This window comes from Anas acuta, chromosome 11, assembly GCF_963932015.1.
Source record: "Anas acuta chromosome 11, bAnaAcu1.1, whole genome shotgun sequence".
Taxonomy (NCBI): Eukaryota; Metazoa; Chordata; class Aves; order Anseriformes; family Anatidae; genus Anas; species Anas acuta.
In genome coordinates, this window is record NC_088989.1 from 13,201,553 (window position 1) to 13,477,808 (window position 276,256).

General features: G+C 39.1%; 3 protein-coding genes and 1 long non-coding RNA gene across 23 annotated transcripts; 1 reads left to right on the forward strand and 3 right to left on the reverse strand.

Moving 5' to 3' along the window:
- Positions 1-2,890: 2,890 nt before the first annotated feature.
- Positions 2,891-6,068, reverse strand: RBM15B (RNA binding motif protein 15B). The gene is given in 2 exon segments (XM_068694760.1): positions 2,891-5,755; positions 5,757-6,068. Coding segments are annotated over 2 exon segments (2,790 nt in total). The 5' UTR covers positions 5,946-6,068; the 3' UTR covers positions 2,891-3,154.
- A 214-nt stretch (positions 6,069-6,282) lies between these two features.
- On the reverse strand, positions 6,283-9,273 carry MANF (mesencephalic astrocyte derived neurotrophic factor). Its single transcript, XM_068694779.1, has 4 exons — positions 9,098-9,273; positions 7,809-7,936; positions 6,853-6,994; positions 6,283-6,571 (listed from the first exon to the last, which is right to left on the reverse strand). Exons 1-4 carry the CDS (start codon positions 9,183-9,185, stop codon positions 6,387-6,389), a joined length of 543 nt encoding a protein of 180 aa, XP_068550880.1. The 5' UTR covers positions 9,186-9,273; the 3' UTR covers positions 6,283-6,386.
- Positions 9,274-13,369: 4,096 nt separating this feature from the next.
- On the reverse strand, positions 13,370-227,708 carry DOCK3 (dedicator of cytokinesis 3). Of its 20 annotated transcripts, none has more exons than XM_068694742.1 (56): positions 227,198-227,707; positions 208,350-208,433; positions 198,013-198,053; positions 195,754-195,809; positions 192,060-192,156; positions 160,628-160,776; positions 152,376-152,460; positions 146,227-146,268; positions 144,583-144,737; positions 121,010-121,091; positions 113,285-113,345; positions 110,940-111,087; positions 102,610-102,698; positions 99,316-99,441; positions 95,223-95,240; positions 89,696-89,820; positions 85,177-85,339; positions 84,523-84,629; positions 83,588-83,759; positions 82,835-82,932; positions 81,217-81,300; positions 80,762-80,862; positions 79,351-79,432; positions 72,665-72,835; positions 68,645-68,837; positions 67,202-67,329; positions 66,117-66,221; positions 63,955-64,053; positions 61,866-61,960; positions 60,255-60,330; positions 59,222-59,322; positions 58,713-58,771; positions 56,914-57,062; positions 54,136-54,221; positions 51,644-51,670; positions 51,430-51,525; positions 49,430-49,490; positions 48,839-48,932; positions 47,972-48,120; positions 43,081-43,167; positions 41,489-41,593; positions 37,938-38,079; positions 36,486-36,652; positions 35,829-35,915; positions 35,195-35,374; positions 34,076-34,159; positions 32,678-32,794; positions 31,479-31,600; positions 29,812-29,947; positions 29,171-29,318; positions 27,048-27,200; positions 23,454-23,572; positions 22,526-22,613; positions 18,784-18,906; positions 18,126-18,208; positions 13,370-17,909 (listed from the first exon to the last, which is right to left on the reverse strand). In XM_068694742.1, exons 1-56 carry the CDS (start codon positions 227,232-227,234, stop codon positions 17,403-17,405), a joined length of 6,339 nt encoding a protein of 2,112 aa, XP_068550843.1. In that variant the 5' UTR covers positions 227,235-227,707; the 3' UTR covers positions 13,370-17,402. The 20 variants fall into 20 exon arrangements, 19 of the variants coding, with proteins under 19 accessions (XP_068550843.1, XP_068550850.1, XP_068550846.1 ...); XM_068694749.1 differs by having other exon boundaries at positions 27,048-27,140; positions 29,171-29,252; positions 66,075-66,221; XM_068694745.1 differs by having other exon boundaries at positions 29,171-29,252; positions 66,075-66,221.
- On the forward strand, positions 125,992-134,022 carry LOC137862574 (uncharacterized). Its single transcript, XR_011100405.1, has 3 exons — positions 125,992-126,979; positions 127,063-127,150; positions 132,458-134,022. It is a non-coding gene; the product is annotated as an uncharacterized lncRNA (long non-coding RNA).
- Positions 227,709-276,256: the final 48,548 nt, after the last annotated feature.

Here is a 276,256-nt window from a genome sequence, read left to right on the forward strand (position 1 = left end):
CCAGCCTCTGCCTTACCAAAACACATCTGTGCAACTTTACCTTAGAAAATGTGCTGCTCTGGAGGAGAGGAAAAAATCATAGTGTGTGCCCTACTACTAATAACAGAGGAGAGATACGAAGTACGTGTGCAACCCTTCCCTCCCACACCTATCTTTATTGACTGAAGCCAAAGGGAGCGGGTTTGGGGCCAGTGCAACTGCAGCAGGGGAGGCAGGACCTGGGTCCTGCAGCCTGCACCTTAGCCAAGGTGTCGTGGGGTATTTCTGCTGTGCACCTAGCGCAGATGTTGGCTTAGTGGGGCTGCAGGGGGCACCTCCATGTGCTGCCAGCTGAAACACACCTCCTGCTGCAGCAGAGCACAGCCTTTGCCCAGAGGGTGCTGCAGCCCTCCCACGAGGGGGGCAGAGGGGAGGCTGAGCCCCAGCCTGGCCATATTCCTCCCACCCTGGCCCGGAGGCTGCTGGCCCTGCTTGCTGTGCTCCAGCACAGGGCTGCAGAGTGCACGTTGCACCCGTGGCCATCGTGCCAGAGGCAAGCGTGGTGGGGCAACGAGCTAAGGCTTGGCCGTGCTTCTTTTCTAATAAACAAAGACAGCCAGCAACCAACCTTAGGAGAGGAGATAAAACCCAGGGTACTGACAGTTTTGTTTTTTTCTTAAAAGAAAGATGCACTTAATTCTAAGCACTGATGCTAGAGAGCGGGTGCTGCTGCGCTCCTTTTGTAAAGTTGGAGCACGTAAGGAAAACACCTTTACACCTGTTAGATTGTGTGTAGGAGGCTGAGGTGTTGCTCACACACACGCACACAGGCTCACAGCAGTTGGCTGCCTCACTGGGAACAGAAAGCCCGTCATTAAAAACAACTCACCCAACCCGAAGCACAATTTTAGTACTTTTTAAAAAAAGAAAAGCTGTATTATTGTTCAATTGCCTCAAAAATGAAGTAGGAGAGGGGGTATTTCTGGTGTTTCCCTGGCTCTGTTGTTAGGTAGGTGCAGCTTTTATCCTTTAGGGACTCCTTTCTCATCCCACCTCTCACCCTGGCACACCGGGCAGCACCACGCACACTGCCGACTGCATGGGCACTGCTGACATGGAGCAGCCTCGCTGACAAAAAGCTCTGCTCCTGCTGCCTGTGGCCATCAGGGGTATTTAATAGCCCTCGGGTTCACGCTCGGTGGTTACAGTCGGTGACATTTGGCACTGGCTGCATTACAACAGCAGCAGGGCCTCGGGCACAGGGTTAAAAGGCCCTGGGACAGGGTGGTGGTGGTGCTGGGGACACGGCTGGGCTGCAGGGACAGCAGCGCTGCCCTGAACTGCACCCTGCGGGCCTTGTCACTGCACCCAGGCCTTGGGACAGCTGTGAGTTTTCTGGGGTGCCTCAGCAGGGGGAGTATCCCCTCACGAGCCTGCTAACTCAGCAGATTTACTTGTAGCATGATCATAGAAAATGTTATCAAACAAACCCAAACCCAACCACACTTGGTATCAATACATCAAATTAAGCACCAGCTCATACAGCATCGCTTGATGATGTCCCTACTGTGAAACTGCAGGGTTAACACTATATTTATATTAAAAAAAAGGCATAGACGCATCGTTAGGCTGAGTTATGCTCCCTGCTGTGTAGGTTTTTGCCACCAGTCACACCTGAGAGCAGTTTTCAAAGGGCCTTTGGCAGCTGGCAGCACCTGAGGCTGCTCAGTCTCACACACAAGCGCAAAAGCCTCTGGGTCTCCCAGGCTTCTGCTCACTTGCTTACCACCAAAAACAACAACAAAGAAACCCGGCAAGTTTAAAGAAACCTTTTTATAAAAAAAAAAAAAAAAAAAAAAAAAAAAGAAAAAAAAAAAGTTTTTAATCCCCCACACTTCTGTAAGTCTTCTAAAAAAAAAAAAAAAAAAAATCTATAGACATAGTTTCAAAATACTAAAAAAAAAAAAATAAAAATCCCCAAACAGTGTGGATTTTAACTCGTGGTTAAAATAGTTCCCACAGCCTTAAGTTACTGCGAAATCAGAGCTGCAGCTGGGCTGGCTCCTGCCTGCTGGGAGCCTTCACCTGGCCTAGCTCCTTGCCCAGCTGTGCCCTGCGGGGTTCCTGCAGCCGCAGCCAGGTGCTGCTGGTGGTAAGGCTCCGCGCTTCCTGATAGCCAGATGGTTTTCTCTCTTTTTTGTGAACTTGCAACCAAGTTTTAACTTTAGCAAAAAAAAAAAAAAAAAAAAGATTATCTTTCGATAAAGGCTTTCAGATAGTGCAACGGGATTGACTACGCAGAAGGGCACACATACAGAAGTCACAAAACCCCTTCACGCCCTTTATTTGCTTGTCTACATCTAACACAGGCCCACCAGGGTTCCCACTTCAATGACTTTTTTCCCCTTTTTCTCCTACTTGATTTTTTTTTTTCATTTTAAGAAAACCAGGAATGTCAAACCTCATTTCTTTTTTTTTTTTGCCCAAGAACTTCTGACCGAGCCCCGTATCGGCTGCTTTCAGACCTCACAGACCCGAGTACAGAGTTGCCTCCTTAGCAGCAAACCTTTTGCCTGAAAATCAATCATAATTTTTTGTTGCGTACTAAAAGCCATTTCTGTTCTTAGTCAGGATTTGCTTCCTTGGTGGCTGGCTTCCCGGGAACCGTCAATCCACAAATAGAGAACCAACAGGAGTGCTTCAGGACTTAAATTTGTGAAATAAAAAGCAAACAGATCAACAAAAAGAGCATGAGCATCTTTCTCTTCCATCACAGAGGACTCCCCTTCCCCTCCCACCTCGCAGGACACAGAGGAGGGGCAGGAGGCTGGGGGGCTGCAGCCACCTTCCAGCTCCTGCTGGCACAGGGGCGGCCCCTTCCAGGGCCATAAAAACTAGGATACTGCACGAGTTTAGAAATCCATCAGTGAACAAGGCTTTACTGACAACTTTTCATACAGTTAAAAAATAAAAATACAGAACAACAGCGGACAGTGTCACATATTAAAAACGAATAAAATGGGCTCTATTTAAATGGTATTAAAATTAATTAGGAACTAAAAATCTTACCACTTTGGCCGAGGTGTTTCGAGCCTCCACCAAAATGATCGGCCTTAAAAACAACGGGGCTGTGTGACACACAAAGAAAACATGGAATTGGAAAAGACAGTGTGGGCTAGGCAGTGTCTTTGACTATAACTATCACCATATGTTCTTCTTCTAACTTCCCCAATGTCCTTAGTGCTGACTGGAGGTACTGCTGAGAGAATTCACAAGGAGGGAACGCGTAAAGCATGCCTGTGCTGTCTCTGCCCTTCGCCCCTCCCACGGGCAGGCTGATAACCCCAGCAGCCTGCTTCTGTTTCAAGTAGGAGACCAGATTCCTGAGAAGCCGTCGCTGCAAGCCGGGCTCTACAACAGGGAAGGTCCCCTCAGCCCCCGCGCCTCCCGGGGCGGACTGGGTGGCCAGGAGCACGGCGTAGCCGTTGGGGCTGCCTTGTTTGATGCGGCGAGTGACTTCATCCAGCTTGGGCTGGTCGAGCCGAAGTCTCTGAGCGATTTTGAGCTGCGTTAACTTCCCGCCGGACGAGTGGTCTTTGAGGAGTCCGTTGATGACGCCGAGGTCTCCCTCCAGGATGTGCATAGAGGTGGGGAAGCAGCTGTTTTTTAGCACGAGAAGCCCGTTCCAAGCAAGCTGCAGCGTCTGCGCGTATTCCGATAAATTCTTTAACTTTTTGGTCTCTGGTTTTGGCTCCTCGTGAGTTTTTGATTCCGATTCGCCAGTTCGATGATTGCGTTCGCTGTCCCTTTTTTTAGGCTGCGGAGCATCGGGTGCCTCACGATGGGGCTTCTCCTCAGTCGCGTGGCGATTGTTCTGGAGGGAGTTACTCGGCTCTTTCTCGGCTCCGGATTCTGTAGTGTGATTCTCTTTGCGAGCCCTCTCTGGGCTGCGGTCTAAAGCTGGCCCACTGGCCTTTGTCCTGCTTCTGTCCTCGTAAGGCGAGTGAGTAGTCCTCCCGCGGTCACTGGAAAGGCTCCGGCGTTTCCGCCTCTCTTCCCACGGTTTGGGCACGGTGCGATCGCCATCGCCGCCCCAGCGCTCCCCGCTCCGGCTGCGCACCGACCGGCTGTAGCTTTCCAAGTTGTTTCTGCGCTCGGCGTTTTTGGCAGGGCTGGCCCACTCTGCCTCTGCAAAGCTCCTGTCTCTGTCCGAGTACAGGAGGTGTGGAGGAGTCCTATCTCGCACCCGCAAGTCTTGCTCGAGGCTTCGGTGCCTGCTGTACCCGTCGGCGAGCAGTTCGTAGTGCACGGGGAGCGGCGCGGGCTGGTACTGCTGCGGGTATCTCGTCTCTTCTGCTTTGGCAAAATCCACTCGAAGTCTCCTCTCCGGTCCACCCAGAGGAAAGCCCCTCATCTGCGCGCAGGCGGCCTGGGCAGCATCCAAGCTTTCGTACTGGATGTAGGCAAAGCTGTCTCCCTTCACATAGTCAATAGTCCTGATGCTGCCGAAGCGGTCGAACTCCCTCGCCAGGGCAGCCAAGGAGGTACTCGGGCCGAGGCCGCCCACCCACAGCCTGGTGGTCGGGTTGGCTTTCCCGTAGCCAATTTTGATAGGGTTCCTGCCGACAACGCGGCCCGACATCGCCACCTTGGCCCGATGCGCCATGTCCAAGTTCTGGAACTTGAGGAAAGCGTACGCCCCGCCCTGGCCCCTGGCCGGGCGCTTGATCACCACTTCTTCGATGATGCCGTACTTCTCGAAGGCGCGCCGCAGCTCCACCTCCGACACGTTGTGGTCCAGGTTGCCGATGAAGAGGTTGCGGGTGGCTCTCTGGTCGTCCTCCGGCATCAGGTCTTCCTCCGCCACGATGGGGTAACTGTAGGGCCGGCCACGCTCGTCGTACAGCCCGTAGTAATCCAGGGCCCTCTCCCGCTCCCGGGACAGCCCGATGGCGGCGGCTTCCAGCGCGAAGGCGGCGGCCGCGGCGTGCGCGTGCCTCGGCCGCGGCTCCCGCAGCAGGGGGCTGGTGACGGGCGACAGCGAGCGCTGCTTGTACTGGTAGGTGCCGTGGATGGGCGGCAGGTACCCCAGCGGCTCCGGGGAGGGCGCGGGGGGCGGCGTGCGGCTCCTGCGGCCCCCGCGCAGGTACACGGGCTCCACCTTCAGCGGCCGGTCGTACAGCAGCAGCTGCCGGGCCCGGGCGTGCCGCCGGGCGTCGCGGGCGTCCCCAGGGTGTCGGAAGTTGACGTAGGCCACGCGGCCCAGCTCGGGCGTGTGGGACAGCTTGACGCTGATGTCCCCGGCGCCCCCCCCCGCGAAGCGCTGGAAGAGGCGGAACAGCCCGTCCTCCAGCAGCTGGTCGGGCAGGGCCGCGCTCAGCCCGCTCACCAGCAGCGTCTTGTACTCGCACGAGCCCGGCGGCTCCGCGCCCAGCCCGGCCGAGCCCCCCAGCGGCGCCAGCAGCAGCGAGGGCGCGGCGCCCGGCGGCGGCCCGGCCAGCAGCAGCGACGGGGCCACCACAGCGCCCGGCAGCGCCTTGGCCTTGGGCACGCCGAGCGCCCGCGACGACGACGACGACGACGAGGCCGAGGCCGAGGCCGAGGGGGCCGCCTGGCTGCCGCCGCCGCCGCGGGCGCCCGAGGCCGAGCCGCTCCCCGCCGGGCGGTGGTTGGAGTCGCCGCCGCCGCCGCCCCCGGCGCGTTCATCGCCGCGGTGGCTGCGGGAGCCGGAGCCGGAGCCGGAGCCGCTGCCCCCCCCCCCCGCTGCCCCCCCCCCCGCCGCCTCCTCCGCCGCCGCCGCCGGGCGTGGGCTTGTCCCGGCTGCTGCGGGAGGCGCCCGAGCTGCGGTGCGGGCCCCGCCGGCTGCTGCTGCTGTCGCGCTCTCGCTCGCGGGGCCGCTTGGCGGCGGCGGCGCGGCCTCCCCCGGCCCCCGGCGGGCTGCAGTCCCGCTCGCCGCCCCGCTTCATGGCGCCGGGCCCCGCGGCTCAGGAGACGCCTCCGGCGGCCGCCGCCATCTTGGACAAAAGGGAACGAAGGCGGCTCCGGCCGCCGCGCCGCGCGGGCCCCGCGTCATCACCCCGCGCCCCGCCGCATGGCGGCCGCCACAGCGCGACGGCGGCGCGCGCGCGGGAACGCCCCCGCCGGCGGGCGGCCAATCGGGAGCCGCGCAGGCGGCGGCAGCGGGGCGCGCGCGCGGGAACGGCCCCGCCCCCTTCGCCCGGCCGCGCGCGCGCGCGGGAAGGAGGGAGGGGAGCAAGGAGGGAGGGGGCGGGGCCCCGCAATGACGTCACACGGCAGGCGGGAAACCGTCGGCACTTTAATGAGTCCCGTACAGCGCGCGCCGCCCCGCGCCGCCAGGCCCCGCCCCCTCCCCGAAGCCCCGCCCCCCTCCTCCAGGCCCCGCCCCCTCAGAGGTCGGCGCGGGCGCCGTGTGCGCGGGGCGCGTACTTGGGCATCAGTTCGTGGATGCGGCGGATGAAGTCGCCCTTCTCGGCGCAGCCCTTGCACGCCTCGCCCCACTCGTCCAGGATCCGCCGCAGCTCCTTGACGCGCAGCTTGCGCAGGTCGGCGGTGCTCAGGTCGATCTGCTGGTCTGCGGGCACAGCACGGGGGCGTCACCGCGGCCCCGCTCCCTGCTCCCCACCCGCTGTGCCCCATCCCAAAGCGCTGCCGCTGCCCCAGCAGCCAGGAGCGGTTGAGCAGGCCCAGCTGAGCGCCTCCACAAAGCTCCCTGGGGCACTGCGGGGAGCCACCTCACAGCTCACCCCGCTGCAGAGCCTCACACCGGGTGTGTAACATCACCATGAGGAACCACCCCAAACGACCCCGTGCCCCAGAAAGGCACAGGCAGCTTCCCCTCCACCGGCGACTCACCGTATTTCAGTTCACAGATCTGACTGTCTTTCTTCTTCAGTTTCTCGCAGATCTTTTCCACGGGGATGTGGTGACTCATGGGCTTTGACACCTCGTTAATGATTTTGGTGGCTGCATCGCTCGTGGCCCCAACGTAATAGCACTAGAGGGAAGAGAAGAAGGAGGTGGAGATGCATGGGAAAATGCTCCTAAGAGGAGGGGTTCCTATCCGTCTTCTCTCCTTGCAGTTACGCAGCCAGATGCTTACAGTTACAGGACTTTCCCAGTGGCTGCTACACAAGGGCAAAACAAAGCCTATCTCTGAGCCAAGGGAACTGAGCGGGCACCTCCCATCACGCTGCTTCGCAGCTGTTGAGGCTGGTTGTCTCGTATCTCAAGCTTTTAAAAACTTGGATTGAGTTAACGAAGTCTTCTTCATTCGAGGAGAGAGGCTCCGAAGCATTTCCCCTCTGCACTTCCCATGGTGTCCCTCTGCCGTTTTCTTCATAGGAGAGTTCAGGGCCTTTTTCTTGGGGCTCTTCGTTCAGGGATTGTCATCTGCTTTTACTTAAGGCAGTTTGGTTTTCCTTTATTTAGTTTTCAGCTAAACAGCTGAAGAGTGCAAGTATTTTAACAGTTTATATTACACCCCGAATACAGTTTGACAGGAAAGTTCTACAGCAAACGAAAGCTTTGTAATCCCCAGCACTTCAGCAACAAGGAGAAATAAGGTCAGCCAGTAAGATGTCTGTTGACAGATACACACATATACATTTCAAGTGAAGCGGTCATGCTGCTCGTCTCCTCTTACAACAAGAAGAAAGACCAGAGGAGACCAATTGCAGCCACAGAGCTGAGCAGAACACCCCCCTGGGAGGGGCACACCACACTAACAAAGCAGCACTGGTTTCCTCTCATTTGCCAAGTGTTCTACAGTTTAATTCCTCCAGAGGCAACTATTGTTGACTACTACTTACCAGCCGGTTCTCTTTGCCTTTTGCCTCTTTGCAGGATTTCAAGAGCTCCTTTTCAATACTGGCAGGTGTGAACTCAACACCGTTGTCCTTTAGACTCTGGTAGAACCTTCCCAGGAAGGTAACGCACACTGGAAGGGAAGATGGATGGAGTTACCTGCCTCTGCAGTGCAGCTTTCAGAAGGCGCTTGTAGGGAAAGAGAGTAAGGGATGTGGAGAACAGAACTTTTAGGAGCTGTGTTAGCAATCAGTGACTTCACAGGTGTTCCTGCAGGTGTTTCACACACAGGTCAGCCAGCACTACGCCCTGATATTTCTGGTGCAAACCATGGGACTGCTCAGCCCAGTGGCTTTTGTACACTGGACTGAATGAGCAGCAGCATTTGGCTGTGGGGGGCACAACACAGGACAGTGCCTGAGGAAAAAACATGAACTTAATTTTGCGTCTTATTCTTGACAAGTTGCTTTCCAAAGCAGCAGACTACAAGCTTCAGAATATCTGACCGAAAAACAACCGTCTACATGATCCCCCTGCAGCGTGTACAGTCCCTAGTAACGTGATATCCCCGATCATTCATTACCTGGGACCAGGAACAAAACATTTCCAAGAGAAAACGCCACCCATTGTACCCACCTGGCGTGGGAAAGGAGAGGAGAAACACGAGCTCCTGCAGCAGTTCCCAACAAACTCAAAGAGGGCAGAGTTAGACACAACACAACTCCCACCAGCGCATCGGCAGCTGCGGGGACAGCCCCGAGCCCTGCCTGGGGGGGAGCAGGGGCAGCGCAGGACACGGTGGGGTCGGTGCGGGGGGCTGAGGGCTCCGTGGTGCCTCGGGCCGCACCCCCTCAGCGGCTCGGGGCTCCCCTGAGCCCCCGGGTGCGAGGCTGGCAGCAGGTCCGGCCCGGCCCTTGGGGACAGCTGAGTGCCACCAACTCGTGCCCGGCTCCCACAGGGCTCGGGGCGCTGTGAGCCCCCCTCACCCGCCCCCAGCCCCGGCCCCGGCCCCGGCCCCACCCCGCTCCCGTCACGGTAACGCCGGGGGCGGTTCCGAGCGGGGCCGTTGGGGACCGGCTCCCCCCGGCAGCGGTCACCTCACGGCAGCCGCGGGCACCGCGCGGAGCTGAAACCCCCGGAGAGCGGCGGGGCTGCGGGCGGGGCTGCGGGCGCCTCACGGGAGCCTCCTCGCTCTGCGCCCCCCCCCCCGGCTCGCTCCGCTCCCGGCCCGGCCGGGCGGGGCCCCGGGGCCGCCCCCCCCCCTCCTGTCCCGGCCCCTCCCCTCCCCACTCACCCTCGCACTCGCCGTCGCGCAGGGCCCGGCCGCCGGCCGGCAGCAGGAGCAGGGCCAGCGCCGCGCAGAGCCCGTGGGCCGCCCGCATCCCGCCGCGCTCCGCGCCCGCCGCCCCGGCACCACCGGCACCGGCACCGCCGCCCCCGCGCCGCGCGGCCCCGCTCCGCCCGCCGCCCGCCCCCATTGGTCCGCTCCCCGCCCGGCTTCCACGCCGCCTCCTCCCATTGGGCGGCCCGCGGCCTCCACCGGAGAGTTGGCGGGCGCCGATTGGGGGAGGCGGCGGGACGGGGAGTGTCCCCGCCTCCCTCGGCCGCCATTTTTGTTAAGGGAAAGGCGCCCGCGTGGGCTCTGGCCGCGCCTGGCTGCGGGCGCCATCTTGTAGCGGGGCAGAGCCTCGCACCCGCGGCGGGGCGGGGCGGGAGCGGGCGGGGGCTGCCTGAGGGCCGCCTGAGGGCCGCCTGAGGGCCGGGTCATCGCTCCTTGTTCTCAAAGTGCTCACACAGCGTGCTGGGAGCTGCCCTCAACAGATTGAATCTGTCGTTTGCACCCTTCTGAAGTTGTAGGGAGCACTGCGCGCCCCTCGATTGCTGTATCGCAGGGCTGGAGGTTTAACTGCGCCCCCGTTTTGTCACGGGAGACAGCGTCGTGTAGCCCCGAGCTAATGCACACAGGGGTGGAAGGCTGGGGGCTTGTGAATGGCATCAAAAATAGATGTTGCTGAGCGTCTTTGCTTACTTCTGTGCAAATTAACCGAAACAAGGAGTCTCAGGGCCCCTCACAAAGGATGGTTCCTGACAAATTTGGGAACCTGTCTCAAAAACCAGCTGAGACCGACCCTGTGGTTGGGACAAGAGCTGAGGAGCAGCTGAGTCTGTACAAAGGCAGGGGTCAGCTGGTGGTGATGAAGAGGAGTTATCGGCCTTCATCCCTGTGACCCCCCCGATGACCACCACCAGAAGGCACTGCGCAGGTGCAGATGGGAGGAGTTTATGGAAATGGCTTGGAGCTAATTTTAATACAAATGAGGGATAGGTTATGCATATGTATGGATGTTTTGGGAAACTCCATGCACACGTAACTCTTTACTGCATATAACCAAGCCAAGTTGCCATGTTGGGGTGCGTGTGTTTTTGGGAGCTATCCCGCATGCACCCAGCGCCAAAAGAAACCACATACCTACTTTATAGCTCATTTGCTTTGAGTTGTAGAGTTCTTCCACTAAGCACTAACAGCTGCCTTGGTGGGTGCGACAGCTCACCTCAGCGGGTGGGGATGAGGAGCGACCCGTTCCTGGTTTGCCAGGAGTTCAGTGCTGCGTGTGACCAAGTTCTGCAGGCCCTGGGTGTTTCACGGTGAAAGCCAGGCAGAGGTATCTGGTCACGTATGAGTGAGGGGAAGGGAGGGTGGTTTGAAGAATACCTAAACAAAACATTCCCTTTCAACTTTGCATGTGGAAAAGGATGGTGCTTACAGAGTGAACTGTTATGGAGACGCAGATGTCGAACCCAGCATTTACATGGTTTACTTGTTTTTCACATTGATAACCACCAAAGTTGGGATTGAGGTTGTTTCTAGCCAAGCAATTTCTATTTAATTTAATAAATATTTGCCTTGGGGAAGGGAAAAAAAGAATGGGAACCACGTATCTCCAAACCTTAGGGTTTTGTGCTGAGCATGCCTGCAATGTATGGTTTTGGTGGGCTAAGAGTATGAAGGGAGAGTGTGAGCAGGGTAGGGCTAACAGGGGATCTGGTTTATGATCAGCTCTCAGACTGGAGTTTGATAGGAGGTTACAGTTACGTGAAGGGCAGCACTGTGTGCTCATGGTGAGGCTGAGGGGACAATGAAATGTGGTGTTTGCTAAGGGTGGAGGTGAAACCAGGTTACATTTTGATGAAAATGTAGCATGGACCTGCCCCGACTGACTTGAGTAGGAGACATAGTGGAAACATTAATGTGAATTTTACTAAAATGTGATTTTACTTTGTGTCAGGTGGATAGAGAAGCCTGTGAAAAGGCACATGAATTCTCTCATGATAGCAAAGAGAAAAGCTGTAGACCTTCTGAAATTGGGCTATAAGTTGCATGTATATGTGTATATATGTGTGTACATGTATATATATAACTGAACACATGTATATCATTCCAAATACTGTCCAGTGAAGCATTTGCTACTACAGTACATGCTAATGCAGCTACAGAAATAAACAGAAAAATAAAACAAAGAGCTTGCTGTATGCCCATGGCTCATTAGCCACACTGGAATGGGCTAGTGAGATTGCCCAGACTTTAAGGCTAGTATGACTACCAATATGTACAGTAAATAAAGCTGTGCATGTATGTCCATACCAATGGTAAATACGTGAATGAAGTCTATGAATTCATAAATGGTTCTTTACTTTTAATCTATGTGGTAGCATGGAAGCTAGTTTCTAATCAGAGTAAAAAGGGGTGGCAGAAGAAGCCACACAATTGTTGGTGTAGAATGTGATGCTTTCCTGCCAGATCAAGGAAGACAAAATTCAGCATATGCTCACCTCACAATACCGTGGTTCCTGAGGTAAGCACAGGGGGTGAGAGGACAGTGGTGAAGAAGCTGGTCGCGTGGATAAAGGTGGTGGTGGGACAGCACAGGGCTACATTAATGGCTGCAGGATAACGGCAATTTGGAGTTGGTGAGAGCCTCAGGGCTGCTGATGCTCCCGCGTCAGCGTAAGGGAGTCCATTGCCTGGTGCACGTGGGAATCTGCACCAGCTAAGCTGCCAGCTAGTGGGAGACAGGTTGTGCAGTGCCTGCTAGTTTCAGCTCCACGAAAACCAGGAATAGGAAAAAAGAGTTGAGAATACTCTGAAACCTGCTATTTACACAAAACTATGCTGTGTTGGAGGCTTCAGTTGTGAGAGGTGGAAGACAGCAGCCGAGCTCTCCGCAGGTGACGGAGCTGTAGCACAGATCTGTACAGATCTGTGCAGGCGGGGACGGTCGCACCGCAGACTGAGCACCCCCTAATGGTCGGCACGGTGTCAGTGAAGAAGCTGGGATTTATAACTTTCTGCTGAGCAGTAAAATTCAGCTGCCTGAAGTTCAGTGAGGGGTACCTTTATTTATTTATTTATTTATTTATTTATTGCCTCTAGGAATAGAGGTATATTTTCACAGAGGTGGCTGAATCTTTATGGGCTAGGTTATTGTATTTTCTAGAGGTTTACTTATCAATTTCACAAGACAATTCATACTGTGCTACACAGGTCACATATGGAAACTGCTGAAGCTCTGACTTAGCTAGGGCGAGGTATTTGGGTAGGGTATTTAGATTTCAATCTAACAGTTGTGGCTTAGTTTAAATCAAGTATTTGGCTTGCATTGAAACAATTGTTCTTTTGGCTTTAATGGAAATGAAATTTCTTTTAACTTGTTTAAAGCCAAGGGCTTCAGCTGGCTTTTTGTACCAAATATTCATTTCCTATGCTCCAGCAGCAGATTTTTTAGCTGAATTAAAAACCAAACAAACAAAAACAGACTTGGTAAGTTGGGCTAAGAAGAGATTCTCAGAGTGCTTTATGCAGACACTTTTCAGGTGTCGGCTGAATGCTTTTGCCATGTTACACCTACTTTCAAGTACAACTGTCCTCGTATTTTTATGTGATTCATGGGGTATATAGTTAAAGAAGAAGTGGGGGGAAGGCGGGAAGGCAGTCTGTGTACACCCCAGGGCCAGTTTAAATTACACTTTTATTATATTTTACTGCTAAATGGCTTTTGGGATGAGTTTTTTTTTTTTGGATTGTCAAGTCAGGATGGGAGAACTGGGTTATTTTTTCTGTCTCCTGGGCCCTGACCTGATTTATTAGTTCTAATGGAAGAAGATGGGCATCTCCGAGATTAACTCTCGTGTAGTAATGAATATAAATTTTAGTTTCTACATCTTACTCTTTCAAATCCATTCTGTTAAAATGATTGGTATTTAAACATTTAAAATTGAGAAACAAAATCGCTGCCAAAATATCTTGCTATTGCATAAAAATGTGAACTAGGCTGCCGCTCAGTGCACATCAACCCAAACAGTGAGGTACCTATCAAGGAACCGACTCAGCTGGATGTGGAAGCACTCCCACAAAACTCCATTAAAAACTCTGCCAGACAAGGAGGTGCCCTGGGCTGCTGCAGGGGGTCGCGGTGCTGCCCCTCTCTGACAGCTGCCTGGCTTGTGACCAGCTAGAGAAGCCTGAGGGTAACCCTGTCGGGAGGACAGCAATGAATGTACAGCTGTACCATTTTAATATCAGGTATTAATCTTTAATTCCACATCACAGCAGTCGAGTGAATGGGTAAGGGAAAGAAACCCAAAACAAACAGCAGATATTTACATCTAAAATTCACACCACTTAATTTGTTGGTTCTGGAAACATGCTATCACAATATATACAATGAAGTACCTTTAGGACACTTGTACAAATTATTTTTTCCTTTTAAATTTGATTTCCGTTATAGATAAGATAGCTGTTTTGTTTTTATTTTAAACATGGATACACAAAAGAGAAGTGGTTAGAGGTTTTTGCCTTTTTTAAATAAGCACAGAATGCCAGAGGTTAAAAACACATTTACAGGGCAGAATACCAGTCAGACATCACAATCTATACATTTTTTGCTCAATTTCCTGTACAAATACACAGCATTCAAATGGGGGTATTTACAAAGAAGCATGATTAGAGGAAATTTCAAATATCACATAATTTGTTTCCCAAAGGCTCTTGCTCTCTCCAGCCTCCCCAGTTTTGGCTGATTCTCCCACAGAAGGGATATGCAAGTATCCCTTACCTAAGAAATGGTAAGTAAGCTAAAAAGGGAATGAAGGAAAGGACGGAAAAGAATCTTAGTTTTGGACATTGCAAGAAAACCAACCCAGTCACTGGAAAAAAAAAGGGTGGGATTCAGAGAATTTTTTTTTCTAATTGCTTTTCTTCTGTTACTGTAGTTTCTTCTCATTTTTGTTTCAGATGGGGCCAGCAGGTACACTCACGATGGAGAGATTTGCAGCAGAATTCCGCCAATTTTTTGAGGAATGCACATGCTATTTTGTTATGCAAAGAAAACCCAAGGAAGGCAAGTACATATTCAATTTAAATCAGAGTTAAGTATAGCATGAACGGGTCCTGTTCAAAACATCCCGTCACTGTGGTTTATACAAAGCATCTTCAAATCCTGTTAGACAAGTGCAACAACTGCTGTTGCTTCCACCTGCTCCAGGCCTGAGTTTGCTGTTGGAGTTGTACTATGCTACCAGCCACCCCACCCTCCAGAGAAGTATTAGTTCCAGGAATTATTAGTTCCAGCATTCACAAAATCTCAATAGCAGTCTATCTTCTGCACCCTTTCAGTTAAGCACTGAAAAGGGAGACAGAGTATGTGGTAGATATCAGAACAGTAACAGAAACTTAACTTCAGAGAGGCTTGTATTTAGTAAATTCAGTAATTCCGTCCTTTTTTTGTGTGGACCTGACATAATTTAGGTATTTGTATACAACATCTGATTGACCTTCAAACCCTTACAAATATGTAATTATGTCAGATACCCAAAAGGGACTCAACTACTGTTGTAGTCTCTCTAAATCAGAGCAAGGTGACACATTGTAAGAGATTTATTAGAGCTCCAGGTGGCAGGCTTTCCAGCTGACTGGGACTTAGTCCCACATTAATTGCATTCTTGCTTTTGCAAATTTTTATTTTCAAGACCTGCTGTTTTTTGTTTTTTGTTTTTCTCCCAATGAGGAAGTTCAGTAAATCAGTACCTCTACTACTTCCAACCCTCCCACCAGAAAAACAAAACAATAAACAGGGGTAGGGGAGACGGAATTGAATACTTGGTCCTCTTAAAAGTTTCTCTTGAAGAATCTCAGTCAAATTGGAGGATAACACACTGAAAATATTACACTAATTCCTAAGGAATTACCTTGACTTACCTTCACTGAAAACATAATTGAGTTGATTTTTCACACCTGTGTTCTATACCAGAGACCCAGCTTGGTTCATTACCAGTTAGGGTGGTCCTACCATTGGAAAACTTGTTTCTGCTAGAGATGAAATGTCCACTGTAGGTCAGGTTTTAATATCATTCTCTTCTTAACTGTGAAGGTCATAAGGATTACAAGCAGCCTGTGTTAGTAATAAAATAGAGGAAGCACGAGAGACTTTGTTCCAGGCCAAACAGGCCATTTAAGAAACAAATCCATAATTTATTACTTTTGCATGGGCTAGAGCTTGAGAAAGAAAATGAACACATCCTCTTAAAATCCCCTTCGTATGACAGCTGACAGAGCCCAGATTTCATACTGACCATCTTTAGGAGTTCAGAAGCAACGTACTCTGCCCAGTCACTGTATTTAGAGGTAGTGCTAAAGGTGACCTGTAAAAGACTTAGATCCTTTTTTGCTTCTTTACACTGTTTGTATCATGAGAAACTGAGTGGCTAGGGCAGGAATTGGATATAACCGTTGATGCTATTCCTGTTTCTGACACTAATTTATGTGGTGGAGGTAAGTCTTCTATTTGAATGTGCTTCAGATTTTTCAGTGGTAACTTACCATCGTCTGAAATGTGCTTTGCAATCTGCAGGTGGAAATGGTTATAAGGAAGGCTAAAATGTGCATAGTAGCAGAAAGGAGCATTGCTTATCTAAAAACGTTAAATATTTGATGCTTTCTTTAGATTGAAAGTTTCTTGAAAAATATGAAAATAGGAATAAAAGATTTCTTATAGTTCTTTTAGAAGAACAGATCTTGGCTCTGTTACCACAGAACTTTTTCTTGGTTTGTCTTGTACTGAACTAAGAAAATACTGATTAAAAGGCTTGTTTTGTATACATAGACTTGTACTGTCTCCACCTCTGCATAGTTCCGTTTCTTGTTTTTTCTTTTTTTCCACCAAAATTGCAAAAAACTACACTTGCACCAAATTCTTCATCCCTTTCTGGAGCCTGACAATAAATAAATAAATAAAAAAGGGGTGGTGGGGGGAGGCAGGGCATAGGGGGAAAGATGTTTTACTGCATGGGGAGAAAAGAAACCTTCCAGAAGAGAGAAGCTCTTAAGCTTCTTATACTTTCTAAAGAAGCAAAAGAGGAAACAACTGTTTCTTCTTTACAGGTTGCCTTTAAGATTCCTGACTCTAGGGTGCACACTGAACACTGGGCTTTTCTTGCATCTTAGTGTTTTCTGTCTGCTGTGAGAGATGGAGCTGCTGCACACCAGCTGCAGTGAGATTTCGAGGGACTGAGGACAGCATGGTATTGGGTAATGAATCTTATGAATCTCAGCTCCTGGGTGATGGAAGGTGGTGAGAACGGTGATGTTTAGCCCTGAGGCAAGGATTGTTGGACGTGATGCATTTAAGCCACCTTTTTTCTTTACTGGTGAGTCGCCAACCAGCTGTGGCATGAGAAACTTTTTTTTTTTTAAACCAGAATAGAAATGCTGGTGTCAACAGCCTGCCCGAAGTTGGGCATGGGAAAGGCCTACAATCAGTCGCAGCTCCAATGGCTACTAACCTCCCCTCATCCTGTAGCACTGATGAATAGCATATGGTTCCAATGAGAAAGCAGGTTGGTTTAGCCAGTGAAAGCAAAATTTAAGAAATCAAACAGTACATAAAAAACAAAGGAGGCAGAGTTTGTTGGAAATGATATCTTGGAAATCAGCGCATCAGCACTGGTTAGATTGCCTCAGCACCCATGAACCAATGCAGGGAGATCACTGCACAGATATGTACAATCCTGCTCTCAAAAGAGCCAATTTCTTCTTAGAATTGCCATCTTTTCCACTGCCTGCAGCTCATGCACCTTCCAGACTGACAGTTCATAAAATCCCTGATTTCAGCAATGAGCTTTCACTTCTGTACAGCAACAAAATATGTCCCTAGTGCAACTGCTTCTACTCACGTGGGTCTCAGAACTAGGAGGAAAGCAGTTTCAAAATCAACTTGCCCAATTTCCCCCTTCTTCTTCCCCTGCCGCTTAAAATCGTATTCTTCAGCTTCTGCAGGTCTCTATGGCTTGTGTGCCATGTGGTGCGGTTAAGAAACTGCAGAAGGAATAACCATCCACTGCACCAAAAGTTAAAAAACATAACGGAAAGGTGTAAAAAGAAATTAAAAAGGAAAGCAGCAACCTCCCATGCTGGCCCAATTGCTTGTGTGGGCTCCAGCCATAAACCTGCGGCAGTAGAAAGGCGTCTTGCTGTTCTGAGTCCTCACCTCTGCTTTCTGCTCAGACCTGGACTGATGATGCAAGCTGCTCACCAGGAGTTGTCCCTACTGCTCACTGATGCCATGCTCCCATGCTACCCTGGCCTGCTCTTCCTTCCCGCCACTCACTGGCTGGGACACTTTACGATGCAATGGGCGGTGTTTGTCGTCATCTTCAATAATCATTCCCTCCTCGTTCTCCATGTTTGGCAGCCGGGAGTGGTACGGTTTGGGGGGTAGAGCAGGAGGGTCCATGGTGTCCTGAGGAATGACTCCTGATGGAGCGGAGTGGCTTCGGCATGGCTGGGATTTCAGCGTCTCAAGGACATCAGGCTCAGAGAGACTGTACCTGACAGGGAGGTAGGGTGTCTCTAGGTCTTCGTCAGTGTTCCAGGCCTGGCTGGGGACAGAATCCATGGTGTCTGTGCGAGGAGGTGGTTCAGAAGAATGTCCAAAATTACTCTCGCTCAAGGAAGAGACACCACTGCTGGCACTGCCGGATAAAGTGGAGTTGCTTCCATCTAGACCAGACTGCGGACTGGTGGGTGATGCAGGGATAGGATGAAGAGGGGACTGTTTAGAGAAAAACAAAAATCACGTTAAAATTGATGAGGGAGGCAACACTGCAGCTTGTTGCACATTTCAGCTTTGGACAGCAATGTGAACAACAATGTGGTTCCGTTTGTATTCAAAACATCAATTATTAATGGTTTTTATGTGCCCTGCCTTTGTAATGCACTTCTGCATTACTCTCTTCTCTCCTGCAACTTTTTTATTTATTTTTTTTACCTTGCGCAATGTTCGTGCAGGCAGTGCCGGAGGAGCATCACTGAGCTGGTGATGGAAGGCATCAAAGTGCAGTGCGTAGTGTCCTGGAACGAGACAAGGATCAGAAATACAGACTTGTGCAACCTCAACTGCCGTGAAAGAGTTGGGGTTTTAGATGCTCTGGTGCCAGGTAACAGCTCCAAATGCTGATAACTCCACTCCAGCCTAGGCTTCCTTTCTGATAGATACCGTGGAGTGCATCTGTCACATCACAAAATGCTAATGAGAAGTTTAGTGCAGTGATAGATTTCCACCCAACCCTGTTATCAAGGATCTCATGGCAAGGCAACAGGCTCGTAAACAATAGATGTTTGAAGGTTTATTTAATAGCTTTGTAACTGTGAGTTATTGCTGAAGATAGCCACTGGCAAGAAGCCAGGCCAAACCTCCAGTGCGCACACACCTAATTCTAGTCCATACAAGTCCATGTATTACTGTAACGATTGTAAAAATTTGAAGTGTTGTCCAGCACTAACCTAGCAGACCAGGAAAGACTTTGGCTTGTTTCTGGTTGTTTCCATAGGGAAAAACACAAGGCTGTGGTCAGCTTTCAGGTGGCCTAGATTTATCTGGCGTGACTGCATCGATTATGCAGCAGACCTTCTGGGCTTTTCCTTACCATGGGGCAGGCTTCGGGGAGGTACTGGTGGGGCCAAGATGCTCCCAACGTGGGCAGACAGGAATGGCAGGGCCTCTCTTGTTCCGCTGTCTAGGCTCCAGCTACTGGGCGCTGCTGGCACAGCTGAAGGATTGAAACAGATTGAACTTGGGTAATGGAACAGGGGGGTCTTGGGGCCAGAAGGATTGGCTTTCTGGTGTGCTCTTCGGTAGTAAAAAGGGGACAGATTCTAGAAGCTTGGTGTATGGTAGGATTGAAGGCAAACAAAGGCATCATCTAATCTACAGCGTGTTAAGTTTACAGGGTGCTTTGTTAAAGAAGTTAAGAGTTAGGTGATCACAGTGTTTGTTAGTCTGCCCATCTCCCCTTCACTGATGCCCCCCCAGCCCATTTCTAGCAAATGTGAAGAGCAGTAGAACTCCTATTTTTTTTTTTCCCAAGCCATTGAGTAAGTAAAAATGACACCTCACTGACAGAACAGCAGCTAGCTCTCAGTTGAGACCTCTTCTGCCTGGTGGCAAATGATTACAGAGCAGGAGGGAACGTGTGTCCTGAAACAGGATGGCCTGTTGCTGTATTACAGTGGCTAAGCAGAGACTGAATTTGTGGACACCTCAATTGGTTACAGAAGAAATCAGGACTTCACAGATCTAATTTACTAAGCAACAGAGCTGATCAAAAATGTGATCACCAAATACTTAAAAACAGCTGTTTGGACTCCTTGTATTACAAGGTTAGCTGACGAGATCAAGCCTTTGTTAATCAGGAAAAGTAGAGGCAAGTGTAGTCCCAAGCTACTTGAGGGATTCCTCCTCTGTGTGCTTCTTGGTGGGGCACACTGGGCACAAACCTACAGACAACAGCAAGAAGGCTTTCCTCATGACAGACATCTACTATTGTATGTGTGACTTTTTCTCATCAAAATAATAGTTGCTTCTAACAATGAGAATTTTTCAGGATCTCAAGAATTTTGTCGACAAAGATCATTAAAACGCATCTCCCTCTCTTCCAAACACTCTGAAAGACTATTTATTCTGAGGAGGTGGAAATGCAATAATTTTATGTTTATGTATAAACGATTGATTTTCTTCAGATTTGCTAAAGAAAAAAGTGAAAAAAAAAGTAATTCAATGAGTCTACCAAAGAAAACTGAGATTAAAGATAGCTTTTGCCACTGTTAAGTTTTGAAACATGAAAAATGGAAGCCTGGAGAAACAGACGTAGAGTTTGACATACAAAGAAAATTTCTCTGTAATTAAAATGCCTGCAACCATTTTTTGCTGTGTTTCTTTTCTGAAGTGACTTTGAAGGGTTTCTTCAGTATTTTTGTTTCCTTCGCTCATGAACACAGGCTGCCCAAGACCTAAAATTCCCTAAGGTAAAAAGATCAGAAAGTAACAGCCTCATAAGACAGAACAAAAACAATAAAATATAAAAGAAAATGTTTTTGAAGAGAGACTCTCAAACTGAGGAAGGTGTATAAGTGAGATACCAAGAATCTTGACAGAGAATAGGTTCAAACCAAGGGATATATCTCAACACAGGTGAGCTGGCTTCGGATGAGCTTCTTGAGCACCCCTGCTCATGCTGTGCGCATGCCAGAATGCTCTAATTTGCAGTTGGTGTCAAAAGGCTAAAATGGAGAGGGACAAGAAACATAATGATGCCAGCATCAAGTGAAAAGGACAGAACAATACCTGGCTTTCTTGGCCTGTAGAATGACTGCTTTTTGTTTAACACTGAGATGCAGCAGAAGACTGAAGAACAGAACGTGGTACCCCAATGCGTAAGCCATTTATGCTTTCTCATTCCCTCACTCACTGACTTTTGAGTATAAGTGCTGGAAATCGTCCTCGGGTCAGACAATTTTGGAGCATGGCTGCTGCCTGCTAAAACCAGTGCTTAATCCAAAATGCTTCAGGAAGAAACCTACCCAGGGAGCTCCAGTGCTCTGTCCTAGCCCAGCTCTCTCTTCTCAACAGTCTTCAGTGGCTCAGTAGCCAAGTTCAATTAGCAGGGAAGCTGAACATGAACCGTTCTGCTCTGGGCAACTGTTGTCACCCTGTTGTCAGTGAGAATTACTGAGCAGTGCTTCTGTCAAGGCAAGGAAGGGGGTGGAAAAATTCATTGGGCATGGCTGTTAGCAAAAAACAAGGCATCCTCACTAACAAAGAATGATGAAGGCTCAAGGACTGCAAAACTGCTTGTCACTGTGCTTGTGCTACCAACCTGGCTGAAGAGCTGGGGTTCCCGTAAGACCATCCCCTAAAAACAGTTACTGAATGTCATCTGTCTTTCGTGGCTCCTCTGGAGGGAATTTGGTCCTGGATCCCCTTCTGTCTGTGCTACATACTACGCTGTTGTATAAAGACTGGCTACAAATACAAATTTAAGAATTATTTCTTAACAGGCAATACATCATATATGTGCCTTTTCCAGTTCCTTCTCTTGTCCAACAAGAAAAACTTACCATGTCTGTCATGTTCATTTCGAACGCAACATGGCTAAGCCAGAGCTCTTAATTCCTCATTCCCTAGTCTTTACTGTTGTCACCATTTATTATCGTCGAAGTCATTTATTTAGAACTGTACGTTGGGTTTTGGTTTCCATCTCAACTGTTCTGTAAGGCTGCCACATTGTTAAAGTAGTGGATTCTGACTTATTAGAAATTCTATTAAAAAAATTGGATTTTTTTTCCCCAAATACAGTTTAGTTAGGCACAGTTGACAAAACAAGAATACTGACAGATGTCTAATGTTATGCATGTCAGCCTAGAGGACTGCAGTGGTCTTTCCTGGCCTTAAAAATGTTTGACTTTAAGATACTGTTTTCCTAGCCTATGACCATTACCTGCTCATAGCAGCACACTCAACTCATGAACTTTTGTCCACTTTTCTGTTTTTTTCAGAATGCTGCCCCTCAGATCATTTTTTGAGCCCACCGCTTTGTCCATGGCACCCTTTCACAAACTTCTCCCTTTCCGTTACATCAAACAAGCTCCTTCTTTCATTTTTTTTTCCTCCTCTCTGCTTGGCTATTTATCATCCTTTGCTAGCTACTGACAGGCTCATTTCCCACCTATTTGCAGACCTGTCATGCCAGCCACCCGGATCATCAGGAGATTTTCACATAAGCCTCCATTTTTTCCCATGCTGCATCTTACCTTATAGTCACCTCGCTGTTTCTCTTTAAACCCTTCCTTAAAAATTTCTTACTAAAGTTTTCTGACTTGTACTTTTTCAAAGCCATGAGTTAAGCTTACATCCCTAATGATAAACTCAAGTAAGTATAAAACTACCTCAGAGAGAGAATTTACAAGAAATTTTACTATTTTGAAGAATAAGCGCACATTAAAAAAAGAAAAAGATTTATACTATCCAAAAATAAGCAACAGTATACCTCATAATTTTTTTGAAAATGGTCTCAATCTTCTTTCATATATCTTCTCATTTGCTTGCTTGGGGGTTTTGCTTGATAAAGGCTGCAGGATTTGTTTCAATAATAAAATGCTAAACTCAGAAAGCTTTCTGAAATAGAGAGCTTTGTGTAACTCCTTCTGTGAATGATCTAAAGTGACTGTAGGCTGGCAGAAGGCCCAGTTAATTAAACTGTTAATTAAATAAATTGTGAGAGAATGCACTCTGCCAAGAGATGTAGAAGCCCATTCAGTCAGTACTTGCTGTAGCATGACCAGAGTAATAATATTTTAGCAAGCATGCATGTTACCTAGGAAAAAGAGTACCTTTCTCAGCCAGAGACAGGTTGGGATCACTGCAAGGTTTGCATGGCCCAATCATTTGCTGGATCAAGGCGCGCTGGAAATTTGGAGGCTAAGGGAGAAGAAAGCACAGAAAAACGTATAAAAAACAAAACCAGAATAAGATGTGAATTTCTGTTCACATTTTTTAGGCAAGGAAGCATATTTAATTAAGAAGAATCATAGAAATATTAGACCGTGTCTACATTAGCAAGTAATGCAGTACAATACCACTGGATCTCTACAGCGTAACAGCAGTGAGGACAAAATATTCAACCTGCCTGTGTTCTCTGGAGGAAATTTTCTGAAGCTTACCTGTTGCTTTGGTTTTATTTGAAAGAATTGAGTTCACATGCTGAGACAGTTCTCCGCTGTGAACTAAAGTACAGTAAGTGGGCATGATTAGCAGATTCCCTTCAAAAGTGCATGCCAGTGCTGAATTAAAATGCTCGTATGTAAGCATACTATGAATTTAGCAATTTGTCCAGAGAAAGCAGTAGAAACAGGCCTAGACTGGAGACCCTGTGTCAGTATATTATTTCAGCCTCTTGTGTATTTTGTTCCATCTGGAAGTCACCATAAAACTATTTAAAATGTACTTTGAGGCTAGACTGCAGGATGGAAACATGAGTAAATTAATGGTATGACTGCTTGCAACAGACCAGGGCACAGAGCTGGGAAGTAAACACAGCTTTAACAGTCATTACAGTTTGTAGCACTTGACTACCAAAGTGGGTGGCTCTTGTGGGTGATTAATACGAAAAGTTCCTTGTTACTTCTTGGACCACTTTGTAAAGAATCCTAAGTTGCGCTTTTTAAAGGTGAGAAGGGAAGCTTTAAAGTGGACAGAACAGTAAAAATTAAAGTCACAGTTTCAGGTGGTTGAACTAACAAAAGAAATTAGATCTGCTACCTGTCCATTTTCCATGATAGCCGTGGGATACATGGCACTGCTAGGTCGGTCCCGGTGGGTTGGCAGCAGCATCATCAGCTCCCGAGAGTGGCGGTACTTATCTGGTAGAGAGGGAGAGCCTGTAAACAAGTGAGAATAATCACGTACACATGACAAACAACAGCCATGTCTCTGCATGCCCAGTGATCTCCTTCGCAATTTGTTCACATGATGATCTTACAGGACTCAAGAAAACACGGTGCTGAGCCCACTAAGCAGCTGTTGGTGGGGTGCATGGCACAAGATGAAATAAGAACTGGCATGTTACATACAATTAAGGACATACCATGTAAGGTGTGTAAGATGTACTTGTCCCTAGTTGTGTGCTGCAGAGCTTTCTCTTAAAAAACAAAAAGTGGCGATCAGCTGTGGCTGTGCTTTGCGGTGTCTAATGCTCCTTTACCCCATAAGTTTTGTAGAAGTATATAAATGCCACAGAATTTTATATTTTAGGATTGAATGTGGCAGAAAGGGATAAAAGCTTGAGCTACTTTATTCCTCAGTTCTGGCAGACAGAGACTGAGGTGTTGCTATGTAGTTGGTGATACCGTTGTTAGCTTCCTCTTTATCAAAAAACAAAGAATAATAAGCAGAACTTTCTATAAACGTGGGTGGCATTTTGCTTACAATTCCTCTGGTTAAGGTGTTATTTGTGTTGGTATACTGAGCTATTACATGATAACAGGATGTTTACCAATGCTTAGAGTTATATGAGAGGAATATGTCTGACTTTGTAGACTTATTAGTTATCTGAATATTTATCATTTAAGATACAAGGATATTTCATGTAGGTATCTTCTTGGAGCATGTGATTCATGTCCTTCAAGATGAGTGCCACACAACAATATATCTTCTGATATGCAACAACTGACAATGGATTTGCTAGAAGAATGATTTCAATTAGTGACTTCCTGACGTCCAATACTACTGATAGACACATCCCTTGAGATGCACAATATTGGCAGGAACTGATGTTCTGAAGCTGCTAGAGTGAGCTTTAATTTGCACTGATTATTTCATTGCGTCACGGACACGCACTTAACAGATGGCAGCACACAGCGCATTACAGAGCCATGCCGGCTTTTGGGGAATACATGCCCCCTTTTGCAAACTTTCCACAACCACACACATTACCTGAACAGCACTCCAACATATGAGCAAAGGCATTGGTGCTGGTTAATGCAGCTCTTACCCCAGCAAAAGCAAACATGCAATTTTTGGGACTGATTCAGCACACAGTGGAAGGAACAATGTGTCCAGCAGAATGCAGGATAACCTCCCACAATTGCAACGATTCCATCAGGGGTGGAAGATCTCAGATTAATTTACGTCCCCACCCTGACATGAACAGCTGCAGAGTATCTGCATTCTAGTTCCGAACTCATTTTGTCCCCAGACATAAAACAGAAACATAATTACACAACATTATTTGCTCTTATGTACAACGTCAGCTTGGAAAACACAGTGTTAGGCTTTATGCTGAGTCTCTTTTACTCACACATCACAAATAGTCCTATTTCTATATAACAGATGTAAATGTGCCAAACTTCTAGGTGTGCCCAGAACTGCATCACAGCACAACCTATATGGTAAACTTTTCCATTTTATTTATCTTATCATCCTTGTTATTTTTTATTTTTTTATTTTTTTATTTTTTTTTGTCCAAGATGCAAACCATTAGCTTCCACCAGACTGTGTATTGCATGACCTGAAAAATCCCACATGTGCTAAATCTGGTGGCAGAGCCTAGTTTACACAACAGCTCTGCTGTTTGGTGCCTTAAATTGGTAAATAACTATAGCTACAAAGATTGTTGCAGATTATGCCAAATATCCAGTCTGCTAACAAAATTAAGCATGGATACATCCAAATTGGGTGCCGTAACAGGAGTGTCTATAACTGAAGCATTTATTAATAATTTGGACAAAGAGAACACAATCACCAAGGCTCTCATCAGGGGCTGGCAACATGTAAAAAACAAATTAAAACCTATAAAAAGTTTTCAGAACAGCCACAGCAGCCATATAAAATGCTGCACCTTGTACCAGGGTTTGTTGTTCTCAGCGTGTAGCTGGGTACACTGGATGTGTGCAGCGCTGTATATACTGTTAGTGAGAAAGAAAATCCTATGCTGAAGGCAGAGGTATTTTTTCTTTTTTTTTTTTTTTTTTTTTAATTTTGAAAACATTAATCCACTTGTAACAAGTATTAGTTTTAAGGAATGAATCTGAAAATTAACATAGTTAAACTCCAGACTCAATGCATCTTTTTCCTCCCAGTCCATCATTTTCCTTACTGTTATGAAAACAGTTTGCTCCTGCACCAAACTGTAACTTTATGGGTTTCAGAAGTAAGTTTTTATGCAAGTATATGGGTTCTTGCACGGTGCTAAGGCAGGCTCTGGGACTCATTTTTTGCCCCTGAAGAAGGGGGCTGTGTTGAGGAAGCCGTAGGGATGCCTTAAGAGGTCAGCCATGAAGTGCCAACTGGGAGTTTCTTTGAGAGTGGAAGAGTCCCAGAAACATTGTCAATGAAATTATGGGAAAAAAACAAACCTAACCCACTCATAGCTCTTTCCAGGTCTTTTTGCATTATGGTATCTGTTTAAGGAGCACCAGTTTACATAATCTTTTAACTCGAGTAGGGTTAGAGCAGCGCCTTATGTGAGTTACCTCAAATGAAGTCAGAACAAACACGTTGCTTTCTTAATAGGAAAGAAGCTATGCAACGGTCAAGCCAAGTGAAAACCGAAAGATGGATACTCATTAATCTGAAAAACAGACTAGTAATATCCTTCTCTACTGCTAGCACAGAATTAGAGAGTTCTTACTGCGTTCTGATTACACTCCTATTTAAGACTTTTGCTCTAAGTTGTATAGATTGTAACTGCAGTGTAAGGCTTGCTGCTTTAATCTGCTGTTCAGTGGTATGATCGCATCAGCATCAATACCATCTTCATGAATATCTTAAACAAAATGTTGGATTAATGACTTCATTATTTTCCTCAGACAAACCAAATAATTTGCTTTTATTGTTGTTTTAAATGTCAATGGAAGGGCCACATTTGAAAGTGGAAAATTAGAAATAAGATTTAAATTCCTGCTGGACTGTTAATGCAAATGGCCATGACTTATTTTGGTTGCTAATGGAACTAATCTGTGTCAACAAGATCCCTGTCTCCTCAGAGCAGCACTAATAGCTGAGGTCCAGAAAGGACTCTGCAGTCAAACAGAGAACAGGTGTCAAAGAATCCTGATAACAGGACTTTTTTTTTTTTAAAACCTCTACATTAACATCTGAACCAATGAGAAACATTTAAACATCTGAGAAAAAAACTAGAAATCTTAGGAAACCGTGCTCAGCTTCAAGTCACAGGTGATAACGATGCTAAGTTGGTAAATTTAGGTGGCCTGTATTAAATGAATTGTTGGCCTTCGTGTACTTCCTGTCTGGAAAGTGGATAGCTGTAGCATCACGACTATTGCAGCTTTGTTGGCAGTCTCAGCAGAAAGGTCACGGACTGGATGGGTCATGGAGACTGAACTATCCTCTCACCTCTAGAGGTGGTCCCTCCAGGACAGAGATGAGGCACATTGGTGGGGGCAGCGTGGGGAAGCTTGCACGGCTGCCGCCCATGCTGTATCTGTTCTGTGGATAAATAGAGGGCTTCAGCCTCCAGTGGTGTCAATCCAGCACCTTTCATCAGCACTAAATTAAAAAGAATATAAATAAATACCAAAAAGCAAAAAAAGGAATAGAGGTGCAATGGCAGAGCTGCACACGTAAGGTTTGTGAAGTACCTTGCTCCGGCCACTGACACTGGCCTCTCATTTTCACAAGCAGCAAATTCACCCAATTCAAAAAGAAAACGAAAGGAAAAATCACCAAGGAGCAAATCAAAGTTGTATTATCACAGAGGAGCTTAGCATAGGGTTTTTCATCATTACAAACAACTCCATTCCAAACAGCAGTGTTGTAACAACCTGGGTAGTGACTTGCACACTGTGAAACAGAGAGGATCTGGGACTTTACTAGAAATAAAATCCCTTAGTAAGTGGGCAGTGTCTGGATGCTATGCTCGCCTAACTTGAAAGTGAACAAAACAGAGAAGCAATTTATTATCAAAGGCTATCAACACATTAGTAAGGGTAAAGAGTAAAATCAATATACATTAAAGTATTTTTTGGTATCATTATTTCTCTTATTGTTTCCTCATTAGCAGCCATTTACAGCACTCATCTCTGGGAGGTGCTGTTGACTCATCCATCAGCACCATGCCCTTCGTAGCATTCATTGCTTTAGTTTCTAAGCAACAGCAAAGAATACAGTTAAGAGGGAAGCTGGTGCTGCTCTGAAGTCATCAAGCTCAGAAAGACTGGCACAGCTTGCCACTGCAAGCACTGGCTTTTTAAAGTGACAAAATTCTGAAATGCCACGAACACCAAAACCCCTCAAATCCCCCCTAAGATTCAGGCCTCTGATGCCAGCTGAGGCACACCCATTTAAAGGTGTCTTCCTCGCATGATGGCCCTGTACTCAGTTCCATCTTCCCCTTTCTGTTATGCCACTTTCATCTTGTTACTTTACTATTTCAGATATCATTACTTTCCTTCCAGCTCATGGTAATTAGTGAAGCTCTATGCCTTTGTTTGAAGACATCCACTTCTCACCTTCCTATTCCATCTGATCCTTCAAATAAATCACTTTGATAACATCTATGTCATAACAACAACCAGTCAATTAAGATTTTACTGCAAGATTGAACAAAACAGCCCCAAACTGGCCTGAGAGAAAAGGGAGGATTTTCCTTGTTAATGAGCAATAGCAACCTCCCCTGCTCTGTACCCTCTGTCCATAAAGAAGCACACAGTTCCCCTGTATGGGAAAAAGGGGTAAGATTTAACTAATAGCGTCCATCTCTGAGTGTATCCTGGATACCTTCTTCATACGCCTGTGAAAAGAGGTGTCGAAATTTTTGAACCTGCAACTGAGAATCCAAAATGAGATAAAAAAACAAACAAACAAACAAACCAACAAAACAAAAACAAAAACTTGAATAGAAGTTATCAAAGTCAGGAGATTACACAGAATACTTTTGCTTCAGCTGTGAGGCTTGAGAAAAAAATGATTAGCCATATCAAAACCAGCTACCACAACAGCAAAGCATTTCCCAGCAGGAAAATCCTTCTTTGTCCCCATTTATGTCTTTCAGTGTTCATTGCATACATACATGTATGCTTCTGTATACACAAATTTCTGCTTAACTGCAGTACTTTTTTATGCTGTAATTTCATTAAGTGCTTAAAATGAAAATGTTGCATTTGTCTTCATGATCTCTCTCTTTGACGTACTGTACCAAAGAATATTATTGTTTTCCTCTAGATTGTCTGTCACAACTTCATAGTAGAACAACAGAAACTATTATGAAATTCAGCTGCCTGAAACCAGCATGTATCAGAAATACACTCCAAATACTGCTGAAAAAAAAGATTAGATAAATTTTTGGAAAACAAACAAAATTTGTAAAGAAATCATTTTTGATGAGGCAAGCTCCAAAAAAGAAAGAGTGGTCTATTTCATACAGGTTGTATTTCAACCAATATGTTAAGGAAGCTGAAAGACTTAGGGGTATACCTGCAGTTCCAGTTAACCCTTCATTTGGGTCCATCCATTCTTACCTCGTGCACTGGAAGGAGCAGAGTTAATCATCTGGGATGGTGCCGAGTGGGTAGAGCTCAGGCTTGAGGTGGAAGGGCTGGCCTGGGACGAGGATAAAACAGACACGTTGGTGACTGAGCCTTGGTACCTGGAGTTAGGGTAAACAAGCTGCAGGAGGCAGAGAAGAGAACTGAGTGGATCATGCATTAGATTTTTACCTGTCTCAGGTTCCCCAATGTGACCTCTGTCTAGGAAACAGCTTCAGTGCAGGCCACTATTAATCTGCACTCAAGACTTGGGGACTCATGTCAGCCTCTCACAAACAAGAGCAATAATGCATGTGTGTTGAACAGGTCAGATAAATAACATGCTGACTAAAATCTCACTTTTTGAAAGCAATACTACGATCTTGGACAGCAGCTTTCTCTGTATGAATACAGAAGATTTCTTCCCAAAGTAAACCCGGATGAATTACTCTGTCGTCTTTCCTGAACAACCTCAGATTCTCCCTGTTTGGTTCTTCACAAAAATCTCACTGGACAGAACCGAGCGCGTGGCTAGGTACATTGCATAATAACGATATATACACTCATAAGTGTAATGCTCCAAGCATGCTCAGTGCCATCTCTGACAATTGCTTCTGGGTGCACTGGAGCCGTACCTGCATGTGGTACATATCCTCAGCAGTCTCCCCCACGGAACTGTCTGTCAGGATAACCAGGTTTCCTGTTTCACTGGAGGTGTGTGATGACAGAGAGGATGACGAGTGTCGGACTGAACCAAGCATGTTCAGTGGGCTGAAACGAAAACAGAGAAAGAACAGGGGCATTATTATTTCTGAAGTCTGATTTTTTTTTTTTCCAGGTTGGTTAAGTACCTGCTTTAGGTCATCTTTACATGTCAAACACTTTTGAAAGTATCAGGCCAAATAAAAGCTTAAACAAATCTATAAATGTGAGTAAATATTAAAAAAATGGAAATAAGATTATACTTAAGATAACAGTGTGTAGGGTGATGAATTTCAGAATCCAAAGCCAGGTTAACATGTCATGATACATATCTGCTGTTCTTTTAACAGAACATTCTGAAACCACTCTCATTCTTAATACCCAAGTAAGATGAGTGGGAGCAGCTTAATAAAGCATTCCAAAGGAAGCCAAGCACAAGAGACAGGCCAAAATGCAGTTTTTCTTACTGCATTGTTAGGCTTCTGCATTGCAGTTGAAGTCAACTTCCTAGCTGACAGTAAATTAATGCTGTCCAACTGGTGTGCAATCTGCACTCTAATCTTTCTCAGATTCATTTTTTGTCACTGTAAATCACATCCACAAATGCATACTTTGTATACTATAGGATCTCCCCATTTTACCCTAAGAATTAGGGTAAAATTCTTAGGGAAAAAGGCTTTACAAAGAGATGAACTTTGAGGAAAAGAATTTTTATCACCCAGATACCTAATGTCAGTTGCCAAGACACTAAAGTAGCACAAGAGCCACTTAATTGTAATTTTAAAAAGGGAACCATGGATCCTGTAACTCAGGACCAAGTTTACACAGCTCCTTATGCCAGGCTAAGCTATGTAGACCCACCAAGAGAAACAAACATTGAAGAGCCATTGAAATTTCATAATCTGAGTGACATTCTTTTCACTGTTTCTCAGGCTGGCATAGATATGTACATTTTCACATAAGCAGCTTTGGCTGGATATAAAAACTCTGTTTTGACCTGAAAAATCCAATTTTTTTGTCCACAGTTAGTTTTTATTAGTGGTTCTTCTGCTGTTTGAATAAACATCCACATTTTCAGATATTTCTCTGAATGCTGAGCTATTTTCTGTTATCCTAATCAAAACACCCTTGGCCTCTTATATTTGGGTTCTGATTTGATTAAAACTCTAAAAACAATTACGCAAACATTTTTGGAGTCTTCAAAATGGGCACATATTGAGTTCAGTTTCTAAACCAAACAATACATTTTTCCTTTCATGGTAGATAATATTTATTTGCCATTTGCATAGCAGAAGTATGAGAAGTTGGAACCTCCAAAGTCAGATTGAACCTGGAGAGCTGAGAAGAATCTGAGTGGCAGATGTGTAAGAAAAGGGATGAAGAAACATCTGGAGGTATTTACGATATGCTGCAAACTGGATTTCTCAACATTTTGATTCCATCCTCAAACTTTAATAATGAGCCCTGAACAAAAATAAAGGATGCTTATACGAAAACTGACCCTCCTCCTCCAGTACTATTAACTGCATTTTTGACCCTCAAATCTTAATTCAACAGAGTGCAGAGATCTTTGATATTTCAGCAGAAGAAAAGGGGGTACCTGTGTCGATGCAACAGCTTTATGCTCTCTGGGCTCATTGGTCCATGCGAAACGAGAACATTGCCGCGTGGTGTACTAGTGCCAGAACAGGCTGGACTCAGCTTATCCAAACCAGGTAACTCCTGCACATGAGACACAGAGTCTTTTAGTTACTGCAGATATTTTAGCTAAATTAGTCATGAGAAAATTACAATGTTTTCCTCTCAGAAAAAATCCGATCTGTTTCCACGTTCTCTGTAATCATCTACAGTTACCTGTGTTTCCACAGGATAAAGAGCGTCAGTGTTTTATGTCCTTATTCTCTATTTCTAACAATACTTTCCAGCCACCATTTCAGGAATTTTGGAGAAAAAGAGAGGTACAGTGTTGTTCAAATTGCAACCATCTCCATTTTTTTCTGAAAAGAAATCTGAACTCAAAAATACAGATCTTGTCTAAATTCTAAAGAAAGGCAATGAACACAGGCTGTACACAGGCTATAACCTGCATGGATCTCATCTGCTGGAAGAGAAAGGCTGTATTAAAATAATTGTGGTGCTGCTATTTCTGGCCATCCTTGCATAGTATTCACTCCTAAAAGCAGAGGTAAAACCTTTCAAGTTCAAAGCTTTTAGAAAATACTTACTTCAGTTGGAAAGTAAACTGCTAACACATTGCAGATAATTCTTTTATATTATATGGAAAGGTGTCCTTTGGTTTCATTGTGATATTGTTCAAGAAAGTGATGAGAATTACACTTGAACAGGAAGAGGAGAATGCACTGCAATTTCTGAGACCCATCTGGCAAAGATGTCTCAAGTATAGCTGTCACAGAATACTAATGTACAGCAGTGCACAAACGGATGGAAAGGTACCTTTCCTAGAGGACGTTACTTGTATTTCTGGTATAAAACAGGTGGTGTGTACCATGCTCTGGAGGCAGTTCTTTTGACTATATAGGAAATGCAAACCTATAATATCGGGTGCCTAAATCAAAGTTGGAAGCCTGAAGTAACCAACCGGAATTCATGTTGCTGTCTACATAAAAACACTTCTGGAGGGCCTAGTCCATGTTATGCTACTCAAACTATGACAACTGTAAGAGCTGAACATCTAACGTGTTTTGTTAATCTTTCTTCTTCTGTTTTATATTATTTTATGACAAGCCTGAAAATTGAACTTTACAATTGTTCTGTGATATTAAATGAGAACCAGCTTACATGGTACAAACTGGATCGCATCATCTGGAACTGGTCTATCAGTTTCTTATGCAGAGGGCGCATTTCTGGGTGTACAAATTTCTCATGGACTGCCAGACCCACTCCTAAAACATGTACCTGTTAAGAAGAAAACAAGATGACAAAACTAAATAAATCAAGTTTAAGAGACAGAACTGAAGCCTGTCTCTCAGGTCTGTCACTGTGTAAGGAAGTACTGTAAAATATACCACCGTTCTGTACAAGACTGCCAATAATCAAGTAAGCCTAAGAGACCTGGCAAGTTTATATTACTTCAACAAGTACTTCAAGTGTGAGACAAGTATGTTATGTCACATTGGATTACATTTGTTAGAGACAACTGTAAAAAAAATTACCAGATTGATTGTCTCTCCAGCAGTTAACATCACTGAGTCCTCATACAGATAATTCATTGTGACCAAGGAAATTCCTTCCCAACAGTGTCGGAAAAGGGGTCAAAGTTGCCAACAGAGATTTCAAAACAAAGGAGGTTCTGATAACTGAGCTGAACAGTAACAGTGTTCAGCAGTGTTCACTCCTTCTGTTGCTCATTATTTATTTATAAAGGTCACATTTTCAAAGGTCAAACATACAATATTAGTAATTGAAAGAGATTATGTAAGTTCTCAGATGAAAGAAAATAGTAATGATAGCAGGCTTAAGATACATATAATTCCCTACATGATTCAAACTCAGTACAAACAATAGCTAATTAATTTTCAAACATCCTCTTGAGGATTGAGGGGAGATAAGTATTATCTTCATTTTACAAATGGGAAATCTGAAATGCAGTTAAGCAATTTGTTGACAAAGCAGGCCCAGTAGCTCTGTAAAAACTTGGCCACATTGTTTAATGTGGTGTATTTTGCCAAACCTTCCATTAACAGGGATGTGATTTTCTGATTTCACTCCCATCAAAGCATCCAGCAAGCTTTATCTACCAAGATGTTTCACAGAGACACTAAAGAAAAACAGAACTGTAGATAGTAGAAATAGACATTAAGTTTTCCCATGTAGCTCTGACAGTTTAATCTCAAGCCTGACCTGTCCTGACTCTGATTACCTTTGAAATATACTAGGAAGACAATTCAAAATGCCATAAATGAATGGCAGGCCTGAAATGTGGCAAGATGTCTAGTAGATAATAAACGGAGACAACAAAATTCATGTTATGCTAGCAGAGCTTCACCTAACATTACATAAGGTGAATGGCTAGTTCATAAACTCCTCAGCCATCTCACCTCCTTTTTGTTTAAATGTACTTTAAATCTCCTGTACTGAAATTCTTTACTTCTGAATGAATCAGTTGGATCTGGTGTGTTTAAACTGACTGCTGATGAATCCAGACACCAATGTTCTTTTGTGTCTGAAAAGCAATACCTGTTCTTGCATGAGTTCCTTGAGCTGTGTGATCTTCTCTGCATCTGCAGGGTGCTTTGTGATATAATCTTTATCAAAAAAGGCCTGTAGGAAAAAGAAAAGAAAAGCTTTCTGCTTATTGGGAAATAGTTGTCATAACTTGTCTTCAAAAGATGATAGGAAAAGGTCCAGAAATCTTAGGAGAACTAAATACATTAAGCTAACAGCAGCAGCTCAATTTTATCACTTTTAGCACTCTGGGATCCAGGTAAAGCTACAGTATGAGTGTATCAACCTACATGATTCTGTTGCTCATTTAAAGGAAACAGCGTAAAGTAGCGTTAAGACAGTCCTCAGCCCTGAAGGATCATGAATCTGATCATATTTACCTATGTGACAATGATGAACAATACCACTAAAACTTTTATCATCCTATGATTTTAATTTTGTATCATTTCCTTAAAAAAAAAGAATCCTTCAATTAAGTGAGTAAAGTGGTAACTAAGGTAAAGGAAGAAGAGCATTCTCTGCATGGTCTGCAGGGAAGACGTCCCACACCCCTGGACTCCTGCTGCCATTTCTCAGTATCTCAACCTAGACTTACCTTTTGCAACGTGGAATTTAAGTAACAGCTTGCTAAAGAGCATAGCAGATAACATACCAGCTAACATCATGTAACTTTAAGGTCTCAGTGAGTCCAAAATTAGGCTAGTAAAGACAATGGTTGAGTAGCATGAATTAGCAGCTTTTCCTGATTACAGGTCCAAACAGTCTCAATTACCATGAATTCCACTGCCTCTGCTGCAAAAAGGACTTATAACGTAAGCAGTGTAATAAAATAAATAAATTCTGATATATTCCTGTACCTGTCAGGTCAGGGCTTCCAGGTAAGCCAAGATTTAATCCTAAGAAACCCCACTGTCAACCATATCTACGTTGTATCCCAATTCTACATTTGGATCCTCTTGTTGACAAATGGCTATGCAAGTGCTGATGCAGAATAACCAAGCATGGGGTTTTAACCTTATATTTAGAAAATGTGCATGAAAATATCTTATTAAATGATACTTTCTTTGAAACAACAATGGAAATAAAATTGAAAAATGTCGATGCTATATTCAGAAGCAGAGCCCTGCTTACCTCCTGGTATCTTGCAATTCCTCCATTCACAGCTGCATCAATCACTCCATTCAGACACATGCTGAGAAGATTAATGTTACCATGCATTTGTTTATGCTGGTACTGGCTTATCAGTGTTCTCAGCTCCTGGTTTTTGTTCTCAACCACTTGAATGGCATTTTCCAAAGGACTTACTTCAACCTCAAAAGGCAATAAAACACACTTTAATTCCATGGACACTTCATTGTGATTTATTACCTTCCTTATAAAGAAATTATATACTAAGATGGTTCAGTGATCTCTCTTAGTTTTTACTGCTAGAAAATTAGCTACATTAACAAACTTTATTGTCATTAACACTGTATTTCAGGTCACTGAGTTGTGATAACTTCTTTCTGTAAACTAACGTCACAGTAACAATACAATTATTCTATCTTTCTGGCACTTTTTGCATTATGCTGTCATGTTCCCTCACCTAATTCCCCTGGTTACATTCAGCAGTTATTTAAAATAAGTGGTGAAAAAACGACATACTTAATTGTTGTAAACCTCATCATTTTAAACTGCAAGATTTCAGACAGAAGTTAAATTGCCTATCCCATGTCCTTAGTAAGTCATCATTTCAAACCTCAACTATAGGAACTATAAACGTTACCAGTTCTCTTCTCTCCACTTCAAACCAACGAGAAATTCCAGGCAAACTGTGAGTCAAGGTCAGAGTGGTACGTTCAATCCACAAGCTCTGCAAAGAATAATTGAGGATGTGAGGTACACAGTGAACCACAATCACATCATCTATACTCTTACCACATGTGCTAAGGGGATAAAGGTCAGAGAAGAATACATTAACCTCCTCCTAAGCAGTAACATACTTTGCAGAATGTCATACTGAGTGTCATTTAAATGCTCCTCCTTCCCCCCTCCAAAAAAAATAAAAAATCAGTATGCTCTATAGCAATACATTCAACATTTCTGTTAATTTCCAGAGGTTGAGGTTGGCTACCAGTTCTGTCATGGGAACAGAGAAGATCTTGTGAACATCTATGGCAGTAAGAAAAAAATTCCAGCCAAACAAAAAAAAACATCCTTGCTACAAAACACATTTCTCCTGGCACTAAAATGACTTATCTTTAAATTGGACAACATTTTAATCAGGTCAGATGTGTAGCCACCAACAGCCACTTGTTTGTGTTACAGTATCTTTGGCCATCATATCAGGATTACTTGAAAGGCTCTATTAGCATAGAATAACACGAGAGTAGTCGCCTTGAAGAGACTGACATTTAAAACACAGATTGCTGACTATTTGTACCTTAAATTCATTCTCCTTGTCCTTTGGGCCTTTGTGGAAAGGCCTATCATAGCGGAATTTCCGGATATTGTTGACTCTGTAGAAGCTCTTTATGCGATCAGGGACACGGTCCATTTGTAGCACATCTATATTGTCTGGGATGGGAGTGACTGCATAGATCTGTAAATCTGCAAATTGTGTAGTCAAAGAAAGCCATGGGACATAAAACAGGAAAAGCTCTTTCTACTGTGGAAAAAAACAGGATTGTGAATTCAGAAAGTAACATTCCCTTTTGTTTTCCAACATCCTTCTTTTGCAAGTGAAATGAGCACACTAAACTAGAACTATTAGGACAGTCTACGGAGTGGTACTTTACAGCCAGATTAAACAGAAAAAGATACGTGAGGATGCAGAGAGTACATACTAAGACATACAAAAATATCTAGGTTGGACAAAATAGTCAGTTCCTATTAGTTTTAATTAGAGCTAGGTGCTTCATTGCTGCAGGCACTTCAGTAAATCTTTGTGTCTCTATGTATTTAGGAAACTAACTATCTAGTATTTACCTTTGATAAATTTTGCCTTAGATACTTCAACTTTGTCTGCAAACAGTTGTTATCTAATGTTTATCAGTTTAGTTAAACAGGTGTAACCTCGGTATTACAGGCAAGGTCCCTCATAGGTTTGATTACACTCAAAACATACACATACAAACAAACCCTCTGTCTATAAAAGTATCAATGTTACATACCAAAGAAGAGTGGAAAGCACATTAAGGAAAATCTAGTGGTAAATACTAATCAGTTTCAGAAGATTTCACTTACTGACAGTGTTCTTATGGCTAAAATCCTGTAGTATGTTTGCTGGTGCCACACAAGCCAAATAGCAGTGTTCTTACAAGTAAAATCTCCTAAGTCTCTGCAGACCCATTCATTGTTATGTGGTTCAGTCCTTAAATATACACAGATAGCATTGCATTGGTTGAAACAAACTGCAGTATTGACCGCCAATGAGAAGTAGTAAATTCAGAGCCTCAGTTAGAAAAGAGTTCAAGTAGTTTGAAAGAGAAGTAGACTATGAGAAAAAAGCTGAAGTGAAAAACACAATGGAGAAAATAACACTTTTAGATTAATACCTGTTCCCAACAAATGTTCTCCAAGAGAAGGCATCAGACCATATGATTAACGAAGTAAAGTGTCCATTATGGCAATGCCATTGGTAAAGGTGAAGGCCTGGATGTAATCAAGCACTCTCTTACACATTGAATGCAACCTGCAGTACTCCCTGAATAAAAGGCAACAAATCTCCAACACTATGTTCTGCAGTGTCTGCTATAGACAGGTGTATGGTTTTGTCTGTATCCAGCTCTTCCCAAGACAGTTACAAACTGAGATATCCACAACAATGACTTTTCAATACTTTCCTCACTGTGCTCTACCTAACCATAGTTTGCCCTTTTCTCTGAAAGGATACACTGGGCATCGCACTGTAGTATAGAGTCGTCTGGGTGGTTGGGATGCTGCATTGCAATGGCTTGTGGAAACTCACTCAGCATCCTCTGCTGGAAGGCTTCCAGCCTCTCATAGTCATGGCCCCGACACACGTATTCTTTATTCTGCAAGAAGGACAATCATAAATTAGTCTCTCTAAAAGTTAGGTTAAATTCTATTGTTTTTTTTCTATCTCACTTTGAGTTTTACTGCTTCAAAAAGCAAGGTATGTGACAAAGTCAATACACTAATGTGACAGTAACAAGTACTGGTAACACAGATGGTGTATTTTACTCCTTTCTTTTTCATTACAAAGTATTTCATCAACTGATAAGTAGACCATTCCACTGATCTCTATCAGAAAGGTACCTCTGCTGCCTGCACATGCAGCATTCAGTCCTACGGTTTTGTCTGATTTGCTTTTCAGGTAACTGAACAGGGACTATTATTTAATTGGACTATACTGAAACACAGCAAGCAATACTTCAGACTAAGTCACCAGCTTGGCTATTCTGTACCGGGAAAGCTGCCATCAAATCTCCATGAGCTGGATAAAAATTCTGAGGATTTCACAGGGCAGAGGGAGCTAAATGTTTATCGATTTACCAGTTAGAAAGGAGTCATAACAAACTTCATAAAAATCATTGTTTAATTGTTGCTTTATTGTCATACCCATACAATCCACTTCTGATTGTGTCAATCATCCTCAGGATCGCTCCTTGTCTATAGTGGAATAATATGGAAAAGCCTTACCAAGAATTCTGAGCGGCCACTTAGCCCTAAAAGCAATCTCCTCTTGATAAACAGGATTTCCCTTCTGCCACTGATGGAAAGCTTGCATTTAAATGTGCCTCTTGAGGTATTAAACCATTTGCTAAGAGTTCTTGGATGCTTCTGAAACATCTTGAACTCTGAACAGCAAGATACAGGATCTCTATAGTTCTAACTGTCATAAAGATTGTATTCCAGTGTCTGAACTATATTGCCACATAACACAATTTTGATTGGTGTTAATGTTGCCTGATGCAAGATCTATCAAAGCAGGCAAAACTTTGATTCTGGTAGTTTTATACACATTACAATAGCTGTAAGTACAGGGTGATTTTTCACCATTATAAAGGAAAAGAAAACAAAAATGGCCAACAAGAATAGTTCCCCCCGTTTTATTTCTTGCATTTAAGCACCTGCAGTATATGCAATTATTTTTTTGCTAACTGTTTTGAAAAAGGGTTCCAGCAGAGCAGGAGCAAAATGAAAGAGAAAGCAGCAAAACCCCATCATAAAATATAGTTATGGAGTGCAGTGTTTTTGGCTTTGCATTTCATCTTTCTGGAACAGACCGCGTATTCCATCTGTGACATGTGTCACTTTGTATGAATCAGTCATAGCAGCCAATGAACTGGGAGAAAACCTGTGTGATGAATCTTGACAATTCAGTCTATAATGCCCAAACTTTGCAGCTATTATTAAATTTGGAGTGAGTCCATATTTGAAGGTGAATCTCTTCATGACACTGCATATTCTGCTTTTGATTGCAGCAATTGAGAAAACTGTAAGCCTATAAATAAAGTTATTATGATTCTAAAAATAATGCCCTGAAAACACCCCAGGGCTGAATTTAATAGATTCTTCAGACAGATGCCAACACAAGATCTCAGAATGTAGCTTGTCAGGCCTTACTTGAACTTCTGGTAGGTGAAGACACAAACAGTTTTAATTTATGTAGGAAGGCTAGAAAGAGATGCAGAATTCATGGCAACATGAGCAATGACTTTTCTAGACAAAAGGTCTACAAAATCAAAGATGTAGAAGCAAGTGGTTATCTTCTGTGTTACTCTATACATCAATAGAAAAATAAATGAGAAGCGTGTGAAGTTATTTGATCACTTTAAATCACTCCTATATCCATTTAAAAATTTTAAATCCGTGTAAGTCTTTTTCTTTTCTAGAATGGCTGCTCTGCATCTCTTTACGATGTGATCCATGCAGATGCGACTGCTAATGGGCTTAGTCTGTGCTTTGCAATGTGTAGGCTGTATGGATCATTAGAGAGAGAAAGGAGGAGGGTGACTTCTAATGAGATTGCTACATTAGTAATCTGCTATAAGAAGTACTGCTACCAAATATAATTGCAGAACTAACAAGGATTATAATTATGTATGTTCACGTCTGCTGTTAATGTCTCCAGCCAAGTACCCATCCTGATACACCATTTCAGAAAAGTGCTGTGCACTGAAAACTTGTGCAGTGTTAAATGCATAGGCCAATCAGTCCAAGACAAAACTGGGGGATTCATAATAAAAGATAGCTAGAGTCACTGATATTACTTCAGACGTAGGAACAATTATATGCTGTAATGACTTTGTTGTCATTTATGTTTGGAAACATCTGTCGTTAGAGATTAAAAAAGAAACTGTTTTCTCTGGAGATCTTCATAAAAGAGGAGCTTCATATGCAACACTCGCTATTTCCTCAGATTCCTTTGCACACACTTCTTTGAAGCGTTGGTTCAGGATCCTTAATTATGGCACTGTTCAGCTTCACCTTTGAGTTATGCAACAGTGCCATTTATCTGCTGATACTTCCACCTTCATTTCCAAATTGCCTTCACTTCCCCTGAGCTTCCATTAAATTAATATAATTAAACACCAAGGTTTAAATCTTGGTTAAAAAAAATATAGAGGAAAATTTAAGAGTGCAATTTTCAAAACATGTACCTTATGAAATAAAAATGGTACACACTTTTGCTCTTTATAACTTCTTACTGTGTGACTCAAGAGTGGTGCCATCTCTTGTAAAGCCTTTTCTTCAAAGAGAACACAAAACATGCAGCTCCAGTCCTTGAAAGCATGCTTCAGGTTAGCTTGTCCTGTCAAGCTAGATGGCATCCACCATCAATTTTCAGGCAGTTTTTACAGCTGTCAGATTATATTCCTTCCCTGCTCTGAACCATCAAGGAGCAGTTGTATGAACAAATACCCGTTTTACATTTTATTCCTCATTAGGAAGGGAAGGTAATTGCACTTTTAAAATGGATTTCAGACCCAACTGATCCCTTATACTCCAAAGACAAGAAGATCAAAGAGAGGATGTGTTCCGAGAAGCTGATAGGCTTTTTGCTTAACCTAGGAAAATTTTACTTGGAGATAGCAGAAGAGTGTCATTAGTCTGATATTAGAATCACTCCGTCATGTGAGATTTTTTTAAAGCATGATAATCTGAGATGATGAAAATTCGTTGAGTAATGACCCAGCATTGCTGCGATAGAGCATTTTGCTTAATATAGAGGCAATTTTTGCTGATCTGCAGATTGTCAAAAATACACATAGGCATGAGTCAAATTCCTGATGTCTGTTCCTAAGAATGCTCCCAATGAACTACATCCTTCAGTTCTGACAGAAAGCTATTTCTACTTGCACAGGTGTAAAATATAAACTGAACAGCAGATGTCCTAACTCCACAGCTGAAATTCAAAGCCTTAAATGCTACTCTGAACCCAGTCACTTTGCAATATTTTGTGTAACTCTGGCTTACCCGCAGGAAAAATGGGAATTTTCGACCATAAAAACCAACTCTGAAAAATTCAGGTTCCAAGCGCTGCTGTTCCATGATATTATCATAATAGGTAGCTTCCATTTTCTGTGAATGAAAAAGTTAGTTGCTATCAGACTCTTAAAACTGCACTTAAAACGTTAGAATCTGAAGTTACATTCAAATATTACATTATTCTTTTGCACATGTTTTTAATGAAGAGTGAAATTATTTTAAAGATTAAAATTATTAGTCTACATTATCAATCTACATTATGGAGCAGACTACAATACAGAATCACAGAATCACAGAATCTCTAGGTTGGAAGAGACCTCTAGATCATCGAGTCCAACCTCTAACCTAACACTAACAGTCCCCACTAAACCATGCTCCATGCCACCATGCTCATTGTACATTTTGGGAGATATCATGAAAATTTTTCTGTTTTACCTCAAATTAAACAGGTCTTGCATGTAATTCTCTTCGCACTACAGAATTAATGGCAAAGCTGAGATTAAGGTAACTGTTGCCTGGCTCCCAGTGTCCTTTTCTAACCGTATTCTCAACAGCTCTCTACAGCTCGAAATCTATACTGCTGTCTGAAAAACTTTATCAGTTCAATGGGGTTTGCTTTAATTGAGTTGAGGAGCATGAAACAGGATGAAACAAAATTAAATCGTCTACAGCTCTGTATACCAGCAAGTTTAACATGGAAGAAAAGGGGGAAGGGGGATGTTGAAAAAAGGACTTCCTCTATTTACAATTATTTGTTCCATAGCAGTGTGCTGACATTTGCATCAAGAGTGGGATTTCAAGACCCCTTGCCAAACTGAATCTCTGAAATGCTCATAAGAGTTTCTCTATAGCAAAAATATAGCTTTTTATTAAGAAGAATCAGTTTAACATCATTGTTTCCACTGCAGGGAACCCTAACAGCAGCTTTGACTTTGAACACTGCACCGAGGTTTTGTTCTTGGTTCCCACATGTGTTATCTCCTTTTGTAAAATGGAGCATGTCCCAAAGTTGTTGAGGGAAGAATAAAGGAATGGGCTGAATGATGTGAATGGCACAGAGAAAAACTTAGAATGGGGAGAAATTCAAGTCAATTCAGGTCAACACAGATTTAGGGGTCTCGAACAGAAAACATGTCATGTAAAGGTGAGCAAAACAAAGAGCTGAGATGCTCCTCACCTGCCAGTTGATTAAATCAAATTAATAAAGAGGCAGAGAGAATAGCTAATTTACTGATGTTTTAGGAATATCTTGGTACACTACTAGACTAAGGCTTGTTAATAGGTTTCTCTGCTCATCACTCATGATCAGTTTAGCAAAGGATGTTTTATGCAAAAATAAACATAGACAGGCAATGGCAAACCAAGATCCTCTGCATGTGTTTTTCGTATACTCATGGGAGTTAGGGTTGGCAGACCTAGAATTACTTCAGTAGGCCTACAATGTTGTTGGAATGAATCAATGGCAAAGGAGTCCTTTTTTTTTTTTTCTTTTTTTCCAATTGAAAATTTCCTGACAGGAGAGACAAAACTTCCCAGAGAATGGAAAAGATTCTGCAAGGAGAGGAACTGCTGCTACTTACCCGAATCCAGCTGAGGCTCTGGTAGTCATAGAGGCTTTCGTACTGTATGGCCAGCTCTCTGCACAGTGGGATACCAAACTCCCAGCTCTGCAAAACCAAAGCAAATCACGCTCACAGTGACTGGCATGTTATCACCAACTCAGCTGAGAGGAATACAGAAACTTGTTTTAGGCAATTCATTAGCTATGAAATGCCAGGGATTAGATATGAAAATGCAATGCGATGAAACAGTTTCCATTAATATTGGATTGATTTCTTCTTCAAGATGGTAACAGAGGCACATATTCCATTGAAATTACATGCAGGCACTGCTCTCACTGACAGTTTACTCATGAGACTGGGAACTTCTCTGGAGAAATATAACTAACAAATTTTCTTCTTGTTAAATCCCCCCCAAGTATCTCCTCTGCTTTCTGCACTAGAACTCCCTGAAGCGAAGACTCTTGTCATCTAGGGCATAGCTCCGCAGCAAAGTGCTCCCCTTCCTGTGGGTGCTACTTCCTGCTGAAAGCATAAAACCATCAAGTGATAGGAAACAGTCAAATGCAGAGACAGAACATTCTCAGAACTGAGCTGCCTTATTGGACTCAGTATATGTATTCAGAACAAAAAACAAAACCCACTTCTTTAACTTACAGTCTGCATACACCAAATCTTTTCAAGCACATCATATTCATGGCCCTCAAGGATAAGGAAAAAGGATATTGTGTTTGGGCATACCCACACAGAGAGGAAGCTTCCCTTGTTACCTGTTAGCTTTTAGAGTGTTCATTTTATACACCCTTGAACTGAAATCTCTCCCATCGTCTTGCACCCGCACAGACTGGAAGTGCTTTGGGGGAGTGATGGTTTCTTACCATAGTTATGTAAAGGATCTGGAACACAAAGGTCTCAGCTGAGGTTTGGTTAGATCAATGTTTATGCACTATTGGGTTAACTTGCCTTTTTATTTTTTAAACTTGGACTGTATTACAGTGAAATCACAATTAATGTGAGTTATACTGTCCTCATCAGTATTAAAAAGCATAATATTGTACATTGTTGGTAACAGTAATTAACAGTAGTGATGTAAAATATTAGCAGTTTATATGGAAATAGCTTTTCTGGTTCCATGTACCTTTACTTAAAGAAGAGAATCTCTGCACCATTTGAGTTAATGTAGTAGGCACTTTGCCATGCTTCCCTTTATACACACGCATTCAGTGTCTGTTCTCTCATCCTTAATACCAAAGTTTTTTTTGTCCTCTGAACAGCAAAAATATTATCAACTTTAAGAATTTATTTATTAAAAAAGAGTATAATTTGAAAAACTAAGAAGCAAAAAAAAACATTCCTACATCTCTTTAGCTTCTCTTTATTATAAAAAACATACATAAGAACTTGCTGAGTAAAAAATTCCTTCAGGATCTTTTTTGATATTCTTATAGGAGTAGTTTGGGGTGATGGGAAGCCTGAGATTTAATTAGATAATTACAATACATGCAACTGAAAGACCAGTTACTCGACAACTCAGGTTATTACTTGGAATTTTGTGATCTCAAATTAACAGGATTTTTGCTGTGGGCTGTCAAAGTCCATGACACACAAATAGATACATCGAATTGTGATCAACTGCATTGCCCAACTAAGTGTTTATATTTGCAAACACAACTAGCATTGCATGCCTTTTTTTTTTTTTTTTTTTAAGGTTTCAATAGAGTTTACAGTATCAGTACATAGACTTCTGGTGATCTATATTTACCTGGAAGAATGGAAAAGAAAAATCTCTTCTAGAATACCTGGCTAGGAATAAATGGCTTTTGTTACACTGGACAGAAGCAGAGTCTCACTTCCAAATGGGATGTTGTGGCTAAAGCATTACATAATTCTGCAATCTGTCTTCTGGATGGAACCAGAAAGCTGGCTATCTTTCCTTACAGTGATCCTAAAGGTGTAACCTTTTTATGCACCTTTTCTGATGTGAATTAAATTAACAATATGTAACCACATCTCATTTCTCTTTATTTAGACAAGCTCTTTCACATGTACTCTGATACTATTTCTGTCATCCTAGCTCAGGCTCTCTCTCTCCCTTTCAATCAGATTTCAACACAGAAAAATTGTACCATGCCAGCTGAATACTCTGATGATAAAGATGTGATATGTAAGTGGAGGAAACACAATATACAGGTAGCTTTTTAGAAAAGCGAGTTCATAGATATTTGAAAGTAAAGCAGAATGAATGGATATGAGTCACAGGGATCCTCCTTTTTTAAAATTGGTAATGTTTAATGAGGACTATCTTCACAATGTAGAAGCTGAATATACAGTTCTGTGTGCTAAGTGTCGCTTTCCTCTAAAGTATCATTCTTTTCCTTCTCAAATAATTTCCTAACGTCTCCACTGTTAATTTAATTCATTACTGCTTTCTCTTTTGCTGATGTCTGATCTGTTTGTATGCTGAATATTATATCCTTTGCTTGTAAAGCTCATTCATCCAAGTTTTATTGCAGCCTTCTCCTATGACACCAGCAACTCTCAGCTGAGTGCTGTTGACGGCACACAGGAAGCAGATAGACAATCAACATCTATGAATGGGAGCCTTTATTTACTCACATCCCAATGTGCAGATTTCTTTTGGAAGTGTGATTCAAATGAGTGTGCACAAGAGAAATTAGTTCAAATGTTGTGTAGAAAGAATACAATCTAAAAATGAACTGCTTTGGAAATGTAGCACTGGGTCTCCCACAGCACTTGGCTGAATACATGCTGTGATGCTGTAAAAGGGAGCTGGTCAGAATTTTTAGTTAATACAAATCAGCAGTGAACTGGGCAGAAAAGAATTGTGCAGTTCTCAAGCCGTTGCTGTCCAGAAACAGGATCGGTTGGGTTCAAATTGTTCCATTTAGTCTCCTTTAGCTAGGAGAGCTTGAGTCTTAAGGGACAAAATCAATCATAAAAAAAAAAAGTTACGCACTTGCACATGCTACCTGCTGAGCCATAAACCGATTCAAAGCATTGCAAGACAGCAGTAGAAAGGAGTATGCAGAGTGAAGGGTAAAAGGGTTTTGGAAAGCTTTGTTCCTTCCCAGCACAGGGCTGCTTCTGAGAATGGGAGTTAGACAATTCTGCACTCCCTTGCAGTGCTGCAGGTGCTCTCTGCACTCCACCGGCATGCTCTTTATGTCAGACTCACAGGATAGTCATATGGCCTTATCTTTCCCCCCTTACTGTGGTGAGGTTTTCCCATGAACAAATGCAGAACTTTTACACCTCCTTCATGCTGCTCTGACCCCCCCCTTACTTAATGGGAAATGCCAGGAGCAGCATGAGAAACTTAAGTCTAGATATGCAAGAGAAAACAGAACAGCAAATCCCATTCTTCAGGACCCAGGGAGGTCCTGCTTCACCTTAGGGGAGCACAGAAAAACAACCCGTCAGAAACAAGTTGAGGGAAACAAGCTTCTTCTATTCCCTGAGCTGTTCTCAGTTACACAGCCACAGAAAAAGTGGCAGAAAGCAGCAGGAAGATTTGGCTTCTCAGCATCTTTCACCAGTGACATGCAGCTTAAGTGGATTATTCAGTCATTCAGATACCATTTAAAATAAAGGAGGATTAAAACACACAGCCAAGTAACTACAGAAACACCCCGTGGGAAAAAAACAAAAACACAAAAACCTTAAGAGGTTAACACTCCATAATCTACGAGAAGATTAATAGCAAAATTACATCCATTAACTTTTTACTCACCCTCAGTGTTTATGTGGATGGCCTGTTTGTCAAAAACACAGGCTCAATTTATGTACATAGTCTCTATGTTAAGTTTGTCTAGTCAGACAGTACAGTACTGCAATATTTGCACAAGTCAGTAATTTAAATTTAAGTGCAGTCTAAAAAGCCCTGAAAATTTCTGAAACTAAACAGAAAACCACATGCAGTATTATTTCAAAAGACCTAGAAAGGATTCCTAGATAATGAATCGCTTCCTAATAAACTGGCCACTCCTAATTACAAACAGGAATCTGACTTCTTTTTGCAGACTCGGCAGAGATTGTCTCTGCCATAAGCATCTTTCTTTTATCAGGGCCAGGAAAAAATATCTGGAATGTCAACCCCACATGAATGGAATCACATTTGTATTTAATTTCATTGTCAGTGCTATCAGAGGGAAAACCAGCCCTGAGGTGCACATACAGATGTTATCTTCTAATAATGTAAGCTACATGAATTTTTCTAAAGAAAAATTTGAAAATATTCTGACTGATGATCTTGTTTCTAATATTCACCTCTGAAACGATCCCAAAACACCATGATACAAGGGACTAACACCTACCTCTGCAGTGATTAAAAAAAATATTCACTGTAGGAAAAACATACCAAATATCTGGAATTAAAATGTATTGAAAATGAATTGATTTTTTTCTTGTGCAATGGATGGAACTCCACTTTAAAACACCAGTGATACTAAAAAGGCTTAAAACTTTTAAATAAGGGACTCCTAGAATGCATTGCCTGCCATTTACTTCTGGAGGATAAAAACAGAAGTCCTTAAGTGTGAAGGGAGTTGTAACACAACAATTTGCATATACAATGTTTTTTTAATTAAGCAACTAGAATTTATCAAGCTGTCTGTCACGTCAGGTGATCCACAATTTTTACAGGTATAAAAACATTCCAGCCTTTTTCCCATTGGCCTACCTAAACTAGTTCCAAATGATATGTATAATGAAATATCCATATCCATTTTCACATCTGTTTTTTGGTCTAGAGAGCCAAGATGCAATTTGTCAAGTTATTAAACCTTTTTATATAAATTTACTTCCAAGACAACTGAACCAAGATGATAGCCTTGCAAGCTCTAAGTCAGGAAAAGGGAAGGAAGCTGCTGGAAGAGAGAAGAAGTTGGCATACCTTCCCTTTGTTGAAGTAATGGATAATCTTACGGCACAGACCTTCCTTACGTTGCCACTCTGACTGAGATGGATAATGCAGGAACTCTCTCAGAGGTCTGTCCTCCCACTGAAGCAACTCACAGTACAAAAGCAAAGTAAATGCAGCCTCTGTTGGAAATGCAATCATTGAACACTGAATCAATGACAACAAATAACTCAGCAAATAGTCTAAAAGGTCACAGGCTGCTTCTAAAACAGTCTGGAAGTTCTGATGTACAATTTGAGAAAAAAATCTAAAGCGTTAAATTAACATTAAATTATTCAATTACTTAGAATAGCAGCACATAGCTGTTTCTGATAAACCTGATTCTTAGGTACAAATCTATCAAGTTCCTTTCTACTAGATACTTGATTTAAATGCACAGTCAAATACTCAGGTATGTAACGAGATTTGGAGTCTGCAGTTGTAAGCAGAGCTTGGATAACAAAGAACTAGAGTCAATAGATTTCTTAAATGCACTTTAAGTATTATAATCCAAGGAAATTTGGCAAATGGTAGCATGATAGTGGGTTTGTGATTTCAATGTTCCCCTAATTTTGATTCCACTGTTGTGATTTTTCAGTCAACTGCCCTTGCAGAACACTGTAATGTAAAATTCAAGGTGCAACAGAACAGTTGCGTGTGCAGAGACATGCATTACTTCGTGTGATGGAGTGATGGACCCTTGTCTCTAGGGTCAGAGATTCCTGAGGGCTGGTCTTAACAGTGAACTGATCCATAACAGAAGTTTTTGAAACAAACTCAAGAGATGTTAGAGAATAACATCAGAAGAGTCAAAAGCTTTCACTAGGATTTCAAACAGACCCTGTATGATGTCTTACTAACCTGTATAGTTCTCAGCCTGTAAGTGCATGTCACACAGCTTGTGGATATAGCGGATGTACATCTCTTCCTTGTTAATTTCCGACTTATAGAAATTCTGTAAAAGAGAGAGTTTTTATTTTCATTGAGAATTTTCCTTCATTCAAGACAATCAGTAGCATCTGTATACATATATAGGTACTGAAAAGAGAATACATTATTAGTGTAAAGTGAAAGGACTAATTCTTTTCACATTCACACTGATTTAACCCACTAACTTTTTCACGTAGTGATTTGTTTTCAAAATGAGGGTATAGTCAAACACTGGAAGAAAAGGTGAGAGAAGTTGTGGAATCTCTGTCACAGAGATATTCAGAACTCAGCTGGACAAGGCCCTGAGAAGCACAGTTTAAAGTTGGAGAGCCCAGCCTAAAGGCAGAGAGTTAGATCACAGACTTCCAGGGGATCCTCCCAACCCGTTGTTTTCTGTCATGCCAGTGCTCAGATTCTGAACCTACAATTGCTGACACAGATTCCCACCCAACATTCCCCATTCCAGCTTCTATTACATTGCACAGTATCACAAAGAGATAAACATAAGGAAAAAATCTTTACCATAAGGTTAACAGTGCAGCCAATTTTCTTGTTCTCCGTTTCATCACCTTTCATACAATCCCTAAGAAAGCAGAGTAATGTTGAAACATACATCTGCAAAATTTCCTTTTAAAATACATTTGAAGCTATCTTAACCTCCAGAGTTTCCTTGGATCACAAAAAACAGTGAACCATATACTTTATTTTATAAAGTTGCCCTAAGAAAAATATCCATAACATGGCCTAAATGATATAAAAACTGCCTTGATGGCATCTGAGAACAAGCACCTGAAGTGACCACTGCATTTCTTACAACTCTGAACAAATACCAGATGGCAGTAATCAAACATCTTCATAACTAAAGAGCTACCATAAAAGTGAAAAGTTATTTACCCAGATGTTTAGTGGTTCCCTAGTCGAAGGACTAGGTTTCAGAAATTCAGGTATCTAATGTAGCGTTGGCATCCTGGAAAATACAACCTGACTGATTTAGACTAGACTACTGAATTTTTCACAGGTAAGATAAATCACACAAAAAAAATATCTGTGGATTCTGCAACTTTTAAAAATAATTTTGATGTAAGCAGCACAAAAGAAAAAGGCTTCAGAAATTACCAATCTCGACTTCAGAAAGTCACATTCATTTGTGAAGGCGAGACAAAATTTTTAAAGCAGCGACACCACAAACTTTCCTGAGAACTACACTGTCAGCTAGTTGGCATCTGGGCTCCACAAGATGTCAAAACTGATTAGCAGAGCTCTTCACTTCATAGCTTTCTATGTGATTTGCAGAACTATCACAGCAGCTGACACACTTCATCTGGGTATTTACAAATTCTCATACAGTTCCCTATCCTGCTCTGCTCAGGGAATGAAATATTCTACTGCATATTGAGTATCAGTTAAAAACTGATATCTGTTCCTGAAATTAAGCATGAAAATGAGTATCTCTTTATCCAAGTTGCGTTGATAGCAAGTTCCATTAAAAAAAGTCAGCTCCCTTGCATTCTCTTTAAATGTCTCTCAGATATCTGGTCTTTCTCAGTAGTTGTATGGCAGTTGTCAAGAAAAAAAACAACACAGGAGATTGGATCAAACTGTTCAGGACAACAAAAAGAACAAATTAAAAAACACAGAAAAGGATTTGGGATGGCAGAACACCCAGCCTAGTCACAGGCTTTCACTTATAATGAGGAGCAAAAAAAAAAATAAATAAAATTATTTGAACTCTTGTCAGTAGGCTAAAGATAGAAATATATGGGGCAGTTCTATATAGTTTCTAATTGCCTCCTGTTCCATAAAAACAACTCTGAGTGTGCGCACACACAAACTAGAAAGTAAAATATGTTTTTATAACTAAATCAAAGCTCACAATAGTCCTGCAAGCTTTAGTCTAAATCCAAACAGAGGATGTCTAGTTTGTAGTGGAGTCTTGCACACAAGTCACCAGCTGACATGTCAGGCTTTCCTCAGATGAAGTTTTCTAACCCTGCCTGCTTAGAGGAGGCATTCAGCATGTGTCAAAGACCTTGGTTCTGCAAGCCATTTAGAATCATTCTTACATTTAGCATGTATATTGCTTAATTAGGCAAGATCACTTCAAAGCTAAAAGGAATAAATCATTTAGCAACCTGAATAAACCTTAGTTCAAAACTAAGAATGAACGTCATCTTTGTTGTTTTTTGGGAATGAGCATACAAGAATAAGAATTAGGGCTCTGGAGCTGTGAACTTTGGATTTCTGCTCAGAACCCTGCAGCAGTGAGGTAGGCTTGCAGACGTAATACATAGGTGGGAAAAGGCCTTCAAGATCATCAAGTCCAACCATCAACCTGGCCTGCAAAGCCCTGTCACTAAACCATGTCCCTGGTGCCACATTCACATCTCCTAAATACCTTCTGGCCTGCCATCAGAGAAGCATGCAGCTTGATAAACAATAAAAAAAATCCCTGTACAAAAGAAATTTGATACTAAAACTTCTAATACACATACTCAGAACATATTACTGTTGTTGTCAGATACCTATAGTCAAGCAGACGCTCCATGAGGCGAGTAACCGATGTAACAAAAGAGATTCCAGTCTCCCGCCATGTTTCCTGCTCAATCTTCTCCAGCAGACTGTTCAGAGATAAAAAGAGCAGATAAGGCATCTGGGGAAACAGCTTAGTGCATGCAGACAGCCGCAGACAACTTCGTTTCTCCCTCATGAGACAAGTACACAGAATTACTATCTTACCTGGGATAAGGCCCAAAGAGCTGGGTTCTACTCCAGGCAGCATGAAGCAAAGACAAGGAAATTACAGAATTGACAGGAAAAGGAAAATTATCCTCACATTGCCATATAAAATATATAAAAGATAGCAATGTTCATGGCAACAGTTGATTCCCACATTATTACCTGTAGCTTAAATACTGCTAACAGCAATCATAAGTTGGAAGGGAGTCTAAACCTAATGCAAATTCCTCTTTGTACATCCTCACATTAATTTTGGTCTCTAATCAACAACCAACTAACCTTGCATTGCAATTTGTTAAACTGTAAATAAATGAAAGCGATATTTTTCTGATCAGCAAGCTAAACAATACAGGCAGCACGCCACTGTGATGACTGAGAAGAAAGAGAAAAGGCTAGAGTAAGAACACTGAAAATCATATTAAAAAATGAGAAAAGAAAGCAAATTTATATGCTAGTTTCCTGAAACTGATCTCTGGTCAAAGAACTTGCCACTTCCATACTGACAAAGAAATACTGTTAGGTGGCATACATGTCCTCACAACAGGCAAACTCTTTTATACTGAAATGATTTCCAACCAAACTCTTTTATACTGAAATGATTTCCAACCAAGGGACCCAATTCACACTTCACCAGTACAGCTGAGACAACAGAAGTCAGGGCCAACTGTTTATTTCACGCTGCATTTATTAAGTTTGTGAGAAAAGAGATGAGATTTTCCAATTCTGTGGAATTGTTTCCTCAAAGCTGACAGGATTCTCAGAAAAGACAGTACAAGTATAAACTAAAAGGTTGCTGGACTTCAAGGTTATTTTTCTTGGCTACATCTACAAATAAGTGAAATTATGGTCCCTGAATTCTTAACATTTCAGCTATCGAGTACCTTCCTCTGGAGCTAATGAAAAGTTGAACATTCTTCTTGCCAGGTGAATAAAAATAATAAAAAACAAAGATATTTTCTTTCTTTAAAAACAAACAAACAAACAAACAAAAGAAATATATTTATCTGTAGACATGAAGTGCCAGACTTCCTGAGGCTGAATATGCAGAAATCAAAATGGAATAGATTTACATGCTTTCTAAGGATGAGCATACAGAATAGGCTGGCTTATTTATCTTGACAATGAATGAATGTGTAAATGTAAAGTGAGAAATACAAACAAGGGTTTATGCCTTAAACTACCTCCATACAATTGGGGGCCACATAAAATTGTCTGGAACACAGAAACATAGAATTATCTAGGTGGGAAAAGGCCATCAAGATCATCAAGTCCAACCATCAAGCTGGCCTGCAAAGCCCCGTCACTAAATCATGTCCCTGGTGCCACATTCACATCTCCTAAATACCTTCTGGGATGGGGACTCCACCACTGCCCCAGGCAGCCTGTTCCAGTGCTTGATCACCCTCTCTGTGAAGATATTCTCCCTAATATCCGATCTAAATCTCCCCCGATGCAATTGGAGACCATTTCTTCACATTCTACCACTTGTTTACTTGAGAAAAGAGACCAGCACCTTCCTTGCAGCTCCTTTCAGGTAGCTGTTGAGAGCAATGAGGTCTTCCCTCAGCCTTCTTTTCTCAAGACTAAACAATCCCCGTTCCCTCAGCTGCTCCTCCTGTGTCATTTCCTTGTCCCTTCACCAGCTTCACTGTTCTTCTCTACACATGCTCTAGCAACTCAATATCCTTCTTGTAGTGAGAGGCCCAAAACTGAACACAGTACTCAAGGTGTGAGCTCACCAGTGCTGACTACGCAGAGAACAATCACTTCCCTGCTCCTGCTGGCCACGCAATACAGGTTCCTTTCTTCAATGGCAAGGACTTAAGTACTTTTCTGGTCCCCGCTGCAGTGGTAGTAAGGTGCCTCATGTATTTATTTCTCATGTATTTATTCTCATAACACTCCAGGAGTCTCCTAGACTGTTTCCACTCTAAGTTTATCCTTATGAGTACTGTATATTTAGTGTGAAAGGGAGTGGAAACACTGTCATGATGGACTCTGGAGGAATAAACTTACAACTGTTGAGTTAACTCAAAAAATGACCTTCAAAAATTGTAAGCAACAAAGGAAAATGCTGGGGAAAACCTTTTGCTCTAACAAGGCCTGACTTGCTAGACTTTCTCTAAGCCATCCCAAGGCCCTGATTTCACATATTGCTAAGTTAAAAAAAAAAAAAAAAAAAAAAAGAAAGGCACCAGTTCCTTTAGCAGATCAATTTTTTTTATAGGAGGACATTAATGACTTACCTATGCAGCATTATATTAGATTTCATAGAACAAAAACAAGGAAAAAAATATTTTTTATATTCTTTTCAGAATTAGAGTGACACATTTCTGTTTTGCTGACAGCCATGTCATGAAAACCTGCCAGAAAACCTTCTACTGCTTTCTTTGAAGATCAGCCCTGGAGCTGCTACTGCAGCACAGGTCACTATCTAGACTCCTTTAGTGACCCCACAGAATACAGAGCAAGCAGAAATGAGCATAGCTTACAGTAGGCTGAAGAGCTCTCTGTAGTTCTCATCACCTTTTCCTTCAGATACCAGGCTGTCCAGCTTATCAATCAGCTCAGCTTCCACCTGGATGAAGAAATGACTGGTTATAAATTAGCTGTTCATGCAGAAGACAGGAGTACCAAACACGAGGAGGACTGAAAGAATATTGTCCTGCAGGCTGCCCCACCTTCTCTGTGTGTGATTTATTTCTCTGTATCTCAGTTAAATGGAAACACTTTTCTTATTTTTTTCAATGAAATAGCAGGACTAAAATTAAATTATCCATTTGCTTATCAGAGTCTAAATGAACATCCCAGGGGAGATAATGTTGATTCTTCACAGGCATTTTTGATATTTATTCTCTCAACAAATAAATCATTCTGAACACACTTTCTGTGAAAAATATATCCTGTACCATAAATTAAATATCCATGCAGAGAAACCAATTTATGGCATGATCACCTCTAGCCTGCTGTGATGGTTCTGCTGGTAGCTAACTGATTTCCAAACCCTCCAGACATAATTGCATTGGAATATTATTTGTTCATTAAACTTATTTTTATCAAGCTTCTCTATGCTTATATGATGCATTTGCTTTTCACACTGTACTGGGTCTGGCTGGAATGTTAACCTTCCCTGCAGCAGCTACCACACACACTTATATAAAGGAACAGAACGGTATCGTTATGTTGCCCCTCCCTTAGAAAGGTCATGAATATGCATTCATTTCTCCCCTTGTCTAGTATGTCCTATTGTCAAGTTTGAGATCAGATATTCCAATAAAATTGGTTCAAGTGCAGAAATCATTGTATCCAATATTAAAGAAAAAAATGGTGTGCTCTTTGAAGTCTTGTAAAAAATATACTTTCAACACTAATGAAGACAGGTTTCTAAAGGTTGAAATGGCTTGTAGAATTATCACTTGTTTTTATTCAAATATAGTTTTTTATTCAAACATAGTTTGAGTTTCTCAGTTTTTCAGGTGCCAAACTGCAAAGTAAGTAAAGATGAGAAGGAAGAGTAAATCACCCAGTGACACACAAATGGAATTGGCACTCTTGCTAGTGAAATCATTAAAGGGAGACTTGATTTAGTCCATGAATCAGACTGCATTGTTCTCTAGTATTGCTGAAAAATTACCATGTTAAAACAAGCTACTGGAAAAAAAAAGCATGAAAGTAAATTTCCAGGATTTTTGTTTTTATAACAACCAATTTAGAACAGAATTCAAAATTAAAAAAAAATACCCTCTCTTCGCCTGTAAGCTACAACAATTTGCCAGAATTATGCAAAGCATCTGTCCAGCTGTCTAACATTACTCTGGACAAAAAATTAACTTGGTTCCAGCTGTTAATGCTAGCAAGGTTTAATGCCATCTTGTACTATTTAACTATACATTTCATTCTCACTAATCTAGATGAACCTTCCATCTTTAGTCTTACAAAATTACGACACATGCTTCAGTGTGAGAATTAACTCCATGTTTAAATTAAGAAAGATTTTTATGGCTGAAACTTAGAACATATGAACAAGTATAAAAATTATATGATGATTATGAAAAGTTCATCTGTCATGTAGAAAGTGTAAATAGATCCAGAAACTAGAAGATGACTGTAGGTACTTCTAACTGTAAATGCCACAGCAGAAACTGTTCTATTGTTATGCTAACATAGCACCTAAAGCAAAAAGAGTACCATGATCAAATGCCACCATAATAATAGTGGAAGAAGTAGTAGTAGTAGTAATAATAATAGCAGTCAAGGGAGTTGAAGCAAGGAGGAAAAAAAACATAAGCCCTTGGTAATACTCTTCCACACAGCCTTTGATATAACAGGTATGGAAAAGGTCTGTTATTATCCTGGAATGATTAGAACTGGCATTTTAATAAACTTAATTTATTGTTAATAATCACGTGAATTATGGTAATTTAAACAAAAGGTCCAATTATTAAGTGTTTCTGGAAACAGTTTGTGTTTTTTAGCTGTATACTAGCATTGCCTCCTTCCGCATACCTATCTGAAGATACTTGCCCTCACTATTGTCCCAAACACAATGACAATGAAACAATGTCCTCTAAGGATCCATTCCAAACCTACACTTAGTTATTACTACTTTGAACTTTTAGGATCTGAAAATTCAAGCAATTCTCTGACCATGACAGAGCAACAAAATGAGGACTCCTCTGCCTGTTCTGCAATCGTAGCTTACAGCAGGTGGGAACTACGGAACTGTTGCTGGACATAAGCATTCAGGAGAGATGCTGAGATTTCTCCAAGAATATACAAGTCACAAAGCCTGTTTCAAAGCATGGCATAATTATTAGTTATACAATACTGCCTTCTGGCTATAAATTTGCCAGAGAAGCAAAGACCATTATTTTCACAAATACTGGCTAAATCTTGAAGCCTTCATTTTTGGTTCTCAGTCTTACCCACTTAGTGACTGACTAATGATCTATGTGGAAACCAATGAGAGCAGTGAGAGCCCAGGACCAAAGAAATTCTTTTCTCTTTATCGTCTCTGATGTGATGAGCACATTGTTCTTCTCTGTTTTCAGAGGACATGTAGTCAGCTCTACAGTGCACTGCCTAAATAATCCCGGGAGTCCTGTAATCTTTTGTGAATGATGCTTCAAATTTTCTGTTTTTATATATCTGCATGACATCTTCCTCACTATCAGAAATGGTTCAACAGATACAAACTCCTTGCTTCCAGCTGGGTATTACAAGACAGAGCAAGAAAAAGAACACTGCAAATGCCTGGAAAGCTACTTCACCTGTTTGAAGTTGCCATTCTTTCTCTGCTCCCAGTCCATCATGTCGTGGAAGATAGGGATCATGATATTTCGGACTTCTGGTTGTGGAACAAGCGTAACACCGAGAAAGGGGCCAATCATTCCCGGAATAAAGTGAATCTTATGTTCACCTGTACAACACAAAGCGATTGTGATTAAATAAAAGCATTTGTTATCTGTCACTGAGAAGAAAGGGAGCCTCTGCCATAATGACAATAATAGGCCCAATGCAAAGTAATAGGCATGAACATGAAGAAAGCAAGTACATTCTTTTCCTAAAAGGACTGAAACAACACCTTGCTTTACACCATTTCCTGCAAAGTCTGCATTTTTAATTTCAATTCCAAAGCCATCAGCAAAAACTGTCACTGCATTTCATTTATAACAGAATTCAAACCATTAAAGACAAACAAACTAAAACATACTAACCAGGGGAAAAAGAGGACAGATTCTTTTAATTTATGAAAGAAATTATTGGAAATTGTTGGTGAGAACAACTAGGTTTAGTAGAACATACTTAGATTTTAAATAACTAGAGAGCTCTTTGTCCTCAGTGCTATAGAAGTCACAATTTCATTGCTGACCTTGACTTAGGACAAAATAGCATTGATTCTCAGCAACAGCAACTCAAGGCGTTTACTAATAACCTCTTCTGTGGCCTGCTTACTTTGCAGCTGCAGAGAATAAATCGGAATAGCCATATTTGGAACAAGGCTCAATGATAAATACCTTTATATGTATATAATAGATTTCTTTCTTCATATTTAAAGTTTTCTAATGTATTTTTCCAGTTATTTGATTTCTGTTATATTAGAGAGCTTACTATTCCCCACACAGATACTTCAAGACTGTGATCGAGTCTGCCTGTACCATCTTAGCTGTGCAAGACAGCTCAGGTTTATTCAGTCTTTTTAGTCTTTTTCTTTTTTTTTTTCTTTTTACTTCTGTAGTCATCTTCCTAATTGCCTTCTGAACTATGTTGAACTTGTCTTTGGTTTTTATAAGCTGCATGGCCAGACCAACTGTTCTAAAATCAAGTGTACCTATGAAAAAACTGCAGAAGTAATATAGTCCTCCTTCTCTTACTTAAGATTCTTATGTATTTTCTCAAAGATCATGTTACTTTTTTTTCTCATGGCATTTTACAGGTAGTCCCCATTCAGCTGATTATCAGCACGATACATTTGTAGTTTCTTTTCTTGAATAGCAGTCTTATATATGTTTCTACATATAAAATGTTTGTATTTGGCTTTTTGAATATATTACTTGCTTGCAGCCACATTATGAAGTTACTCAATTTCATTTGCATTATTCTTTTGCTCTTTTAATGATTAACTGTTCTCAGAACCTTGCATATCTATGATTGCTATCAGCAACTTTTTTTTTTTTTATTTTCATCTAGAGTACTATATGCTTCCTTTGTCCTCAAATGTTTCCATAGGTATTCATTTTTGATCCCTGACTGAGACAGGATACTGGCCTAGCGGGACTTGCTCTCATCTAGTACAGAAGTTATTTGGCTGTTATTGTGAAGTTAAATGTGAAATTATTCACATTTGAGAAGAAAGCATTCAAATTGGTAGGAACATATTACTTCAAATGAAATAGAGACTATGATGCCACAGAATATTTTTGGTAGGAGAAGTGCTTCCTTGTTTTACAACTCTTAAGAGAAATGTAAAGTAATACATGATAGTAAAATAAATTTAAAAAACAAAAACAAAAAACTGAAATCTGGGGTTACTTTGGCTTTGGTTAAGACAGAGAAGGAAGAGTCATACCCAGGTTCTGCCACATGCTGAAGAGCTCATATGCCATCATCACTCTCATATCACCATATCTGTAAGAGAAGAGATAGACAACTGCCTAATGGAAAAAAACACCAGAAAAGGTGGTGACGTTTAAAAAAATAAGGAATAAAATAGAATAAGAATAGAATTGGAATAGAAGGAAGGGAGCTACATGGATCATCAAGTTGAACTGCCTGACCACTTCAGGGCTAACCAAAAGTTATAGCATATTATTAAGGGCATTATTCAAATGCCTCCAACACTTACAGGCAGACAGAATCAACTACCTCTCCAGCAAGCCTGCTCAATTGAATTTTCATTTAAATCAACATAAAAATATGAAAAAACTTATCACTGAGCACTATATTAGGAGATTTATTTATTTCCCAAGCACTTCTACATCCGAAGTTCCATCATGAATCACAGGGACTTGTGACAGAAAAAGAAGCCTCAATTTTTCAGATGGCAGAAAAGACTGGGAAGCAAACAAAAAATCTTACTTATCTAGAATCTTCTTTCTCTTAGCTGGTGTGGCATTTTCTAGTTGCAGACTTGGCTGGTTTATGAACAACACTGCCAGGCTGAAATAGGAGTTCCATACCTGTAACACAGAAAGGAAGTTTTGTAACATTACACTCCAATGAGTAAGTTTTAAACAAGTGTAGGAAGACATATGTTCCTTTGTGTGTAGAATCAGACTTTTCCTTTTTGTAATAAAGATGTAACAATCAATATTCCTCTTGACTTGAGATACTAAACTCTTAAGGACACCAAGGGTTAAAAACTGATAGTAAAAGATATTAAAGAAGGCAATGTCACTAAGCTTTACTCTTAGCACCGAAGTTTTAAAATGACTAAACTTGGCTACTTCAGAGAAGTTTAAATTGTTTTCTCTAGACTAAACAGATTTTATCCCTCAAAACAGCAACAACAACAAAAAAAACAACAACAACAAAAAAAACACAAAACAGAGATTACATTATATTATGAATGAGAGCTTTATAATTTAGTCTGTTTTTCAAGAGAAATGAGGCTTATACATTAATGCTGTGTGTGTGCATGTGCAAAGAAAGGTACATGTCTGGCTGCTTTTCCTTAGCAACACTGAGCTTGTGACCACTTTCAAGCACATCAGAAATTGGGAAAACACTCTAAGATACTGTGTTCCTCCAAGTTTTAAGTCAACAACCAAAGAGAGAGGCCTCTGGGAGAGGAAGATTATGAACACCCTGACTTCAGGAAAAGCACTGTTTGAGTTCATGTTTTATTAGGCTTGAACAACAGGCTTCATTACCTCCACTGCTTATGTAGGTATTTGTTTCCTTTACAAAGGCCTCCATTTACTAGGTTTGAGCATTCTGTTCTACTTCCCTCAATCCACAGCAGATTCAAATTCCCCTGTTCATTGGTTACATCATCTTTCCTCATAGATAATCAAATGAATGATGCAAGTATAATCGCTAATATAGCTCTTGTGCCTGTGGTACTACTAGTTTAAACATGTCGTAATATTTTCTCAGTATCAATTCTTACTTTGAAATCGAAGTCTGTTTCTGTGAAATTCTTGTGCAGTGCGGAAGACAGGTACTGAACTGTTGTAACTATGATACTGCAGTCAAAAAAGAAAAAAAGAAAAGAGAAAACATTTGAATCTGGAGTATAAATCATATCACAGTGGTTTGTGGTGCTGATTTTACTATACATACAGAGACAGGCATTCTTCATTTTTACTGCTAGATTTGCATAGAAGTCACTTATTCTCTGTTTCAATCAACAGCTTGTATTAAATGATATAAAATTAAGAATCTTTATCATAATTGTAATTTGGGAAATTTATATAGAAGCTTTTATAATTCTATTTTGTATGTATCTTGTATACAAACGACATCTATTTTGTATGGCTGAGCTGTATTACCTACAGTGAAATGAAAGAATACACCCATCTTTCTCCTACTTTAACAGAAGTATTTTTTCCAAAGAGCAGCAACTCAAAAAGCTTGAACTGTTTTAATTCTTGGCTATATTATGGTCCTTTATCTGGCACATGCTTCAACTCAATATATTTGTGAGTGTTTTTCCAATCCCTTCCCCCCAGCTCCCTTCACCCCTTTTTTGAATGTGGCTAAATACACTTCAAGGAAAAGCAATCAAGCCATGTGATAAATTCAGGAATTAATAAATAGCATGTAGGCTAAGGCTACAATAGCATTAAAAAATCCAGCATCTCTCTCATTTACATGCAAGCAAGACTTTCAGTAACACTGCTAAATATACCTATCTTAGCCTAAGAGTTTCTAACAAAACAGTACCAAAGGGAACTTGGTAACTTCGAGCATGTGAGGTAACTACTTTTTTATGTAGATTCTTATTTTCTTACAGAACTTCATTTAATTTGAGAGCTTGAAATATTGAAATCCACTTCCTTGACTTCTCATTAGCTCTGTGAACACGCAGAGCATACAGCTCAGCAACTGACCAGCCTTCTACATTCTACAGATAGTTTATCTAGTGATACAAGAAACTGGTAAATAATTCAAGCCACCATTTGCTCATCACGTTGCTACCACTCCAAGGAGTATAGTACTTAACTCAACAGAAACAAAATCAGATGAAATTAAGCATTAAAATGGCCAATGACAACATTATTGAGAAATAACTATCTGTAATGTATTTGGTAACCTTGCTGGGGTTTGACCCTCCTTTTCTAACTTTGATTCTTTCTTCTCTGTAGGTTAAAGAGTGTTGTTTATGGGAAAAGACAAACATTTAAAGTAGTCATTTACACATAAAGGCAGACGAGAAGCCTGACTTAATAGCAACTTACTGTGGGTACCTGCTCCCTGCCATGTGTTATGAGATCTGCTGTGCCACTCCTACCCTCAGTGCAGCTACTTCAGCTAGACCTATAATTCCTGACACCTGTGCATACTGGTAGAGTATAAGAAACAGAATGATAACAGAAGTCCAAATTTGATATGGATTGTTAAAACAAATGAAGAATTAGGATGAGTACTGCAGAGTTCCTGCCTTGATCACCAAATTTCAGTCAGATCAAACACTGCAGCACAGGTCTTAAGCATCCAGCTGAGAAGAAAAAAAAAAGGATATAGAATGTTAAAAGTTTATACCTGCTTCTCTACTTACTTGCTGGTGAGCAACCTCATCACCATCCAGTCTCGAGGAAAGACACTCATTTTCATCAGGTTCCGAAATACACAAAAAATCTTCAGGAGGAACTCCTATTGCAAGGAAAAAAAGAAAAAGAAAAGAAAAAAAGCATTAGCAGCTGAAGATTAATTTGTGTTCCTGATTACAAGCACTTCTTAAGCTAAGAGCGTGTTCCCCTTGAGCTTTGTGTCACCAGGACATTCATCTGAAAATATGATAACAACAAATACTTGGATATTGTTCTATTTTGTTTGTATATAATATGTACTGACTGGGTTGTAGCTGTCTTAAATCTTTCACAGTGAGATGACAAACTTCCTTATGTACATAATGTATATGACTTCCCATACCATCATCCTGAGATCCGGTGTCAATTTGCAGCTATTTTCAAACAGGTTGGAATTACAGCTATTTATTTGGTTTATGCATTCAAATAATGACAGCATCTGTCCAAATTTCTTTGCACTTATGTCACAAATTTGACAAAAAAGCACACACACAAACTCGGTAGAACTCCTACGTGTCCTTTTAAAAATAGCAACATAAAACCTCATTTCTGACAGACAGCAGAAAAGATCTCTTCTATTCCACTGAACATTTGCTTTACAAAAATTCCCCAAACCTGAAAACATTTCTGATTTTTGACTACCTGCACCTCTACATCTATGAAGAACAGTGAGGATGAAAGGTGATTAGTCAGCATTGCAAATTGTGATTTGTTGTTTCACTTTTTTTCCACACAAAATTAAGACAGCATAGAAAGTGGTAGTACAAGATTTATTCAAAACTGTTCTCCCATTGTGCCTTAATTCTGATGGGCCGGGGAGAAAATAATATCTTGGTGTAACTTAGCCAAGAGTAAAGGATCAGAAGCTCCTTGACTTTTGGCTTAATTTTGGCCTAAATGTAATATAGGTAAGCGAACATAGTGCTTTCCTATTCAAGGAAAAGTACTGGAAATATTATTACAGTAATATTTAAAGGAATAGGTAATGTATTTTATTAGATCAACTGATAGACTGATAGTTGGAAAAAAGTTGTGGATAATATCTTCAGCTTCTGTCATACTGTTGAACACATCCTTAGATTGTCAAGAGATAAAACTGTATTCATTCTTATGGGCATAAAGATAAATTTTACTTTAACAACACATTTTTCACTGTTACGATTTTATTTAGTCTTCCTACATGTGCATGAAATACCTAGAAGCTAAAAGCCTATTCAGACTTCTCACTGTTTCTCTGTGTCATTTGTTAAGGCAACTTAAGTTCCTGCCACATTACACTCTTCTAATTGTCCCTATTTTACCAAGTGTCATACTAATCAAAAACATGTTATATAAAATCTTGTCTTTATTTACAAAATTATTTTGCCTCTTTAATTGACTGTTGTCGTAGATACTCCTCTTTCCTATGAAAACTGAGATAAAAAGTCAGTTTCTGCTGTTTTGAGATGTGCCATTTCAAAATGACAGTGACAAAAAAAAAAAAGCCAACAAAGAGGTATGTTGGTCCCTCACCAGCCATCGTCTATTCAAGGATAGCCATAATTCAAGTTAACGTTCTCAAATTTAGGAGGGATTGGCAGGAGACTTAGGAAGATTACTGCTTACCCAAGAAAGATTTTATCTGCTAGAGATATTTGTATCCCAAAAAAGGCTTGAAACACTCCTCTGGCATAAAATGAATTTCAGCACTCTTTGTAAGTAAACATTAATGCGTATTTCACATCTGGTAACATACTATAGTACAACCGACTACATTCATGGGATTAAAAAACTTGCTCCTCTATGTTCTATATTGTACAACAATGATAAGCTTCTATGGCTGATAATACCCATCTTTGGTTTTTATTTGCTCTTGTTTATCAAGATAGTTCAGTGTCAAGTATTAAATGCTTTTATAACATAGCATCTACATGTATTGTCATAAGAAGGAAAGGAAGGTCTATAAAAGTAGAGAGCCAATGAATGGGAACAATTAGCAGAGCAAACAATGCTGGAGAGATTCCCCTCTTCTCTCTCATTCAGACTGAAGGACCCTACACACAAGATGTTCTGTTGTACCTTTAGTTCATCCTTGCTTTGGAAGTTGTCCAGTAAGTGCTGGAAATGAGTGTCTGACATCTGACGGAGCAAAGATAAAAGACAGGACACATATTCTCCCTGTTGACAAGATAAGAAATTATTTAGTTCAGACAATCTGAAATTTCATAAATATAAAACTCAAGGTAAGGTATAAAGGGAGGGGTCTGAAATGGCCCCAATGCCTATGAGAGGAAAGCTGACATGCACAGAAATTAAAAATACTGCATTAACAGTTAACGGTTCTTGAATTACTGTTAATATACAGGAATAAACCTTTTACAGAATCTCCCACAGATGCCATTTTAAAAAGTCTTAGCAAATGTTGTAGTCTAAACAAAAATAATTTATAATTACTATTACAGACATTAACACATCTCCCTCCAAGCATGCAGTTTTTGACAGTCACCTTCTCAGTTACTTTATACTCAATATACTATGCTAACAAAGGTGGGACTGCTGCTCATGCAGACATACCAGGAATATTTTAAACTTATTGTCTGATATACTGAAAACAGTATAGCAATAACAGCATGGGATCAGTATGGGCTACGAAAGGTGTCTGGGACCTTGTAAATATTTGGCTGATTAGCATTCACCAAATTACATGCTGTCATAGCTACAATATTAACAGTATTCCATTAAGATACTCTGAATATAGCTTGGGTTAGCCTACACAAGCTACAATTACATTTCTGGCCTGCAAAGCATATGCACCCTAACCAGTTACCACAGTATCCCAAAATGTTTTCCAAAGATGGGCTCCCCCATTCTACATATCTGAAAGTAAAGCACAGAGAAGTTAAGCAATTTGTCCAAGATAATGAACACGGCAGTGGCAAGAAGGTAAGGAGTATGTCTTTTATCTGCCAACCCTTTGCAAAACATGCAAACTACTTTCTAATCAGTGTCTAAAAAGATTACACATATCACTGTGCTGTAAAATACACATTCAGGAACAAATATGAGGGTTTTTTATAACTGCAACTTTCCCTTCTGTTTTTATTTTTTAAAATTGGCTCATGCACCCACACAGAAGCTTTGACATAGGTTGTTCCAATAAACTTCATAGGGATGAACTTCATTGGGAAAAAGTGTGCTCTTGTATGTGAGGTGCTATGTGATAAATAATGGCAAATCAAATGGCAGAAGTAAAAGGAAGCTGAGATGTTACTGGACATTTTAAGAACTGTGAAATGCCTTGTTCTTTATTAGGATTCTACCATTTATTAGTTCCTTTGAGCTAACATAGAAAGATACCATCTTTTTACTTGTGTGAAAAGTGTACCCTAGTGTTCTTGTCCCCCCAGCATCTCTGAGGTTTCAGCCTTTTGATAAAAAAAAAAAAAAGGCAAGTCTAAAAAGAAAAAAAGGATGTTCTGGACAACACCGTAACATAATATGTAGTGCAAAAACTGCATTAGAGACTCTCCTAAGCAAAAATAGACGAGAATAGGATAGTATAGAAAGTGTAATGAATACAGAAGATGAAAGCAGATCATTAATTCTGTTCCTTTTCTCTTGTTGCACTAACGCCAAGGAAAAAATTTCTTCCCATAGGCTGAAGTTGCCAGCCTAGACAAAGTGGTGGCTTTTCCCTCTTCTCGCACCAAGCTCAACAGCTCACTTGCTAATTTCTTTTTCAAAAGCACATTGTGTTTCATTTGCATGAAATAATCAGTGAACCTGAACAGAAGATCTCCAGGGTGTTAAGGGACTTGTCAATTGGAAATTATGGTATTCTCAGACTTAGGAATCGAGCTTGATGCTCATATTGCCCTTGTCAATTCCTATTTAGGGGTGAAGCCCTAGGCAGCTACTCAGTTAGCACATCTCAAGTTCTAAACACTAATTCTTAATCATGGCTGCAAAGGCAAACAAGAAAATAACCTGGAAATCCACAAAAGCTTCCTTTAGCCTTACTGTTTCCTGCAGACCTCACTACCACACAGAGGAAGGAATGGATCTGTGGCTTATTAAGGAAAAGAGACAAAGCCCTGGGCATTCATGCAGGAGAGATGATAATGAGGTGCAGGTGGTGGTGAGGGACTGAACCAAAGGTTAAAGAAGCAGGAAATAGAAACTGATTGTTAGTTACTAACAGTGATTTCTGCTGTGCACTGCGGGCAACGCTGCCCTCTTACCGCCTCCTGAGACTGCGATTTACTCATGATTGTAAGCAGAGTTTGTAAAAGCACATCCAGGAGGCTTTCCACCATCATCTCAACCTCCTCCACGACATCTCCCTCCTACAGTAAGTGGTGAGCAAACAGACAGTTAGAAACTGGAGAAGACGGCATTGGCAGAGAATTCTGTTCAGTCAGCCATACCACAATCACTCATTTTGGTAGAAACCTCTATAATGGATGTTCAAAAAAGCACAATCAAATTCATCACGGATACCAGATACTGTTATGATGCCAGTGTGTATTACCTCCTCCCTCTCTGACAGAAACATTCAGGGTCACAGCCATAAGGTAAAACTATAATCAAAGGCCTGCATACACTCTAGAATAAAATGGGATCAAAATATGTTCAACGGCCTTTATTCTATGTCAGCATTAATTTAGCTTATCACCATGGTACCTTTCATTTCATTCCCTTCACAAAAAGCCTTAATTTGTTATTGAGAAAGTTCATTAATTTATAGTTAGCATTAGTATGATTTATAGTTGGCATTATGAGCTTCCTCCTTTAGAGTCAGGTGGGGAAACTTTACCACCCTGTTTGTGAGTATTGCTTTAAATGATCAAGTTACCATTTGGATCAGAGTTTTACGATCATCAAAGCTGGGTATTTAAACTTAGCAGCAATTTCTAAATGTATGTGTGATTTCATTGATTGGATAATTTCAGAGTATTCATTTAACATGAATCATAAAGTGCTAGTTACTGTCTCTTGCAGAACTACAAGTCCTAGAGCTGTGTAGGGTTCTGAACTCCATTGACATCTAAGTTCTGGGCTTGGATGAAGAAAATTAAACAGTGTCAAACCTGGTATATGCATATCCTTTTTCCCCTCCTAACAGCAAGAACACTGTGTAACCAGAATGCTTTGAGTCACACATACAAAAGCAGACCCTCATTTCAGATGTTCTCCTGCTGACAGAAAATTAGCAGTATTTCATTTTTAAAAGGATCTTTGAAAAACCTGTATTAACCTATAGAAACCCCTCAGCCTTCATTTTACTGAGTCAGTGATGCAATTAAAAAGTCAAGCAGCAGATTACCAAAGAGCTGGTCTTGATTATGGAGAAAATACTACTGAGAATCCCAGAGCAGATGAGTAGCTCCTTCTGCTGTCGTAGGTGAAGGTGAATGTGGTGAAGAACCACAGGTAGCAGGATACGCCGGGACTCTGAAAGAAGGAAAATGATATCACAGTTCTTCTGAAAGAAACTTGAATTTCAACCATCCCCATCAGCAGCCTTTTGGTATCCAAATTAGCCTATTGATAAACAGCGTATTTGATTAATTGGTTCAAATTCTACTATACAGATTGTAGTACAACACACTTCCAAGAACTATACATAGTGAATTAACAGTACATCTAGTTTCAGAAGTTCATAAATGAAGTATACATGATGTTTTCAGTATTGATTCAGCTTGGAAATAACAGTTGTGAACTGATACTTGCTGATGTTGATTTCATTTTCAGCTCTGTTGTCACAGCTAATAGGGCTCCTTCAATATATGCCTCTTGGAAACTGGCTAATTCTTCTTATTTAGCTGGCTTACAAACCTTAACCTTATTAAAGGAGGAAGAGCAGGGAGCAGCTCCAGAAGACAGTAGCCAAAACAGGAAAAAAGGAGGAAAAAGAGTGGGACAACGTCAGGAAGCTGACTGATAGGAGAGATGGAAGGAAAACAAGTCATCACCATACAGGAGACAAGAAAAAGAGAATATATCTGCTTTTAATTACACAGCCAGAAGAGTAGGCAGGGTTGGCAGGCAAAAGATGACCTTGGCAACTAGATTAATTTTTCTAGGGGCAAATAACACGTGACAGATTGTTGACCTGGGAATTGAGTACTGAGTGCACTAACTTCTGTTCCTCACTGCAGGGAAGATAAACCCTATGGTACTTTTTACCTTCCTCTGTTATCTTCATAACTTCTTTTGTTTGGACCTTTACATATGATACATATGAAATAGACTCTGTCTTTAACCCTTATTCATTCAATGCATCTTAAACAATTACTAATATGTGGAGCTATACAAGTATTGTCATGTAAAGATTAAATAGTTTTTTTTTTAACGAACATGTTGGGTTTCTGATGCAATTGTCTCCCTGTTTCTTTCTCAGACAATAAGCTTACTGGAAAGTAGGTTAATCCTCCTATCCATGCCTTTGAAACTACAGTAATAAGCAATACAAAAGTAATATAAAGTATCAAGTGAGATTTGGCACTTTTAATAATTGCCTTGATTTGTTAACATAATTTTATCAGCCCTTAGTAGCTACAATTTATCCATGATGAATTTATTAACATTTTCAAACATAGGGAAACTTACATATATTCACTGTGTGTGCATTGTAACAACAATGCCATCTAGATAGATAATTACCAAGATTATTTATTTAAGCTTGCAATAAAGCAACTGCAAAATTAATGTAATGTGTTCCTATTCTTAGTTAACAGCAAAATTTAGACTCATACCACTGTCTTACCTGAGAAAGAGAACAGGCGGCTGTCAACAGTGCGTGCAATGGATTGTAGCTTAACAACATCCATTGATTGCCCAATGTGCACTGTACTGGGCATGCTGCCCAGAGTACCCCTCACAAACTCTGCTACTTCCTGCACAGTGAACATCTGCAACAGCTCATCAAAGATAGCGGGGAAGGAGTTCAGCAAAGCTGCCTGTAAAAAACAAATGAAGAATGTGAAGACTTTGAATCCTGTAACTGCAACTAAATGCAGTGAAATAGAAACAACAGTAAAACTGAATTAAGGGTCTGGAAAAAGCTCCTACGTAGTGCACTATGGCTAGCATTACTGTTTTGCAATACCTAAAGTTTGTAGCGATCAAATCACAAGATGCTTACAAAAACCAAGCACTGTTGCAGTACTAAGTCATATATATGGTGAGTTGAGCACAGTTTTTGTAGACCTTCAAAAGTCTGTATTTTAGGACATCGTTTATAAAACAGAAAAAATAAGGTACAGAAGGTGAGAAAATAGTCCGTTTGCGTCAATTTACTTTTTTCAATAACTGTAAAAATGGCTTCTGATTATAGAATTCAGTACTGATTTTTTTTGTACTGAGGAACTGCATAAAAGAGTTAGAACTCTAAAAAATATTCTGAATAACATGTTGACAGACCCTTAACCATAGCATAATTGTCATGTGATATTACATTCTCTCCGCAACAGGGATAGGGTGCAATTTCATGTGAAAGAAGCATCACATCATGCAAGTAAGTGTGCACGTGACTCTTGCAATAGTGGATATTTCCAGTAACCTGGAGCTATCCAGTAAGCCGGAGTGCAGAAACAATATCACCACAACACAAATCAAACTCTTCATCTTTTGTTTCACACTTCAATTAATTTCTTCGTAACTGTAAAATTCCATGCATCTCCTATTCTCAAGTTCCACAGACTTGGTGTCATACCTAACAACTGCCACTCACCTCCAAAGATTTAAAATTCTTCTCTTCCTTTATATTCTACCAAAGGTCTATCCCTATCTCCTTTCTTACAACTACTTAAATTCCCTGATGGTTGCTTTCTTGAATTGTTATAACGCTTTTTACAAAATCATAGAGTTATCTAGGTTGGAGAAGACCTTCAAGATCACCAAGTCCAACCATCAACCTGACCTACTGAGTCCCATCACTAAACCATGTTCCTTAGTGCCATGTCTGCATGTCTCCTAAATGCCTCCAGGGATGGGGACTCCACCACTGCCCTGTGCAGCCCATTCCAGTTCTTGATCACCCTCTCTGTTAAAAAACTCCTCCTAAACAGAGCATTTTGATTCAGCTTTTTTACTTCTACCTATCTCAGCCACAGGGTAACCACTGGGCACACTTCTCACCATTTTCCCTTCACTTGTCTGAAGCTGTCCATACAAACCACACTGCCTTCCTGCAGAAGTTCACTTTTAGTCAACTTGGTTGCAGATTTCTGTTTAGCTTAGCCCTACCCAAGACCTACCATTTTTCTTCTGTGAGGAAAAGGTGATCTTATGGAACAGATCTGTTTTCTCATTCCATAAACATTACTGTACATTTCCCATGCTGGTTGTAACACTCGGAATGCCTCTCCTAATCCCATAAAATATATGGCTTTCTTCTTTGCCAAGTCTTTCCTCTAAGTAACTTTTCCTTCAAACAACTGTGATATCTATTTAATAGTCTTTCAGCAAAATATGTTATTTTTATAACTAACTTAGCAAACACTGAAGAGCTCATTAAATTATTCTGAATATAAATTTACCTCGTTCTTCTTCGTGCTTGTTATCTCTCTCAACATCTTGTCTTGTTACAATCAATTCAGATTACACAAAAACCCACATAGCCTCCTGGGTGTTGTCACCTATTTGTTGCTACATACATAAAATGTACTAACAAAATAAACAAATATGAATCATTTAAATAGTTCATGGTACTGTTGGAAGGCTGTAACAGCTGCAAATCCATTCATCATCTTTATCTTTGAGATAATGCAAGTGAAATTACAATACTGGCCCAACGAATCCTCACAGTTTTCCTAAACTTATTTCTATTACTATGAGGCAGGAGGATTTCTAGGGTGATTTAGGACATCCAGTAGCAATCTAAGGATACGCATGGGAACTTTTCAGGAAGCTCTGGAGTCATTTTGGGGTACAGTTATATCATTTTTTAAGTTCCTTGAAAGGTCCTTTTCTGTACAACACCTGAAAATATTCTGGAGCATTACTCTTGTCAAACTAATTGCCTGGAAGTAAGGACATAAACAGTTTTCATCTCATTGCTGAAAAGAACTGTACCGAGATCTTTTTAACAGCCTGGATAAGAGGACAAGTGTGAAGAAAATTATGTTTACTAAGGCCTCAAGCATTTCTGTAGATATTTAAGAGTTGCCCAGCCTTCTGGAACTAGTACATAATTTCCTTGGTCTGCCTGAACAATTTGATTTATGTAATCAGTACTGTATTTTCAAGGTGTTGATGCCCTAAGTTGTTCCATTAATGACTGAAACATTCCACATTTCCTAGTTTTAAAGTACCAGCCACTTAAACATTAAATTCCAGTTTATATGGAGGAAAAGATGGATTGGGGTAGGGGAAAAGGATTCACTGGGAACATCCATGATGAAATACTTGTGCAGTTTTGGGGATCGTTACTTACAGAATTAAATGACGGCCTTGAAGTACCACCACATTTTTGTGGGGCACATGTCCCAGCTCCGCTCACCTGACCTCCAGGCTGAGAGGCCTATGGGGCAATTGGGATCAAGGGGCAAGATAGTGGCACGGGGGAAACAAAACAGTAAACTTTTCAAAGGTTAAACAAGGACAGGCTTCCCAAATTACAAGTCTAGAGCAAAGATAGCAAGAAAGACCACAGTGAAAGAAAAAAAAAAAAAAGAAAAAAAAAGACAGAAAAAGGGAAAATAATCCCTTCCTGAAATCTAGTCTCTCTCTACCTGTGATCACCAGAAATAAAAACCAAACAAACCCTAAACATCCTGCATTCACAAGATGCTGTTCCCACTCACTGTCACTTTGCCTGAAAGAATCCGTGCTCTGACTTCTCATGCTTTTGTCATTTCATTATACCAACTAATGGGTGACTAAATAAAAGATTAGAGAAGCTCTTCTCAAATCTTTCAGAGCACCTTCTTAAGAAAGAGATCACACTGCTGGCAGCTTCCCTAACCCCTGGAGTTATTCTGTTTTGTTGTGACATTCACATTAACTGCTGCTTTGACAAATTACAGTAGGTGTTCAAAACGTCTGTAAATAGTAAATTAGTAATTACAAATCACCTTCATATTACCAGGATGTTCTAGGTGGTCCATCTTTGAGATTCTCTGAGCTGAGGCATACACATAATATTTGATATTACTATTAAAAATTTTGAACACAGGAGTATGTAATTTAGTACAGTGATCTTTCAAATATGAATCAAAACATTGCAACATTCTTACTCACTTTGAGTAGTACCTGAAGGCCACATGATGTCTCAGTGAAGGCATCTGGGCCATATTCAAAATAACGTATTAGATGTGAGCATAGGTATCACAATATGCTTGCAGTCAGACTGCATATCATTCCAACTAATTTTAGACTGCTGGAATTAAGTTTTTCTGATTGTGAGCACATCAGCTGAACTTCTCTACAGCGATGTCTCTACAACCTTGATTACTGACTTGATCTGCTACAATTAAAGATTTCAAATTTCTTTAAGATAACTGTAAGACATACAAGAGACTTGGCAATACAGTTTGCTTTTGTGAGGAGCAGAAACTGTTCTTGCGTGACTACTCATTTTTCTCTTGAGACTCCATAGTTCGGTTCACCTGGATCTGAAGTGGTGCTCTCTTTTAAGATTGACTATGTTGTTTTTCAATATCATCAGCTTGTTAAAGGAAGAAAACACTACTAACCTGCACTTAACTGGCACATGACCATATACTACCTGTGCAGAAAACAGCTGTCTTTTGGTTTGCCAGTTAAAGTACAGAAAATAGCAAACCTGTGTGAAGATGAGAGTCTCAGAGCTCCTGCTGTCCAAGCTGAGCACAAATCTGATGGACTGGAAAAGCTCCTGGATGCTGGTGCGGAACTGTTCCTCCTCCATTCCGCAAGTAGCTCTGGAGTAAAGGATCCGAGATTGGACAATGAACTTGAAAAGATATTCCAAGGCCTTAGGGAGCAGGAAAGGAAGGAAATTAAGATAGAGAGAAAGAAAAATAAAGGAACTTTAAAGAGAACCAGGAAAGATTTTAGGTGCATAATTAATAACAAAATTCTTCAGCTTTAGAAAAGAGAAAGAAAAACAGGTTTTGTAAGTTACATAATTCAGTTAAGGAACAGCCACTCATAAGCAAGCATTCCTTCCCAACCTATAACCTTTGCTACTGGTGTGTTCCACTAGCAAAAAACAAGTATGTATTTAATTCAAGTAGATAAATTCAATTTACACAATCTGAGGAAAATATTGGTGAAGATAAGAGATTTATAGCTTTCTCATGGCTTGGCATGACAACTGTGTCTGAAGAACCTATTTGCCTGTTTTCATTCAAATTTTACCTTTAATTACTTGAGTTTGCTAATCTGGATTAAGGTAAGCGGACTGTCAGTGAAATGGAAGAAGTGTTACCTGGAAAAAGAAGTATCTACTTTTCAGTTTGAACCCAACAGCAAGGTCTGCCTTTATTTCTGGCAGCTACAGATACAAATAGAAGTAAATATAGATGCAGAAATAGAAGACAAGGGTGACATGTGAAGTCCTCTGGCAGCCCACAAAACTAGCAAGCAGCAGTTGTGGTACAGTAAGTAGGTATCCTTTTAATTGCAGCTGGAATAAGTTAAGGAGTCTTTCTTTTATCGTCACACATGAAACTTGCAGAGCACAGTAGAGAGAGAATCATCTGCACAGAAGATGGCATTTAACACCATTATACATGTGACAGACACTGCAGTCTAAAGGGCTGGCAAAGTGCATCTGTAGTAGAAAGAAATTTGCTCTATGACATGTCTAGATTAACTTCAACTAAAATTTTTTAAGTGGCATTATTTAATACTCCATTTATTTGGCAGCCACGTCAAGTAAGAAAGAGATGTTGTTCCATGCAGCCTTTAACAAGCTTGCCAATCTATCAAAAGTCCTCAGAGATGGCAGATTTAATATTCCACACAGGAAGAATGCCTTTTTCATCATTTGGTGCACACAAGTGTCAACACTGAAATGTATTAAACATCAGCGACAGACTTCACTCCTTTCCTTAGTGCTCAATGTAATACACCATTAAGAGAGCACTAAGACGTGATGTATAGCTGATATTATGATATCACGTGCTTAGGATGATAGCAAAGGAAACAAACAGGCTGGAGTTCCAGTAATCAGAGTTTATGCAGAAACATTAGTACTATTACACTGTATTGACTAAAAAGTATTCTTGTCTGCATTTTTGTTCAGAAGTTGAAAGTAATTCTAACAACAAAATTTGCCCTCATTTAATTTTTGCATCCATACAATAGTTCTCTTTGAACCACCATACTACAATGCACAAATACGTGCTGTTATGTTCTAAGCTTTACAATGCTACAGCTTTAAGGACAGAGAACGTTAATGTTGAAATTCCTTGTGTACCCATCACAGATTTCAAAATCCCACTGATAATTACACTTTTTTTTTTTTTTTTTTTTAACAACAGAAACCTTGGTAACCTGGCAGTACACTGTTATCCTTCTCTAGTAAAACATCTTCCTGTTTAGCTTCCTTACTCCAAAGGACTTTACTGGGTAATAGCACCTTGTATTTCTGGATAGTTGCCAGACAAAGGCTAGCTGGTGCACAACAGCCCACTCTTTAAGGTAAGCACCTCTGCTGCTAATGCCAATTACAGCAAGTCAAGTGCTGTCAAGTTTTACCAGATTGGTACAGGCAACCCAAATTCTAACATGAAAGCTCATGGCTTTAACATGAAGATTACGTTTTACAGTGAATCAGAGGATTTATGTCTGAAAATCCATAATTCTCTGTTGGAAGCAGAATGGCAGGCTTTCAGCAACACTGTGTCCTTAGCACAGACACCAAACTGCTGCCTAGAATGAACCTACAAAGACAACAAACTGAAGAGTTCACTGTGTTCACAGATGTGGCTGAGATAACAAAAACACAAACCAAGCCCTGTTAGCACAAACCAGCACATGGAGTAACTTTGCATCTTACTACTAACAAAACCACAGACATGACACATATAGGCCCTTAAAGATGTAGAAGTGCACTGAAAAGGAACAAGCCCTCTATTATATCAGGATGACATAAAAACAGAGCTGCTAAAGGAAAATCAGTAACGAATTAAAAGAACTTTCTTAAAAAAAAATGCAGTCACACAACAAGTAAACACACACCAATCACTTATGACCAGCAGCCTGAGGACTCAAGAAAAACTGAAATAGACAAATAGCATCGTAACCTCACTTCATCTCAACCAAAATAATCTCTAACTTTTACCAGTGATACTCCAGGAGAGAAAAGAAATGGAGAAAGAAATGGGCTTATAGCTAACACATCTCAAAGACCTTCCACTTACTAATGAGTAACCTTCCTTTCTTCTGAGTCACTGTCCATGTGCATGTTCACTCTGTGAATACAGGAGCAGCACAGCTCAACTTGCACAGATTACCTGGTGCTCGGCTGCAATGTCCCAGGAGAACTAAAACCGAAGACCACTCTGACAAATGCAGCATCAGTTAGAAGCTTCTAGGATGACGCAGGCAAAACAGTGGAGAAATTTCTGCAGGTCTAGTGGATAAATACATTCTCTAGAGACACCACAAGTATCACTTGAGCCTTTAGGAACTACACTCAGACAATATTTGATGGTTTTACTGTAGCATATTCATACATCCAGCGAACATCTTGGAGACAGTACAGTTGCACATCTAGACTCATCTATAGATACGAAGTATCTGTTCAATTTGAACAGAAGGCAAACTGTACTTGATGTTCAGAGTATGAACAGACGAATCGATCTTGTATAGATCTGCTTTAGGAAAAAGCATAGTTTAATTTCCTAATTCAAGAAACCTAAACATTACTTCAGAAAATAAACTGGAGCTATGTAGAACAGGTAAACTTATCATATGCACAGTATACATAAAGAGGATTATTAGTTCTGGAAGCTGAAGCTCTTTCACCATCCTGACCAAAGTGAATAAAAGTAATCTTCAAAAAACACCTTCATAAAAATACAAGGAAATAAATATGTAGATAAAAGTCTCAAAGGACAACCCCAAACAAGACACCAACATCCAGTCAAAATCCCAGTGAGAAACTAGAATTATCAGCTGGAGAAAGACGGTCTGGTTTTGTTGGCCTTTAAGCAATCTCATTGGAGCTTGTACGAAAAACATGAACACAGGAACATCCTTCTTATGAGTAAACAAGAGAATGTTTGCAAGCTGCTTCTGCAGCATATTAAAATACAGGCAGTTGTCTATACGAGCATCTACTTCACCATTCAAGAGCAGCTAGCAAACTCCTTCCTGCTACTGGCAATGTTTTCTTCCAGAGAACAGCATACTTGTTTTAAGTGCAACAAGCAGGTACTCTGCCTTAGTAAGATAAAAGCAAAAGTGCAGAGATTCAAGTGAAGGTACCAATTGGAGTCTTGTGAGAGCAGATAAGAGATCTAATGCAAAGTTTAAGGTACCAACAACAAAAGAAGGAACAAGTCCCACAGACAGACTGATCAGGGTTTATATATGTTTATAACAATTACAATTACCTCAGCAATTTCTAGTATTCTTAGAAAAACAGCGACTGTAGAAAATGTAAATCACCAATTATTTCTGAATGAGGCAATTAAGAATAAGTCTGGAGCCAGACTGGTCTTAAAAGCAACAGACTGGCATTTCTTTTTGAAATTCAGGGTGAAGAAAACAAATTGGAGGAGTCCCCAGTCTCAAAAGGCAGGCTGAGAATATCATTTCAGATCTCTCAACTCCCTGGCTAGTATGGCTCAGAAAATACGTGTTTTCAAGAAATCACCTGTGAACTATAACATTGCTTCAGTCTTTTCCAAAAACAGACCTTTTTCTTATCACTGATTCATTTAAAGCCAAACAATAATGGTATGTTTCAGCTCCAGAACATTAATGGGACTTCCTGACGAAAAAAAAATAAAAAGTCTCGCTTTTTTAGCAGTGTCCTCAATTTAGTCAAAGACCACCTGTGATTATACTACCAGAAGATGTCTGATGTTGAAAGAGCACCTCCTGGAGATATTTCACTAGTTTTGCCATGACTAGTAGGGAAAATAAAACTGTCTGTGGAGCTAATCCATCGAGACATTGTTACAGAACTCACCATGTAGGCACAGGCAGTGGTATCTGGATGCAGATTTCATGGAGTTTGTTGTGGGCAATAAACAAGGAACAAGATGCTCTGTGTTCCAGCAAAGCTCAAGAAGTACTTGCATTACTGTTCCTCAAGGTTTCATAGAAGTTTTCTGAGAGAAAGTCTTGAGGAAGCGAAGCCAGTTTAGAAATTGTCTAGAAATGCCAAAGTCTGAATCAGAATGCTATGAGGTATTTGCATATGTCCCACGAACGTATATGGGGAGTCAAAAGCCAAAAAAGAGATTGCAGAGATACTGCAAAACCTGCTTTAGGGTACTACATTTAACAGCTAACTGAGGGGAAAACAAAGAGAAAGCTATCCTGTTCCCTGAGTTGAAGAGCTGCTGATGCAAGGAGCATAGTGAAGACGCCAAAGACCACAGAAATTCCCAACAACAAAATATACTACAAATAATGACAAACTGGCAGTGATAATGGTTTTGGTACAAACTTGTTCCAAATGCCTGAAATAAAATTTAGGAAGAATGGGCATTGATCACTTGGCTATAGTGGGAGAAGATAAATATCTTCATTTGGGCCTTGAAGATAGACTTGGAAAGGCAACTGTATTCTTTAAGACACAACAGCAGCTTCAATGGTAGAGGTTAGATCTGCAGAATCTCTGGTTGAGACTGTAATTCCTGTGCTTGGAAAGACTTGGGCTCTCAGATCTTCAAACTGACCCTGCTCACTTACGGGACTGCTACTGTCTAGGCAAACAACTGAGATTCCCAGTAAGCAAAGAGCTGCCTTGGAATCCTTGAAATAATTTACTTTGTTTTCCACCAGTATGTTGAATAACTGAGCTTCCGAAAGACATCCTAATATTCACAGTCACAATTGCTGAAGAGAATTACTATGAGGTTCAAGACATGCTCATCACATAGGAACAGTATCATACATCTGTATCTGCTGCATTGCATAACTCGCTGATACGTAGTTTGGGGGGTCAGGGGAGGAGAAGGATCCTGGCTGCATCCTAGCAGCCAGTCCATTTAGGGATCTGCCTCTCATCTCACAATTTTAATAGATTTCTTTGTAATCCAAAAAAAGGAAAGATGAGGATGGAAAATAACAGAATGAGAAATTTGAGAGTTCCAACAGAAGTTCTTGAGAAGACATCTTTGGCCCGTGAATCTGTAAAGTATTGCAATACAGTAGTTTCTAAATACATGAATATCTACAAAAGACAATGTAAACACTGGTATGACACCCTTGTAAGAGCAGCGATGCCAGATCATTCAAATGAAACAATCAATCATTCCCAAAAAAACAAAAATTACTTCCTCAAAAATATTGACTGAATTAGACCAAAGGAGGCAATATAAAGTAGAAAAATATCACAAGAAGGAAGAAAAAGAAATGAAAATCTGAAATATATGCCAAGACCCAAGCATAAAGACATTCACAAGAAACAACGTCTAACTTTCCCATGTGGTCACCAGAAGAACTTAAAGGAATAACTTATGTGTGTGGTGCACTTCAGCTGTGATATGCTTCACCTATTTGTACTGACATGAAAAAGAAAAAGTGCAAATCTCTGCCACTGCTTGCTAGTTTTAAAAATGCCCCGACTCACATGCTTGGACATAAACCTGCTCACAGTAAGAAGGTACAGATGGACAATCACTCAAAGAAAAACCTCTTCCTGAAATTTTTGAATCATGAATTCATATAGTTAACAAAAAGTATCTTTTTTGCAATTACATATAGTAAAACTAATACACTATTTATTCTCTTAATTCTCTGTAACTAGAACCAAAACTATTCCCTTTATTTCACATTATAATAGAATGCTGTGCATTCCTGCAAGATCATATTCTCATCACAGAACCATGATTTAGGTCTTGTGCAGTAACTGGTAGATTTTCCATCCAGTTAAAGGCTCATTTATCTGCTTCTTAAAACACTCCAGAACTTCAACCAGTGAAAAAACAAAGTTGTGGCACAGCCAAAAATAAAAGGCTTATCTTTGATCCACAGCACCACTGTCTAATACATTTGATATAACTGTTTCTTGAAGTGCAAGGCGGAGACCACATATGTATGACTGGTGCATACATACTCCACGTTAAGTTCCACTTAAGTCCTCCATAAGGCTTTAAAAGGAGTTAAGACAACACAGTTCTTCCATTTTATTTCTGCTTAAGAGTGAATCTCCCTCTAACATTAAAATTTTGGCAAAAAAAATAATTGGTTTAGCACTTAAGAAATCAGTGCCAGAATACCCTTGATTTTATATGCAGCTTCCCCAGCTCTTCTGGAGTCACAGATAGAACAGGCACACAAATTTTTCTATTAAATACATACTCTCATTGCTTCCTGGATGTGATCTTGGCGTACAAGCTCAGCTGAACGGTCCATGTACCACTTCAAACATCGGATCAGTTCTCTGAAAATAACGAACAGTGGAAAGTCAGCACCAATTGCAAATTAATCAGGCAGCAAATATTTTGGTTTCAGGGGGAAATCTATAAAAGAAATTCTCATTTTAGTCCATTCCAAAGATCTGCTATAGCTGTCCTCCTGATTGAATTTACACAACATATACATTTATTTAAATTTCAAAACCAGAAAATAATTTCTCTGTAATTGACTTAGACTATGATATGCACTAAGGGAACATTAAAAAGATGTTATTAAAAAGAGCTATATTGCTTGCCTTTGTCAAAGCTAAAATCAAAACGATTTTATTTTCTGTTAAGAGATTTCAGATTTCCTCTAAGCAAGCAGTCTTTAGAAACTAAATCACGAAGAAAACGTGTTCATATATTTTCCCAAGCGCACAGTACCATTTGGTCTAGTTTAAAGAATTTTGTTGAAAACATTTATTTCAGGCATTGAACTACAAAAATAGTTTGATTTACCTGACAGAAGTGATCATTAACACAAGGCAGAACATGTTTTCAGCCTCTGAACATGACTATGCCTTCTAGTGTTGTACAGTATCTGCTGTTCTTTGCCTGGCATTGACAGTATTTTTGATACTTCTTAAAAAATTATACTAAAACATCAATGAAGTAAAACAATCCAAGCCATTTATAAGCTGTTTTTAAGAGTTTATTGTTACCAAAGATAGAATATTCTCAAACATACAAAATAAATGGTCCAAAAGAGAGTAAAAATAAACACTGACTGGTAACTGTTACTGCTTTCCAAATCTGTCTTGTTGTCTGATGGAAAACACAGAAAAGTATACTAGAAAATAAGGCAGAATCTCCGAAGTTACACTGAAAACTAAGTTTCTGATCTACTGAAATTATACATTTACTCTAATAAAATGGAATACCATCATCTTATGTGAACACTTGTCTACTATGGAAGAGGAAATTACAATTAGTTCTCCAAGCTTTCCTATTTTTCACGCCTTTTCCTTGCATCCTGTATCTTAGTATCCTTCTTGGACAAGAAACGTATGTGCTCTTGTAGCTCATTAGTACAGATTGATAATGAGGTGTTGCTGTGTGACAGTGTCTCTTCATTTAAAAAAGGATGAAAATAGAATTTGCCAGTTCAGAAAGGCAAGATAAAAATTCAAAGTCTGCTCATTCATAGCAACAGGTGACATTGAGCAGCTTTTTTCTGAAACAGTGTTGGAAAAATATTTGTCTGGGTAGTTCTATTTTTAAAAACCACTAACATAAGCATTATGATTCAGACAGTGACATCATTCAGAGGCTTCTAATACCATCTCCTGAAGAGATGGATAAACAAAACCTACTTGTAAGCCAGTGCTCCTGCAAAGTGCTTCTGAATGTAAGTGTCCATCACAGGTCGAAAATGAAAATACTTGCTGTCACGCAGTAGATTTATGATGAACACCTGTAAGAAATGAAAAAGTGAACTCACACTGAAAGTAATTGCACAGTCACTAGTATTCTATAAACAAGAGGCACAAGCTAAGGAACAATGATATATTAGTTTCTTTAAACAGTCAATACTTGTGTTACTAGACGTTATTGCTTGCTTCTCCCAAGTGATAGCAAATACTTCTCGTATCTCCAGCTGGCTGATGCTATCCTTACCCTCCTCACCCAGGATTACTATAGATAAACTAACGCTGGATTCAGCTGAATATTTTATATTTAATTGAAGGAAAACAATAGTATCATGATAGTAAGACAATTAAAAATCACTGACCATGAGATAAAGGAAAGTAACAATTCAGCAGCTTACCAATGACTGAAAGACCAATAAGCCATACTTTTCTGTGTTGTCATCCAGAACTACAAACAACGTGTCGAGAATATCTTGTAGGAACTAAAATGACATTAATAAAAAAAGTTTTCAAATTCAGTTATATTCAGAAGAAGAACTTTTTCCCCTTCTTGAATTATGTCATACATGTTGATATTTTTGTAAATCACTTTCCAAGAACAAACCATTTCAGGTTCACCCATGAGAAATGACAGATTTTTTTTTTGTTCTCTTTAATTAAGAATGTTTTCCTTTACAAGGAATATTTCTAAATGAAAATGATGGAAAAAGAAAGAAGAAATATATACTGCACTTAAATATAACTGTGTGTTCCTTTCACCATGTCTGAGCTGACCAGAAGTGCTGCCTGGGTGGCAAAACAACTTACTTTCATTCTTATATAATTAGTGCATCAGATACTGTTCTTTATCAAATTTAAGACCTGGAAGCACTTTAAATAGTGCTCCAATTTACGTTTAGTATTGAAAATTTGTGTTATGAATGGAAGTAGGGCCTTTATAACAAGCATTAACTGATCCGAGCTATGTATTGCCAACTGTTTCTCTCATCCATAACACCGAAAGCTGTTAATTCAGTGATTTCTTTCCAGAAGGCAGAGTCTTCAAGAAGGACGACTGTGAAGAGGGTTGTTGAAGATAAAGTCAACTGCTGCTTCTGTCAACATGATTTTGTAATCTATTGTAATTAGATTCTGAGGTGGAAAACAAGAAATAAAATCTAACAATTTATAAAGTCTCTGAAAGGATAAAATTTCTTTTTGCTGAATTACTACATGCTGTCCTTCATATCCCAATGCCACATGGCAGTCAATTTATGGAGGGAATCAATTGGTTTTCCCCTTGGAATAATTTAATACATATCTTTTAATGATTTTCTCTATAAAAACAAACACTTGTTCTGTCCTGCAAACAAAATGTACAGAACATGATATTCTTGAAGAATTTCTAGATACACAGCGTATCTTCCTTGTGTTATTGTTACAAGTGTTATCCTGAAAGTTAAAACTTATATATGGCAACATTCAAATTAGTTACAACAAAGTGGCTATAACCATAAACTTCTAATCAAGTGATGGGATTTCTATTTGGTTTCTTTTGCTGTTTGCCATTACAAATTATCTCCTTTTATTTCTAGAACTATAAAAATATATTATAAGGAAAGTTCTTAGAACACCTAAAAATATCTGACCAATTGCTGTAACTGCTTTTGCATCTGGAATTCTTCCCCCCACTCACTGAGATGATGAAGTTTGGGTCACACACAGGATTACCACGGACTGCAACAATGACTATGAAACAGGGTGAATTTAGCAGATAGGACATAGTTTACTGATAGGTTAGACACTTCAGAGAGAAATCAGTGCTCCAGGCAAGAGTTCCATTTCACAATGCTGGGACAGGAAAGTACATTTGCAAGTTGATTCACTTTTATATTAAAAAAAAAAACCGATTCATACAGTCTGAGATTTCCCAGTATGAATCCAAGTACATGAAGAGGTAACACTCAGAATTGCACCGTAGATCTGAATTAGCTTATTAACACAGACACATCCAAAGACTGTTACTTTGCGTAGTACCTTAACAATTTCCTCGCCACTGACATGTCTCAGTCTTCCTAGGATATCCATCACACGATCTGGGTAAGCTTTCCATTTCAGTAGGGCAAGCAAATCCACTGCAGAACAGAGAGAGACAAAGAGCTAGAATCCATACACAGAGCAAAGAAGGGCAACCTCAGACCCAACTGAGATTCATTACATAACAGTTCTGCTCTTGTAGCTCATGTATCTTAGAAGAACTAAAAATAAGAACAAAGAAAGCAAGGAGGAAAACAAGCAATAAGTCCTATGCTAGTAACAAAGAAACAAATGGAGGAAAGGTAAATTAAAAAAAAATTAAATATTGCAGCCTTCCCCATGGTGACTTGACACAAAGTTGCAAACAATTCATTTTTGCCTTCCTGTGCCTCAAGAACATTACTGTACTTGGTAACCCTGCAAAAGCCTAACAAAACAAACTTTGGATTGTGTAAAAGTGCTAGCGTTAGATTTTTTGTTCTTTAATCATTTAATTAAAATTGCCTTTATTTTAACACATTACGTCTTGCACTTAAAGAAATGCCTGCCATGTCTCTGCCCTTTGTCAATAACCCTATTTCCTCAAAAAAAATGTTTCTGCTTATTTCAATAGTGTTAGTTAAAAAAATAAATCACAAAATTGTAGCAAAGCAGTATTTTAGTAAAACAAACAGAGAGACCACAACAATACACATCTGCCTTGTTGCCATAATGCCTGCTGCCTTAGGCAATTTGGAAGGATCAGCTACTTACCATTTTGGGTCAATTTGGTAGAAGAAAGCTGTGTGGAGACTGAAAAGGTCTCTTTGGTGCTGCGCTGGAAAATGAGACTGGAAGGGATGTTGGGGCAGCCATTGTAGTCCTCTTTGCAGCAAGGCAACCCCAGGTAGAGTGCATGATTATTAAATGTGCTATTCTCATCACACTGCAGATAAAGGAAAGGAAATGGAATTTTACCTGGTTTACTTATTTAATTCCACACACACATACTAATAGCAATTGCCTAGCAGTACTTTTATTGATCTTCTGGGTGCATAAAAACACTTCCAAGAAAAAGCTGTGCTTACCACCTTCAGGGCCTGTATATACACAAAAGAGACCCAGCTTTAGAAAGTGTGGTCTCCTAACAACTGACTCTTTAGAGCTTTTTAGGATCTTCCAACTGTACAATTTAGTGTTGCTGTCTCAAAATTAAGAAAATAAATCAAGGTAAATCAGCAGGAAGAAACAAAAAGAAATAAAAAGACCCCATAAACAAACAAACAAACAAAAACAAACAAAAAACACCCCAAAATCTCTTGATATAGCATCATTGAAGTTTCTGAGCATTACAGCATAATTTCCTAATAAAAACATACAGAGTAATGCCATAAGCTGGTGAAGCTACTGAATGCCCATTAAAAATAGTATGCTTGAATTCAAAATAGACAGGATTATCAGATGATAAATCATCATTACCTCAGGAGAAAAGGTGAGTTGCCCCTATAATAGAAGGATGTATCAAAACCCAATCATGTGAGTTGGAATTTGTAAAATGTTGAACCTACTTTTAATCTGTTCCTTACATTCTTCTAATTTGGGAAAAGAAAAAAACAAAACAAAACAAAACACGATAATGCAGTGATAGTTGCTTGTTCAAACTAAAGTAAAGATCAGTAGGTAAAAAGGCTGCAGAGAAGATACAGTACCTTATAAACATAAAGTTCATGGATATCATCTGACAAGGTGGTGCCATCATCTCTCATCAATGGAGTGAATGCAAAACCAAAGAGCTTCTTTTCTCCCTTGTCTTTTGCTGTAGCAGGAGATAGAAATAAGGAGTTATACTTGTACATTCTCTGTTCACAAAATTATTCACTAAATTCTCTGCATTCCTAACAAAAAACATACAGGTTACTTAAGAATCAACATATAATGTACTACCATGTCTAATTCTATGCAAGTCATCAACAAGCCTCAAAACAAGCAATAGAATAACAGGATGGTTTGGGTAGGAAGGGACCTCTGAAGATCATCTAGTGCCAACCCCCCTGCCAAATATAAACATGCCGATCATAGTAAAATATAAAGTAAACATGCTGTAAACAAAACATTCTATAGGAAAACACAGCAAAAGAACAGCAGGGACAGATAATGCCTTGGCCTGCACTGATTGCTCACAATGTTTTGAATATGCTGTTTAACAAACGTAGCAACAGGCTAACTAGTAGTGCACCTTTACGGTATTTTAAATTAGCACCCTTCTCCTGCTCTCCACAGAGTAACAGCCTCATCTAAGTATAAACTGACAATGGAAAGACCTCAGCCTTTTTACATTTCTTTTGATTATGTTCTGCACTCACTGGAGCAATGTCTGAACTCAAACCGGAGGTGAGACCCACGAAACCTGTCTATGGGGATGGGCAACTTGATGATTTCCCCCCATCGAGGGCTGTTATTGTGGTAAAGAACAAAAGAGTGGTATGCACTTCTGCTTGGCTCTCCTGAGCCCAGGCTGATGCAGTCCTGGAACAAAAGAACACAATTTGAGATTAAAAAGACATCACATCACTACTGATGAGTCATTTTACTACATGGTGACAACTTCACATAATTCATATATTCCTGTAGACATAAAGGAAGAGTTAGAAGCAGAAACTCAAACACAATGAAAACTTAAATTTTTGAACAGATTTTAAAACCATGCTTTGGGTCAAAAGAAAAGGTAGAACACCTATGATAATGGATGAATTACAGTACCTTAGTATTTAAGCTCAATTATTATTTAAGCTGTTTTCTGTCAAGAATTGGACAGACACAATAAACACACATCCAAATAAACACATGTCCAAAAAAGGACCTAACAGGATCATCAAATGTAATATTAGACATCTCTGGAAGTATCACTTGATGATTTCTCCTTCAGTATCTCAGTTCAAAATTGTACCTGACCTTTACAAGGTCTTTAAAACTTTGGTCTTTCAAAATGATAATCACCCAGCATTTCACCAAGTTACCCAGAAAATTCTGATTGATTTTTTTCCTTAGTGGCAAGTAAAGACTTTTTTTAAATAGTTACTACCTGAAAATATAATGGTAACTAAATTTCTGCTTTTATATCTAAAAAGGTCAGGGATCTTGTCAAAAAACAGATGAAGAGAAAAGTGAATTCATTTTATTTTGGAAGTGTGGAAATCATCCGTCACAACACAAGAGAAGGAAGTTAAGAGAAATATGAAGTCCTGAAATAAAGACATTAAAAGGTCCCTTGTAGGAGGACATGGAACTTGAGGCACATTTTCTTTTATGAGCCCTAAACTATATTCCAGTCTTAGCACTTAAAAAGTAATCCAAAAGATCTGACATCCTATAAAACTGTGCAGAAAAATGACAGGTTAGAGATTCTTCGCTTCTCATATCTCTCGGTATAATGAATCCAGGAAGAAACAGAAGCCAAGCAGGACCAAAACAATACATGCAATATAAATCCTGACATGAAAACACTCCACATGGAACAGAGTCACGACAAGACAAACTACAGGTCATTTCCTCAAGGCATTTCTAAATTCTATTCCAAGAAACACTGTCAATGTTGATTTGATTTGGTCTTGTTCATGTATAAGCAAGGGACTATCATATCAAGTCATATATATCCCATTAACCACATCCAGTTAGTTCAGTCAGTGCTAATATTCTTCTGACTTTCAGAAAGCTAAGAATTTGTCAAGGAGCCCAAAAAGAAAGAAAAATTCACTGTCATTCTGGGATTCAATGCAAGAACAGTCTCTCTGGACAGAGATTCATTGTATGCTACAGCATGTAACCACAAAACTCAGTCCTCTTGAGTTTTTGTAACCATATGGTATTTGCCACAATCCAGGCATAAAGGCGTTTTTTGTTTTGTTTTGTTTTTAAATACAGCAGCAACCATTGAACTATTGCACATATTAACAGGCTGGTGTGAGAGTAGTGGTGGCAGCAGTGCCAATGCCTGCAATATCCTAGTAAGATTTTTGGATAAACGTAACTTGCTGGGCTTAATGCAACCTTTCCAAAAGCTCATTCTGCATTAGGTTCCCAAGAGAAAGTAAAATGGTATTTCTTTTATAACGTACAGGAAAAACTGAAATTTTATTCGGCTTTTTTTCTGCTGTCTCAAAAATTGACCTGTCTTGGCAGGCAAATGCTCAGTCTTTGAATGCTGTTTCATGCTATGAACTTTAAATAAATGAACTGGTGAAATCTTTTTTGTTGTTGTTAACTGTTCTGTGTCTACACGTTTATACTGTTATCTATAGTCTGAGGAGAGAGGATTAAATAATCTTCAGCTCTGAATTGTGAAGTGATGTGCAAAATACAGACATGATACTAGTCTCTGTACACCTAGTCACTAGGTGACCCAAATATGTAGGTGAATTAGAGGGCACGGGCAAGTAAGGGAGGCTAAACTAGAAAAAGGATCAGGTAATAATTTTTATAATTTAAGGTATGTTCTGCAGCGAATACGATATTCTTGCTACCAAAACAGAAAGAATAGTAAGTGAGAAATGTGTCATTTAAAAAAATAAATAAATTATTTTTCAGACTGTATTGAAAGATACCAGTAATTGGCTAAAACCATTTAGAAAAGAAAACACTCATTTTCCTTTTGAACAGCAATGCATTCTGCATACAATTTCCACTGCTTTCAACAGGAGTATTTCTGGACCAAGATATACTCAACAGCAATACGGATTTGAGACAGACAGAATATTCTTATTAACACTTAGTATGGTCCTGCTCAAGTCTTCGCAAAGCCGTAATTTAGATGAGGATTGTGCTGCTGGTCAGGAAAAGTTTAGTTTTTATCTTGCTATAGTGTGTAACTACACCATAGTGTGTAACTCAGCACACACTTTATTTGGCAGTGTCTGCTTTAGAAATGTCATAGGTCAGGAACAGCAAAAGGTGTTTCAACCAAGAACAGTAGTGTTTTGGGGTCAATGCTTAAACTTTCAGTGTGCTGCCCATGCTATTGTTAAGCCTGAATTGGAGATTTTTAATCAGCTTCTCTACTACGCTAGCAATTAAGGGTTATTACATGAACCTTATAATTAGAAAAACAAAATGGAAAGATCCTTCATTTCCAATAGCTACACTTGACTGCAAATGCAACCCCGGGTCATGCAAGGGATCATTCAGAGGACAGGTAACCCAAACAAAGTAATTCACCTCATCAGTACTGCACAAGCCCTACCCAACACACACCTTATTCTTTGCATTTATACTGAAAAAGGTATATTAGACTCCTCTTGTTGCAGTGTTAGTATTTTCTTTTAGATTATGCTGAATGACTGAAATAAAAGTTCCCCACCTAGCAGTCTCTGTACAGCTGCTTCTTTTCCTTCCAGTTAGGAGTACAGTTATATTCTGTCTTTGAGTGAAATTGGTTTCCCTCCTAGTGGAAAATGGCAGATTCCAACACACTGCTCTAGCTGTCCATACTGGAGATTACATAAACCAGATGACTGCAGTGAAAAATAAGCCATCTAGGGTTTAAAACTGAATTCTTAATATAATAGGTGAAAAAATACCCATATATTGGGATTCTAAAATAACCCAGACTAATAAAGCTGTGTTAAGTTTTAGATATCCGTCAATACACAGACTTCTCAAATTTCATTGCACAGGTACAACTGTTAGAAATGATGGAGGTCTCTGCTCTCGACGCTTTTAGCCTGAAGCTAAAGGTAACTTGAGAGTGACCACGCCAGATGAAAACTGAAGTAGTTATGACTGATAATGTCAAGAAATTATATGGCTTTCATACTTAACCATTAGTCACAGTTAGATAATGGCAGCTAATTATGCTCTGTGTTAGAATTTGAAGATGCTGATACCGCATTTTGAAGGGTAAAGACCTACACTGGTCTTTGGCAGATGATACAGCAATGATTAAAAATACACGTCACTCAATTTGAAATGCATGCCTAAAGCAATTAAAGAGAAAAGGAGTGTGATCTTCCAGCAACAGCTTTGAGCAGAAAACAGTTCCTTACAAGAGATGCACTGAATTTTAATCAAATCAAAAGCAATAGTAGTAACAAAGCAAACTTCCTCTTTCAACTCAAAAAAAAAGATTGTGGCAATGAGTTTGACACACAAACACTTCGGTTTTTAGACTTCTATTAGAATAGCTACAAAGACCATTCTATTGCACTGAAGGTTTAAAAAAGGCACAGGAAAAGTTATGTTTAATGCATTAATACAGCCATTTCTCCATTCCTGATAGATGTTTATGTCAAAATACTATATTTATTTTTCTATTTTTACTCTCTCCAATCCAAACAAAAACCCAAACTTATCTACGTTGTTCTATTTTTCTATATTCATTAATACTAGAAGTAAGAACAGAGGAAGAAAGAAAAACATTGAATATCACCATCCACAGCTGGAATGGAGTCATTCCAGGGTGAAAGCCATGATCTTGGAAATAAGGCTACTTATTTTTCAAAATTACTCTTAAAACCATAACTCCAAGAAGTCAGACTTAGAACAGTCTCTCTTGTAATTGTATTTCTTCATGTTGTATGATACACTATTTCATACTCCAGTTTTCTTTGTACTGCAGTCACTGACCTCTTATTTTGAAATTTTGAAAAACACAAGTTTTTCAGTTTATAATTTTTTCTCCAAATCCCCTATTCCCATACGGTGCAATGCTCCGAATTCTTTCAAATTTATAAATGACCACTTCCTTCATTGTAATAGTTTAAAACCTTAACCAAAAAAAAAAAAGTAAGAACTAATCTTAATTTAGAGTTTCCCTGGCATCAGAGACAACAAACCATGGCAACACGTGTACAGAGCAACTTGAAGCTCAAATAGGAAACAAGCACTTACCTTCAAGATTTCTCCATCCGCATACAGAACATACATGGTCACTTCAATGTTCTTCTGCACACTTTTTCCACCTCTTTCAAAGTCTCCCTTTTCTAATGTCAGGTATAAGTCATTGCGTATGTCACCTACAGCAAAAGACAGAAGCAAGTGCTTAAATTCACTATGGATGACTCAATGCCTATGTGAAACTTATTTTGATTCTGCAAACCGTTTTCTGTGTTCTGCAAGACTATGACTGATGCCCAAATCATTCCAAGCAGCAAGTTAATTGTTAATAAAGATGAACATTTTAACATCAATGCATAAAATCAGACCATTGTTAGTAATGCCTTTATTAAGTGTGAACTCAGAATAAATACTTGCTTTATTGTTTGTGAGCAAAGAGGGGAAAAAACCACTATGAGTTTGCCTAGTTATCTGACCTGCAAGTATCAGGCTTCCTATTTCCAAGATGCTTTAAAATGAATGAATATTTTTGTGGTGATCAGCAGAAAATTAAGTTCATTTAGCTCTTCTTATTTTCTATACATATTGAAATTTTCTTTTTATCAAAATGACAAGTAAAAGCAGCCTTCTTGGAAACTCTGTTGTAATTCAGTTGAGATGGATCGAGCAATTATTAAATTATTTCTCTGCCAGATTTCTGGCTAGCGCCTCGTATTCATGTGCGTGAATGTATGAAAGTGGACAGTATGGATAATTGCCAGTTTCTCACTACCTCATTTTCAAGTGCTTTCAGAACAAATGACTATATTTGGAAACACAGATGCTGGCATCTCTCACAGGTCCATATTATCCTGCATTTAAGGAATTCTAGTTCAATTATTATTTTAAGAATCTGGTTTAGGAAGCGCTGCTTTCACAACTACTGAAGTCAATTTTAAAACGTGCACGAAGAGGATAGCAGGTGGCATATATTTCTCCATAAAATTTAGTTATTGTTACCATTTCATGATGGTTCACATCACTTTTTATTTGCCACAAAGAGAAATGTACTAAAGGGCAATGCAAAAAAACATATATATTAAAAAAATTAAATCCTTTCAAGGCAAGTATTTTGTTAAGCAGCCTCAAGAGACTAAACAATGAAGTAATGGAATGGTTATCTAGCAAAGCAGAGACTCCTCCAATGTCTGATTTCTTCAACCTCAGTACTTGGAGAAGCTGATGCAGTTAAATCTGTTTATTAATCAGAAGCACAATGAAATAAGCAGCATATGCTTTCAGGCAGCAAGGGATATCCTTTTGTGTCTGTCAAAGATGTGCTTCAAATTTTTCATGAAGTCTATAACCCCACAGAATTTGTTCCTTATTCTACTGTGGGGACAAACAATGGAAGCTTTCAGTCTTGGCTTTACTGTCATTTTTATTTCTGGAGATAAGTACAACTTTTAAAGCATGGAAAATACAACCCTGTAGCTGACATGCAGTGCTTTCTGCTAGGAATTCTTTATGAATGGGAATCTGTATGCAAAATGTCCTCCTTTTTCCGTCAACGTTGGATCTCACTGTGGATTCACACAGAGCTGACTGCTTGAAATGCCTCACAGCTAGAGGTATGAAAACGCTGTGGTTCATTAACAGGAAAAAGATGACAGCAAGAGGCTCATGACAGCCCTCAAATATTTGATCTGTTTTTTTTTTCTCTTCAAGGAATAGCCATCAAATGCAACACTCCGCAGAGAAAATTACCTGTGCATTTTTCTTGCTGTTCAAAATACAGATACACTACCTATATGTCGACTACAGGAATATCAAGGAAATATAAAAGTCCTAGTAAAAGACAGTCTGAGTCAGGGCTTTTGTTTTGAATCTCCTCTTGATTAACAGACTCCAGGCCTTTTTTCGTAGCAGTGTGCACAATGAGGAAAAAATTCAATTTATATGCTATAATTCTTAATAGAAATTAATTGTACTCACTACAATTAGCATTTTGGAGATTCCTATTTATAACCTCTTCTCTGGAAGACAGTCTGGCTATACAAAGTCCAATGTCAGATTGCAAATCATTTTCCAGCCTAAATTAAATGCAGCATTTGAAGCATCTTATCTTCCATTAAGCTTAACAGGAGGGATATTACCTCACTAATTGAAAAAAATGCCTGTGGGGTGGGGGCAGAAGAACTAAGATAACAGCGGATTTGCATCAAAATGAAGGAAAAAGGGGGAAAAGTACTTGAGTGAAATGTAATGGTGCATCTTCTTTTATAAAAATAGTTTATAGAATTTTAAAAAAATAAATAAGAGAAGGCCATTATGCATAACGAAAAATAGGAAAGTAAATGTATCTATCTACTGGGTCTATGTATAGACAAAAAGCAGTTGACTCTCAGGTACTTAGCCCATCAGTTCCTTGCAGACCTAGAGTTAAAACAACAAACACTCCAGTTTGATGGTGTATAACAATGAAAATAACCTTCCTGTAAAGAACAATCTCCTTTTCCTAGCACGTTAAAACTACACCTCTTGCTGAGACCTTGCAAGCCATTTTTTTCCTCTGACAGCTACTGTCAAGAAGAGTGTTTTTTTTTTTTTTATTTATTATTATTTTTAGCTCAGATGCATTAAGGGGCTGCTCAGAAAATAGAGCAAATGCTTGAACACAGAGCAGTTTATTAAAATTTTTGAGTATGCAAATTGCAAGGCTAGAGGCAACATTCTGCACAACAGCGTCCAAGCACACGAACAGCTAGCACCGTGCAGCTTGTCTGTGACCAACCAGAACGTGTGAGCAGCAAAATCAACTGATCCTTGTCAGCTTTGCCACCAAATGACAGCTACGTATTCATGTCAAAAATCTTGGCTGATAGAGCTTTTCCCTTACTTAATTCCATCTTAAAAAGGAAAAGAGATAGATAAAGAACTAGTTTAACAAAGCAGACACTTTGTACCCTTTGTGTAGCAAACTACTGTACAAGCAGTCCTGGCTCCGAAGGGACAATAACACTTCTCTTGCGTTTTGAGAGGAAAACCAGTGCAGTGTAGCAGGCTGGATCACGCAGGCCCCTCGCATCTTTACAAGGAGTGCAGTGCAGATTATAGAACTGGGTAAGCTTTGGCCTCCTTTCATTAGTACAGGAGAAAAAAGTGCTAGAAGGCTAGTGGGCCAATAGTACTTAGATAAAAATAGCACTTTTACATAAGCAGTTCCTGAGATTCATTCTTTATGAAACATCCTGAGATATAGTGTTTCTTACAATAGAAAAATAATTATTTTGTGATGTATGCAGCTCTCCACTTAACCTCACTCTTTTTTTTGGTCAAATATACAAATTTACTTTAAATTACAAGTCATAATTTATATTGTTGGGCATTTTGTTTATAATGAAGTGAAATCCTATCACCTAAAACTATTTTAATGGTAATGGGGAAAAAAAGTGGAAAAGAATATGCAAGTCACATATTGATTTTGTGTTTACAATATAAAGAAATGCCCTCAAAGACTTCCAAATACTTATTTTAAGGACTTAGTAACATTAAATAGTCCAGTAGACAATAATTGACTAGTATCTATTAGAATAAGTAGTTTATATGCTGGTAAGACTTGCAGGCTTTCCACCACAAGACTAGCCAATTATTTGAATTGCAAAGTATTAACAATTTGCAGAAACAGTCTGGATTTAATCTAACATTTTTTATTTTTTTTATTTTATTTTAAAAGGAATCCTAAGTTTTTGTACACTGACAGGAATGGACTCTGCTGAAAAAAGGTTACACCAGAAGTTCATACTGGCAAACAGATCTCAAACATCTTAATTCTAGCAAATTCGTTTTTTAAGAGGTCCAAAGCTGAAACTCTTCTCATCTCTCTAACATCACTGGGGTTAGATTTTTTTTGAAAACACTGGCATTTTACTGAAGAATGCCAGCTCTTAGAGAGCAAACGGGCAAGAAATGATTTCTGAAGAAAAAAGATATCACACATTTATATCCTATAAATGACCATCTTCACAAGACCTTGCTGACTTGCTCAGCATCACCTTGCTGACTTCAGTGCAGTTACAGCGACGTAAGCCCAAGAGTTTGCCTCTGTAAGATAGGGGCCTGTGAGTAAGTAAAATCTTTGAAACAAACTAAAGCACAGAATACTGATATAGCTCTTTACAAGGGTAACTGATCTTCTTCCTGGGCAAGAGTACCAACTGTTCCCTGGCTGGACAGCTCTGTTCTGCAGTAGCTGTGAGGCCACTACACCAGAGCAGGGTGCCAGGAACTGGCATCTGACCTTGGCAGCCCATTACACCCTCATGCTAAGTAATAACTTCCTCCAAATTACTGAAGTGCTGTAATTTCAACACAAACAAGGTTAACAGAATGGACCCACAATCAGCTTTGTGATCATGTTGCTTTTTGAAAAACAAACTGAAAAATATAAAGAAAGAAAAATCAACAAAGTGTGCTGCCTGGAAAGTGCCTCAAATGCCTCCTGGCTGACTGTTGTGATCTTGCTCTCAGTCATTTCTGAAGACTTTTAAGAGTGCCAGGCCTCATGCTGCACGATGTTCCCTTCCTTGAACAATGAAGTCATCTTGACACTGGTGTAAAAAAATCTACTGAACTGCATGCTGAATTACTGCTCGCCTGCTAAAATGAAGAGGCCTGATAGTCAGATAGTCTCTTGGAATCCCTTTAGATCCATTTCAACAGTTTATTTCTCTGCCCTTTCGCAAGTCACCAAGTTTTTTTCAAAGCCTGTATTCTTGAAATAGTTATGGCATGCAACTATTCACCATCACTGTGAGTAATTTTGCATCAGGAACGGGACACAGTTTTTATCTACTGCTTACATACCAAATTATTTTTTTCCCTTTTATAAAAAGAACATCACACAAGTTTAACTCTGTGCGATCCTCTAGCTTTTGGTGAACAAAATGCTCAAAGTGCTTCAATTCTTGTAATAAAGAAGAATGAGGAAAAGGAACAAGCAATACTTACTAGATTATTTGCTATCCATTGTTGGACTTCTATGCATGGAAAAGAATTAATACAATGCTCTTTTTAAATTCAATGATTTCCCCAAAACAGTTTCCTGCCAGTAGATTTAGGTTGAATTTTTAATATATTTTGTCTTATCTCCTCCAGCTTAGTATTTTTATTTTTCTGAAAGTTTATTAATGACAAACATTTTTTATTCTCCTTGTAAATATTTTTGTCAATAATTATCATATAATTGTATGTTCTAGTCTCATCAATTTTGTCGTCCTGAATATTCTGAAAATATCTGATGAATTCTGCCATGTCCAATTCTTAATGTATTTTTATTTTTGCCATGATGGTGATCTCTGAAAGAACAGATGCTGAGATATTTCTCACCTTTGCTGCTGGTTCATAAGCCATATCTACTAAATTGGTCTGAAACGCTGTGATGTGAAGAGACTGGTAAGACGAATCTATGCCCCTCTGTTACCAAAGTTTCTCTATAATGTTATGAATTATTACCTTTATCAATCCCCAACATTCCATGAAAGATATGAAAATGGAAAAAGCAAGCAATAAGCAGACATTACACAGAAAAGCAGAAACTTACACCCAACTATCTTCATCTCTGCATCAGAAAGAAAGGGGAGAGAATAAAAGGAAAGGAAAGAGAGAGAAGCCAGGAAATTAAGACAAGGAAAGAGAAAAAAAAGAGAAAGAAACATCACTTACAAGTAGAAGATGAAGCATGCACTTTTCATCAGAGGATCAAAGTAAAAGACAGAATACTTATCAGCACATGGGGAAGGGAAGGGATGTCCTTTGGGGAACTGACAAACGCCATGCCTATGCAATAGATTTCTGATCAGCAAGTTCTGTATACAAATAAAGTTGCAATCCAAAAGGCAAGCAGCACATGCCTCATTGCTTTTATCTCTGGGGAAAGGTAAAATTGTCAGGATCAGATGGACGCTCTTAAACCCAATAGCAATTTAGAAAGAAAAACAAACAAAAAAAACAACAAAAACCCACCACCTCTTTGCGAGGCTGGTTTGACTGAATCCCTTCCAATTCGGACAAAAAAACATAGAATTCTTCATGATGCTCTTCTCAGGTCACAATACAATAGGAAACAAAGAACATTTTATGCTTTGAAATGAAGACAGGCACGGTTATTTGAAAGGATATTTACATTTTTCTTCATAACCATGCACATATAAGCACATAAAGACCAGTTTAGCTTTATTACTTAATGATGACCACTTGTGTTGGTCTTAATTGAGTGAGGGAAAAGTGCACTTGACATAGGAACTAGGGCTACTAGGTAGGGTAGAAACCATAATAGGGTAGAATTGTGTGGTAATACACAGCTACAGAATTGTAATGGTTAATCTGTCTATGCTTGAAATGAATTCCTGTTAAAAAAGAAAATGAAGATGTTAAAACCTATGACCAAGAAGATTCATTTGAAATGTTAGAGCTATTTGCTTTTTTAAATATAGATTTCTTGGTTCAGCAGGATGATCACTGCATATTTTAACAATACTAGATGACATAGCCTTTATCAATTAATTCATCAAAATATTTTTTAAAATCACACTGTCTCAAAAAAGCAGCATCCACTTGCAAAATACAAGCCATGAACTTTTTATGTTCTTCTCAGAGGGGAAACCCTATCTTTCATGAGAAAGAAACAGTTCTGAAGCAAAGCGAGGAAAAGGTAGATTGACAAAGACAATTAAAGAAGCAAGCATGGTTGAGAACTGCTAAAAGTACATGACAGATTTTTTTGTTTGTTTTGTAAATGACATCTTTTCTAATTCCAGACAATACTAGTACAGCCAGTCTGATTCTGGTTGTAATAACATGAGTGCAAAGTACATTGATGGCCACTCCTTATTGATGTAGCTTTGCTAATCCACCTGAAAAAGTTACTCTATCCAAATGCTCTGTCCTAGCCATAATGTAAACTCAAACCACAGCTTGATCTAATGCTTCTTAAAAAAAAAAAAAAAAAAAAAAAAAGTAACAGACAAATATCTGCTGTCGCCTGAATACTGTCAAGCATTTTCATTTCCAAAAACCCCTCAGAATTAGAATGAACAATGTTCACTGCATCAGTGCAGTTGCATTACATTTTGATCCTCCTAATTTTTCAGGTGAAGAATATACAGAATGACAAAAATTTTTGTTCAGAGCACCATTCATGACTATTTCATTCTTTGCATCTCATCTCTACTCTGGCAACTTCCTAATATATCACTATAGTGAAAGGCCGTTCACACTTCCATGGCTGCATTTGCTTACTCACCTGGTACTCAAGGACGTTTACAAACTGCTTTTCTCCACAAATTTGAGCCTTTTTTATTTTTGAATAGAAATGCCTATAGCTTGGCAGCTAAACTTTATATAGGCAGACCTCTTGTGCCTCCCTTGGAATGGAGGAGAATTTCTTGCTGTTCACCACCTTCAGAGGGGTTGTAATCATTTAACAGTAGAATGGTGGTCCTTTCACATATCCATTGTATCAATCAATAACTTCAGCAGATCAATATATCTCTGTATTAACCCAATTCCAAATATATTATCATCTTAAAATCCCTGTGTTCTCCAGTAATTGTGGTTCCCATAAAAAAAAAGACATTAATTAGCAACAACGACTTAGAATATCTTTTGAGGACGACAAGTTGAAAACTTGTATTCCTTGAGAACTTGGCTGACCAGAGCAGGGAAGATCACTACTGTACATGTACAGTGAGCCTTATGATGGGAGCACTGCAGATGTATGCTGTGGAATCTGGTTTTAATTTAGTTAAATGTCCAAGATCTCAAGGCTGAATATCACGAAGATTGTAACAACGTATCTCTGATTTGGTAGACATCCTTTGCATTGAGGCAGTTTTCTATAGAGTTCTTAACTAGAGAAAGTAGGTTTGGAAATTTGAATTAGCTGCAGTGAATAGGGAATCTTTAAAGCTTAGGGTAGGAACACCTTTTGGCTGAAAACTGCTAACCTGCTTATCCAACCCCTGGACAAAAGCATTGCTCAAAACAGTGAAAGCACGGGGAAGACAGTCTCACTACGCCAGGTTGCATAAACAGGCCAGGACCCAGAAAATGACAAAATATGAGGGGGAACACTGAGGTCACAAAGCTATTCTTTAAGCTTGCTAATATTCAGTGGTCTGAAGGTCTTGAGGGACAGTTTTACACATGCAGAAGTGTAGAATAAAGCAATTATTTCAGAAGAATCTGTTTAGTTATACAGGTATTTAAGTGTTGTGTTTGATGTTGACTTTTCTAGGTGTGATCTAGCTTTTCTAGCTGACGTATCTAGCTGTGATCCCAATTACAGCAGATCAACATGCAGTAGCTATGTCTGCGTATCAACATGTGATATTTAATCTTTTCTGTATTTGATTGCTTTTGGTTAAGACTGAAACTGCTATAAGGTCACCAAAAACTAAAATTTGTAATTGGCCACAGTATTGAACTTACACTGATTTAAGGTTATTTCAATACACTGAGCCATAAACTGTACTAGCTCTTAAAGTTACAAACTTTACAAACTAGGTGTTAAAGCCTACAAACAGCTAATGCATCCCGTCCGCAGGGACAGGAAAGACAAGAAAGGTATAGGACCAAGAGATACGTTTATCCCATCCAAACTCCCTGTATAAGCCATGCTGTCTGATGTTAAAATCCTGTGCTCCTGTGGTTTTCAAGTGCATTAGTATAAAACACATACTGTTCTAAACACTTTTATTTTAGTTACTAGAAATTCTTCCAACTTACTCCCTACTTTTATTGTGCTTCCTGAAGAGCCTCCATAATGAGGCTACAACAACTGCTTTTGATACTGATGTGTCACTGCAGTCTTTCCAGTAATAAAATCTGATACATTTCCCATTATGCTTTCATAAAATTTCCTGTGTCTGGAAAGTCATCTTTGGTCTTGGTTATAATGCACGGCAATGATGTAGTATTTCAAATGCTATACATGCAACATAATTAGTAAGCCCATTTGCTACTACGCTGTAAAAATCAAGGCTGTTTAATGCCTGTTTTTATATCTATTGATTGTATGACTGGCTAGATTCCAGTTTCCTCCCTAAATGAACTCTTGACTACACTGGGGCTACCTCTGCTTGTGCCAGAAAGACAACCATCTCAAGCAGCTGCTTCAGAATTAAGGAGCAAACTGAGTACAGCAATGCTTCAGCCAAGGCAGTTCTTGCAGGCACTCGGTGCTCTGTAGGACCAACTGGAAAATCAGACCAGATTTGCAGCCTCACGTACTGTCAACCAATGCAAAAGGATCATACTAACTCCGAAAATCTGTGTGGCAAAGTGGAAACTCTTCTGCCAGACTTTCAATTTTCATGAAGAAGAAAATTCATGCATTTTAAAATAAACATCTCTGTGCTTAGCCTATGTGAGGGATATCAAACTTGGGGAAAAAATAGAGCGAACTTTCAAGATCAACTCCTGTACACATGAATTTATCATCTATTTATAGTGTGTCCATCAATTAAAATGCATTAGCATGCCTCCCTGAATCTGGAATTGGCGTTTATTGATAAGCAAGGCAACTCTTCTATTTTTAACCTTGTTTGAGTGAAGTACCCATACCAGTGACACTTGTTTAGGGGAATCTGAGAAAAACATGATCAATATTTTAAGATTAGAGCTTTTATGTTTACCTGGCATTATGACATCAGGGAAGCCCAGCTTCCTGGTAACAGAAACCCCTCTGTTAAAGATCATGGGGTTTTCCCTTCGAACCTGCTCCATGTCACCACGAAGAAGCTGAAGAGATATTATAAGTCCTGAAAAAAACAATAGATATTCATTTTTTCAGATCTAAGAATTAGATATCTGAACATATAAGGTGTGCAGGTAAAATATTGTTTTGCCCCATGGTTAATTTAATACAAAAACACAAGTAACAGATTTTTTTTTCCTTTGGAGTCATTCAGAAGTGAAATGGAAGAAAAATCTGATTTAAGGTTAAGTCAGGAGCATAGCATATACAACTACAATGTTTTAAAAATCAGAATACTTAATTTCAAAAAGATAACACAAATAAAGCACTTAGCATTATGTCCATTCACTGTATACAGTGCATTACTACACATGCATGAACATCACCTCTATCTGAAACACCACATCATATAATCCTGCGGAACATCCCAAAAGTGTCTTTAATTGCACTTAATACCATTCAAGAAAATTCAAATTTTATCTGTTCTACTTGATTCTTTGCCTACTTCATACAAGAATGCTGATTTTAATGAAATTCAGTACCTCAACATGTCTCACAGAACCAACAGGTCAAACTAACAGAAAAACGGAGTAGGAAATGCTCAGCAGCTAGCTCTTTCAGTGTGACCCTTTGTTTGGTATATCAACTGAATAGCTCGACTAGGAGTAATTACATAAGAAAGCAATTGGACTGTGATTAACTAAGTTGCTTTTAATTTATAGTATACTACATCCCTAAAAGAAGGATAACGTCCTAGTGAAGTTAGAAAATAAAACATTAAGATACCAGAAAATACCAGCAGTAAGACCAACCATGCAGGCTTAGTCTCATCTACTGAGCAAGCATTACCCGCCTCACAAAGCAACATGAATTACATTCACATTGTCTTTTTTCCACAACCTTTATTTCATTCAACGAATGATAGTCAGTCAATAGTTCTTTCTGTCCTCTCTGCTCACTGAATGGAACACCACATACCAAACACTGCCTTCTGTCCATAATCTTGTACAAAGTTCTGAAGCTCTGCTACTTCCTAAGCTCAATATCGTTTCACTTTGCAAACAACATTTAGTCATTTTGTTAGACAAGTTTTTAGGGAAATGAAACCAGTAATATCCAGTTCACACCCAACACCTCCAGTAATTAATAAACAGTACCAGAATTAATCTATTACCTGTATTACCTAGTCTATTACCAGACTTGTAATAGAACTTGTAATGCAATTTTCCAGCATGGTATCGACAGACAGTACTTCTGTGATGCCCCCCATACTTTACACTCCAACAAACTTCTGCATAGCTGCTTCTTCTCCCCATGAGGTTTATTATCTACTGTCCAGCCATCTTTTCCTATCCAGCCTAGCCTCTCATTTTTTTCTATTCTCTGTAGCAGATCTGAAAGACTAATCGTATGCAAGAGCTGGAGAGGTAGGGGGAGGAACAACCAGGGAGCTTTTCTCATCACAAATGTGATCTGAACATTTTCTCATTGTAAGAGCTAGTTTGAGAGGTCCAAATTGCATTACTTATGCTAAAATCATGTCAGCCTGTAAAATTATCCTGCCCATTAGGGCAATATTGCTGCTGTTTCAAGCTCCTGCTCTAGAGATGTACTAGATCTTAGTGACCTTAGTTATTATTTTAAAAAGTTGAACACAAAATCTATTTCCCTTTCTTTCTGCACTTCAGAAAAGCTCATGCCTGAAAAAAAAAAAAAGTTTTAGGCAGACATTTGGCAGTGGAAATATATGCAAACAGTTCAAGTTTTCCAAGTTGTTAACAATTCAGAATAATGCTTTAACAATAAATGGAAGATGACCTTAGCTGTTATAATGAGGAAGAGCAGGGAAGGAGACTAGGAGACTAGCTTTGGATACAATAATTTCCAAACTTCAAAACTGTTTTATTTGCTTACTGTTGTGCTTAATATCTTCGGTGGGACTGTGAACAGCATATTATGCTACAATAACTGAATATGCAAACAGGTGAAATTAAGACAATACTAGTATTTGGACATCTGTATGTCTTTCTGAATCATACACTCACTTAATACTCAATGCAAAGCTACCTGTAGCTAAGCAGAAGGGTTTCTTTGCTGGTTTCATTTGGAATGGAGTAGCAATGACATACCTAAATTAGCAAACTACAAGAATCATTAAATGAGGTAGCAAGGTAAGAAAAAAGAAAGAAGATTTACTTTCCATATTTATTTGTCATTCACCAGGAAAATAAAAATTAATTTGAAAGGTGGCAAAAACTCCTAGGAAAATTACTCTCCTCACCTATTTAATGGAACATTTAGTATTAAAACTATCACAGAAAGACTTCTTGGTAATTAACCTGTAGGTATGAAAGCACCATTTATTTTGTGTCAGTCAGAATTTTCTGGACAGTCAGATAAGACTAAGATCTTAGACTAATTTAACATCTGGTTTTACTTCTCTTGACAAGGACACACAGTATCCTCGGGTATCCTGGTCTAGTGTGGGGTGTCTCTGCCCATGGCAGGGGGGTTGGAATTTGATTATCTTTAAGGTCTCTTCCAACTCAAACCGTTCTATGAATCTATGAGAGCAAGTGTTACATATGTCTGATAGCTGGAAGTTTCGAGGGAATCACAGGAAGAAAGGATGATCCCTGTTTAACTCAGGGAAATTCCAATGAGTACATTTAAATCCTTTACCTCCTGTGTAGCCAAGTCTGGTCACATTAATGTGTGTCAGTGTCACAAAGAAACATTTAAAGGAGTTCTGTCAATACTGATAGCCCCTGATGTTGTATCCTCCAATAGGCTAACAGTTTTCACAAGCACAGATACGCACAGATACACAGTAAATGTAATAGCCCATAAGCTAATACTACGGCAAACCTCTTATCTCTCTCCACCGCTGAGATCTTCTGAGATAAAATTACACTACAGATATAAAGGTGAAGGAAATTTAGAACAATGAATTCACATTATTATTATTATTGTCAACTGTATCTGAAAAGGGAAGATATCAAGCAGGTTTTTAATCCCTGGTTAAACTGGCAAATGCAATACAGTTTACACCTGTAAACTGAAGACAATTTAATTTTACCTAAATTACACTTAAGTCATCACAAGTAAGTACAGAAATGTAGCTATGCATAATTTCACATCTCACTGAATTACTCTACTGTAATTAATTAGTAGCCTCCTAAAGGAAACCTGTAGCTGTACTTAAGACAAAAGCATACAAGTAAATATTTACCATAGTTTGAGCTGGGTGCTGTGTATTTGGTGCTGGACTTGCGAATAATATTTTCGTGGATCTGACACCACTCATTTTCATTGTTACACCTAAAATAAAAGAACACTATTTCAAGTTAAAGAATACTATTTCAAGTTAAAGAACACTATTTCAAGTTAAAAGCTTTCTGGTAAACCATCTTATGATGAGAAAGTCAGCATTACTGTAGAAATAACATGAAAGCTTTTGTGGGGTTTTGATGAACAAGAAAAACTCTTTTATTTAAAAATGGAGGAAACAAAACATTCCCATATAATTATCTCCTTTTCTCCTTTTTATGGACACTTTGGAGTCTGTGGTGACTTTTCTATCATTAAAGCAATTGTTTCACTTTTCATAGTATGAAAAAAATGGGGAAAGATTTATACATCTTTAGCTGAATTATCCGTACATAGAAATTAATTTCAAGCTGAAAGTAACTTGCCATATATGCATATATATATACATATATATATTGTTAAGCACAAAAAGAAGCTGGATTCAAGAAATAAAAAGTAGAATTTTTAAGATTAAAAAAAAAAAAGGTATTTAAATATCTCAGACATTGACACCATGTCTTTTGCTTACCTACATACTTTATAGAATGCCTTAAAAATGATGTAGCCCCCAAACTGTAGGAAAAGGATATGTACACTTCTGTTTGTATTTTATCTTGTGAAATAGGTTTTCACAATTGTGTTTCACTATTGTTTACTTATCTATATGCAACTTTAATAAGCATTTGTAAATACTATTTCCATTTTCAGTTACACCTCTAAGTCCTTGATACAAATTACAATATAACTGTCTGTCAACAGATCTATCATATTTCAATATTTTTATTCAATTTATTCAAATTATTCAATATTTTTTTCACCAGGAAAATTCAATTGCTAATACTAGTTCCAATAATACACTGCAATTTGTGTAGATTATAACATTGTTCTAACAATATTCATGCAAAATAGCTGGCTGCACTGCACTTGATTAAGCAATCAAATCCCAAACAGCTGGATGTACATCTACCAAATCCACCACTTAATGGCAGAGTCTATAAACTAAATTGTTCTAAATATTTCCTAATTCTGTCTTTCCTGATAGGCCACGCAATTAAAGGCTTATCTTTTTGAACAGAAAGGAAGAGAGGAACAACAGCAGGTGGGGAAATTGACAATCTCAGCAGAGGAAACGTGGCACCCTGACCCCACTCCTCCCACAGCTGCCATAGGAGGATGTTCAGCACATTGTCCACCCGGATAAGTCAATTGGAAAGATGCTCTGGGTTGCTTTACAGACTGAAATGGATTACTGCCTTTGGGGATATGGGACTCATCATGGGATGCTGGGGAAGAGGATATTGGGATTGGTCAAGACATGAATTGCAGGGAAACAGTGGGTCAAGGGGATAAAAAGGCTCAGTCATATATAATCAGGCTGCTGTCAGGATGTTTACGATACATTCACAACTATATTTTTTTGCATATTTACTGTATTTTGTAAATACCGGTATGTTGTGTAAACATCCATTTAACTAGTATTTTGCTTATGTGTTTCCACTGTCTTTTAGGAGAAGACATTACTTGGCAGTCAGTCTGGATCCAGAAACTTGTGCTCAGTTTGCTGTTCCCTAATGGAAAAAAGGTCTGTGAGCACCTGTTATATGAGCAGAGGCTGGGGAAACTGGGATTTTTGAGCCTGAAGAAGACAAGGCCAGAGGGAGAACAATAACAGCAGCTTTCTAATACCTACTAAAAGTTATTAAGACAACGGAGCCAGCCAGGTTCTTCTTGGTGAGATGCTGTAAAGCAACAGGCATAAACACAAGTAACAAAAGTTCAGACTGGATATCAGGAAAGGCTTCTCCAAGAGGACAGTCAAGCATTATTGGAACAGGTTGCCCAGAAAGGCTACGTACTCGTCATCCTTAGAGGTTATGCAGAAGTGACTGGATAAAGCAACGTGGTCTGCTCTCAGCAACCTTTTCTGGTCTCACAGCTGCCTCTGCTCTGAGCAAGAGCTCAGACCAGAGAGGTCCCTCTCAACCAGAATGCCAACTCTTATTTATCTGAACATTAAAGTCAAATGGCTGTATTTGCACTAGCAATGAGCAAAGCTGTATAACCCATCTGCTAGGCTTGAACAGAATAGCAGGAAAAAAGTGCCATCAGTGCTATAGCTTGTTACCACATAATGAAGAGAGAAACTATAAATTTTATAAAGTACTTGATACTAGTGTAAGCACAGCTGTAATGACAATTTTACAAGTCTAACAATCTGATTGAAAAACAAAAATGGAATCTCTACCACAAACAGTTCTATTGCTAAAAAAACAAAAACAGGTGATCATGTCTAATTGCCATTTAGATTCAATCATTGCTCAGATTATCTAAAGCACAAATTAAAAGTTCCCTACAAAGTCAGCAATTTTTAACTCAGCAACGATAGTGATTCTTATTTCTCCTAAAATGTTAACAAATTAAACAATTAAATTAAATTTATTTCCTGCTGATTTTTACCTTAAAACAACTAATCAAAAAAAAAAAAAAACCACACCAAAAAAAACACCAACAAACCAGGTTATAAACTTTCAGCTCCTAAAAAGAAAGGAGTCTTGAGAGAGACGTCATTTTGTAAAACTTGTTCCAAGCATATTAATATTTTTTTTCCTCCTATTGTTTTCCCCCCAGAGTATATAATTCTGGCAAAATTAGGCTATGATTCGTACCAGCTACTACAAAGCCAATAGGGTTTTTTTGGCTCCTGCATTATGGAATTGAAAATCAGTCTGGCAAAAGGAATTAAGACTATCTAAAAGAACTGGTAGCCAGCTAGCAATTTTCTTCAGTATTGCAAAACCAGTTACTGTCAAGAATAATGAGAGAATCCCTGCAGCCTGTTATGGTACATTTACCAATACCCCCAGCAAATGCTGATTATTATAAATACAAAAGGAATAAACAGCTTGGAATAAATTAAGCATGATGTACAAATCGTAATAAAGGAAAAATGGAGAAAAAACTTCAAAATAGAGTTACTTCCTCCCAGTATGCTATCCAAAACTATTTGCTTGACTTAAAATGCTGATCAGATCGTACTCCTCTGTTAAGAAGTGAGGTCAGACTGGGGCTATCCCATGTGAAATCTTAGCTCTACCTATCCCAGCACCCCTCCTTTCATTGCGCTGGCTTTAGGTATCAGACATCTCAGCTGACCGTCAGAACATACGAAGATGAAGAAAAGCTTCCCACAGTGGCACAGGAGATACTGCTTAGGCAGGGTGCCTGTGCCTGGCTGCTTTCTGCAGTCCATTCCCCTCAGGTTTTTGGGTTAGGGATGTGAGAGTGTACATCCCTGACTATTCCTATTCCTCCATTTATAAACCTGCTGTTGATAAAGTTGTTTAACCCACTCTGAACCTGCTAATTCTGCCTGCCTCCACAGCATCCTACGGTAGTAAAATCCAGATCACTACCTGCTTCCTAAAGAAGTACTTTATTCCATCTCTTTTTATGTGATCTCCTCCTGATTTCATTGATTACTCTTAGCTCATGTACTCTTGTATTCAGTGAGCAACAGTTTACCATCCTCCATGAATTTGTAAGACAGTTGCATCCCTTCCTGCTACCCTTTTCCTCCTCTTCAGACCTTTTCAGTCTCATAAAGAAAATACCCTAGGCCATCAAAAATTTTAGTTGTTCTTCTCCATACCTTCTGTAAGTCCTATACTCTTCTGGGAGGGGAGGTCAGATGTTCGTACAGAGCCTGTGATATGGGAGCACTTAGGTAGCCTTTCAGAACATAACAGTATGGCAAATCGAGTACATTTGAACTCCCCAAAACAATCTCTCAAAATCAAATCAAAACAGGGCTAACACATTAATGGACCATACAAAAAAAGGCTTTCAATTATTGTGCTGTTCTATGCGAACTCAGAACTTTAACCAATATTCAGCTTACTCATCAGGAAAAAATTATCTTCACATTCTTTATTCCTCTTCTCTTGCCAAGACATTTGAAATAATTTTTCCTTTTGCAAATAATATTTTCCTTAAAGTAAAAATGAAAACAACAGGACAAATTTTATTCCATCCGTCACCATCACAGATGAGACTACAGAAAATTTCTAAACTTTGATAACTTTTCAGTTGCTCTGTCAGCCACCAGAGTGCAAGTTAAAATAGATTTCAGCCTCCAATGACTTATGCCTGTAAATTAAGCTGGAACAAAGTTGTCCCAAAATCAATGGAGTGTAAATATAGCTTAAAGCCACTTTTGTACCAACTACTGACGTAAGCTGCACTTTACATCTTGAACACAAAGAATACTCTCCCAAGGTTGAAATGCTGGCCTGAAAACACTTTCCAGTAATGCATTTTATTGTGTTTTGTTATCATTTTACTTGTCTAAATACCAAATACATTACCAAATGTATTTCTGGTTTCATTAAGAACTTCCTCCTAAGCCATCCATTACCTCTTCAGGTTGGCTGGTTCTACAGTAAATTCACCATTTGGAATGTTTGCCATACTACTTCAGACCCTGATGTCAAACAGATGGGGACAGAAATGCAACGTCCAGTTGGGCGAACAGCAACAACTGAATTTCAAAAGGGAAAGGCATTCAGGCAATACATTACATTAAGAGGAAAGAATTTTAAGACCTCGTGCTGGAGAAGGAAGAAAAAACACAAAGGATTGAGAAAAAATAGGACAAAAACAAAATTGAAAAAGATAATGTGACAGAGAAATATATGAAGATTTCCATTTCTATGGAAATGGAAAAATCAACACAAAGAGTAAGGAGCAGTAAGCAAAAAACTGCACTAAAGATAAAAATTCATATAAAAGTATGAAATCAAATTTTCAAAAAAAAAATACATGGATTGAGATTTTACTTTCCATCTCACTTTTAAATGCATATTATTAAAAAGAACTATAAAAGTAAACCTTCATGCTTCTACATAATGAGCTTATATCTAGAGCTGTGGTACTATATCCTCTTAGTAAGATTATAACATGACTGCAGGATTAACCAACAGGAGAATCTGGATTGTGAGCAGAAAGACTTTTTCAGACATAAATCTTTAACAATAGCAAAGCAGACTGGTGAAATAAATTGATTTTTTTGTAAGTGTTCTCTCTTGTGGATCCAGCAATAGTCTCAATTGAAATGCCACGTATTTGTTTCATCGTCTGTTAGGTTTTCAGTGTCTCAACTTTTTTCCAGCTTCTCCCAATAAAAAGGCTTTTCTGGATATAAGCTTTAGCCAGATAGTGCAAAAAGAATGCTTCTTATTGCTCCTTCAAAAATACAAACACACTTCCCTCCTTATTTCATCTTTATGATGTTTTTGGATTGGCTTGAGCCATTTTAACAATAGTAAGAGTAAGAGCAGCAGGTAAGAAAATTAGTTCAGTGTTGCTTAAGCATTCATGTCCAATTTCAAATTTACAAAACAAAAATGCTATTTCAGTATTTGTCTACAAAGCAAGAAAAGTTAGCTTAACCAGATGAACGTGCAAAGAGAAGATGTAAGCAGATAGACCTGTGAAAATATTCTGTCATGGAAGATCAACAGCTATTAAAGCTGCAAAAGGGATAAACTGGCACCCCTTAGATGTGTATTTTCAGTGTATTTTCCCTTCTGAGCATTTATGTTGCAAGTTTACAGAGAACACTCCAATCAGCAGTGCCATAAAAGAATGAGGTACAACACTCAAGCAAAAGATAATGGTGATAAAAATTAAAAGTGTCTGATTATAGAGTTGAATACTGTTACTTGCTCTACATCCTCTCTGAGAAGACAATAATGGCTGTGTGTGGATGTTAAAAACAAAGGGTTTTGGGAAGCAGAAGCAAAGAACAACAGATGGTATAAACCTACTTAAGCATTTAGGCAGATACAGCTGGTATTTCGGATGGTCTGCAGGGAATCCATATTAGCAGCACACTTCAGATTAGGAGAAAGAAGAGGGAAGCTCTCTATCCTGTGTTTTTTTCTTGATAATAGTACTGGAACTTTGGATTGCTCTAAGAGGCTGCATGAATTGATGATTTGTCACTGACAAATGGACTACTCCAGTATTTTAGAGGTTTTTCTCTTATTTTTCAGCAAATAAGAAACTAAGGATGCATTAAAAAGGCATCAAAGCAGAAATTATATTCAGAATGTTCCATTATGGTAAACACATTCAAAATGTAGCAGTTGCAATACATTAGCGTATCTCTACAAAGCCAACATTATCAAATATCATAACCAAAGACCATTGGTTTGAGATAAGCTGAAAATGAATGGTTACAAAATGCCAAGATTATTGGCTTCACATGACATCCTGGTCTCCAAATCGGAGAGAGATGGATTTGGTGGGTGGATCATTCAGTGGGTAAGGAGTTGGCTTGAAGGTGTCAATGGCTCTGTGTCCAGGTGGGGGCTGATGAGTGGTGTCCCTCAGGGGTCTGTCCTGGGGCCGGTGCTGTTTAATACCTTTACCAATGACATGGACAGTGGGATTGAATGCACGCTCAGCATGTTTGCAGCTGGCACCAAGCCGAGTGGTGTGGTTGATACACCAGAAGGAAGGGATGACATCCAAAGGGACCGGGACAAGCTTGAGAAGTGGGCCCGCATGAACCTAATGAGGTTCAACAAGGACAAGCAGAGAGAGCTGCATCTGGGACGGGTCAATCCCAGACAGGACAGACTGGGAGAAGAACCCATTGAGAGCAGCCCTGCAGAGAAGGACTTGGGGGTTCTGGTGGATGAGAAGCTGGACATGAGCCAGCAGTGAGCACTTGAAGCCCAGAAGGGCAACTGCATCCCGGGCTGTGTCACAAGGAGTGGCCAGCAGGGGAGGGAGGTGATTGTCCCCCTCTGCTCTGCCCTCCTGAGGCCCCACCTGCAGTGCTGCGTCCAGGCCTGGGGCCCCCAGCACGAGAAGGATGTGGGGCTGTTAGAGCGGGTCCAGAGGAGGGCCACAAAGGTGACCAGAGGCTGGATCAGCTCTCCTGTGAAGAAAGGCTGAGAGAGCCGGGGATGTTCAGTCTGAAGAAGAGGAGCCTCCGGGGTGACCTCATTGCCGCCTTTCAGTACTTGAAGGGGACTGAAAAAAAAGATGGGGAGCAACTCTTTGCTCAGTCAGATAATGACAGGACAAAGGGGAATGGTTTTAAACTGAAAGAGGGGAGATTTAGATTAGAGGATAGGAGGAAATTCTTCCCTCAGAGGGTGGTGAGGCACTGGCACAGGCTGCCCAGAGAAGCTGTGGATGCCCCATCCCGGTTGGTGTTCAAGGCCAGGTTGGATGGGGCTTTGGTCAACCTGGGCTGGTGGGAGGTGTCGCTGCCCATGGCAGGGGGTTGAAACTATATGGTCTTTGAGGTCCCTTGCAATCCAAACCCTTCTATGATTCTTGCTACAGTTTTCATAACTGTTGGCAAAACAAGAACGGAAGAGCTGACTGAGAGACTTTTCTTTGCACATACAGATTTCTAACATATTACGAAATATCCAAGAATCTTTCACTGAACAGTGAAAGCCATTTTATTCATGTATAGTTTCACTTGACTGGCAGATTTTCTGCTGCTGAATGCACTTCTCACAGAATAACAAAGTTCAATAACCCCCCAAAATTATCTTATTACTCAGATGGTGGCCACAGACCACAGAGTAATGTCATCTGTATCTCAGCCCATCTGCAAAGCAGATCTTGCCAGTATTTATCTTCACTGACAAGAGATTCAAATGTTCCCTGCAGTTCATCTGTGCTCTCTTTATTACTATTGTGAGACCACATTTCATAATAATAATTGGCAGTTTAAAGTTCAAAATCACAAATAAACTGAGGATAAATTCTTGCTCAGAACATTCTGACTTTTGAGTTTTTTGGTCACAAACTGTTGACTTCAGTTGTTTTCTAGTTCTTTTGTTGGTCATCATGACTGATAAAAAATTGAAGATGGTGCACGAGTAACTAATCCCTTCCTCAAGCTCAATACAGCATCTTTTATGTTTTTGAGCTTAACAGATTTTAAATAAGGCACATTAATATAAGTACAGCTTTGCATGCCACACACATTTTGGCAATATTCAATATTTTTTTAAAGCATTTCACATACCTGAAACATCTGTAATAATATTCATTACTTTGTATGAACTTCTGAAATAATAAATGCAGAGAAACCAGCGCCAACAGCACTAATTCAACATGTCAGGAGGATAAAACACCAAATGAAGCTTATGGCACATTCAGTATCTTATCACTAACATATACAGAAGGAAAAGAATTAGGAAAAATACTCTAAGAGTTACTCACGTGTAAACTTTGAGAACAAAATCCTTCTCTTCTTTTATTTCAGAGATTGACTGAAGTACATCCATGATGCTTAACACTGCACAGCCATAGGGGCGGCGATAGTGTAAATGTGGGGGCCCCTTTTTTGAATCATTTAGCAACATGCGACCTAAAATTAACAGAAATTTAATAGTTAAACACTCAAATGCAGCCATTCCATCAATTGTGTTCTATTATCACTCTGAGTACTTACAGTAAATTACAACTAAACAGAAGCCTTCCCTATACTCGTAACTCATTTTTCTTCTTACACTGTTTCAAATTCAGAGGTCCACTTCAACCTAGCTGACCCACTGGGCTACCTCAAATTAAGGTGTATGAGCTTGTTTAGCTAACAGAACACTAAAGGGCAAAGTGAACAGTGCCATGTCTGACCATCTTTGATTTGCCCCATGACGCATATCTGCATCCAGCTTGGTTGACTATAAATCATCGCCTGAAAGAGCCAAGAATGTATCTTGTGCTCACCAATCTGCATCCACACAGTGATCCACTGTAGTCCTTCCATTTTAATCCACTATTTACACATATTTTCACTTTATATAATTGTTTAAAGGGAATGTATTGAATATATACCCATTTATCACATTGTCTTGGAGCATATAAAGGAGAATGCTGAGATAAGAAGCTGTGCAATGACTAACTTCCTATTGGTAAAGCAGTTTTCTAACACAGTCAAAAATGTCAAGATCAGAAAAATCACTATGATCATCTAAACCAACCTGTAACATCACATAATTTGTCGAGCACATCTTGCATCAGTGTTAAGAATCTAAACTTGAACTACAGCACATCTTTAATTAGTTCTACAAGCTTCATTTGATATAGGGCTCAGGTAATACAGAGTAATTACAACTTTCAGACATTTCATGACACAGTGAAGACAGATAATGAAAATTGGATCTTCCTAACACATCTGTGACTTTGAAGGCTATTATTGTCATTCACAGGAAAAATACAACAACACTATTGTTTCATTAAGCCATTTAGACCTTCTGCACTTCAGAAAAGATATCCATGGCTGGTAATGGCTACTAGTAATGACTAGAGTTGAATGCCATTTCATTACAAACACTACCTCACCATTTTTCAGTTAAGTGAAAACCTGGGAAACACGAAAGACATGCATTACTCAGCTGTTTAGAATATGTAACAGAGGTAAACATTTACTTCTTTTTTTCTCTGTGGAAGTATACACATTCATAATTCAGAACCATTTAACTCCCTATTACTGACTAATTATATCCTTATTAACTGGAGAGATTTTTTCTATCCAGTAGCTCCCATTTAAAAGAGATTCTAGCAATTTAATTCACATACCAGAAACCATACCGGCACTTCATTTAAGCACCCTGCTGAGCTAATAAATTCACGTAGCTGTCCGTGAACTACTTCAAACACTGTGTTACACCATATAAGATACATTGCAAATGAAACTTCAATCTTAAAGGCTTTCCATTCTTGTTACTATAATTTTCAAAAAGAAAAGATGAAGCCTTGCATCACCTTGAGTACTCACAGAAACTCACTCTAGAAATGGGACCTACACAAAATGATTTAGCAAGGAAGAACTCTGAGATGACCCTACACAAATTAAGAAAGTATTACATGTCCATATCTCTCCTTTGGGTAGGGCTCTGTTAGCACCCAAGGGAAACCAGAAAGAAGCAAGAGTATGTTGCTAGATGTTAGGCTGCAAGATTGATAGGCTTCCAGCAGGCAGATATTACTCCAGATGCTCCTTTTTGGTGTCAGCTGGTAGAAAGAACAACTGACAGGTATGACAGATTCCCTTATGTTTTACAGGCACCTGCCTAAACTTGAATGTGGTTCTTGGAAGCACTGCAGACTCCAACAGCAGAAAACAGATCTTTTATATATATATATATATATATATATATATATATATTTAACTAACAGCCTCTGACTTACTAGTCATAAATGGCCAGGTGCGCTGATGTCCTGCATCATAAACTAGCTATGTATCATCAACAGAAAGACCTCATATGAAATCTTGGAACATAAAACAAAAAGCCTTTTTTATTTCCTTACTCTTCCCCCCAGTTGTGGTGTTTTGACAAGTATTTTGTTCCAGACTGAGAAAAAAACATCATTGTTAAAGAATCATCAGTAACTTTTTAACACTTGTCTACAGATGGTCTGAATATTAATCTGAGCAGATAGGCATGGCCTATAACTGAGATTTCTAACTTGTTAAATCATAATGGCAAGTCAGTAAAATAAATGCTTGGAATACTTTAAAAACACAATTATATAAATATTTCAAGTAACATATCATACTGTACCTATTCGAATTACATGGGCAACTATGTACAAATCTCTCTTCATGTCCTTGCTGCTGAGATCCTAGAAGATTGGAAAAAAATGAAACATTAAAATAAAGAACACATTGAACCTCCAAAATAAGTCTGCAAGACTCCCACGAGCAATAGTAAGGATTACAAAGTATACTCTGCATTCATTTAGCTCTTCCATCTTTAAGTAACAGGAAGTTATTTCTAATTTACTAATCAAAAAACAAAACAACAAAAAAAAACAACAACAAAGCATAAAAGGACTCTATTTGGTTGGCATTTTCTCTAAAAGACAAAAAAAAAAAAAGTCAGACTTCACTGACAAGTAACGCCATATCAAAATCCTAGCAAGCATTTAAAATGTTAATTTAATCCCTGATTTGAAGATGTTACAACATGGCCATATCAACATAACTTTAAATGTCTGATTTACCTCAGTTGCAACCATTCTGGCCTCCCTCACCCATGCCCTATCTACAAGTCCCAGACCTGTCTCAAATCTTGTTCCTTTGCTTCTGCTTTCCTTTTTTGGCTTTTAATTCCTCACCACAGAGTCTCCATCTCACATGATGGCTACAGAAAAAAAAAGTTACATCATGACTGTCAGAACTTAAATAAACCTTCAAGTGCTTTTTGAACCTATCTCCCTTTTATGAGTGCATAGATGCAATTCCTCCAAACAATCATAAGTCTGAAGACGATAAAAAATGGAAGACTCAGGGACATGGTTTATTTGAAGACTTTTCAATGCGCAGCCTTAATCCTGTTTCATATGGCACACGTTTGTTATGTTATGAAAGCAGCAAGGCAGCATCTCAACCATGCACAGAACCTACAGGCTGTGCACCCATACAAGCCGAGGGGTGCCAAGGCAAGCTAGTTCATAGCTCCCCATTGTGGACATCCAAAAGCAGGGGAGGCTGCATGCAAACTTATGTCTCCTCTAACTGACAAACCGTGCCCCGGGATTATTTGGGGGTGTGGTAGTCAGAAAGGGCCACATTTGTGCTGAAAACATTTTAAGAGTTTAAGTAGCACAGCTCTTAAATTTAGTAGGTTAAGAACAGTGACAGGGGATTGGAATAACTAAGAAATAACCTCAGTTTTAAGACGTAGTTGTTGGCTTAGAAAAACACAAGACCTTAAGATCTCCCCAAAGTTATTTTAGGGCAAGGAACTATACGCATATATGAAAACCCTGAAAATATCATGTCACAGAATTGCAGGTCCAAACTTTTAAAAAACAGGCTTGAAGAAAAGCCAGTAAGTGGGAAAAGGAGAAACTACAGAAGAGCAAAAGGGTAGCTGAAGATGAAGACAAAAAAAAAAAAAAAGCATTATTGGCACAGGCAAATCTTTCCAAATAAAGAAAATAAATTAAGAATATAGTCAGAGTTCTTGTCAGTAATTCATTAATGCAGCACTTTGCATTCCCGTGTTAGAAGCCATCTCAACTGCAATTTCCTTGTTTCTGAAAACATAAGAGGGAACAAATTCTATGACATTCTCCCCCATGCATTTTCTTTTGCATTAAAATCCAACAAAAATTTCTTGCTAAGAACATTAGCACCATTCAACACATTTTCCTTGTTACTAACTCCGAGACAAGATTTCAAAAAGATATTGTGTGCTGTGAGAATCTTCATTGATATTTTAGATTCTGATGCAAAAAGGCTCCTTGTGCTCTACAGCAACAGCTGCTGCCTCTCTGCTCTACTAAACGCTATCATCTTATTGTTATGTACTGACTTATGCCATACAGCCTCCAGATCCTCCCTGAACATATCGGGCATTGCTCCAGACACTTCTGAGGAAAAATCAACTGTCAACAGGAATCTCAAATTGATTAAAATACTCTGCCTAAGCTGGTGGGAGAGTGAGTGAAGCATGTGCAGACATAAAAGAGAAAGATCCGAAAAAAGGTTCAAAGCTCAGTTTTTGTTGTTCATTTTGCTCCTTCCCTTATGTTGAAGCAATGGTCATCATCTCACATCATTTTAAAACAAAATGTACTTTATTTATATGACTTTAAAAGCAACTTGATCCAATAACTATTTCTGGGCACATTTTTTTTCTTTTCAGTTGAATACTAATATCCATTCTAGTCCTAACCGTTAATTCTAAAATGTTCAGGTGTGTGGGCAGAACACTACTGGTGGATTCAGCTATGCACAAACACTGTCCTTCTAATGCTGCATTTTTTGGAAAGCAGAATGCAAAAATCAACTGGAAATATCTCAGTAGGATTCAAATACAAGATTTTATTTTTCTTTTCCAAAACTAGAGTGGTATTAGAACCACTGTAAAATGAAATCATACTATTTTTGAAAAAAAATAATAATAAAACGTGGACATCAAATTTCCAGCATTCTTATTTTGAACCATTTTAGTGAATTAAAAATGTTATTTTGCTGGACACTAAAGCATCAACTTTAGTTCACACACCAAATTTCTTTCCCATGTGACTTGAGAAACCAAATCTCAGCGATGGAGATTATGATGGCAATGCACATAAACACTGAACTTCAGGTTATAGTGCTGTTCCTATAGATAGCACAATAAAATCTGAGCACAGGGACTGTGCATAGAAGAGAACTTATTCTAAGGAGAAGTTTCAGCCCCCTTCAAATAGCATTATATTGCTAAATTACAGTGGGCAAGTAATAAGTTCACAGTTATGTCTTCTTACTCCATTTGAAAGGAGCACTATATGTCTCTGGGCAGTATATGCAATGACTTGCAAATACACTGTTTGGTACATTTACTAGCTAACCGACCATGTCTCTCTGAAGCCAAAGAATTAAGCTTTACAAATCTTCCTCAGTGTTTTCTCTTCAAGTCTTATTTCGCTGCTGCAAGAAGAGAACGTACTTTCTAGGCTTTCTTTGCCACCTAACATACCAGTGTAGCATATAGTAGGCTTTATCTTGTATGTCTTCGAGAAATTGAAGCTCTGTGATAAGAAGGGATTTGACATAGCTTTAATCTCAGCAGTGCCTAGCAACATAGCTCAAAACCCAAAAACCATGGGGTGGTAGTTAATGCTCTAGATAGTAAAAACTTTTTCTGTGATTTTTCTGTGAAAATATCTGTGATTTGGTAGGGGGATTTTTATTATGAGATTACCAGTTTTAATTAACAGCAATTAAGAGAACTATTTTTTCAAAGGGCAGCTGTCAAAATATCAGAAAATGGTAGGGCATGCACATATTGATGGCTTCGCACATTAGATGCTTTTCAATTTCACAAAGAAAATACTGTATCACAGTCAAAATACAAAAAAAAAAAGTGGGCACAGATGGCCTTATATTTGTATTCCATTTTTTTTTTCTTTACAGTAATGGCTTTTTACAAATGGAAGAATTCTTACCATGACATGGACCAAACAATCCAAAAACCCCACCCCTGTGAAAAAATCTTTAAATAATTATTTTGCACAAGAATCACACACACAACTTAGGACCCAGAAAAGGAAAAGCTATGCTTATTTTTTTGCTTTTATGCAATATAAATAAATTTAATTCCACAACCACGGTCTTGGCATCCCATCCATAAGGGCTTTATTTTCCATATCCTGCTGTCATTTTAAAATGACACTGCTTGATAAGCAAGATAATTTCATAATAATTCTAATTGCATGGCTTTTTAAAAAATCACCAATATGAAAAGCTTCACATGAGGTATGGGAAAGAACTACTTTATGAAGATTAATTCTTTCCAACACTGGGGTCTATAAAGACCTAATCGTACATTAAAAACAAACAAGAAAAAAAACCACCACTGCCAACAAAAAAACAGCCCAAACCAGTGGCATCAAGGATACTTGACTGCAATTAATAAAAGAGAGATTTAAATAGTTATACCGAATTCAGTTATCATAGAGAGTAAGGTATTTAACAAAAAAAAAAAAAAAAAAAGAAAAAAAAAAAAAGAAGAAAACTCATACAGCATAGCTACGTTTTAATGCTTCCAAAGTGTGAATAGCCTGAACTTCAGTTGAGTAAGCTTGAATCTTCAGAGGAAGCAGTTTCTCACCTCTGGTCTGATATGACAACAGATCCAAAACCTAAGTACTTTTGAAAATTTACAGAAAGATATGGCTGAACACCTAGAAATAGAGGTAGCAGGAAAAGACCGGGATACGTTGTATTACCTAAAATACATAGGGCTTCTTCCTTCTGGGAAGGATGAAAGCTTTGGAACAACTCTGAGGGCTGGGGGAAGATGAGTGGGAAATCATTATGTTGATTTAAATACAAGATTAACACAATCTTGGAACAAAGCTGCATTGAAATCACAGCATTACCTTATTTTGGAAGCATCCAGAAGACCTCGAGCTCCCTCTTCTTTTTAAGTAATATAAATTGACTACAAAATTAGCTTGGGTGTCAAATGGTAAAACAAGCATACAGAGAAATGCTCAAGGGAATTTCAATAAGGTTTATAAAAAACAGTACTAACATTCCAGAAGGAAGATCTTCCCTCATATGAGCCAATATTCACCGTGACACAATCTGTCTTGTCTTTCCTAAAATTGTATGCTTTCAAAAGGCAGTAGTGAGAACAATTCAGCAACCAGGGCAGGTAGTGAGAATGCATGTAGCACAGAAACTGTAGCATAAGAGACTGGGAAATGCTAAAAGCAGCAGGAAGAAGACACACTGGGCCTCTTGGGTTCTGAAAAGAGAAGTTGCCTGGAGGAGATGTGCAATCTGATACAGTCCAAGAGACCTCAGGAAAGACTGAAATGGAGCCTGGAAGCAAAGACACACCACACAAAAACACGATGGACGGGTGAACACTAAAATCCTTTGTATTAATGCTCAGTCATTTTGAAACTTTCTGTATTGGCTTTTTAGGTCTGATCACAAAAAAAGTTGGCTTTTGAGCTCAAAGGCATTTTGGGATGCTCAAAACAGGTGAAAAGTCTGTCTCCTTCAAAGCTCTGACTCAATGCTCCAGTGAGTCAGAAATGTACTTAGCAAGAAATCCTAGCCAACGTGGAACCATCGTTACGAGCAATGAATGCATCCTGCCTGATCTTGTATTTCACAACATGAATCAACATTCTCAGTGAAAGTAAATAAGCTGCTGATAAGGCAAAGGTGTCTAGCAGTGATCCCCAAAAGATACTGTGCTAGTCATCCAGTATTGTTTTTGATAATAGTCAGAATTGTGATTTCCCCTGAAGTACAAATATGTTGCAGCATAGATATGTCTTCTTATTTTTGACTGCATCCCTGTGTCTACTCTGTGTCAGTACTAAGTTCTGGAATACACAAAGCTACGGAAGTCATCCCAAATCATTAATAAAATGTCCACAATTTTATTAGGGCTCATATGTAGAGGAAGCGATCTGTACGAAACTTCCTTGCTGTTATTAACCAAGGACATGCAGCCAGGATCTGCACAGAGTAGACCAGAAAGCTGCACCTGCATTTCTGCATAGCTATAACTGTTGGGTGAGATTAAAAGAAAATTTCAGCACTAACAGATTAATATGGAACCATGACAGATAGAAAGGTTATTCTAAAAACTACTATCTGTTGCTCTGGCACATGCTTTGGACTGTTCTTTTAATGAAAAAAGTTTTTATTTTGATGAAAAACTGCAGCAGAGCATTTTTTTCACAGATAATTTTCTAAATTGTCATAATTCACATTATGTAGAAGATACGATCTCCCAGACAAGAGAGCAATAGTCAGCAAGTCTAAGCACGTCTGAGAAGTGACACTGAAGCAACTGAAGTGTTTTTGTACAGTTAAATAGAAAGGTAGCTTGAGAGTGATCTCTGTAGTATCTGTCCTTGGTATCAGAGCAGTGTATCTGAAGTAGAGGCTGGCCCCATTTGTACTACACAACAAGTCTCTTCTGGAACTGGTATGCCCCTAGGCCATATCACATTATCGTTATTCTTTGTTGTTTGAAATCATGCAGGTCACCAGAGCAACATTTCCACAGTATGAAACAGGACAGTTGTTGCACAGCCTTAAGTAGAGTGCCATCAGCACAGATGGTGAAGTTTGATGATGAAAATCATTTTTTTAAGAATGTTGAACCTCAGAAGCCAGAAAGTACCAAACTTGATAGAAACCAGTCCATGCTGCCTCTTGGGAGTAATCCTTAGAGCAGTTCTTAACCCTACACTCAAACTTTTTCCATGATCCAGACATCAGTGCTAAAGCTTGCTCCCTGGACATATTTCTCTTAGAAAAGATAGACATTTTTCAAGTTACTGACAGCAGGGTCATCAGTGTCCAGTGCAAAACAAAGACACTGTTACCTCTGCTGACATTTAATCGGCCAGTAGCACTTCACTAATTGTGCCAGAAGTACTAATATTGATGTCAGCATCACTGTTTGTGCTAGATTTGGAAATGCCTGCATATTTGCTGTCCAGATAGAGGTAGAATTGAGCATCCTTACTCCTGGCTAGATATACAGTGTTCCTTAAGAGGAGAAAATTGGATATTTTCTTAAAGGAGAAAAGGGAACGGTGCTGAGAACCAGATCTATTTCAGTGTCCGGCTCTGCATGACCATGGAGGGTTTCACTGCCAGGACTACAGTTTATACCAAAGTTGTCTTTCATCTTCTTTCTTCATCAGAGGCAACCATGCTTTTCCCAAATAGCTTCTAGCATGTGCACCAGCTAAAGGTGAATCATGAAGGAAGGTGTTTATCACAATTGGGATGTGAAATATAGTTACAGTTATTCTGTGATGAGCTGTACTTTCAGTATCTCTAGATTTCCATATTCTTTCTGAGAAGTGACTAACAAAAGTGGTCTGACACATGCTTCTGAGGCAGCTTTTAACAGAACTTAACACCACTGTAGAATGAATATTAAAGCCTGAGTGTTTTGAAACTACTATCCTAGTAGCAGTCTGTCTTGGAAATACTTTCAAAAACTACTAACACAAAACAAGAAGGCAGTTAGGTGACAGGTAAGTCTGAAGAATAGAAAGGAAGTAAATCTTAGCTGGCTATTTCACTCCCAACTGAGGTATCATCTGATAGGAGCCACAGCTGAATACTGCATATCCCATTTTGCTGGCACAGATGGTTAAAGAGTGCTGGTACAGTTGGTCGTATCTGCTTTGAATCAGCTTGGAATAGCTATCTGTGCAAGACCTACTGCAGGAACTAAGGAAGTCATTGCATTTCCTTAAGAAAACCAACTCTCTATACCTCACTTTGGCTGCTGCTTTCACAGCATGTCCTGGATTCCCCATTCCATCCTATGCACTATGCTGTTGACTTGGGAGGCTCCTGCTGTACCATGTATATGGGGCTGCTACATGGACTCTCAAATGGGCCAAGATAGTTTGAAGAATTTTGTGTGTGCATGTGTATGTTGCAGTTGTTTTTCTAACTTCATCTTTGGCAAAAGTGCCTTGCTTTACATTCACGCCAAACTGGTTTGTGCCCTGTTGATTAATGTATAACACATGAAATGAAAATATACAAAATTTCAAACTATAAGCAAGAACAAATGCAGTTCAAACAAAGCACTTCAGAACACTTGTTTAGTCATATAAATAATTAAGGAGAATTTCTATTTTCTTCTGTTAACATCTAGTTATAACCATAACAAAACTTAGAAACAGCATCTGCTTCTACTCAATATATTGGAAAGAAAAAATTGCTTTTTTCCTCTCAGGGTGACCACAATCACACTACTATAAAGGGAAGAAGAAAGGGAACAGACACGTACCGTGAAAAGTGCACACATTCGATCTATCTTCTCTGGATTCCTGGGGCCTCCATTCTTGTTTAACCTCACCATAAATCTCTCACTACAAAGCAAGCAATATTAAAAAAAATGAGTTTCATATGTACATTTTAACAAAAATACAGCTGGATACATTTGTAAAAAATGATGCATTAGTAATTTTTTTTAATTCCCAAAGCACATGAAATGGCAGTCATTGGTCTACACAACTCTACTTGGAATACCCCAGAAGACTTCAAATCAAGTACTCTGATGTGAAAAGATCAGGTTGATGTATATTCATGATGCAATAACACTACAATAATATGAATATATGAAGCACAGGATTTGAACTCATTACAAGTACTTCAGGCAAGGCCAAAACACACTTGTTGAGGCACGTAATGCCGTTGGGAAAACTAATTTCATTAAAATTCACTTAGAACTACAAGTTACAAGAGTACCAACTGATCAATCTCCAACCACATATACTGTTATTAGAAGTAATATACTAGTTCAAACACATTGTGATAAAACTGGTTGGAACTGCTCATCAAACCAATTAAACTACTTTTACTAGCAAGAACAGTGTGTAAATGAAATCTGCAAAATATATAACCCTTACTGTGGATGGCAGGCCATCGACATTAATATTATTCTTAGGTAAAACAGAATTTACATTTACATATAGATTAAAAGAGTAAGAGTAATTATTCATGAATGTATGACAATACACTAAATATTGACCAGAATTTTCTTCCTACAGATTCATTCAAGCAAAGCAAGAACACACCACTAAAAGTCCTAGTAATTTTTCCCTTATATTACAGATCTTTTCAATCTTTTCCAGTACAACTGTAACAACCCCAGTAACCTTTATTTGACTAAACACTTTTTCCAGCACGGTATCCACTGTTGGCCTGATAAATATGAAAACAGAGCATGCTCTACTTCCTTTGGTAGCTTGCTCCAAAAGACAATCTCTCCTGTCAAGATACATGGGTTATCATCAGTCTGGCAATGTCTGGTTTCAGTGTTCAGCCACTTTTTCTACACTTTCTTTTGTACATTAAAGAGACATTTAGAGAAGGTATTTTCTTACAGTGTACTGATATCAGTCATTAATTACATAATGTAATCAACCAACTCTCTAAACACATAAGCAATTCAACACTATTAAGGAACTCATTTTCAAGTGCTAGAATCATTTTATAGACCTTACCCAAAGTGCAATTTTTCAACATTTCCTGAACAGTTCTAACAATGTGCAACAGTCTAGTCCTAGTATCGCCCATGTCAGACAAATGCACCTGTGTTTCACACGAATAATTTCCTATTACTCCTTGCTCTGTAATTTATCAAGCTTCACTTATTAGCCTTTTTAACACAGCATTACACCATGAATTCATTTGGAGCAACCTGTCCATCAAAATTACTGGTACACTTTTTAATTGCTACTTTTGTAGGAATGATGCTTAATGCTTTAAGCATGGCTTGCACATCTTGGTTTACATCTTCTCATGTTTATTTGCTTAGGTTTATCTTGCTAAGCAGATCATACTCTCCAGCTGTTTCATTCTGTTACTTACTGTTACTCTGAACTCTGCGTAACCTACAACTTCTTTCAGCAATAATTTAAATTCATTTGCAGCAGATGCTCAAACTCTGAGACTGCTAACATACCCTGATGAGACCCACAAGACACAAACATTTGATGATTCCTTACCCACAACTTTCTGGGATGTCATTTAGTTAGTTAATGTTTTAGCAAATGCTTTAGTGTATAATATAAACTTTTAATAAGAATTTTACGATGTATGAAGTGCAGTGCGGAACTACATCTTTAGTACATTACAGTAAGTTACATTACAGTAACAATATTACATCTTCATATTTACCTCTATCTACCAAACAGATAATCACAAAAAATGAAGTCAGAATTTTTTAAAGACGTGATTGTTTTCAAGAAAAATGCATTAATTATACTCTTAACCTTTATCTGTTAACTCAGTTTTGCACCCATTATTTTGCTGGTATCTGATTCAGGCTGGGGAAGGCACAGCAGCAGGCGATTCGTGCAGCCAAGATTTGTGGCCCAAGCAGCTCCTTCTCCCAGCTGCCTGCTTCAGGCCCCGGCTGTCCCTGGGAAGGGCCCCAGGAAAAGGACCTGCAGCACCACCCCAACAATTACACCGCAGAACTCCAACCCCTAATATGAACTGAGGCCGGCGTCAGGTTCCCAGCACCTACAGCTGCTGGCAGCGCCCCTGCTGCAAGGGATTTGCAAAGAGCAGTGGGTAGAACAGTTACGGTGACACCCGCAGGTAGACTTCAGTTCACACGGGAAATAACAGAATACAGCACTTCGTGCCATCAATTTCTAATCAGGAATCATGCTTTACATCACTAAAAACCGGTAGCAATTTCAAGAGATATTAACTCATAGCCATGTTCCTTCCAGTAAGGAATAAGCATTAATAATGCCAATGGTCTGAAAACCACTGCTTAGGGAGACTTCAATTTCAACAAATTCACTTAATCCTTAAATCAGTTTAATTGTACAATCTTTCATCTAGTAAGATTAAGAGATAACATTCATTTCATTTCTGTTAAAATTGCAGTTTATAAGAGACATCTTTTCATGAAGAAAAGCGAAATTCCTTAAAAAAATACAGACAACAGTCATGACCTTCAGAGCTACAAAAGTTACTTTCATAAAATAAACATCACTCCTCTTTAAAACTGAACTTGAAACAATGATAACTGACAGTAGTTTATTTGTTAAATCTAATCCTGCCACTTTCTACTTATACACTGAAAAACAATTACTATGCCTTATGCATGTTAACCACGTCCCATTTTACGGGTAAGAGAATAAAATGGATCAGTATTACACAAACAAGATCTCTAGCAAACTCTTCTTCCACCTAGGCTGCTAGGAACATAACCCAGCCCTCAGCAAGGGATGCATGAGATGAACACAAAGCTTAGGTTGGAAATGAGGAGACATTTCTTCTCAGAAAGAGTGGTCAGGCATTGGGATGGGTTGCCCAGGGAGGTGGTGGAGTCACCATCCCAGGGGGTGTTCAAGGAAAGGTTGGACGTGGTGCTTGGGGACATGGTTTAGTGGGTGATATTGGTGGTAGGGGCATGGTTGGACCAGATATCTTCAAGGTCTTTTCCAACCTTAATGGTTCTGTGATTCTAACACACGCAACCTAGCACGTGGAAGAAACAAGCCAATGACCAGACTACCAGCTGAAGACTATGAGCAACATAAATTATATCTGCAGGGGAAAACATGCTCACTGGTGAAGATGTCCATCCAAAACCAAAGTGTAAATCAGGGCTTGATCACTCATAGCTGACTGCAAATCCCTGGAAGTTCTTATATCCTATACCTGCCCTGCATGAGGGCACACTCAGAATACCTTCACATCACTGCAGCAGTCACAGCAAGGCTGGTTGTCTTGATGAAAAGAACGACTGAATTTTGAAGGGAAACCAAACCACTAGCATAGCACCAAGCTCTCCTGTGACATGAAGAATTATTTAGGGAAAGGGAAAATGGCAATTTAAAAAAGTACTGTCGACTGAGAGTACTTTCAAATTCTGGGATAAAAATACTAAAAATGCATACTGCTGTCCAGTATTACAGAAGTAGAAGAGGCTGATTCACAAATAAAGGTTAAATGAATTTATGTCTGAAATAAGACAAACTGCAACAATGGCCCTCCATACCAAAGGTCCATCTTAGCCTACTACCCTGTAATGTCCAGTAGTGGATAATTAGGGAAAGAATAAAAGAATAAAGTAAGCATACAGTAGTACACAGTTTACACCAAAAAATAATGATCTTCAAGAAATAACGCTATAACAGCTCTTTCACTGTCATTCATCTCAGTAATAAAGTTGCTTAGCACATTTTAAACCTCCAGTGTGTTTTATATTTTTTTTGACTTCCAACACAGGTTTTCTTTGAAAAATTATTTCAGCACTAATAAGCATTTCATTTTTGTAACTGAGGTTGAATACAATACTGTATGTATGCCACAGCATCCTTTGCAGGCTGTCCCTCTGACAATGGCAGAGTAAGGGACTGACAAGTCTTTGAGCTGGGATAGTCTATTTATACCCGATTCATTACCAAAAGTTGTATTGTTTAGTCTACTTTCAAAACACTGAAAGAGACATATTCTGGAGGCTTATTTAATAGCCTACTGCAAGGTTTTCTCTATTAACAAATGAAAATCTTTTAAAATTTGCCTTTTTTGTTGTTACAGCTACATAGAACAGTCTGGTTCCTGTACCCATATTCCAGTGCCTTTAATACATGAAGCTGCCATCTTTTCCACCTTCTTTTTCATCAGCCTTCCCCTGATTCCAGTACTGTGCCAGTAACAACCTTCAAATTCCTTCCTTTAATTTCCAGCCCTCCCTGAAGTCCACTCAAGCTCACGTCACTAATTATGGGGACCTTGAGGCAAGCACATACTTGAGAACCGTGGAACATGAAGAGGTGTTAGGTCAGATCCCACTGCAGGACAAGGCAAATGAGAAGACAGCAAGTGGTGCTAATAGGCAATCTTAAAAGTGTAAGCTTCCTCAAGTTATTCCACCTTTCCTTGCAGGTCATTCCTCCCAAACGTGCATTTTTGTTTCTCAACTGCAGAATTTCTCTGATCTTTGGTATGACTCTTCAAGAGTAGTTTACAGAAACTAGTTAAAATGTTCCACTAAGGTCTTACTAATGCTGATAAAAGCGTTAGGAAATGCTGGAATGGACTTGAACCTTTGACAATATGACACTGTTGACCCATGTCTGTAGCTAGTCATATGCCCCCCATTTTACAGCTCTAAGTATACTTCTATGTCAACAGAAACCAGAAAGAATAACCCTGTTTTTAAAGATTGAAATATTCACAGAATCATAGAATGGCCTGGGTTGAAAAGAACCTTGAAGATCCTCGAGTTTCAATCCCCCTGCTCCATGCAAGGTTGCCAACCACCAGAGCAGGCTGCCCAGAGCCTCATCCAGCCTCCAGAGATGGGGCATCCACAGCCTCTCTGGGCAACCCGTTCCAGTGCCTCACCACCTTCTGAGTGGAAAACTTCCTCCTAATATCTAACCTTAATCTCCCCTGTCTTAGATTAAAACCACTTCCCCTTGTCCTATCACTATCAACACATATAAACAGGTGTTCCCCGTCCTGTCTATATGCTCCCTTCAAGTACTGGAAGGCCACAATGAGGTCTCCATGGAGCCTTCTCTATTCCAAGCTAAACGAGCCCAGTTCCCTCAACCTTTCTTCACAGGACAGGTGCTCCAGCCCTCTGATCATCTTAGTGGCCTTTCTCTGGACCCATTCCAAGAGCTCCACATCCTTCTTGTGCTGAGGACCCCAGGCCTACATGCAATATTCCAGCTGGGGTCTCACAAGAGCTGAGTAGAGGGGGACAATCACCTCCCTCTCCCTGCTGGCCACCCCTTTTTTAATGCAGCCCAGGACGCAGTTGGTCTTCTGGGCTGCATACACGCACTGCTGGCTCATGTCCAGCTCCTCGTCCACCAGGACCCCCAAGTCCTTCTGAGCAGGGCTGCTCCCGAGTTCTTTACCCAGTCTATATAAATACCTGTGATTGCCCCAGCGCAAGTGCAACACCTTGCTCTTGGCCTTGTTGAACCTCGTTAGGTTCTCATGGGCCCACTTCTCCAGCATGTCCAGGTCCCTTTGGGTGGCATCCCCTCCCTCTTGTATCAACTGCACCACTCAGCTTGGTGTCATCTGCGAACTTGCTGAGGGTGCACTTCACTCTGTCGTCTATGTCATTGATAAAGATGTTGAAGAGCACTGGTCCCAAGACCAACCCCTGAGAGACACCACTTGTGACCAGCCTCCACCCAGACATAGAACCATTGACCACAATATTCACTGCTTTCAGCTGTAATTGTAGCTCCTTCTTTAGACAAAGGTAAGATATAAACATTTAGACTCAGGAAACCTAGCAGAAATTCAATCAATTCAGTTCTTATTTTAGGATCTGCTTCCTTTCAGAGTTCCATCCTCAGCTTGTCTATTCCTCAAGGTTATCTTCTGCATAAAGACCAGAGTATGCACCAGAGTATGCAACACTACAGTCCAGGTTAGTAAGACAAAAATGTCAAATCTAAGTAAAATGGATATTGAAATAACTGCCCTATAATTGTAGGCATTAAACATTTTTATTATAATTGGATATGCTCTACTTGCTTAAAGAAAAAGGATACATACAGCTCTCTTCAAATATTCAAATACATCATAAGGAAAATGTAAAAAAAAACCCACAGCAGTTACAATTGCTGAAGTATAGTGAGATTCTGAGTATTTGATGCAGTCTACTATCAAATAAACCTCACTTTCATCTGTTCTGAAAATACACCAAAACCAGTTCCTTCCTGCATCAAATCAGGAATAAGAAATTCACCAAAACATAGGAAAGCATTTAAGTTCTTGCCTTGCTGGGTTCAGACATAAGAAGACCCACACCAGTAGCAGTATCTTAAACAAAAGCTTATTTATTGATCTTGTTCATATGTGCTACTAGCAATCTTCAATTACTTTAACTTCAAGATCTCCTTCAGTGCTAACTCACATTGTGGTGAAATTACCTCTTGTATAGCAGTAAGTCAGGCTTTACAATCACTGGCTTGATTAGTAATTGCTAAAGCTATTCAAGCACAAGAAACATTGCTCTGATAAGCAAAGTCAAATAGCTTCTTGTTCTTTAAATAAAAAGGAAGAAAAGTGAAAGAAGTATAGTGTCTCACTTCTTGGCTTCCTTTGACTGTGTGAAAAGCTGGACCATACTGAACTGACATCTGTTTCTGCGAAAAGGAAGGAAGCAGCCAGTGGTTTGGGACATTACATGTTCAGCATGAAGGACGGGGCAAATAGGGACAACAGTTACTGTTGGGTGAGCAGGAACAGCATTATGCCCACAGGGCCTTTTTGCTGTTGAGTCTTCCCCCCCCTCCTTTTTTTTTTTTTTTTTTTTTTTTTTTTAACAACATGCTAAGATGACAACAAAAGGTCTGGCAAAGAGCTTGAGATGGATTAATGAACTCCTTCGTATCAACTCATTGACAAGTTTAATTAGTGTGCAATTGTGAAAGCATAAATCCTGACCATGAATTTACAAATCCAGGTACAGCATTAAGAGATGCATAGCATCCGAGTAGAGGGACTGCACATCAATTGTCTGTTTGAATTGGAAACCAATGACAAAGAACAAGGACTAAAAAAAGTCTTAAGAACATACAAGAGATTGGTTTTCTGACGCACAAACAGTGACACATTAGGGCATCAATCCCCTTAAGCAGAAACCTCACATCTGGTACCTTTCCCTTGTCTTAAATAATGGCTCTGTAGCTGTTTCTCCCAGAAACAAATGCCTCCTTCACTCTTTCCAATCCAGTATGTCAATAAAAAGGGAAATGTACAGATCTGTTCACTCAATTTTCTGTTTTTCCCTTCCCTCAGTGTTTTTATTTCCAGAAAACAACAGGAAGACCACTGAAAACTCCCAACATTTTTACAAGCTTTTCAGATCTTCTCAAAAGCTATATTTAACTAGGTTTTCAGAACCTAGTGTTTGACCTCTCACTTCTATGGCTAAATGTAATTGTTTGAAATACATATTGGTCCCATGACTTACGTTCCAGCTCATAAAGAAAAGTTTATGTAATCACTGACACTTTAGCCCTTGAATCTTCTTTCAGCACCTCCCTAGGTTTCCTTCTCATTCTACTACCATGCAATCTCTACCTGTGTATAAAATAAAAATTCAGGAACAAAAATCTGAAAATGCTGTTGCAACAGCTAGCAGAACTGAGCTACATACAAAGAGCTGCCTAACCAGCAAAGTTCACCTCCTTTCTTCACACTTAGTCCTACCAATGAAGGAATGGTTAAGATCATGATGCTATTCTCATCCAAAAAGTCTTCTAGTCTCATTTTTAATGAATACTGATATATATTAGTGTAGCCTGACAATAACTCTAGAAAAAAAAAAAAAGAGTTGTCAAATGAATATCATAAGCATTTTGAGACGTTATGTAGAAACACCATTTTTTGTGCCAGATAAAAACCCAAGAATCACCTCTGTGTACTGCAAGCTGAGGTTAATGGCTAGATACCATCATTTATTCTTTTGATAAACTGCTAACAGTAACTGAACTCACAGCATGATGTTGCAGCTCAGGTACAAAGACCTCTGGATGAGCTAGTTGTTTGCTAAGGTAACAGAAAGCTTGCCAACACTTGCCTTCAAAATACTGCAGCCTTGCTGTCCCCACCATACTTTGTTTTAATTCATCAACGCAATGAAATGCTGCAGTCTTCCTATGGCTGTGTGTACAAACACGGACAATATCTTGACCAAGCAAATGGAATTGTATTAGGAACTGCTGATACAAAACCAATACATGTTCTTAAAGCTGCAAAAAAGGTGCTTATTTCCAAGCATTTGTAAATTAGCAGAGATACCATGAAAAAGATTCCTGGTTCTAAAAACAACAACAAAAACACTGAACTACGGTCCCTAAACCATGAGCCAATATTTGCATGAATTAACTTGGGAACCTGTTCTCTGTACCAAAGAGGAAGCACACTCAGCACAGGAGAAGTTACTTAAAGCCCTGACACAGCTGCATTAGCTAGTAGTTTAGGGAATTAATTTTAATTGTCCAGGTGTTTATCTGGTGGCAGAGAGAAAACCATGGCTGTATTGCCCTGGCTTCCCATCCTGCAATCTAGTCAGCAATAGCACCCGGGGGCTTATCAGATCTGGTTGCACAACTTTGCATAAGATTAGGGAAAACACAGAACTTTATTTTCATTCCCTTTGCTACATTCCTCAAAATCTTTCTCATGTTTGTCAGTGCTGTACTACAGTACTACACTGTGATCAAAGCAGATCATTATGGGACAGCATTGTACGCTGACACTTTTGAGAACACCCTTTAGAAACCTTCTGAAAAGGAAACAAGTCTCCCATCAGGACTTCTGAACTTTTATTTCAACCAGATTGCCTCATATTCATGAAGAAAGCACGCGTGTATTGACATTTTAGTCCCTTCACATACATACAGGGCTAATTTTTCTTTTGAAAGATGATTTAAGCATCAAAAGAAGAGTTCTTATGAAGTACAACTCTTCATGACACCTATGTAAATATGTGAAGAAATGGAAAAGTAAAGCAATATGTAATCAAGAAATATGTCGTTTTTTTTTCCTTGTAAGAAGCTGAAGTCCATTTTGAACACTGCTTCGTAAGAAGATCACATACTTTTAATGTAAAGTTTCTTGTTTGTGGAAGTATTTCAGAATGCTGTTGTACTTTAAAAGGCACGACTCTTGAGATGATTAAGCAATTTGTTTGCAGGCCATTTAGGAGCATGCTCTATAAAAAGCTTTTCAAGTTTATTTTCTGTTAATGGTGTTAGCCTTTCAGAGTAGCTAATTTTTGCTCATCTCTTGGAAAAAAAAATATGTCCTTACAGCTGCTGTGAGGTTGACCTAATAATAAACTCTCCCAGTGCGCCACAGAACAAGTCTCCAGTTCTCAGTTTAAGTGTGAGAGCAAGTCAAAGCACATGTACAGAAGGGTTCTGTGTCTCTGTGAGGGACTCAATTCTCACTTACACCAGAAACTCTTCCTTTGAGCGTGTGCTCAGACCCCATGGCACAGGAGCATCTGAGCAGCCCAACATCGATAGGGGTCACTCTTGAATGCCTGAGACAGAACCATCACCTCTGCTGAACTTTGTTTGCAAATTGCCTGCACAGTGATTCACAAACTATTTAAAATCTTACTTTTTTCGGGCAAGTACTTAATTTTTTTTTTTTTTTTGTCATCAGCTGCCTTATCCAGATGACCTGCAATAACCCCACTTCCAAAAACAAGTGAAGAAAAGTACACTGCATTGCTTTACGGAGTGTATTTTATAAAGACATCTTAGAGAAAAGAACACCAAATTTGTGAGGGAAATGAATCTGGCTCTGACAAAACAGCTCCAAGCAACGCAGTTTGCTTCCCAGCAAATTCAGACTTAATGCTCATGAATTATTAAGTTACCTTGTTGGCTGGAAGCCATAAGGGAGGATTACAGAGCTTACAGTAAGACTGTTACTGCAAACACTGGGTTTCCATAGAAACAGAAATTAGTTAAAATAACTACCTGTCATTTCTCTCAACCATATTCAAGGGAAAACAACCAAAATGTTAAAAATGTTACTAAAGCTTGCAGGAGAAACGTGGCTAAGCACCAATTACGATCTCCTTGGGCTCACATGCATCTGCCACAAAAGCATTTGACAGTCATTAGTTGTTTGTTTTGTTGTTTGTTTTTTTTTTGGTTATTTACATCATGAAAGGTAGGTATCTTTGTTCCTGAAAGGAACCCTCTCTATTAGCTAGAAGTTTCTATTTCTAAAAAAAGAGAAATTAGTCATACAGTGTGATTTCTTAGTCCCTGCTGGTGATCCTGATGTTTAACTTCTGAAAAGCAAGGCAGATCAACCCTGACAGGCGGTAGGTGTGCAACAAATAACTGTAGGGGTTACAAGTATTTTATGCAACATTTCATCACTGCCTATAACCTGGGAACACTTATTTGTCAGAAATGGGTCTGAGGTCTAATACAGTGATTGGCTCTCTTAATTCTTGCCCTGTAAACTGCACAACCTTGTTACCTGGCTTTGCACGTGGTAACTTCAGGCAGAGGAAAGGAACTGGTCTTTGCCAGTAAAGGTTTCAACAGAGAGCTGAGGCATCCAAGAGCAGTGATCATGACACCGTGGCTTCCTACAGAACAAGCTGCTTACAGTATTTGCTTTCTTTGAGCTGCAGAATTTCACTCAACATTTCAGCAATGTGCACCCTTACCATCTGAGAAAGCACAATCTTTCTAGTGGTATGTGTTCATGGTCTGTTTTTGTTCTTTCTGAACAGCAACGGGGAAGAAAAATGTAACAGGAAAAATCAGATGCAGGTATTTAAAAAAAATATTAAAAATAAAATGAATCATACTTGAAGAAAAAACTGTATCCTTGCCCCCTGATATGTGCCATCTGATCCCCAACATGAAAGGCTTTCTTTTGGGAAGCATGGCAGAGGTGGGGAGATTTGAGATATAATGGTAAAAGATCCTAATTTACAATGAACTCGTATTAGAAATTATATAGGATAGAGTGAACATCTCTAATAAAACCACTTATCTCTCTAACTTTCATATATCAATTCAGACAATAATAGTTTATTTAAAATATACAATAGTAACAGGAAAAGGGATAAATAGTAAAACTAAGCAAATTAGTAAGAGATATCTAGGGAATAAAAGTCAACTGGGGCAAGTGGTAATGAAAATTGAAAGAAATTGTTCCTCTTTTGTCTTTTTTTTTTTTTCTCTAGGAGTTGCGTATTATGCCAGAGAGACTCTTCCCCTGCCACCAACGTGTCTGCAGCAGACTTCAGAGACCCACATATTTCTCACATTAACTAGAATGACCAGAACAATGGCCATTGCTGTAGGTAACAATATTCTTTACTGTTTATTTGATGATCTTTAAATTCACTTTGAGCAGAACCAAAAACTGGTATCCTTGTTACTACTATTGCTATGGATTATCTATTTCATGGAAGTCAGGAAACCATTTTCCTCGAAACACTGAAAACACAATAAACTGAAGTATAGGAAATACTAGAGGAGGATTAGCTATTCCAGCAAATGAAATAAGCATAAGAGGTAACAATAAGAAATAGGACTTTTTTTCATGACTAAGCTCAAGAAAAAGCTCATTAGCTGGTAAACCTAATCCCTAGGTGAATTCTCAGAATATTAAGGAAATAATTCAGAATGATACAAAATTATTTTTCCCAGTAGACAAATAACAACAGTGTCAGTGAATTAGATAATGTTTCCATTTTAAAATAACTATGAGAAGGCTGCTATTCAAACTTAACAAATGGGAAGTTTAGTATGCAATTGCACAATAAAATAAAAATATAATTTTCTGCTTCCTAACATAGGAACTGAGAACAGTTGAATATGGTAACATTTTAAATGCAGTTAACAGGGGACATACACGCACATTACCTCAGCACTCCCAGATTTGTTGCCTTAGCAATGTAGAAGAAGGCATCTTAAGATCAGTTCCAGACTCAGGGGAAGAACGCACGGAGACTTCCCTGCCACAACTCACGCTAGCTCCAGTGCCATTTATTATCATTCCTCTTTTTCTTGATCTTTCCACACTAACCAAATTAATTTCTTCAGCTATTTGACTTCAACCATCTTCATCTTCCTAATGCTCCTATCTTCCCTTCTTGTAGCCTTATTAATGCCTATCTTCTGTCCTGTTCTTGCCCTGTCTATGTCTCCAGGCCTCTGCTCTCTGAGCTGCTGAGCTCCCCTCCATGCAAGCAGCATTTTATTTCTAGGATCTGTACAGTTCCTACACCTCTGTTTAGGAGCGTGTAGAGTCACGTCGTACAGGTGTTCTCCCATTAACATGCTGATCCCACCTCACAGAGCTCTGAGAGAACTCAAGCCCCTACTCAGGTCAAACTTCTGGAAAATTTGTCATCACTGTTCACAAGTCTGCTTAAAGTTTAAAATGAAAGTTGCTGACAACGATAACTGTCTATGATAGGAAGCATTAAAAGAATATTATTAAAGAAGAAACATGTACATGCAAGGTACTTTTAGCTCTGATGTTCTTGCTAGGATTTTGGTGCAGTTGATACATATCCCTATTGACAGTTTACAAGTTTACACCACCCCAGTGCCAGTAAGGAAGGCGGGCGGGGGTGCTCCGGGTGTCGGGGCAGCAGGTCCATGGTGGAGCAGGCTGAGCCCTGCAGCCCCCAGGCACCACGCAGAGCAGATCCCCACACTGCAGCCCATGGAGGAGCCCACGCAGGAGCAGGAGGCCCGGGGGGACCTGTGCTGGGGCCATTGGCTCCTGATGGACAGACCCCGCAGTGCAGGCCCACGTGGAGCAGTGCTCAAAGAGCTGTGGGCAGCCCACGCAGGAGCGGCTCAGGAAGGGACCCCATGTGGAGCAGGACAGGCGGGGACCCATGCTGGGGACTGACCGCAGCCCCACTCCCTGCTGCAGGGGGGAGGCAGCAGAGGGAGGACAAGGGAGGTGGTTTTGGTTGGCTTTCAGTTCTCACTGCTCTCATCTGGTAATGTAATTTACTGCCTATTACTAATCTCCCTCTGCTGAATCTGTTTTGCCCGTGACAGTAATTGGTGAGCCATCTCCCTGTCCTTATCTCAACCCATGAGCTTTTTCATCCCATTTCTCCCCCTGTTCTGTTGAGGAGGGAGAGCGGGAGCGCAGTGCGGTGGAGCTCAGCTAGCTGCTGGTGTGAACCACCACAGATAAAGAGGGAGAGAGACTCTCATCAAATTTGTAAAGGTTACTTTCAGCAACTTTGTATAAATTTGCACTCTGACATTAGGGATACTGTGTCTGAGGAAACTCCTTCTATGGAAAAAATCAGAGAATCCCCTCTGGGTGATGAACCTCTTCCCGATGTCCAGCCTGAACCTCCCCTGCTGTAGCTTGACTCCATTGACTCAGAATTGATTCCATACAAGGTTCATTATTTCTACATCCATAGTTTTTCAAAGTGGTGAGTTTTGTTCTTCTCTACCTAACCACCATCAGAATTTCTTTTTAGAGCCTAAAAAACAGTATGGTGACTTCTATCAATTCAGTTACACCTATGAGAAGGTAATGGCAGCTCAGAGACACTAAAACAGAAGACTGCAGAAGTCAGTAGCGTGAGAACACTCTTCCTTTTCTAGCCCCCACATTGGCCAAATCATTTTTACACCTTTAGTACCTTAATCTCTTATGTATTTTTCTGTTAACTTTTATCACATAAAGTAACTTGGTTGAAAGCTGTCTCAACTTCATGAGGGAAATCATTGTTTACATTCCTGCTGCAGTTCCAGCCCATACATGACAACATTAGTAAGAACGCTGACAATTAACGTTGTTTGATACAGCCTTGACAAAAGGGTCAGATGATTTCATTTCAGTTACATGACATTGGAAATACCAAAATCCAACTGTCATGATATAAATTAATGGAAAATTTTTGAACATCTTTATCTTTACATATCACACTTCTTAGAACTTTGTCAGTGGCATTAAATTCTTAAGACAGAAGATGTGAGACAGACTTTACTATTCACGTTCTCCCCAACATCCACCCACAAATTGATACCCATCTCTCCATATCACCTACAGCATCAGGAACAAAGCTGTGTTCTCTCTCATTTTGCTATTGCAAACACAGAAACAGATGCTTTAACACAGAAATAGAGGTTTTGAAATTATGGAATTCCTACCACTTTACCGAAAATTAGCTGCTCGGTGAAAGATACACTTCTGCATTTTAAGGGTTTTAAAATCCCATGAGACTCAGTTTCTTCACATTTCTGTATGTTTCACTTAGCCATCTGCTATGAAATAATGGATTACAATTTTATCCTTCAGTGGGAAGCAAAAGAATATGAAAGGGCATCTCAAAAAAGCACAATGAGAAGCTTTATGAAGGCCTAGATGTTACCCTCATTAATACCTCCACATACGCAGAGGTAAGAATCAAAGGAACAAGAAAAGAACAAGAGTGTGAAGCTTTTTCATGGACTTCAACAGACTTTCTCTCTAATGCATCTAACTAATAAATGTTGGCTTGCCTCAGAAAACCTACAAGCATTTATAATGAACAATAATGTCGTCTTTTTGAGCTGTCGCATGCTTCTCCATCTGACAGGCCCTGTGCCTTGCCATCTGAGGTGGAGAGGAATAATGTGACATGCAGAATTCTAACTCTACATCTTTCCCTAACTGCAATCTCCGGTCAAGACCAGTTTCTACCATGATGCTGCTACAAAACTAACAGCTGATTACTACTAACATAGTAGAAAAGATTTCTAACATTAATTTTAAGAGGTGATAGGATCACCATAATGCTTAAAATTTGTCTACTATATACCATTTACATTAAAATATATCTTTGGATTAATTTTAAGGAGGATGAAGGAGGGTCAGAGGAAGATGTCTGCCCTGTACGAATGTATACTTTGCTATTCTTTTTTTGTATCCCCTATCTTGTGATGTTTTTTCACACAAGCATTTACTGTCTCTTTTTTTTACATTGGACTGCAAATGTTCTATGCTTATGATTCACATCAGGACATCAACTTATTGTGAAAAGGTATGACGTGTACTCTGGTATTACTCAGTACTTGAGCACAAAATTTTAGGCATCTTATGTTATAGCAAGCATCTCTCAGTGGGTAATCATACCCCGTCCCCACACCTGGAAGTCTGAACACACTGTATCCAGTCAGGTCTACATTTATCACCTACGTAACGAGAAATAATAACGATAATAACACAGTATGTGCTCGTAGAAAGTTATATGGTTTAATGTCATTTAGGTAAAGCCTAAAGGCACAACTTATTATAAAGTAAAAGAAAAAAAGTGAAAAATGCTAATCAGTCCAAGTTAATAACGACCCAAATTATTGTTACATGATAGCTTTGCCTTTCCTACATTCATCTCTCCTTGCAATGCTTTGCACTCCCACAAATTAGTCTCATGAATGATTATGATTCCGTTGCTCCTTTTCTTTCCCCTTTTGAACAACGAGTACTTTCCCTTCCAAATCAAATTACGTTAAACAATAACAGGAGAAAGAAATTCTACTAATTCCATCTGGATGTTTCTCCTGTACAGAGAACAATGAGGAAGAGTCAACATTTGAAGAAAAAATTAACTAAATTATTGACAGATAGACACCTGCAAAAGGGAAATGAAAGGAATACTTCAAGAGAAGCAAGATATAGGGCACAAATTTGCATGCATGGGAACCAGCCATACCTTTCAAGGTCATTAATTCTGCAGCATTTTTCCTCTCATTTCATTCTGCTGTAAGGTAAATGGGTCATTAATATATACATTTATATAAACCTTTTAAACCTGATTATCACCAATGATCTCTTGAAATTTCCAGTAGATTCAGAGACTTAAGAGCCCACATTGGGAACTACTTAAGCAGAAGGATTACACAGTTCTGCATTTGAATCATAGAATCACAGAATGGTTTGGGTTGGAAGAGACCACAAAGCCCACCCAGCCCCAACCCCCTGCCATGGGCAGGGACACCTCCCACCAGCCCAGGCTGCCCCAGCCCCATCCAGTCTGGCCTTGAGCACTGCCAGGGATGGGGCAGCCACAGCTCCTCTGGGCAGCCTGGGCCTCATCACCCTCAGAGTAAAGAATTTCTTCCTGACGTCTAATCTAAATCGAACTTCTTCTGGATGGAAGCCATCACCCCTGGTCCTATCACCACAACTCCCTGACAAAATCCCTCTTCAGCTTCCCTGTAGCCCCTTTTAGGCACTGGAAGGCCACAATAAGGTCTCCTCAGGACCTTCTCTTCTCCAGGCTGAACAACCCCAACTCCCTGAGCCTGTCTCCATAGCAGAGGTGCCCCAGCCACTTGATAATCCTAGTGGCCTTCTCTGGATTTGCTCTAATACACCCCTGTTGTTCTTCTGAAGGGGGGCCCCAGAGCTGAATGCAGGGCTCCAGATGGGGTCTCACGAGAGCAGAGCAGAGGGGGAGAATGCCCTCCCTTGCCCTGCTGCCCACACTGCTGTTGGTGCAGCCCAGGGTACAGGTGGCTTTCTGGGCTGCAAGCACACATTGATGCTCATCTATAAGAAGGGTTGTAAGGAGGACCTGGGGAACTACAGGCCTGTCAGCCTGACCTTGGTGCCAGGAAAGGTGATGGAACAGGTCATCTTGAATACAATCATGCTGCATATGGGGGACAACTGGGGGATCAGGCCCATTCAGCATGGGTTCATGAAAGGCAAGTCCTGCCTGACCGCCCTCATCTCCTTCTTTGACTGGATGACCCACCTTGTGGTTGTGGGAAAGGATATTGACATAGTCTACCTACATTCAGCAAGGCCTTTGACACGGTGTCCCCACAGCATTCTCCTGGAGAAGCTGGCAGCCCATGTCTTGGACAGGTACACACTGTGCTGGGTTAAAAACTGGCTACACGGCCAGGCCCAGAGAGTGGTGGTGAATGGAGTTAAATCCAGCTGGTGACTGGACACCAGTGGTGTTCCCCAGGGGTCGGTGTTGGGACCCACCCTCTTTAATATCTTTATTGATGCTTTGGATGAGGGAATTGAGTGCACCCTCAGTACATTTGCAGACAACACCAAGTTGGGGGAAGTGTCGATCTGCCAGAGGGTCGAAGGCCCTGCAGAGGGACCTGGGCAGGACAGGTCGATGGACAGAGGGCAATGGGATGAGGTTCAACATGGCCAAGTGCCGGGTCCTGCACTTTGGCCACAACAACCCCATGCAGGGCTACAGGCTGGGGGCAGAGTGGCTGGAAAGCTGTGCAGAGGAAAAGGATCTGGGGGTGCTGGTTGATGCTCACCTGGACACGAGCCAGCAGTGTGCCCAGGTGGCCAAGAAGGCCAACGGCATCCTGGCTGTGTCAGGAGTAGTGCAGCCAGCACACCAGGGAGGTGATCGTCCCCCTGGGCTCTGCTCTGGTGAGGCCGCACCTCGAGTGCTGTGTTCAGCTTTGGGCCCCTCACTCCCAGAAGGACATCGAGGCCCTGGAGCGTGGCCAGAGCAGGGCTGCGAAGCTGCTGCAGGGCCTGGGACACAAGTCCTGTGGGGAGCGGCTGAGGGCACTGGGGGTGTTTGGTCTGGAGAAGAGGAGGCTCAGGGCAGACCTCATTGCTCTCTGCAGCTCCCTGAAAGGAAGGTGTGGGGAGCTGGGGGTCAGCCTCTTCTCAAAGATAACTAGTGACAGGACCAGAGGGAATGGCCTCAAGTTGTGCCAGGGGAGGTTCAGGTTGGAGATGAGATATTTCTTCTCAGAAAGAGCAGTCAGGCATTGGAATGGGTTGCCCAGGGAGGTGGTGGAGTCAAAAACTTTCCTGTCAGTGGAAGATGCATCTTTGCCTCTCAATTCCCCCCACTTGCATGTTCTCTGGATGAAAACTTCTGTTCCACTCTGTACATCCTACAAATAAAGTGCTGAGGAACCGGTCAGTGACTAAAATGCCACAGTACTGTTTTTAAATATTGGTCAAACTTTTGGGTGATACAAGTTTAGATTCTGGTCACAAGCAGTCAGCTTTACTTAGATAGAACTTAAGGATAAAATAAAATACTTAAACATCTAGATTTTAGAGAAAAGTTATAATAATACAAACTCGCACTGCAAAGATCATATTAAGTATCCACTGTGGCTTTGCCAACATCTGAGCTAGCTTCTAGTTTTCTTTGGGTAAACTGGAATCTTCTCCCTTTGCTGCCTCTTTTTACCTCTTCTCTGTTCTCCCCCCCCAGGGGAAACACCAAATGAAAAGTAATTTTTTTTTTCCTGTTGTAGCCTTTCTTTTTGCTAGCTTTAGCTTAGGTAAGCTTTCCTTCCATGTTTCCCAGGGCACTACAAGACAGTGTTCAGAAGACTGTATTACTGTTCTTCCCATCACCACTGATTTCTCATGTAGCATTTCCAGACTACATTTTCTCTAGCTTGAAACTATTCTTGCTTATAGTTAATATTTCTCAGAGTATAACTATCAATCTGATAATAAGATGTGCTGGGAGCATCATAACGAGAAACACTACAATAGCACATGCAAAAAGAAAGCAGTTCTTAAACTGAACAACATCTACCTATCCATACATACGTTGTTTGCTCTATGTATTCACTTCTGGGAAACCTGGTTATACATGAATTGAAGAAAGATGCTATATTCTTGAGAATTGCTACTGAGTTCTTCTGTTTCTTTGCTTCCAAAACCAAAAATAATACCACAAAAACATCACAAAAAGAGCTACATAGATTTTTGACCCAGACAGAATAGAATAATAAGCGTTAATAATGAGTCATATAAGCAGGAAGGAGAAAATAAAATGTGCACTATGGTGCTCAGTGAAGAGGACACGATCTTGTAAATGAAAAGTAGCCTATAAGGCAGGTGCCACAAGAACAATCAATTACTGTTGAGTTCTGCACAGTGCACACCAAAGAAGGTGCTTTAAATGTCTTTCTTCATCAACATATTAAAAAAACAACAATGACGAAAAAACCTTAGTTTCATTACTATGCCATTGATAATGTTCTTAGCTGCCAATCTCTGCAAATTTTACTCTAAAAATACAGTCAACTTTTGCTACTACTTTAATTGTTTAAGCTGGAAGTATTCATTATCTAAAAGAGGCACCATTCATAGTTGCCCTTTCATCATGCCACACCATATACTTAAACCATTACTTCTGAAAGAAGTGTGCTAGGCAGAAATAATCCCACCTTAGTTTAAAGGAGCTCCAGACTAGCTCTAGTCCACTGACCCATCTGCAGGGATGAGAAACGAGATAGGCTACCTACTCCTCCGAAAAACAAAGAATCAGTAACTTCCCTCAGTTTGCTGGCTACATGCTGCAAGGGCCTGCTACTGACCACATTCAATTTGTCCACAGTATCAGGGCCACGTCTGCCTTCATTTTTCATTTACTGCCAATGTACCCACAGAAGCCATGTGCACATGCCTATCTTTCTCTCCTTCTTTACCTTTGTTGAGATTTAATCCCAGTAGGCAGTTAAGCACCATGTAGTTGCTCGCTCCCTCCCCATTGGGTTGGGGTAAGAGAATCAGAAGGGCAAATGTTATAAAACTCACGGGTTGAGATAAAGACAGTTTAATATTAAAAAAAATAAATGAAAGTGTGCTAGAAACTTCAACTGTTTTAAGATGTGTTTAAGATGTAGCCAGAATGAAAAACGTTTAAAGATAAACCTTAAAAAGAAAAAAGTCATTCTGAAACATAAGTACTCTTTCTTACACTTAATGGATTCTTCAAGTTTATTTTCAGCAAAATTTCTATTGTGTTTTTAAATGCATGATTTTTGAAGTTATGCATAATTTTGTGCATTTTTAATAAAAAGACCTGTAGTAAAGATAGCTAAGCCTCACTACTTTAAAATAAGCTATTAGTTATTGTTATTGTATTTATTGTTAATAAACTAATTTATTTTTCTATCCATCAATATACCGCTGCACCAAAACCTGCTGTTTAAAAAAAAAAAACACAACAGAACTTATTAAATCCATTCTTCCAACACAGATAAGATTGGATACGTTTTTCCACCAGTTTTCCATTTTTACAGTAGTTTCATCAATCCTATATCTCCCTGTTTTACCATATTAAGTCTAATGCTTCTTTTTTGTTGAGGTGAGCTCCCATATAATTGAATAAAATTAGTGTGACTTCTGCTTGACACATCTATGTTGAATTTTACTTTTCTTCTTATGAGTTTCTAAGTGCTAATAAATAGCTTATTTGTTCCAGAACTTTTTGCATTTGTCATCTGATTGCACTTGACCTTTTGGGGGAAATGGAGGCAAAACAGCTATTAAATACTCCAGCTATCTTGGTAACATCTGCTGATAGCTTAATGTCCCCTTTAATCTGTTATTTCTTGATCTAAAAAAAACACAAACTTTTTGCAACAAAAGCATTATGGACTTATTCGTCATTGCTACTGAGGTCCCTTGCTAATTGCATTTTTCTACAACTTTGTCTTTTTCCGTCCCCACTTGTGCGGTTTCATCAGTTTCTTTTTCAATACTTTCTACCAGACTATGTCAAAGAACACAGAATACAGGCTTTCTATTTTTGCCATATATTTCATCTTTCCTTTACAATGGAACAATTTTCTTGTGCTCTTTATATTGTCCTAAGGAAGCGACAACTCTCAAATTTTTTTCCTCTGTACCATTTTTATTTTTTTAATATTTATCAACACCTGCCTTATTGAAGTTCACCGCCTTCATGTTAACATTTTCTTTCTTTTCCAGTTATTACAAACTATCATTTCATGGTCATTCATTCCAAGGTGATTCAAACAATGGGTTGTACTTCCCATTGGTTGTAATCAAAACTAGCTCAAGTTTCTCATTTCCCTTGAACTTCAACATGACAAACAAGCTGAGGTATTAAAGTTTAGTACTAAAGTTTTGTTGCTTTTCTAATGTATTTGAATGTAAAAATAAAGGATAACTTGCAATAAAATTTCCCAAAGACTTTAAAACATACAGATAGACTTTTGCCCCTTTTGGTGTAAGCCATTATCTAATGCTCAAATTGACAAGTTGTTTCTAGTATGGGCTGAAACAAGTTATTGAGGCAGATGTTTAAGATGTTTATTAATCCAGTTCTTTATACTCACAAGTATTTGTTTTTATAATTTGTCACAGTAAAGTCTTTTTCAAAAATCTGTAAGTCTTACACCCCTGATAGCAGCATTGTTCTCAATAACCATATTTCCCCACCATTGTCTTTTGTCTGCTTCTTTTTAGAAAGCACAAATCACTAGCTGTACAATACCATACTTGTATTCAGAAGCAGAAAATACATCTTAAATTGTATTTCAACTCTAGCTAGCTCCAGCTTTCTGATTGCTAATCCATAACTGGTGCATACTATTACTTCAGCTGCTGAAAAACAGTGGAATGTTTAATTTTTCTTCAGTTAACCCGACTTGAAAATAACTACTGCAACCAGCAGGATCAATGAGGTTGTAAACTACTGTGTCCAAGGCAATAACACTGAAAGCCAGTCAATCTCCAGCATAACAGTAGGAAAAGCTTGGATAAGAAATTCATCAGGATCAAAACCATTTAAGAGAAGTCAATTTGTCCATTTCACTTAGAATGTAGAATGTAGCTTTGCCTTTTTTTTTTTTTTTAAAAAAAAAAAAGCCTTAATGTGCTATTTCCTGAGGCACACAAAAGAGGAAAGAGACTTCATCTTCCAAAGCAGATATAAGCACATCATTCTAAATTTGTAGCAATGCCTTTGTTTTCTACTTTTAAGTTTCTTCTCTAAAATAGAGCCTAGCCTCATTACACACTCCTTCACCACCCCTCTTTGGGACATAAGACAATATAAAAATAATGTTTTTACTACAGCAGCTCATTGATGCACAATATGAAGAGCTAAGTAATAACAACTGTTTGCACATCAAAACGTTATTATATATATTTAAATCTGCCTGAATCCCTTTGCACCTTTTCTCATTGTAACTATTACTTTCGTTTTATCACTGGTAAAAACCCTCAAGGTTTTCCCACTCTATGTTAACATACCAAGCAAAGTGCAGTCCAAGACTATTCATCTTTTGAGGCTGTTTCTGAGGCCTTCCACCGTCACAGCAGCATTTGTCCCTTCCTCTTTACTGCAGCTTTCCTCATCTAAATAATTTGATATTTGACTGCTTTTTGACATAGGGTTTGTTTTGTTTTAATTTGCCATTTTCATCTTTCCCTCTTAACAACTATTTTCTGTTAATTCTCTCATAGAAGAACCATATGCATATATTCCTACCTATATAAAAACAATCATTTCTCAGGTATTGGGGGTGAATAAGCATGATGTACCATCATAGTAGACATTCTTGCCACATTCTGCAAAACCATCTTTAAGTTGCCAAACTAAATGGTGACAGATGTAATCAAGTCACTAGAGCTTTCTAATATATAACACTTTTTAGTGGGTTGTATTCTGAAAAGCTACAAACCCATTGCCTTTCTACTCTGAGCTTTCTTGGACAGAATGATGTTCTTCCAAAGAAAGGAAGGAATGTTCTAGGGGCTCTTTCCTCAGCTTGGGACAAATCTAATCTCATTTGATGAAATATATAGGACAGTTTTGACTACAGTACCAGAAGTCATCAATGTCAACTGTCGACATACTTTCATCAAAGCTCAAAAAAACCCTGCCAACAAGCTATGATCACTTCATTTTTGAGACAATATATATTCTGCTGTACTCTTCTACATTTTCTGATGTTTTCAAAACACACATTTACAAAGGAAAAATGCAGCACATTTTATATTTGCTGACATTAGTATCAGTACCCTCAAGGTACTTAGCAGCACAGTTGTCCAGCCTAGACATAAGGTGAATACAAATTTCCCAATTTATCTTGCTAATAAGAGTGATGGAAATAAGCGATATTGTAACATGCCTGTAAAGCTAGGACTGGATGAAAGCTCAAGAGCTTCAATTCAGCACACAAACACACAGCAGTCTTCCTTCCAAAAGTCATACAGTATGACCTTGCAAATATTGGTATTTCTTAAACAACATCCCTAAAAATGTAGCTACTAAACACTAAGACCTTCAGTAATACGCAGAGACCAAGTCAGAAACATAAATAAAACTCAACTGTTCTGTACCTTCAATACTTTGGTTATATGTAAGCAACAAATTTTATACACAATGATCAGCATTATTGATATTCTCATGTATGCATTGCAGGACTGTCAGATTCTGATTAGGTGTTCTCCTTTCAGTTGTGTCACAAGAATAGCTCACATGCTTTTCTCCAATAATCACGTGCTTTGCTCATTTTTTTTTTTCTTATAAAGTATTTTAATTACATGACAAAATCCTACCTGATCTGCTTCCCTTCTCGAACATCATACAAAGAAAAAAAGACATCTGTGTCTTCTCCAATTGTATTATAGGTGAAGCTCTTTAGACTGAGGAAGAAGTGATGAGGCACCGGCATACGACAAGCTTCTCCATGACGCTGACGAATTGTATCCACCTGATTAAAAATAATGAAAGTGATTTTACTTTGTCACAAATAAAGGAAATATGACTGACTTAATTTCAACTGAAACTTTGCTTTTCTTTCTCCATCAAGTAAAAGCTTAACTGCAAATACATCCCATCTTGGACCAGGAGTGGCTTAGGCTGAGTATCAGGAGAAATTTCTTTACTGACAGGGTTGTATGGCATTGGAATCTGCTGCCCAGGAAGAAGGTTGAGTCATCATCCCTGGAGGTCTTCAAGAAGCATATAGTTGTAGAACTTAGTAGTATGGTTTAATGGTGGAATTTAGTACTAGGTTAAAGGTTGGAGTAGGTAATCTTAGAGCTCTTTTCCAACCTGAATGAGTCAATGATTGTATGATAAATGACAAGGTTTTTCTTCCTCTTTTTTCCCCCCCTACTTTTAATTTGAACAGCTGAGAAGTCATGAAATCAAGTAAGTAAAAAATATTGTTTATAAAATTAAAGTGATTTTTTTTCAAGTAAGCCAAATCAACCCTGCTTATCAAATATTGTCTTGATTTTGGTACGAAAAATAAGCTCTAGTAAGACAGTGTTATAGTAATTCTTGATGATTTACTTTTGCAGTAGATGGACTTTTACTCAATTATTTAAGAATAACTTTTATGTTATTTCTTTTTAACAGCTGTAATTCATTTATGGTTATCATTTAGAACAAGGTCTTAGAGACTAATAGCCCTGCAGGTATAACAAAAAAAATCTCATTGTTAGTTGATATTGGTTGATAACTTGAGCAACCAATAAAGTTGAATAGCAGAAAGCTTTTTATTTTTGGCTCAGTATATCAAGACGTACTTACAACAGCGAGAACTGGGGTGGAGAAAAAGGAGTATTAACTAGAAATAATTATTTTTTAATTCTGGTACCACTTTATCCATTGTATGCTGATTTTAATAAATGGGTTGCATGAATAACCTAAGTTCACTAGGCTAGTCTCCTCTGAATGTGCTAGATAGGTAGATGCTAACAAAGAGAATCTTAATATTTTCATACTTTCCACCCAAATCTGTACTAGCTTTCACAATACCGCTTAAAATGAATTTTGTTCTGGATTTTGAATTAAATCCAAGTAAATCCTCATCCTTTAAAGACTGGTACCTGTGGAAGCACAGTTCTCTAGTAAAGATTAGACCCAGATTCCAAGACCAAGAAAGGATTAAATTACTACAGAAAGGATACATGAAATAAAAGCCTCCTAAGCTGTGTGTTAGCAGGTAGAAAGAAGACTCACGTGGACAGAGGCTTGCGATCTCAATTGAGAACTTTTTCTATTCAGAACACTCAGAACTGAGGAAGAGAGGCTTACGTGGAAGTTGAAGAAGGAGCTTAAGCTAATTATTCTGAGGATCTTTTGATGAACTTGGGTAGTGACTTAACCAATAATCACCATCCTACCTTTATATACAGATACATTATCAAAGACTTAAAGAGAACAAAAATTCTTATGTAGGTGATGTTTACCTGTGATGTGCTCTGCTGGACACTGTGTCTACTTGACAAATGCTGTGGAGATACAGAAGAGTAAAATTTAAGCCTTTTTGAGAGTTAAGAAATATTTATATCTGTGTAGCATTAAACTGTATTTTAAAAATATGATTGTTCAAGCTTATTATCAACTCTTCACTGTCTTTTTTCCCTCCAAAATGTATCATTACTCACAAGACTACTAGGTTTCTTAGTGGCTTTCAATTAAGCCATTTGTTAGACTAATAGATTTTACAGGTGATATTTACCTTAGTTTTGAATAGAAATGGCTGCACAAGCTAGACAGAATTTCCAACATTCTAAAAACATTTTTTTTTTGAGAAGTCCATCACCATATACTCCATAGTTTATGTATTCTCCTTTAAATAAGGGGATACCTAAGTCCTCAACCATCAGTATGCTGGTGCATGAAAAGCTGCACTTGTTTAAAAACAAAAACAACTGACATCTAGACACTGAGAGGATGATCCTGTATTTAAAGCCCTTCATACTTGTCCTGGTTTCAGCTAGGACAGAGTTAGTTTTCCACCTAGTAGCTGGTAGGGTGCTATGTTTTGAATTAGGATGAGAAGAGTGTTGATAACACACTGATATTTTAATTGTTGCAGAGCAGCGATTACACTAAGCCAAGGACGTTTCAGCTTCTTGCTCTGTCCTGCAAGCGGACAGGCTGGGGGTGTAGCAAGAGCTGGGAGGGGACAGACCCAGGACAGCTGACCCAAACTGGCCAAAAGGGTATTGCATACCATCTGGGGTCGTGCTGAACAATAGATAGGGGTGGCTAGCTGGGGTGGGGGGGGGCAGCTGCTTGGGGATAGGCTGGGCATCGGTCAGCGGGTGGTGAGCAATTACACTGTGCATCACTTGTTTCGTACACATTATTATTAGTAGTACTATTATCATTATTATTATCTGTCTTAATAAACTGTCTCTATCTCAACCCACAGGCTTCATTTTCCTGTTTCTCTCCCCCATCCCAGATAGGGAGGGGGGAGGGTGAGTGAACGTCTGTGTGGTGCTTAGTTGCCGGCTGGGCTAAACCACAACAATACTAAAAGGAAATGTTATAATCAGAAAATGGACTGCGAGTCTTACTGAACCCATTTAATCTCCAAATGGAGATTTAAACACTAATCCAAATTGAAAAGGTTTCTGAGCTCTTTAAAAAGCGCATCATTAGTGATTCCACCATGCCTGTCCATGCATATTCATCTTAACATTAGCATTTTTAACTGAAATATTAACACTACCACGCATTAATAAATATTCTTTTCATTCTCTACTATCTCTATTACATGCCCAACATCTAATTCTGAAAAAAAGATGCACGCTTTCTAGTAGGAGCTACATGATATGTTGATAACCTTATAGCTTTAAGAGATGAAAATAAAAGATATTCCACAACATGTATTCATCAACACTTTTTCCAAACTGTTCCCCACAGAAGAAAAATACAATTTGCTATCACAAAAGTTAATCTCCATAATGAGATTAAATCAAGACAATGGAAAGTTAAATGGCCTCTTTTGACTTCTGTTTACATGCACAGTTGTAAAAATGCCCTCTTTCACACTGCCAACAGAAGAAATGATCTCCAGCTCCATTGTCTGTTTCTCTACTGCAGCATCTTCAGAATGTTAAAGCCCTCTTAGATTAGCTGGCTGGGTTGCCTATTTAATCTTTGTCACCTGTAACCATTCAGAACCAGTTGGCATAGAAAAGATCAGTTACTTAAACTGCTCAAGGTATCCTGGTTTCTGTACGATTACTATACAGCTGCTTAGTTTCACATACCGTTTCTCAAAGTGTCTGCATTGGAAGCCAGTTCTGGGCACTTGAAATAGAAGGTGACTGAAAACAGCCAACAGGGATTTGCCAAAGTTAAATCATGCTTGATCAACCTGTAAAATGACTAGATCTCTGGATGATAAAAGACTAGTAGGTGATGTCTACCTTGACCTTAGCAAGGCCTTCAATACAGTCTTCTACAGCATCCTTCTACCCAAGTTGTGAAGTCACATCTGGTTGGGCTAAGTGGAGCAGTAAAAACAAAAACCAACACATCTGGATTGTCAGGAGTCTATCTTAAGACCTACCTGATCTAATAAATTCACAGATGATACTACACTGAGGGCAGTAATCAATGCATTCAAGGAGAACACCTTTGTTCAGAGGGACCTAGGCAATCCAGAGGAATTAGCTAATAGGAAGCTTATGAAATTCAGCAAGGACAAATGCAAAGTCTTGCACCTGGACAAGCTAATAGTTCTGTGGTATAGGCTGGGAATTGACTGGCAGGGTTCTGTTTAACAGGAAGCTTAATGTAAGTTGGAAGAGCACTCTGGCAGCAAGCAAGATTCATTCTCCCTCTCCCCTGCCTCCCTATTGAACCAAATTATTGACAACCATTCTTATTTTTTTCCAATGGCGTATTACTAATTAGCTTTGTGCTTACTTTACAGAAATTTCATCTAGATCTAATGATCTTAGGAGAATTTCAATTAAAACCAAAGATTTTTCTATATGAAAATCTAACGGCAGCATCAGCTGCTCTTTCTCTACCCACTAGACTTCTGTTCTGGAAATACATCGGAACATCTTAACATTGCTTATTCTGAACAAGTTCACATTCATTATTACTTATGTCCTTGTTGGAAATAGTTGGGATTTTTTGGTTTTGTTCCACTTACCTACCAATACTGGTTTTCTATTGTTGGGCTTCCTCCTTCCTTCCCTAATGATTCTTGAAAAGTAAATCCCATCACAACCATGTCAGCCTCAAACTGCTTTCTAACTTCACATTCTCAACCAACTTCTGAAGAGCTGGCTTAGAATCAGATATATACAAACCTGTCCTCTAACCACCAGCTTCACTGAATAAACAAAGAAATCACTGAGAGGTTTTAGGAACTTCCTCCACAGTCCGTGTTCAGTTAGCTTCCTTTTCTAGTAAAGACCTGGGCAATTGAAGCCTCTGTTTTCAAATTTTGTAACTACTCACTCTTACCAAACTCATTTTCAGAGTAAAGCATAACCAATTATGAGGTGATGGCAGCATATTAATTTTGCACTTGTCTTTTTAATTAGAAACTCTGGTAATTTTTTAAGATAGTTGAGAGAAATGGTTAAACCTATCAGTAACACAGCCAAGTAGTTGTGCTTTTCATGCAACTCCTAAATTCTCCCTGAACACGCATACACAAATCAATACATCTATAGAAAAGCAAAACATACTTAATGGCCAGGTTTGAACATTTCTGATTCTTCAAAATACCTCCTGCCATTTGTCTTGCAACTCCCTTTACTAAAAAGTACTGTCCAAGGGTTACTGACATTCTGCTAGACTTGTGTTGCTTAATGAATGACAGCTTCAATCTAGCGGCAAATCCAGCACTGAGCTCTGGGGGCAGAATTCTGACGACATATTATCTCACCGTTTCAAAAGTAATGTAAATTAAAAAATGAAAGTAAGAAAAAAGGTATTTGATTGTATTAGGTAAAATCACAAATATCATCATAAGGAATGAGTGATTTGGTTTCTTTCAAGAATAAAGACAATTTCTGACTGCTCATCCTGAAGCCACTAAGATTTGGCTTCATAATGATTCATCTGGAGAAGCTGGATATACAAGGTCTCAGAGCACAACAGTTCTGACAAAGAGATGAAGAGAACGACCCTCACACAGTAGTCACAAATACTTATAGCAAAGTAAAATGGTAGTTAGAAAAGAAGCACAAAATTTTTAAATTGAAAATTTTACCAGTGGAAGTAATGCTGAGCCTAATAACTCTGTATAAAATGCTTCAATTTCTTCTCACAGATGGGAAAGCCTAGGGTTACTTCATCCATTTTTCTGCTAATATGAGACTATTTTCTATGGTACATTTAACATTCTACAATTCTGCAAATATGGAAAAGTAATTGGGCTCTCATGACTATTCCCACAAGATTATTTTGCAATGTAAAACCTCATTGCTGATTTGATAATCCATTAAGTATTTTGCTGGAAGTACAGAGAAATTCTCTCTATGGGTTAAAAAAAATCTTCAATTGCTACAAAATTTAAGTTAGGCAAATACTAAGTTCTCAGATGTTTTGGTTCCTGAAATTGCCTTCTATGTACAAGATGTGATTAGACAGCACTGTCTTCCTGAATCTACAAACTAAAGCGATTGTGAAGTGTGAACCAACTAATGGTCATGCTCTAAATACTAGCACAGATCTGAGCAGAAAACTGCCGTGGACATTTTCTTCAGGACTAAGATGGGGATGTAATCAGACAACTCTGACAATTAAACGTTTGCTGTACTACAAGTATTCAGAATAAAATCAAAAACAACACAACACCTTCAGAAAGAAGGACAGAGTAAGAAAGTAATCCCATTAGCAACTTAACTTGCATTCTTTGAGTCATTACCAATTTAATTTTGTACTGATAGTTGTTTCTGTACTCTATGTGAAGGAAAATTCTCCTATAATAGCACCAAACCCTCCTCAGTCTATGGCAAATCAGGAACAAACTTATAAATCAGTACTGCAGAGTGCTGTACTTTGTTGTTGTTTTTTTTCTTTTCCCTTACGTAGCACAATTTTTATATCTTTTCATGAAAACCACTGTAATATGATATAAATAATCCAAAACGTTTCTACTAAAATGAAAGAGATATGGTTTCTAAAGGACATTGCCACACAACAGAGATGGCCTTAATGTTCAAGAATTAGTTTTGCTTTTCGTAACTTATTCAGTCTCCTTCCATCTTCTGTGAGCTCAAAAATCTTTGAAACGGGGCCAAGATGTTTATTATTTATGCACATCCTGTAAGCAGATTTTTCTTTTTATCTGCAGACTCTCCTGGAAGAATCAGATAGTGGCTCTCATGGACTTTCTAGACTCACGCACCTTCTGATGAACTGCAGGCTCAGGAAGTTTTAATCAATGAAAGTAGGTTGACTAACACTAGATCTTACAGCAAGGAACACTTTAATCTCTACCAGCAAGTTAATAATTGCTGTTTGAATTAACAATCATGTAACCCAACAGCAGCCTGTTAAAACTTCTTCGTTGTACGTCAATAAAACTTGCAGGGTCATCTGCCTGGTTCATGGCACTTTCAAATGAACAGACGTCCGCAAGCTATTACGACAGTGATACTATGAAGCATCCTATTTCCCACCAGACAGAATTCAACAGTATAAATGGAAAAGGCAGTTATTAAATGGCAAATGGCAGATTATCTTGTATGATGTCTACAAAATACATGTGGGAAGCAGAGGTCTAGAAAATCTGACCTTTGAAGGAAAATATAAATGGAGTTGTCTTGCCTAAGGAAGAGAAGACCAAATGGGACAACAGTATTCAAGCACATAAACTGTGGTGCAAACAGGCAGGGAATAATCTTTCACCGTGGACACAACAGGAAGATGTGAAGCTTATACTTCAACAACAACAACAGAAGTATACATTTTATTTTCACCATTAATAAAATTACCAAATTGCAAAGACTGCCTGAGTAGGCTGTGGATTCTCAGTCACAGGAGATTTTTAGAAACAGAAGAAATTGTCACAACCGACAGAGACTGTTGATCCTGACATTATGTGGAAGAATGGACTGGATGACCTTTTAAGATTTTCCAGACTTATTTTTCTTAAATTATATGAATAGTGAAAAAATATTATTAATGCTTCATTTAATGCTAATACATTGATTTTAGCAACAAAGTTTAAAATTATTTCCATTATCTGTCTCTGACGGATTTGTCTTTTTATGACTTCTTTTGCTACTTCTGAAAAAGCACATTTAAGGAAAAAAAAGTAGAAAGAAACAACATTCAAAGTTAGTTTCTCTATTTTTCATACTAGGTTATTTTGTAAATTGCATTTAAATTGTATATAGCGTGCCACTTCCAAAACAAAGGTGGTTCATTCTTACTAAAATGAACTCAGGGTACTTGAGACACTGACTATTCTCATGGTAAGGGTGTAGATGAAAAACATGTTAAAAAAGCCTATGGAAAGCTTACCACGCTATTGTAATCAAGACATAATATGTAAAACGAAATAATTTTTTCCTCTTCTTTCCCTCCCAAAGTGAAAACTCACAGGAATGTCTCATAGATTTCTTACCATTTTATAAAGGTCTGAAACACTGATCTGATCTGAATCCACAACCTCAAAGTCCTTCCGAGGAACTAAATCTAGGCCCAAATGTCTGCAAAAGAGAAGGAAGGAGCAATGATAAGTATAATGCATTAACATCCACAATCACCCACTACATATACTTACTCAAGGACAAGGAGACAAATACTGAATTGTATTTAAATCTTTTTGCAATTGTTAATGAATAAACAGAAGCTTTCTAAATAAAAGTAAACGCAAATAAACAGAAAGACACTGAATTTGTTCCTTGTTGTTCACCGACTTCAGAGAAGCTGTAGCAAGTAGTGTTTTGGCCAGTATGTTCAGGCAGTATCCAGAACATGTTAATTGGAGATGTAGTAGGCAAGTGAAGTTAGTACTCTGATTTCTGCTGCAGTAATTAGGTAGGTTTCTTCGCTACGTAATGAAAAAAAGTTCTGATAGTGACCCTATTCAAAGGTGCAAATACATCCTTTGCTTTTGGAAGCTGCTTTGAATGAAATTCCTGGTGCTCATGCAACTAAACCCCCAACTTTATCCACGTAGAAACATGATACATAAACATTCTTATAAATTCTTGAGCAATAGCTAGAAAAATACCACAAGGAATTTTAATTGGTATTTATAATGCACACAATATTTGCACGCTTCTGATTAGTCCAAACTAAAATAGGATTTTGGCTTAGATCAAATACATAAACTAACAAAAAGGTCTTCCAGTGCAAAAAGGAGGGCTGGTTAAGAAATTCTTTTTTGCTCTATAGTTGCTCAGGCTCTGAGGCATAAAGCACTCAGACAGTTACAATAAAAAGCTATTCTAATTACACACATTAGGAGTAAAATTAAAGACACACACAAATGAACCACTTCCCCCCTTTCATTCTTACATAACTTTGATATTTCATTTACATGTATTTTATATGAAATTTCTTAACCTAGAAAAAAAAATCAGAAGAGGTGCCCTTATGGACACTACCCTTTCACATTTGTCACCAAATAGACAACTAAAACAAAATCCAATTTAATTTTGTATTTAGAGAAACATTCTGCACTGCATTGTTCCTGATGGCAAATGAAAACTTTTATTTGAAAAACCCTCAGGTACCACAGAATAGTTGTACGGTACAATAAACAGAAGCCTCCAGGCAACGCAGCGTCTCTTTCTGAGCAATTAACTTAAAACAGCAGCAAGTAAGAGCCAGTAGTTTGTACGAAGCCTAGATGCCTTTGTTGACCACTGTGTTTTTAATCATTTCCCTTAAGTTCCCAAGTCCCTATTTTTATTTTTTAAGAACTCTACTTAATCAGGCTTTCCATCTTTAATTATGTCCCCAAACCATCATCTCTCAAAAAACACAGTTCAGCCCACGTCCACTTACTGGCAAACAGGCAGTGCTATAATTGCCATTAAAATATTGTGCAGACAAATGGGAATTTCTGTATTTTTAGTTCTTTGACAAAAACAATTACATTTTCAGTGGAAAAAAGAACATTTTTCCTTCTTCAATTAAGTTTTTATGCCAAATAAAAATTTCTAAACTCTAGTGCAAAATTGTGAAAATGATAATTTTATACCTTTCACACACTTTGTCTTGATTAAGCCCAGACCAGTAGCAGAAAACTGTATCTGTAAAGCTGAAAATTACTTTCTGTTTACCAAATGAAAAAGATTAAATTGAGAACACGTTAAGTAATCCTCAACTGCAGCTGCCATTGGAGTCTACATATAGGAAGACCAAAAATGTAACAAATGGTTGCAGGTCAAAATAGTAGTAAGGAGAAGATCCACTTCAAAATGTTTCAAATTAAAGCTAATGCTCGTCATATTTATTTGCAGAAGTTTTCATGAGTCTGAATATCTAAACCACTTTTAAAAGAGTATATCACTCACATGTGTACACACATGCACACATTTAAAGTATATTCATGAAGTAATTTCTCAACATATGGATGACGACAAACTCCTAATAAAGTGATCAAACACACAGAACACTGCATTACAGTTCTTATGCAGTTACAAAGCACTGTCAGAAATGTACAGGATAAAATTGCCACATCTAATCATAGCCTAATATTGTTCTGGTCTCATAATTTAAACCCTCTAGAGAACTAAGGTCAAACTGCTTGGACTCATTACCCAATACATGACAAAGGTATTATCTTCTACTTAATAATGTTCAACACAACTGCACCAGTATCCCTGTGAAACTTATCTGATGCCCTATTTTTAGTTAAATCCTTTAACACCATGGATTTCCAGACAGAAGATTCTCGTTCTTTAATACTATGTTAATCCTGTGCGGTACCTCCTCCCAGCAGATAGAGGTATTTTTTCCTTTACTACTAATATTGTCCAAGTTGGAGTTCAGGTTTATGCATTTTATTTGTATCAATTTTTATTTTTTTATTTTTAATTTTTTGTCCACAGAGGACTGACAATGTTTGCAATGACAACGACAGTTAGTGGCCCACTTTCACCCTCTATTATCAAGTACTTGGGAATACAAGAGCACCAGCTGCCAAGAATTTTTTCTGCAAAACACAGCATGCATAAAAATTAGATAATGTGCTATTTTGTCTATTTGACAGTTCCTCTCTCCACAACATTTCTTTTACAAGCAAATTCTTCTTTTTCTTCTTTTTTTTTTTTTATTCTGTCTTAACACTCTACTGACTTTCACAAATATTTCCCAAGTACACCTACAAAAAATTCCCAAGCCTGTCAACTATCTCTTGGTACCATATGTCTAGGACAAGTCCTGCTGACATGCAGATATTCCTTCTCTTCCATGTAGCAATCTTTAAAACTTAAGATTTAATTTTACTTTCTCTGGGAGAAAATAAATAAATAAATATACCACCTGAATAAATCTCCTGGTACTTTTTCTCAAGTAATGCCAAGACAAACTAATTGAGAGAAGTGCTACCTGATGTAAGACTGAAAGGGATGAACACACAACAACACTGCAGGTTGACTGGGTTTCCACAAAAAATCAACTTGGTTTTAATGGCAGCTTCAAAGAACCACCTTAATTTATAATGCTTTCATATATTATCAATATGAATACTAGACCATTTTGAATTCATAAAGTCCTAGCAAATTTTCCTTCAAGATCCTTGCAGAAATGACTGTCATTTCACTGAAATACATTTTTAGGAGGCACATCCAGTCGTGAAGAAAAGATCGGGAGAATTTATCACATTCCGAGAGCATTCAAGATCTACTCTACCTTGCTCCAAAATACTTGCATTTTACCCTGACTCTGGCTTTAATTTTGCAGCCACAAATTTTCATTGTATTCTTTCTCTGACTATGGCAAAGCCTCATTTAATATCATTCACATTTCTCTTATGCAAATTTATAAAGGGGGTGAATGGTAACTAACGATTCCAGCAGCTATTCACATAAACTACATGCAGACTTTGATGGAAATACAATACAAGAATATAAACAACACATATATACATATGTAATATACGTACATATAAATGTACATATACATACGTATATGTAAATAAATACAAGAATATATACAATAAATACAATAGAAGAATACAACTGATGGAAATACAATAGAAACATTAACAGAAAATGAAATATACAAAAAACATGTTTGTAAAAATTAAACTGTACTAATACAACTTGACACTTTGATAGAATTATTTTGTACACAAACTGCAAGACTCTAAGTTTTGAGGAAATTAGTAAAGCGTTGATTTAATGTTATGCAGGAGATTATTTTTAAAATGAAGTTGATGAGAAGTAGTAGAAAGTAAGCAATCTCAGCAATCTCAGTAAGGCACTGATTAACAGAACTGGCAGCAAATACTTCTGATCATGGAAGCATCAGGCTACAGAGTGAGGATATTAAGGTTTTCTTCCAAGGCTGACATCCAAGAGAGTTCCAGGGCGGGGGGGGGGGGAGGAAGCATATTCAGATGAAATTAGAGCTATTATTTCTGCAACCTTCTTAAAGGCATTTCTTTATGGCTGTTTACATTGTTCACTCTTACTTTGATCATCTTCAGTGCAACAACAACAATTTCTGTAAGATGTGACAACTACAATAGTAGGGATTTCTTTAACTCTCACAGGGATTTCAAGATATTGTGACCTCATGTATACATTCAATACATATCTTCAGATACATTTTACAAATTTTAAGTTAACTGTTGCAACACTATTGGGAAGTAATTACTTCTCTTTATCAAGAAAACTGTAACAAGGTGGCAAGTCAAACTCCAAAAACAAGTTTCTAAGGGTGGAAACACTGAAACTCAGGACTTTTTGAGAGCTTTCAGACTACCGATTACTTCAATGGATCACACTATTCCCTCTAAAGTGCTTCAAATTTTAGTATTAAGTAGGAACTGACACTGTCTATGTCTATGACATTTTTGAGGTAAAAGACAAACCACAGAATTAAAAGGGTTTCATTATATTAATGATGTAAAAAAATACATACTCTACTTCTATATTTTTTTCTGGTTTTCTTCTTAATCGTTCATTTGTAACTTTCTGCTGCCTATGGATCTTTCAGTGCCAAATTTATGGCAGCTTATTATATTTGGAAGATTTCTTTCAGTGCAATGACTTCAATAACATTTCATGTAAGAATAACCTTTGGCTAACAAGTAACACAAGCCTACCAACTCATCTTGCTTATGCCTTATCTATCCAAAAGTTTTGGTGGTTCCTCCTTCCCTACTCTGTTTCTGAGTATCCCAGATTTGTAGGGAAGCAAGTATTTTTGCTCAGTATAAATGTGAAAGTGACTACGGTCAGGTGCTTGGATGCCTTCTGTTAATCTCCTGACAGGTATTATATTAATCTGAAAGCATAAATCCTGAAGACAATTTTAAATGACCTCTGATTTTTAAGTTGAATTACTTTGAAGAATTTTATTCTGCCTTTTTGGTAAATAAAGCATTCACACACTGCTGCAATTAATTTTGTGCACTGGAGCAGAAGCAGAGCATTCCCATTTCAAACAGAAACTCTGTGAGGCAAATTCCTCCCTTTTTGATGTATGTCTCTAGAATGACAAAAATTTTTGTTAGGAAATAAGATTAATTCTGATTTGGAGCAAGTGCATTCAAACAGTGCTGGGGGACATAGCAGATATGCAAATCAGAGTATTGATGGTCCTCTCTTGTGAATGCTGCAGGTAGCCTTTCCTATCAGAGATGTCATTTCACAAGTTCTAAAGCACTAAGCATTAGTAAAAGTTGAAAAAGTCAACTATTTGTTTAAAAAAAACAACAATGGAATATTTCAAAGTCAAGTTTCGATTTTACTTGTAACTTGACTTAAATTGAGAGGAACTGCAGATTTCAGCTTTATAACATGATCGTTGCAGACTTCCAGCTATATATTTTATATAGTTCCCTGATATATACATTTTTCCTTGTTATTTATAGACTACTGGACATTTCTAATAGCATTTCAGACTTCAATGGAGCAATGTCCTCACAAATTATATCAGAGCGATGATTTTTTTAAAAACCTATTTGTATTGTTCTGTATAAAATCTAGCATGACATGGAGGCAAAAAATATTATGAGACTTTAACTGCACAAAAATATAAATGAAGAGGCTCAAAACTGAAAGTCTAAAAATACTAAGATGCTATTACGCTTAGAAAAAGTATTCTTTTGAATGTGAAATGCAGTAATGCACTGAAATGCAGTAATACCAGCCACTGCATGAATACACAAGTAACCTAACTATGGATAACTAGCAGAGATAAAGCATAAAAAAGATTCATCCAGTATCATAGTTTTGTAATGAAGAGAAAAAAAAAGTCTAAGTAACAAAAAGATAAAATTGGTACAGTAAGTAGAAATAAGCATTACATTATAAGAATGACTAGCAACAATACAAAAGGTTAGCAGCAATAATTTTAAATTATATCCCTACATTCTTAATACACCAAACTACAGAGCAAACGTTCTTAATATTTTAGGCTAAATATACAAAATAAAACAAAACAGAAATTCCCTGTCGAGTTATGGAAACAGCCCAAAGGAGTTCTCCCACAAAAAAACTACACACACAACAACAACAACAAACACCCACCCTGTAACTACTAATCCAGGGCATATATTTTTTCTTTGATTTCTGCCAACTCCTACAAGAACACACAGGATGACTACCAGAACCACTGCCAGGTTATTTAAAGGAAAAAAACACCAGTTCAAAAAAAACAGAAAAGAAAACCTCCTAACTGGTGGAGACAAATGTGAATTTCATGTTTTTATTACTCCATCCCAAATAATGCAATGCATTAATGATCATGGTTGAGACAAAAATAGCTTTACCCTAAATGATACATGCTACATAGTAGATATGCACATCTAAGTAACTTGGCTGGGGAATGTCTTCCATTAAATTATGCTACCCTAAGCAATTATATACCTACTCAAACTGCATGTATTTAAGTTTCTCAGTTAATATTAATGCATGTTAGTAATGGCATTTTTCATTCATTTGAGAATCTCAAATATGAAAGAAGAATTTTGTCACTGTTTGAGAAATTTGGCGTTACTATGTGAACATGCATATGAAAACCATTGTTTTCAACAGATTAGGAAACGCGGTCGTGAATTTCACGATAAAATTCAGGGGAGATACAAGAAAGTGATGTTGCAGAAAGACTGACGAAATGCCCATTTAAATATTGCATAGTGTACAGATATAGTTAAAAAGGCGTATGACTGAAAAGATTTTTATGCAATTCCTTTACCAATACCCTCTTCTGTTTCAGAATCCATATCTGATACCGTGTACCTTTTTCTTTAGGGAGAATAATAGCTGTTCTTACACAGTAAGAAGCACTTTTTTCCCCTAAATAAGCATTCTGAGCAAATGAATTGAATCATGAACATATTTATATCTACTGATTTAACTGATGTTTTTCCACAGCTGTCATGCATTAGTTTTATAGTTTTAATGTAATTTGTATTTCATGATTTTACATTTAGCGTATTGAAAAAAAAAATTTTCTATAGTCACTAAGTTGAGCAGCCTATTTTCTTCATTGCTGTCCACTCTCCTCATCTTTTATTCTTAAAACTTTTTTGCTAGTCACTGTTACTAATTTAAATACACTCCTTGAGAAAAAATGTTTTATATAACTTTGAGAAAAAAATGTTTTACATAATGTTCAAGCACAGTTTCTTAGATCCCACTTACTCTGGTGGGAATGACAATGGAAGGTAACTATATAAGATGAAGCTGCAGAACAGTGACTTGATGACATCTATTAGATGATGTCCTTCAGAGCTTTCTTTCCACAGGGGAGATGTGAAATGTAGGATGGGGGCTAGCTAAAGTTTCATCATGACTATGTTTAAGTATATCTCTTGGAGGAAGACCTGAAGCAGATGACTATGCAATGAAGTCATAAAAGAGCTCTGTTAGTAACAAATATTTGCCTTGCTTCCTCAGCTATGGAGTTACAGAACTGCCTCCTGTCCCACCCTGTATTTTAATTAGCACTAATCCTACTCCTGGATGAAAAATAGTGTCTATATGCCTGAGGGAGATACTTTGTTTGAAAAGGTCATATGCATGTCAAGCAAAACTTACCTGTCTGATACACTTTATGTAAGAACAAAAACAACTCTGCTGAAGGGCTAGTTTTTGTTTAATGGTAGCTTATTACCATTTCACCTTCTATCTGAATTGCAGTTTTCATTGACTCTTTAAAAACATTCTCTACAAAATCACAGTGAAATTGACCAAGGAGTCCAAGCATTTGAGAAATGTCATCAATAGCCAAATACATAGATTATATCAAAAATCTGCATTATCACAGCTTCAGTTCCAGTGTCATTATTGCCGGTGAGATTCTATAGTAATTGCACCAACCATTAAAATACTTCTTCATACTTCTTCAATGAAAATAGTGGTGTGTTTTTTTGTTTGTTTGTTTGTGTGTGTTTTTTTTTTTTTTTTTTTTTTTTTTACTATCTACGATCACATCTTCCCAGGCATAACAATCACTTCACTGAAACAAATAAAGTAAATTGACCTGAACCTTTTAAAAGTGCAGCCTTAAAGAGAAAGTAGTAGTATAAGACCTATGCAGTAAACTCACTGTAAAAAGTTGTATATGGCTTCCAAATTAACAAATGTTCTACCTGCTTACAAATATTATTGAAAAGATTTTTTTTTCTAAATAAAAGCTATTTAAAGTAATTAGAACAAACAGTACCCAGCTGGTACCTGTACTTACTCATTGCCCCAGTCCAGCCTCACTGTGAGGTGTCTCTTGACCTCTCGCACCTGATCCTGTGTCAAGTGACCTGACAGCAGCTGTCTACGTAGGTCAATGAGTTCATTCATCACATGGCGCAGTTTGTAGAAAAGATCTACCTTATGTTTCTGTAAAGGCATATTTTTGGGAGGGGAAGAGAAAGAATGAGAAAGGAAAAAAAGAAAAGAAAGAAAATGAAAGAAAGATTAAATTTGGAAAGAGAAAAATGGGAAGGGGGGGTGAAACAAGGGGGAAAGAAGAATGGGGGAGAAGAAACCGGGAAGACAGGGAGGAGACAAGACAGGGAGAGAAAGATTTATCAGTTTGGAAAGAGAAAGAGCAAGAAGGGGAGTGAGGACAGAGAGCAAGGAAGAGAGGAAAGAGAAAGAGAGAGATTAATAAGTTACCAATTTTTCATTTAATTACCCTAGAGGAACATTAATCCAGTTTGTACAAGCTTTAAAATATTTATATCAAAAAGCAGAGTTAACTGATGCTATTTAAAATGAATAGCTTTTTATTGCTAAATTTTGGGCTCAATCTACTAAGAAGTCCATTTTCTGATAGACCCTAATGTCACAGCTAAATCAATTCATTATGTGCAGCAGGGATAACTTATTCCAACTATACAATAAATTCAAAGTTTTAGCCTTAAAGTAACAGAGAGGGAAAATAGACTGCATTAAGTCAGAAGCTAATGAGTATTCCGAACAGTTAACAATGTTTTATCACTTCGGAAAAGTACTTTTAATATTTTAAATATTCCACTTAACTGTACATTACATTGGTATCTATGATAGGTGGTGGTGGTGAAATGAGTATTAATTACCTGCACTCTGAAAGGAACTAGAACAATAATAAAATCTACCTGCAAAACTACTTTCAAGGAGAAAAGTTAATGTAAAAAATGAAAAAAAAAACCATACCCAGTACCAGCAAAAATATCCTAAGCAACTAACCCTGCAATCATTTCCAACAGAAGCAGAATTCTTCCAACATGGGGAAATAAAGCAGAATTGGCAATGTTTGTTCTCCCCTGTGGGAAATAACTACATGGGAAGAACCCCCCAGAAGGCAACTCTGAAGCTAACAAAGACCACTTATAAGCACCCATAAGATAAGGAAGGGTATCCAAGCTACTCCCTTATCTTCTAGAATTCTTTTTGTGTGTGCATGTCAATGCTTTTATCTACACGGCCATACTGCATAAAATAGCCCCTGTGTAACAAACGAAGATCCCAAAGAAACAAAGAAAAGGAATAAAAAGATGATCACTACTGTGGTTGAATGCTACTTTTGTATGTGTGTTTTTGAAACAACAAAGCTCCATTCCTACCTGTATGCAAAGCTTGAAGCCTAAGAAAGCTTAAAACCTGGGGAAAATACGGACCACAAGGATTGAAACTGACACTTCGCAGGCTAGCACTGTCTCAATTGCATTTCTGATTGTAAATGAGTGTTTCATAAAAGCTTTCTAAATGAAGATGAATTCAGTTTATCACTACTAGATCTGACAGAGGAACATCCACAAAGAGAAATGTGTTTTTCTATTACAATATATTATTAGAAAAAATGTTTTTTGTATATCTTACCAAATATAATTTGTCAAAGACAAATAACCAGAAAAATAATTTCCATCTACCTGAGTTTGTTTTCCTGCAAGAATACTAGGCTTGCATGAGTTACAGAAACAAATCTCAATGCATTCAATTTTGATCAGGAGTTTATTAATTTGTTTGAATCTGATTAAACATCTGCTTTGCTGAAGCAGGTTGAGCACAGACAGGATCATCTGGTGTTCTTAATCAATTTTGAGATTAAAAGATGCACAATCTTTCAATATTGGTTCTGGTCCATCTGAAAAAAAAGTGAAATACAGACACCAGACCCAACAGAAAGGCATCTACTTCCAGAGTTGAAAATACAAAAAATATTCAAAGAAGATAGTCACACATAGCTGGTAAATATAAATTTACTAGAACTGTGTTTAAGTCTTCTCACTAAACGTGGTGCAAAGTAAATCAAACCCAAGCTGAAGACAGTAGGTATAGGACATAAGACCAGACATTTCCTATTTATGTGAACAAAAAGGTTGCAACTTTTTCTGACACAAGACGAAAACAATGTAGTTCAGGCCTATCAAACCAGCAAATTAGCTATATACCATCAATAAAACACTTGGCAATGAAGTAATCATGAGAATCAGTTCCAAACTCATCATATTCAGACTTCCTAAATAAACATACTGAGATGAAAAAGCTGCACCCTCACTCTTGTAATGATGGTTAAAAAAGCCAGAGAAGCTGTAGCTGTGATCTCAGGCAAACTGATATAAGGTGAATCACAGATGAAAGACCCACCGAAGGGAAAGGAAGTACTTTCCTGAGACAAAGGAGAGCTACAACAGAGTTGAATGTGGCTTACTTAATTCCAGACTTGCAGACAGTGAAGAGCTTGATGCAGTCAAAAAACAAACAAACAACAAAAATAAGCAGTTTATCGTGTCCTCCTTCATATCACAAGAGCCTCGTGATTAACAAGCTCCATTTGGAGCCAGATGCAGCTGGGTCTGGCTGGTTCTGGAGCAGCCCACCTCTACTCACAGAGACCTGCAGCCCTGCTACCAGTGCCTGGGCATGCAGCACAGCTCCTTTATTTATTTATTTTAAAAACAGGTGGCAACATAAAATAAGCCCCTACTGACACACACACTACGGGTATCTTCTCTCTGCCTCATAAGGATTCCAAAATCAGAAGCTAGCAGATAAAACTGCTTCATTCTTCAGTACAACCACCTCATTGTTTCATGCCTGCAGTGGCTTTGAAATACTAACTCTGCCTTTGTCACTTCTCTCTAAATAATACCACATACCATGGAAATATATAAAATACTGGTTGTTATATTCATGGAATCACAGAATGGGTTGGAAGGGACCCCAAAGCCCAACCATTCCCCTGCCCCCAGCCCCATTCAGCCTGGCCTTGGGCACTACCAGGGATGGGGCACCCACAGCTCCTCTGGGCAGCCTGGGCCAGGGCCTCACCACCCTCAGAGTGAAGAATTTCTTCCTGATTTCTAATCTAAATCCACCTTCTTTTGGTTTGAAGCCATTACCCTTGTCCTATCACCACACCCCTGCCAAAGAGTCCCTCCCCAGCCTCCCTGCGGGACCCTTTAGGCACTGGAAGGCCGCTGTGAGGTCTCCCTGGGGCCTTCTCTTGTCCAGGCTGAACAGCCCCAACTCTCCCACAGCCTCTCTTTGTGGCCAGATGACCTATTTATAGTAATTTTGTTATCATGACTTCATTTAACACGACCGTAAAGAAGTCAGAATTCTAAGAGCCATCCCTTAAGACATCTCCTCTAAAATTGCCTTGGGCTCTTAGAGAGGACAAGGTCACAAAAGCTGTTTTTGTTCTAAGAACAAGAATAGACGTTTCCCAGGCTCCTTCTTATGGATTTCAGTATCTTCGACATTAAAGCCTGGAAGCATCATAAGCACATGAAAGCAAACCCTAAGCCTCAAAATAACACAAAATGCATGCCTTTCCAGTTTTGTCTGGATTTTTTAATTAAGCAAATTACTTCATATTAAGGCTCTTGTGCTACAGATTTGTGCTGCATTTAACAGCTTAATCTTACACAAAGTCTTTAATGTTATTACCATGCAAACCTTAAAACACTGCAAACTTTTCAAGAAACAGTTTAATAGAACTATCGCAATATTTGCAAATATCATACAGCATCTCTACAACTTTTTGTCCAAAACAAGTAATTTGTTTCAAATCATTCACATTAGTATCAAACAATTACAGGGATGTATTTTGCTTCAGATACTGTTCTTCTAGAGGACTACAGAAGGATAAGAACTGTCAGAATTTGACAGAGGCTTTTGACTTGGTGTCTAAAACCTCTTTTTTTTTAAAAAAAAAAAAAAGCTTGTATATCTAGTATAAAGCTGACAAAGTTGTTGCTGATTAGAGGATATTTGGCCTTGATACACATTTATTCAAGCTGCACCATGAAACTTGGCCAGTCGTATGTTTCTGTGAGGAGCATGAAACTATTTAATGACTATATATTTGAGATTTGGGGAGTTGGGCTTTTTTTTTTTTTTTTTTTTTTTGGCATTTTATGTGAACAGAGGAAGACTGTCTCCTATTTCAAGACACTGCAGCATAAGAAAACAAATATACAAAAGACAAGGGGGAATAAAATAGATCATCAAAATACAGCGTACTTTATTTATACAAACACCAATTATCCCAGCTACCTCTCTGCTTACTAATTATTAGTTGTCTCATTCAGAGAGATGACAGATGAGGTGCCTCTTGCTGAATAAAGTTCAGACTTCACAAGTGAACACAAGCAGGATATCTCAGGTATGGAGTAAAACTTATATGCATAATCCTGTATTATCGATATATCAAGCCTGGCACCCACGGAAAAGCAAAGGAATTTGAGAACATAGTTTTACGTGAATGTATTAAAAAGGAGAACTGTGAAGATGGTGCAGGCCAATACCAACATGCAGTAGAAAAAAAAAAAAGACAAGTACAAACTTAGCTAGACCAGCTGTGTCCCTAAAATATTCTAGTTTTATTTCTGAGGAGTAGATTGAAAGATTCCCCAAATTCTAAACATAAAAATATTTAGACAAGAATAGCCCTAGCCAGAATCATTTTAAATTTTTTAAACACCACATCCTAAAACTTTGGCAAACATGATGAGGAAGCTGTTTAAAACATGTTGAGAACACAGATATTTTAGACAAGTCAATTATTTTAAAAATGTGCAGTTCTGTGAGGACTACAACATCTATCTTCCACAGATCAGTTGCTTGTGGCTGGCAGGTTTTGGTGTCTTAACAAAAATTGTAGGAACTTTATTTCTGCTATAAATTTAGCTGAAGTCAGGCAACAAAGCCTAGTGTTATGAAGGAGAAATCCTGACAGACAACATGAACAAAAACTTCCCTGTGGGAATCTAGGTTAGATTTCCATTATAATACAGGACATGAATGATACTGTCTGGATTTCTGTTACTGAAAGTAAAAAACCCTGGATGGGAATGTCTCCACATGATTCTACAATGCAACTAAACTTGACGTAGTTTTATAGAAAAAAATATCCATACTTCTAGAGAGGAAGGTGAACAAAAGTGACAGAAGGCATAGTTCCAAACTGAATGCACAAAATCTAATAAGGTATGGCAAGAAACAAGTATTACAGAACAGTAATCAACATGGAACGATAAACAGATGAGGTGAGGATCTAAAGACAGAGCAGAAACATTTTTGTTTTTCTTCCTCTATCCCCACCACAGACACATAGAATTCTCCAAGACCAGAATCTAACTACTAGACTAGACAGACTTTTGTCACTGTGGTGTAAATGCCTGAAGTAACTAGGAAAATAAAACTAACATTCACACTTTTAAGGAAAAGGTACAGCATTGAAGAGGCTTTCAGGGTAGGGCATAACTGCATTCCCTAGGCTCCCAACCTTAGATGCTATCGCGCTGGGGAAACTTGGTGTGCTAGCTCTAAGGAACACCACGGAGCGCGGAGTGGAGTGGAGACACCACGGCTAGGCTCTGTAATCAGGTGGGGCCTCGATTGTTCTTGTGCACAAAGCTGCACTTTTTGCCACCCTAAGCCAAAGACCTGTCATGTTTTGACAAATGCTGTACCCTAGTGTACTTTTTGCTCATTATAATATCATTATAATACCAAAACACACCTCCATCCCAAAAGCTACCCGCCTCCAAGGTGCGACCACCCCTCACTGAGCATGCGCCCTGAATTTCTCGGAGCCTATTACTTTAAACGGAGACAGGAAAACTTTACACCAATCATAACTAAGATATGCTTGACTAGAGCCACTCAAGCTCCACCTAAAAGATAGAAAATAATATAAATTGGCCCAAGAGAGAGGGGATGTTAGGGAAGATACCATCGTCAGGGGAGATACCATCCCAAGGACATACAACATCCTTAGGACCTCCTGACTCCTGGGATCAGTCGACGGGCTGAGCCTCTCTTCCTCCCCCATTGGGACGCCTTTGGGTGAGATCTGAATATTTGCTTATAAATCTCTATAGAGTCTTTGATCCTTTTAACGCGTTTATTTCTAGGCTGCGCACCTGTAACACCTAGAACACCTAGAACCCACACATAGAACACCTAGAACCCGCACCTAGAACACCTAGAACCCGCACCTAGAACCCGCACCTAGAACCCGCACCTAGAACCCGCACCTAGAACCCGCACCTAGAACCCGCACCTAGAACCCGCACCTAGAACACCTGTGTCTTTCATGCATACTAGCTTGCTTTTGCAGATAGTCACTATCACCGGCAATCCAAAAGAACCTGATTATCTGTTGCTGTAATAAACCATACTTGATTGCATTGTGATAGCTCTCATTAATGCAACTAGGGTGAGGGTGGTTATCCGTGATAGTTCAGTGTTCTGAATCTAACCAGACCCCCAGACGGTTAATGCATTGTTGGTGAATGTCTGAACGGACCCCCAGGTGGTTAATACGTTTTTGGTGAATGTCTGAGTGGACCCCCAGGCGGTTATTACGTTTTGGTGAATGTCCGAACGGACCCCCAGTTTTGGTGAATGTCCGACTGGTTCAGTACTCTGAATCCAAATGGGCCCGTGACGGTTAATCAGCTACACCCCTTTAACGCGACAGTCACGTTTCCATACAACCACTCTTAACAGTTTTACGTAAAAGGAAATCTAGGGTAGAAGATAAAGACAGAGCTATTAATGAATACAGGAGAGAGATACAGAGTCTTCTCTAATTTTAGGCTCTTTACAAGCATAACAAAACCACCTGGAAATTTTTGAAAATTATTGACTCAAGCCCATATTTAAGTATGACTCGCGATGAATTAAATGGCCATACATATACATGTATGCCTATACATTGAGTCCTGTTTTATTGTAGAACTAAAACAATTTAAAAACCATTATAAAATACAGAAAATTAACAGAGAAATTAATGTTGAGCAAAAATTAGCTAACCTATAACTTCTCCCCATTAAAACTACCAAGTACTTTTCTAAAGGGTTGCGTGGAGCCATCCTGGAGTTTTCACAAGAGTCTGTGGTTGAGCTGATGCTTCATAAATGGCATATGACTAAACATTCAACAAACAACATTAATTTCTCAAACAAGAAACAGATTGAGAAAGGAGGGCACCTCAGGATAGAAGAATGAAAATAAACCAGAACAGAAGTTCTCTATTAGTTAATAAGGATGCATTAACATGAATCACATTTATTCTCTCCTATGAATATTCATAGCCCCTAGCTTCAAACAGAATTTTTCCCTAAGATAAATCTGGTTTAAATTGATTCTCAATTCTATTCACTATTAGAGGGAATTTCAATTTACAATGTGTATTAAAGCTGAGTAAATTAGAGTGACAGAAAAGGACCGTTTCACATTGTTATTAGTAAATTCTTCACAGACTCTTTTGCCAATGAAAGTATCTAGAGTTGCTTAAACTACTGACACGCTACCAATAGAGAATTTAAACAGTAAATAAGAATGACAGAGCACCAATAAAGAAAAACAAAATTAGGGAAAAATAACAGAATAAAGCCTTTACAGAGTAAGCAGATAAGCTTTTTCTTATGTTAAATGACAGTATCTGAATCATCATATACCATGCTTAACTAGTACAGTATTTATTTTTTTATTTTTTTTTTCTGGATATATTCTGCTTCTTTCTTGCAAAAATCCTTGAGCTAAGAGCTGTTAGATCCATTGCACTTGCATCACTAACTCTGTGAAAATGTTCCTTGCCACTCTTGGCAACAATGCAAGCAAAAATGACAGGATCACTGACTTTCTCTGAGTTACTAATATATTCTCAAAAGAATGAAGCCCATGATACGAAGCCTTAAGTTATACAGAAGCTGATTTTATATGGGCATCCTCAAACTTACAGTCCGTACGCAAACTATCCACAAATCATTATTCGAACTATTTCTCTGAAAATCTGAAATGTACTAGAAATTTAGTTTTTGAAGAACTTGTGCGTTTCCTCCTCTACTCCATCTCTAGATGGAGTCTAGAGCTCTCCAGAGAATACTATGAAGAAGGTTGTATTCATGAGTGGTTGTAGCTCTTCTTCAAGAACTTAAGTTTTAGTATTGTTTTTTTTTTTTTTTTAATTTATTATTATTATTATTTTTTCATATCATGTCACAGATCTTAAATGTCTAAGCTAAAGTTTCAATTCAGAACATGTTTTTATGAATAGCAATGCAGTAGGGTACTAGGAAAATTATATATTTCGATTTCCTTTATACATAACTTTTCCATTTTCATATTCAGTTATGTTGCATGTGTAAGTAACACCAAACAGAAATTGTTATATTTGCACTTAAGACATGTATCTTAAAATTGGTCTGTCTTTCCCTTACTTACACCTTTATACACCTGAGTTATCTAATACAACAACTTGAGACAAGTAACAGATGACATCTAACAGCCACAAAGTTTTAAACAAGTCCGGCAACGCTTTAGTGTCTGACTTCATGCTAGTAGTATTTATATTCTCGTGTTACTTTCAGGCTCTACCATCACCACTGAGACACAAAGTTGGCCTGAATACGACAGGTAATCTAGGTGGAAATTATTGTTGTTAAATTCTTTGATTAATGGAAAAAATAGGATGCGAACAAGGGAGATTTTGCTGAAATTTGATTGAAGTTCCTAATTCTTTAGGATTAGCAGCAACATCAACCTCTCTTTAGAGTGTCATAATAGACTTTTTGCAAAGCTTGAGGAAATGGAATTGAAGGGGATAATTATTCAGACCAACTTAGAGATTTAATTCTTCATTCAGCATTTCTAATGCTGTAAAACCAGTGGCATTAATACCATTTCCTTCCTTTTCAATCCCTATCATGTTTATAGAACACAGTTCCAAATTCTCTGCATATTAAATTATTTAATTTTTCATTTTCAAATGTAAGAACATAAAATGTATTTTTCTTTCTGAGGAGAAAAATATGCATGCAAGGTTTTTGCTATTTAATCAGGGATGGTATCTTGGCTTTTAGTTTCCTGGTGTCTCCACATTTCCCTCCCCCCATTCTCCGAACACCTTCACCACGTCACATAGCTGGTGAGAAGACATAACACAAAGACAATGCAGTACACTTAGCTTTACCATATTTGTTTAGAAAATATGGATATTTTGTATTACTAAATAAAAGAAATACAACCCTTTAAATGCTGTCACACTGAGGAAAGAGCTCACTGCTGTGCAGAAGAGGCTTCCTTTTTCCCAAAATGCAGTTCCAAATCTCTCTCTGAGTAAGATCAATGCAAAACTGAAATATGAGCAGAGCTCAAGAGAAAGGTCTGTAAACTGACTACAGAAAAATAAGTCTCTGGCGTACATACAGCTGACTTTTACAGCAGACAGTTCTGCCATTCCTCTGGGAGACATATAAAGACCTTCCATGGTGAGTATTCACAGGTTACATTTTCAAGACTTCCTCTGAACTTAAGAGCACGACAGTTTTCCTTTATTACATGAAAAATAAATTATCCTGATTGCAAGACCATAGAGGCTGGGGGTGTGAGAACAACTAGAAGCATCATGAGACTCATGACAGCATCTCCAAATTGGACAACACTGAAAATGCTTGTGGCAAGCAGGTTGCCAGTCGTGCTCAAAACCCTTCCTTCCCAAGAGGAAGAACAAAAGTGATGCTTTTGACAATATTGAAGGTTGAAACCTCCCCATCCCCAACTAGCCCTTCCTTGCCTGTTAGTATGAGGCCCCTGCAATGAAGGACACCTCATACTTACATTGAGAATTGGCACCAAGTGTTCCCTGTTCACATCATCACCTTCCATTTTCTGTGTAGGCTTGAAGATTTGTGTCCACTGTTCACACAAAAAATCACAGTAATAATGGTATTTTATATCTCAAAACATAATTGCTGAATAATGTGGTCTTCCACAGGGAGGACTGATTATTCTGATCCACAGCAAGTGCATTTTCCTCCCGTCCTCTACTGACCAGGAAGTTCTGCACAGCAGAGCTTGGATCACTGGCAGATCTGGCTGAAAAAGGACAGCCTGCTGCTGCTGCCATTTCTGTTACAGTCAATCAAAATGCCTCCTGCTGGAACTACTGTCTTTCACTGCCAAAAGAAGCCATTTATCCTCTGATATATTAGAAACTGGAAAGCTGTATGACCTCCATTTGAAAAAGATTTAAATGTGAAGGATTTGAGGGAGGCCCTGCACTCAGTGCTAGCAGGTAGTATTTACCTGCCAGAGAAGTAGTAAGGGAAAACATTTTACTCTTAAAGAAGCTAAACCATATTGAATAGATGTGGAAGCCTCTGCATTTTGTATTTTACATAGGCTTTTTACCCTCTCTATATTTTTTAATAAAGAATAGGCAATTTAAAGAAGAAATTGTGTCAAATGCTTTGCACAAGTCCAGGTAGGTGATGTCAGTTGCTCTTCTCCTATCCACCAGTGCTGTAACCCCATCGTAGAAGGCCACCAGATTTGTCAGGCACGATCTGCAATTAGTGAAGCCATGTTGGCTGTCACCAGTCACCTCCTTGTTTCCAATGGGTCTTAGCAGAGTTTCTAGGAGGATCTGCTCCATGGTCTTGCCAGGCACACAGGTGAGACTGACTGGCCTGTAGTTCCCCAGGTCTTCTTTTTTTCCCTTTTTAAAACAGGGATTATGTTTCCCCTCTTCCAGTCACAGGGAACTTCACCAGACGGCCACAGCTTCTTAAATGTGACGAAGACAGGCTTAGCAACTACATCTGCCAGCTCCCTCAGGACTTGCAGATATATCTCATCAGGTCCCATAGACTTGTGCACCTTCAGGTTCCTTAGCCGGTTGATTATTAACAAATAATTAACACATTCACACTAATCAACAACAGTCATATTGTCTAAATTACAACTTATATGATAAATAACTATCAAGAAATCCAAATCAGTTACCTTATATAACAAATGCTGTCAGATAAATATTTTCCACTTAACAATACTTTACACTGGTGTGCCAAATTCCAAAGTTGAAAAATCCCCAAAACACTTCTATTGCATTTAACTTAAGCATCTGCTCTTTCAATGCTATTTACATATTTAAGAGGAAACTTCACATCCAGTGGTGTTCAAGCATATAAGCACATTAATACTTTTTCCAGCTTCCCTCACACAGTGAGGCATAGCACCCAAAAATAATATTCTTATTCACACATGTGGAGTAGTCTGGAAGCAGTACAACTACTTTGGACCTAACAAACACAGCAGTAAGAGAAAAAAAATCCAAATAAATTACTGGGCCTGTAGAACTGATGCTATATACGTAAACTGAAATGTTGCTAATGAATCTTTGTCTCTTGTTAAGGTGCTTATGCAACTCCTGACATGCAAATTCATTATGTTAGAGAAGATTGTGCCAATTATTTATTTATTTATTAGGTAAATACATTTTGTTAGGGATACCTCAAATGTTAAGAAAAAACAGCAAAACACATGCTATTATTCCAATAAAACACAGAAGTATTTGCAGAACAATTTGATCAGTGGTCTTTGTAATTAATGATCCCGGGCATGATGCCACTATTTGTCCTACAACATTCCTATGAATCCCTAAAGAAAATGACTGAATGTATCCCAACAGATTTCCAACTACATACTTCTCACACAAGTTAAAAAAACAAACAAACAACTGCAGACACTTCAATATTGTTGAACTACAAAAACATTTCAGCTATGTTTTCCACAGACAGGTTCCAATTAGCTTCATTCCTCCAAAACAGACAATTTCAACTCAGAAGAGCAATCCCAGGTAAAAAAAGACACATTAGTTTCTTGTGCCTTCGTCTCTCATAGCATGTCACATCTGTTTTTGATTTTAGTCACAAAAATCTGTTTCAGAGTCAGCAAACAACATGGAAATTCCCTTTTTATCATATGCATATTCTGCAATCAACTACTTAGAAATAAAATTAACATTAATTCCCGTATTTCCACATAAGCATTAAGTGCAGCTACATTCACATTTCACATGTAGCACTTATTCTTGTGCAGTTAAAAGCAGTGAAGACAATACAAAGCATCTTTTATAGGCTGAATAGACTAAACCTGCCAGATTTGCTTCATAAATTAAAAAAAATCAAGATGAACTAAATATTATAAATTTACATTTCTGTCATTGTAGGACAACTGAATCAATGCTACTCATAAAATCACAACTGATTTACACACTTTAGAACGATTAATCCTAATCTTTCCATTAAGGAGAGATGAAAAAGAGCAAGATGAACTGCCAGAAAGTCTCCCTGAATTGTGAGGAAGTTCTAGTAGTGAACCATAACCAAAGAGCTTCCAGAATCAGAAACCACAGTCCAGAAGATGAAAACAGTTTACAGGAAAAAAAATAACCCCCCTTTACATAGCACACACTAAAAGCAGAATTTGGCAATGACATTGATACTGATACCCTGAACCACACAGGTGGTGTTGCCTGAGCTTGGTGCAGGGCACCTTCGTGTTTTAGGGAAGATGCTTCAGGACAGCTAACAGCAAATAGAAATGTGCTGTATGATCAACTCTCATACTCTGGGACAAGATGGTCTGTATTTCAGAACATTGGGAAATATTGTTAAAAAAAGTCTGAGCCATTAAAGTAAAACCTATATAAACAATTAATTTTCTATCCTTCACAGTAAATGCAGCAGCACATACGGCCTCATGAAGAATGTTGGTAAAATAATAATTGATTCAAATGCAAGGCAATAAGTTCCTTCACCCTGTAAAAGAATGTGTGAAGCAGACTGACTGCACGCTCTGGCACTGAGCTGATAGCCACCTCATAATAGAGCAGCAACGAAAACAAATTACAATTTAGTAGTAAAACAAAAAGTGGGAGAAAAAAAATCAGAATGCAGCAAGTACCATGTAAATTATAAACAAAGCCTGTTTCCATATACCTGCTTTTACTTGTTCTTTACAATACTCAAGCTTTGGATAAATAAAAGATTAAAATAGTTAAAAGACAAGAGGCACAGAGAAAGGTGAGATAAAACAGGTAAAGTTCCCAAAGGTAAAGAATTAATTCACACCTCTTCAATTTACACATGCTTATACCAGGTATGTGACAGTAACTTCACAAATATTTGTAATGGACTCATGGTTGGCAGCTGTTGAAACTCCAGATTTTAATACAAAGATTCTAATATTGTCAGAACAAAATCATGTTTTTTCACTTAGGAATCTCATTATTATAAAAAGCAAATACCAAAGCATTCCTGGTGGCATTGAATATTTATACTTTTTTCCACGTATTTCAAATAGGGTCACCTTCTGATGTGTTTTCACAAGTACTGAAAATGAAACAGGATACTCCATAGACCAAAAGGAGTAAGAAAGAAACGGGAAAAGGAAAGAAAAAAAATTTACGTAGCTTTATGTATTTTAAAAATTTCAGTGAATAAGCAAGCATTATATCAGCATTATTTCTTGACTGAAACACAGCATACCTGGTAAAGCAGTATCTTCAAGTATGCTACTGACCCTTGACTGCAGATTTGGTATGGAGTCAAAAGCCAAAGAACTAGCTGTTGATTCACCCTCATATCTCTGTTCACCACCCAAGTGGCTTTCTGGCAATCACCCACTCAAAGATATCCAAACTACCTGCTGTTTTCTACAGTGTTTGAAACATGAGTAAGCCAAGAAACATATTGAATGTCAGTCTTTTCCACAAGTTACATATAAATAAGCAGTCATCCTTCACAAGTAGGTAAGAGTCAAAAACTAAAAAGAAAGTTTTGAAAAGCATACAAGAATCAACATGTACCACCTCTCTTCTCTTCACTAGAGAAAGACTCCTAAAAACCTACCAGAATTTGCATACAGGTCTGTTGCATAAAAAAAATAATCAAATATCAGTGCAGTATACCCACTTCTTAACATTTTTTTCATATTTTAGTAATGCTGTTTTTCAACACAGCTGGTCCTGACTAAACAGATTTAAAGATTCATCTATTTCAAGACTATAAAGGATTATTGTGATTATCTAGTCTGACTTCCTGCAGGGCACATGCCACAGAAACTCACTCACAGATTGCTGCAACATACTTCCTGTGTGATAATGCAGCTACAGATCATTTAAAATGCAATTCAGTCTTGTTTTAAAGATCTCAGTAATAAAGAAGTAGCTGCTTTCCCTAACTAACTTAGCCTCATTGTTAATTATCCTAATTATTAAAAGGTGGCTTTTTTTCTACTCTCAATTTGCATGGCTTCAGTTTGTAAATACTGAACTTTGTGCAGTATTGCACTTTTTTTTTTTTTTGACAGAACTAACAGATTGTGGCATACATTTGACAGATTGCCTCCATTAACAATGATCTGGGTCATTGATCACTTATCAAAGGGAAGTGGTTGAGTCACCATCCCTGGAGGTCTTTAAAAGACATTTAGATGTAGAGCTTAGTGATATGGTTTAGTGCAGGACTGGTTAGTGTTAGATCAGAAGTTGGACTAGGGGATCTTGGAGGTTTCTTCCAACCTAGATGATTCTGTGATCTACCTGAAACTTTTCTTCCACATAGCTATTTGTAAGTCATAAATAGGCTAACTCCTCACTGAACTTTTGCAGTTCGAGGAAATAAATGTAGAAAGTAATTTCTTCACACTACTCGATATAGGTCAGGCTTCCGCTGGAATATTATTCTCAGCTCTATTTTCTCCCCCACTCCACCCCTTCTCTCTTTCTCTCTTAAACACTGAAAAAGTGTGGATAAATCGGTGATTCTTTAAAGCAATGAGAACATCCAGAATATAGTAGATACACTGGGTTTGATGTTTGGCTGCCTAGTCTAGAAAAGACAAGAGTTAGGAAAACAATTTAAATCAAAAACTTGCATGGAATAGGAATGGAATTATTTCTTCTCGTCCAAAACACACAGAGCGAGAAATAACAAGCATCATGTCAGGAAGACTAAGGACAAGCTTCTGAATAAGTCTTTAACAGTATCGGCCAAAAGATACTGGGCTTTGAGAGGCTGCACAATATCCTTAAAACACAAAAAACAAACAAACAAAAAACCAAACAGGCAAGACAAGCAGATGTTGGAAAAGCCACAGTTAGAAATGAAAATCACAAAGGGGTTAGATGGATCAGGCAACCTTAAGGCCCTCTCTATGTACCCTCCATTTTTGAGGCTCCCCTTCCTGTCAGCACTCTCCTTGCAGCAAGTAACGCATCTGTTCTGAAAAGGACAAAGCAGAACCAGTGGCTGTTACTCAATCACGTCATTTATTTCATACAAAGAGATTTTCAATTATTCTCCTCTTTTGCCCCCCAAGATGGCTCCTTGCCTATAAGGGCAAGACTTATTACCCTCTTAGCTATCAAAATCAAGAAAGAGGCTGATGCTCAATGGGTTAGTCATAATAATGCTTCATCATTTTAAGTATCATCGCACCTCAGGACACAAACACCATCTGTAGGTCCTTTCTATATTTGGATGCATTAGAATAAATGCTGTTTAAATGAGCCAAGTATCTGACAGAAGCTATACAATTTCTGAACTAATCATTATTTAAATTTCCACTTTTGCATCATCAGCAAATATATGAAACTGCACCTTTTTTTTCCTGATTTCTATTATGAGCCTATTGAATAACACTGACACAAGAACTGCAAGTCCTATTACAAGCAGCACCTCTGAATAACCCTATTTTCATCCACTTTGTTATCAAATCAACCATTTAAAAACCATTTAGTAAGTGCTATATTTAATTCCGTACTGTTAATTTCTTTAATCGTAGTGCCAAGGGAGGATTAGCTAATGCCTGCAGAAGCCTACATTTATTGTTAACTCTGTCAGTGCAACCTGTAATCGCACTTAAGGATGTGCATGGTCTGAAGTTCTGATAAATGAGTGACAATTTCTGAAGAGAAGGCAAACAATGGAAAACAGGGAACCTTGGCTGTAACATTTTAAGATTTGCAGTCAAGGAAAGATAATTGTCCTGGGACAGCCAGGACATATCTGGAGAACACCTGCTATAAAGGATGGTGGTGAGATACGGACTGAACAAATGGACTGTAAGTGGGATGTTGACTGGACTGCCAGGCTCAAAGGGTGAATGGACAGCAGCAGCACATCAGCCAACTTGTGACTGGTTCCTAACAGCATTCCTTGGTGTATTAACATCTTTATTAATGATCTGCATACTGGAATAGAGCACACCCTCAGTCACTTCGCAGATGACACTACACTCAGGGGCAGAGGGATGACAGGGCTGCTATTCAGAGGAGCATCCTGGCCAGGCTTCCTTGCCAGGCTGGAAAAACAAAACAGAAAAGAACCTCACAGAGTTCTCCCAAGGCAAATGCAAAGTTCTCATCATCTGGATGCAACAAGGACAGGGAACAACTGTACAGAAGACAACCTGGTGATCCTGGTGAAGAAGCTAAACAGAAGCCAGTAGTGCTTCCCTTGCTGCAGAGACCAACCACATTATTATACATACTGAGCTGTATTAGCAAGAGGGTAACTAGCAGGTCAGGGGAAGCAATTTTTCCCAATTATTCAGCATTTGAGACCCTTGGAGTACTTATTGGTAACTGCCTAATTGGAAGATTGAGGAAAAAAAGGAACCAAATTCTTCTCAGAGATGCACAACAATAGGAATAACGGCATCACACACTGGAACTTCCAACTAGATAAAAGGAAAACATTTTAACTTGTAGGTGTGATTCATGGAAGAACTCTACAACTCAAAGCAAATGAGTTATGAAGTAGGTATGAGGTTTATTTCAGAACACCAGGTGCACACAGGATAGCTCCCAAAGGCATGTACACCCTAATGCAGCAACTTGCTTTGGTTATACACAGTAAAAAGTTACACATGCATGAAATTTCCCAATACACCTATACATATTCATAACCTAGCCCTGATTTGTATTAAAATTAGCTCCAAGCCATTTCCACAAACTCCTCCCATCTGAGCTTGCACAGTGCCTTCTGGTGGCGGTCATCGGGGGGGGTCACGGGGATGAAGGCCGATAACTCCTCTTCATCACCACTAGTTGACCATGTGCCTTCGTACAGACAGCTGCTCCTTGGCTCTTGTCCCAAACACAGGGTTGGTCTCAGCTGGTTTTTGAGACAGGTTCCCCATTTTTGTCAGGAAACATCTTCTGTGAGGGGTCCCTAGACGCCTAGTTCCAGTTCATTTGCACAGTAGTAAGCAAAGACGCTCAGCAACATCTATTTTAATGCGATTAAACACACCCCCATTCTTTCATTCCTGGTTTTAATAATTATGATTGTTTTATTTGTTTTAAAGAAATCATTAATACGATTAAGCAAACCCCATTCTTCTATCCCTGGCTTGAAGTGGTCAACATGTCGAACAGACTGCTGTCCAGAGAGGTTGAGGCATCTCCACAAACACTCAGAAGTCCAAGGGACAAGTCCCTCAGCAGCCTGCTCCAATAGGACCTGTACTTGTAGTCCCCAGAAGCTTCCTCCAATCTGCATGATTCTGTGATTCTGTGCTTGTACAGCTTAAGAAACACAGGAGTAAAACTGTAAGCCATGAGGCAATCCTTTGCCTCATTCTGTCCAATTTTACAGGCCAAACTATCACATGTAATAAGCACAACAATAACCAAGTTCCACAACAGAAGCAATAACCTGTAACATCTCTTATTGGACTGCTACTAATACTGTAAAAACTCCTTTTACTAGTAACCACTGCTCTGTTACACTGAAGCGTACCATTGAGTACAGCCAGTTTAATCCATCAGAAGCACATGTTGCTAAGAAAATCAAGTAGTCTCAACTGACAGTAGACCTGATTGCCTGATCCTGTTGTCTTCTTTCCATGCACTGTGACTGGCGCTTGTACAGCCATGCAGGCAGCCACATCAAGAATCTAATCTGCCAGAAAAACGGCAACAGGATTCAAGATGGTCAGCAGTCAGCCAGATAATTCCCCAGTTCCCTCTGCACAGCCACACAGACACTAGTGCGTGCACAAGGACAATAAGCACAGTGCATTATGAAGCCTGGTTTCTCATAGTTTGTCTCCATCACCTTCTGCTTCACAATATGGCTGAAATAACACTGCAGTCCCTCCCATGTCCTGCATTTCTTCCCTGTACACAGCCACTCCTTTTCAAGAAAATAGTATTTCTGTTCAACTGAGTTAAAACTGGTAAAGAAATTCAACATACTGGGGCAAAGAGGTAGGAGAAAGATGGCAAATGGACCGTGGAGCATCCAAAGGGCCAGGAACACCCATCAGAAGGCCCTGGCCAGCCCAGCTCGGGGACCTCTAAAGAAAGATGACTCGTAAGTACAGCTTTCTCTTTTCCTCTAATAAAATTGGAGAACTGTCAGAAATAGTTCTTCAATGCACAACCACGCTCTCAAAGAAAAAAAACAACAGTATCAAACATAGCATCATCTTGTAAGAATACACTGAGGTACTACCATAAATTTTATCAAAAAGTCCCACACAATATGTGTTTCAGTTTGTATGTACAACAGTTCTAGGTTGTGTTGTCATGTGTGTGTGTGCATGCCTGTGCAAGGCTTGTGACCTACCTAGTTATGTATTTTCCAGGTCTACCTTATACAGAACCTGGAGAATAGAGCAGGAACAAAGAACCAAGGTATTAAATTTTATATCTTAAAGAGGGTAGAGCTTTTCTAGAATAAATAAAGCCAACAATTAGAAAATATTTACTTTAGATTGCTTCATGTAGCAGATTTTAATTTTTGAAGAAAATGTGCCCCACTTCTGTCCTTCCTCTTTCTGAAATCATTTTAATACTAGCATTCTGTACTTTAACACTGCGATGTTATTGGTTTCAACAGAAATATCAAATCACAATTATGTTATTTCTATACTACTGTGTTGGTAAGAGAATAACTCTTAAATGCTGCTGAGAATACTTGCATTTCTAACACTTCTTCTAACGTAGATTTATGTGATGACAGCCAACAGTACTACAGTGAGAGCTGACATGCCTGCAATTATTGTCAGATCTGAGACAGCAAACTCATTGCAGCTACTTCAGAGTATGACACCAAAACTCAACAAAAAGCCTAACTGGTTTATTAAAATCTTCCTTCTGATTCCAAACTTGTCAGCAACGCTGCTAGCTCCCCTAAAACAAACTGCCATTCTTTTTATATTCTGTAATACTAGCTCAGACTGAAGTTGACAGAAAACCTCTCTGGCTTGTATCTTAACACTGGATTGGTTGCAATGTTCTCTTTTGAGAGGCAAAGCAATATTCCCATTTCATTATCTTTAAGGTCCTCTTAAAGTAATAAAAATAATAAAAACTAAAATGTTCTGTATGTCACTTTCTACCAGATAAATGAATCTTCCCAAGATTTTCTTGTTTAATTGCAAGAAAAATGAATTTATTCTGTTTGTTGTTCAACTTGTTCCCTTCTGTAACAGCTAGACAGAATTAAAACAAAAGTAGTTAGGAAAGTAAAAAGTACACAAAAAAATCAGGTGATAGGAGAAAACATATTACAGTTTCATCAAAATAAAGACTAGTAAATGCATCAGTGAAACTGGCTGGGAAAGTAATTGATATAGAACCACGGAAAGGGAGATAAAGAGTTGATGAGAAGCTCCGATGGAGAGTCTGAGAAAGAATGTGGCAAATGACAAATGATGGAAGAAATGGGGTTGCTTAGCTCCCTGTATGTAAGTTCAAATAAAAGTTTCCCAATGCTCAGTGATTTCTTAGAGATTTTATTATCTGAAATCAATTCAATGTTTATCATGAGTTCTGAGGGATGGTATTCAGAGTCCACTGCTGTGCCAATTCAGAACTGATCTGCCACATAGTACAAGTCTTTTTGAGCAGGGTGGAGTTTCATGTCTTCAAAAGTATTGTATTTATTACTTAATAAATACCTCCCTAATTAGAAGGTTAGTCTTTTTTAATATTTCCGAAGAAGGAAAGAAGGATATCCTATGACTACATAAGATCCAGTACACAGACCAACAAAGTCCAAGATCAAAAGTTTGTCATCACCTACATATAAACAAGATACTAATATTTATACAGAATACCTTGACAGTTATTTGCGGTTAGAAAAATCCAGGAGTTAAGATTTTTTCTTCCCTCTTCCATTCTTTCCACACATACTTGTTTTTATTCCCAGTAAATTTAATAACTCCATTAACTCTACCAACACATTCACAAAAAAAGCTGCCAATACACTTGTTTTTTTTCCAGCTTCCTTTTCCTTACTAAATACACAAAACCAACAATATTAAAAAGAAACCTCTGCTAGTGTTATTTCCTAGTTTCCCAGAAAATAAATTAACTTTTGTTTAGTATGTGAGCAAGTACTATACCACATTTTAGAAATTCATTAAGCCATGTTTAAGTAGAAGATTTTTAAGCACATCTTCCTAATAAGAAATCCACAAGTCCATTTGACAGTATTAGTAAAACTGCTTAAAATCACTACATACTCACTAGGCAGCATTTTCATCTGCAGAGAAGCTGCAGAGTTTCTCTCACTGTGGAAGTTAACTAGCCCCGTGCACTTCAAATTCAACTTGAGCTATTCAGGTCAAGACAAAAATTCTGAGAACAAAAGTGCTACTACCTTATTCCTTAAAAATGATAACTCGGTATTTCTTCAGTATGCACTCTGGCTAAGATTGCAAGGTCATATATACAACAGAAAGACCTTATTAATTATTATCCAAAGTTCTGATGATACATTATGAAAAATGAAGGAGCAGAAACAAATGGATTTCCAAAATAAAGTCATGGCTTTCGACTCATTACTGGCCTACCTTCACTCAAAAGCAAATACCAAATGCTAACAGTAAGAGACGGTATGTAATAAGGATGGAAAGTAATAGCACAAGGAGCACTACTAGGATTTTATTTGTTCAATTAGAAAACAGATGCAATATGTGCACCTGCATACAATAAACTGAGCTTAAGCTATGCCATAGAAGAAACCTGTAAGCATTACTCTTAAACCGAAGACTTGCAGTAATATAGTAATTATAAACCTTATCTCCGATTACCAAAAATGTAGCCATTCTATTAAAAGGTATTAACTATCAGATTAAATGAAACAGAAGCTTGAACTCCCCCTTATCATTGCCAACTGCAGTGCTGGACAGCACAGTAAAGCACAGTGCGGGAGCAGGTGACTGGGGACCTGCCTGCTTCAGCAGCGATGCCAGCTCACATCAGCTTGAAAAGTCTAAGGAGATATTAAAAAGCAGTCCCCACTTCCTCCTGAAAGGACGCAGTCTCAGCTTCATTTCTGAATGTCTGCTCTTGCACAAACTACAGAGCAAACATTCACAAATTCCCCCTCCCCTCTAAGGACTTACCTAAAGAATAACCCTGTGAACTGAAATCTGCCTCATCAACTGTGATTTAATCTAGATTAAACAGCTGTGGAATATAAAAGACACCATTACCTCCCCAGCTACCTAGATGTCTTTGAATTCAGACCATCTGAAGTTTTTTCAGTAAAATGACAGTAACGAACTTGGGACTCAGCACCTCCTTAACATATGAAGTGCTTCCAGCTCAGGGACACTGCAGAATTCACACATAGCTCAGCAAAGCAGAGCAGAGAGAATTAATATAGTTATATTAAGCCTAGAAAACCTCATGGGAAGTCACGCATGCATGCAGTTTTCAATGCTGAGGGTAGGACTTGGTGCAAAAGACTGGACTTCAGATACTACTTTGGAAAAAATAGATTTCTTTGGAGCCAGAGCTATTACCTCTCCCTCCCTTCCAGAACAGGAGTTCCTAAATTTACCGTGTCACTGCACTGCTTGCACTACAGCACAGAAGCCACCCTCAGCCGCACAGCTGCTGGAGGCAGCGCTTGGCCAAGTCTCTCAGCACTTGCTGTGCCCTTCAGACCTGTCAGCAGCAGCAACACACGTTGGTGAAGGAAGACTTGAGACCACATCGATTGGAAGCCACTGATAGAAAGAGGCACGCTTATATCACTGGGTATTATAAGAAAATTATATAATCCTACACTTGATTGATGTTTCCATTATTTCAGCAACAGTTTTCTTGATTTATGTTTCTATTGTTCCAGCAATAGTTTTTCTGTAGCATGTATTGTATCTCATCTAAACACATTGGCTCTGAAGGTATTAGTAACAGTGAATACTGACACTAAAAAGAAATGGATATTTGTTTCCTAAATTATAGAGGTGCCCTAAATTCGTTTTTAGAATTAACTTCTCGTATCATCTGATGGGTGTTTGTTCCAGGGGTAAATGTACAGTCAAAGAAGCTTTGCTCTCACTGTAAAGAATAGTGATAGCAACTAAAAACTGAAATCAAACTTGGCAGTGTTTTCCTAATATTTAATTAATAATTATGACAAAAATCAAAGCTGTTATCTATAACCAAATCAGCTAGGGCAAGGCTCTCCTCCTAAATTCAAAAAGAAAGAAAATGTATATGAAGATAAACACCAAAAATTTGAGAAGTTATGTTACAGTTCGCATATAGAAACCTCTCCTACTTTTATATCTCTTTTATTTAAGCAACCTTTGTGTGTAAAACATAGTATCGTAATGTCTATTAAACAATGAAACTTGAGGAAAGAGGCAGAAGAGTTTCTGAAAGAACTAATTTCTCCAATGGCCATGAATCACTGTTAGCTCAAAACAAAGACATAACCAATTTAAAGAAGCATGTAAGCGTAAATTTGGTTTCTGAAGGTAAAATTTGTATTTCTTCCTTTTTTTTTTTTTTCCATTCCATCATTCACAAGAACAGATGTTATGAGAAAATCAAGCACTTAACAATATGAAGAGAAACATTAACTGAAATTAGTCCACACTCCTGCACATATGCTTTACAACAATTTTTTTTTTAAATTGCATGACCACATGCAGAACCCCTCTTTATTTTCACCAATTAAAGATCGGCCATTCAGATTTTCTTTATCCCCTGTGACTCAGTGTATGGTTCCTAGTGTTTAGCTTACTACAAACTATTCAAACCTTACCATAAAGGCAGACGTTCCCCATTCTGAAGGATTCTACATAACATTCAGCGTCCAAGGGCTTCAAACCTACAACAGTTTTGTCAAAATACACGCGATACTGGAGATATCATCTTGGTTTTGCAGAGAGATTTCAGTACAAAAAGTACCCATTAATTTTGTGTAGCTAGCTTGGGATATCCTCTATTATATCTTAATGAAAGAAAGGAGGGAGCACTGCATTTTCTTTATTTTAAGAGCATCGCTCCCCCTTTCTGGAAGTCTTTGTCACACTCCTGATTCACTGGAGAACAGCTGGAACAAACGAGGGAAGAAGGGGGGTTGCAGCCTCATTACCACACACCATATGGCAACTGACCACAAAACTAAAGGTCTCACCATACACCTTAAAGAAAAAACACATTAAACTGAGAACCGTGGCATTCTCCCAGTTCTTGAATGCTTGCCTTTGAAGCCTACTTACACTTTGAAAACAGGTTTTGTTTTTTCCCAGTTATCTCTACAGCATATCCACAATCATGTGGCTAAAAGTTAAAGAGAAAAGGAAAATGTCTTTAATAATTATATTAAATATTTTAATGTCACCATAATACCTTACATAAAAACTAGCATCTAGCCATTTGCCAAGCTTTCCATGGAGTTTTTAAATAAAGATGCCTTTTTTCCCCTTTTGTTTAGGAGGACACAATAATCAGCAATCACTTCTTTTCCAGCCAAATGCAACAGGGCAGAGAGTAATCAAACCTGGCAAGCCAAGCACTAGCTGTTCACTGCCACGGTGACACTGTTCTGTCTGCAGCCACAAGGCTTTCAGTATGGCTGCACATGTACTAATTCTCATAATCCTGGTTTAATGGGTGGAAGGTGTGTTAAACTTTGTTACTCACTTGCCTTAGAAAATATATCTTTATTATAAAAATATGAAAATAACGATTATTAATTACAGCTATTACATATTAGTTATCTTCTCCTAAATCTTAAGGATAGAAATAACAAAAATTAACAAATCAGGCTCAAAGTGAAATATGCCTCTTGATACCACATGGACAGTGCCATACAGGCTGCCAAATGGACAGATGTTCTTTGCTTTTCTATTAAAAAATATCTGTCTTCTGTAAGATGAAATCCAACAAACTGTCTTTTTAGTTCCAATAAATACCCACTAGGGATGATCAGTCTTTTTTCCTTCTAAGCTCTAGGCATAGGCAAGCTCACTCACTCAAAATAGCCAGATTGCTAGTTTCCCCGACCCATGTTTCCCCCCCTTCTCTCAATTTCCATGCTTTAAAAAGAAAACAAAAACAAAACTGCCACAATTCTTCAAAACATGTCTTTGGAAGCCCCACTGTTTCAAATGCACTTTGTCATAACATCATATCAGGAACAGTCCAAATGAGCCTCTCCACTTGCTGATGAGGAAACCCTCAAATTCCTGTTTGGAATTTTGGACTGAATTCTTCTTTCCCTGGTCTTAGCAAAAATCAAGCATTCGATTTGATTTCTGTACAAAAGAAATGGCTTGAAAGCATCTGCCAGTCAGCCACTGATTTCCCATCAGTAATTTTTCTTCTGTTCAGAGCTGATGTTAAACCAGCATTCAATAAACTCAAAGTCCCTCTTTTAATATGTCCATTGCACGTTATGTGGATACTGTAACCCTGCTTGCAGCATGTGGCAGACTAGATATTGTTCTAAAAGGAAAGGCTCTTAACTACAAGCTAACTAGTATTTCAAAAATTGAAATTGAATCTCAAAGTAAACTTGCTGTAAACTTCAGTATTAGGAAGGTATCTATTTATTCTCTTCTATTTACCAAAATAAAAGAGCAAATTACAATCTCCCATATCAATGATCAAATAAGATTTCCTTTACAAAGCAAGAGATTTTAACACCCTGAATACACTGTGTCAAAGTAAGACCTGTGAAGGACACCAGAAGGTGACTTATATTTGTCTTTATTTTTAAAATCTATTAAAACCTATTTGTCTCCATGATAATTCAAAACATGTATTTCTCCCATACAGAACATACTAAGTATTCATCTGACTGTAAAATAGTCAACTTTTTGTCATTGTCATCACTTTAAGTAATTTAATAATTAATTTAATTCAAATAATTTAAATACATAAGAACTGGCTTGTTGATCCCCATCACCTTACATGATATCATGAATCTCTATGTGGAAGAATAAGAAAGGTGACATGTACTGCATATACTGATGTTATATTGTTCTTTAAATTAAAAACTATCCATATACTCCTTGATCTTCAATGACAAATCACTTTCAATCCAATTATTGTATTTCTTCAAATTTTTATGATGTAAGACTTGCTTACAAACTCATTTTATTCTCCTCAAAACTTATGCCTGCTTTAATTCCTCAGAGCTCCTAAACTTCCACACATCACTACAAAGGGCTGACTGCACTAAATTTCTTAAAAATATGGAATCCAAAGAGAGCAATTATGGGAATCCTTTAGAATCTTAAAATATAAAGCCCTTAAATTGGACTTCAAGTTCATGCTAAAAAGGGGAGATGTACTGAAGCTCACTAAATTTTATGGCAGTGACCTAATAAATATCAAGTGTAGATTCCTCATGAGGACTGTTCCACTGAAGAAGTGTAGAATTCATGACATTCACTGAAGACCTCCAAAAACCCACGCATGATACATGTAAGTAAATGCAGTTGTCAATTGAACAATACACGAGAAGGACTTCACCCAACTTTCCAAAGACAGCATATCTAAGCTGCATAAAAGCCTATGGTTCAGGGTACAAAAACTTCTAACTGCTTAATATAGTGAGTAGAAACAGTGACAGAAAACACACTGACACTTCTTTATCTCTGGCTTCCACTTCCATGACCAAACATAACAAATGATAAAAATATCCACCTTACATATACAGCACTGAAGTGTTCATCATGCTCCAAATCATTCTGCGCATACCCTTCACAATCCAATCAAGAGAAATGTTCAAGTATTTTCCAGTAATCAAATGACAAATCAGCTAAAAGCCTTTGATTAGGTTGCTAAGCAATCAGATGTTTTCTCAGTGCACTGTTCCCTTTGAGAAATCGAAGAAGTAGATGCTACCAGAAGTGGAAATAATTATTCTTTGTTTCCTTTGTGTTTGGTGCAGCACTAAAGACTATCAGCTGTGACTGACTCAAACTCATATCTGAGATCCTGGCCACTCCATAAAGACCCACCCTTCATTCACTTTAACCAGGGTTAAAAAAATAATAATTCAAAAAATACTGCTGAATATCAGAACCTAGGACTAGGGATAAGGAAGAGATGACAGAGTCTATTAGCATCAACTGTGCCAGGCAAGACTTTCTAGATGTCTCTTTCACAGTGCTTGAACAGTCACACTACAGGATTTTCGTATCTGCAGGTAACCTTGAAAATGACTCAAAAAGAAAAGGCAACCACATACATATGTGCAAGACTGTCTCTGCACATACATCTCAAAGTACAAGTACTTGACCTTTCCTAGACTTTGCTTGCACAGAACTACATGTAGGAAATACACTTAACATTATCTTTCCATCCTAGACATTTAGAGGAGACTTCCTAAAGTAGAATTCAGACACCATGTGTCTCTTTTAGATAATACCATGGATTTTTGGTCTACAATGTTTAGGAAATGGCATCAGCACTGATTTATCAGTTTTGAAGTAAAAGCCACATCACTATGAGAAAATGTCTCAAAATACTTCAATATAAGATTAAACTACACTAGTGATTCAGTAAAGGACATTTGTTTTCAAAGATGAGCTTTGAACTAATGCTCCTACACAGTAGCCAGGGCCATCTTAAAACACCTAGATCAGGTTCAATTGCACCAAGTCCTTTTACTCAGTCTCTTTTACCAGATAGGAACCTCAGAAGACTTAAATAAATAAATAAATAAATAATCAACACAAAAATTGTGTTTCAGGCTCAGCAAAAAAAAAAACACAAACACAACAAAATGTCCCTGTATTCCCAAGAGCAGTACGTCTTATTCCTAAAACTAAACCAGAAGTCATTTCACATTCTTCCCCCTGCTCCTCTTCTGCTTAAAAGTAGGGAATTACATTTATTGATCCAACCAAATTCTAAATTGGGCAGTTACATTTGGTCTCTCTACAGTCATCTGCAATTTCAACAGAAATAGTCCCCAAATCACATCTTAAACTCCAAGGATTTTTTTTTTTTACTGTTAAAATAGCTACTATGCTCCACCTGTGAGTTTCAGTGATCTCTTTAGCTGACTTAACAACTCACAGGAGTCTTGTTTGACCTAATTAACTAAAGCTGACAGAGAACTTGCAGATCCTTTATTTAGAAGTGGTACAAAAATAACAAATCTTATCAACACCTACAGGAAAAGAGAAAGTTATTCACCTTACTGCTGTTTTTCTTCTGTCTCTATGGAAGTCAAACACCAAGCCAGGCAACAACACAACAGCTACACACATGCATTTCACCATAACAAATGCAATTTTGCATTTTTATACACCTCTGTGCTTGCAGAAGTCTCTCCTAAAGGTTAGCTCTTGCTTTTCTGCCCTGTGTTTGTTTCTTGACTCTTTGGAGTAGTCACAAGAACAAGCTCATCTGCCCATAGCGGTACCAACAATAATTATATTTTCTCTCCTCTCCCACCCCATATTAAGTGCACTATCAGGGAAGGGAATCCCTGGCATCTTTTCTTTGTAAGCCTTTGTAATACTAAGAAAGGACAAGCAGAACCTTCTTTTAAATTTCTTAGGCTTCCCACAAAATGAAATAGGTATCTTGTCCACATTAATTTTAAGGAACACTTGAATGTTCATTTGAATGCCAGGCAAAAGAATAACACAAGATAAAAATACAAGATCATACACTTAGTGACAACACACATGTACACACAGGCACATGCTCACATGTATGTATACACCTCATCAGCTACGGCTATCAGAAACTACCTATATTGTGAGCAACTTAGTATACAATGCTTACAAAGTAGAAGTTTTAAACCTCAGTTCCTGTGAACTACCTCCCAAAAAAAAAAAAAATAATATCACACAATGGCAGTAAAAGTAGGAAAATTCAAAGTAAGTAGGTTAAATAGAATAGTGACCTTTTTGACAGAAAGTAGCTACTAAAGCTGTTTGTGCTCATTGTAGAAGCCTGCACACAGGCAGATCAGAACAAAGAGAATTGCTTTACTTTGCCATACCATGACACTATATTTATCTGCACACAGACTCCATATTCAAGCAAAAAAAATGTACTTTTTTTTCATCCCCAAAATATAAAAGCCTTTACTCCTTTAGAAATATTAAGTGTTCGAGATTTTTTGGACGGGCACACAATTTTTAACTAGGTTATCATTATTGCTACAAAAACTCAATATAAGTAACAACAACCTTGAATAAGTTTTCATGTTTTTCATACCAGGATTGTTTGTATCCCTATCCATTTCCACTTTGAGAAAAACCTATGTTTTCAGAAATCCTTATTGCTTTCTTACTATTTGAAGCGGTATGCTCTGAGTAGCTGGATGCTGATACTATAACATGACATACTATAAAGCAGAGAACATCATGTAACATCTTATTTCAAATTAATTTTAAGCACAGCCTTTCCTTTCAGAACTCATTGCCCATTAACTGCCTTTTTCTCCACAGTCGCAGCTTCTAGTTCTACTATTACTTTACCTTCATGATGATTGAAAAATTTGTAAGAATCTCACAACACTGCGAAGTACAGTAAACTTAGGCTCATCTTCCTAGTATATAGATGTATAAACTAAAAATACTGCATTGCTCTCATAAAGCTATTCAAGCTTCCCCACTCAGTTTCTTCCTGGTGATAGCATGAACTTTGGTCACAGGGAGCTGAGGGACACTTCCAACACTCTACATAACCTGATTTACAACAGTGTCTCAAACCTGGGTCTGCTTTGTCCTTGCATTCCCTAGTATTCTCCTCCTCTCTCCAATGTCTTCCAGTTGAGTTATTTTGTCTTGAAACAACACAGCACCTCTGTTCAGGAAGTATTTTAATTGCTACAGGCTTCCTAGATAGCACATTCTAGTGCCCACTGTTTAATTGAGAGGCACATATAAACCTTACGATGCATCCCAACTATATCACTAAAAGCAGATTCTTGGAATTTTTAATTGAAACAAACTTGGTCTTTGAAACCAAAATCCAAGGAAGAAGTTGATCAAAAAGCATGAGATGAACATGTCAGTCTATTCAGAGATATTAAGAGATGCTGTATGTTTTGTTTGGCAGTTGCCTATTATGTACTGCACTGTAAAAGTGCCTACTGTTACCATTTATAAGCACTGACCTCCTGAAAGTATCTGCAGTAACAACTAACATATTAACTTTAACTATAGTATGGGACTTTTCTACAAAGCTGACTAGGCTCAGTAGCATGATGAATAACTTTAATTAGATTTCTTAGATGATTCATTTTACAGATTGGGATTAATAAAAATTTCTGCTGGCGCTGACTCAACAGCAAGCATTTCTGTTTAGTCTCTTAACACATTTTAAGATGTGACCTTCCAGCATAGCTTCTAGCCTGAAGACCAGTTACGAAATCCTGATCCCAGCTCTGCCACATCCATTTGTGCACCCATCTACGCTTCCTCCATCTGAAGACTGATGGCTTGTGACTGGGACTAACTTCTGTTACCCACCTAACAATAGCCTAGATTGTTCTTTCATGTCAAAATAGCTATAGTTCTGCATCAGCAGTGTTGAATGTAAGAAATTATTCTTTCAACTGTGAAGGTGGTCAAGCACTGACAGCATTGCCCAGAGAAGCTGTCAAGTCTCCGTTCCAGGTGCCCAAAATATGACTAGACCCAATCCTGAGCAACTGGCTCTACCTGACTCTACTTCAACGGTAAGTTGGGACTGGATGATCTCAAGATGCCTTCCAACCTAAATGATTCTGCAATTGTATTAGAATCAACTATAACTGTATTAGAATTTTATATTTATTTTTGTATGATTTCAGAAAAAAAGCTTTTTTCCACTCTAAAGCTTTGCCAATTGGTTTTTAAACAAATGCCTAGTTCCAAAGTCACATAAAAACAGTAAATTGTTTCCCCTGTTTTTTAAGAATACAATAATGTTGTGCACAATGTTGTAAGTACAATGAGCTAGAATAGAACGCAGTCCCATAAATAAAATCATTAACTGAAAGTTTATAGCTAGAGCTTTCTTTCTCCCTCCCCTCAAAGAATTAGTTTTAACAATCAAAAATAAATAATTAGTAGAAAGGAAGTTCAACCCATTTGTAAGTAAAACAATTCCCTTTTCTCAAATTCAATACTACTGTCAGTATACTACTGTTGCCTTCTTCATAAGACACTAGGGAAAGAAAAGAATCTATCTTACACAAAGCAAACAGAAAAGATCACTTTATTCGCATACACCAGAGGTAAGTGTTTGGAATGGAAAAAACTAGTAGCACTAGGTTAAGAGAAGTATTAAAAGATTGTATATACCATGTGCCATCATAGAAGAGGTTAGAAGTGGGAGTAACAAAAAGCAAGCTAATTTCATAATAGACTCGACTGCTTTTTGAAGGGAGTACGGAACACGGCTTGCTGTGTTACAGATATACTAGACTTATTTAATTGATTTTTTCTGGTTCCATTTCCTAGATAGCTAGATACTGGCATTTCAGGTTTAGATAAGGAAGCTAAACTCCACATAGAGGTATTTCTGTAAGGTAAGGGAAGAATGGAAATTCATGACTGCATCGCCTACAGTTCTTGTCCCTAATCCTATAGTTATGGCTTAAATTTACTGAGAAAAAATATAAATAAATAGAACAGGGAAAAAAATACTTTCAAACGTGCAATTTTCTCATTTGCTGTTCCATAGGACTGGGTCATAAAAAAAAAGTATAATACTGTGGAAAGTCTTCTGTCTGACCTCTTCTTCTTTCAAACCCCAGATGCTAAAACAAATGCAGACTGCACTGAGTAATTCTTTGAAGGGACTTAAACCTTTAATTTTGTGTTACTAAACACACGTCCTATTTCTTACTTACTTATGAACACGTTAAAACCTTTATTTTAAACTATGAAGTTTTCAGGTCTGAAGGCAAAATTTCAAAAACTGCTGATATTTCCAGCACAGCCCATTTGAAGTTCATATGATCAGTGATTCCACAATTAGGCACTCCCACCCCACTAGACAAAATGAATTTAACAATTCTTAATTTATTATTTTTTCCTATTGGACTGGAATGCATGCAATGTGTCTCTTCTGCTTGAAAAACACTGTACAATGAGAAGGGTACTGTTCTTACCACATACAGCTGTTTCCAGAGCACGGCCCATTCCTGTAGTGTTGCTGTGACTTCAGTCACAACAGAATCTTCAAGTGGAACAACTGTTTCATATTGCCTAGACAAGAGGGAAAACATTAGTAAAGGTACCAGTTATTTGCAAAATGCTAAAACTTCGTTTTTGATCTCTCAACATAAAGGAAAATATTTAAAGAGTAACATTTTGTCCGTTGTAACACTTTTCATGATTACAACGTGTTACGTAATTTTTCCTGTAAATGGGGTCCTTCAGTTTGTGTTCCTTCCATCTAAACCAGTCCAATCCATTTTTCACCTCCAATTCATATGTTGTCCAATATAATCAATTACCCAAGAGATCTACCATCTTTGAACCCTTCCTATCCAGAAGACTTTTCAATATTGGATAGGAAACCTGAGTCAGCTACCCTCTAATCAAAAGAACAGAAATTGTCCTTTTGTGGTCAAGGTCTTCCTTTCCAATTAAAGAAGTCTAGTGTGCTGTCTTCCGTCATTACACTAAGATGCAAGAATGTGATAACTAATGTATGCATTGTAACACATTATACCATCTGAGTCATGAGCGCCCTGACTTGCCATTTATTTTGAATGGCATTACAGAAAAATGTCAAACACTGTAAAAATAAGGTCTATTTCAAGCTTCTGATCTTTCAGCAATTTTTAAAAGAGGGAGTATTAAAAATAAAAATATTTCTGAAGCACATCTCATTGGAAGAATTTTCCATAGCTCCTAGCATAGTGCCAATGAAAAACACTGGCTCACGTGTTTTGGGACAGATTGTGTCAAGTCAGTCTCTGCAGCACATCCAACAGCACAGGTGAAAGACACACAGCCCTTCCTCTTTAGCAGTAAAGCCATGCACACAGCTATTTTGAAATTCGTCAGAAGGGAAGCTACAAACTCCCCACTCCATAAACAATTTAGACTATTTGTTCTATCCCCTGAGCAGAGCTAAACGAATGCTAACAAGTAAACCTGAAAACAATGAGATGTACTTAATTCTGAAAGCTTGTGGGTTGTTTGGTGTTTTCCTGTTTGTTTGTTTTTTGTTGTTGTTTTTGTTTTGTTCTTTTTTTTTTTTTTGAGAACAATTCATCATTAAAAATAGTATGATAGTATTATAGTACTTCTCTTTTGAAAGTTTTACTACCAATAATTGTGCATCATTAGCTAAGGCCAAATGCAATGTGGAGGGAGGAGGATGAAGTGGACAGCTGGATCAAGTTGTGCCTGAGGAGGTTTAGATTGGATACGAGGAAGAATTTATTCACAGAGCAGGCAGTCAAGCAATGGAACAGGCTGCTTAGGGCAGTGGCAGAGTCTCCATCCCTGGAGATATTTAAGAAATGTGTGGACATGGCCTAAGGTACTACATAGTTTAGCAATGGGACTCAGTAGATCAGGCTGACAGTTGGACTTCGTGATCTTGAAGATCTTTACCAACTAAGTCGAAGTGATTTAGATTAAGGTACTCTTGGTGTAGAAAAGTTATCAAGCAAAAGCTTCAATTTTTTGGTAGCTCAGAAACAAAAAGACAAATCCACATCAACAACAAGTAAATCTCATGTTAAGATCTAAAATATACATACATTAGAAACATCACTATCTTAAATACCTGGCATGACAATATTAGGTATACACTGAACTCATTGAAGCTAGGACTGGAAAGCACCAATTCATACGTACCAGGATAGTAAGACAAATCACAACTTTTTCCTGTTATGCCAATGACCTCACCATTCCCACCGAAACACTGATAGACGCTAGGCATCTGATATTGTGCCCTATTACACTACTTCACTTTTTTTTCCTTCTTCAAATTTGGCCACAATGAAAGAATAGTAAATCTGAATTCATGTTTTAATACATCTCCACAGAATATGCTTGTGATCTCAAGTATGATACTAAGAACACAAAGAGCTCAATACTTATTCTTTAGCTCATATTCAAAGATCATTTCAACTGTCAAACAAAAATTGTGTATTTAGTATACACCACCAAAATTTGATTGATACTAGCATTAAAAAAGATGTCACAACCACTTCTGGCTGGAAATTCAGTTCTTTTCAAATCTTTGAAAATACTATTGCAGGGAAGGGATTCAAAATAGTTCAGCATTCCTTTAGGAAACTGTAGAAAACTAAAGGATGAAAGGAATCACAATATACTTTACCTAATACCGGAAAAATACTAAAGCCAAAGTTCTTCTAAAGATTATTTTTGCAAATGGATTTACAAACTCTTGGCATCATTGAAAAATAAACCATTCTGGAAGATTAGCCTTCAACAGTATGGCTGGATTTAAAACGAATGCCTCTGAGGACTCTACTTAACCGTTTAAATAAAATGCTTTGCATTCCCATAACTTTAACTTCTTCCATATTATACCTACGTATTAATGACACCATATTGTATTTTTGACCCAAATATAAGACCAGTATATACCATGCTTTATTATTTGGCAAGTGTTTATACTAGCACTTTAAATATATTCTTAAATACAGATGCAGAATTTCATTTACCAAAACATGACAGTGACCATGAAGTCCGATTTGGAACTGTATTATGTTCTGTTGTGTCAATTGGTATACTAATCATAGATACTTACTTAAAAAAATTACATTAATTATCCTAGTAAGCATCCAAATATCCTGAACAGGTCACCCCTTATAAATTCTGAACTAACATTAAGTACTAATAACCACAAATTGCAGGAAAGCATTCTTCCCCATAAGGAGAGTACATGTTAGGAATAGTCATTCTACACAAAAGCTAGATTTGATGACACCCCAAAGTGAAGAAGCATTAGTACTACAGCTGCCCTTACAAACTTCACTCAGTCATTGAGATGATCGTATAATTCAAGATTATTAGAAGTCACATATTTTTCAACAGGCACTTCATTAAATGACATTTAATGCTTTTTATATCCTACATTTCATCAGCCACCTTGGATCACTGTATGAAATACTGTATTTCTAAATCTCCCCACAGTTGTCCTAATCTAGAAAATGCAGATAAAAGCAGCCATAACCACGCAGGATATTGATTTGAGGAGTCCCAGTTAATCTCAGGAAACTTTGCAGGTTATAGAGCCTACATACAGTAAAGTCTGATGTTATGTTGCCATCAGCATTGCTATTCATATTAACTAAATTAAACCTATGTCTAATAAGCCTTCCTGTTACAGCAAAGGTAAAAGATTTTCAGTCATTCGTTGGGGTTAGATGCTTTTGAAGTTTCCAATTAACATGGTTACCTTGTCAGCTATATTTTGCTGAAAATCTGTTGAGAAGTGAGATCTGCTGCCTACATGCCAGCGTCTCCACAGAAAACAGAATATAGAATTCTGCCAGTGAGAAGCAGTAAGAAATGAAAAATATAAATGGAATTCTTTAAAATGTGTGCAGCATTTCAGATGATACCTCTGAAGTCAGGATTTTATGAGCAAAAGTGAACAGGAGTAAATAAAACTGGTTCTTAACACTAAAGAACATCAATAAAACCAACAACTTTCTAACAGAGCTCTACAGAATAACATTTAAATTTAAAAACTTAAGCACAAAAACTAAAATAAACTAAAACCATTCAGTAAGTTTTAATATTAACTTTTAAAAATACTTCTTAGATTCCCTTCTAAACAAGAAAAAACATAGCTTAAGGAAAAACACTCACCCTCTGTTACTGACAATAGCTTTTTTCAAGTGAATATAGTTTGCAGGAAAAATCCCCTGCAAGAGAGAAAAGTCTGTAAGTTAGAAAAGTATACTTGCAGTGTTTAGCATTTATATTCTATTCCACGACATATAATTGCCAATACACCGTATTAAAACCCACCTATTACTGTGTCAAAGTCACTACCACAGTCAAAAGTCAACATTCAAATTGAACAGGACAACACTCTAAGTCAAACCTCCATCTTCAAGAGACCAGTTTCTTCAGAAGGAAGTTTTGCAAGTCTATTCAATAAAAACATCATAAAAAGACTTATACCAAGCACTTTTCATTCCCAAAAGCTCCTAAAGTGTTCAGAAACACTGTTCTCTAGGAAATACACGTATGCTCTGGTATAAAAATAATATGTATGCCAACTATGACCAAATGAAAAGATGCCATTCTAATCCTACCCAGCTGCCTTGGAATGGACAAAATGGACAAGAGTGAGAGAAAAAGACCTCTGCTTAACAAAATTTCTTCCTGCTGCAAAGACTGTGCGAGAACAATAATCTGCTAATAGGTGATAAGCAAGCAGTCAAAAGATGTGACAAGTGGGATGAGTTCTGAGAAACACGCAGCTTGCAGTTAGCAGAAAGGCATGAGTACCAGTACTACCTACCAGGGACGTTTACTGGAGAGAGGTAAGCTAGCCAGCACAGCTAGCAAAATACCTATTGGGCATTTCACAGCATGGCATCAGCATGATTCCAGAGCATGTCTACCTGCCACCATGCTGCATTACATTAAATGGCAATGTAAGCTTAAAAACAAAAAACAAAAGAGCCCACCATCCAATTTGTGTCTAGCCCGCACACCAGTCTTTCATTGAAGAACGTCCTGCATTATTTGTGTACCCTGGGGCTATCTTCTTCCCTTCTTTTCTCCGTCTTTCCTCACAAAGAACTGTCTGAACTCATCCAGGACAGCCCTGGGTATTTGCCTTTTGCTGTTCCCATGACAGCTGGAATCTAACCTTGCCTGTGCCAGCCAGTTCTTGTGAGATGAGACATGGAGAAAAGTAATTTAACTGAAGTTTTCATTGCATTCCATTGTCTCTAAAAAAGACAGCCCCAAATGCTCAGAGCAACCTCAGCCTATAAGAATGGCAAATCTACATCTTCAGTGGGGAATACAAGATCAGCGTTGTTAATCTTCAGGTGAAAAACAGCAGACAGACTCTCAGAAAAAATTCAGTAATCAAATTTGAGCTTCAAATTTTTAGAGCTTTAAAACCTGTATAAAAGGAGTAAAATTTTCCAGGATGGTGAGGGTTTTGAAATGAATACTAAGTAAGGCTTATCCAAAATGCTAAGAAAAACTCCTTCCTTTGGACAGGCGAGACTGACATTGCAGAAGGAGAAGGGATTAACAACAGGAATGACTTCATCAGGAAAAAAAAGCAACTGTTCATGCTTTCAGCCATATGAGTATCTAGAAAAGGAAGAAATGCCAATTCAGTTTCTTGTTTGGTTCACTTCCAATACTTAATGTCTCTATCAGTGATCCTGTGCTAGTTACCTAAGAAACCAAGGAAGGTTTGAAGGGCTCTCTTATCAAAACTGAACATAAACTCAAGCATAAGCTTACCAACGCACACAATATAAGTATAGGCTGTTCCATTAAGAGAGGATTATGCTTCTGCAAACATAATGCTGGTAGCATCAGGAAAAAAGTGATCTGTTACACATGAGAATCTGATACTCTTTCCTTTTTAAATGCAAGCTATATTTATAACAAAAGACAATGAAATTATGGTTACATAGGAGAAACTGTTTACATGTTTGGATACATACATTTACATAAATATACATGTATTCATATCGGAACAGTTGAAAAAGCTCTCCAAGAGCAGAACTGGAGTATCACCGGAAAACCAAATGCAGTGGTTAAACTGTATAAGTCTAAAACTTTTTCAGACCTTTTCCAAAATTGTTTTAGAATAATAAAATTTTAAATGTGTTCTTAAAAGATCCTGAATTAAGGAGTGTAAGTGCATCACCCTTCTACTGTTTTTTTTCGGAGGAGTAGGAAGAGGCTTAAACTGGATAAAATTATGATTTTTGGGGAATGACGAGTATTTTTCTCTGAATTTAGAAGATAAACATGAGGAAAGTGGCAGGATTAGATTTAATTAAAATCCTAAGTGCAGGAAAAGCTAAGAGTTTACAAGGGTTGCAACAGCAAAGTAGACAATCTAACTTAAAAATTGACACTTACCTTTACATTGGGCTTCTTAATGGAAACACCTCTGTACCAGCCTAAAATCAGACAAAACACACTACATTAAATTCTGGTATTGTTGGCTTTACATGGAAGCAAACTGACTGAAAACTATGCAATCACTGAGATCTCAAAACTCACTGTGCCTCATGTCAAATTTTATATGTATATATATATTTTATTTATTTTTTTTTTTTTTTTTTGCTCTGCAACAATGATAAGCAATCAAGAACTTGGAATATTCCTATTTATTCCCACCAGGAGTAAAAGCAGCTTAATATACACTTTGTCGCTTCACTCAGTCATAAGCCAGTTAGAAAAATGTGTTCAGCGCTCATGCAGTGAACATTTTTCTTACATGCTGATACAGGAGTCTCTTCCCAGTGTTTATCTCAACCAAAAAAATCCAGGCTGCCCAAACCTGTCCCTTTAAAGGCTGGAAGAGCTATTATCATACATTTCTAACATTGTTTAAACAATGATAAATCCTTTGCGTATGTCTGGTCTTATGTGTACCTGTGAGGCTAGAGAAAAGACTTCAGGATTTAATTTCAAAAATCCAATTATTAATTCTTGCATCCCCCATCAGATAACAGCACCAGACAGGACAATATATCAGAAGTAAAAGCCAAAGCTACAAAGGCTGTAAGTCAAACAGAAGAACTCAATTACTTCTATTTTGCACAGGTGAAATTAATGTCACTCCATGCAAGACAATGATTCACCTGATAAAAAAGTGCTGAAAACACCACCTAGTTTAACCACAGAAAAGGAGCACACTCAAGTTGTCATGATGGGCCAGCTGCTCTTCCATGTCACAAGACACAAAATTGCCACATATCATTGTTAAAAATCTACTGCTCTCCTCGGATTTGGGTCTGATGCTTCAGCCCCAGCGCATGAGGCTGGGCTCCTGTGGGGTATTCCAAAAGAGCACGCCAGGATGCTGGCTGGGAGGTGGCCTGCACACCAGGCACAACTGCCTGTAGGCAGCTCTCCTGCTGTGGCCCAGCACTCAGACAGGCAATACCAACATGTGATACAACTCAGTGACTACACAGAATCCAAATCCATGGGCCATAAAGACTCCAAGTAATTTTCCCAGCAACTTGCTAGTTTTAATTTTTTCTGCCTAAGACAGATATAATTTAATATCTGTAGCATGTAGAAGAGCACTAGGACAACTGGTCAGTGATTTGCTATGGAGAATAGAGAAGAAAAGAACCAGGTAAATGTGTATTTCGTCTGCCTCAGAAAAGGCACTATTTTTGGCTGAGCTATGACATGACTCATTTAGAGACTCGGTGTGCCTTGATTTTGTTTTCAAGACAGCCTCCTAGTCTTTACTTCTTTTTGTAAAGAAACTTGAATCAATATGAAAGAAAACAGATTCAAGGCGTTCATAAACCCTAGTACGAAAAAAAGCATCTCTTTATTATACAAATTCCTTATGTAAATATGATAGAACACCAAAATTTCCCCATGGCATTGTTTACATTGCAAAATAAAACTGTTTTCAATTTATTTCTTAGTTGGTCAAACTTCATGGTAATCAAGTTAATATAAGCATATAACCACAAACAGTACATGAGCATATATGAACATCCTGCTACTCCTCCCAGACTGATTTGAAAGTGATGGTGCTGTACATGAATCCTTTCAGAATAAATTTCTCACAACGATCAGCATCAGCCAAGAAGACTGCATGTAAAAGCAACATTTTGAGATAGTATTTCAAAGGCAGAGCATTTATTTCTGCCAAGGGGAGATGGCACATCCTCACCACGCAATCTGATTCAGCGGCTCAAACAATACACTCATACTTTATAATCCGAATTTTCCTTGCCACCATTTGAATCCAGGATCATTATTATTGAGAACATGAAAATATTTTGTTGACTTTCCTTTTGTAGGAACTTTTATACATTTGAAAACCTGCACATTTCCCTTTAATCTTGGAGATCAGGTTCTCCAGATCTTGGCTGTCCTTTCTTTTTTCTTTCTCAGTGCAGAGCAGTATTTTTAGAATCACCCTTCTCTGTTTTAAGTTTCCTCCAACTCCTCACAAGCAAGATGCAGTAGATGGAAGAGCTCTGCAGTACTTGAAAGCACTAACTTGTAAGATATAATTCCTTATTTGCTTACAGTGAACACCACTGAAACCTCATTCCGTATCTCAAAGTCAAAGCAGTAAGAAAAGGTACATTGCTTTTTTTTATTGCATCTGCATTACTTTATCGACTACAATGAACTAAATCTTTTTTCTTAAAATTAGTCTTAAACACATTAATAGTTATCTAACCAGATCTTTTAAAGAATATTTATTTTAGAGGATTAATCATGACAGCCATCAAATCCAGGGAGCTGCTTCAGTTGTGATCACTACGTGGACTACACAGTTAGACCTCAGTGCTAACATTTTTTGATATTACCATACTACATCCAAGTGCTAGTACTTTAGAATTACGTCATTCATTCTCTAGTGATACATTTCCTTTAAAGCCTATTGACTTAAATGAAATGGTGAGAAACATTTTAAAATTCAGAAAAACTTGTCCATGAAGTGACAAGAATATTGTGAATAAGTTAATATTAATCAACAATTGTGAGCATCTACAATTTGAACAGATTAACTTTCTAGTAATTACTATTAATTAGTAAGAATTGATTTTGGACTTAACATTGTGACGATGTGTATTTATAGGGAAGTGTCACAACAAGGCTGTCTAATGGATAGATTTTGATGAGTGGTGATGTAAAACAATTTTTATTTTACTTATTTTACAAAATTGATAGCGTGATGGACATACCACTTCAGTAAAACAAATTGTTGGTGTAGGAATTGTGTACACTTTCTGAATCTAACTGACCTGGATACCCTATGCTTTTCATTTTCAGTATGCGTAATACAAAGTTTAATCCAAGTACTAAAAAAAATGAATTAATCACATCCATACCTGTGTGTTCTGGACAAGTTGCTGTATCCTAAATCACTATTCTAACTATGCTTTCCTATGAGCTCTACTACACCAGACAGCACGATGTAGTGTAGATAAACTAAGAGTGCCTGAACTAACCAACCATAAAGCCTAATCATTGTGCTTCTAAGGAGAAAGATCAAACCCAGGGAAAAGAAGATCATATACAAGTTGTTTTCCTCGATTCTACCTGACAATATTTGATACAAGCCAAGAAAATTGAGAAGTAGGCTGATCTATAGCTCTGTCCCCTGTATAACCTACACAGGAAAATAATTCCTCAGAGACTTGCAGGAAGAAATAATTCCAGGACAATAGCACTGGAGGAAAACAAAAACAGAAGTAAACAGTTATGCCTGATCCCACTGCACATTAAGATGACCACTTGCTCAAAACTTCTTCTGCAAAATGCATTGCCTATCCATATATTCACATAGTAAGATACTTGCAGACCAGTAATAAAAAGCTAAAGAAAAGAACAGTAGCAGTATTCTTATCAGTATATTGCAAGAATGTGTCCCTACCCTTTTATTTGTCTATGGGGCTTTTTCAGCTCCAAGAATTACTAGGCTTCCTGACTAGCTCCTCTGAATCCTGGAATTCAGAAAGTTCTCTGAAAGAGGCAGGACAGACAAATGCATTGTAAACATATATACTAGCATCACATGTTATTTACTTAAGTTACTTGAAGGTGGATGTTGTGTGTGCTTTTTTTTTTTTTTTTCTCGTTTTGAAGTTTCCTCCCACAACAACTTGTACATATGGAAATTCAGTGTGGGAAACTTGAAGCCTTATTCCAGAAACCTGCATACTCATTGATAAGGACTGAAAAAACACTCTTTCCAGAGATGTATCACTCAGGACTGCATTATTGCTGAAGCTTCTAACTAAATTGCAAAAGAAGCTCTGAGGCAGACCTGCACATCTCAGTCTCATAATCTGAGAGATTAGAAGAGCTACCAATGTTTATTGATCTTTCCCTTTGAAAGAACCTTGAACAAAACACAATATTCTTTCCAAAAGCCACCTCATAACCCTTTCCAAATTTCCAGTTAAACAACAAGAAGTCTGTCACATGGAAAAAGCCAATCCCCTTTTGAGTACTCAATAGTAGAAAAACAAAAATTAATTGGAAGATATTTATTTATTTTCCAGAAAAAAATAAAGCTCTAATATTAAAGTTGAGTAACAAAACACCAAGACTGTAGGGAAAAAATTCCATAGATAACACCATGACAAAGAGAATTCTGGAAATAAATTATGTAAGTATTCATGGGAAATTGTGAACTCAAACTTGTACAGAAAAGATCTGCTAGTAGAATCTGCCACACAAGAACACAAATCTTCATTGTCCTGCAAAAATAACTCCACAAAAAGTCAGGTTTTAATAATTAACAAAGACCACCATTCGCCAGAGCTTCAAGTTGTCTCCATTGTGGGCACAATTCTGAGGTTCAAATTCCTTTGAGAAAATGACATTTTCCCAAGGGAAAGCATTTCATGAAGTGGCCAGGGATAGGACTGACATCAAAATGCCTCCAGGCTGGGTGCAGGGCAGGAGTAGTCACTGAGTTTAACAGAACTAAGAAAGAACATGTCTTTCTAATGGACAGCCTAAAGACTCAGGCAAAAGAGGCTGAAATAAGAGAAGATTTTAATTCACATCAAAACCAAAATCCTTGACAATAATCCACATAACATACGGCCTCCTTACTGCTCTCAGGAAATCTGTCCTAGTCTCAGGGCTATCCAACAAGAGAAGTCATCAGAGTGGAAGAATTCAAGTTTGTAGTAGCGTCTGAGAGCAGGGACAGGGTCCTGCATCTCCAGACCAGCTGAGACAGCAATCAAAACTCCCTTTGTGCCTAACTGTGAATGTAAAAAGCTGAGGTTTCTCACAAGACAGCTCTGAGCAGAAAAGCACTTGGGAAATGCTATCTTTTATTTTCATACATCAAGCCCTCCCTGATTTTACAATTAAGAACATAACCAGAACAGAAAGACCGGCACTTCCGCACTTTGCTTTGGAGAAATCAAGACTTAACATCCCTCACTCTGAAAAGAACCAAGTTTTTCTAAAATGATTAGAACACCTTGGAAACTAATAAGCTAGCTCAAAACCCAGCGTAACAACCTCGAACATTAAACAAACACGCATCCAGGACATCTTGGTCTGTTGATGGAAAGCAGCGGCATACCGTACTGCTGAGATCCACAGATTTACTACATTGAAAGCACAAGGACATGTAACACAAGCTCCTGCTCTCCAGGCAAAGCCCACATTCCAATACTTGCTGCAGCCTCACGTTCTCCAACCAGCAGAATAAAGAACAGTTTCATGGATGCGTCACAAATTATTGACAATTTTTCCAGTAGTGAATTCCCAGCTACGGTTAAAACATTACCATGTGAAGTCTATCTAGAAATTTGATAATTGCATTTTGCATTATTAAGTTCCTCTCTTAAAGCTTTGCATTTTTTGGCCAAAATTTAAATTTCATAACTCCAGATCTTATGCATACAATGGAAACGAACCTAAATTTAAATTGCAGGGCTGACTGGTTGTTAAGTCAGGAAGCAGACCTTTATTCCATTAATTATACAGCTTCAAAAAGACTGATAAACACTGGACAGAACCTTTTATCTATCCTATTTGTCTCTGTTGAGGTGACATGTCAAGGAAAAAAAAAAAAAGCTTCCTGAAACTCTTCAAAACACCAATTTTAGGATAAAAAACTAGAAGCTTTAATTAAAGCCTTCCAAAACAGAGATGTCATGATGCCAAGCAGAATTCACCCTCAAGCTTAAACAAGGCAAAAGGAGGGTCTCGTGTTGCAATTGCTACAATATAAAGGTATGAAAGAGTAACTGGGATAGAGCACCCAGCCCAGATGTTAACCAGAGGGTGCCAAGGGACACAACAAAGTCAAGTCAGACCCAGTAACAGCCTTCTACTCCCTTACCTCTACTTAAAGCTCTATCGGAAGGGTGCCCTGCTCATCAGTGGTTCAGAGCATTATTTAAAGGGAGATTTGATTTTTAAATATGAGGAAATCAGACGTTAAAGGCAGCAGCAATCACATTATAAACGACTTGGGCTCCAAACAGAGTTTGGGCCAAGAAGCAGTTTCTCTGAGGCACTACATTTGCCTAGACCAAGTTACCTTCACTACCTTAATTTTGTCAAGAAAAGCAAACTTTTGCAACATTTGTTCTGAGAAACTACTAAAAACCATAGAAGGAAAGAAGTGATTCTCAGCACAAAAATCTGCAAAAACAAAGAGTGCTGCACACAAATAGTTATACCTGTCTCCCTTAGGAACAGATTTATTTACCGTCCTAGTGACCAGGTCAAAATTAATTGTGAAAACAAAATTTTTAATTTTAAAATATTTTTCAGAATTTAAATAGAACTCCAGGGGTTTCTGTAACTAAAACGTGCAGCTCCGCTACTCTGACAACCTTCAGTATTTTAGAATTTTTTTCAAATATTTGAATCCCAACATGTCTGTTAAATTAAGTACAACTTCCAGCTACGAGGCCACTATCACAGACAACATTATGGCTTTCTGCAGCTAACTATAAATTAAACAAAACTTTCAAGCATGATCTTGCACCCTCCATCTTTAACCCCAAACTGGGAATTTATTGGAAAAAAAAAAAAAAAAGCTGGTTTGTTCTATGAAAATTATACAAATTATACCAAAGTATTTTATTATGAGCAGACAACTATCTTATAGAATACTGTTTAATTTTAACTTTTATTTATTACATTTAACAAACAATTTTTTGAAACTGCTCAATAGCTAATACCAAAACCAAGTAGGAAAGTTGAACCTTCGAAGTGTATTTAGTTTTTATTCCAATATGCATACCTAATTAAACTAGGTATAATATATATAATCTTATACATCTAGTAGGTTATATATTTTATAGATATATATACACAGACACCTTCTAGCTACTCATTCTGAATTTTACACTAGTAAGACTTCGCAGTGCTGTGCGTAACCCTCACATCTGAAGGAAAACTATCTTTTGCACATGTTGGGTCAATGAATAATTGTTTTTATCATTTAATCTGCACATAAGCTGCTTGCAGGGTATCTTTGTGTGCAGCTAACAGCATTCAAAGTGACCCAGAAGAGGGATGGCAACAATGCTTAGCAAAAGCTGTCTGACACTGCAACCACCACTCAATGCCAAGACCATTCTGTTCTGAGCCTGGTGCTCCCAGCAGCGCCAGGACAGGATGAGCAGCAAATGAATGCCAGCCCAGGCTGCCAACACCACGTCAGGGAGCAGCCCGATGCCAGCAGAACCACAGGAAGATGCTAATAATGCAGTCAGAGATGCCACCACAAAAGCAGAAGATGTAGAACTGTATCTTAGCATTTTATCTTGGCCTCAGACAAATAGAGAGCCACCCAGAAGCCCTCCCTGCTCTCCAAAAGGCTCGTTCGAATAGCCAGGCAGAATTTTCCACAGCAGCTGCAGGGGTCCAAGAGACTTCAGTTCCCCAGGAACACTCCACAAAAGGCAAAGAGCAAAAAGGGGTATCTCACTGGAGACATGATGGCACACCAGGGGCACCACTTCTCAAGCAGAGCTCTTCAAAATTAAGAAAAGCTAATTACAAGCTCTCTCTGCTCTTAATTGCCCCAAATACTGGAAAGCCTTCATTTGACCATGCTGTCCAAGGAAACTATGTGAATTACACTTATTAAGAACACAACTACTAACATACACAAAAATTAAACCATGCAACTAAATATTTGTGTGGACACCAGAATTCACGTGGGTAAGATAACATTCTTTTAATTGGTACTTCAGGCATCACCTTCCTTTTCAGTGAATATATAGGAAACTCAAAGTACTAATTAAAGCCACTGAAATTGAAGCGTTTATAATCTAAAGAAAACTGCTTCCTACCAACAAAAAATAAATGGACAAAACTGTCTTTGTAAGTTTACTTAGAATGCCACTCACAGCTACTGTCAGTGGCAGGGCATTAGCCACTGTGATACAAAGAGAGGGCGTTCTTAATTGTGCACTCCTCATGCACCTCAAACAAGGAATGTACTCATGCCTTGTCACTTGAGACTAGAAAGCTCTGCCTTTCAGCGTCTGTAGGTGGCACACTGCTGCCATACCCTTTCACCTTCCCAGTGCATGGCAAGTACAGCACACAGTTCTCTCTCAGTGGCACGATCGTAAATGGAAAGATTCAAAGAAGATTAGAAAGAAGAAAGCTGTGGAGACAAGCCTGTAGCGCTGCATGGGGTTGTTGTGGCCGAAGTGCAGGACCCGGCACTTGGCCATGTTGAACCTCATCCCATTGCCCTCTGCCCATTGACCCATCCTGTCCAGGTGCCTCTGCAGGGCATTCCTTTCCTCCAGCAGATCAACACTTCCCCCAACTTGGTGTCACCTGCAAACTTGCCGAGGGTACACTTGATTCCCTCATCCAAATTATCAACAAAGATATTAAAAAGGACAGGCCCCAACCCTGACCCCTGGGGAACACCACTGATGTCTGGTCACCAGCTGGATTTCACTCTGTTCACCACTAGATATCTAGAGGAGTTTAGTTTTTATAACATTTGGAGCTGCATAATATCAATCTTATTTTTTATATATGAAGTCCATGCTAAAGCCATCTCAAAAAAAATGACAGGATAGAGGGCTTAAAAAAAACACAGGCAAGTGAAAAAATCACCTGCACAAATATCTTCCACCCAGGAAGGGTCTCCTTTTTCAACAATCCAAGGGCCTCCTTTTTCAACAATCTTGAAGACTGACACAAACTTCCTTTGAGGAATTGCCCTCAAAACTACTAGGAAAGGGAATACACAGAGACCAGTTATTGTAACACTGTAAAGAGACAGACTGGATTAACCTTCTGCTGCTTTCTTGTGAACAAGCTGCTCCTTTGTTATTGTGCCTTTATTTCCTGGAGTTAAGAAAGTTTCCCAGATTACTGGAAATGGTTTGAAAAATATCATGACCACTTTCAACTATATATACTGTTTTCCCTTAGTTGCATTATCCTTATCAAGTAGTTTTTCCTGAGCTTGCACCATGTACTAATTCACAAGACCTTGTAAAAGATGACAATCAACACAATCAACATCCAGCATTTGAATAAAGCCTAGCCCGTTATACCACACTTAAAAAAAAAAAAACAAAAAAACACAACAAGCACATTATCAATTCCTGGGTATAACAACACATCAATTGTTTATAGCATGCTTCTCTGTGGATTAAACATCACCACTGAGCCGTAAGATTAATTGAAATTTTTATATGTGCAAGTGAGGAAGCCATTGCTATTCTGGAAAAATTGCATACATCAGGCTACTGTTTCATTAAAGAGTTAAGTCAGCAGGTAAACAAATAGAACGCCTGAATATAAGACGAGCAAAAGAGTTCCAGGCATGACAGAAGAAAAGCAGACTTCTGACATGCACGCAAAAGGTTTATGTAGCAACTTTAACACTGGAGATGAAAAAGGAAAGTAAACTGAACAAACACAAAAACAAGCCTACAACACTGTGGAACGTAAATTTGGAATTCAAATTTGTGGATCTGTGTTTTGAGTTTGTTTTTAACACTTCAGGATTAAGGTTACATTATTCAATCTCAGATTTTAGTGAAACATTCTGATACTGTATCTTGTCAACCTATTTCTTAATAAATATTTTCCACCACTTGCTTACTCTGAACATTAAGATAAAAATTCTCCTTTTAAATGCAACAACTTCAGTCAAACTATTCACATGAATAAAAGAGAGGATTGTGCAATTTATTCAAACAGACATCTCCAGCCGTGTAAGAAGGAACTGTATTTATTACATATACAATAGCATTTTCCTTTAGATATAAAAGAACATGGGAAGATAACTGCAAAGCAATTTTCCCTAAACATTTTTTCCCCTCCACCATTGTTCCCAAATTCTTTGTCACTCTGTTTCATAACCAGTATTTTTCATGTGTTCAGATATTTCTAAGTAATAAACACAGATATAGTTAATTGAAATATACAACTGAGAAAATACAGTTAAAGAAATAAGGGTTCTACACTTTACATGCTGCAAATTTATTACAAGACCCAATTACAATAAAACAATCATGTCAGGGTTCAAGATTTTCTGGACAGATGGTTAACTTAAAACACACTGACCCCCTATCAGACTGGATTAGTGCCAGAAGCACTCAGCCTTTCCTACAGAAAGTGGGTCAGATTAGATCTTTTTATCCAAGTGCTTTGATGCATCATGATTTCTAAGCAATTTATTAAAATATTTTTGTATTCTTATATAGAAAATAAGATTCCCACTTGAACATCACGCTTACCTTCACATTTCTCTAGGATCTGGACAGTTTCACCTAGTTCCAGGACTAAGCCTTGCGGTACAGCTCCACGGAAGCTGCATATCACTAGAGGGTGGAGAAAAAAGAAAGAGAGAGACATGTGAGGGTTGAATCTCTGTGTGCATTTTTCTTCTAAGCGTAGCACTTTAGCTCATTCCCTACATAAAAATAGCTATTACACAGCTGCCCAGAAAACCTGTCAGCCAACGCTCCTCATCAGGTATCTTTATTGTGGCCCTTATCACAAGTTAAGCTCAGCAGTAGCGTAAAAGCTGTGCTTTTTAAAAGACTTTTGAATTAAGCAAGGCTCATAATGACTTTAATCACCAACCCCAGATTCATACAGGATACAAAGATTTCCTTGTCTCAGAATTCTTTCTCTACTACATCAATAGAACTGGCAGTCCTGACTACTGCCGTTGACTTCCTTTTGTTTTCTTTGAAATCACTTTCCTTCAAGTTGAAGCCATCTCAGGTACCATCTGTGCAGCTAATACACTACAGAAATCCTATATTAACGTACATTATGTTTAACTAGATACATGTAAGACTACATAGGAACCTGTAGTTTTCAGAAGCACTGAACATCTATCATGTTATACATCTGAAATATTTTTCAAGGTACTAGCAATTTTCATTAACTAGGGAGAATATGAACCTAACATTTCAGAAAATATGAAGATCAACTAAGAATTACTAAAACTACGGAAGACAAATATGGTATTGTATGAAGATACATTTTTGACCACATTTATAAAAATGCAATAAGGTCATAGGCATTGCCAGAACTATGACATATCAAAAGAAAGGATGAATTCCAAATAAGGTTTCTTCCTCAAACTCCTCAAGCCCCATATGCCTGTTCAGCAGCATCTAAAATCTCACACAGGAACAGATTTAATTCAATCATCTGAGCACCTTGTTGTGAGTAAACGCATGCTCAGACACATGGCACCCGCTGCGTGTCACCCACAGGCACAGCAGAGTACCACAAGTGGAATTCCAAGAGCTGGAATAGTGACCTCCAGTGGGCAATGTCCCTTTCCCAATTTAAGAGAACACTCCCCTTAAAATAGCTCAAGCTATGACTGGGATGTTTTCATGGGATGGAGTTACGTTTCATCTCCTCCCTGAAAACCTTTTCATGTCAAAGCCACTGAATCTCTTATGACTGAAGTTGCTTTGTGCAGAACTTACAAGGGAAGTTTTGCACAAAGACGTTCAAGCTCGAGGAAGAAGAACTCCAAGAAAAGAACCAAGATCACCTTCTGCACCATTTACCACAATGTATGTTTCTTGACCCTTCAAGTCAAAAAAAAAAAAAAGTATAAAAAACATCTCTACCAAAGATCAAATGCATACAAGATGTTATAAAGGGAAAGATCAGGAAAAAAAATTAAAAAAAAAATCAAACTACATGAAGTAGGCATCACCCACGCAAATGAAAGTAATGAGAAAAAATTTGATTCAAAATCTGAAACCATCATCCAATGTCCAATGTTTGCTCTGAGAGTCAGTGCACTGTTTAATTAAAAAGGAAAAAAGTAGGGATTCCATCAAACCTCTCAGCTCATACAGCCAAGCAGAAGACACCACTGGTTAAATGAGGTTTGAAATTCTTGTTTACTTAAGAGACAGGAGAAACACAGCAACTGGCTCCAGACTGGAGTAAGACAGACAGCATAATCCAAGGAAAACACTGAGTTTGTCAGCATACTGGATTCATTCTTCACCCATGAAGAATTCATAAATATGGTTTTCAATCAAAGAAAAACCACTTAACACTTCTCTCAAAGCACAGAAACATTGGCAGTTACCAGATGTTTTACTGGCAGGCCACAATCAAACCTCCAGCAGCTGCTCCCCACCCCTCCAGTAATTTAGATAAGTGTCCTTTAAATCCAGATTTCTTTTTCCCCTAATAAGGCATTTTACCCAAAAAGCAAGGTACAAATTTCTTATGAACTGCTGTCCAAAACAGAGCCCTGTATTCAAATAACATTACTCTGCCATTCAGACTACACAAAATAATAAAAAAAAAAATCAAGCATTAGAATGTTTACAGCATGTTTAGAATGCTGTAAAATCCTGGGTGAAAAGCTACTATGGAAAATACCCCCAAAATGGAGAAATATTAATACAGTAACAACATGTATTCATGTAAGAGAGTAATTCTAGGTACAGGAGAATTACAAATTTACTATGTATGTAAAAATATTAAATCCGATGTCCCAGCCACTTTCAACTTCTCTGCATGTGCCAAGATCATCAAGACACGGGGACACATTAGTGCCTGAAGAAAAAGAGCCATTTGAGCTGCAGGCAGGTTAACGACTGACTGGTCTTACTCAGCTGAGTCCAACAAATACCCAAAGCTGAGAAGCGTTGCTGCAGGTTAACACCACACTAGAAGTTCCGAACTGGGGAACAACCGCTGGCTTCCTGTAACAATTATTTCCTATACAAAAACCTTGGAATTAAGGATGCAACCAGGCAAGAATTGGATGCGATGCAAACCCTAGCTCCTTGGTCATCAGATACCCCCCCATTTCGTAGCAATGAAGAGCAAGCTTGCAAGGACCACTAACAGAACAATACTAGGATTTCAATTTCAAAAACAAGGACAGGAATAATGACTTAAATATATTTAAGCCTTTAAGAAGTAATTCCAATAGATCTGTTAGTTTACAGAAGCAAACTGTCCATTTATAAAAGGCTCCTGCTGATCACACAAAGAAAATCTCAGAAGGGCTCTGTTGCATCAGTGCGTCACCAGCTCTTTAGAATTCAGAGTACTCAGTCATGAGATGGCCAAGGCTCTTTTCTTAGGTCTACTTGAGTAAAAATAAATAAATAAAAGTCACAGGACAAAAAAGAATCAATTCCATCAGCTGTAGATACAATCTAGATGACCATTTCAATTAGAAATTTCTCAAACAAAAATAACCTCTACCTCCTGTTCCTAATTCATAATAGAGCAGTATGAAATTAACTGCTTCACCAATGTTTTTGTGCATTATGCAAGTTTGCTGTGTTTGATGATTTTAATAATCATTAATTTTAAGAAGGACATGAATAGCAAAACATTTTCAGAATAACAGAAGCCAAATCTCAAGGGTAGGAGACTTTTCAGCCACGCTAAACTATAAAAAAGTCAGGAAAAGCTGAAGAACCCAAATAAACTGACCAGAGATCACCACAGTACATCAAGCCATATCTTGTTAAAACTATGTCACATATCCCAAGATTTTACATTTTTTTGATTTCAGAGATGTTAAGACACCTACTGATTGTGACAGAATCCCAGAGCTCTGCAGCTGTTTTATTGCCTGATGTATGACTCCAGAGGTTATTGCCAAAGTTATAGATGGTGTTCCTTTATTAAGCTAAAAGTGCAATACAAAATCTTATTTATAAAGTCACTTCTAAGTACTGTTCTCTGCAGAACTACTTTAGAAGTATGAACACAAATGTGTATGGGAAATGCAGAATAATTTAACCATTCTACAGAAAATCATTTACAGACAGGACTCCAGCATCTGACTTCTGCCCTTCCCACAAAGACATTCTTTGTAGCACCACAAACATCTATCTGCACAACCCATCCCTCAGTAAGTCTTCATCTTTTCTTTCAAGAGTTGTCTCCTCAGTCCCCAGAACAGAGTAGTGCATCATCACATCAGCCACACAGCAAAGGTTCTGCCCATCAGTTAACAGATCTGAACAATCCCTCTCAGATTCCAAGACAGACAGGCAGATTTTCAGATACTAAACCCCCTTGCCAGCCAGCCTTATAAAGGATGTCAGAATGTCATCCCTCCCCAAGCTTAATTTCAGCCAGCAGTTAAACCCAACATCCTGCCAAAGAGGACAGCTTTGGAGAAGCACCATGCACAGGAACTATCTACAGGGCAGAGGTTCTTTAGCTGTGTTATTTGAACCGTACTTACGTAGGCCACGGCAAAAGAAACTCCTTCCTCTGCAATTTTTCCACTAAGGAAGGCACAACTCATTCACGCAGGCACTCACTCCAGCTGAGAGAGACAGCATGAAGGGACTGGGGATATAACAGATGGGACTGGAGTAATGGTTTGGAAATCCAAAAATCAAGCAGGAGAGGACAGCCTCAGAAGCACTTGCCCTGCCTAAGGACATGTCCTGCCATGGTGTACGCAGCTGCATTACAGCTCTCCAGCAGTAAGAGAAACTGTCTTGAAAGGACAAAATCGAAGGGCGCACAGCTACAGACAGCATTCTAAGAAAGAGCCAGTGGTTCTGTATAGCTTGCAGTTTAGTTACCTATTAGGTAACTAAAGGAGCTGCTTGCCATATGGACAAAGGTCCAATCAATACAAGCTACTGGGATTTTAGAAAAGCTAAAGAACAGCCCCTGTCAAGAGCTCTTGCAGAAGCTGAGCTTGGCAGTGATAAAGGGGGAAGACATTTGCACAGATCAATAACTAGCCCAGAGGCAGGAAACGGAAGAAAAGTCAGTTCTCTTCATGAAGACAGACTGACCAGCAAGCTCTAAAGGGATCCAATGTTGGAGCCTGTTCTTTACAAGGTATTTCTAAGCGATCCAGGAAAGCCAGAATATAGCCAAGTGAGAAAGCCTGTGATGCTGCTAAGGACACCAATGGATGAGCTGCAGAAGGACTTGACAGCCACATGCAAAACTGGCAGACGTACGCCACTCAGTCTGCCTACAGGGTGGTGATTTCACACAGGCCAACAGCCCTAACAACCTCGCATGCACACTGATGGCCTCTCACCTTGCTATGACAGGAAAGAAGTGAGAGAAGATGCACCAAACACTGCACAGGGACCTTTGTATGATGAATTATTAGCCAGGATACGATGCTTCCACCAGTAAGACAGAGCTGAAAGGCATGCAGATAATGTAAGTGGTAGGCTGCGTGGAGAAGGTGAACAGGGAGCGACTGCCACTCACCCCTGCCATAACCAAAAGCCCACTCTGACTGCAGAGCTGCCTTCATTTTGCTGTGCCGCAGTTCAAAATAGGTCTTCCATTTTGTAATTGCTTCTAAACTAATTTCTGTGTCTCAGCTTCCCCACCCTGTCTCACCTGAATCTCAGTGCTTCCAGAGATGTGTTTCTTCTCAATGGATTATGTCAGTTACACCGTAACAGTAGTACGAGAAATGCCCCATGTTTTCACATGAATAGTGGGAAAAGCTAAAAGGAAAGCAGGGAAGTGCCAGAGAACCGTGCAGCACGACACCTCCACATGAAATGTCAGGGAGAAGCTAGTCTACTTGCCCCCTACAACACTTCCCTTACTATACAAATCAACCTACTTTGCAGCACTATGAACTTGCACAGGTATGCACCTTCTGCATATATTATTTTTCTCCAACCTATTTCCACACATTTCAGTAAAGCTACAAAAATATTTTGACATTGCATAATAAACTATTTACAATAAAATCAGTATGAGTTCGGCCCACAGTAAGTCATTTGTTTTGCTTCATAAGGGAACAGAGCCCTTTCCCTCTCCAAATTCCCTCACACACCATAGAAAATTAGAAGTCCTTATTTAAATAAGGGCTGAGAAACAAAATTGGTTCAAGAGGTTTCCATGTTTTCATTCCTTCTCCAGGTCTAAACTATGATTTTCTGATCATAAAGTTGGGATTTCCATTACTTTTTTTTTTTTGGCTTTGCTTTATTTCTCATGTTTTCTCTTCCACAACAGAAATCATACATGCTAGAGCATATCCAATATACTAAAACATTATTGCTTCTCTTCAAAGCTTGGCCTCACCAACATCTTGGGGTAACGAACTCTATGGGTCAACTTTGGGGAAAAAATAACATCACAGTATCGGTCGTGACCGTGCTTTTTGTTTGCTTCATTGGGTCATTTTTAGTTGCATAACATGACAAAAAGAAACAGAAGGTTCCTGCACTCCTTCCATTCTAACAATCACCATTTTGCAAACTTCCAACATATCCTTGGTTATTCATTGCTCCAAAAGGCAAGTCTTCCTGGGCTGTGTGATGGTTCATCCCAGTTCTCTGTTCGTTATTATCAGTCTGACCAAAGTTCTGGTGACTTCTAATACTTTTAGAAGGCACCAACAAGATGTAAAGGTGTTTGAGGTTGAAGCATGCCATTTAATTGTTATATCTGGTTTGTGCTACAGTCAATGTGCAGTTATTCAGGCTATGCATTAATTATGCCCCCAAGCATATCTTCAGTCAAATAATTTCAAAAGCGATGAGGAAGATAATGCATAGGAGAAGCACAGCTGTAGTTGTGCAGCTCTACACCCAGATCAATTAGCTCCATACCCTACCAATTTATAATCAAACCATGCAGACACTGTAGTGGATTCCATGCTACAAATGCCAAAGTTCTAATTTTTTTCTGATAGGGTAATTTATGTTTTATAATACATAACCATATTTAAATTCACATCTGTATCACATCATTTAAGAATTTGGTGTTTACATTTACTTTGAGTAAATGCATATCATAAACACGAATTTCACAGCCCCTGTAAAGGAGCATAAAACATTTAATTCTACAACAAATTTGCTGTGGACAATAAAGGCTTTTTCTTTGCTTGCTTATTTTGCCGATGTCATAGTAAACTTTGTTTGCCTGAAGCATTTTTCATTTCTTTTTTAATTTAAAACTGTTAAGAGTGGGTCACTCTGAAAACCACTAATTATATGAGCAGAAGTATGCTGGTAAAAACTGCTATCTGAACTCCAGACTCATCTTTTTAACTTTACAGTGTATTTCCAAATCTGGGAAAGATTCCTAAACAAAGTGATACTCTAAGTGATATTCACCCACCAGTGAAGATCTCTCCCTACCCCAATTCTAACAAAGTGAATTTCAACTATTTCTTACGTAGTCTTATATGCAAGACTGTAGTTTAAATTTTAACTTCCCATTTGACCACTGCCAGTTATCACTATTACTGGGTAACACGGAGTACAGGTCACTCTCTGAGACTGCCTGTAAGATTGATTGGCCTTGAAGAAAATGATGTAATTCTCCAGACTAGTAACTTAAAGTTTACAGACAGGATATATCTTTCCCTAAAGAGCTTTTCCATATTAGATGTTTTTAATAGATGGATTGATATCAAACAGTTATAAGCTAGTTTTAACAGCTGAATAAGATGAACTCAATTTTGCTCCCTGTAGTACCTAGATGATGCTAATGACCCCATGTAACTTAAGAGTTGCTGCATTAAGCAAGAGCAAAGATGGCTCTAATACAATCCCTTTTCCTTAGTAGAGGCTAAAATAAGGAGCTGAAGGAAAGGTATTAGAATATGGCAGGGATGTAGCTTTCCACAACTTGAACCATGTCTGCATTGGGACTTCCTGAATCAGAGGTTACCAGCATTAATTTTTGTGTATGTATTAAATAAAATGCTCCATACTTTCTCTCTACAGCCCCACTCAAACGTTTTTAGACCCCACCAACCCAAAACAGCCGTATTGTTCCAGAACTTGTACTTCACTTAGGCATCATGCAGAAAGCATTGTTATTTGTTCAGCTCCTGCATCACCTATGCCCTCTGGCTTGTGCTAAAATAGAGTGAATTATCAATTTCTGTTCTTCCTCTCCATACCATTTATGGTTTTAGGATCCTCGAGGGTACCTTTCCTGAGTAATTTGGTTGCTAAGAACGGTGACAGATTCTTTGCACTTGTGTATGGCAAACAGGGGAAAATCCCTATAAACCACAGCAATATGACTGCACAAAAAAAAAATCACCTAAGAGTCAAGATGTAGCTTTACCTGGTTGTGAGGCAATTGCATTTAACAACCACCCCTACAGGCAGAAAGAATTAATACTTCCCAAACCACCTTCCAGTCTGAGCCTCTCTGAGCCCTCAACCCTTTTTGCTGCAAAAAGCAGTACTTATTGCAAGCAGATAATCACGGGCCTGGTCATTTAAAAAAATAAAAAACAGTTAATGAAGAAAAAAGCCTTCACATTTTTATCACAAAATTAAATGTCGATATGATTCTTTTGTGTGTGGAACCACCTGATTAAGCCTGGCAGCTTCAGAGACTGCACCATCAGACCCTGATGATATTTGACAAGGGAACAGAAGCACAAGGAAATTAAAATTAAAACATTTTCATTTTGCTCTACAAATACCTAGAAGCCTATTTTCACCTTCACTCTATACCCTCCTAGTATTTACATGATTAATTGTCAGCGAAGGTTTCAATTATTTGCCAGGAATGAATTTAAGACAGGCAAATGTATTTGCAAGTTCAGGCCCCAGCCAGCATGCATGCTTACAAAGGAAATAGGAAACAAAATACTTTCAAACCACCATGTTTAAACAAACAGGTAATATAAAAAATTCGGGTACAAAGGAAAGGACCCATCCAAATACAACCTAAAGGACATCCACCCAAGTAAAACACCACGATGTTTTTGCAGGAAGCAGTATACTCATCAAAAATCCCCATATACACAGTGCAGAACAGGGCCCTAATCCGATTGGAATTGCCAGGCACTAATGTAATACACACACAAAAAAGATTATCAAAAGCTGATTAAAAGCCAACCAAACATTACAACCGAAGAGGAGGGATTAAACAAAAGACATGAAGACGACGTCTAAAGAATTTTTTGACCTTATTAATGGTCTACACAAACTTTTAGGGAAAACCTCGAGGAAGAAAAATATGCTGCAGAGTTTGAAGCAATCTGTTCCACGTAAGGCTTTGAGTATTTCCAAAATTACAGTACAATTAAGTGCCGGTATTTCAGGCAGGCCGGGGAGCACTGGCAGTTGCTAGGCAGCATCTGCTCCTGTCAGAGCTGCTGCCTGCTTTGGGCGGTGCGGAACCTGGGCCAGGGACACCGCCACCAACCATCGGGCTGCTGCAAGGCAGCTCGCTGCCATCGCACGGCATCTGCATGGCGCTCAGGGTGCTGCCTAGCAACACCGCCTCTTCCTACTGACTCATCCCAGCACTATGAAAATATTCGTGTAAAAAAGGAAACAGATGCCTGAGAAGAAAGGTGATCATTCACTAGCAAAGTGAATTATTGCTAGCATCTTTCCCCCGCCCTTCAGGATAAAAATAGAGGTTAGGCTCGAAAATCATGAGCTGTTTAAAATAGTTTTGCACATCCTGGTGACAAGAGGTAGGATGGGCAAAAAAATATATAGACCAGAAGCCCACAGCACTGTCCGCTTTCTTACCTACATTAAGGAACTGACTTTGAGCTTCTAACTTGGCAGGCATCAACACCGGTCGCCCATCCCCTTCCTGTACTTTTATTCCCAATGCTCTGGCAGCACAGAAGTCCCTCATCCCCGCATCATTCCCTCTGTGGGGGAAGAAAATGCAGCAGCTTCTTTTCTGCCCTTTAATTAGGGACAAAGGCTGCTTCGCACCTCACCTGCATGGAGGAGAAACGCCCCCCTGCAGCACGCTGCTTGCCGTGTTCCTCACAGCATGCATGGGCCACCCAAGGCCACACCACAAAGGTGAACACCGGGAAGCAAAACAAGGCACCGGTCGGGTTCTGACCATCCTGGAGGATGCAGATTGCACCACCTCCCCAGGCAGCCTGCCCCAGTGCTTCAGCATGCTGGCTGTGAAAATTAGCATCCTGTACAGTAACCAGCAACCAGGCTCCTTCTGCCTCCACTGGTCAACTCCGAGGAGTGTCGGGCTCTGCCCTGCCAGTGGCTTCCTATGAAGCAGCTGCCCACGAACCAGCCCCTGCCGGCCCTGCTTCCACACGCCGCAGCACCGCAGACCTTGCAGCTCATCAGCCTGCCTGCTCCAAGGGGGAGCCTCACCACCTTGGCTGCCCAAGGACACAGTCGGCTGCACAGCGAGCTACGAGAGCACCGCCAAGTCACCGGCACCAAAGCTGCAGGCGTGCTGCTATGCTTTATATCCTACTGCATTTTATGCTGACCACAACTGCTGGTCCTGATGTCGAACTGCTGAGTTCGTAAGGCAAATATACCTTAGCATTTAGGATTGATCCACACGTTTCCCATCTGGAGGAGGATGGAAGAAGATGGCAGACTTAAAAAAGCATATTTAGCTTCTGCATCCTAGCTGAAAACTGTATTGGAGCCTATACTGTCTGCCACACAAGAACTTTTTGTGGAGATCTGATGACAGCTTTTGCAAGACCGTCAAGAAACCTTTCAAACCCCACACAAGAACTTAGACCAAAAGTTATCCATTTGCTACTAACTTTCTAGGAAATGAAGTATTTACCTGACATAAGTGGAGATGCTTTTCTTACGAGATCAAAAGAATTGTTCCCTCTTCTAATCTTGACTTAAGCAAACACATTAATTAATGTTATGAACATCATTTGAAACATTATCAAAATCCTCTTTTTGTCTTATTGCATCCTTCACCCAGGCTGAAATAATTCACATTTTTAACAACAAGAAAGAGAATATTGTTTCAGGCAAGCAACCTGAAGCACAGTCACTCCAGCACCAAAAAACACAGGAATCCAAGACCAGGAGTCACAGTTTCAGGTATTGCTATGATGAAGAAAGAGCCCTATGCTCTACTTCCACATCCCCAGAGACAAAAAAAATAAAATAAAAATAGCCATTTCTGCAAGACCCCTTTCTTCAAGCAACCTTCCTTGGGGGAAAACCCTCAGACCACAAAGAACCAAATATATTGCAGAAGGGAGGGAGAAAAAAAAAAAACAAAAAAACACAAATGCAGCAGAGCAGTTTTTTTGTTTTGTTTTTAACTAGTTCCGATTAGATCAGCATATTCAGAAAGGCTGAAAGGGAACAGCAGACAGGCCGAGCAGTGAGCTGCAGATGCCAGGGGCGTGCTGGGGCAGTGAGGAGCTACTGACTGTACTGACAGCAGGAGCACAAGCGTGGTCAGCGGGCAGCAGAGCCAGGCCTTCCTGCAGCCTGCACCAAGGAGCCCTCACAGCAGCACGGCCGATCAGTGCAACCTCCCCTCCACGGGAAAGGGGGGTGCAGGGGACTCACTTAGGCACAGGGAGCAGGTAACGGGAAGCGTGCAGCTCCATTTTATGCAGCATGTAACAGCAGATATCAGGGGAAAGTTATCACTTTCAAGAAGGTTGACCTGCATTCAGTGAAGCTACCTTGGTGCCTCTTTGGTTTGCCAAAAATTGAGTTGCCAGTCACTCAGCTCAAGACCATTTACAGACCATGAAAAACCACCACATCTAAATTCAAACCACAAACTACTTTTAGCATAATCCACATACTTTTTGCTTATTAATCCCACTCTGGCTAACACTTTCTTACTCGTGCCTACACTCTCTCCATGCATGTAATGTAGCCATACACACAAAACCAAGAAAACGTGCACTTCGGTGAATTGGGCAACTTTACACAGACATTTCAAAGGCATCATCCTCTGCAAAGGCAGAGCACAGGTGAAGCAAACATCTCCTCCTGCCCTCCCGAGCTCAGACCCAGCTACTAGAACCACCCGTATCCATACCCCACAGGAACTATCCAACTTTGCCTAAGATACTTCACTGGGAAAGATTACCAGCTGCCTTTCTGACTTGATAGGGTGGACCACAGACCCCAGCAAGACAAAGGACTATGCGAGGCTTCGTTTTTTGGGGCGAGAAGACAGAAAGGGTAGGTGCACTAGATCTACAGCTGGCATAAACATCTCATTCTTAAGCATATTTAGAGGGAAGAGAGAGTCCCCTGCTGCTCAAACACTCAGAAACGAGATTTCTAGAAGAGGGAGCCATCTGCCAAAGCACACCGCACTACACTCCAGCATGCTGGGTAACTCACAGACTTGTATTAAAAATAAAGAAAATTAACAAAATCATTCACCACTCCCTAGTGCCACACTGCTTGCACAGAAGCCTCCTTACCTTGTAATACCTAGACAAACCCTTAGGTTTCAGAGAGCAACTGGTACCAGCTTACCACTGAAAGCAGCATGACCTGCTCCCAGTCACCAGCAGCCAGCCAGCACCACCTGCCATACACCTTTCTTAAGGCTTAATACCCAGAAAGAGTCAGGAGGAGAAAATGAAGGGAGGTGCTGAAGCAGAGGCCCATCCCCAGCAGTAAGTAACCACCTCACAACTCCGCTGCAAACTCTTTGTTCCAAAAGAACACTATGACAGGTCTGGAAGGAAGGAACCAGCTACAAAGAGCTTAAGGGAGGCTTCCAGGATCTCAGAAGAGATCAACAAGTTGATTTTGACTCCCAAACACCTGAACAGAGGTTTGATTTTTAATATCAGTCACTTGAATGAGATATTTCATCTCTCTGCCTTGAGGTTCAGTGAGCTTACATTTTGTAACAGAACACGGAGTAAAATGTAGTGATATTAAGGCTGATTCATAACAAAACCAATCAGTGGAAGGACTGTTGTCAGTTACAACTGTCTTTCAACCAAGAACCTACTGTATGCTTCCTTTAGCCTCTTCCACAGTGAGTATCACAGCTGAGGAAGGAACACAGACTTAACCGACTCCACAAATTATCCAGGATTCCTACCTGAAGCATGAGAAGAAGCTGCACCAGAAATTGTAACTGCTGAATACTCTTCCAGACTTTCAATTCTTTGGTCAGTGTCTTCACATCCACATCTGAAAAGATCTCCCATTTGATCCATGACACGCATATGACTACTGATTACAGTAATTGTTGGAGGCCATCAGGCATTTACAGCTTTCACACAAGAACTGTGTTCCAAATCACCACTTAACACATTAATCAGACAAGCTGCTGTATGTACATCTCACTGTGCTCATGATGACAAGGAAAGAAAATCTCCCCCATGCTCAATGATCCCCTTTTATGGGCTTTTAAATGGCACCCAATATGTAGTACAGTCTTTTCTAGATCATGAGTTCTGGTAGTACTTCTCACATGTTTCCCTGACGCTTGTCCTGGACTCTGGGTTTTTACAGAAGTACAGAATTACTCTAAAGCAAGGCTCTGCAAGAAAGTGAGACTCAAGTTCAGCTGAGCTATGCCATTAGCTGCAAAAATGAAAGAAGGGAAGAACTAACAAACCATACCACTGCAAGCCATGACCTGCACCAGCACCCAAGTCCCCCACTAACTTCCCATGCTGCCTCTAGTTGTTCACAAAGAGAAACTACCTTCTTCTCTTCCCCACTAACTTCACTCTGACCAATCTCCCCTCCTGTCCTACAGACTTGACAGTGAATTTAAACCCAAAGCATACAAATAAGAAAATTTAGGTGTGTGCTTGATGTTTTTAAGTAGAGCACTCAAGGCACACTGGCATATACCTTTCTTTTTAACCGTAACTGGTCCCTGCCACAGCAAAAAGCGCACAGAAGACCTTGTTCCTTGAATAAGAACAAAAAAACTAGTTTTCTAAAAATGGGTATTTATGTTCCCATCCCTTCCTTTTCACAAATAATCCCATGACAAACCCAGAGCAGTGCCACCAGACCTTCAGTCTCTCCACCCCCAGCCCTGCTCCAAGCACTGCTGCCCACACAGCACCCTGCCAGTCGCTGCTGTGCTCATGCCAACAGCTCCCCCTCCACCTTCTCCAGAAAGCAAACAATGAAGTTGGATCAGGAGGAGTCCTCCCAGAACTCGGATATCCATTCTTTTCAGCAAGTCAGCAGCTGTTTATCTGCATGTCTATCCACACAGCACCAGCTAACTCCTCCCTCAGCCAGACAGCAATTTTCATGACATTTGTAGGAAATGTATGCCTCAAACTGCCAGTTCTCATCATAAGAAGGTGCTCATCATTGGTGGAAAGGTGTTGTTACATGAGGACAGAAAGCCTGTACACAAAGATTTTCACCCTCAGGAAGTCAACCTAAATACAAAACCCATTTCATGTTGTGGTTGGAGCCGGAGAGGAAACACTGCCATTCCCATCCCATTGGCAACCAGAAGTCCTGAAGTCCTCACTGAATGCATCACACGGCTTAACAGGGACTAGGTGGAGAAGCGCTCTCAAAACCACCAAAGCACCACAAGTTAAAACCCCACTGCAATACTACCACTTCTGACTCACGCCTACATTCCACACAAACCACACCGTAAAAGACCCACATAAACAGCTGATTCCTTGTCTTTGCATGTAATTTGAGAACTGTTTTTCAATTTCATTCCTCCTGCATTTAGAAGTTTTTGGCCAATTTCTACTGTAATTGTGAACAGCTAATACTCAGATGATCTCAAACTAGCGATAGATTAATTCTTATCCAGACCCATAGGCCAGCTTTTCATGAGAGTAATCACATTGTCATCATCATTTCATCACTCTTGTCTAGGATAAAGGAGTCAAGACACGTCAGCCTCCTTGCAGAGCAGTATATTCAATCCCCAGGTCACTTCAGTAACAGGAACGCAGCCATACACTAGACCACAGCTGAATCATTCGCTGCTGGGCTAAACTTTGCCTGGAAGTCTCTACTGCATGTAGAGACCATACTGGAAGTCTCTACTCGGATGCATCTTTGGAGTTGCACTTTTCCACAGGCATTTCAAGGTGTAATTCATTCCTCGTTCAGCCAAATAACACCTATAGATTTCCTTTATGACCCCTGGCTAACAAATTCTTTTGTTCATTCTCAAGTGCAAAGAGTAAAAACATGTACTTCTGGGCAAAATACTTAATGGAACTAAGAATTACTCCCATCTCCTTGTTTTCCTGACAAATCAGCAAGTTCCCAGGTATTAGTAGCACCTCCCCAAGCCCTGTTACACAGAAGGTTTGAGTACATCCGCCTGTACAGCTTCGGTCCCAAGACAGATCACTGAAGCACATCCTTAGTCACTTCCCACCTGCTGCCAAGCTATTACAGTTCCTGGCAATAAGGTAAGAGAGAGGATGAAGTGTAATATACATCCCACAACACAAAACCCAGCTGCAGTGGCTGACATGGCTTCCCAGGTTATCAAAGATGTAGTTTTTCCTACTTTGGTGGAGTTTTTTTTTCCCCCATCTCTCTGAAACTTTTCATTTTAAACTTGTAATAAACTGCTCCAGTGATGCAGAGAAGCTGCAGTGTTCATCAACTCATAGCACTCCTTCATTTAGCAACTGCCTTCTATGTGATGAGGTGAAAACCAGCAGTATGTTACGAGCTGTGCTGAGGGAAGGCAGACCTTTTCTAAGTCTTGCAGTCCTGCTTTCCAAAACATCACTGTGAAGCGCAGAGCGTGCAAACCAACATTCAGCGGCAGGAAACAGAAAGGAAGATAGTGATCGAAAAGCAGAAGCTGCAGTACAGAGCCGTAACTGGGACACTGAGATGCTCCATCCATTTGTAGAAGCAGCAAGGGAAGCATTAGTTTTGTGCAAGTGTGCTTACAGATTTACTTTTCATTCTTATCAATTAAGTGGTGAAAATAAACATACAAAATTTGTTTTAAATAACCAATGAACAGCTTCAAACCCAGTAACTCTCAATAGAATAATAGGCTGTTTATGAAGGCAGGTTTTCCTCTACCTTTGTGATTTAACACATACATATTTAACGCAGCCAGCCATATAAAGTACAGGATTAACTACATACATTTATTTTTTTGTTCTTGAGAATCACCTAAATGTGCTCCTTGCACAAAAATAAAGCGGCAGAAATTGACAGCCTAATTAATTACATAATCAACTCATAAGCATTTGACAAATTTTAATTAGCAGTTATTTACTAAAAAGATCTTTCACCTTCTCAGCTTTTTATTTTAATTCATTCTTGTTATTTAATGCTTGCTTTAGAAGCCTAATGTAACTAATCACATCACTTCAATAAATATTTTCATTCCGACAGAGACTGCTTTAAAAGTATTAAAACACTAGAGGGCTAGAGTTTGTTATCTTCAATAATCCATTTGGAAGTCTCACTGGCAGCTTTTGCAGCAGGCCATCCTCAGCAATGCCTGTGGAAGAACTGCTTGCCTTCCAACAGCAAGTCCGGAGTTTTGAAAGCACAATTAGGAGAAGAGGCACTGAATGGAAGTACTTCCAAATGGAACTGAAGGGAATTATTCACAGCCAATTGCACATCATAGCTGAGAAGGACAAGCAAAGAAGAACTTCAGTGCTGTTAAGAGTTTTTCATATATTTATTTTAAACATCCCAAACAACCTTTCAATATCTTACTTGCAAAAGTACACATGGCCCTGCAGTAGAGTTGGGCAATACAGTACAGAACTCTAAGCACCAAAAACTTCTTTTAGCTGCAGCTGGACAGGCAAGGAGAACTTCAGACCTGTTAAAAAGCCACCGATGTTCACATCAGTAAATTTAACACGTTCTCATGCAGCCCAGGTAGCTGTAACAGGCACATGTACAAGGGTGCCAGCAAGCATGTGAGAAATGCCTTTTTACAGTCTTTGAAAGCTGAGCACAAAACCCTTCCATAGCAACTTGTTGAGAGGGGAAATGTGAAATCTTTCTGAGAAAGAAAAAAGGATATAAATGATCATCTCTGACCCAAGCTATGTGATCTGTGTCCTTCTGACCTCCGATTTGCCTTCAACAAAGCAAACTGCATCTGAATTAACTACTTTGTATCACCACTTTGCTCTGGCAAATAGAGGTGAGCAGGCAGCAAGGCCTGGCTCTCCAGAGATACCCGAGTATCCCCCCAGTAATCTGTTCACCGTATTGTGATGCTTGCAGAAAACTGATTTTTTTTTTCCCCACCCAATTTCTGTCAATAGAGAAATAACATCCATTGTCCTAATCCAAAGGCACAGCAAAAAATTCTCATAGTTTAAGGAGAGCAAGCAGAAAATACACAGGGTTTCTTTGGATAGACAGCAATAAAAATAAAAATGATTCATAAAACCCAAACAAAAATTCTTAGCAGTAACTCATACCAAGAAATTTCTTTTTGCATGCATTATTTTGTTTGTGAAACCAAGGTAACTTGCATCAGAAAAAAAAATATCTCTCTATATATATAGATTTTTTTTTTTTTGGTAGTGCATCTCCTAACAATAAAACTTCATCAGTACCATTATACCTTCCATAGCCTAGTTTCTCCAAAATGCACGAAAACAACCAGTCTCAAGTTCTGGTGCTTCTCTCACCACCTGTAGTAACTAAGCTCCAGATACAAGCAGCATTTTTTGCCTACTCTCCCTCTCTGGAGGACTAACCACTAATTTCAATTATAGGAAGAGTAATTAACACAACTCAACAATAAAAATAATAACAACAACAACCACACACCCTTGGGCCGACAGCAAAGTTCATAAGAAGTCAGCTAGTATGTCAGACCTACCTATACATGTGTTGCCTGAAACAACGAAAAAATCTCAGCAATATTCCTAAAGCTACAGAACGAACAAAAACAAGTGCTTACTTCAGTGAACATTCTCTTCAGGATGCCTCTTCTAGACTGGTTTACAACCTTAATTGAGATTTCCTCCTTATCCCCTCATGCATCTCCCTAAACAAAATTAGTCCACCTGCTCTTCAGTTAAGGCAGCATACGTATTTCCTTATTTGAGAACAGCGGCCAAACAGCACACAAAACTCTAAATATCAAACCCTGCGGCACTGGTATTTCACAGCAAAGAAAAGTGACCACATCAATAGAACACAGGAAAACCAACAAGACTTGAAAAAACAATTATTTTCTGCAGCGTATGTTACAATAATACCAGCAAGTTTAGCACCAGGACAACAAAGGTGGTTTTGGTTTTTGTTTTGTTATTTATGTATTTATTTAACAAACCAAGGGTAAATGTACAGCAAAGGTGGGATACTTTGTATTGTTTAAACATCCACACAACATGTAACCAAACTTGTTACTTTTACATATTCTCAGTGATTGTCCTATACCTATGGTTTCACATTTAAAACATTAACTTGATTACTTTTAATTATTATTATTTAAACAACAGTTCATTCCTTAATCCTATTATTTATTATGAAGATGTATGGGACGTACTTAGCAAAGCATTTGTTGCATGAGGTGAAAAACTAGCAAAAAGCATTCTGATACATTTGGTTGCTCACTGACACGTTCAGAATTTGTTGGCGCTCCAACTCTTAATTGCATACAAGTCAACCTGCAAAATCCCACTATACTACACAAATTAATAGGTAATTTGGATTATATATTTTTAAAATATTTGCAGAAAGGGATCATCACTACCCACTGTGGAACTTATGTAACTATACATACACCTGATAACTGTAACTTTAACGAAGCATTTAGCTAAGTAGCCAGGGCAGGCGCTACCTACTTTTATTATTACACCGCGAACATCACGTCAAAGGTTTATTTGAAGCATGAAACCAAGATGAAAAGGACGCTAAGGAAAGACCGTGCCTTCCTTGGATGATGCACGGCATTCCTGCACTTACCAAAAATCGCTCGGTTGGCTCTCTAGCCCTGCCGTTTATCAAACAAAAAAAAAGGGAGAAGCCACCGGGGGCGAGCTCTGGGGGGGGGGGGGCGAGGCGCGGCTCCCACCCCCGGCCGGCAGCGGCCCCGCGCTGCGCCGCAGGACCCCGCCGGCCGCTCCCGCCCCCCGCAGCAGGTGCATCGCCGACGCCCCCTAATGACACCCCCTGCTCCGAACTCCACATAAACAAGCTCGCCACAAAGCGCGGATTAAGACGGAGGAGGAGGTGGGGGGGGGAAGAAAAATAAAAATAAATAATAATAAAAAAAAAGCACCGAGCTCTTAAATCGATGAAGGGATGAACGCCGCGGGCGCGGCCGGGCCGCGCAACCCGCTCCTGTCAGCGGCCGGCGGGGGCAGCCCCGAGGCCGGGGGGGAGCCGAGCACGGCCGGGGGCGACCCCCGCGGCGGCGAGGGGCCGGTCGGAGGGGCGGCAGCACCTACCCACGCCGTATTTCTCCTCCTCGGTGGGGCTCCACATGCTGCTGCTGCTGCTGTGGCGGCGGCTGCCGGCCGCGGATCCCCTGGGCAGAGCCAAGCGGGCGAGCGCCGCTCATGGAGCGGGGGCGGTTTCGGCTTCTCCTCCTCCTCCTCCTCCTCCCTCAGCGGGGGCGCTGCTCCGCGGCCGCCGCACCGGCAGCCCCCAGCCTGGGCTCCCCGCGCCCCGGGGGTCCCGGCGGGGCGAGAGCTGAGGGGATGGGGGGGGTGGGGAGAGGGGCGAGGAGGTCGCCCCCTCCCACCCTCCGCCCGTCCAGTCCCGCTCGCAGGGGCGACGGCCGCCGCTCCCCTCAGCTCCCCTCAGCGCCCGGGCTGTGGCGGGGCGCCCGGTGGTCCTCCCGGTGCGGCCCTGCCGACGCGGCGGCCCCGCGGAGCCCCCAGCCCCGGCCGCCCCCAGCCGCCGCCGCCGCTCCCGTCACGGCCGCCGAAGGACTCGCGCTGCCGCGCCCCCCCCCACCGCCTCAGCGGAGCCCGGCGCGCATGCGCGGCTCGCACCGCCTCCTCCCCCCCCCCCCGCCCCCCTCCCATCCCCTCCCCCTGCCGCGCGGCCGCACGAGGCGCGCGCGGGCGCGAGGCGCGGGGGCGGCGGCCGCTTCACCCCCCCACCCCCCCCCAACCCCTCTCCACAGCACTGGGCGGGAAACGGCTGCTGAGGAGCGGCCGGGGTCCTGTCAGCGCCCTGGGGGCTGCGGCACCGGAGGGGGCACTGAGGTAAAAAGGGAACCATCTCGCCAAGAGGCGAAAATCTACGAGGCCCTCGGGAGACCAGTGTGCGTACGGCACCGAATTATTTAATGTTACGCCTTGTTATTAATTTCCAAAGCTTCTAAAGACCCGGCAGAACGCGGACGGGTGGCCAGCAGTCGGTTGTCTTTCTGCTGAACCCGAATTTGGATTCCTCGCCACAAGCCAAGCTGTGTAATCCCAAAATTTAACTGGAATTGTGGTCTCTGCAAACCCTTCAGCACGTTAGCAATTTTTCTCCAGTCAGAGCCTTCCCGAAGCTACAGGACGAAACAACGCGCTCTGTACACCATTTTCAGAAACCTTTGTAAATTGCTTGATGTAAAGTTTCAGGATTACATCAAACTTTTTAATAATGTAACTTCAGATGTACCCAACACTTTTTATAGAATATCTGTTCTGTCATTATGTAATAAAACAGAATGAAAGTCATCTATTTGCACTACAGAACTTAGGTTGCTGTGGAAACCTTCATTATTTATTTTTTTAACGTGTGCAACTTACTTTTCAACACTGAAGATGGCCAGCTTTCTGTTTAGGTTTTTGTTTGGTTTGGAGCTGTGGGATTTTCCTTTCCTGTGCAGGGTACAAACGGAAAGCGGCCAATAACTACGCATGTTTTACGTTATCGACGTAGAAACTCCAACTTATTCACTCACATTTTAATTCAGATTCATAGTTAAGCATATATATTTACAATAGCTTCATTACTTCCCTTCCTGAGGCACTCCCACACCATGCAGAAATAGCTTTCCGAAGGGACAAAACCTGACACTGAGTTGCATCTGTTGGAGATAGGCTGCTGCTGGTACTTAGAACTTAAGATGTATGTTTTTTCAGTAATAAATACCTGTTCATCTCGTTAGTACTTCGGGAGCAGAAAACCTCTGTAATGACATTCGGTTAATTCTTCCAGCTCTCTGTTACCGCATTCCCCAGTACTTCGTGGATACTTCTCACTGCCAGTTGACCAGCAGTGAAGCAGATCCCTTTCCGTTTTAAGAAAAATCAAAGAACAAAGCAGAATTTTCTTCAAAATACAATCATGTCCAAGCTCATGATTCTTGTTAAAATAAATATGGAATGAAGGTGGACTTGGAAAGAGAAGGAGCAAACCTCCAAAGGTTTAATGAACTTGAGGACACAGAGATCTACAAAATAGATGAAAGAATAGGTCCTGCAATGATCTAAACACAAACGTTTTGCTTCAGAACAACTGTGATTTTTATTTCCTTATCATGGACATACAAACAACAGCATTAGCAGGTAGAGTTACACTGATGATAGATTACTTAATGTGAAATATAGTGTTATTACCTATGTCTTTCCAACACTTTTCTGCACTGCTGCTGGCGATACCTATTTTAGAATAGTCACTAGAGGGGTGCATGACCTGCTTAAGAAAACAAAACAAAAACAAAAAACAGTACATCCAACTGTAATGTTAGTGGGATGCAAGTTTGCATAACTTAAAGCTACCAAATATATTTACACCTGTTCCTCTGATTTGCATTCACCAGCTTAATGAGTCTCCTATTACCTCTACGTACATACTGATTGCTTTGGTAAATATTCTTAGGCGAAGTGTAGCACAGAACAAACACCTCATCCTGTAAGCAGGTAGTGGCATTAATATCCCAGGCAGCAAATAGGTATTCTGGATCATCCATATGCAGAAGAAACAGACCAATACAAACAGCAACTATTGTGCGGGGCTGCAAAACAACCATTTCTTCCCTCTTTTACCTCTCAACAAAGCTGACTACTGTTCACATTGTTATGTAAAGCACAGACAAGTATAATAGTATTGTGCAAAGGCAAGCAAGAAATTTAGAAGGTTACATGTCCAGATTTTGTCTTTCTGGAGCTGTTTTTAAATTCTCCTAAGTGGAGTGCACATTTCAAAACCATCACTGCAGAACTGAAATCCAATGCCTGCTTCATTAGATTATTTAGATGCTTTGAAGGTTTTGTTAGTAAGTTTTAAAAATTAACTTCATCAAAGTAAATTTGAAAATTTGCTGCATATGCCAGAGCTCCTCCAAGAACTTCTGCCAGTGGACATCATGGATCCTAAACACTTTCCAGAGAAAAGAAGCCTTCCCTTACAGAAAGTCAGAGGGAAAAAAACGTTAATTATTTTGCATAACTCCAATAAAAGTTACTTAACAACTACTGTGCATGTACAGGAGCCGTTGTGTCAGGAATGTGAATTGCTCATGGTTAAGGTACCACAAATGCAATTGCCCTTAACCAAGCAGAACACACACTAACGTTCAATACAGTATTAATTAAAGTACATCTTATATCATACTATCTTGCTATAATATAGATGTGATCTGAAAGACAGCTGGCTAGGGAATGGAGAGATTTGACACAGTTTCTTTCTCTTAAATAGATCAAGGGAACTGTACAATCCTTTCAAACGCTCTACAAGGGACAATGGAAGGTCAGAGTGCAGAAAGCAGAGATTCTCATACCTCCCTGCAAGCAAATTCTTCCCAGTTATCTCAGCCTTACAGCATTGTGGAACATAACACCTCCTGCCCTCCCTTTCAGGTAAGAGCATCCCTGTACTTTACCCTTTCTCCCCATTCTCAGGGCTATTGATGCTGGTACTCCTACTTCCATTATTACTGCAAACCTCTGTTTTACAAACACAGTCCGGATCCCCTGCTATCAGAGAAAATCAGCGATGACTTTTAACCCCCCTCTGACAGTCAGCTTATTTGCTTACATTACTTCCTTTTCCACACTTACAGTTCCAACTTTGCATGCTTGCTTCTTTTATATTCATATTCTCCCCCTGTTCATAAGATGGTTTAAGCCATTAAACAACTTGGCTTTCCTATAAAATTATAAATTGCAAGGAAAAGCAAAAGGATCTGAAGCAAATACACTCTATCACCATCTCCCACAACCTCACAGGTCCTTTTGAAGCACAAAGTGTTTCTCCTTTATCCCTCAAAATAAGGATTCACAGATCTCAATAACTGAGCTGCTCTTGTTTTGATGAAAATATCATCTCAAACTTTTAAGTGGAAGGTCTCAGCTCTTGATGTATGGATCCAAATTATATTATTTTTCCTATAGCCCAAGGCCATCTCACAAACTTTTTCCATAAGAAGAAAGGACTAAACTGCCACAGTGGGAACCTAAAGGTAGCAAATGGACAGCAGTATTTCCCTTTAGAGCACTATCCATTGCAGTGTTTGTGCCCCACAACCTCGTTCACCCAAATACGCTTTCATCAGTATGATTTCCGATTACTGCTCAGGATTAGGGAAGATTTTAAAGACCATTATCTTTAGATTTTTTTTTTTTTTTTTTTAATTCAGAACAAGCTCTTTATTAGCAGCCTTCTCTCCTCCCACACCTCAACATTTCTCATAGGGGCAGGAAAGGAAAGCTGACCCCTACATGCCAGGCAGCATTTCCAGCTAGCACTTATGACTCTATCATGTATTCATTATCGAATGCCTGAAATGGGAGCCTATGATTGAATGCAACCAAAACACATCTAACCTTATCATGTGCGACACAGAAAATTTATTTTTCAGGTAATCCTAGGAGCTTCTCAGTGACCATAGTTCAATCTTTCCATTCCTTTAGCACCAAATTTTTTCTTTTGTGAAAAGTGGAAGTCAGCATAAAATATTCCAGTACTTCCTGCATTTTTTGGTCTAATCTAAAAAGCAAGGGAAAGCTAAAGTCATCCTGGGACAAGGAGAGGGGAAAAGAGGTATTTTCAAATATCTCCAGAACATCAGACATTTGGAGTTAAGTCTCACCTTCAAAAAAAAAAAAAACAAAACAACCAACCAAAAAACAACCAACAAAAAACAACAACCCACAAAAAAAAAACACAAATCGACAACGACCAGCTAAGAGCAAAGAACACAACTTGCTGTTACAAATATGCTATCTTACTTTTACTCTCTTTGTAACATTGCTTGAAAACCAATTATAAAATCAGGCAGGACTTGCATAAGAACAAATACGGATCAATGTTGTTATGCCAACATAAAACAATTTGTAAGTTTATATGTTGTTTGCCTAGAAGGTGTCCAAATTAAGTCAGACAATTATTTTAATTTATTTCAGCAGAAAAGTAGACAATGCACTGACTAATGTGTTGATACAAATAGCATTCATCAAGTATAATTACTAAAAATTCAGTGCAGGTGGTAATTTTGTAGTCAGCTGGACCTTTATTTGTCATCACCTTAGTGTCATCACAGCTCATGCTGAACAAACATTTTGCTGATACTAAAGCAGAATACTTTGTTCTTCAGTTTGTAAAAAGGGTAAATATTCATTTGAATCTTCATGTTTCATAAATACTCAAGAAATTTAAGAAAAACACTATTGCAGCCTCATTCTCACTTATCCCTAATATCCTCACTACAGCAAATTATGTAGTAAAAGAGGGAGAAATTATAAAATGTTAATTAGCACTGTTGTGACAAATTGGTACCTTTTCCTATTAATTTCTTCTAATGTTCAGGGTATGAGAAGCCCTTCCAAAGTAACAATTAGCTCCTGTCATTTTTTGAAGAGACCTCTGAAACATTTGCGAACTCTTCTTGTGAGCATGATTATTTTTTTTTGTCTTTTTGTTGTTGGTGGTAGTCTTTCATTTCTAATCTTAGCTATATTTATTGCCTTGAAATATTTGATTCTAAGAAATCTATGCTATTGACAGAAAACATCTGAGAACTGGTTGCATCACTCCTGGAAATGCAACAGGGCTGCCATTTCAGAGGCTGCCTTAAGTGTTTTTAGCTGTCACTTAACCAATTCCCTTGCCAAATCTCTGCAAGGGAATGCTGAGTAATTTATTACTGTTTTTCTTTTTTTCTTTTTTTTTTTTTCTTTTTTTCCTCCAGCGCTCTGTCTCACGTTATTGCTTCGTTTCAAGGACAACTGAGCCTTGGTTTGTGGGGAAGAAAACAACCTAAGGTGCCTCCGGGGTGAGGGGCTGAAGGCTCACAGCCTGCTCTCCCTCCCTGCCCCACGCTGTCGCTCCGTCAAGCAGCCAGGGAGCGGGCTGATCTGCCTTTGAACCCGCTGACAGGCCGGGGCAGGAGGACCCGCGGCCGGGCCTCCCTCCGCCAGGCCCCGCGGCCCTCCTGGCGCTCCGGACGCCCCCGCTCGCGGCGCTGCGCGGGGCCCGCCGGGCAGCGGCCATTTTGTGGGCCCGGCGCCCCTGGCGCTCTCCGTGGTGCTGCTGCGGGCGGGAAGCGATCGTGGCCGGGAAGCGATGGCGGCCGGGCGGGGCTCGGTCTCCTGCCCCTGCTCCGTGGTCCGGCGTCAGTCCGGGCAGCGGCCCCAAATCCCGTTCCTCAGCGTCCTCGTGAGGAAAGCAGGAGCTGGCCGTGCTGGTCAACACGCGAGTTGACCTTTTACAGAGAATATGTTCTTGCCTGGAACCAAAACTATCATCAACAATAGGAAATCAGCATCAACAATAGGAAAAACGTGAGTCCGGAAGAACTGAGATGAATAATTTGAAGTCCTGATGAACCGACGTTCATCTCATTTTTACTTCACAGACAGCTGGTGCACACAGCTTAGCCAGGGGCATGCTATTCCAGTTCAGCTACTGAGAAGCATGATGACTGGCATAAACAGTCATGGCAAGGTGCTCAATACCCAAGAAACAGCGTTCACCATTTTCCTCCTGTTGTACTGTCCATATTAATTACATATTTATTTATAAGACGTGATAACCATCCTCTATGTTTGATTTTTTTTTAAACCAAAATAGTGTTGAATATACATATATTCAAAACAAATACATAATGCCTTTTGATATTTAATATATATATAATTAATATTTAAAATATTAACTTTTTGCTGTTGCTAAATTGAAACAAAATATGAATAGTTCAATAGATAGCTAAATCAAGTTTCTAATTGCTAGTGTCATGTGCCCAGAGGGCGATTTTCTACCTAAAGAGTAGATAATGGTTAAGTCTATATGAACTTCAGATTCCAAAAAGAATTGGAAATGTAATCCCTGCGAAATACATGACAATATTATAATCTTTAAAAGAAAAATAGAGATCTTCTACTTGTGTTCCCAGCATTCCACTTCAGTTTTTTATAGATCAAACCTCTGGAGCCTGGTCTCACCCATGCTGAAACCATAACTGCATCCAAAGACACACGCTGTGTCACTTTGGTTAAGTGGGAATAAAACAAAACAAAAACAAAAAGCTGACAGAAACGTATTTTAGGAGCTTTGACCTGTGTAATGGAACCAAGATCATCTTGAGCAGAATAAGATTATGTAGGAACATTTTGTTACCTGACACAGCAGAACAATTAGTCAAGAACAACAATTACAAAAACTGTCACGTCTCTGAGTGAAAAGGATTAAGTTACCATAAATCCATCCAGTCTACTTACATCCAGTTCTGAAAGTGAATCAACACAAAGTGACCAGCAGCTGATGCATCTAAACAACAAAAGCATGGACACCTCATCGGCTATCACCACAAAGACGTAATCAATAATCACATAAACACAATCTAATCCCTCAAGGATATTGAATATTCACTTTTCTTTAGTGCCATTCTTTACACTCTAGCAATCAGAAAATTTCTGACAGTTGTTCATCAGGCAAAAGGACACAGATTCATGTCGTGTCTCCCCTCAAATGTTCAATGAATAACCCTGGTGTAAACTCACACAGTAAAGACAGCCTAGAGCTCCTCAAGATGCTATCTATCTGTAGCAGACATGCAAACAGCAGCTCAGTCTATATGAGAGGTATTTTCCCGATAAACAGACAGAAATGTCCTATCATGGAGTGACTGATTGAGCCATTAGGAGAAAAAGCCAGATTAAGCAGACCATCTCCACATGGAGAAAAACAAACAAACAGAAAACGTTTAAGATTGTACGGGTGCTAATTAAAGACAGAGAATATGTTTCTCACCTCCTGTAAGGCTATGCAATAAAATTCTAATTCTTTATGTTGCCATCAACATACTAAATAACTAGCATTATACCATCCATTAACATAATTGTCTGTCAGAAGTAGAAGCGCACAGTTCTTCAAGAAAGCTCTCATTGATATATTCCATCTGAAGGCAAGCCATCAAAAGAGGAAGGTATACCCATTTGTAAAGTTTTCAATGATAGGCACAAAAATCTCAAAAACTGAAAGAATAATAAGGTAGGAAGAAACCTGCTATGACCCAGGCAGTGTTTCAGCCACAAAAGTTTTAAGTGTAAAGGCAGCATCCTTATTAAAACCATTCATTCGCTCAAAGCTAACTTAAGATGTAGAAGAGACTTTGTAAAAGTTATTTTTACAGTCACTTTTTTTTTTCTTTTCCTGCAAAGCATGGTACACAGCAAGGGACGGACTCAGTTAGAAGATTTATTTTTCATTTATGATTTATAAATTATCCACCATATTGTCACATTTCCATCAAGTTTTGGATTGGCTATGGACATTGCTACCTTCCTACACAGGATAAACAAACTCATATATTTGTTTAGTAGCACTAAATCCAGCAACCAATATAAAAATTCAACATGCCTGTCAACCAAAGTGCAAACATACACTGCAAACAGATTGCTTGACTAACTGAACCTGTTAGGATTATGAAGTTAAGATTCAGGCAATTTTTATTAACTCCTTTATTTTTTCCCTATTGGGAATGGAGAAGCATCTACATGAATTTAGATTCAGCATGCACTGCTACAAATGTTTTACTGTTCAGAATATGTTTTACAGGTCAGAAGACTGCAAATTTTGGTATAATTCTTACATTTTCATCTTAATATTATTATTTTTTTTTTTTGGTGTCTGATACATCTCTCCTTCACCGCTGAAATTTCAAAATATTGTTTGTTTTGTTCTCAAAATGCTCGACTGTATTATCTCGAATTGACCCGTGATGGCTGTTTCTTGTCACACTCTAGACAGGACGCATTCAGCAGAGATTGAACATTTCAAGCCACTGAGCTAACGGCAGGATTCCTAGCAGACAGGTAATCTTCTGCTAATGCTAATTCTATTGCAACCTGGTAAAATATGTTTATCATTCACTTAAAAAAAAAAAAAAAAAAAAAGTACTATACCTTCTATACCTTTACTATACCATCCTAGTTAGTTTGGAATTTGTACTAACTGTTGCAGTTTGCAAAGTACTCATTCTATCATAAATAATGAAGGGAGTGTAAGTGTATAAGTGACTTTTATTAGACCAACTCACGTAACTGAGGGAAGGAACGGAAACATTTTTGGGTGCACAAGTCACTGAAGAAATAATGTTATTACAATTTCTATTGGTTCCTATAAACAGGCAAGAAAAATTTATTACCTACATAAAACATATTATGGTTGGAATTATGAAATATTGTGTATCCCTAAAGAATAAAATATAAAAATTACAACTAATAAAAGAGAATAAATGAAAAGGAATATATATCGATATGATACAAGTGAAGTATTTTACTGTTGTGGGTGAGATTGCTGTCTGAATGACTAATAATTAACCTGTATATCCACTGTGCAGTTTAAAAGAATCTGAGGAAAACATCTAAGGATAACAATAATGAAAAGTGATAAAAATAAATTGCAGAAAAACTGCAGGAAATACTGATATACTAGCATTATGAAACAAGGGCATGATAGATTAAAGAAATGTGGGTAGCACAGACAAAATTTTTTGGGGGGTCAAGTCAAAATATTTTGGGGGGTTGATAAGCAAACAATGAGTTTGCTCAAGATTTTCAAGAGCATTCTAGAATTGGATTTGATTTAAAAATAATAATTGTATGGCTTCTAGAAACTGTATCAGCATAGGACCTAACTTTCCAGACAGAGATGAGAAAATAAATGTTCCTGTCAGCGGTAGCATTCATATCCTCATTAGTTTGAGCATTGCCAGACTTCTTTACCAAATGTTTCTTAAATTCACATAAAACGATACTGTTGTGAATGTGATTTTGATTAGCAAGAAGGACATTATGAAAGAGTTGATCAAATAACCTTGGAGTGAAGGAACTAAGATGATGCAATTCAAATGAAATGGTAAACAAACATTGGACTCAGTCTTGATTTTAAAAGAAGAATCTGAGTAACTATGGTAACTGTATATTGAAAATAATTGGTCTGAAAAACTTACAAACTTAAATAAATTCTAGACCTTCATGTTCAATGTGAAAGCAATAGATTAGTATTACTAAAATTCGAACACCAAGCAAAGACACTTCAGTAAAAACAGGCTCCAAATGAATAAGCACCCCAAACAAAGCCAACAGGGCAAATGAAAAACCAAACAGGGCTTTAGGAACGGATGAAGTGAGAAGAAAGAGGTACAAATTATGAGTATAAAATGTGAAAGGAGAAAGTGAGAGCTTCCAGAAATTAATTTGAACTGAGTCATGGAAAGGACAACAAAATAGCAATAATAATAATGATAAAAAGTCGGTTATTTGTTTTAAAAAAGCAAGAAGTGGAGGTACATTGCAGTGAGGGTAATCTAGAACATCGCTTTTAATTTTCAGTAAGGGTGAGGGGTAGGTTCGTGTGCTGAATGGCAAATCAATACCAGCCATTTGCTGAAATGTGAAAAGAAACCCATGTCAGAGGCAAAGGTCAGAGGGTCCAACACAATCTAGTTGGGAACCCTGCAGTATAAATCTCCACATTCCAGAATATCTTGATGCCTTACTGTTCTGTTCTGAAATCAGAAATTTGTAAAATATTTAATTATTTGATGCCCGTCCTAAAATGAGACAGATTCATTTAAGATGGCAGAAGAGGTGACCGAAGCAACTATTTACCTACTAGTCAAAAATATGCAGCATAAGAAGCTCTCAAATGTTTTTGAATGCAATGCTAAAGAAAAATAGGCAGTGTAACATAAGCTCTATTTAAATATAAAATTACTTTTCTAGATAAAACTACATTTAGGATAATCTACAGGTAACCTACCCAGGATTCAGTGAGACTAAACAGTACACAAGGAAACAAAGAAAGATCTTAGTAAGGGAGCTGAGTACTTTACGGATGCCAATGGGGCCAGAGTCTTCAGGTGTTCCAAGATAATATTTTTACATAGTATTTACTTAACAGCATTTCCAAAGCCAAAACCAAATTAACAGAAAAAAATAATAAACTAAAATAAAACAGAAACTGTGTTAATATTAACTGACTGAGATACAATGTCACAGTGGAAGATCAGAGTATCCTGGGAAGAAATGGATAATTTTAATAACAGAGTAATCAGTATGGCATAAATGCTAATAGTACAAAATTACAACTCTGCTGTAAGCTTAAGATTCATTGGTTGAAAATGACTGAGGAGGGAAAAAGTCTGTGTGTGGTTGATCACAGGATGGCTAACTGCCTGATTTGTAGTGCAACCATGCTGAAAAAAGCGAGCATGATACAAGGTTGAAACAAAATAAAGTATTTTCATTGAAAACAGACCACTTAGCTAAGCATCAGTAAAACCTTTGTGAAAAAATTTGGAGTACTTTATGTAATTATATCATCCATGTTCCAGCAAGATTCATACAAGTACAAAGAAAGTCTATTAGAACAGGTAGGGAAATGGAACGTTATCACATGAAAAGAAGAAACTTTACTTGCCTTGCTTAGAAAAAGAGAGGACAGAGTCACTGTTAGATCATTGCAAGTCCAATGGTAATTAGAAAGACCTTGCTAGACAGTAAAAAGGTTTATCTTGTATTAGATTGTTATTGTAGTAAAATAAATATATTATTTAGAGCCTTCTTCCCCCCTTCTCTCCCTCCAACCTTTTTTTTTTTTATTTTTTAGTAAATTCATTGTCACTGTTTTCTTTTAGAGGGAGGGAAATTACTCCATGATGGAACTATAAAAGAGGTATCAACCTACTTGACTTTTTCCTGCTGTAACAAGATATATGTTAGATCCAGGAGCTAAAACAAGCACCCAGAATGTACCTTAAGCAGTTTGTATGGGAGTCTACTCATTCTTCCCAAGCACAGAACATGTCTAATGCAAAGAATATTCTTGTACAGAGAGTTCAGCAGTTCAACAGAATTCAACAGAGAGTTCAGCAGAATTCAACAATATTAGAAAAAAATAATAATGAAACCAATATAACATTTACGGATGTCATACCCAAGAGCAGTTGGGAACTCTACAAAACATTCCAAATATTTTACTAGCAATGATACTATAAAACTACAACAAACTACAAGACATATGTACATAGTAAGTTAGCTTGCTGACAACAAAGAAAATAAGACAGGATTTGGTTGAGCTACCTGGATTTAAGAAGTCATGTTTTAATAGTTTATTCTAAATACATATTTATGTGAATTGCAGCTTAGGAAAGACTTGATTTGCAGACCAACCAAAGCCACATAATTTCCTCAAGCAAGCTATAAAATATTGATGAATCCTATGCAAGGAACTTTGCATTCTGAAGCTACAAGGCATCTGATACACTTCTAGAAGTGACTTTCACTAATTCAGATCCTTACAATCCACAGATGCCTAATTTCTCTAGCACTATTTGCAGAAATATTAAAAAAAAATAAAAATCTATTTACAATGAATACAAATCATGGGAAGCTTCCCACTTAATGTCATATAAATGTGTCAGCTAAAATGCTTTGGGGACAGAAGTATTATAATATTGAAAAACGTAATGGTAATTGGCATTCCTAAAATACCATTATTGTGCATCCTGGGCATTACAGATCTATTAAAGATTAATACAACACTATGAAGATTTTATTACTGCTACTAGCAGTAGCTCAGTCCAGACAGCTTGAACAAAGCAATCAGACCATAATCAGCGATATAACTAATGATAACAAATGTCATCCTCTTACAAGTCTCAGTGAGAGCAACATGGAGACATGGAGCTTGGATGGATTCAGATGAAAGAGGAAACAATTATTTCTAATTTGCATGAATCTAATCAAACCACATAATTTTGCATTCTGGTCATATTGTAACATACTGTGCCAACTACTGATATCTACCTTACTCCAAAAAGAAATCAGAAAGGTTCAAAAAAAAAAAAAGCTAAAATAATTTGACTTCTGAAAAATAAATCTTCGGAGTACAGAGAGTTAAAGAGATCAATCTTGTTAGTTTTATCAAAGAGAAGGGTAAGATATGACTTGATCAGAGTCTGTAAGCATATATACAAGGACTTTTCTGATAGCTCTTTAAATCTAGCAGACAAAGGGATTACAAGATCAAAAGACTCAGTGATGATGACCTATTAAGACTGGAATGGGTGCAGATATTTAATCATGGGAGTAAATTGGTACAATTTACTAGAGGATGCAAAAAAGTCTTCATTACTTCAGTTTTTAACTCTAGGTTGTCTACCACCTGAAGAAACATTCATTAACTCAACCAGGAAGGACAATCTTGATGCAATTCTTAGGTAAAATTCTTAAACTCCAGTCTTTCAGGAGTAGGTTATTGGTACCATACTCTATATAACAAAATATTAATTAGGTGACCCTAACACAAATTTATATTTGTTATTCAAAATGAAAATTCATTTATATGAGTATAACATAACATCATAGAATCATCACAGAATAATAGAGTATCCGTGGTTGGAAGGGACTCACAAGGATCATCGAGTCCAGCTCCTGGCTCCATACAGGACCACCAAAAATCAGACCCAGTGTCTGAGAGCATTGTCCAAACACTCCTCAAACACTGTCAGGCTCAGTTCCATGCCCACTGCCCTGGGCAGCCTGTCCCAGTACCCAACCACCTCTTGGTGCAGAACCTTTCCCTAACCCCCAGCCTGACCTGCCCCTCTCCCAGCTCCATGCCATTCCCTCGGGTCCTGTCACTGTCCCCAGAGGGCAGAGCTCAGCAGGAAGCTGTAGACCTTTCTACAGTAAACTACACAGGTTAAGGTCTTACTTTGAAGTTACATTGCTGGATGTGGTATTTTGTTTTTAAATATGCATGTTTTATGGAAACAAAAATTAAAATTAAAAATATTTTTATATCTTGTCCCATGCAAATTTTAATCTGTGCATGAGTCGAGGAAGAGAAGCCTCGTTATAAATTGCCTGAACAGTCGCAAGATAAAAAAAGATCACCACAAAACGTGGCTTATTTGGAATTTTCACAGCCAGGAAAAAAATGTTTTAGCTGTTAAAGATCCCATGATTTTTCTTATTTTTGTAGTTCAAAAACTTCCTTCCAGGCTTAATAAACCAATAAACCATGCTACAGATATGAGAACTCTCACTGGCATGTTGGCAGATCATGCTTGGTCTCAGTGGGCAATACCACGCACATTTGGTATTAAAGAGAAAACTACAGGTTTACCTGCTCATTTTCAAAATGCAGCTGTCTGAATCTGCTCAGAGATTTGAAATGGTTGAATAAATCCTGGAATAAATCCTGGAAATGATGGCTTAGCGAGCAGGGTGTCAGCGAGATGGTAAATACCAGTGAAATGCATGGATATTACCAGTTTTCAAAATTCACAGCTCTAATGATATCTACTTAAGCATTACATACATTTATATTTTATCTGGCTGTTCATGTGCTTGCTCTTTCCTCTTTGCCTATCATCAGTCCTCAGTCTGAGTTTCTCCACGTGAAAAGGCTGTGCTTTTTCTGCTCCGGGTTTAGCATAGGTCTGGAAAGGAGGACCTAGTTCTACCTCCAGAAAAAGAGATGGGGTCTTTGTCCCTCCTTGTCTTACCTCCATCACACAACAAAATGGAGATCAGCATGATCCTACGTATCTCTTCTTCCTTATTCTGGGTTCTAATGAAATGCTGGCAGGGCTGGAAGGCGAGGCTGGTGGGGCCTCACAGACCATGGCACGCGGTGTGCCATCACGCTGCCCTCTCCCTGGCACAACAGAGCACTGGGCAGGGGAGGCACCCAACGACAGCCAGTCCAAGATTCACTCCCAAGCAAACAGATTAGACTGCAAAACAATCCAACTTGCTTCCGCTGCAGCCTTCACACTCATGTACTTTTTGCTAAGTAGTTTCCTCAGTCTCCTCAAGCTTCTCTGTGCTTAGGGAAAAGGAGAAAGGCTTCTTAATACCGTGTAATCTCTATCGGCTTTTCTAACCTTTTACTGCTTTTGAATCATAGGATTCTTGAATCAGTTCTCAAGTGGTTAAGACTCAGATGTGTAGACAGACTACATGCTCTAGAAGGCAGACGATGAATTTCCAATAAAATAATGACTTTGTGCACACTTTCCAATAAAAAAAAAATGACTCTGTGATGCTAAAAGCAGTCACAGCATTTTCCCATGGCATACTGGTTCCTGTTGCTGAAGGAATTCAAAAGCAGACTGAGGGGAGCTGTGTGACCACTCCCCAGGAAAACGCATGGAAAAGGAGCAGTCTTTTTTAATTCATCTCACTGTTGCCCTTCTGCAATATTCCAGGCATGTTTCAACTTGCTGTGCACAACATTGAGATTATGCTTTTCTTTTTCAAAGATTCTTTGGTTAGCTGAGGCACTAACTGTTTTATGGCTTTTCTTCCAGATTAGGTTGAACCTATCACAGTATTATCAGGTCAGCAGCCTTTACCAATTACTTACAGTGCTAAACATTTGCTGCAGCAAAAGCCTCAATTAAAGTGCTAATGGAAAAGGCATCATCTCAGTAATTCAGAACACAAAGTTCACTTTTGTGTGAGACTTTTCAGTACATGATTCCATGAACTCAGCTGCCTGTGGAAGAGAACTGCTTGCTTGAATTACCACAGTGGAGTTAGATGAAAAGCTCAGATGCAGATGATTAGATCTAGATGGATGAATCTTGCATTTTCTTTCAGTACTTACACGGAGTAAGGTAGCTAAGATTTGTAGGGAAGAAGCAGGCTTGGAAAGTAGGTATGGCTGCAATGTACTCCATCCTTCCTCAGGCGTCTTTCCAGATGATTGTGAGTCTCCCGTTAGCTGTAGCTAGACAGACACTGTTGCTTAGGCACACACTAAGAAGTCAGACTGTAAACTGCTTTTCAGCTTCTTCTGTCGTTGGTCTGCACACCACACTCTTGGGATCAAGGTAATTAATCTAACACAGTTAAGAGAACTGTGCCTGCTCAATGGCTTTAATGGAAACAGCCAGCAAGATTTTCAGTTGCCTGAACCCAAAACAGGAACAAAAATTTTCCTGAGAAGAGAGTAATAAGTAGAGAGTTATTTACTTCTCTGATCCTACTTCTCTACTTCCAGTGAACTTCCCCACACTGGGCCAAGCAAGAGCCTCCTCAAACACTTTTATGCGTATCATGTGGATACCTTCACCTCCTTGTTCCTGCACCATGAAATGAGATGGGAGAACATCTGCACAGCTGAACAGTTAATGCTGACAAACCAGTGTCCACTATATATATATCACTTGGGATAAACGCTGGTACGGGCCCAGGAATTAATGTTCTCTAACTGCTTAATGGACATTCATGGGTGTTCATGGAGTGCATATTCTAGCTTAGTTTTAACCAGAAGCAATCCATGTTCGCTGCTATGATACCATTCAGTGATGTGAGGCAAACTGCAGTAAAATGGTAATGATTGAAAGATTTACTTCAAACTTGTAAAGGAAGATGTACTCTATGGTAAAAACCACATCTCCAGCGTTAAAATAAATTGTTTCTAACGGTAGACACTGAGATGATAATAAAAAATAAATAAAAAACAGAGAACATGGAACTAGAATAAAACATGAACTGTCTCCAGCTTTCTAGATTTAGTGTACAGAATTACGCTTTGCTTTGAGGGCAACTCAGTGGATACTAAACAACTGAAAAGAGTCTTAATATAGAACAATATTTTCACTGCAGTGAGGGGTATGGTAGGAAAGCCTGCACTGTTGGGAGGAGAGAACACATCCCCTGTGCTCCGGGCCACAATCATGAGGTTGCTTCTCCACAATCCTTGGGTGCCAGATCCACACAGCGTGGCACAGGCAGAAGGTGATTCAGCTGCCCTAGGAGCGGATCTAACAATGAGTAGGGCATTTATCACAGAAAACAGAATGGTAAAATAGCAATTTACAATTAGGTCCAAATCAAGTTAGAGATAAAAATATCAAGCTAATTGGCTTGCCAGGCAATACTGAGTGGGAGGACCCTACAGGATCTTTGGAGCCTTGGTTTCCTGTGACTCTGCTGCTTGGCAGAGTAATGCTGGTTTATATGAAAAATAGCCTTCAAGAACCTCATAGGGAGGAACAGATACAAAGGGATTCCTACAAAAAAAAAAAAAAAAAAAAAATCACAGCTTTACAACTACAAGGACAATCACTCACATGGCTAAAAGGTGCATTGCATTTACGAATGCTTGTTTTTGTTTCCAGACAGCTAGTAATGGGAGGAATTTCAGAATGAAGCTCCTTTGAGAAGGTAATTTTCAAAGGTTGTGGTTCTCTTCTCTCAAATTTAGTTCTGTGAAAGCTGATGTTAAAAAGTATACATATATCTCAAATACCGAACTTGTGTAACTACACTTCAAAATAGGTGCACATCTACGTGCTTGACTAGCTAAATGACCTGATACCTAATCTCAAGAGCTTTAAAGATGCCACGTTTTCATAATTCAATGTTAGAATTTCTTTCAAAGGCATTTTCTATTTTTCTCTTGTTATTCCAATTCTAGCTTTACCATTGCTTAAGATCCATGTTGGCAAGATATCCCAACTGAGATCTTCAGAAATACCACTTCACTTCTGAGATATCTAGAGCCTAGAGACATATTTCAAAGGGATTCCTTGTCCCCAACTTTGAGAGAACTTGAGAAAATAAAATCTGAGATTTTTTTGAGACAGACTGTATGGCTCAGCACCAGCAACTACAGCCAAGTTTTCCAAAATACTCTGCTGAATATCCACTATGCTGAATGCTTAGATAAATGAGCATTTGTAGTGCTTGCAGAGCAAACAAGCTTTTCAGAAAAAAACTAGTCTGTGACTAAATAAAACTGATCGAATCAGTGAAGTCTATTTGGAATTGAGAACTATCTGCTCTGTTACCTGAGGCTGTTGTAAGAATTAATTTAATTAAATGGCAATGGTAGTGTATAAATGGGATGTGAATCACATTTTGGGGAGTATCAAAATGGGAACCTGAATAATTACAGTTTGCATGGAGATGGGTAGAAAATTTAAATTATACAAATTTAGATACAACACTGAGTTCAGGATGGTTAAAAAATTTTACAGGTTAAAAAGAATTTTTAAGGTGCAACTTTAATTAATGCCTAAATCTCATTTACAGTCACAGGAATTGCATGAACACGCAGCTCTTTAAATATTTTGTTTTTAATTTGGCTATTGAATAAGCAGAAATGTAGTTGAAATATTTTAAAATACACTAAGTATACGGTGTATACCTCAGCTCCCTTTGGTTCTCAACAGACAGAAGATGATTTGCTGTTGTAGGTACCATGGACACACAGGCATGAAAACAGTTCTTACACCAAAGAAATTACCATCTAAACATATTCAGACATAAGCTAGAGACAGTGCTATGTAAACAAAATATAGTGGTGGAAAGTACCCCATCAATTCCGTAGCATTTAAGGATTCACTTAGGGCATTATATGGAATACATATATATGATCCACAGTAGTTGATACTGGCACCCAGGGCGAAGTGATACTCCGGAGCTATAAGGAGAAGCAGTGTGATGACAGAGGGTCACCAGGAAAGGACAGGATGCAAGAAATGGAGAGCTTCAATATGTCAAAAAGCCTCACTACAGCTCAGGAACAGAGAGAGTGAGAAGGGGGCAAAAAGAGCAGTTATTAGGTAAACTTGAGCCAAAAAGAATAAGGAATAAAACATGAGATTCCACTGAAAGCTTATGACAGCAGTCCCCACGCTGTCCCAGTGAGCCAGAGCAACCCATCTCCGGTGTGCATGTGCATTTGCGTATGGGGAAAAATATCTACATGTATGTCTTCATCAACTGGTATCACCACTTCAACTTGCGCAAGCCTGGAGTCCAGTGACAGGCACACACACACACACACACACAGTTTTCACCGTTTCAGAAATAAATTGAACAATGTTTCTGGAAAAGATATTTCAGCACTAGAACTAGAGAACATTAAAATTTCACATAACTATTTAGGAAAAAAAAAAAAAAGATTGAAACAAAGCACTCATTCCATCTCTATAAATATGAGCATGAGGCAGGATTGTACAACTTCCCTTCTTTCTTTTCTCCTTAATAGCTGTGGTCAGAAGCTTCACTGTATTGTGTGTGTTTAGACCATGACCAATTGCTCTTTTGAACAGCCAGCTACCATGTGATTCAAACTCCAAATGTAAGATTAACATGCTGCTGCAATAAAAGGAAAAGCAAAACATGTCATTAGTGGCCTTTCACTGATTTAATTTAATCAATTTGCAGCTTCAGAAGAAATGAATATAATCCCAGGGACATTGCCAGAAAGGCTGAGCTATGTACAGCATTTGGAAACAAAAGTCCATCATCTTCCCCTGGCGATGTACTAATGCTTTGATTCCCAGGATTAAAACTCCCTACATTTTCCTAGGTAACCACACTCTGCATGCATCAGGTTTATTTGTTAACACTTAGTAAAAATCACTGATAGCTTTCTCTCTACATTTAGAAACTCCTCGAAAGCTATAATCACTTCAGCCACTTTGCATTAGGATTGCACTGTTCCCTATGTTCAGTTTAAGTCCTAAGAGATGGGTCCTTCTCACAGGGACATGCAAATCTCACGAACTACAGCACAGAAACAGCAACATGGCTCGCAGGTCTGTTTCTGAAAGGGTTGTTTTCTGCCCTGGAGTGGCAGCTGTACCACAAGCAAGTGAGAACAAGCAGCTCTGTGTCTCCTGGTGCACAGAGTCTGAGAGATTTAAGAGACAGAGCCCAAAGCCAGTTGCTGAAGACCAGCAGCAGCAGCGTTAACTGTCAGATACTCTTGTTTACAAACAGGGGCTACACAAACTTCAGAACAGTGCTGTTTCCAAGAGGCACTCTGCAGCACAGGAGAGCCTTTGATGTACATGCAGCAAAGGTTTTGATCCAAAAAAAATTCCCAACAATCTTGGTTTGAAAACAGCCATGGTGTGTAAGCAAGGACCCAAGGTCTTCAACCCTGGAAAATGTCGAAGATATAACCATGTAGGTTCTTTCTACTCTTTCCACATACCATTGTTTTCTTGAGAAAGAAAAGAAATCTCAAAACCAGCATCCCTTTGCATGCATTTGACTGGTGTACAGATCTTCTGATGAATATATTTTTTAAAGTTTCACTACATGCACATTTTCAATGAAAAAAAACCACAAACATTCAGAGGCATAAATAAAATAGAAAAAGCATCCATAATTTCCCTCCTTTTGAAAGAAAGAAAGAAAGAAAGAAAGAAAAAAGCTGCTTTGCTATTATTTGCAGATATTCCCAGTGAGCTTTTTTGAACCATCATGGCAGAAGCCCTTCTATGGGATACTTTCCTTTAACCAAGTAAGTTGTTATTCACAGATATTGATTCTCTTGCTGTGAGAGATTCCTTTAATATGGAAGAGATCATTTCCACATGGAAATATATAAAAAATAATATAACTGCATTTCTGAACCAGATTTCTCCAGCATAACCAATTCTCATTTTCCGAGTCATCTGCCCATTTCGTGCTCATCAGTTTCCTTCTGACAGCACCAATACATATATTTTTGGTGTTAATTAGTTTAGGTCCACCCATATAATTATGAGCCTAATACATTCAGTAGATAAATTGTCTTTTATCAGACTACAGTATCTTCAAAGCTGTGCTTTATCTGCATATTCTACAATACAAGATAACAGTCTCATTACATTGAGTCTGAAATTAAATTAACTTTCTTTGGTTTAAGGTAGTTTTTTTCGGTTGCTGTCTTAATCTAAGAATTCCAGGACAAAACCTGCCAAATTTCTCTTGCTTTACAGAAGATTTAAAGACTCACTGGATACTTTGAGGAAAGAAGGGAAGAGAGAAAAAGATGATAACTTTTTACTTGGGCAGATAATTTTGGGACAGAGGGGAATGCTTTTAAACTAAAAGATGGGAGATTTAGATTAGTTGTAAGGAAGAAATTCTGAGGGCGGTGAGGCCCAGGCCCAGGCTGCCCAGAGGAGCTGTGGCTGCCCCATCCCTGGCAGTGCCCAAGGCCAGGCTGGATGGGGTTGGAGCAGCCTGGGCAGGGGGCCCTGCCCATGGCAGGGGGTTGGGACTGGGTGGGCTTTGGGGTCCCTTCCAACCCAAACCATTCTCTGATTCTCAGACTTCATGTGACAATGCTCTGTTTCATTGCAGAATTGAAATGATTGAAAGAAATAACAAAAATGGAAGATCAAAATTCTAGAATTCTTAGAAGAGTACGTAATTGATTTACTCAAAATTCATTTACTCAAAAAACTTTTCCAACAGAAAAGTTTATCCATGTGGAAGCCACATACGGAAAATAACTGATCCATATTGAACAACAGCTGTAACTTACTTCTTTCACCAGATATTACTGTTGTTTTTTTTTTTATTTCCCTCAAAATAATATTCCTTCTCTTGCCATTTTGTGTAATGAAAAAAACAGTTTTGTATAGAAACCTGCCTGTTCATTAAGGCAATTTAAATATAGATAAAATCTTGTAGCTGGTACTATTATCTCCTAAGAACAGCCACCTGCCTACACTGAAATCCTCCTGTAGACCATACTTGCTAACATTCTCAATCATTTGTCCAGCTTCAATATCTTATACAAGAATTCAAATACAACAAAAATATGACCAGCATCACCCCCTAGCACTGCTGGCCCCAAATCCAAGTGCTGTGCTTTCTCATATTCTTACAAGCGGCCCACTTTGGCTCAGGCAGCCAGCAGGTTTACGTGGCTGCATCTCAAGGGATGATGAAACACAGATCATGCTGCAACCATATTCCCACTGAAGTCTTGTTATGTTACCTTATAATGATGGATTGGAAAGTTAAAAACAGGATTATTCAACTAACATGAGAATTTGCAATGACAGAAACATAACATTAACTTTCCTGTTAAGGAAAAATCTGGGACTTCGATCAGCACAAGAACAGAAGGAGAAGAGGCAGTCTTCTAGCACAGATAAAACAAAATGGTGCCAGCAGCGTGTCTTCAGACACAAACATGACTGAAGTAGATGACGACAGCTTGGTAGCCAGAACTGTGAAAGATATTACACACAATCTTACCCTGGTAATATGGGAAAAAAATCAGGGTTTCTAATCCTCTCTAACAGAAAACCTTTGTATGTAAAATTCAAATGGAAACATGAAATGATAATCAGGGAAATGCTATGCGCTTTAGAGTATCACAAATACAGCATGAATAAGAAGATAGGTAAAGCCACTGCTAAAAGAGCTACAAGAGCTTAAAGATACGCCAGAACACAACAAAAGGACTGCAGAGAAAATATCAGCACTTGTTCCTTGCTTTCAGCACTGAGCTGCCTTTTTAGATTCACTGCTGCCCTAGCACCCAACTTCATAGTAAATGGTAAACCAAGCAAGTTCAAAACTGCAAAGGCACATCATCCAATCAACCATAAAGCTATCATGATCTGAACTCATAATCAGAGAGGCAGAAAAAGCTATTCTGACTGCTGAAATAAGTAAATGAGAATCTACTGCAAACAATTCCAAGAAATGCGGATATTTCTGCGCAACAAAACCAAGACACCTGGGCCTCTGCCCTAGAAAAGATCTTAGAGTATGGTGCACAGATACAGCTCCAATTCTGCAGCTGTTTTCAGATTTTTTTTTAAACAGAAAAGAACAGAAGATCTTTATGACACTAGTCAAAGGCTTACTCTGAAACTGCTTAAAGCACTGGCACAGACATTTTTGAATCATGTACTACTGGAGAGAGAGATGCTTGCATATCACCATATGGATTTGTAGGATATATATATATATTTTGCTGTTGGCTTGTAAATGACAATAAATTAGAGTATGCTTAATCACTTTCAGTTACAGTTTCTGTACTGAAAAGTAAGTTTTAAGTTTGTCTTTAGCTGAAGAGATGGATAGCTTTGATTGTAAAATTCTGCCCAAAACTTTTAAATGAAATCTTGAGAAGAATGTTTAGGGATATGTTTGTTTGCTTTAGACACATGCAGTTTTCTGCAATTATTTGTTTGTAGATTATATATACTTTTTCCTAGCAGATGAGAATCTTCATATATAGCTACCCTTAAGGTTTCATCACTTATTGATACAGTCAACATGGTTACACTGAGTCTGTACTTCCAGGCATCTGAGAGCAGAGAATGAAAATGTTCTTGTTCTTGCAGAAAAAAATAGAAAGCAGGAAATTCAGGGGAGAGAGAGGATCCTATATACCATTCAAAAGCACTACATTTTTAGACAAGAATTACCCACTATAAGGTAGAAAGCTTTTTCACTCAAACCTCCTATGCTCTAGCCTCAAGGAATAGCTTTTTATTCAAAAACAAATCCAGAATTTCTCTTAGCAAAGCAAACAGCTAGAAACCAAGGAGGCTCTCCTTTTACACCTTTTTCTAACCAGAAAAAGGGAGGAGAAACACAAAGCAATATCCCTTTCCCTAGATGGCTGTTGAATCATGTGATAGGCAGCCAGATCCTCATTTTTATGTTTTGTCCTCTCACATTTGAATTCAGCAAGAACATCATATGGCACCAGGATCAATATTGCTGATGTATTTGCATCTCCTAAAAAGCAACATATTTTCCACAGATTTTATTTCAAATGTGACTGACTTATAGTTACTCCTGTAAATTATCATCATTCTAATAGCAGCAGCCCTGGCAATGGACTGTTGCTGCAGGAGCTCAGGGATATTATATACTATTTCACTCTGATAGCTGAAGAAATCCATTTAGACTTTTATGCTGAGCGGCGCAATACTAACACAAGGAGATATTTAAACAGTACAACAAAAAACTTCAGTTGTCACTTTCACAGGCGTTAACAGATTCTAAAATATTTCCTTCTAGAACTCGATGAGGACTGTGCTGTAAAGGTGCAAAAGCAGAACTCATACTATTCCCTAAAGCTGTCCTGACTTGTGATATCACGAGACTCATTTTTCAGTTAGTTATAATTTTTCAAAGGTTTATTCATTTCACCTGAGCATTTTCATGTTGAATGTCACCTTCAGAGTAAGTTGTGTTCCTTATAGACAAATGGCTTGGCTGGTTGTAACAACAAAGCTCAAGTAGGGAAAATACATTATAATGTAAAAATAAGTTTTGGCAACTTTTGAAAAAATTAACTGAAACAATTCTCATTGAACTTTCACTGTCAGGCAATGTCTACCCTGCTTTTGAATTTTACATTCCATGTCCATCCACTTACTAACTTATCTGATCTGGGAAGCTTTCAGAAGAAAGACCCCACGGGTTTCCCTCGGCTTAAAAGATAACGATGAGCACCTTGGTGTACATTTAGAAAGTAATCTCAAGAGAACTGGAGACAAAAAGAGAGAACCAGCCTCTGCTGGGCTACAAAGGAATAGCTAAAATCCCTGTTAGTTTCAGAAGAAGGTGGAGGCTACAGAGCAAAAGTAAAGGAATGGTCTTATAGTCAAAATGTCTCTAAACTTGAGTGGTAATAATTTCTGATGCACAAAAAGTTTGCATAAAACAGAAGTCAACAGACTGGTCACTCGAGTCATTCCAGTAAATGGTATGCAAAGGAACTACCTCCTTATTACACTTTTCTGCAAATATATTTTTGTTTCATTTGGGTAGAATAAATGGATTTCATACTGGAAGAAGCTTTTTCTGTTTTTTTCCCGGAAAATGGGGAAGCTTTTTCTCTTAAGAAAAAATCAAACAAAATCAGTCCTGTTGGTATTCTTTATGTTTTCTTGATATTATTATTGTACCTTCTTCACGTTAAAATTTAAGTCTAAGTTCAAGCTGGGGAAGAAAGCAGAAAGCATGACCTCGTCTGGAGTCTCGTCTGAGGACAGAGAGACCCGGCCCACTGTGAGACAGGGCTGGAAGAAGTGGCCTGGAGCCCGGTAGAAGCTGGGACATCACAAGGTGGGGCAAGAAAGTTGGATCTGCCCAGTTACTGCCGGTGCAGAGCTGAGGTCAGAGGGATGGAGGAAGCCTCAGCCAAGAGCAAGCCCTGCACCTCTCTGCCCACAGCAGAGACAGGCTAAGCTGGGGTGAGCTGGGAGGGGTTGAAGACAAAATTTTCAGGTAAAGCAGTCTGCTTCTTAATCAGTGAAAACAGACCACTTTCCCAGGCCAGCAATGATCTCAGATGTATTTCCAAGAAAGGAAGAACTGCTACTGAAAAGGCCTCTAGCTATTTGTATTTTAAACTCTTAGAGACAGAATTTAAGGACAGTTGGATCGTGCAGCTAGAAGCCAACTTTTCATTAATACATAAGAGGATCTTTGATGTCACATCACACCCACATAATGGCCTTCACACATGCCAGACGGGTTACATATAACCATGTGAAACAAAGGGAGAAATTTCACTATTGTGGCCTCTTCCCTGGTGCTATATACACTTTATTCTGAAAATAGCACGTAGCTGACTGGCAGCACTTGCCAGCACAGCTGAATTAGTCAGAAAAGCTGCCAGGGAGGTGGGAAATCTCCAAGTCCCTTTGCTCGCTCCAGGGCTTGTTCCATTGTGGCACAATTACAAATACACAACTGCAGGATCTGCTGTGCTGCTGCTGCCTGAAAACAACAGTTCAGGGTCTATTTCCTTTATGAATTTTACCCAGCACTCCAATTAACGCTGATAGAAACAGTACACATACTGAAAGAAGCACAGACTTGTTTTTCTCCCAGGTAAAAGATTTTCATTCAGGTGGCCCATGCCTGAAGATAGAATATGTTCTTCAAGTGTGCAAGTCACAGACTCACTGTAGTAGTCTGATTCTTTGAAGTCACTGCTCCTCTTCACTGTAATTCTTCAGTGATAGCAATCATCTTATTATTGCATAATAGAGAATTAATCTATTTGATAATAGACTAAATCTTAAATCTCTACCAAAATACTCACAGAAAGGCTGGGTAGTTATAGCCCTGTTATCTTGCCTGCATTCCTCTCAGTTCCCACAAAGAAAGCAATGTCAGGCCCATCAGCGATCCCCAGCAAGAAATCCAAAGTTCAGGAATCAAGCAATGGAAAAAGATTCAGCAGATGAGAACCACAAGGTTTGATTTAAGGTAGCCCTCTGAAACTTCAAATCACACACTCAGTCTCTTTTTACATTTATTTTTTGCATAAAATTTTCTACATAAATTTTGCATAAAATGTAAAACAGTTTGTGCATTAGGATAAGTTCCCAGATTTTTTATTTAGCAAAGAGTCTTGGTGAATTGCTTACAAGGGAGGAAGGGAGAACACACTGAAATCTACCATGACAAGAACATCTGCACGGAAATAATATTCTGATTAGATTATTAGATAATTCTAAGACATTATGGTTACTGCCTGTGGTATTCTAATCACTACTCCAGGTAAAATGCTGGCAGAAACCAATCACATATCTGGAATAAGATCTATTCCGATTCACCTCTAGGATTTTGCTCACTGAGAACTGGACTGGACAGACAGTCCATTATACCCGGGCTCCAGCAGATCCTGAAGTTACAAGCATTCTTCCTGAAGCAAAAGGCATCTACACAAAAATAAATAAATAAATAAATAAATAAATAAATAAATAAATACGTTGCATGGGGGCAAAATGCACCCAGAATGACCCAACCATTTTGGAGGCTGCATGCATTCCTTTCTTCTCTTCACACGCCACACGGAAGGAAAAGGGGAAACACCTGAGTCACTGCCTAATCAGACATGAGAGCACACGTGCTTTAATGTGCCTAAACTAACTAAGCCTCCACTGCCTGTTTTCAGCTAACAAAAGCAGTATAACAAAAGTTAAAAACCCCAGTTGCCATAACAATTCAAATCAGCTCTTAACCATCAGGGTTAAGAGCTTCCCTCTGAGGAGGTTTAATAATCGAACAAGCACACAAGCTGAGGCGCTTGTACCTAGCGCCCATCTGTAGCTAAATTGTTCAACTTCACCAGCCGGAGCAGCTGATGGGGTACCCGCCTTGAAAGAACCTGGCCCCTCACATCCTCTCCACACTAGGCAGTGTAAGTCTTATTTAATAAAGACTAGGAAATTGTATTGTCAGCTTCAAACTTTGCCTTCATTACCAGTGTACTAATTTGTAGATACACTCATCTGAATTATTTCATTGGTTCAGACTTAGTTCAATTAGTTTAGTTACCTTATCTCCATCTTTGAGTAACCTAATTTCTTTTTATTCTGTTTTCAACAAAATCTGTCAAAAGATCTCAAAACATTATGTTTGCTAGATTTATGATGGGCTATGAACACCTTGGTATTGGTAACTTCAAACAAGAAATGCCTAAGGCACTTGGCTTTGCCACCTATTTAAAAATTATTTACATCCAAGGAAACTTACGACTTATATAAGAGAAATGGTACAGTAATCTTCATCTTTGTAAAACAGTCACGTTTAACACATTTACATGATATTGTTTCACAAGAAACCACGAAGGAAATGTAAAAGAGACCAGTATAAGAACTGTAAGATGGTTTAAAAAAATGTTTGAAAACCTGACTGAAGGCTATACTGACTGGGAAAATGCTGTACATGAAGATGCTCACTACTGGCGTTCCTCAACTTTGCATTTGGGAGCATTCTTACTTAGTATTTTAATTAATAATGTTGGTACAGAAAGTAGGAGAGCACTCATGGGAGTTTCTGATGATATAAAGGAGGTGCAATCAGCACATGTGAAGGCTAAGTTTTACAAAGGAGTTTTACTCCTGGATGAACTTTTTTAAGAGAATAATCAACACGAGATGAAAATTCAACAATACACAGCTACTATTAATAAAAATAAAAATAAAAATAAAAATAAAAATAAAAATACTGTAAACCTTGGCTTACCTGTGGCAAGATATAGAGGGTAAAAAACTTGATTCTCTTTATTAGTAGATCTGAGGCTGATCCCAGGTCACCTGTGTAACATGGTCATGAAGACAGAAGTGCAATGCTAGGACTTGCAGAGAAAGGTCAAAAGGAGGTAGAGAAGTATCCATACCCCTGGGTAAGTTGCCTCCTTTAGAATTCTGGTTGTGTGTTTCTGTGATTAATAATTTCCTGCTCCAGTAACAGGTTGAGGAACTACTATAAAGATATGAAGAACAGAAAGCCTATCTTATGCAAGACAAATAGAAAGATTTGCTTGTTTAGCTTACCTAAAAAAAAAAGCTAGGAAAAGAACGATTATTTTAAGTACTTTAGGGCATCAAAAACTCAGACAAGAGAGCAGGAAAGGAGAAAATGATCCAGGCTAAACAACATCCGCATCAAGAATGAGTAGACAAAAACTGGTTGTAGTAAGATGAAAGCTGGAATACGATTGTGTCACAATCTTCCAAGAGGAACCTTAGGAACAACTTACATTTCTGAGACTAAGCCTAATCCATGTGCCCAAGGGGTTTATATTGATATGATTGCTTATGATGGAAATGGATTCAACTCTGACCCAGGAGGTCCCTCTTCTCTATTTCCTTGGAGGTTTAACAGGGAGTGGATTTCCTCAGGGCTAGCACAGTATCACAGCATGTTATCAGGCAGGAGACAATGTGCTCCTTCAAATCTGATGACACATGGCTGGAATTTTAATTGTACACCGGGATTTTAGAAGGCTACCAAACTCCTTTGAAAACTAAGGCTGCAGTTTAAAAACAGATTTGAGAGAAGTTTGTCAGAAGTGAAGTATTTCAAAATAATTGGATACTCAGAATCTTACAAATTTTATCAGAAGATATTTTTAATACCAGGTAGTTGGTAAATCCAGTGCCATTCTGGCACTTAGTTTTTTTCCTCAAAAAATGGTTAGCAAGGTTATAATCAAACTTATTGAATCCATTTACAGCTTTATCAAACACAGTATTGGTCATGATGTCTTCCTAATGTAAGACACTGAGCTGACAGACATCGGTTCACCTTGCAGGCATTTGCATTTGAACTAGGAATTAATATTTCATTTGGCAAAACCTCTGTGGTTCTTCAGATAAGAGCTATATAAAGTGTGATCTGTCATCTCATTAATATATCTTGAAATGGGGTGTAAAAAGGAGGTTATATGCCACTTGTATTTTCCCTGTGCATTGAGTCATCTTTCTGCATTTCAGTGTCAAGGGACTTACAAGGTTACAACTCCTCGGTAGTTTGATTTAAAGTTGACTTTTCACAGTAACTGGAAGAAAAATAAACGACGTACATCTTCTGAAATAAAGAAATTTATGAAAGGAAATTATACTTGTTAAGTTCTAGTTGTCACAGAAGTCTACTCAGAGAAACTGCAGAGAGTAAACAAACCATTTTGCTGTACAACCCTCAGCAGGCTACATTAAAAACAAAAACCCAAAGCTACTCTTGGTATCTGTAGCTTGGGAACTTCTCTGGTGTTGTATACTCACATGCATTCAGATGAGGAAACAATCTCCAGGGGAGATAAAGGAGTCAGTTGATTACCAATGTCATTACAAAGATAAAACCACACTTTTGAGCTTGAAAAATATCATTTCAAGTGGGGATTTCAGAAAAAATATATAAATGCAGTTTCCTACTAGGCACAGTTTACTTGATCTAAGTTCAGAGCTTCCTAAGCATTAAAACAATATAATTGCCTTTCTCTGTTTTTATTGAAACAGAGAAACAAATACACACACACAAAACCAATCTCCATTCAAATATTAAGTTATGGAAACATAATCAATAGGCATTTTTGGCCTGTTTTCCCATCAGAAAAATGCACCATGAAAACCGATTTTGCTTGAAACAATATTCTTATGTGACTTTTCCTTTTGTTCCACCCGCAACCTGCTGGTTGATTTGAAGAGTCATCTAAATCCTATAGCTTCAGAAAATAGGCAGTTAGAGGGGAAAATACTGGTGTACATGTTCTTCTTACCAACAGCAGAGCAAGTCTTGACAGATAAGCACCATGATGAAAAGAAAAAACATATTTTGAACTTGCAGCATATTAGATACTGTGGTCATGCAAGCAAGACATGAATGCATAGGAATACAACATTTTTATTAGTATCGGTGTGTACAGAACTACTTCTCTTATGCACCAGTAAAAATGTTCAGAATGCATAGGAATACAACATTTTTATTAGTATCGGTGTGTACAGAACTACTTCTCTTATGCACCAGTAAAAATGTTCAGTAAAATATATTTTATAAAAATATTTTTATAAAAAGTTTTCAGTAAAATATTACATATATATATAATTGAAAAACCACAGTGACATACTTCAGGCATTTGTGTGGTATATAATGCAGCCTCAATTTAATTCCTGCAGAAATAATTCACTGATTTTATTCTACCAATGGGAGGGGTGCTAATAAAAGTCCCTAGCAGACTGGAGCCAGTGAAGGCTGAAGAAGTTTTTCATAAATCACATCCATCTCAGGTCTGACACACCCACTTACAAATATGCTTTTCAAACCTGAGACATCAAGATTCAGGCTGTATCTGCACCACACAATGTCACACAGGGTGATAACTCAGCTAGCGCTAGAACTGGAAACAATTAGCTCTGTCAGTCAAGGGTCACATGAGTGCTAATTAGCTTTACTGGTGGAAAACTGGTTAGGTATATTACCCGATATAGAATGCAGAAGATATTGACAGCCCTGGGAACAGAAATAGAAACCTTGGCTGGATGGCCACACTGGTACTCTATAAACCTTTTTCTCCCTTGTATTCGTTCTTTGCAGCCCCCTAGCTCATAACCTGTTTCCTTGCTACTGGCAAATCTCTAATCATATAGGCGCTTTCCTGGCAAATGAACAGCAAAGGCTTGAAGTTCAGGCAGCCCAGAAGAGACAAAGAGCCCAGATCTACCTCTTCCACGGAAAGAAACAAAAGGTTTCTTTCCTTCTACCTGCCCCCAAGAATCCCTTGAAGCCAGTTTTGCCTGTATTTATATGCTTCTCTGTTAACTCGGCAGCAAAACAGGGTCCCAGGCTCCAGTTAAACCAGCTGCAACAGAGGAATGGGAAAGCTGCTGTTTGTAGTGATCAGGAATCTAGTGCACCCTGAGTACACCTCAGCTACTTACTGGATATTGCCCTATTTCTCCCTGGGCATGCACATGCCTTCAACGTACTGCTTAGTGTGCAGTTTGCTAAAATATATTACAATGGAAATACAACTCTTAGCTGAATTAAGGCCTGCAGTAGTCAAGTAACTTTTCTTTTAGTAATGCCCTTAAAAGTAATTTTTATACTCTGGAAATCGCCAGATGACAACTCAATAACTGCACTCAAGACAGAAATCATGGTCTTTCTCTTCTCTTGAGCCTTCAGACTGGGTAACTGGGAACTGAAAATTTCCTTCCTCCTAAAAGCGTATCCTCCATTTATCATTACCATTAATTTTAATAGTGAATAGGGAATATTTAACAGGGAATTAATAGGAATAGGGAGTATTTAATAGGGAAGAGTTTTTTTTTTTTAAATCTTTTTCTGCTAGACTGACTTCCACAGAAAGCTTGAAGTAGCTTTCTGTGAAAGGATATATACTTCACAGCGTTCCCTGAAAAGAAGGTTGAGTGTAAATCACATCTATACATTTACTGTCAAATAAAAGATTTTTTTTTCTTAAAAGTCATTCTGTGAAAAGCAGTATAAACACAAACAAGATAGGTGCTTGTTCCACTCAGCCATTTTTTCTGGTGGTTATTTGTATGCAACTCTCCCCGTGTTTCCACCAAGGCCACCTCATGGCAGGCTGCACTCTAAAAGAGCTGGACTTGGTTCTGGTGCTCTGTCCTGTTAGCAGATCCCAGACTTTCCATTCTCCACACTTCTTGTCTTAATTGCAATTCATTTTTGCAATCATCCCCCTGGCCTCGGTTGACTAAGACTGGAGACCTATCAGTTCTAGCTGAGTTAACTCCACATTCACACACCATTTTTCATATTTGTGGTCTTACAGTAAGAGAGACAGAATACAGGACACTTAATAGCTTTTTCTTGCCTTATGTATCACAGAGTTTGGACCTTGAAATGTACTTAAAAGTTTTCTCTCCCTTCTCTGGAATGGAACTCTCTCTGCTTATACGGAGAAGAAACACAGATAAAACAGGTGAACAAAGTTCAACTAGACTTGAGATTTTTACTCCTATTATGCTATTCGACTGTTAGGTAGCTTATACTGTTTTCCAGGAACTACTTGGGAGAGGCTGCATTTCATCAAGAACCTCTGTTTTAGATTTGTGAACCTGCAACACATGAATAAAGGAATTCTGAATACCTCAAAACCTTTCTTCTCCTGACATGATTTATAAAGCTCTTTGGGATTCAAGAGAAAATTCCACCAGAGGGGACCTCTACAGATATAATCCTAATTTCTTACATGAAAGAATAGATGAGCAGATACCAGCATCACCAGCTGATTTCAGAAGGAAACAGAATCATTAACTCAGTGCACAGTGAGCAGAAAAAGGAGTGAAGATTTGTCGCTGGACATGACTGAATTCTAGGTGACAGTGCCATCTAATCAGGTTTTTAGTCCTTAGGATCCTGCCTCTGAGTCCTTCACAGCAGGCACAGGAAAAATGGCAGTTTTGCAGGATCTGAGTTGATTATAACCACGTAAGAACATCTGCAGGAAATGTCCCCATCTAAGGGTAATGTTCTCATTAAGAAAAGCTTCTGGGAAGGTTCATCAGCTAGGTAAGACTTGTGGCTGTGTCTAGCTCAAGCATATTTTCCAACACTTTTCACAGAATATGGTCACTGCCACAAAGCTACCTCTTTCTGTGCTGAATCAGCATGTCCAGAACAAGCTTGGGTTTGGCACATAAAGCCATGTAGCTGAGGCCCTGGTCTGAGGAGCTGCTTTCTGAGTGAATGCAGAGGGAATTTATGCAGGCAGGAAAGAGACAACAATATAGGTCAGAATAAAGATGAGAAGGCAGGAAAGAAAAATGCAAGCCACACCTGAATCACAAAATGGAAGGTTAGAAATAGATTTCTAGTCCTGGTCTGCACAACAAACCTCCCCCGAGGCAATCATTTAATTCTTCCAATTTCATTTTTCTCACTGGTGTACAACTTGCCTAATAGGAACTCGATGAACAACTTACTGTTCCTCAAAGTACGCTGAAGCTACAAAGTACTTATTAATAAAGATGAGACTGCAATATACCGAAGGAGGACAGAAAAGAGCAAGAGAAGAGAAATTTAAAAGAATAATTAGAATAATGTGGAAAAGCTTTTCAGATGACTAGAGCTATGGTGCAGTAATAAAAGAAAAGCCAGCTAAAATAGATTCGAGAAAATGTGACAGCAAAATCCTCCCAGCCAAAACTGTCCACCAGAAATGACCACTAACAGGTTTGTAGATAACCCATTTGCAACCTTTTGGTCTTTATTACTCATAATAAATGGTAACTTTCCTAACCCTAATTTATTTTCAAGAACGGCAGATTAATATGAGGGGAAGACTATCAGAATTCACTATCTGAATTTTCCAGATAATAATCTCTGCTTGTGTTAAATTGTCACTGAAAGAGGAGCAGAAAAGGAACCACAATCATTCCCTTTTAACCCTGTTGGGAGTATATAGAAACTAACAGATAGGTGCTAGAATACTGTATCTTCATAACATCTGTTTTTTTCTTTGCAAATAAATCCAGTCAAATAAAAAAGTAACCTTATTTATTTCACCCTACAGCGTTATCTGCATATAGAATTATTCAAGATAAGGGGAAAATTATTGGTTGTCTATCTAGCAAGTTAAATCCAATTAAAATACTGTATTTTAAGCAGAACTGTTCCTACACACATTTATTTCAGGGGAATTTAATTCACTTTGAGAGTGAATTAAGCTAAAAGAACAAGACTTGCTGAACTCTCAGTGACAGTCTCCAGATGAGGATATGCTCTGTCTTATGATTACTTTTCAAATTTGCCTAGGCCTTAAAAGTCACCTTCCTTTGCCTAATGCTGCACACACAACACTCACTTGCTGAGGCCACTTACAGGGCTGTTTATTCAGTTCCTGCCAACCCCTATATAGGTGCGGCATGTATTAAAGTCCTCAAGTTTAAATATGTATACATACATGTGCATACATACATATACACACACAGCTTCCTGTATTTTACAATGAAAAATACAACACAATCTAAAACCCATACTCCTACACTCAAAGTTAAATTAAATTTAAAAGGAAAACAGCAAATATTTCACATTGTAACTTCCTCTGATGTTGCGAGGTAAGAGATGTTGAAAGGAACAGTACTGCCTGTGTTAAAGAAAAAAAACAAAACTGAAATCTGTGGAAAACAAAACAAAGATATACCGGCCATTACCCAAGTCAATGTCTGTTGCCAACAGGGGCATAGCGCTCCTCAGCCCTACACAAAGGTCTGCTGCGTTATGTGTGTGACATCTTGCAGGTGCTGTGATGTTCTGTACTCAGCTGGTCAGCACTGCATTGCCTGGAAAATAGAACTCCAGTCTGTTCTCAGGCCAGGGAAGAAAAGCTGTTCTGATCAGACCCAACGGCAGAGGCGTGACAGACTTGGACATTTTCAATGGTGGCATAAGAACTAACTTTCAAATATGACTTTCAGCAGCAGTTTTACCCCCAAATGAAGTGAAACATAACAGAAAAAAAAAAGAAAAAAAATAAAACACAATAAACAAAATCATAAAAAAGTAATTTTGAGCTTGAATACAACTGTACTCTAGAAAATATCAATGCATTATGAATGAATCAAAAGCAAGTGAAGGACGTACAACACAGCTGTTAGTCCTGCCAAAGAGCAGGGAATTGCTGCCAATCACCACCACTGACCGTGGGCCTGGCAGCATCGTGCTCGCATGCCACTGCCAGTGCCCCCAGTCTCCCTCCGTCTCTTACAAGCGCATGGCTGGTCCATTAGCTGGGGAATGTGTGTGTGCCTGTCCATATATATATATATACCTGCATCCATCTACACCTTTTTATGTATGCACACACTCACTCTCTTGTAATGACAGCCTGCCGCTCAGAAGGGCTGTGCCTGACTGCTGGATTAGCCATGCTCTGTACAACTTTCCACAGATGATCCCTGAAATGTTTGCTGCTGTCATGGTCCCAAACTCTACGTTCATCAGAACTTTAATTTATTTGGTTTATGGTGTACACCTCTGAAATGTATTACATAGAGATACTACCCCCTGAATGAAAGACACCTTTTGCAAACAACAGTTTCAAATTAATTCAACCCCCCCACACAACTTTTTTTCCCCTAACACCTGCAGAAGTAGGACAAGATAGCACCTTCAATCTCTTCCTTTTAAGATTTATTTCTGAGAGCATTTTTCTTCCTTCACATAGCCATGAAACTTTGGGACCCTGCAGCAGAGCATAATTTATTCTAAAAATAAGTAAGCTTCACAAAATAAACTAAACCACGTAAGAACACCCATGGTGAGCTATGAGTACATTACAAAAAGCACAAAGGGACTACGTGGAACACAGCAGCTCTAGAGTATTCTGGGCACATTTTTATCCTTACTAAGCAGATAAAAGATGACTCTCAGTTTTTAAATCTCTAAAGGATGAAAAGAAATTCATCTTGGATTAGGGTGAACACCATGTATGAAGAGACAGACAACAGATTTCTCTGTGAAAGTCATTTTTCTCATGAAATTATTCTGGTTGTTCCGTGGGTTCTTGTTAACTTTTATGATTCACAACTGCTTTAAACACTTGCATTATTAACCTGTGGGATCAGTAAGAAGGAATTTACAACTTCCCCTTCAGCAAGGAGAAAAAAAGGACCTACCAACATACACATAAAGGCTTTATGGGTTTTATATTTATTTATTTATTTGCTCGGGTTAGGGGAGCATCCTCCTATGGGTAAAGCATGAAAAATTACCGGGTCAATCTTTAAGTAACATACAAAATAATGCAGACACTGCACCAGATGATAAAGTGAACATTGAACTGCTAATCTAAAAGCTAATCACATACCTTTTAAAATGCAACTGGACTGCAAACTCCATGTGTATCTTTGCCTGTGGATAAGAGGAAAATGTTATTTAGAATATAAATGCATTCCCTGAAGTGCAAGATGAAAGTGCCCAAACCTACTATTCCTGCAGCTGTGACCTCACTACAAGGTCACACGGTTTAAATGCCAATGTAAAGGGCTCATGATGCAGGTCCTGCCTCATTGATGCCATGACCACAAGTTGAATGTGGAGTTCAGACTGTCATCTGACATCGAGAATGATTGTTTAAGGGTATTGAAAGATCTCATTTAGGGCTGATGCAGACAGAAGGAAGCTATACAATGGCTCTGCTTTATAGCTAAGCAAAGGATTTCCCTCAGAAGCTGTCAAGTCTGCTTCTTTTACAAGTACTAAATTCATATGGATTAAATTATTTTTATTTTCAATACAGGAAAGATGTTCCTGGACTTCCATGTTACAAGGAACTGATTAAACCCTTTGGATGGCAGCGTATGTGATAGCACAGCACACAGAGGCCAATTTAAAAACAGCCAAAGAACTCCAGGAAAAAATACCATTAAAAAGATCCCTAATCCCGGAATGTTTGTCAGTATAGTTTTAAATTCACAACTAGACATGGCAGAGAATAAGTAAGCATCTATATATATATCTATATCTAGATATCTATCATCTATATATCATTTTCATCTATCATGGAAAGATTTCAGAGCCTGGAAGGAGGATTCTTTTTTTTTTTTTCCTTTTCAGGAGTAGTATGTATGGTTAGTAGGTACTGAAGAGTACAAAATTCAACTACTTACAGAGGAGCTGCTGTACAAAGAGTTTGAGAACACTGATGACCTTGGGAAAACCATGTTGGCTAGTTCTTACAGCTAAGGGATGACTGCCTTTTGCTCGCCACCATGCAGAAATCTCACTGAACTTCCAGGGAAAGCAAACTTGCAAATATCCCATGTGTGATCCCACTGCACTTCTTCCCTTTTTTGCATCTTGGTTTAAATCTGTAAGGAAAGAGGACAGATTGAATACAAGTCTGCCTTGCTAAGATTGCGTACAGAATAATTTCTTCAGCTACCAGTCCAGACCAGTGTCTGCTAGTGTCTTCTCTAACTTAAAACAAAAAGGACTAAAAAGGTTAAAAAAAAAATCCTGGAAAGAAAAAAAAAAAAAGCGAGTATTGCTACAGTTCTGGTAGATTGCTTCCTCTGTAGCTAGAAAAGTTCTGTTAGAGTGAGTCCAAAGCAGGTCACGAGGAGGACCAGAGGGCTGAAGCCCTATGAAGACAGGCTGAGGGAGCTGGGGTTGTTCAGCCTGGAGAAGAGAAGGCCCCAGGGAGACATCACAGTGGCCTGCCAGTGCCTGAAAGGGGCTGCAGGAAAGCTGGGGAGGGACTCTTTGGCAGGGGTGGGGTGATAGGACCAGGGGTAATGGCTTCCAACCAAAACAAGGTGGATTTAGATTAGACATCAGGAAGAAATTCATCACTCTGAGGGCCATGAGGCCCAGGCTGCCCAGAGGAGCTGTGGGTGCCCCGTCCCTGGCAGTGCCCAAGGCCAGGCTGGATGGGGCTGGGGGCAGCCAGGGCTGGTGGGAGGTGTCCCTGCCCATGGCAGGGGGTTGGGGCTGGGTGGGCTTTGAGGTGCCTTCCAACCCAAACCATTCTGTGATTCTGTATTACCATTCTTTCCTACATATCAGATACCTGGAACGCACGCACCTCTTTTTGCTCTAACACTCTGAGTAGGCTCAGATAATATTTCAGACTGTTATTATTAAAGAACCTTATTCCTGCAGCTGTTTTTACACCATTACAGTTAGCATTCCCAGACAGCTTGGCCAGGAGGAGGACAAGAAAAGAAGCAGGTTTTCATGTTAGTCTTGGTATCCTAACCACAGCTAATCAGCTCAGGTATATTATCACCTGAGATGATCCCATTTGCAAAGCTCTAGTATCATGGTCTTTGGATCCCTCAAGTTTCCTTCCTTTTGTTTCTTTCCATGCATTAAAAAATACTCATCCAAAAAATTCTACTTTCTTTCATTTAAGAAAGCCAACCTTCTCATCTTCTCTGCAAAACTTTCCTATTTGCTCATCCCTTCAGTCTTTTAGCCTAAAGGGAACAAAAAAACGGTGTGGTGAGGAAAATACTTCAGTCCTGCCCTGACAAGAGAGCAAGTGCAGACAGACTTGAAAAGCCTTAGTGCAGCAACAGGCTCCTTCACAGCTCTGTGTAGGAACTGCAAAGTAAACAGGGAATCAAAGAGCATTTTCCTCTTATCTCAAAACAGTAAGCGATACCAGCTGCTCCTCTTTGCAAAAGCAGTGAATGAATTTCCATTTCTGATGGTCTTCGGGGTTGTCAGCCACACTCTTGCTCCTTGGAGAAGTAGGTGACACTATTTTGTTGCACAGAGATGGGAGGATTGACCTTAGTCTATCTGTTTAGATATGAACCTTAACTGCTCAGTTTGACATTGGTTTATATAAATCATATTTTTTGCCTCCCATACCGACCTAAATCCTGCAATGTTTGGTTTACAAACATGCCAGGGGGAAACTGGTTTTGCCCTTGCCCTATATTTCCCTTTTTCTTCCTAGTTTAACATCTCTAATATATTTCCTTTTTTACCCTCATTATAAAAACTACTTTTTCAAGTAAAGTATTTTAATCGTTTGCTGGAATTTATAAGCTTGGTGTGTGTGTGTGTCATATAACACTGTTTAAAAGGTCAGCATTGAATTAATTTAATTCTACTAAATAATTTGTTTTTCAAAAACATCTAAAATGTTACTGCTTTGATTAATGTTTATAAGACTATTTTTTAAATAAAAATTCAGGCTGACAAAGAAAACTTTCATTGCTGCAGTTCAGTATTTATAAAATAAAGAAAAAGTCACTTACCTCTTCTGACATTCATTTTCATTCCACTGGCTTTCGTTCCCATCAGACTATTCCCTCCGCACACCTGCTCTCTATCTCCATTTGTCTGATTAATTATCCTCAATTCTTCTCCACAGGCTTTGACAACCTCCTCTTCCTTCTCCAGCTTCATACTATTTTTTTATGTGTGTGGTTTGTGTGCCTTAAATCTCCACCCTAGATATACTGTCTCCTCTCAAAATGGAACATAACACAGAAGCCACCAATAAACAGCCTTACATAAAGTAACAATAAATAGCAGAACATCTTGGCTATATACCAATTTTTGGAGAATTTATAAATTAAGCAGTTGTGAGACTAGAGGCTGGCTGATGGGTTTAGGTTTCTATGTGATATGTAGTCCCATGGACAAACAGCCATCATAATCAAAGAGGTCTTTAAGACTGCATTATACATACTATCTCCTTTTAGATAATGCAGTTAGAAATATTCATTGTTTCAGAATCTAATACAAAGGCTAAGCAGTATTTCCTGTACCTGGAAGTATCACAGAGGTGCTTCTCACTTTATTTTTTTTACATATCAGAGCTGCCTGGTGGTGTATGCTATAATTAATTCTTACCAGAATTTCCATAATTATTCTTCTCTTGCCCTGCTTTCAGTTTGTTCAATCTTGCTGAAAAATCCTGCTGTTAAACAAAAATATACCTGTGCTTCATCATTCACGTAGCATTTATTATGGAAAGTTTTTTATTAGTCAATTTTTATTAGTAAACAGTTCCAAAGCAGATGCATAAACTTCACAAAGATGGGTCTGAGTGTTTCTTGGGAAGTGTAAGAGATGGTCCACCACTGAAAGTGCATCCGTGGTACCTAGTTTTGTTTTCAGTGTCCTTCTCTGCCCAGAAATCAAGTAACCTTTCCAAGTCTTTCAGTTCTGTACTCTAAAAGGTCAACAAACTCTTGAGTATTTTTGAAATCAGAGCAGTCTCACTATTCTATCTTCACTTTCACATCAGACTGACATGGGTTTGAGCGTGAGTCTGGAATCAATATTTTAGAAACTGCTCAGAGAATATGTTTGGCAGCACGCAGAGCCAGAACCGTAACAGGTGTTACTCACCTGTGTGAGACACCGTTTGTCCTCGTTGCCAAAGAGGGGGAGAAGAGAAGGTAGGAGAATACTTACCAGTAACATTACACAGTCATTCATAAGCAATAGCATAGTCTTACATTCTCACCAGCAATCATTTTCTTTCGCACACATCTAAACCAACCTGCACTTACAAGATGCCAATTAAATTCTTTTGCCCTGGGGGTTTGGGCTATCTTTATAACTGATCCATCCTTTACATGTAACAGAGAGAATCAAGTCATATACAGAGGTATGGGGAGGTGTGGGTGTCCTGACAAAGATCTGGCCTCACATGTCCCACCTCCAGGTTGTTTTTTTTTTCCCCCCCCCAGGCACGTTATTACTGTCTCTGAGTCATTTCATTAATCTGGAGAGAAGGCTAGAAAACAAGTGAATAAACACCCTGCTTCACAACCTTCTGGCTGCACTGTTTACTTCTTTGCTAATGAATGAGCAGCTAAAAAACAGAATTATCCTAATTGGGGACATTCAAAGGGACATTATCTCCTCTTTGTCAGTAGCTGCTGCCTGGGTTGGCCAGTAATTACACTACATAGTCTGAAGATAATCTCAAAATGTTCACTTCCAATAACAGTGTAAAGATGACAAAATCCAGGAAAGCAGTGGGAAGGAAAATACAGGCTCTTAGTCAAAAAAGAGAGCACAGGAGTCTTTTACGTGGCTACACCTTTCCTATAAAAAATGACTTTAAAAAGCAACGTGAGAAGCACCAGACACCTCTGATGCCAGACACAGGACCCTGTCTCCAACAGTGCAAGGTCAGAACTCTTCCATGCACCGTGCTGGAACTGAGCACAGGCTCTGAGTTTCGCAGTTCCCTTTGCGCATGGATAGGGCTCTTCATTTATCACAAATAAGGCAGGCAAGTGTCCGAAACGTCCTACTCCCCTCTTTATAAATTTTACAGCTGTCAGAGTGATTCTATCTCTGGTGACACGAATAAAGATAGAAGATGAAGGACTAAATGAGAAACAAATTACGGTAGCCTCAGTTTTGCCCTCCAGTGCAGGAAACACAGGAACTCAAGGTCTAACTTCTGCCATCACGGAAGCCTGGGCTTACCCCCCCTTGCAGCCCTAGAGTTGCTGAGTCTGACACTGCTGCAGGAACAGACATAGATGAACTGATGCTCGGTGCAGCCCATACTTCGTCCCACCTCCTTTTGGATTCGCATTTCTTGCCTCCCATGAAAGCATATAAGGAGTTACACCTTAGGACTATTATTTGAAACACTGTAAAATATTTAATAAATCCCTGTCAACTTTCAAGGATAGAAATACTGCACAGTTTCTTCATAAACAGTATTTAGTGCCTACAGAAAGCATTCTAAATAACATTTAGGTTACTATGAACGATTTTTAAAATAAAGCATGACAGCAAGTCTGCTTTGTGCACTTTACATACATTTTCCCCTCTGTCGTTACATACACTCAGATTTTGGAATTTAGTCTAGCATTTATACTTCTGCATTTCAGCGCATAGTGGAACACACTCCTCTCTGATCTCTTTTCAAAGAGAATCTATTAATTTCTATATCAAGGAGGGCTGACGTTCATCTCCTGAGCTGAACATACAGTCCAGCAGAAAAATAAATTAATCATTTGGCCATTATTTGATGACTTCGTTTCCTGCTTCCATCATACAACAGGACAGCAGCTTGTATGTACCTCTATCATGTGAGATATTTTCGCAATGACTGTTCACATATGAGATTTTCTCTGCCAAATGTCACACAAATGGAGGTGCCTGCCTAAAATATGTCCGAACACTTGTTAGAGAGACCGATGTGTACATCCCTGTGTCTCTCTAAGTGAGACCATGTTATCCATGCTGCCTGGGATGGACAGAAAGACTGGACATCATTGGTCTGTGACATTGCCACAACACATTGGCTTGTGTTGCCTTGGCTCCTTGATCCTTACGAAGATGGGCAGGCAGCCCCCAAGGCTGGTCCAAGCCCTGAAAGCAAACATGCTGGCATCTCTGTGGCGCAGATCAAGAGTTAATATTTCACAGGGCTCTTCAATAACTTCTGACACACAAATCATCGCAACGCTAGGGTTCAGCAAATAAAATAGGTTTACAGAGAGTTAGGCTATCTCAATAGACCTCAGTCTTATAAACCTAACTGAATCAAGAACCACAGGAACAAACACACGCTTGCTCCAGAATCCCAGTTAAAACTGATCAGCCAAATGCTAACCACCCCACCACAGTCTGTTTTCCCCCTTGTTTGCCACACAGAGCAGAGGACACGTGGGGAGGGCTGTCAGTAACCCTGGCTAGAGGAGCATGTCCACACATCACTGCGAGTGCAAGAGGTCCAGCCCTCAGGGCAGGCATACTGCTTCCTACTCACCATTAATGCTACAGGACAGGTTCTCATTGTGTGCTAATCCTTCTTTCCTACAACACGTGTACTGGGACGTGCTCTGCCAGGCAGCTTCTCACCAAACTGAAGTTTCCTACAGCACTGAAGTACAGGTACTGAGCCACACATACAGACAACTAATTCTGTGTCCTTTTAGATGACCTTCCATACCTCATTTACATGTGTAGAACATCACAGGCAGTTCCAGCCAGAGCTCTCCCCACTGCTCCTCTCCTCATCTTTGGATGAAGCAATGTCCAGTGGCAGATGGGAAAGAGATGTCAGGGACAAGAAACTGTGCTGCATTTACTGGCAGTGAGAACCTTATTTTAACAATGCTGCATGATGGAAAAAAAGTGAACCTGACAATGAAAGTTCAGACTGAATTTTTAGGAGCGTTGTACATCTACACATGTACAAATATATATTTGATTTGTACTTCTAAATTGAAATCATTTGGGCCACAATACTTGAAATACTTTCATGTGCATTTAACTTTAGGACATATAACTTCAAAGATGTAAGCATACAAAATCAACCTTGACATGGAAATCTGTGGCAAACAAACAGAAGGCCAGCATGTCTTAAAAAAAATCACTTTGGCAGAGCAGTATTTGTGATTAATAGAAATTTGAATTAAATTTCTTCTTTCATGTATGCAGTAGTTAATTCTAATAAAGCAAGCTCAAGGCCTTCAGTTGCCTGGACAGGACTAATTAGATTTGTCCACATTATTACTTCAACATATTCCATCATACATAACCACAAATATCAACTTTCTTTTTAAGCTTTCAGTGGAAATAATTTTCTCAAGTTGTAAACAAAATCTACCCCGAAGGGAGACACACAGTTTCAGGAATCCTACAAAGAAAAGTTTCAGGCTCAAAAAAATGCTTTAAAATTAATTTGTGTAGTACAAAATCAAATGAACAAAACTAAAACCAACCAACCGAACAAAAAACCCACCTCCACCATCTAAGTTTCATATAGAAATGAAACAACTCTATTAGACTGAAGTTATGTGAAGAAGGTTTGAGCAGGTGTGTGTGTGGCTAGACATGCTCTGAAAGCAAGCAATATTAACAAACTAATCTCTTATTATTACTGAGATCCTGTTAGCCAGGCATATAATTGACATAACTGGAGATGAAATGGCCTCAAGTGACGCCTTATGACATGGAGTCATGTACTTCTGGAGTTAATGACTGCTAACCAGAAAGCTGTTCCAGGATCCTTGAGGAACGGCTTAGAAACTGACTCTGTGCAAGAATGACAAATTAATTGAGAAAACATTTGATAGCTCTACCTAGTGCCAGCTAAGGTTAGAGCTAGATGCAGAGAATCTATTATGAAACAAGGAGGCAGCCGTAGCTGAGTCACTTTATATCAGGAAATTCAATTCCTTCCTACTCCTCAGATTTTAAATATCCTATAGCAAAAAGCTCTATAGGATTTTTTTTTTTTTAAGGTATAGAGAAGAAACCAAAATACCGCAGTCAAGTCTCTCTAAAGGAAGTACCCATGACTTCCAAAATGCAAAAAATATATCCAACAAAATTAAGAAGAATAAAAACAAGGGATTTAAAATTAAGATAGCTAGACTGCCCCATTTTGCTCTTTGTGGTTAAATGAAGTATTACACACAAAGACTTAAATGTCAGGAGGAGGAAATAAGTATTTCTGCTTTAAGTGGCTACTTCTCAGTGAGACAATGTATGACCAACACCAAGAGATTTAAGAACAATGGTTCTGTGACCCAGGACACTAGAATGGTGCTTTACAGAGCTGACTGAAAAAGTTTAAATCCCATGGGAAATGGGATTTGAAATGAACAGAATTTCCTACGAAATTAAAATGTTTATTCCAAATAAAGCTGAGGTTAAAACATCCTGTACAGGAACTGAAAAGGCTGCTGGCACTACTTGCACCCTGACATCCACTACAGCACTGTGGGTGTGAGAAACAGTGATGGAAGGAGCACATCGACCTCTGCAGGAATTCTCAGCAAGGGGAGTGTGGCACAGCTGCATGCCACACCATGATGGAAGGGAATTCTACGACCCTGAAGGAAGACCAGCATCCTTTTGGGTTACCTCTAAAGTAGGAGCCCATAGATATTGTAGAGTGTACCCACAGCCCACTTGCAAACTGGAAGAAAACATACTCAGTTTGAGTTGGGGTCATTTCTTTGGTGAAGTCTTCTATTATCTTCCAACAGAGGGATACTTTTCCCACTACTGTCCAGTGCTTGGGACTTTGCTCCTTGCCATTTTACATACAGTGTAGATTCTTATTTCCTGCCAGGTAATGGGATTCCTTCAAAATCTTCCAATACTTTACAGTACCACAAAAAGTTCCCAAGCAAGAGAAGAGGTGGTAGAACTGTATTTGAGCCAAAAAGGACAAAAAAACACTGCATCATGGAACCTGTTAGTGTTCAGACAACTACTTAGAATTTTTACTCAAGACAAAAGCCAAACACACAGTGATAGTGTGAAAGACATAAAGACACAAATCTCTGAAAGCAAGAAAATAAAGCTTACCTCCTGGTGACATGCTTTCTGCAAGCAGAAAAGGCACTCACTCAGGCAACTTTGGGAGAGCAGAATTTAATCTGCAAAGCATGTTCCTTCAGTTATTAGTTGCTCTAAAAGGAGAGCCATTTATTTGGTATACTAACAGCATTTGCCCAAATGTCTCACTCATAAATATCAAACCAAGCCTTGCTTTGAACTACCTCAATAAATAAATAAATAAATAATCTGTATTGTATATTTATATTTTTCTGAAATTTCTGTTTCTGAATTCAGGAATTGCTCTGGGTTGGAGCAACAGCTAGTATCCTAACTAGAATTTCCTTGATCATTACTTAAGCAGTAGCATTTTTATTTTAAAAACCTCAGTCCTCCTCCCCCACCAGTATTTCTCTTCTAACACATTCCATTCTAATTTTAGTCTTTTGAGAAGTTTCTTTTCCAGATCAACCCACTCTTTTTCACATTTAAATAATTTTCAGTTTTTCAAAAGAGCTCAGCTTTAGCAGGTGTTTCAGTAGCTAAGCAATAAGAAATGTCTCTTGAGAATATCTTCCATGTTTCCCAAATAGATTAGCCTGGAAATTTCAGGAGAACAACATTGGGCAAAATATCCATTCCATTTAACTCCAAAACCAGATTAAAATTCTTAAGATGAAAAAAGCAAAAAGACATCCCCCAAAAGAAGAACTCATGCTCTCTGTTAATAAATAAAGGTGTGATATGAATCAGTTCTAACACTAGCAATACCAGTAATTAACGTGAATGTAATATAATTCAAAAGAAACAAGTTTTGAAGTTTAAAATGGAAGAAAATTATTAAACTTTTTTGATTTATTCAGCTTCAGTGCAGTCCCAGGATCAATAATGCTAAAGGATTTGCAACCATAGACCAAGGAAGTAACATTCCAGTGGCTAAAGGCAAAAAAACACAGCACTTTACTAGTAGTTTTGGGCCTGTAGACTCACACAGCTAAAACATGTTTATTATCAGATCTTGAAGTTTAACTGAAGCAATATCAAGATACCTGTATACTACCTTCAAGAACCTCCTCAGACTAAAGACAGTCTGGCCCTTTGTATCACCTCCAGCTATTTGAAGGATGCATTTTTACACTTTTGATTCTTGGAAGCTAAAAATGCTGCAGCACACTTCAGCAATTGCTTCTCTGCAGTCTTAAGCAGTACAGAGAAACCCACTGACAATGATGCCTCTGTGCCTTTATGCAGTAAGAGCAGGCCTATGAGATCTTAGCACCTGAATATTGAAAGGAAGTTAATGCTAGGCATCACTTACAGATTTATCAATATAGGTGTTCATCTGCAGTCACAGGGTTATTTTTGCTGAGCTTCCACATTTCCCTAGAGCACAGAAACATCCTCCTCCTTCAGTGGTAAACCAGGTTCTAATAAAAAGTTGAATCTATCCTGTTATGTCAGTATAGAAGTAGCACCTGCAGTAAAAAAATCAGTTGGAGTATTATACATCAGTAGACATTTCCTATCTAATTCTTCAACATAACTTATCATTCCCATTTCTACTCCCTTTACCCCATTAAACTCATCTAACCACCCAGACCAAACTAATTCCTATTTTAAAGCTGTACTTAATACTCAAAAAGACTTTCTTTAACCAGTGCAAAGAATTTAAGGAAATGTTTCTTCAGCAAATGTTATTATCTAGGATTGCTTTAGCCCCACTTTTCACGATGTGAGATGTGTTTAAGTATGTACCTAAAGTAAACTTGTCAGCTTGCACGGTTTTTTATAAAATAGTGTTTTCTTTGAGGTTTAGAGGATGTATTATCTATCTTACACGTCTGCTTCCGACTAGGCCTTCTAGCAGAGAATAAACTATGTTCATTCCCAACTATGCCAACTCCGCTACCGGGAGCAGCAAGGTGAAGAGGGGAAATACTAAAACCTAGAAAAAAGAAAAGAGAATCCTGATATTTTCACACACACACAGAAGCTCACCTCAAAACATGTACTTCTGGAAGAAAGGACTTCCCCCACATATACAATAATTCCCTGTCTGCCTGCACTTTCTTTTTCCTTGTGGTTTGTTAGTGAGCATGAAAGGGTGCTGGTGAATGAACCCGGGTGTGGGGGTCTGTCCTCAAGGACAAGTTTTCCTTCATTAAGTACAGAGAACTTCCCATGGCTGGCTTCAACCTCTGGCGGAGATGCAAATACGTCAGAGCAGCCGGACATCGCTTAACAGCCCTTAAACACAGTTGTAAAGTTTTATGTGTCCTTATGATTACATTTAAATATTTAAAAGCCTCAGTTCTCTCCTCCTCACTAAACCTTCCTTTTTTCTCAAAAGCTCTTTTGTCTAAACATGGACCAAACAAAGTCTGAATTGAAAAGAGGACAGGAAATTAGATCAAACTGGGTATGTAGCATTCTCATTATCCCTCCCGTCAGACAAGTCAGAAGCGGTTACATAATTGGGCCTCTAGACTCTAGGCAATGAAGTGTTAAGAGAGAAAAGCAATCCCAGGACAACATGCTGGGCTTGGGCAAATAGAAAACATACAAGTAGGCCAAGAGCTTCCCATTAATGTTAGCTTTTAATTGTACCGTGTCAAAAAAGGTTCATCAAATGGCATGTGTGGCCAGAAAGGTTAGAAAGCGTGTAGTGAAAGAAATGGAAGAGGGAATAATTTTATCCACGCTCTCAGATGTGCTTGTGCACACATCAGAGGGAGCGAGAGGACGTGTGTGAGAGCAGCACAGTGCGCGGAAGTACAGGAGGCAGCGGCCCGTAAGCAATGACTATGAAAAGGATTGGGGGTGGGGAATCCGTGCACGTCCCTTTTTCAGCTTCTGCTGTAAAAAAAAATAAATAGACCTTTTAATCCGCGTTTTCCTCGAAGCCCACTCTATTGACCATTCATTTCTCTCCCTTCCCAGCTCTTTACCTCCTCTATATGGCTGATGAATATGCAAATGAATAATCAGTTTTATAATAGCCTATCCTTTCTAAAAACAGGCCATAAATTCGGACCCCAAGCAGGCCGCTCTAAAGAGACTATTATACTACATGGCTGGGGGAAGAGGCAAGCCCCAGATACCACCACGAGCACACCAGAGCTCTTTATGTCTGTGAATGCAGCTAGAAGACAGGCTCCTCAGAGCAGAGCCGCAGCCAGAAAGGGGAATCTCCTCATGGGATCAGGGCACGCCTGCCGGGAGCTCTCCGGTACCCCAGAGCCCGGCATCCTGCCCCTGTTCTTGGGGGGCTCTGAGGGAGGCCGGGGGCAGCAGGTGGCGCCTCAGAGCCGGGCCTGCTCCTCAGCGTGCGCAGGCCTCGCTCGGGTGTTCCCGGCCAGAGCGGGTCCCTGGCACGTTGTCGCCCAGTTCTGTCGATTAGGACATGGTTAAAACACGCTGGGAGCTTTACGGAAGGCAGCCGTGCCACCAGCGGGTTCTGCTGTGGGACAGCAGTGAGGGCTCCACACGTCGCATGTTGGCTGCCTCCCGGCTCCCAGTTTCTTCTGCAAAGAGAGCCCAAATGCAGTACAGTCCTGCATATGCTTTCGTGGTCAGCATTTTGAGGCCCTCCTCAGGTTCCCCTGTGCTTTACAGTACTGCTGGATGTTGTCATTGCAGGGCAGAATGCAAGAGCTATTAGTCCCAATTTAATGAGGCAGTGGAGTCCTACTGTACAGGGAGTGACAGCTGAAGGTGTTGTGCCCAAGTCCCTCAGTCCCTCACTCCAGCTGCTGAACTGCGGTGTGGTGAAGTTTGGAATCCCACAGGAACTAATCAGGCCCTAATGTGCTTTACAGTTCCCCATGGGAAACTGTTCAGGAACAGACATGTCTTCAAGCTGTAGATAAGCAAGAAGGCACCGACAGGAAGCAGAGAGCTCAAGCTTTGGGCAAGATGGGGGAAAAAAAACTTGGGTTACAACAATTTCAATACCATTCTGCCCAAGACAGCCAAAACCCAACTGCATTTTACATAGATTGCCCTACTAACCTGGATAGAAGGCACCAGTATCACCCTGATGGGGCACAGAGATGGCGAGGCAGACATGCAGACGAGGCAGATGTAGCATCCTCTAAAATTTGGATAAAGGGTCAGAGATTTGGATCTGACTCTAAACTCTGCTGCTGAACTCTGGGCACATCACAGCTCCCTGTTGCATTATCATTTACAGGAGGTGAATAATATTTGCCTAACTCTTAGGAGTAATATGATAAAAAAAAAAAATCAGTATGTACA

Excerpts from the sequence above, each read along its gene's own strand:
- MANF (XM_068694779.1), bottom strand. The coding sequence starts at position 9,185 with ATGCGGGCGGCCCACGGGCTCTGCGCGGCGCTGGCCCTGCTCCTGCTG. Across the intron at positions 6,995-7,808 it reads AAGGCAAAGAGAACCGGCTG|TGCTATTACGTTGGGGCCAC; the intron begins GTAAGTAGTAGT and ends TCTTCCCTCTAG. Across the intron at positions 6,572-6,852 it reads GATCTGTGAACTGAAATACG|ACCAGCAGATCGACCTGAGC; the intron begins GTGAGTCGCCGG and ends CTGTGCCCGCAG.
- DOCK3 (XM_068694738.1), bottom strand. The coding sequence starts at position 227,234 with ATGTGGAGCCCCACCGAGGAGGAGAAATACGGCGTGG. Across the intron at positions 111,088-113,284 it reads TGCCCATGTAATTCGAATAG|GTCGCATGTTGCTAAATGAT; the intron begins GTACAGTATGAT and ends TGTTAATTTTAG. Across the intron at positions 58,772-59,221 it reads AGAAAGAAGATTCTAGATAA|ATATGGTGATATGAGAGTGA; the intron begins GTAAGATTTTTT and ends CTTCTCTTACAG.